The 279,508-nt window shown below is 53.5% G+C and overlaps 8 protein-coding genes, 1 non-coding gene and 1 pseudogene across 31 annotated transcripts; 6 read left to right on the top strand and 4 right to left on the bottom strand.

The window, feature by feature from the left end:
• The first annotated feature begins 43,042 nt into the window (after positions 1 to 43,042).
• Positions 43,043 to 181,303, top strand: CAPZB (capping actin protein of muscle Z-line subunit beta). 4 transcript variants are annotated; one of them, XM_043909008.1, is made up of 10 exons: positions 43,043 to 43,193; positions 109,523 to 109,612; positions 141,572 to 141,693; positions 147,011 to 147,124; positions 164,104 to 164,245; positions 164,550 to 164,666; positions 176,402 to 176,467; positions 176,895 to 176,971; positions 177,939 to 178,051; positions 180,568 to 181,303. In XM_043909008.1, exons 1-9 carry the CDS (start codon positions 43,191 to 43,193, stop codon positions 178,039 to 178,041), a joined length of 834 nt encoding a protein of 277 aa, XP_043764943.1. In that variant the 5' UTR covers positions 43,043 to 43,190; the 3' UTR covers positions 178,042 to 178,051; positions 180,568 to 181,303. The 4 variants fall into 4 exon arrangements, with proteins under 4 accessions (XP_043764943.1, XP_043764944.1, XP_043764942.1 ...); XM_043909006.1 differs by lacking the exon at positions 43,043 to 43,193 and adding an exon at positions 44,734 to 44,838; XM_043909009.1 differs by lacking the exon at positions 177,939 to 178,051.
• A 4,317-nt stretch (positions 181,304 to 185,620) lies between these two features.
• On the bottom strand, positions 185,621 to 204,372 carry SLC66A1 (solute carrier family 66 member 1). 4 transcript variants are annotated; one of them, XM_043909002.1, is made up of 9 exons: positions 203,657 to 203,775; positions 203,360 to 203,419; positions 198,611 to 198,825; positions 192,343 to 192,472; positions 191,641 to 191,728; positions 190,919 to 191,061; positions 190,687 to 190,779; positions 189,920 to 190,105; positions 185,621 to 188,207 (listed from the first exon to the last, which is right to left on the bottom strand). In XM_043909002.1, the coding sequence occupies exons 1-9, from the start codon at positions 203,705 to 203,707 to the stop codon at positions 188,136 to 188,138; spliced, it is 1,038 nt and encodes a 345-aa protein (XP_043764937.1). In that variant the 5' UTR covers positions 203,708 to 203,775; the 3' UTR covers positions 185,621 to 188,135. The 4 variants fall into 4 exon arrangements, with proteins under 4 accessions (XP_043764937.1, XP_043764940.1, XP_043764938.1 ...); XM_043909005.1 differs by lacking the exon at positions 203,657 to 203,775 and adding an exon at positions 204,263 to 204,347 and having other exon boundaries at positions 187,248 to 188,207; XM_043909003.1 differs by having other exon boundaries at positions 187,248 to 188,207; positions 191,641 to 191,662; positions 203,657 to 203,778.
• Positions 204,373 to 204,481: 109 nt separating this feature from the next.
• LOC122698261 (aflatoxin B1 aldehyde reductase member 2-like) lies at positions 204,482 to 211,002 on the top strand. Its single transcript, XM_043909001.1, has 7 exons — positions 204,482 to 204,851; positions 207,369 to 207,556; positions 207,703 to 207,807; positions 208,675 to 208,771; positions 208,999 to 209,098; positions 209,689 to 209,818; positions 210,603 to 211,002. Exons 1-7 carry the CDS (start codon positions 204,524 to 204,526, stop codon positions 210,762 to 210,764), a joined length of 1,110 nt encoding a protein of 369 aa, XP_043764936.1. The 5' UTR covers positions 204,482 to 204,523; the 3' UTR covers positions 210,765 to 211,002.
• A 16,742-nt stretch (positions 211,003 to 227,744) lies between these two features.
• LOC122698256 (aflatoxin B1 aldehyde reductase member 3-like) lies at positions 227,745 to 238,610 on the bottom strand. Of its 2 annotated transcripts, none has more exons than XM_043908991.1 (7): positions 238,336 to 238,610; positions 234,708 to 234,895; positions 234,457 to 234,561; positions 233,493 to 233,589; positions 233,167 to 233,266; positions 232,447 to 232,576; positions 227,745 to 228,838 (listed from the first exon to the last, which is right to left on the bottom strand). In XM_043908991.1, exons 1-7 carry the CDS (start codon positions 238,556 to 238,558, stop codon positions 228,809 to 228,811), a joined length of 873 nt encoding a protein of 290 aa, XP_043764926.1. In that variant the 5' UTR covers positions 238,559 to 238,610; the 3' UTR covers positions 227,745 to 228,808. The 2 variants fall into 2 exon arrangements, with proteins under 2 accessions (XP_043764926.1, XP_043764925.1); XM_043908990.1 differs by having other exon boundaries at positions 227,745 to 229,627; positions 238,336 to 238,607.
• On the top strand, positions 236,251 to 246,655 carry LOC122698259 (aflatoxin B1 aldehyde reductase member 2-like). 7 transcript variants are annotated; one of them, XM_043908998.1, is made up of 4 exons: positions 236,251 to 236,283; positions 243,035 to 243,131; positions 243,359 to 243,458; positions 246,536 to 246,655. In XM_043908998.1, exons 1-4 carry the CDS (start codon positions 236,266 to 236,268, stop codon positions 246,561 to 246,563), a joined length of 243 nt encoding a protein of 80 aa, XP_043764933.1. In that variant the 5' UTR covers positions 236,251 to 236,265; the 3' UTR covers positions 246,564 to 246,655. The 7 variants fall into 7 exon arrangements, 6 of the variants coding, with proteins under 6 accessions (XP_043764933.1, XP_043764932.1, XP_043764928.1 ...); XM_043908997.1 differs by lacking the exon at positions 246,536 to 246,655 and adding an exon at positions 244,128 to 244,191; XM_043908993.1 differs by lacking the exon at positions 246,536 to 246,655 and adding an exon at positions 243,763 to 243,899.
• A 579-nt stretch (positions 246,656 to 247,234) lies between these two features.
• MRTO4 (MRT4 homolog, ribosome maturation factor) lies at positions 247,235 to 252,932 on the bottom strand. Its single transcript, XM_043908992.1, has 8 exons — positions 252,614 to 252,932; positions 250,638 to 250,696; positions 250,326 to 250,429; positions 249,607 to 249,688; positions 249,299 to 249,366; positions 248,501 to 248,652; positions 248,020 to 248,096; positions 247,235 to 247,900 (listed from the first exon to the last, which is right to left on the bottom strand). Exons 1-8 carry the CDS (start codon positions 252,639 to 252,641, stop codon positions 247,748 to 247,750), a joined length of 723 nt encoding a protein of 240 aa, XP_043764927.1. The 5' UTR covers positions 252,642 to 252,932; the 3' UTR covers positions 247,235 to 247,747.
• A 121-nt stretch (positions 252,933 to 253,053) lies between these two features.
• EMC1 (ER membrane protein complex subunit 1) lies at positions 253,054 to 276,436 on the top strand. 10 transcript variants are annotated; one of them, XM_043908986.1, is made up of 24 exons: positions 253,054 to 253,205; positions 256,146 to 256,270; positions 256,942 to 257,007; positions 257,248 to 257,341; positions 258,411 to 258,539; positions 259,158 to 259,284; positions 260,005 to 260,154; positions 260,432 to 260,599; positions 261,077 to 261,148; positions 261,565 to 261,624; positions 262,264 to 262,386; positions 263,263 to 263,359; positions 263,677 to 263,799; positions 264,400 to 264,408; positions 265,579 to 265,778; positions 265,910 to 266,059; positions 266,680 to 266,841; positions 267,377 to 267,496; positions 270,150 to 270,287; positions 271,544 to 271,717; positions 272,464 to 272,674; positions 273,634 to 273,718; positions 274,748 to 274,877; positions 275,064 to 276,436. In XM_043908986.1, exons 1-24 carry the CDS (start codon positions 253,111 to 253,113, stop codon positions 275,241 to 275,243), a joined length of 2,988 nt encoding a protein of 995 aa, XP_043764921.1. In that variant the 5' UTR covers positions 253,054 to 253,110; the 3' UTR covers positions 275,244 to 276,436. The 10 variants fall into 10 exon arrangements, with proteins under 10 accessions (XP_043764921.1, XP_043764916.1, XP_043764917.1 ...); XM_043908981.1 differs by having other exon boundaries at positions 266,680 to 266,928; XM_043908982.1 differs by having other exon boundaries at positions 261,562 to 261,624; positions 263,680 to 263,799; positions 266,680 to 266,928.
• Positions 259,613 to 259,747, top strand: LOC122699005. Its single transcript, XR_006342499.1, has one exon. It is a non-coding gene; the product is annotated as a small nucleolar RNA SNORA43 (small nucleolar RNA).
• Positions 269,847 to 269,963, bottom strand: LOC122698992 (annotated as a pseudogene).
• A 146-nt stretch (positions 276,437 to 276,582) lies between the features above and the next one.
• On the top strand, positions 276,583 to 278,430 carry LOC122698260 (non-histone chromosomal protein HMG-17-like). The gene has a single exon (XM_043909000.1). The coding sequence runs from the start codon at positions 278,062 to 278,064 to the stop codon at positions 278,332 to 278,334; it is 273 nt and encodes a 90-aa protein (XP_043764935.1). The 5' UTR covers positions 276,583 to 278,061; the 3' UTR covers positions 278,335 to 278,430.
• The last annotated feature ends 1,078 nt before the right edge of the window (positions 278,431 to 279,508 follow it).

Below are 279,508 nucleotides of genomic sequence, written 5' to 3'. Positions count from 1 at the left end.
TTGGGAGGGAAGAGTGAATAAAAAAGTAAAGATCCTATGGTGGCAAGTAACAATATTCTACTTAAACTGAATTAGGCAACATGTATCTGAAACGTCTACTACCTCCAGGTATGGCTGGATCCAGGGACTCAAACGTACCAAGATTAGTCTCTATCTATCCCTTTATTGTGGAACTTTATATAGGAAGGGTCCACCCACATTGTGGCACTTTCACCAGCAGCTCCAGGGTTACACCCTGTTCTGTCTTAAAACCCACAGGGAAGAGGATGCTCTCTTTTCTTGACAGTCCCATTAACTTGAATTGGTCCCAATTTCCTTTTGTCTGAATGGGGTCACGTTCAAAGCAGTCACTGTGGCCAGAGGGATGAAGCAGACTGACACGTGTAGGTCTGGTTAACAAGTCTATTCCAGGAGCTGGGGCGACAGTTACGCCAATCAAGTCATATGGACCCAGAGTGGGGGAAAGGTGGTGTCCTCAAAGGAAAAGCAGAAGGGGAAAGTTTCAGAAAGAAGAGATATAAAATACAGGAATAGTCAAGTGGCTAGACGGGGCTTCAGATCCATTTCAAATAGTGACAAATGCTGTGAAGAAAAATAGAGCAGGGTTATGGAGACAAGAAAAGGAAAACCTTGCCTTCTTGCTTTGCACTAGTACACTTTCCCTGCCCTTGGGGCATTTTGGGGGTTAATAAGTCAATGCCATCAGCATTTTGTTTTATAGTCTGGAGATTCCTTGGGTGTAAAGCGAGGGAATTCAGGATTAACATTCCGGGAGTGGTGAAAGAGGTTCATTTTCCTACAATAGGGGGCTCCTGGGTCCTGAGCTTCCCAGGTGCTTCAGTGAAGCCATATCCTGGGTCAGGAGTCTTCCATTTCACATTATCCATCCAGTGCCTACTTGGCTTCAGGCTAAGCTCACAGTGATACTGCAGCCCTCACAGAGCTCACTCAATACGATGAGGCACAGACAAGGAATAAGTCAACAGACTTGTAGAACATGTTTGGTGATGGGAAATGACAAAAGATAAAACCGGGTGAGGGAAAAAGAGGGTCACATGGTGGTCAAGGAAGTGCTCTCTATTGAGAAGTCATTTGAACAGAGACAGAAGAACTTGATGGATGGAGCCATGCAACTCTCTGGGGGAGCAGAGTTCTGGGCAGAGGGAAGGGCAAGAGCAAAGGCTTTGAGGCCAGAGGATGCTTGTGTTATTGGAAAAACAGCCTGTAGGCTGGTGTGGCTGGAACAGAGTGAGTGAAGGGAAGAATGGTAGGTCAGATCAGAGAGGCAACGGAAGGACAGATCATGCCCTGGGAGGCCATGGTGACAACTTTGGCTTCTACCCTGAGTTAGACAGGGAGCCATTGGTCAGTGGGAGCAGAGGTGTAGCATGATCCGACTTCAGGTTTTAAAGAATCATCCCACCCACCAATCGACCCACAACAGAAGGAATATTCCAACAGCTGTGTGGAGAACAGACTGCATTAAGGAAGGCTGGAAGCAGAGAGGTGGGTCAGGCATCTGCTTGCTGCAATAATGCAAGTGAGAGGTGATGCTGGCCTGGACTGAGGTAGCCACAGCGCCCGTAGTGAAAAGTGGCCCCAGTCTGGATGTGGGAAGGCAATGCCTGAGCCAACCAGGTGTACCTTGAAGGGCCATATGACAATGATGGGGATATTTGTAATTATTCAGGAGAATATTCATAGACTTTTGCCAAACGGTATCCAACTCCCACCTTCCTCCTATTAATACTTCAAGCCCCCTCTGTTGGAACTCACTTGGAGTCTTACAGGGGGGGTTATTCCTGACAGCCTTACTCACACTTACAAATGGAGCTTAGAGGGCTGGATCCGTCCACCTCTGTCCCTTAGGGGTGGGTCCATGACGTAAGCTCAGCCAATGAACTCTCCAAACACAAAGAGAGTGGGAAAGGGGCTGGAAACCGCAGGTTCATCACAGAGGCAGCACAGGGCCCATCTGGAGCACAGCCTTTGCTGTTGCCTCTGTTGCCCAGCCTTCCTCAGACAAGGCCATTAGTGCATTGCACAACTCCAGGGCAGGAGGCACCATTTCTTGCTACTCTATCTTAGTAAACGGTAGTCAGCAAACTTTACCTGTAAATATTTTAGGTTTTGTGAGCCATATCATCTCTATGACGGCTACTCAACCCTGCTGTCACAGAGCAAAGGGGCCATAGACAACATGCAAAGGGTTAAGCATTTTCTGGGGGTAGTTGTTCTCTCCAGCCCTAGGGGAACAAACCAGCAATGTTGTAAGAAAGAGGTCGTTCCAACAGAACTTTATTGGTAAGAACAAGTGTGTTAGTCTCTCAGTTGCATCCAACTCTTTGTGACCACATGGACTGTGACCCTCCAGGCTCCTCTGTCCTGGGGATTCTCCAGGCGAGAATACTGGCGCGGGTTGCCATGCTCTTCTCCAGGGGATCTTCCCAACCCAGGGACTGAACCCAGGTCTCCCATATTACAGGCGGATTCTTTACCGTCTGAGCCACCAGGGAAGCCCAGGAATACTGGAGTGGGCAGCCTGTCCCTTCTCCAGGGGATCTTCCCAATTCAGGAAGCTACCTGGGGTCTCCTGCATTGCAGGGGGATTCTTTACCAGCTGAGCTACCTGGGAAGCCTGTAAGAACATAAAGAAAGCTAGAATTCTGGCTGCTGTGTCATAGTTTGCTGACTCCTGGTCAAACTGAGTGTCTTCTGCCCCAGGAATTGTACAAAGATGACTGTGAGGTCTTCAGAGGTCCTTTTGTTCCTGGCTTTCCAAGCTGGCCCCATAGCTTCCTTCTGATTCTATGAATCCCCATATCCTTGGTCTTAGTCAACTCAGGCTGCCATAACAAAATATAATCGTCTGGGTGGCTTAAACAACTGAGACTTATTTCCTCATAGTTCTGGAGGCCACAAAGTCCAGTATCAAGGTGCTTTCAAGATGGAGTTCATTCTTTTTTTTTTTTAAATAAGTGATCTTTTCTTTACTTCTGGCTGTGCTGGACCTTTGTTGCTGCACGCGAGTTTTCTCTAGTTGGAGTGGGTGGAGGCTACTGTTTGTTGCAGGTCACAGGCTTCTCATTGCCATGGCTTCTCTTGCTGCGGGGCATGGCTCTAGGGCACACAGCCTTCAGCAGTTGTGATTCCGGGGCTCTAGAGCACAGGTACATGGTCTTAGAGGCTCCACGGCACGTAGGATCTTCCTGGCTTGGGGACTGAACCTGTGTCTCCTGCATTGGCAGGCAGATTCTTTACCATGGAGCCACCACGGAAGCCCTAGATGAGGTTCCTTCTGAAGCCTCTTCTCTTGGCTTGTAGGTAGCCTCCATCCTGCTGTGGGCTCCCATGACCTCCTCTTCGTGTGTGCTGAGGGGGAGGGGAGAGAGAGAGCTAGCTCTCTGGTGTCTCCCTTTATAAGGGCACTGATAAGGGCACTAATCCCATGGTGAGGGCCCCACCCTCAAGGCTCATCCTGTCCTAATTATCCCCCAAAGGCCCCAGCTCCAAAATACTACCACCCTGGGGGACAGGACTTCAACATGTGAACTTAGGAGAGACATAAACATTCAGTCCATAACACCCTTGCCGTGAGTTTTGGTTTTGCTTAAGGTAGAGTCATTTTCTGTAGCTTGCACCCAATAACTTTAATTGATGCAACACTTACCCAATTTCATTTAATTCTATGTGGCTCTTAGGAAAGAAAAGAAGAAGGGATTGGGACTTCCCTGGTGGTCCAGTGGCTAAGACTCCACACTCCCAATTCAGGGGGTCTGGGTTCGATCCCTGGTCAGGGAGCTAGATCACCCATGCTGCAGCTAAGATTGAAGATCCCATGTGATGCAATTAAGACTTGGTGCAACCAAATAAATAAATATTAAGAAAAAAAAAAGGGGGGAGAGTGAGGACAACTCAAAGTCCCTCATTCCCACTTCTGGAGAAACAGCCCAAAGCAGATTACCACGAACAGAAGTCATTAGTGTCATCTTGATTTATGATGCATCCATGTGTTTAAGAGTTTCCTCACTGCATAGTTTTAATTTCCTACCTTTCTCCTAGAAGGTTCAATCAGGCCTGCAGTGAACAATAACTGCCCCCAGGAGCTAGTTCATTCATGATCCCAGCCTTCCTCCCTCCTCCTCGCCTCATCAACTGCCTGGCTGTTAGAGCCGTATGTTTCCTGTTTACAAAGAGATATGAAATATATTAATTGAAGAGTCTGCCCCTAATATTTCATTGCTTCCTTCTGCCTCACAAGATGAATTTCACTTGGCCCTGGAGTTGTATTTGTCTTTGGAAGTAATGGATTTGATGATGTTTAGAAATTCATGACAATAGAAGACCAAATCTGTAAGGCGCTCATTCACGTTACTTGTTTGTGTTTTATTTATTTAAATAATCCGTCATGTTCCAAAGAGGATTGACTAAATGTGTGCTGTGCAAAGGACTTTTTTTTTTTTTAAGTAAGCAATGGGAACTTCCCTGGCAGTCCAGTGAAGACTTTACTTTCCAATGCAGAGGGGTGCGGGTTTGATCCCTGGTTGAGAAGCTTAAGATTCCACTTGCCTTGCAGGCAAAAAACCAAAACATAAAACAGAAGCAATATTGTAACAAACTCAATAAAGGCTTTAAACATGGTCTACATTAAAAAATCTTAAAAATTAAAAGGAGCGAGGAGGGGGACTTTCTTGGTGGTTCAGTGGTTAAGACTTCACCTTCCAATGCAAACGGTGCAGGTCTGATTCCTATGGGGGAACTAAGATCCCACATGCTGTGTAGTGTGGCCAAAAAGAAAATACAGGCAACAAATAAAACACAATGCCATTTACGTTGGGATTTCCCTGTGATTCAGATGGTAAAGACTCTGCCTGCAATTCGGGAGACCGGGGTTTGATCCCTGAGTGGGGAAGATCCTCTGGAGAAGAAAATGGCAACCCACTCCAGTATCCTTGCCTGGAGAATTCTATGGACAGGGGAGCCTGGAGGGCTGCCATCTATGGGGTCACAAAGATTCGGACATGACTAAGCAGCTAACAGATACTCATTTACATTAGACTCCCCCAAATGAAATACTTAGGTATAAAATCTAACAAAATATGTAGAAGATTCATATGAGGCAAACTACAAAACTCTGATGAAAGAAATCAAATAACAACAAATAAATAAAGAAATATTCTTTGTTCATGGATAGGAACACTTTTGCTAAGATCAGTTCTTCCCAACTCAATCCATAGATTCACTTCAATCCCAATAAAAATCCCAGCAAGTTATTTTGTGGATATTGACAAACCGAGTTTATATGGAGAAGCAGAAGATCTAAACAGCCGCCGCGATATCAAAGAACAAAGTCAAAGGATCGACGCTACCCAACTTCAAGATTTACTATAAAGGTACAGTAATTAAGACACATGGTATTAAAAGAGTAGATTGATCAATGGAACAGAATAAAGAGTCCAAAATTAGACCCACACAAATATGGTCAAAGGGTCTTTTACAAAAGAACAAAGGCAACTCAATAACGAAAGGATAGTCTTTTCAACGAATGATGCTGAAACAGCTGGGCGTCCACATGCAATAAAAAGGAATCTAGCTACTGACCTTACATCTTTCACAAAGTGGATCATAAAGCTAAAAGGAAAACAAACCATAAAATTTCTGTGTACTTCCTAGGTGGTTCAGTGGCTCAGACTCTGTGCTCTCAATGTAGGAGGCCTGGATTCGATCCCTGATTGGGGAACTAGATCCCGCATGCTGCAACTAAATAAAAGATTCTACGTGCTGCACCTAAGACCCAGCACAACCAAGTAAATAAAAAATAAATAAATAAAAAGTAAACAAAACCAAGTCAATAAATAAAAGTAAGTATTCAAGAAGACCCATACAATTCTAGAAAGGAAAATACAGGAGAAAATCTAGCTGACATTAGGTTTGGCAATGAGTTTTTTATTATTATTATTATTTAAATTGAAGTATAGTTGGTGTACAATATTATATAAGTTACAGGTGTACAACATAATAATTCACAATTTTTAAAGGCTCTGCTCCAGTTATAGTTATTATAAAATGTCAGCCATATTTTCCATGTTGTACAATATATCCTTATAGCTAATTTTATACATAATAGTTTGTACCTGTTAATCCCCTCCCCCATAGGACAATGAGTTTTTAGACACAATACTGAAACCACAAACTGTGAAAGAAAAAACTGATAAGTTGATCTTAATTAAACCTAAAAATTTATCTGTGAAAGATACAGTTAAGAGAATGAAAAGGGAAGCCACAGGCTGGACAAAATGTTTGCAAAACACAAATCTGATGAAGGACTTGTATCCAAAACATACAAAGAACTTTAAAAATTCTACAATCAGAAATCAAGCAATCCAGTTGGAAAGTAGGCAAAAGTCTGAATAGACATCTCACCAAAGAAGATATACACGTGGCAAATAAGCATATGAAAAGTTGTTCCATATCATAGGTCACTAAGGAATTGCAACTAAAACCACAATGTGATACAGCCACGAAGTTCATCTATTAAAATGGCTAAAATCCAAGACACTGATAACATCAAATGCTGGCAAGGATATGCAACAAGAGGAAGTCCCATTCACTGCTGGCAGGAATTCAAAACGGTACAGTCACTTTGGAATACAATTTGGTACTTTTTTTTTTTAACAAAGTTAAACAAAGTCTTACAGTAAGATTCAGTAATTTCATCCCCACAATTGTATTTGTATTCACTCAAAGGAATTGAAAAATTATGTCCATGTAAAACCCAGCACACGAGTATTTATAGCAGCTTTATTTATAATTGCCAAAAGTTAGAAGCAACCAAGATGTTCTTCAGCAGATTGGGTGGATAAACATACGGTGATATATGCAGACAATGGAATATTATTCAGTGCTAAAAGGAAATGAGTTTATCCAGACATGAAAAGACATGGAGGAAACTTAAATGCATATCGCTAAATGAAAGAAGCCATTCAGAAAAGTACTGCATGATTCCAACTCTATGACCTTCTGGAAAAGGTAAAACTATAGAGATGGTGGGCTTCCCAGGTGGTGCCAGTGACAAAGAACCCACTTGCCAATGAAGGAGACCTAAAAGTTATGACCAACCTGGACAGCATATTTAAAAGCAGAGACATTACTTTGCCAACAAAGGTCCGTCTATTCAAGGCTATGGTTTTTCCAGTTGTGATGTATGGATGTGAGAGTTGGACTGTGAAGAAAGCTGAGCACCGAAGAATTGATGGTTTTGAACTGTGGTGTTGGAGAAGACTCTTGAGAGTCCCTTGGACTGCAAGGAGATACAACCAGTCCATCCTAAGTTCCCTGACCAAGGATGGAACTCCATGCCCCCTATAGAGGAGTCTTAATCACTGGACCACCAAGGAAGTCCCGCAAAGAATTAACACAAAAAGTGAACCCTACTGTAAACTATGGACTTTAGTTAATAGTAATGTATTGATAGTCAAGGTTATGGTTTTCCAGTGGTCATGTATGGATGTGAGAGTTGGACTGTGAAGAAAGCTGAGCACTGAAGAATTGATGGTTTTGAACTGTGGTGTTGGAGAAGACTCTTGAGAGTCCCTTGGACCGCAAGGAGATACAACCAGTCCATCCTAAGTTCCCTGACCAAGGATGGAACTCCATGCCCCCTATAGAGGAGTCTTAATCACTGGACCACCAAGGAAGTCCCGCAAAGAATTAACACAAAAAGTGAACCCTACTGTAAACTATGGACTTTAGTTAATAGTAATGTATTGATAGTCAAGGTTATGGTTTTCCAGTGGTCATGTATGGATGTGAGAGTTGGACTGTGAAGAAAGCTGAGCACTGAAGAATTGATGCTTTTGAACTGTGATGTTGGAGAAGACTCTTGAGAGTCCCTTGGACTGCAAGGAGATCCAACCAGTCCATCCTGAAGGAGTTAAGTCCTGGGTGTTCATTGGAAGGACTGATGCTGAAGCTGAAACTCAAGTACTTTGGCCACCTCATGCAAAGAGTTGACTCATTGGGAAAGACCCTGATGCTAGGAGGGATTGAGGGCAGGAGGAGAAGGGTACGACAGAGGATGAGATGGCTGGATGGCATCATCGACTCGATGGACATGAGTTTGGGTAAACTCTGGGAGTTGGTGATGGACAGGGAGGCCTGGTGTGCTGCGATTCATGGGGTCACAAAGAGTCAGACATGACTGAGCGACTGAACTGGATGTATCGATATGGAGTCATCAATTATAATTAACACACCACACCAAAGCAAGATATAAAAATAGAGGAATTCATGGTGTGTAGTGGAGGGAGATGTGAAGTGTGAAGTGTTAATCTCTCAATCTTGTCCGACTCTTTGCGACCCCATACGCTATAGCCCACCAGGCTCCTCTGTCCACGGAATTCTCCAGGCAAGAATACTGGAGTGGGTTGCCATTTTCTTCTCCAGGGGATCTTCCTGACCCAGGGATCAACCCCAGGTATCCTGAATTGTAGGCAAATTCTTTACTGTCTAAGCCACAAACAGAGGAGATGGGATATGTGAAAACTCTCCACAGCTCCCGCCCTATTTTTCCGTCAACCTAAAACTGCTCTAAATAATCCCCGGTGGCTCAGACAGTGAAGAATCCACCTGAAATGTGGGACATCTCAGTCCTATCCCTGATTTGGGAAGATCCCCTGGAGAAGGGCAAGGCAACCCACTCCAGTATTCTTGCCTGGAGAATCCCTTGGACAGAGGAGCTTGCTGGGCTACAGTCCACGGGGTCGCAAAGAGTTGGACATGACTGAGCGACTTCACTTCCTTTCCCTTAGCTGACCGCTCCTCACTTTCTAGTCTTATTCCCCAGAGGACCACTCTCAATATTTTAGTAGCTTGTTTGGGCATTGATGTCTCTATTTCTACATACGATTTTTAAAATTTATTATTTATTTATTTGACTTCTCCAGGTCTTTTTTGTGGCATGTGAACACTTAGTTGTGGCTGCAGGATCTTAGTTCCTGGACTGAGGACTGGACCCAGGCCCCCCGCATTGGGAATGTGGAGTTTTAGTCACTAGACCACCAGGGATGTCCCTCTGTATACAATTTTACTTCTAATTTTTTGTGTATCGATTTTAGGCATTATCTATTGACTTCCCATTATGGAAGATGATTTTTTTTAGCATTCTTACACCACCAAGTACCCTGATTCTCTTCTTTCCACCTTTACCAGGTAATAAATATGAAATTTGGGGAATAAATCCACACTCAGTTTTGATGATGTTATTCAGAATAACACATGTAGAACCCTGATGAGCCAGATAGTATACGATCATTTTGTTTCCTTTCTGAACACTTTTTTAGTCTCTATTTCTACTTGTTTTATTTTTTATTTCATTTGCTTAGTTTTTGTATTGTTTCCTTTCGTTTTAGTCTATGTATGACCAATTCTTTCCATACTTTGATAGCGGATATTTGTCATTCTTCCTGGCTGCCCAGATCTTAAACCCTTCTGTATTTGGGAAATCGCCCCTAATGAGACTTGCGGGAAACAGAACTTCCAACATAGAAGTGGAAGAGTCTAGAAGCTCACTTTCCCAGACTCTTGCAGCTTAGGTCATGGGCACTTGGCTTAGGCTCCACCCGTCCGATGCACACATTTCTGACTTTGAATAGATAACTAATGACTGGAGAAGCAGAAAATGCAAGAAACAAAAAAAAAGAAGAAAATGCAAGAAACCCTTTTTGGTTAGAAGAAGCCGCCTCGGGGCAGCAGTGAGAGGCGACAGCTCTGACCCAGACGCCCAGGGACCCAGCAGGGTCAGATCTGCAAGATGCAGCGCCTGGTGCTTGGGGAGAGCTTTGGCATCACCCTCACTGTACCGGTTTACAGACTGCTTTGAGAAGCTTTTCTAGTAGGGTACATATTAACAGTGTTCTCTAACCCTCTTGGGATTTTATGAACCATTTGACATTCTTTGAATAAAGTCTCTTTCTCCATGAGTCAACTAGAGTGGGTTTCTCTTAGACTGCAGATAGGAATGGCCATCATTATAGTTTTCCACAAGGTCACATGCAAGGCCAACCCCCTGGGCTTTTACCTTCTTGAAATTCTTTTTCATGGGTGTGCCATACCACGAGGCATGAGGGATCCTAGTTCCGCAACCAGGGACCGAACCTGCACACCCTGCCATGGAAGAGTGGATTCTTAGCCACTGGACCACCAGGGAAGTCCCACCATCTTGAAATTCTTAATAATTTTCAAGCAAGAGGCCTTGCCTCTTCAGTTTCACTTCGCAGCAGGCTCTGCAAATGACACAGGCAATCCTGGGTGCATGGAGTGGATGATGTGTGAATTTTCCTGTTTTTCAGGCGACCTCTGCCTTCCCGTACCCGTCTGGACTGAGCTGTCTGCGCGGCAGCCTAGCCGAATCTTCCATTTACCATCCGTGTGGGAGTATCCCTCGCCTCTGGCCTGGGTCGGAGCCACTGTCTCCTGGATACTTGTCTTTGTCTCGTGTTTTTCTCTCTCATACGGGTGGAGTTCATCATCAATCATTTTCTGAGAAAAAGGGCATTAGAGGTAAAAGTTTTCAGAGCTTGCGTGTCTGCAACTATGTACTCTACCTCCCATCTGACTGACAGATTGGCTAGATATAGAATTCTTTGTTAATAGCACTTTTCACTTAGTATTTTGAAGATTTTGTCCCTTTGCTTTCTAGCGCCTATGTAATTTATTATTTAGAAGTTCAAGTCCCTTCTAGTTCCAAGTCCATAAATGTGGCATGTTTTTGGTTTTTCTTTCCTCAGTCTCTCTCCACCTCCAGGCCAATGCCCACAAGTCTCCTGGGGATGCTCTTCCAAAGTCAAAACATATTTCCTCATATCCCATAGGGCTCAAACTAAGAAGAATAACTACAGAATTCTCCATTTCTTTTTTTTTTTTAATTCTCCATTTCTTTCATTCGACAAATGATTTCTTGAACCCTCACTGAGAGCCGGACAGCCTGCTGAGTGCTGGGTTTGCAATGGTCAATGAGGCAACTGGGACTTTTGCCCTCGGTGGAGCTTGTGAGACACTAAATAGAAGGGCATGGAGCCAGACCAGACAATCGCATGTTCTGGTACTTACAAGGAAGGAACGAGGGTGTGGCAATGTGACAAAGGAGGGTGATTAAGCAAAGTCTCTCTGAGTTCTGAAAGATGGGAAGGGGCCAGCGTGTGAAGAGCTGGGGTGGAATGTTCCAGACAGAGGTTACTACAGATGATGAACTTCCTGTGCCAGCCTGTCAGACTCACTTGACTGGGATTCCTATTCCTTCTTTCGTTCTTTTTGACCACGATGCAGCATGTGGGATATTACTTCCCTGACCAGGGGTTGAACCCATGCCCCCTGCAATGGAAGTGCAGAGTCTGAACTACTGGACCACCAGGGAAGTCCCAACATCCTGGTTACTTCTTGAATCTCATCTCTGACTCTCCTCCAGCCCCTCTGGCATCCTTGCTGTTCTTTGAACATACTGGGCACGTCCCAGCTTCAGGGCCTTTGGGCTCATCACTGCCTCAGCCCCACATTCCTGCCTGGATTGTTACCTCAACCCGCTTCAAGACTCAAATGTCACCTTCTCATTGAGACCATCCTTGGCTACCATGTTGAAAATTGCAAACCTACTCCTCAGCCTCTCTGACTCCCTCTCAGCTTTATTTCTTTTCCCTTAAGGCCGATTCTCATCCAGTTCAGTTCAGATCAGTTAGTGCCTCAGGCGTGTCTGACTCTGCGACCCCACGGACTGCAGCACGCCAGGCCTCCCTGTCCATCACCAACTCCCGGAGTTTACTCAAACTCATGCCCATTGAGTCAGTGATGCCATCCAACCATCTCACCCTCTGTCGTCCCCTTCTCCTCCCACCTTCAATCTTTCCCAGCATCATCTTTTCCAATGAGTCAGCTCTTCGCATCAGGTGGCCAAAGTATTGGAGCTTCAGCTTCAGCATCAGTCCTTCCAATGAATATTAAGGACTGATTTCCTTTAGGATTGATTGGTTGGATCTCCTTGCTGTCCAAGGGACACTCAAGAGCCTTCTCCAACACCACAGTTCAAAAGCATCAATTCTTCTCTTTAGCCAACTTTCTTTTTCTCAGCTTTCTTTTTAGCCAACTCTCACAACCAAACACGACTACTGGAAAAACCATAGCTTTGACTAGACAGACCTTTGTTGGCAAAGTAATGTCTCTGCTTTTTAATATGCTGTCTAGGTTGGTCATAGCTTTTCTTCCAAGGAGCAATCCTCTTTTAATTTCATGGCTGCAGTTACCATCTGCAGTGATTTTGGAGCCCAAAAGAATAAAGTCTCTCACTGTTTCCATTGTTTCCCCATCTATTTGCCATGAAGTTATGGTACCAGATGCCATGATCTTAGTTTTCTGAATGTTGAGTTTTAAGCCAACTTTTTCACTCTCCTCTTTCACTTTCATCAAGAGGCTCTTTAGTTCTTCTTCACTTTCTGTCATAAGGGTGGTGTCATCTGCATATCTGAGGTTATTGATGTTTCTCCCAGCAATCTTGATTCCAGCTTGTGCTTCATCACATGATGTGCTCTGCATGTAAGTTAAATAAGCAGGGTGACAATATACAGCCTTGACATATTCCTTTCCTAATTTGGAACCAGTCTGTTGTCCCATGTCTCATTCTAACTGTTGCTTCTTAACCTGCATACAGGTTTCTAAGGAGGCAGATCAGGTGGTCTGGTATTCCCATCTCGTGAAGAATTTTCCACACTTTGTTGTGATCCACACAAAGGTTTTCGTATAGTTGATAAAGCAGAAGTAGATGTTTTTCTGAAACTCTCTTGCTTTTTCTATGATCCAACGGATGTTGGCAATTTGATCTCTGGTTCCTCTGCCTTTTCTAAATCCAGCTGGAACATCTGGAAGTCCTCGTTCACATAATGTTGAAGCCTGGCTTGGAGAATTTTGAGCATCACTTTGCTAGTGTGTAAGATGAATGCAATTGTGCTGTAGTTTGAACTTTCTTTGACATTGCCTTTCTTTGGGACTGAAATAAAAACTGACCTTTTCCAGTCCTGTGGCCACTGCTGACTTTTCCAAATTTGCTGGCATACTGAGTGCAGCACCTTAAAGCATCACCTTTTAGGATTTGAAAGAGCTCAGCTGGAATTCCATCACCTCCACTAGCTTTGTTTGTAGTGATGCTTCCTAAGACCCACTTGACTTCACATTCCAGGATGTCTGGCTCTAGGTGAGTGATCATACCATCATGATTATCTGGGTCATGAAGATCTTTTTTGTATAGTTCTTCTGTGCATTCTTGCCACCTCTTCTTAATATCTTCTGCTTCTGTTCGGTCCATACCATTTCTGTCCTTTATTGAGCCCATCTTTACATGAAATGTTCCCTTGGTATCTTTAATTTTCTTGAAGAGATCTCTAGTCTTTCCCATTCTGTTGTTTTCCTCTATTTCTCTGCACTGATCGCTGAGGAAGGCTTTCTTATCTCTCCTTGCTATCCTTTGCAATTCTGCATTCAAATGGGAATATCTTTCCCTTTTCTCCTCTGCCTTTCGCTTGTATTCTTTTCTCAGCTATTTGTAAGTCCTCCTCAGACAGCCATTTTGCCTTTTTGCATTTCTTTTTCTTGGTGATGGCCTTGATCCCTGCCTCCTGGACAATGCCATGAACCTCTGTCCATAGTTCTTCAGGCTCTCTGTCTATCAGATCTAATCTCTTAAATCTATTTGTCACTTCCACTGTATAATCTCATCCAACATCATGTACTTATTGATGTGTCTTATTTACAGTCTGTCTGTCCTCACTAAAATGTAAACTTCCCAAGGGCAATGATTTGTGTGCATTTTGTTCCCTGCCAAGGACAGTGCCAAAGACAATGTCTGGCACATAGAAGGTGATTGATAAATATGTTCTGAGTGGGTGAATGGCTTTGAGAGTGAAAAAGCTTGGTATATTTGGGCAACAGAAGGCCAGTACATGGGACAGGGTGAGCAGATGGGGCGGGACAGGAGAGGAGATTGGAGAAGTGAGCAGAGGGCAGACACAGGGGCCTGATGGGGCACAGAAAGGAGGGCAGGTTTTATCCAAAGAGTAACAGAAGGCCTTTCAAGGGTTTTAAATAGGGAAGTGGAATTATCCAATCAGCAAATCTTAAGGGATCACGGTAGCTGCCGTGAGGGGCCCGGATGCAGAATGCATGTGTGAGTGCTCAGTCTCCAAGTTGTGTCCAGCTTTGTGCAACCCTACGGACTGTAGCCCGCCAGGTTCCTCTGTCCCTGGGATTCTCCAGGCAAGAGTCCTGGAGAGGGTTGCCATGCCCTCCTCCAGGGGATCTTCCCAACCCAAGGATGGAACCATGTCTCCTGCGTTTCCTGCATTGCAGACGGATTCTTAACTGCTGAGCCACCTGCGAAGCCTGGATTTAGGACAGGGAGTAGAAATGTGGAGATGAGCTAAAGTGGCTTCAGCAGTAGTCCAAGCATGAGGCAATGTGGATGGGCAAAGTAAACAGATTCCAGATCTGATAAGAAATCTGAAAAAAAAAAAGAAAAAAAAAAAAAAAGAAATCTGCGCTCAATCCTTGTCTCAGGATCCTTGAAAAAATTCTACCTCTTTTTGTGAGATTTGCCTTCAAATTTCAAAGTTAGTTTTGTGGTTAATGACTCAGCTAGACACTAAGAGAGATAGGAAGAGGATAAATTAAATCCTGCCAACCCTGAGAAGTTATGACCAAGAACTCAGAGGAATCCTTGCATTAACCTTCAAAGTCCTTAGCCTGGGACTTCTTCCACTCTGCTTGGCTCAAGGCTGGTCGTTCTTCTTGGGATCCCCTGAATCTGCCTGCCCTGTCCATCCCCAAGGAATGAACCCTTCCCTGTTCTCGTCTGCTCCCAGTTCACTGTGTGTAGATCAATCTATGCTTACTGCTTTTTTTTTTAACTATTTATTTGGTTGCTCCAGGTCTTCGTTGCAGCACGTGGTATCTTCAATTTTTCTTGAGATGTGCGAGATCTTTTTAGTTGCAACGTGTGGGAAACAATGAGAGACTTTATTTTGGGGGCTCCAACATCACTACAGATGGTGACTGCAGCCATGAAATTAAAAGATGCTTGCTCCTTGGAAGAAAAGCTATGGCCAGTCTAGACAGCATGTTAAAAAGCAGAGATGTTACTTTGCCAACAAAGGTCCATCTAATCAAAGCTATGGCTTTTCCAGTGGTCATGTACGGATGTGAGAGTTGGACTATACAAAAAGCTGAGTGCTGAAGAATTGATGCTTTTGAATTGTGGTGTTGGAGAAGACGCTTGCGAGTCTTCTCCTTGGACTGCAAGGAGATCCAGCGAGTCCATCCTAAAGGAGATCAGTCCTGGGTGTTCATCAGAAGGACTGATGCTGAAGCTGAAACGCCAATACTTTGGCCACCTGCTGTGAAGAGCTGACTCATTGGAAAAGACCCTGATGCTGGGAAAGGTTGAAGGTGGGAGGAGAAGGGGATGACAGAGGATAAGATGGTTGGATGGCATCACTGACTCAATGGACATGAGTTTGAGCAAGCTCTGGGAGATGGTGGTGGACAGGGAAGTCTGGCGTGCTGCAGTCCCTGGGGTTGCAAAGAGTCGAACATGACTGAATGACTGAACTGAACTGCGGGATCTAGTTCCCTGAACAGGGATTGAATCCAAACCCCTTGCACTGGGAGTGTGGAGTCTAGCCATGGGACCCCAGGGACATCTTCTTCGCTTACTGCTCTGAACTGAGATTCTTCACTGCTCTGCCTGTCTTCCCACCTAGACCATGCATTCCTTGAGGACGAGGACCCGTCTGCTCAGCGTTGTGTCCTGGCTGGTCTGCAGAGTCTCACTGGCCCACAGCAGGCCCTCAGTAAGGCTGGTGGACTTGACCGTCACAGCCACACTGGCTGCTCCTTCAGGACAGCTTTACTGCTAACATCCTCATCAGGAGATAAGAGGAGCTGGCTCGTCTTTGTCAGCCCCAAACCTTCAATCTGATCAGGCCCGGACACTCTTTCCAGGCTCTTTTCCACACTGGGCAGACACTTTCCAGAGGCAAAGCCTCCGGGAGTTCTCTCCAGTGAGCGCCAAGACGTGGCTAGCCAGGGAAAGGATTCTGAAGCTCCCTCCAAATAAGGTGAAAGGATTAGCTGCTGTTGAAACAGCGTGGGAGTTGTCAGTAAGGAAATAGTCTCCCTGAGATGAGCCCTCCTGAAACTGATAACACGACGCTTTTGAATGTGAGCTGACAGGACAGAAGCCTGCTGGCCGCCGAGCCTGACGCCCACTTGCAGGTCAGGGATCTAGTCATGCCAATCCCGCTAAGGGCGGGGGTACAGCAGAGGGCAAGATGCAGCCCCCATGAGATCTCGCAGCAGCTGGGGAGCGGGGTGGTCCTTAACTGGTTAGCAGGCATGGTCTAATAACAGTAACATCACAAGGAAAGTATGGGCTCAGGTTTTCCGGACAGAGTTCAAACATTATGTAGAATAAACAGTCAGAAGCCTCCATGAGCCAGGTACGATTGGAAAGATTGGAACCTGTCTTCTCCCAGAGCATGTGATCCAATAGGAAGACCATGATTTTTATGATCTAGTCTTTAAGATTTGCACCCTGTCACTTCTACTTTTTATATTTGTTAGAAGCAAGGCAATAAGTCCAGCTCACAGTCAAGGGGAAGGGAATTAGGGTCCACGTGTTGAAGGGAGTGTCAGAGTTGCAGACATAGTTTCAACTGTCTCATCCAGTCCAGAAGAAATCGAAGATTGAACGCCTTGAGGCTGCTAAAATTTCTATTGCATTTAGGTCAAAGGGGATTTGGCATGAAGAAGGGCCTTGGATCAAAAGTGATGGTGAGTTTGTTTCATCCGTTCATTTATCTATTCATTCCGCAGCTACCCATTAAGCACCTACTGTGTGCAGTTGGGAATTTGGACTATTCGCTGAAAGGCTCTTGAAGAGACACAATTATAAAGTGACACAATTATAAAGCTGACCTTCATAGAGCACTTACTGTGTGCCCCTGCTGCAAAGAACTTTAAATCTAATTATCTCATTGAATCCTCCCGATTTAACCCTTCAAGTTGAGGCTATTATTGTTCCCCATTTCACAAATGAGAAACTTAGACTTGGAGAAGGGAAGCCAGGTACTGTCAAGAGGCAGGAGTCACGATATGAACCCAAGGACTCTGATCCCAAAGCCTTTACACTTCTACTACTAATAATGGTCGCAAGCATTATTCTTGCTTTAATTGTGTGTTCCTGTTATTCAATGGAGGCCCAGAGAGGTTGCGAGACTTATCCAAACTAGTCTTGGCAGCACTGGGCTGCAAAGCCAGTTCCCGAGAGTTCCAAGTCTGTGCTCTCTCCTCCACTTGCATCAAACCGAGTTCTTTTTGTCCTGCTTCCTGCAGAAGCAGAGCTAAGATGAGAAAGGGCCCCAGGGAGCAAAGGGGGTGGGGGGAATGATTGCCCAGGCCTGGAAGGTTTTATACGCTCAGATCTACCCTGGTTGGTGGAAGAACTTATCAGCATATCCCCCGAGACTGCTGCGGAGATGCTGCGGCATTCCTGGTGCGCCTGACGAGGTATTGCTCCGCCGGGGCCCTCGGCCAGCTGGCCTCTCCCGGGGCCCCTGTGGGGTCTGGACGCTCCAGACCCTGGGCTGCGGAGAGAGTGACATCAGCCGCTGCGCGTCATTCCAGAGCCCTCACTCAGCTTCAGGCACGTAGATGAGATGTTGTGCGTGGACATTCAGAGCATCAGGGCACCCTCGTGGCCCAGACGAGTCCACACTCGATATGAATTCCATTTTACAGAGGAGGAGCTGCGGCCCAGACGGGGTGACTTGTCTGAGTCTACACAGACATCCAAGTTTAAAGTGGGTTCTCTGGGGTTGGAGAGGGGCTGAGCCATAAATAGTTTTAAGTCCAGGGTCTTGGAGTAAGGGCATCTGGAGTGAGAGGGCCTGATTCGTGGGCCCCAGGCACTCTTGTCTTTGTGCCTTTTCTTCCATAAAAAAATATTAAATATATTTTATGACTCTGTTGGAATAAAGATGAATCGAATCCAGACTAAATGTATTATTTATTCATTATCATTGGATTTGTTTTTTTCCCTCCTGACTTTAAAGGAAAAGTAAAACAATGTGGGGTCCTCTAAAGGTTTCATGGGTCCTATTCAATGAGCTTCTTGTGCCTAATGCAGAAGCCGCCCAGTCAGGGGTCCTGATGCCCTGCCCGCCGACCCTGTGGCCTTGGCAGAGTTACCTGACTTCTCTGTGCCTCACTTTCTCTCCCTGGAGAATGGGAATAAATGGCAGACTATATGTAAATGATGATAATGAGGAAGACATGAAGTAATACACGTAAAATGCTCAGCACAATGCCCGTCCACACTGCAGATACGGAACTCATCAGCCTCCATAACTTTTAAGTAAGGCTCAATTCCTTATAAACAGACAAACAAATGAATACATCCTATTGGTTCTGTTTCTGTGGAGAAACCTGAAAAACATGATACACTGCCATGGTAAATTTTTGATTAAAATGTTTTCTCCTATAAAATAAAAAATAATACTTGCATATTAACAAAAATTCTCCAAGACATCCTTGCTAATATTTGGATATATTTTCTTCCACCTTTTATTTTGTTACCCTGTTTATTTAACTTACATGCAGAGTACAGTATGTGAAATGGCAGACTGGATGAATCACAAGCTGGAATTAAGATTGTGAAGAGCATTATCAGCAACCTCAGATACACAGATAATACCTCTGTAATGGCAGAAAGCTAGGAGAAACTAAAGAGCCTCTTGATGAAGGTGAAAGAGGAGAGTGAAAAAGCTGGCTTAAAACACAACATTCAAAAAACTAAGATCATGGCATCCGATCCCATCACTTTATGGCAAATAGATGGGGGAAAAGTGGAAAAAGTGACAGATTTTATTTTCTTGGTCTCCAGAGTCATTGTGGACAGTGATTGCAGCCACAAAATTAAAAGACACTTGCTCCTTAGAAGAAAAGCTATGGGAAACCTAGACAGCATATTAAAAAGCAGAGATATTACTTTGCCAACAAAGGTTCATCTAGTCAAAGCCATGACTTTTCCAGTAGTCGTGTACGGATGTGAGAGTTGAATCATAAAGAAGGTTGAGCACCAAAGAAATGATGCTTTTAAATTTTGATGCTGGAGAAGACTCTTGAGAGTCGCTTGGATAGCAAAGAGATCAAACCAGTCAATCCTAAAGGAAATCAACAGTGTAGGTCCAATACTTTGGCCACCTGATATGAAGAGCCAAGTCATTGGAAAAGACCCTGATGCTGGGAAAGACTGAGGGCAGGAGGGGAATGGGGTGACAGTGGGTGAGATGGTTGGATGGCATCACCGACTTGATGGACATGAGTTTGAGCAAGCTCCAGGAGATAGTGAAGGACAGAGAAGCCTGGCGTACTGCAGTCCATGGGGTCACAAAGAGTGGGACAGGACTTAGCAACCAAACAACAACAACCTTTTATTTATTTACTTGGCTACATCAGATCTTAGCTGCAGGATGCGGGATCTTGTTGGATCAAGTGGGATCTTAGGTTGTGGTGGGTGGGCTCAGGAGGCTGAGTTTGGTTGCGATATGCAGGCTTAGTTACTGCTTGATATACGTGAGCTCCCAGTTCCCTGACAAGGGATCGGACACACATCCCCTGCATTACAAGGTGGATTTTAAACCACTGGACTGCCAGGAAAGTCCCTCCTTTCACCTTTTCAATAGAAGTTTTTAACACAGTTGAGATCTCTCACTATAGTTTTCTTTTCTGCTTTAAACATTTAACATTATAACAAACTACACCTCCTCATACTATTACATGCCTAGAAAATATATTCTTTTCTGATAGTAGAAAAAAAGCAGCACGTGCTTATTGTAGGCACTTTCAGATGGCTCAACGGTAAAGATTCCGCCTGCAATGCAGGAGCCACGGGAGACGTGGGTTGGATCCCTGGGTCAGGAAGACACCCTGGAAGAGAACACGGAAGCCCCTTCCAGTGTCCTTGACAGGATATTGCTATGGAGAGGAGTGGCAGGCTACGATCCAGGGGTTTGCAGAGAGTCGGACAAGACCGAGTCTGTGTGCGTGCATGCTTATTATAGAACATTTGAAAAATACAGAATAGTATAAAAATGAATGAAGAAAAACAACAAACAAACCAACAAAATAAATGAAAATTTTCCTATGATCCCACCAAGCATTATTAGTGTGTTTATAATACATTCCAGTCTGTTGTCTCCTCATGGAAATCATTATAATAATAGATTTATTCTACTTTTTCATATTACAATCTCATGAAATAATCTTCAAAATCTTATTTTTCAGTGGCTTCATAATTACTATATGAATGTACCACGAGTTTTTTGGTATACATATCACCTTATTTTTGCTTTTGCTTTTTGTATCACCCCGATTGTGAACTGTAAAATATAATCTTAAACTGTAAGTTAAATATCATAGGCAAAGGCTCCATAGATCACTTCACTATTCCCTATGGTTGAACATTTAGGAAGACTCAGCATATATTATAAACACTAGATAAGGTCTCCTTCCCACCCATGTTCTGCAAAACTGGTCCATTCGTCCACTTTACCCCCAGCCTTGTTTCTTTTAATCCAACACCCCTCACTCACTTAGCTGACTTGTATTTGTGTGTAGGATGTATGAATGATCACAGTGGTGAGAAGTTGACTACTCGCCAGAGGATCTTGGATCTTGGACTTTTCTTTTATAGGCAACAAGGAATGAGCAAAGACTTTTAAATAACAGAAGGCCTTGAGCAGATTAGATCTGTTTTCCAGAAAGATCCGTCTGGTAGGAAATGGACCATAGGTGCAGAAGGGAAATGATAAAGGTAGGAAGTCTAGGTAAGAAGGTTTTCAATTGAGAGGTGAGGAATAGAGCACTGGAAATAGAAATGAGAAAGATGAGAGAAAGACTTTACAGATAAAGAAAGGGTGAGGCATGGGACTTGTCTGGCTTTAGGCTTTGTGTTTCCACTGCTGAAGGCTCCAGTTCAATCTTGGAACTAAGATCCTACATGCCTCTCGGCCAAAACAAACAAACAAAAAAGCATTTAAAAGAAAAGGAAGAAACTTGGTAATCAAAGAGGAGGGAGGAACATGGTAGAAAGGCCACTGGTCATTCTGAGGATGATGAAGCCTTGTAAGTAAAACCCTGCCCTTTTGCGCACCAACTTCTGGAAGGGCAAGCAGACAGAGTCCACTCCCAGGAAGTTCCCCATCCGATTACAGCCAACCAATCACAAACATCCTCAAAGCCAAGATGGTGATGTAAAACATCTTTGCTGTTCCTGGGCTCTCTGCATCGGCACCTTCTCCCACTTTGCCTTCTCTTCTATCTTCTACCCCCAGCCTCCCCCAGGGCCTCTGGCTTCATCTAGCCACAACCCCTTGTGGTTGAGGCTAAAGAGACTTACTTGTTTTTTCTTTTTTTCTAAAGAAACTTATTTCTATCTTACCAATATTAATAGGTTCTTGTAGACCTTTGTGCCATTATCACAATAAAAGATCTGCCTTCTTGGGACTTCCCTGGCAGTCCAGTGATTAAGACTCTGCCTTCCAATGCAGGGGGCACAAGTTCCATCCCTGGTGGGAGAACCAAGATCCCACATGCCATGGGGTGAGTGCAGCCAAAAATTTAAAAAGAAATCTGCCTTCTCATCTCCTTCTCGGATTGAGAATGACAAGGAGAAGAGAGAGTGCAGAACCCAGGGAAATCCATCCTGCCACACACCCAAGAGAGGAGACACAAAAAAGATCGGGGTCAAACTCGGGTTGCCAATTTCCATTTGATGCATTCTCTTTTGGTAACACAGGTCTTGTCTGCCAACGTCAAGGCAGGGGGGAGTGGGTTTGTTGGGCAGAGGGTGGCATGTTCTTGGCAGATGATGTTGATTGTGGTTATTGGAGCAATGCTTTTGAGTCACAATTTCTCTACCTCTAATGTGGCCTGAGTGTTACCAATGTGGTTGCAACTATGCCTGAAGGGAAACTTTCACTTCAAGAGGAAGTTCTACTTCCTGATTCAAGCAGTGGTCACCTTCTCTGCCAGGAGGCTGTGTCTGGGGTTCCTTGACCAGGTCCTCACTTTGCCTTATCCTTCATCAAAGTGTCTCTTCCTGACCAATCTCCTTTTCTCTGGCTTCATGTTCTCATGTGGCAGAAAGCGCATTGCAGGAACAGATCAGCGGCTCTTGGTTCCTTCTTGTATTGTTGCCTGCAGGAGGAGGGGTGATGATCTGATTGGCGGGTTTGGGAGAAGGAACCAGGCATGCTCAGTTCAGAGCATTCTTCCCTCCTCTCTGGCAACACACATCTCTGCTCCTCCAAGCCTTCAGTCCAACGGGAGCAGGCTCTACCCCTGAAGCAGTGTTAGACTCCATTCCACTGCCATCTCAAACTGAGAGGCTCTAGGGTGAAGAATTAGAAGTCCCCTTCATCAGACACCAAAAGCCAACGTTCCCATTATCAGTTTTATTGGTCATAAAAGTTTTTCATCTCTACCTACTTGATTCTGTGTCTTCCCTTCATTTTATTCCAAATTAAAGCAGGAAAAAAGTGTCAGGTTATTTATCGGGCTTTCCCCCAACCCTAATAGTCCCAGAAGAGGCACATCTAAGACGCTTATAATAAAATCACAGACTTGGACCTCCCAATACATAGAAATAAGACATCATTCATCTTAAGACTAACAACAGAGATGACACGTAATTCATTTTAAGTCCAACAACAAAGCGATCAGATTTTTTTTTTCTTTTAAAGTTGTGTTCTTCCAATCTGTAGCTAAAATATTTACACGGGGCCCTGGTGATACGCAGGCAGTGGTTTACAGAGCACAGTCTGTTCAAACCAAACAGTTGCTCTGTTCCCAATTTTGGAAACTCGTCAAGGAATCAGTGTTTACTTAGACAACTGGGGCCCCAAGCGGCCCTTGTGTAGGCTGGATTCAATCCAAGGGAAGCCACGGCCCGGGAACATTCCTCCTTCTCCCCTGACCATTAAATCACAGACCTCTTGGCTCTACAGGGCCCTCTGGAGGGCAGCTGGTCCAGCCTCTGGTCCACTGTCCAGTCCCCAGACTGGACTATGTAGACTAGGTTCTTGTTTAGAATTGGCCCCGTGATGCCCAACCCAATGAGTAATCCTGTGTGTGAATGTCTTATTCATTCAACTCCCAAAGAGAGAGTGTAGGCTTGAGGGCAGAGGATTTGATGTTTAATACGTGGATGTCTTGAATTCGGTCGTAGCATCATGCAGGGAGTGGGCCAGCTGTGGGAAACAGACCATGGAAAACCTGGGGAGGTCACGTCTGAATATCCAGGAAATGAGATCTGTGAGTTGTACCCAAAATTAGAAAACAAGCCCAACATTATTGAAGAACAATATATATGAGCGTGAGGATCAAGGATAATGCATGGAGAAAGCGTAGGCCATGGTACCTAGGCTCTCAAGAAGAGATAGTAGTTATTGTTATTACACTTCTCACTGAGATGATTTTGAAAAATAATGAGGGACTTCCCTGGTGGTCCAGGGGCTAAGACTCTGTGCTCCCAATGCAGGGAGCCTGAAGTTTGATCCCTGGTCAGGGAACTAAATCCTTCAGCACACAGGTAAGCCCAGTGAGAATGACAGTGGGGTTGTAGTGAGTGCCACTGTCCCGTGTGCTCCGCCTTTCTCTCACTTGGCTGGTGCCTGTCTTTTCCTGATCTTGGACGGTTCTGACAGCACCACCAGTTACTGCCTTGTCGGAACAGTGGTGGATAGTGACTTAGGCCTGGCTAATATTTCTTCCAATCTGATTGGTCCCAGGATAGGGTTGTTACCCAGGCGGGCCAATCAGATCCTCCTATGAGGTTTGTAATTTCCCCACCACGAGGAATGTTGGTGTAATAGAGTATGACCTTTGGCGTCCATAGGTGTGGTTTCTGCCTCCAGAATTCGGGCAAGTTTCTTTACTTCTTTGAGTCTCAATGTCTTCATCATGGCTTCCCTGGTGGCTCAGATGGTAAAGCATCTGCCTGCAAGGCGGGGGACCTGGGTTCAATCCCTGGGTCGGGAAGATCCTCTGGAGGAGGAAATGGCAACCCACTCCAGTGCTCTTGCCTGGAAAATTCCATGGGTGGAGGAGCCTGGTAGGCTACAGTCCATGGGGTCACAGAGTTGGACATGACTGAGCAACTTCACTGGTTCACTGGGTCTTCATCATAGTACACAGTGGGGTAAAACTGACCTTTCAGGGTTGTGAGGATTAATAGGAGATAAAATATAAATAGTGCTTGGACATAGTAGACATCAATCAATGGCTTCTGTTGATAATATTTATTTTAAAAGGAAAAAACCTCTAATTAATTCTCCCCTTCACCCACTTTGCCTAATAAATCTTCACTCTGTGAAGCATTTTTAATTAACAATAATTGGGAGGCCTCTACCTTGTAGTAGAGAAGGCTCATCTTTAATTTTCCCTGACCCTTGAGGTCTCAGGAGCTTAGAAATAGGATGAGAGAGTAAAATCTTAGAACGGAAAAGTCACTGTCTGCTCAAGCCACTGATAGTAAGTGGCCAGGAAATCTTTATCCCAGGGTTCAAGAAATTGTCTTCAGTCTAGATGCTGGAGAAGTACTATCTAATAGAACCTTCTGTTATGATAGGAACATCCTATATCTACACTGTCCATTACAATAACCACTAACTGCATGTGGCTATCGACGTCTTGGAATATGGTCAATGAGATTGAAGAGCTCAACTATGTGTTTACTTAATTTAAATTTAAATATCCACTTGTGGCAATGGCTCCCCTCTTGGGTGGAGCAGCTGTAGACCAAAGCGTGGTGTGAATTAAGGCAGATGTGGGTGAGGACAATACCCAGTGCTGGCTTGGCCAGGAATGTGTGCGGGAAGAGCTATAATTTGCAAGTGGCTGGGGTCATGGGGTCTTCGGGATTGAAGCAATTGGCCAAGGAGAGTCATCTATCTAGTTAGCAATTTAAAACAATATATGCTGGGATTTCCCTGGTAGTTCAGTGGTAGAGGATCCACCTACCAGTCCTGGGGACACTGGTTTTTATCCCTGATCTGGGAAGATGCCACATGCTGTGGGGCAGCTAAGCCCGCGCATCACCACTACCGAAGCCCGCGTGCTCCAGCGTCCGTGGTTCACAGCAAGAGAAGCCACCCATAAGAAGCCGGTGTGCCGCAGCTCGAGAGAAGCCCCTGCTAGCCACAGCTAGAGAAAGCCTGCACGCAGCAATGAAGACCCCGAGCTGCCAGAAATGCATAAATAAAAATAAACTAAGAAGAACTTGTATGCTGAGGGGCCTAGAAATGGTCATACCAAGTGAGGTAAGTCAGAGAAAGACAAATATCACATGATATCATCTGTATGTGGATTCTAAAAAAAAAACACAATGATACAAAGAAAGCTATTTAAAAAACAGAAATAGACTCACAGACATAGAAAACAAACTTACTGTTATGGGTGGGGAAAGGAGGGGAAGGGATAAATTAGGGATTTGGGATTAACAGACACATACATATATATAAAATATACACACATATATATAAGATGCATATATATATATATATATATATATATATATAATACACATATATAAAATAGACAAGCAACAAGGACCTACAGCACAGGGAACTATATTCAGTATTTTGTAATAACCTATAATGGAAAAGAATCTGCAAAAGAATATATATATGTATACATATATACAGGTATAAATACAACTTAATCACTTCTCTGTACATCTCAAACATTGTTAATTAACCATACTTCAACAACAAAATAACCCCCCACAATGCATGTTGATTCAGGTACTCTGTTGCAAAGTGACAGTACTTCAGAGAAGACTGTCTTAGAATTTGCTTTTAAATTTGTAAATTGCAAAGTAATTTAACACATTGCAGAAAGATTAGTAACCAGAAGTCAGAAAAAATCCTTCCAAATTCCACTACAGAATTGTGATCATATTTATATATTTCCTTTCAGTCTTTTGCAAAGGTTTGTTTATAATTCACAGGCACATTTATGTAGTGGATATACATTTTCAATTATAATCTCCATGGAGATACATTTTATATCCTATATTTTTCATTTAGCATAAATATTAATATTTTTCTATTTCATCAGATCTGTATATAATTTTTAATAATTGAAAAATATTTTACTGGCTACATTACCTATATATAATTCATATAGCCACCTACAGACTTTTGCATTTCTTTAGGATATTTTCAATTTTCTTCAGAGGGTTGCTGGAACAGGTGTTCTAAGGCACATTCACTCCACACCTCTGAATATTTTTGTGTAGCAGAAGGAAATTTGAATATAGACAGACCTGGATTTAAATCTGGGGCCTTCATCACTTAGTATCTACATGAACTCTAAGGAGATCCTTCAGCCTTGAGCTTCAATTTTTTCATCTATAAAATGGGAATAATAATATTTGCCTTTTTGGTTGTCATCAGGTATTTGTAAGTTTCCGCCCACACTGCCTGGAACCAAGAAGAAACTCATGAATTATAACACTATTAGTGAGCGACTTTCGCTCACTAACCAACTGCACAAACTTCCCCTTGACTTGCTTCTCTCCAAAGCTCTCCTTTTCCCACAGTGATGGGTGGGGTGATGCACTGAAAACGAGGAATGTCCAAATGGAGGAGGAGGGGGGAGGAGGACTTACAGGAGGTAATCCTGCCAGAGCTGGCTGCCCTGGGGTGACTGGCAAGGCGCTGTGTGTGGGATTCTGTCCCTCGGGGGTGCCCTAGTCCTGCCTGAGCCTCTCTGAGCAAACTCCTAAGACCCTGTCAGCTGGGTTTTCCTTGTGGTTTAAAATGAGGGTGATAATAATAATAATGTTCACACAGAATTGAGAAGCTCCGATAATAAAGAAACCACAGTACTCAGCCTTCAGGCGTGGAGCACCAGGTCCCCAGGGGGGCGACTCACACCCATTCCCTTTTCCAATGGACAGATGGTCCCCAAAGGCCGGCAGCATTATGTCCACTTTACAAGGAGCAAACCAGACCTGAGAGAAGAAGGTCCATGCTCAACCCAGGGCACCTCCCGGCTTTGCACTCTAAAGCTCTGGACGGTTGTAATCTGTCGTGATGACCCTCTGGAGTTCTTCTTCCTTTTTTTTTTGGCCATGCTGGGCAGCACGTGCGACCTTCATTTCCCAACTAACGGGAAGTTGAACCAAGCCCCCTGCTTTGGAAGCACAGAATCTTAACCAAAAGACCGCCAGGGAAGTCCTGGGGCTCTTCTTAACGCGTTCCCTGGAGAGTTTTGCTGGAAAGTTCTTCTAGAGGATTGCAGAGTACATTGAACAAACTGATTTGAAATATATATGCCGAGCACCTACTGCGTGCTCGCCATCGTTGTGGGAACTCAGCAGTGAATGCCATGGACAAATGACCCTGAAAGAGCACGCCTTTTTGTGTGAGAAGGCTGACAAAAACAAACAAGTAGGGACTTCCCTGCTGGCCCAGTGCTTAGGACTCTGCTCTTCCCCTGCAGGGAGCAGGGGGTCCATTCCTGTTCAAGGAATCCCACAAGCTGCATGGCGCAGCCAAAAACACCCCACCCCCAGACAAACAAGTATATATTATGCCTTGTGATGCCAAGTTCTGGGAAGAAAAGTAAAACAGGGAAGGGTGATTTCATATCCAACGGTCAGAGGAGGCTCTGTGATGACAGCTGTGTTCACCACTCAGATACTGAGGTCTCCAAGAGCATCATCATCTCCATAAGAACAGAGCCCTGGGATCTTGTTGGTCCCTTGTAGACCCAGTCCCCAGCAGAAGTTCTGCTTTTCAGGAGGTGCTGAATAAACATTGGTTGAATGAGTGAATAAACAAACAGCCATCATTTCAGACCTGCTGGGGAAACTTCCGCATCAGGGTAGGCACAGGGTTTGGGATTCACCTGCTATCAGCTGACTCTTACAGAGAACCTTCTGTGTGCCAGCCTTCAAAGCCTTCAGTCATGTCTGACTCTTTGCAACTCCATTATAGCCCACCAGGCTCCTCTGTCCATGGGGATTCTCCGGGCAAGAATGCTGGAGTGGGTTGCCATTTCCTTCTCCAGGGGATCTTCCCGACCCAGGGATGGAACCCGGGTCTCCTCAGTCTGCTGCATTGGCAGGCAGGTTCTTTACCACTAGCGCCACCACCTAGCAATTTAACAGCAGAGAAGAGAGCAGAGAGAACAAGGGAAGAACAAGGGGTTAAGTGCAAAGAGTAAGAGTTTCAGGGTCAGGAAGGAGTTCAGCAAGTGTATTGCCTGACTTTTTTTTTTTTTTTGGTGCAAAAATAGCTATTTCTGCTTTTTGGACTGGGGCTCGCTGAGTCAGGGGTTCAAAGAGAAGAGCATGAGGGTGGGAGCGGCCAATGTCATCCGCAGCAGATGGTGATGCCCCAGAGACAGGCTGTGGCCTCCACCCGCTCTGGCCCAGGAATCCAGGTCGGGGTAGACGGCTAAGCTCAGCGCCCTGGGGACCCCCTCTCCGCCTCTCCACCGGGCCAGCCCATCCCGAGAACATCACCCTTGTTCCACCCTTGGACTCCACATCAGGCTCAGGAGAGTCTCAGAGGCCAGGGGTGTGAGAGGAATCGTTCCAGCATCTGTTATGAACCATTATTTCCATTCCTTTGGCCGAGCTTTCTCCTGAGCCCTGAAGGCACTAGGTCAGCGCTGCTTTCGGCCCAAACGTCTGATGTGCCAGGCGTTTGTTCAGCCTAACAAAAGAAAGGGATGATTATTAAAAGAACAGACATTGCATTCCATATTTACCCCAGATGACACTGCCTTGATCCCTAAAATAGCTCCAGACCTCCTGGATGGAACTTGCTCGTTCTTTTTCATCTTTTGCTCTTATGCAACTGTTTATGGAGAACATCACCATAGTGATATTATCAGAGCAGGTCAAGTGAAACGTCAACCCCTTGGGTGGTTATTGGTTTCCCTTTGTACCTTGAAAGACGACTTTTTCACCCCAGACCTACTCTTTCATTTCTTCTAAGCACTTCAGTTCTCAGCTCCAAGTCAACAGCAGTACTTTCTGATTGATTCCCAGCAGTTAAAACCACAGAGGTGGTCCATGCTGGGACAAGCAATGGAAGTACTTGGGCTGAGTTTCCAAACTGGAAACTGTATTTACCCAAAATCTTTCCTTCAGATAAAACTTGGGTCAAAGTTTCAGAGTGTTGAAAGAGGCACTAAATAAACGAAAAGTCTAAAGAACCTTCAGTGCTTGCTCCAAGGAACATGACTATAGAGTTCAGCAAATAAACACAGCTGGTGTGGGGAGAGCCTTTAGCAAATACTTATCTTCTTGATTATTTTTTTTTCATAATCATCATCTTGGCCAACAGCCCTTATTATAGCATTCTCATACACTGCTGGTGGTAGTGTGAATTTATAGGACTTATCTAATAGAAAACTTGGCAATGGGTAGGAAAAGCCTTGACAGGGTGCTCTTTCTGTGAAGAAAACTTTTACTCATGGGTTCTGAGAAAATCATTAGGAATGTGAGCAGAGAAATTCATACAAAGGTGTTCATTGCTAATAGTGGTGGAAGAATGGAAAAAATCAAACAGCACAGCACAAGGGGATTGCTTTAAAAGAATCACTATCTATACATATGATAGATACTAAGCCAGCATTACAAATCACACCACAGGAGAATCTTTAATAATATATAATACATTCATGATGTGTTCTCAGGTAGGAAAAAAGCAGGTAACAAAAATGTGCATGCAATATGATCCCATTTTTGCAAAACATGTACATGGAAAGGAAAAAGATTAGAAGGATAGGTTCTAAAAAGATGAGCAGTGATTATTCCTTAGGTAATTTTCTGGTTTGGGTGTTGTATCTATAATTTTTACAATGAGCATGTAATTCTGTAGTCAGATGTTTAAAAAACTATTTTAAAGAAGAATAAGCTGACATGCCTTTTAAAATCACCTCTGATGGACTTTATGGGCAGAAACAGACTCTTATTCCAAGAACTTCCTTGTATAAATCTCGTAAGATAGAAAGTGCTGAACAATCTCTTATTATGGTTGAAGATAATGAACGAATTGCATGGTACATGGGGCCAATAAATATTAACCAACCATGGGTTTTCTGCCTATTTAGAGTTTCACATCAAAGATGTACAAGGGTGGGACTTCCCTGGTGGTCCAGGGGCTAAGATTCCACACTCCTGATGCAGGAGGCCTTGGTTCAATCCCTGGTCAGGGAACTAAATCCCATATGCTGCAACTAAAGATCCTGCATGCCCCAACAAAGATCAAAGATCCTGTGTGCCACGACGAAGACCCAGCACAGCCAAATACATAAATATTTTTAAAATATATACAAGGCTGACATAACCACATATAAAACATACGATCAATGGAATAGGGCCAGCAAATGTGTTTTCAAAATACCATGAATCATTTCATATTCAGTAACAACAGTGAGGATTGTTGGGGGCAAGAGAAGGGATCATGCATAAAATAAAATAGCACATGTGCCACCAGCTTATTGCCTATCTTATTTAAATCTCATGACAATTGTATGTGGCATGTATTGTATGGGCTTCCCAGGTGGCACAGTGGTAAAGAATCCACCTGCCAATGCAGAAGACTCAGAAGACTTGGGGTCAATAAGATGCCCTAGAGTAAGAAATGGTAACCCATTCCAGTATTCTTGCCTGAAAAATTCCATGGACAGAGGAGCCTGGGGTTGCAAAGAGTCAGACATGACTGGGCATGCACGCCACGCCCAATAACAACAATGCAAGGTATCATATGCTCATTTTACAGAAGTGGAAACTAGGATGTGGAGGTTAGGTCACCTTCTTTCTCACCACTGCAGGGAGAAAGAAGATGCAATTTTTTAACTAGAAGAGGTGTGGAGCCCAGTTTATGATGGAAATGGTTGAGATAGGAAGGGAGGGGTAGAAGGAGAAGGAAGAGTCAGGTACCGCTATGGCATGGTCCCCAAAATCTTTTACCAGACTGGTAAACATTTAGGTTGATCCTGCAGAAAATAATAATTTTAGTTGCCCTCCTCTGAGTACCTGGGGATGATGTTGATATAAAAATGAGGATTACAGGGTGTCATTATAGCCAACCTCACTGGTTTGTGGAAAGTGGTAGACATGCTGCAGGAATATGTAGCACAAACGTGCCAGGGAGTAAATTACACAGAAGCCTAGAGTCTGTCCTCATCATGCTCGTCACTCAAAACATCTAAACACCTCTTTGTTCGGGGTAATGTGAAAAAAGGGGTGAAAAAAGCATAGTACTTCTTTAAAGCTTAAAACTGCAAGACAGAATCAGATCAGAGAGAAAAAAGTTTAGGCTTTTTGGATCAGACAACTCTGTTCATATCCTGGCTCCCCTCTCTGTAGTTATGGGACCTTTGTTCATCTTCATTGGCTCTACTTGAGGTATCCTGCTTAACACATTCATGGAAATCCTGCTTATAAATGTATCATCCCAATCATTTCCTGCTATGTCGGAAGCTGTCATGAGTAGCTTTTTAGACCTTTATTAGTCAGGGGAATGCTGGCTACTGAAACAACCGTCAGTTCTTAGTGGCTTACTATAATAAACGTTTATTGTTTCCCTTTGACATAATCTGTATGTTTCCAGTAGATGCTCCTGGATGGAATACAGGCTTCCTCCATCTTGGAGTCCTCTCTTGTATCCCCTGCTTTCAGCTGGCTGATGAACAGAAAGAGGGAGAGAACGGGGCAGGTCCCCAGGGGCAAACCTGGAGATGGGCCACATCACTTCCCCCTACATTCCATTTGTTAAAGCCCAAACACATGACCACAATCTAACTCACGGGAGGCCAGGAAATGTAGAGCTCTTGTGCCCAGGAAGAGGAAATGGAAAAGGTGAATCTGTAGCCTGGCATTGCCACATATCTACAGCAATCATGAGCAGTGTGGGGCAGAGAACAAATAAAGATCAAGATAAAAGCCCAAAGGAACAGCCCTGCCCATTGTCCAGGCAGTGGTGCCTGACAGACAGAACTCCTTGGTGATCAGAGTTTTCCCACGTGGGTTTTTTAAAAAATTTATTTATTTGGTGGTGCGGGGTCTTCACTGTCACACAGGCTCTTCTCTAGTTGCAGTGAGTAGGGGATACTCTCTTGACTTCTCAGGGCAGTGCTTTCTCTTGCCGCAGAGCACAGGCTCTAGAGCACTGGGCCTTCGAGAGCTGCAGCTCCCGGGCTCCAGGGCACAGACTCCGTAGCTGTGCTGCACAGGCTTAGCTGCTCCATGGGGTCCTCCTGGGCCAGGGGTCAAACCCGTGTCTCCTACACTGGCAGGCGGATTCTTTACCACTGTGTCTCCAGGGAAGCCCTAGGTTTTTTTTAACGTATTTTTAAATAAAATGTTTATTTATTTGACTCTGCTTGGTCTTAGCTGTGGCATGCAGGACCTTTATTCAGGTCATTTGAGACCTAGTTCCCTGGCCAGAGATCAAACCTGGGCCCCTTGCATTGGGAGGGCAGAATCTTAGCCACTGGACCACCAGGGAAATCCTTCTCAGGTTGGTTTTAAACTGGGCCATACCTTACAGGATCTTAGATCAAGTGTGTCTGATCTTCCCTGGCAGTTTTAAGTCACAAAGAAAGCAGCACAATGAATACGAGAAATGAGTCCCCTCGCTGGTGTCGTTCTAGGCCTCCATCTAAATCACCCTGTTCCAACACGCCCTTCATTTGTCCCCCTTTGCATTTGACTCTCAGTCTGCCTGCCTTTATACTTGAATCCATTTTCCCGACTTGGGAGCCAAACCCCTTCAGTCGTGTCTGGCTCTGTGTGACTCTGTGAACCGTAGGCCGCCACGCTTCTGTCTATGGGATTTCGTGGGCAAGAACACTGCAGTGGGTTGCCTTGCCTTCCTCCAGGTGATCGTCCCAATCCAGGGATCGAACCCATGTCTCTTATGTTTCCTGTACCGGGAGGCGGGTTCTTGACCACTAGTGCTGCTTACAGTTACTTTACCTACCAGACCACATATTTGCCATCACTTCTCTGCCTTGGCCTTTGCTTTCCTTTTTGGTCAAAATGTGGAGTTCTTCTGACCACAGTGGCGTTGTTTGCCTTAGATGAACAGGTCAGTATGTCTAGCCTGGGCCTAAGAGTTAATGACCGAAACCAAGGTCCTCTCACGCTCTGCATGCCATTGGTTCACTTGAACAAAAAATAAAGCTGATACGTGTGTTTGTTTATTTAGAAAGATTGAAGCTTATGCAGTGGAGAGAATACTATTTTCTTTCCAAAATTTTTAAAAAATCCTACATGAATTTAAATAATGCTTCACAGGGCTCTGAAATCCTTTTTTAAAAAATGTTATTTTGGAAAAACAGAATTTTCTTGTTTTAACCAAATTAAATTTATCAATTTATTTTCTTTTTTTAGTTTGCACTTTCTGTATCCTAAAAAAACCTTGGTCTATGCAATGTTGTGACGATTTTCTCTCACATTTTCTTCTAGAAGTTTTATGGTTTTAGTTTTTATGTTTATGTCTATGATCCATTTTGTGTTAATGTTTATGTGCACTAAGGGTCAAGATTTATTTCTAGCACCATTTGTTTAAAATGCTGCTACTTCCCCATTGAATTACATTGGCACTGTTGGCAAAAATTTTTTTAACTGTTAGAAATTCCCTGGCAGTCCACTGATTGAAACTCAGTGCGTCCACTGCTGAGGACCTGGGTTCAATCCCTGGTCAGGGAACTAAGATCCTGCAAGCCTGCAAGCCTCCCAGCATGGCCAAAAACAAGAAAGAAAAAACCTGACTGTATATATGCAGGTCTATTTTTGGACTAGTCTGTTCCATTGATCTCTGTGTCTATTCTTATGCTAATGCCACACTGTTTTGATTTCTGCAGCTTTATGGTAAGTCTTGAAATCAGATAATATAGGTCCTTTAACTAATTTTTTCCTTTTTCAAGATTCTAAGATCTTTGCATTTCCATATGCATTTTAAAATCAACTTGTTCATTTCTACAAAAAAAAAAAAAAAAACCTTGCTGGGATTTTGAATTGGATTGCATAGAATCTATGGATTATTTGGGGGAGAATGAACATCGTAACAATATTTTCTTCCAATCCATGAATAGGGTACAACATCTATTTATTTAGATCTTTAATTTCCCTCTGGGCTTCCCTGGTAGCTCAGCTCATAAAGAACCCACCTGCAATGTGGGAGACCTGGGTTCAATCCCTGGGTTGGGAAGATCTTCTGGAGAAGGGAACAGCTATCCATTCCAGTACTCTGGCCTGGAGAATTCCACGGACTGTATACTCCATGGGGTGGCAAAGAGTTGGAAAGGACTGAGAGACTTTCACTTTCACTTAAATTCCTTCAGCAATGTTTCCTAGTTTTCAGAGTACCCAGGATTTGCAGATCTTTCATTAAATATCCCTAAGTACTTTGTGTTTTGTGTTATGGTAAATGGTATTTTAAAATATTTTACTCCCAATTGGTTGTGGCTCTGGTCTTTTGATCTAGCCCAGGGGTCCGCAACCCCCAGGCCATGGACTGGTACCGGTCCCTGGTCCCTTAAGAACCAGGCTGAATGGCAGGAGGTGAGCAGTGGATGAGTGAGCAAAACTTCACCTTTATTTACAGCCGCTCCCCATCACCCCCAGATGGGACCATCTTGTCGCAGGAAAACAAGCTCAGGGCTCCTAGTGATTCTGCATGATGGTGAGCTGTATAATTATTTCATTATATATCACAATACAGTAATAATAGGAATAAAGTGCACAATGAATGCAATGCGCTTGAATCATCCTGAAACCATCTGCCCACCTGGGTCCATGGACAAACTGTCTTCCACAAAACTGGTCCCTGGGGCCAAAAAGGTTGGGGACTGCTGATCTAGCCTTTCACTTGACTGGTTTTCAAGTGAAAAAGTCTTGCCATTTTTTCGGCTCCTACATCAGTTCTGCAGCTGGTTTGGTCTCATTCAGAACATTTTATGTCTGACTGGAATGAGGGATGAGTGTTTTGGAAGAGTTGTGGGGGACCCAGGGTTCCATTCTCAATAGTGTTTCCCTGGCTCCGCACTTGACGGGCACCGTATTCCAGATCCGTTCTAACTGATGTGAGTCTGCCTCAGGCAGCCCGGGGAGTAGTAGGGGCAAATTACCAATGAAAAGGTGTCCTAAGAACAGGGTTTCCATGGGAACACAGAGAAGGAGGCCCCCAGATGCAGCTTTCGAGGTGATCAGCAAAGAATACTACATGAAGGAGGAGGTGACCATTCTTCTGGGTTTGAAGAGTTAGCCTTAGGTGAATTGTTGAGGCCATCCCAAGCCTGGTGGGTGGCTGGCTGGCCAGCTTAATAAACAAAACGCAAATTCTCCCAACTACACTATATCAATAAAAACTCCAACAGCTGGCCCACATGTGGTCCACTTGCTTTAACTCTGAGCAAGACCCCACAGATGGTCAGGATACAAATAGTTCTGCTCTAGCAGAAGGCAGCTGTGAGTTCTCCCAGGTACCTATTAGAAAAGCAAAAACAAAAGCCCGGAGAAGATGATGTCTAACCCTCTGACAGAGCATCCCCACAGCGCTGAAGACTTGGGGGTGTGTTTAAAAAAACTGGAGTGCTAGTAGTCTGTCTACCTTCCCCCGCCCCCTCTACCGCTGCTTCTTGCTATATACTTTCAAGCTGCTGAGGGCTGGAAAAAGTTGATCTAAGCTGTCTAGCCAAGACTGCTGCCCCTACAAACCACGTAATATTCTGTCTTCAAAGGAAATCAGCATTTTGGGGACCTCTAATCAGTCCTGCTTACGATTCCAATGATAAGAAATTTATAAGACCTAAAAGGGGCCTGTTTTGATCATTTGCATGAGCTTACCCAGAATGCATGCTTGTCATGACCGTCTGGTCTTTTGTGTTTCTACTCTTTAGCGTCCTTTCTTCTTCTTTTGGTAATAGTACCCTGGTCCCCCCTCATTACATTTAAATAGTTCCCCCCCACCTCCATTATGGGGTCCCTATCCTGCCAGCCCCAGGGGTGGGCTCATGACTGAGGCCCGCTGGTAACTCAGGCCATGGGTGTGGATGAAATTGTCTAAGGAGAAGCTACAAGGTCAGAGGAGGCGAGAACCCCATCACTTAGAGGGTAGAGAGAATGAGTCTGCAAAGAACAGTGAAGGAGCAGTCAGAGAGGTGGGACAGACCAGGAGAGTTATCTGATGTCAGGGAAGAAGGAAGAAGTGAGAATTCCCTGGTGGCCCAGTAGTTGGGATGCTGTGCCTTCACCACTGGGTCATGGGTTCAATCCCAGGTCAGGGAACTGAGATTCTGCAAGCTGTGTGGTGTGGCAAAAAAAAATAAAAGGAGGAAGCAGTGACTGACCAGTTCAGGTCAGTTCAGTTCAGTTGCTCAGTTGTGTCAGACTCTCTGTCACTCCATGGACTGCAGCACACCAGGCTTCCCCGTCCATCACCAACTCCCAGAGCTTGTTCAAACTCATGTCCATTGAGTTAATGATGCCATCCAGCCGTCTTACCCTCTGTCATCCCCTTCTCCTCCTGCCCTCAGTCTTTCCCAGCATCGGGATCTTTTCCAAGGCGTCAGTTCTTCCCACAGGGTGGCCGAAGTATTGGAGTTTCAACTTCATCAGTCCTTCGAATGAATACTCATGTCTGATCTCCTTTAGGATGGACTGGTTGGATCTCCCTGCAGTCCAGGGGTCTCTCGAGAGTCTTCTCCAACACCACAGTTCAAAAGCAGCAATTCTTCGGTGCTCAGCTTTCTTCATAGTCCAACTCTCACATCCATACATGACCACTGGAAAAACCATAGCTTTGACTAGACAGAACTTTGTCAGCAAAGTGATGTCTCTGCTTTTTAATACGCTGTCTAGGTTGGTCATAGCTTTTTTTCCTTAAAAAGGAGCAAGCATCTTTTAATTTTGTAAATGATTGACCAATACTGTCAGTTATTACTGGGGAGTCCAAGGAGTTGAGGATTGAAACACAGCCATGTGTGCTTTGACAAGGAGGTTTGGTGACCTGAGGGTCATTTCTGTGGAGGAGTGATGGACTAGAAGGGAAGGTAGGAGACAGGACATACTGACAATTTGGTAGCTGAGAAAGACAGGAGACAGGGTGGTGGGCTGGAGAAATCCATGTAGGCTTTTTCTTTTTTTTTTTTTTAACATATGAGACATTTAGGCATGTTTAAAACCACAGTAATCATCCAGTTGAGAGGGAATCATTCAACAACCTGGGGAGCGCTTCCGTGGTGGCGCCGTGGTAAAAATAATCCGCCTACCAATGCAGGAGACACAGGCTGGATCCTTGATCCGGGAAGAACCCACAGGCCAAGAAGCAGCTAAGCCCGTGAGCCACAGCTGCTGAGCTCTAGAGCCCGGGGCCGCAGCTACTGAAGCCCACGCACCCCAGAGCCCGTGGGTAGCACCAAGAGAAGCCACCGCGATCAGAAGCCTGTGACCGTGACGACGAGAAGCCCCCGGGCACCGCGGTCAGAGAAAAGCCTGTGCAGCGACAAAGGCCCAGCACAGCCATAAACAATAAATAAATATTTTTAAAAATTTTTTAGAATTTTAATTTAAAAATTAAAAAATAAAAAGACTATCTGGGGGGAGATGGAATAACTGAGGTTCTTAAAAAAAGAGACTCCCCCAAGCAGGAATCTCTTTTTCTATATTTCTCAAATTTACTTGATGGGCCATCCCCCGGCTTCACGCAGAGTTTGGTGTTCTGCAGGGAGCATTGTGGTTCGAATTAGGTCAACGGCCTAGCCCTAAATCCAGGCTACACTTTGGCTTCAGCCAATCAGGCTCCTGTCCTCGGGAGCTGGGGATGGGCTCCACTCCACCCAAACGAAATGCCTGAAGTTAAGGGAGGGTCGAGTGGTAGAAAAGACCACTAAGTCAGCTGAATGATTGGGAAGATGGAAATACCAGTGGGTATTGCTTCCCTCCTGGGGACTCTTGGTAACAAAGATCCTTGAACTGAATCCCACTGAAACTTTAATATATGGAGTTAGGATGTTCAAGGGATATGGTGTAAACTCCTCGTCTGCAGAATTCAGTATAGCGAGGGCTTAAAAGCTGGCTAATTCTAGGGTTCTCTTATGTCTCCAAAAGACACAGTAAAACATCTAAAACCAATGTTAGTAATGAGAAGATCCCCAACTCAGGAAGCAGGCTCTAGCCTGTTAAAATCAGAGATGATTTTAGACAAGTCTCAGCTCTTGCAACAACTGTGCATTTATTAATCCAGCAGTTCCAGCTGTGGAGACCTAATTGAAGGAAGAAAGAAACCACGGCGGGCACACTTCTGGGTGATGCCCTTTCCACGCGTCTGATGTTGTCTGTTGTTTCCTCAACTGATCAGTCACGTCCGACTCTTTGCGGCCCCAGGGACTGTAGCTGGCCGGGTTCCTCTGCCCACGGAAATTTCTAGGCAAGACTACTGGAGTGTGTTGCCATTTCCTCCTCCAGGGGATCTTCCCAACCCAGGGATCGAACCCATTTCTCCTGCAAGTTTCCTATATTGCAGGTGGATTGTTTTCCGCTGAGCCACTGGGAAGGCCCCATATGTACATGTATGTATCTGTATATGTATAGATACATGTATATATGTAGACAGACAGATATAAAACTGAGTTGCTTTGCTGTAAACCTAAAACTAACACAACATTGTAAATCAACTATACATTAATAAAATAAAACAAACAAAAAAATTGGGGGAAAATAACCTGTGATAAACCATAATGGAAAAGAATATGAAAAAGGGTGTGTGTGTGTGTATATATATGTGTGTGTGTGTGTGTATACACACACACACAAACACACACACATCCATCCATCTGAGTCACTTTGCAGTAGAGCAATAATTAACACAATACCGTGAAGTAACTATACTTAAATGAATTTTTAAAAAAGCACTCGGAACCATATTCAATATCTTCTACTAAATTATAAAGGAAAAGAATTGGAAAAAAGCATATATATATGTATGTATAAATAAATCAGTTTGCTCTGCACCTGAAACTAAAAAATATATTTTGTTGTTGTTGTTTTTTGTTTTTGACCATGTTGCATGGCTTCTGGTATCTTAGTTCGCTGACTAGTGATTGAACTCGAGCCCCTTGTAGTAGAAGTGCGGAGTCCTCACTCCCAGGCCACCAGAAGATCTCCCTAATACAATATTCTAAATCAACTGTCGTTGTTCAGTCGCTCAGTCGTGTCTGCAGCACACCAAGCTTCCCTGTCCTTTGCTATCTCCCAGGGTACACTCAGACTCATGTCCATTGAGTTGGTGATGTCACCCAACCATCTCATCCTTTGCTGCCCCCTTCTCCTCCTGTCCTCAACCTTTCCCAGCATCAGAGTCTTTCCAATGAGCCAGCTCTTCACAACAGGTGGCCAAAGTATGATGCTTAAGCTTCAGCATCAGTCCTTCTAATGAATATTCAGGGTTGATTTCCTTTAGGATTGACTGGGTTGATCTCCTTGCAGTCCAAGGGACTCTCAAGACTCTTCTCCAGCACCACCATTCAAAAGCATCAATTTTTCTGCGCTCAGCCTTTTTTACGGTCCAAATGTCACATCTGTACATGACTACTGGAAAAAACCATAGCTTTGACTATACGGACCTTTGTTAGCAAAGTTATGTCTCTGCTTTTTAATGCGCTGTCTAGCTTTGTCAAGTTTTTCTTCCAAGGAGCAACTTCAATTTAAAAATCAGGGAAGGAAGAGAACATGGGGAAGATGCAGAATTTTTGGTAGAGGAGGTTTCTGTCTAACTCCATCACGTCTGTGAAGTAAGAGACCAGCTCATCTGCTTAGAGTGAAAGATGAGAAAGGGACAAAGGAAGAAGACTGAAAAATCGTCCTCGTAGAGTGTGGGAACTGAATACAGCAGGAAAATATAGTAGGAAGGCTAGGCAGGATTGAGGGCTCATTTGAAACTAGTGGACATTGACTTAAAATGACGCCTGTCACTTTTAATTTTCCATCAATGTTCAGATATTCTGATGCAGGCAGAGAGGAGGGGAAGAGCTGAGTCTAACCAGGGTTGGCCAAGAAGAAAAGAGACGGGTAAAGGAGATGGCAGGTGGAAGAACAAGATATGAGATTGGGCTTTTGAAAGAGGAAAGAAGAAACAGTATTAAAAGTAATGATGGAATTTGCCTCGTACCCACAGCCCCTCAAAAGTAGCTCTTTAATGCCACATGCCCCCATGTTCATAGCAACCGATGACTGGTTAAGGGGTGGGATCTGATCTGTGGGCAGCCAGTCTGTGGAGCTAGCCAGTGACCTGCCCAACTAGCTGTCATCATTAAAAGATGAGATGAGTTGAATGAGATGAGTTGACTGGATTCTGTCTGAGGAGCTATGAAACACAAAAGAGTCTGCCAGTTAATAGGACAAGCTGATGCAGAGAATAAAGGAGGGACAAAGGTCACCAGGATGACCCCCCAATGCAGGTTGAAATGTTGAGGGAATAGGGCTATAGGCAAACTGAGGATGCCAGATAGAATGCAGCAGATTCGTCAAAAGCAGCAGAAATGCGACCACATGAGAGGGATGGATTAACCTGTCCCTGAGTTCTGGGTTGGTTTCTGGGCCCTCTTAGTATGAGTGAACTTAAGTTTTTTGAGAAGGAGAGTGATGTGATCAGACCTGGGGTCATGAGTGTAGGCTCACTCACTTCTCTCTATGTTCACCTCTTAAGTGAGCTCACCTAGGTGTCTTCTGCATTTAAATACCTCAAAGTATCATTTATTAGCTGACAGTTCTCATCAATTTATCACCAACTCCAAACTTTCATATTTACTTGACATCTCTATTTAAACCTCTGAAAGACAACTCAAACATAACTTGCCCCAAACGGATTCTTACTAGCCAGCTCCTCAAAAACGAAAAGAAAAAGAAAACCAAAATATCCAGACTTCTGCTCCCCCGCCCCCCCCACAATCCTCCACAGATCAATAAATGGCAAATCCTTCTGGTGCTGATCAAGCTGAAAATCTTAGCGTCATCCTGACTCTTTTCTTCTCATGCCCAGAGTTGCATCTCTCTGCCCTGTGACCTAGGGTTTACCTCTCCAGGCCTCTGTTATGAGGATTAAACGAGTTATTATTTGTAGAGTGCGTAAGAGCGCCCATCACACAGGAAGTCCCATATAAGTGCTTTTGAAATAAATAACAAATGCCTTTCATACAGAAAGGTCTTTCCAACAGCCCTAGTCCCCCTACAGTCCATTCAGAACACAGCAGTCTCCCGATCCCTTGAAAGCCCAGGACAGATCCTGTCCCTGCCCTGCACCTCTCTGACCTCACTCAGCTCTTGCCTCTCTCCCTGTGTTCAATCCGAGCCATCCATCTCCACCTCCTTGTGCCACAGACACACCAGGGCCTGTCCTCATTTGGTCTGTGCCCTTGCTGTTCCTCGTCCCTCCCCCTGATCAAATGTTAGGCCTTCCAGAAATCCACAAAAGAAGGGATATATGTATACGTACAGCTGATTCACTTTGCCGTACAGTATATATCACAGCATTGTAAAGCAACTATGAAGTGTTGGTCGCTCAGTCTTGTCTGACCCTTTGTGACCCCATGGACTGTAGCCCACCTCTGTCCATGGGATTCTCCAGGCAAGCATACTGGAGTGCGTAGCCATTCCCTTCTCCAAGGGAATTTTCCTGACCCAGGGATGGAACCCAGGCCTCCTGCAATAAAAATTAGTTTTAAAAAAAGTTAGGCCTTCCTCGGCCCCACTTTGGCTAATCTGCTGCTGGTTCCCTCACTCTGATTTTCCTCCACATCTCCATTTTTACTTAGTACCTAATTGTCTCCCCTCCCTTGTTTAAATCCTGCAACAGGGAGGGTCTTGTCCATTGCTCTATCCTTAAGAGCCTAGAGCAGGGCTTGGTACACAGTAGATGCTCAATAAATACCAAGAGAAAATTCCTAAACGCCACACCCTTGTCTGAATCCTCCTAATACAGGTCTGAATCATGCTTGGGGGACTTATCTGTGTTCCTTTCAATGCCAGTGGTAGTTTTTACTTGACTGTGAGCTATACCGGAGGACGGGGTGGGCTGTCATGGCCTGGCTGGTGGTGCCCATTCCTGTCATTTGTACAATGTTTTGTAGTTTACAATCCCCTCACCAGTGGCCTGATTTGCATCTTACAAAAGAGAGAGAGAGTAAGCTAGGGAAGACAGTTATTACTACAGGGCTAGCGTCCCAGGCCTCCTGACTTCTAGATCTAGCATAAATACTTGTTGAGCGAAGAGAAAAGAAAATTTGAGTCCCTGTGTGGAATGAGGCAGCCCCCTGGGCAAATGGGCGGGAGCTCCTTTTAACATGTGACGTTTCTCAAGCCGGATTTTCTCATTTCTGCCTGGGTGGTGCTGATAGCATCCTCGGAGCAGGGATCGTTAGGTCCCGTTCACCCCTGCGATCTTCGGGGCTGCACCCCAGGCTCGGTGTGTGCTGCTGGCTACTCAGAGAGGAACGTGGCCAGAGGCCCCGTTGTCGCAGCGACTGGCTGCAGGTCCCACACGCAGCAAAAAGCGGCAGTTCGGGGGTTGCACTCGGGGATCGCGCGCCCCGCCGCGTCCCCGGGCCAGGCCTGCCCCGCGGGCCGCACCAGTTCCGGGCGCGCCGCAGGGGCGAGAGCGTGCAGCGGGGTGGGGGTGGGGGTGGCTGCTGACCGATCGGGGTCCCAGCGCCTTCCGCATCCCCACCCGCAGGCCCCGCCCCTTCGCGGGCCCCGCCCTCCTCAGGGCCCGCCCCTCGCTTCCGGGTTCGGTGCCCCGCCCCCCCGCGCCGCGCTCCATACTTGGCGATCGCCGAGGCCTTGCGCGCTCATTGGCCGAGAGCCGGCTGCGTGGGGGGCGGGCCCGGGCCGGGCCGGGGCGGGGAAGGAAGGAAGGCGGCGGCGGCGGCGGCTCGGCGCGGGGGGAGGGGGCTCTGACCCGGATGTTCACTCTCGGGCACCCGGGGAAGTGGAAGCGCCGGGCCCTGCTGCGGGGGGGAGAGCCACAGACGCCGGGACCGGGAGCGCCGCCGCCGCCGCCGCCGCCATGGTAAAGGCCCGATGGCCCCCGCCCCGGCCCGGGGCCCCGCCGGGGCTCGGACCCCTCCCGCCGCCCGGCCCGGCCCGCGGAGGGTGGGCTCCCCGGGTGGGGGAGGGGCGCGCCCGGAGCCCGGGGGGACCCCCCCCTCCTCGCCGCCAGCCAGCTCGGGAGGGGACCCGGCTGGGGGCGACCCCGGCCCCAGCCCCTGCTTCCAGCTGGACTCCACGTCCGAGTCCAGGCTGCGCTCCCCCGTAGCCCGGCCCAGACCCTCCTGGACCCATGGTCCTGGCCGGGCACCCCCTTCGGAGACCCAGGCGTGGTCCCTGTTTCCCCCGGCATAGGCCCCCATCCCCTGTCCCTTCGGCCCAAGCTGGGCCGTCGCTTCTTCCTCCTCCGGCCCAGGCTAGGCCTCTGTCCCCGCGTCTCCTCTCTCCATGGCCTCTGTCCGGACCCCCCATTTCCCCCTTCTCCATGGCCTCTGTCCGGACCCCCTATTCCCCCCTTCTCCATGGCTTCTGTCTCCCCTCTCCCCCCTTCTCCATGGCCTCTGTCCGGATCGCCCCTTCTCTGTGGCCTCTGTCCGGACCCCCCACTCGCAGCTTCTCCGTGGCCTCTGCCCCCTTCTCCATGGCCTCAGTCCCCCTCTCCCCCTTCTCCATGGCCTCTGTCCGGACCCCCTATTCCCCCTTCTCCATGGCCTCTGCCCCTTCTCCATGGCCTCTGTCTCCCCTCTCTCCCCTTCTCCATGGCCTCTGTCCCCCGGTCCCCCCTTCTCCGTGGCCTCTGTCCGGACCCCCCACTCGCCCCTTCTCCGTGGCCTCTGCCCCTTTCTCCATGGCCTCTGTCCCCCCGTCCCCCCTTCTCCACGGCCTCTGTCCCCCCGTCCCCCCTTCTCCATGGCCTCAGTCCGGACCCCTGTTCACCCCTTCTCCATGGCTTCAGCCCACATTTGCTCCCCTCCGCTCCGCGGCCTCAGCCTGGCTCGTCTCCTCCCTCGGTCTCAAGTCTGGACCGCACTCCTGCGCCCCGGGCCCCCGCCCGGACGTCACCCTCTCCGTGCCCGCCGTCCCCCTTCCCCGGACTTCTCATCGCTCGGCCTGCGTCAGCCCCACTCTGTCCTGGGCTTGGCCCCCCAGACCGGGGGCCCCCGCTGCCCGCCCTGCCCCCGACCCAGGTGGTCCCCTCACCTCCGCCCGGGGCGCGCCCTCCTTGCCGCCCGTGGGAAACGAGAGGCGCCCCTCGGCCCGGGTGGGGACGCGATCCCGGGGTTACGCGGTGCTCCTCCTGGCAGCGAGCGGGCGAGGGCAGGGCGGGCATCCGTGTACGCGGAAGGCAGCGCGGCGCCCCGCGGGGCCCTCCCAGGCAACTGCCGCCTGGGCGCCGCGGGGCGCGGGGCTGGCGGAGCGCTCTGCCGGGGTCCGCAGGTCGCCCGGGGTGTGCACGCTAGCCGAGGGGAGAGGGCGGGGGAGCCGCGGGCCGGGGCTGAGCGCACAATCGCCCTTGTGAGGCCGCCGCCTTTGGGTGGTCCCCCCGGGCTCCGAGGCCAGCAGACGGCCCGGACACGATGCACCCCTGCAGACGCAGCCTCCCTTTCCCCCTCAACTGTCAACTCGTGAAGGTTGGAACTGCAGATTATGGAGGTGCCTCGGACCAGGTGAGCCGCCGCTGGCTCCCCTCTGCTGTTTGTTTTGGTAATGAAGGCAGCAACTCGGCACTCTGACTGGCCTGAGGTTTCACCTAGGCCCCCCATCGGCCAGCCCTCCACTTTTGGAACCTTCTTGCGGGGCAGGCCCAGCACCCAGGGTGGAAGGGCCAGAGGGCTTCTGCTTCAAGTGGCCAAGGAAGCTTGGGCGAGTGGACTGAGTGCTCAGGCCAGGGGCAGGCAGATGTTTGCATGTGGACTTTGGGCCCCAAGGGTTTTGAGGCTCTCGGTTCCTTGTTTAAGGAAGAGATGTTGCTGCTGAACTAGGGTGACTAATTCAGAGCAGCTCGTTTTTTTCTTAACACCTTCCTGTATGGTAGTGATGAAAAATGTGGCCTTTGTGATTGGCCTTCTCTGATAGCATCGGACTGCAGGGGAGGTGGCCCAACCCCAGGCCTGGGTGGGGAAGGACTTCTCCAGGACAGTTTTGGGTGAGGACTCGGAGGGAGGCTTTGTACATTTGCTGTTAGGGCAGAAGCAGGGAGGAGGGCTGGCGTGGCCAGCGGACCTGCTCACGGCAGCATCTCTGGCTGTGTGGGGGTCGGGTGCAGTGGGGAGCATCTTACCTTGGCCTGAGCCCCAGAGGTGATGGAAGGATGCCTGTAATGACCCAGAAGGGACTGGATGATACTTGAGGCTTCTGAACTTCCTGTATTTGGGTCTTACTTGGATAATCTGAAAGGATCATGGAAGCAGTGGCGGGAAAAGGCCTACATTTCTGGAAGGGTGGGTGGGGCTGCTAGGTGCCAGGCCCTTAACCCACACAGGGCTTTGTGAGGCAGTTGCTGTCCCCATTTTACAGGTGAAGAAGCTGAGGTTCAGACAGTGGAATGATTTACTAAAGATGCTGTTTAGTTGACAGAAGGCTCTAACTGCATCCTTCCCATTGTCCCAGGCTGCTTGTGTGTTGAGGATGCGAAGGACACTGTGTAGAAAACACTGAGGATGGTCACTCAGAAATGGGGAGCGGGGAGCAGCTCTTATTGGCTGCTGACGCGGTTCTGGTCCTTTGCACGGGGATGCCATTTCATAGTGAAACAGTAATGCGGTGATGCAGGCTTTTTTGACGTGAACTCTCTCAGGGCAGGGAGTTTTGTCTTTTGTTTTGCTTGTCTGTATCCCTGGGGCCTAGAACGGTACCTGGCATTGAAGGAAATAGCTTGGAGTGTTCCCTTTTGGGGCGTGTCTTGAACTTAGCCATTTGGATTTCATACTCAGGGCCTTAATAACTTGTTCTTAGTATCCCCCTAGGCTTGTAGGTAATTTCTGACTGCTTATTCAGTTTCTTCCCTGCTTGAATATTCTGACTAATAAACCAACATAGACCAGTTGGGATAGGGCAGAAATGGTGGTATGGGGTTGCATAATAGGTAAATGAATTAAGACCACTGTGTTTTTTATTTTCAGTAGGTTTGATGGTAGAGAAACCAGCTAGTTCTCAGTTATCTAACTTAGAAGGAAATAGCAGTTTGAGAATCTAAAATACTTTGGACTTTGGAGAAAATGCCATGATTTTTGTTGGCATCAGTTACAAATGCATAGGCAAATAGAATTTCTTTGCAGTCTCTTAGCAGGTAATAATCTCACTATTGTAAGTGCTTTATAGTTTCAGAGCACTTTTCCTTGCCCAGCTCTAACTTCTAACGTAGGAACTAGTGTTCATTTAGAGTTAGGATTCTGGTGCTGGGTTGTGGGGCTGCAGCTTGCAGGGATGGGCCGGGCCCCCTCGGAAGTTGTCCCTCCAGCTCCCGCGTGGTTTGGGCTGACAGGAGAGGAGAGGAGAAACAGGTGGAACAGTGCTGCTGGTGTCTCGGCTGGTCTCCTGCTGTGGGTGAGGTGCACAGCTCAGACCCCACAGGTATATACAGCCTTGTTCATTTCAGCCCAGCTGGCTGTTCTTCGGTGGAGTCCTTCACAAACGTAGCCCACGACTGATCGGTTGGCTTGAGGTTAGGGAGATGCTAAATCATCTGATTGAAAGCAGATATTCCTGTGTATAACCCGGAAGTCCTATTCTCTTACGTTCCTTGGGGGAGGGGAGGGGACAGATGACTGACCACACAGGGAAATGGTGGCTGGGCAGGTCCTTGGAACACTGAGCCTTCTTAGACAGGGATGCACTCCATCAGGCAGAGAGTGGGGTGTGAGGAGGTGCTGGCAGCTAATAGGTAAGATGAATACACCGTACACAGCATATGTAGGAGGGGCTTTCTCTGTGCTGTTTGTTCTGTGTGCTGGGGACAAGATTGTACAGTGAACAGGACAGCCAGGGTCCACGCCTTCACAGCTTGCATTGCTTGGCCAGGAGGCATGTCACTCTTACCTGGAGTTTAAGGAAGCAGAGCCTTGTTTAATATAACTGCGTGAGGTGATGTGGGAGACTTAAGAGAAAGTTGGAGCTTGTGCCAGGCTTCAGCCCTGGCCTTGGGGTGTGCTCCCGCCTTTGAGGCAGCACTGCCCCCACGGTCTGTCCCTGCAGATGGGATGCTTTCCCAGCGGGGAAGGTAACCTTGTGCCATGGAAGTCCAGCCCTTCTCTTCTGGGTGGTGACTGCTGATTGAGGATCTGCCGTCATCCAGAAACCTGACTTGGGTCTTGCCTCATCCCAGGATAGACCCTGGAGAGGTTGAGTGACTGGTGTGAGTGGTGGGTCTGGGACTCGGGTGTGGGTCCACCCATCCCCTGTGCTGAACATTCACTCGGTTCTAAGAAACGGCGAGCAGCAGGGACCCCAGTACAGACTCTGGTCCCATTTCTCCTTGTGGTGGATCCCGCCAGTGAGAGAGTGGGGCATGGACATCCAAAGTGTGCAGGATCACCCATGTTAAGACCAGCAAGAGACCCGGCTGGTGGTTCAGTGGCTAAGACTCACACTCCCAATGCAGGGGGCCTGGGTTCCATCTCTGGTCAGAGAGGTAGATTCCACGTGCTGCAGCTAAGAGATTGTGAAGTGAAAGTTGTTCAGTCGTATCAGACTCTTTGCGTCCATGGAATTCTTCAGGCCAGAATACTGGAGTGGGTAGCCTTTTTCCTTCTCCAGGGGATTTTCCCAATCCAGCGATTGAACCCAGGTCTCCCACATTGCAGGCAGATTCTTTGTCAGCTGAGCCACACACCACAACTAAAGATCGTGTGCACTGCAACGAAGATTCAAGATCCCAAGAGCTGCAACTAAGATCCTGGTGCAGCCAAATTAAAAAAAAAAAAAAAAAAATCAGCAAGAGCCATGCCATTTCTGAATCTAGGCTTTCAGAGATCAGCTCTCTGGGGTGAGGAGGTGGAGGCTTGCCCACTGCGGAGCTCTGGCCCACTTCCAACAACCCCACCAGGAAGGTCCACCCTTAGGAGGTAGGCAGCATCGCGTGCAAAAAAGTTAAGACAAGAGCCAGACAGCCTCGGGATAACAGTACCTCCTCGTACGGCTTCTATGAGGATTAAATGAGAATGCTCTTCAAGTGCTTTGAACAACATCCGGCACATAGTTAATATGCATCGTGAATATTGCTGTCACCATTTAACAGATGAGCGTCAAAGGGCTGAGCGGTTCATCTGTCCGTAGCTACTAAGTGGAGGAACCAGCTTTTCTGGTTTCCTAGGTAGACCCCTTTCCTCCACGCCTTCCAGCCTGGTGAAGGCAGATGTGAAGTTTGTTTGGTTTTGGGCTGTGTCTTGAGCAAAGCATGTCGCTGGCAGGGCCTGAGGCTCTGCTCCACCGCAGAGGTGGAGATACCACGTACCAGGCACTGCTGTGGCCTGAGGCCGCGTCTCGGGCTGCAGATACCTGGTCTGTGCCCGGTGGAGCCCCCCATGAACGGAGTCCTTGCCCTCTGCTACACCTGTGAGCTCCTTGAGGGCAGGCACCCTGTCTGTCTGGTTCCCACCAACCACCCATACCTTGCGTGGGCCTCCTGGCCCTTGGTGAGCGCTTCATAGATGCGGAGTGAATGAGAGGTGGGCGCTGAGAGGGGGCTGCTCCCCAGAACGTTGGCTCGGGTTCGGCAGGTGGGTGAGGAGTCCTGTTTCTGCAACTCAGTATGTGTCTGAAGTGAGGATCCTACTCTCCCTCAACGGGCAGAGCGAGGCATTTTCTGGGGGTCCTGGGAGAAAGAGGTAAATATTGTGATGCGCTTGGCGCACAGCACGTGGTCGCTGCCTTCATCGCCTGCCTTGTCTGGTGCCCGCCACGGCAAGGACACGAATCGCCCGGATCCCCACGCTCGGGTCCAGGAGGGGAGGCCGGGTGCATCCAGAAAGCTGAGTGCAGCAGGAAGGAAGTAGTAGAAGGAGAGACTCAGCGGGTCACGCGTCTTCCCATCCTTTTGGGCTTGCCTCGCGGTCCACTGCCTGCTCTATACCCTGCTGACCACACCAGGCAGCCTTGGTGGGGACGGGGTGGGGTGCGGCCCGGAGAGGCCATGACCAGGCGGAGAAGATGGGGTGGGGTGCCGGGGCCTGGAGCAAGAGCGGAGGTCGGGGTGACGGTCCCCTGGCAAGTTTGGGGGCCAACTGCAGACTGCACAGCCGGGGTGGGGGAGCCTCGGCTCGGGAGGGAGTTGTGGGGCGCCTGAGTTGCTAAGCTAAGGAGTTTGCATTTGATCTGGGACAGCGTGGAGCCAAGTTAGATTTTTGACAGGGCAGGTGGAAATTGGAGGAGGCTGGCAGAGTCGTGGTATTTTAGGAAGAGGCATCTGGCGGTGGTGTGCAGCCGGGAGGGAGGCGTTTACAAGCATCAGCCTGCAAGGTTCTCAGGGTCCCGGCCACCGAGGGGCTGTGGGGAGGGAAAAGGAAGGGATGGGTGAGAAAGATGAAGATAGGAAAAAAAAAAAGAAAAAAAAAAGAAAGATGAAGATAGGAAAGCCGTGAGCCGTCGTGATTGATCACGTCTGGGCTGCGGGAAACCTGTCCTGGAGCTGCCCTGTTCAAGCATTTGGACAGGATGCTTTATCACTGACCCAACAGCTATTTCTGGGCAGTTTAAATCCTAGATAGTGGTGTCTGCAAAGCCTTGATATCCTTCTCATGCCTGAACTGGGGTTTCGGTCTGGTTAGCCCAGGGACCCAGCCGCCCAGTCCTCCCTGCCTCTGCGGTGGCACCGAGTCCCGCTCAGCCTGTGTGACCCTCACGTCCCCCTCATCACCTCGCCCATCAGCCCCTAGGGCCCGAGCTCTGGGTACCTGGTGCCTCTGTCACTCGTGATGTTTTTCATCAGGCCGTTCATTCCCTGGATGTTCACCCAGTAGTCAGACCTCCGAGAAGGTGACTCTTAAGCGGAAGAGGCAGGTGAAAACAGGCGGGTCTGAGATTGTGCCTGACCCGGGCATCGGTGCAGAGGCATCACCTGGTCCCTTCTCCCTGCCCCCCACCCCCACCCCATTTCAGACAGCCCTGAACACCTGTGAGAGGAACCTTCCTCTGCAACTGTTTCTTCCAAGGCCGCAGCCCTGGCTGCTACCTCCACCTGCCCCATGGCGGTTATTGTGAGGATTGAGTGAGTTTGCATGTGGAAAGGGTAGAAGGTGCCCCGTACCCTGTCAGTACAGCAGGACTGATTATTTTACTAACATCGATGGCTAAGAGGTGGTGTTTCACTTAACCTCCAGGCCGCCTGGGAGCAAAGTGGTAGTGGGCCCCGGTTCTGCTGGGACCCCAGAGAGGCAGAGGCCCTTGACTTCGGCCGGCGATCAGAAGGGCCTCCAGCCCTGTGCTTTCTGGCCGTGAAGCTCTTACCGCACCGCAGGTCGCAAGCGCGCGTGTCCACTGGCTCGGCCCAACCGTCTCCACCCATGGCTTAAACCGCTCCGCAAAGCTTCCTCTTCTAGCATGGAACTCGGCAGGACCGTTCTGAGTTAGGATCTGCTTGGAAATCAGTGTTAGTTTAGCATTGCCTGGACTTAGTGTCTCAGAGGTTTCCGTAAGATTTGGGCGGAGACTCGCTACAGGTACTCAGTGCAGTATCTTTATGTAAAAAGTGAGGGTCCTGTCAAAGTGCTTTTGCACGTTCCCTTTCTGCCGGGGTCCAGGACAAGCAGGGTCCCCTTGGAGGTGCCAGGGGCTCTCTCCCCCTTGTCAGTGGCCACGAGAGAGGCAGGCAGGCCGGGTGTGGCCTGCTCACAGGGCCCGCTGCCGCTTGAGCTGTCTCCATGAGTCTTTGGCCCTGAGGAGGTGCATCTGATTTCACCTGGACGGGCCTCCCACGTGCGGTTCTGGGCCCAGGAGCTTGGAGGACGAGCTTTTTACCCGCCGCACTCCTGCGGGGAAGTCTGGTCTAAGACCCTGTGGCCCCTGGGGGAGCTCCTTTTGGGTTTGTCCCGGTCTGACCTGAGGCTCCGTTTTCTGTTACCCCTTGCTTCTCCGCTGCGCGCGGCTTGGTCAGCGCGGTTCGCGGGGCTGGACGCGGAGAACGCAGCAGCGGCCGGGCTGCCGCTCCAGGCACTTGGCTCTGTGAGTGTCTTTTCTTTTTGCCACATCACGCGGCAAAGGCGGAATCTTAGTTTCCTGGCCAGGGGTGAAACCCGCGTCCCCTGCGTTGGAAGGCGGAGTCTTAACCCCTGGACCACCAGGGAAGTCTCGCTTTGAGATTTTCTGATGTGTGTCGTCCTTGCTTCCTTCTGTTCCCTCCTCCAGACAGCTCCTGTCTCAGAATCTCTTGCAGCCGTAGGGGGTGTGGCGCCCCGATAGTCCAGGCTTTTGAGGCCTCTGACTTGGTCTTGGGGAACAGGAAGTGGAGGTGCAGGGTCGCTCCCGTGCGTCATCAGGTCTCCCTCTATCAGTCACAGAACCACCCCCCTCTGCCCTGGTTTCTTCTGGGTGCACAGCTACTCACTCTAATTCTCTCAGCCCCAGCCCGGTGTTGTGCAGACAAAGCTCAGAAAACTTTAGTAATTTGCCTAAGGGGCCTGGCTAGTTAGTGCCAGAGCCAGCATTCGGATCCAGCCCATCCCACTCCTGTCTGGTGAGTTCTGTGGTCCTGCCTGTCTCACGCGTGGACCCACCAGGATGTTTATTTTATAGATGAGGAACTGGGGGCCGCGGGGCTCACCTGCAGGTCCCGCCACGGTGGCTGAAGAAGTCTGAGTTTAGGTTAGAAGTTGAGAGTTGGGACTTCCCGGGTGGCCCGGTGGCTAACAGTCTGCCTTGCAATGCGGGGGATTCGGGTTCCAGCCCTGGGGGGCGGGGGGGTGACCAGGATCCCAGGTGCTGCGGAGCTCCTGAGCCTGAGCACTGCCACTCGAGTCCGCGCGCTGCAGTGGAAGATCCCACGTGACTCAACTGTTGAATCCACGGGCTGCTACTCAGACCTGACGTGGCTGAATAAGTGAATACTTAAAAAAAAAAAAATGTTCGGAGGGCCCTTGAGTTCAGGGTGTTGAGAATGAACGCCGCTGGGACCTCCTGAGCCGTGGTCTGTTTTCAGAAAGGTGCCTGCTGAGCCTTCAGGCGGTAGGTGCGTCTCGTCTGCCCTTCTTAGGGGCACCTGGGCGTTCCGGGCAGTGCTGCCCGTCGTTCTGTCGGTGTGCACGTCCTGGTCGCTGAGGGCACCTGGGCTCTTCCCCATGAGGCCCAGCCCAGCCTGGGCACCAAAGACCGGGTCGCGGTGCCTGGGGACCTGCGGGGAAGGACCATGCTGTTTTAGTAGTTGTCTGACCTTGAGCAGGGTGAGCTGGTTACCCTCGTGATGCCTGATACCTTCTGTTTCTTGTCCTTGGGAGGGAAGACAAATGCCTATTCCTCAGCTCAGAGCTGCGTGTGGTCACCATGGTCCACTGTCCCTGGCACACGGCCACGTTTTCGTGTTGAATGGGTGAATGTCTAGTAGGTCCTATATGAACGTAAGTGCCCCCCGCCCGTTGACTTGAAACATGTGCGTGCGTGCTCAGTTGAGTCTGACTATGCGACCCATGGGCTGTAGCCCACCAGGCTCCTCTGTCCATGGGATTCTCCAGGCAAGAACACTGGAGTGGGTTGCTGGGCCCTCCTCCAGGGCATTTTCCCCACCCAGGAATCAAACCCATGTCTCCTGCGTCTCCTGCGTTGCAGGCAGGTTCTTTACCCTCTGAGCCACCTGCGAAGCCCGTTTGAACTGCATGCGTGCTCAAGTCGCTCAGTCGTGTCAGACTCTGCGATCCTGTGAGCTGTAGCCCACCGGGCTCCTCTGCCCATGGAATTCTCCAGGCAAGAATATTGGAGTGGATTGCCATTTCCTCCTCCAGGGGATCTTCCTGACCCAGGGATCGAACCTGTATCTCTTGCATCTCCTGCATGGGCAGGGAGCTTCTTTACCACAGTGCCACCTGGGAACTTGCCATTTTCCTAGGTCAGATATGGCCAAATGCACGCATTTCATGTGGTTCAGCCTATAACAGACCAGACAAGAGGCAGGGCACTTGCAGAGTGAGGCTTCCCAGCACGTGCCCAGATCTCCGATGGGACCTAAGCCCTTGGCCTCACCTGGCTTCTCAGGGCAGCAGTGCTGGGCTCCTTGTCGGTCACTGTCACTTCAGGTGGGAATGACGGGAATGGAAGGAGCCGAGCGGGGTCCCCCATGGGGTTGGGTCTCCTGGTGCTGAAGACTGTCTGGGGGTCCAGTGGTGGGGGATCGGGGCCAGGTGGGAAGGGGGACCCTGACGCTGTCGGTATTTGCTGCAGCTCTGCACGTGGGGGGCGTTGAGCACTTGGCCCAGAGTCACACAGCCGACTGTCCTTGGAGTTGGAGGCAGGCTTGATTCCAGAGTCCAGGGCATCAGGGGGCAGGTTCTGGAGCCGGACCGCCGAAGTCCCGGTCTGAACCTGCGGCCTTGGGCAGCTTCCTTCATTCTCTGCCTCAGTTTCTTTGTCTCACAATGAAATGGTGGGAATAAGAGTATCTATTTCTGATGGATTTTATGAGGATTACATGAGTTAATGCGTGTAAAGCCACACACAGGATGACATTAACTACTATTACTAATAATACTGCATTATCATCAGTGACACGGATTTTTGGCGTGCTGTTAGAGCCAAAAGAGGTTTGAAATGTGGAAACTCCCTCTGCTTTGTGTTGGAAGAAGTTTGAACTCTGTGTTATTGTTAGTCTCCCAGAGAAGGCGTTCCTTCTCCCAGAGCTCACTGGAAACACACCCTTGTTAGCATGGGCCTTACAGAGCATGCACCTGCCTCTCCATGAGCAGGTTGCTGGAAATGGTCCTTTTGTTCCAGGTCGTAACATAAGTCACTCTTTTGGAAAATGGCTTAATTTCTTTTTTCTTTCTCGGCATGAGTGGCCACCTCTGGGGTGCCAGTTACGTGCAGCGCCCAGAGCCTCCGAGGGGAGCAGGGCAGGGTGCCTATCAGTGGGCCTCGCCCCCCCCCCCCCGCCCCGGATGTTCTGATCCATTTTCTCCTTTTCTGAAGGTGGCAGGTTTTCGCAGGGACTCTCAGCTGCCATTAAGCAGTGTTGCATTCGTGAACTTCTGCAGACCTGCCAGACTTCACTGCCTTGGGGCTTTCAGGTTTGATTTTTAAGGACGTGTGTTTGATTTTAAGGTGTGTGAATTGTTGGGGTTTAGGAGTATAAGAGAGGCACAATAAAAGAAAATGGAGGGAAAAATGATTGTTGGAAGGCAGCCTGGTGTAGTAGAGTGGAAGGAGACCCCTGGATCTGGCTTCTCGGGGACGGTGTGAGCTCGAACTACCTGCTTACTCTGAGCCTCAACTTTTCCTCATCAGTGAAATGGACATAATCTCCTCCTCTTCTCAGAGGAATAAATAAGAATAATACACGTCAGTGCTGTAGCTCAAGCCTCGTATGGTGACGCCTTGTTATCTCTAGGAATCTCATCTTTCATCTTGCAAATTACCACTGGTCCAGTGGGAAGAGAACTGGATGACTGGAGAAATCCCTGTGCTGAGGAGTGCCCGAAATCTAAGATGCTGGTGTCCTGGTGACCCCCGGCGTCCGCAGAGCTGGCCCCCCGGCCGGCAGTCCCCCGTGTGCTGGCTCAGAGGGTGTATCACGCGGGGACCTGCACGAGGTCGGCCTCTGTGCTGAGCGTTGTGGGCACCGCCTTCTGTCATGTCCCCGGGGCCCTGGTCCTGCCCCTGCTGTGCGGTTGTGAAGATGGAGGCCTCGAGGGTTAAGATGAACCTGGTACCGGATCACACAGCTAGTCAGGGGCAGGGATGGCCTTTAAACTCCGTCCTTCTGATGACAGCATCCTGCCCGCAGCACCCACTGGAGGCTGGCCCAAGGGTGCCTTTTCACGTATGGGTTCTGTCCTCTGAAGATCTGCCACGTGTCCTTCAGCAGTTTTTAAGCCTCTGCAGCTCGAAGCAGACGCTAGCTGCTGCCCCCAGTTCGGCCCGTCCGCGCCTCGCCTTGGAGCCTGTCTTCGGTGAGCGTGTGGTAGCTGCCGTCCTTGGTTTGCAGGGAGCCCCACGTCCTGCTGGGAACTGCTGACCCGCGGCAGGGGTGGCCTCCCTTTGAGGCCCCGGGCACCGTACCCTCTGTCCCTCCCTGCACCGTCTGCATCTGTGCACGTCCAGGTGGCCTCTGAAATAAGCAGCTGTCAGTGAGCAAGCTGCATGGGGACTCAGAGCCAACGCACCCCGCGCCCTGGCTGTGTCCCCGCAGCGGGGGCCGGAAATGAGTAACGTGCTGTGAGGACAGCAGCGCTCCTAGATCAGCGCAAGAGATAACCCGCACGTGGGTACTGAGCGGGGCTCCTGTCCTCAGAGAGCCTCGAGTGCCGGGCTGTGCTGCCAGCACCCGTCCATCCACCCACTGGGCAGGGTCTCTGTGACTTCCGGTTATCTCATCGGGCACTAGATGATATTCCTGGGAAATAGGTCCAATCTTCCCAATTCCGTATCCACCGTGATTTCTTCGTTTCTTCCTTTAAATAACCTCCTCCAAGGGCGTTTATGTCATGGCCACCTAGAGCTCCCTTGTCCTCTAGCCTCCCATAAAACTGGCTTTATAAGACTTTTGTGTTGATGGACTATTGGTTTCTTCCCCCCTGCCACCCTTTTTTTTTTTTTAAGAATGAGGTTGAGCTTTTGTTTTTTTTAAATCAAAGTACAGTTGTCAGACAACATTATATTAGTATCAAGTATACAACATAATGATTCAGTATTTGCATATGATGGAACTGTGGCTTCTGAATTTGCTGAATTCCATACGGAGAGCACACAGCAGCTTCTTGGGAATTTCCTCCGGGATCCTGCTTTCATTTTTGACTCCACGGAATCTGCTTGGTGCACACTGATTGTTGAGGAAGCATTTCTTGACATAACAGACAAGAACTGGTTGCTGTGGTCCCCAAGGAAGGGCCCGCCCGTCGGGTGACTAATTACGAGAACGTGGACAGAGAAGTAGCGCTGGCCCTTTGTGTGGTGAGCTCAGCGCGCTCTGTGAGGCTGGACTCCTACTCTCACGTCCTTGCGAAGCATTGGATTAACTGCTGAAACTCTGTAAGTGGAATTCCTTCACATGGCAGAATCTCTAAGGGAAGGGAAAAAAAACAAGATTTCTAAGCCTCAGGTGATGGGCTATGTGTTGAAACAAGCACAACCAGATTCCAGATCAGCCGAAGCGCTGAGCAGGACTTCAGAGGAAGTGAGGAGAGGATGGCGGGAGCAGCTGTCACTCAGCATCGTACTTCGCACTTGACATGCGTCATCCTGTTTAGTTCCCTGAATTTTCCTTCAGCACGAGGTCCTGTGCATTTAGGACTTTAGGTAAGTTCTGCTGCTGCTAAGCCGCTTCAGTCGTGTCCGATTCTGTGCGACCCCATAGAGGGCAGCCCACCAGGCTCCCCGGTCCCTGCGATTCTCCAGGCAAGAACACTGCAGTGGGTTACCATTTCCTTCTCCAATGCATGAAAGTGAAAGTGAAGTTGCTCAATCGTGTCTGACTCCAGCGACCCCATGGACTGTAGCCCACCAGGCTCCTCCGTCCATGGGATTTTCCAGGCAAGAATACTGGAGTGGGGTGCCATTGCCTTCTCCGTAGGTCAGTTATATGTTGTGTAAATTTAGAGATTCTGCAGATGGCTAATCAGTGGCAGAGTCCAGACGTGCACCCAGCCGCTCTGCAGTTAAAGCCTCTGCCCTTCATCTCTGCTGTGTCATGGAGTTTCATCACTCACACGGCGCTGCTGGCTTGTCTGGATTCCACCGTGAGTCCCCCGGCACTGGGACTAGGGTCCTCCGTCTGAACACTCTAGAATCGACTCCACGCTCTGGAGCAGGCCAGTGTCTTTTCTACCACATAAACTCAGGCCCGTTTGAAAACTCATCTCTGAATGTGCTTGTCCAGTGATGCATGGAAAGATCACACTTTTCAACGTGACTTTATTGAGTTCCTGCTGTTTAGTCACTAAATTGTGTCCGGCTCTTTACGACCCCACAGACTGTAGCCCGCCAGGCTCCTCTGTCCGTGGGACTCTCCGGGCGAGAATACTGGAGTGGGCTGCCATGCCCTCCTCCAGGGGATCTTCCTGATTCAGGGATGGAATCCACGTCTCCTGCGTTGCAGGCGGACTCTTTACCACCGAGCCACCTGGGGAACCCTGGGAAGTCAGTACCTTGAGTTAAAGGAGAGACCTGTGGGCAGATCCAGGTTCAAAACTGGGGCCTTTGGAGAGCTCCTGTTATGTTGCAGCATACACAGGAGACGTGAATTACAATGACAAAATGCTGGAGAAAATGAGTGTAGATTGAAAGAAAGTAGATAGAAAGTATTGTAGATAGATTGAAAAATGGTGGTGTGTCTGTTCAGTGGGATGTGATGTTTATCTACACACACATGTATGTGTGTTGTATGTGTTTGTCTCCCCTCCTTTTGAGTCACTTAAGCCAACCCCTCAGGAGTGGGACCATGGGGCGAAGAGGACCCTCGTTTTCCTCTGCGCCCGGCCGTCCTGGCGCTTTGCTCTGGGAGCTGCCGTGGCTTCTGCCTCCCTGGCTGTCCCTCGGGGCCCTCTGATCTGACCAGTGGAGAGTGCTCTTTGCTTTCCTGCAGAGTAGCCCAGTCTAGTGTTTGCCTTCTGGATGGTTTTGCTCCCTCTCTCTCCGTGTAGAACTGTTCCATTTTCTTTGAATTGCCTCATCTGTTCAGCTTGAATTATTGAAGTGGAAGGATTTCCCTGGTGGTCCAGTGGCTAGGACTCCGGGCTCCCAGTGCAGGGGCCAGAGTTCGACCCCTGGTCAGGGAACTAGATCCCACACACCCCGGCTAAAGATCCCAGGTGCCACAACTGAGACTAGGCACAGCCAAATAAATGAGTATTTTTAAAGAAAGGAAAAAAAAAAAAAAGAATTATTTAAGGGGAAACTTTGTCGTGACCACAAGTGGAAGACTAATATTAATTGCCCTGAGTAGAAAGTACACGGTGCAACAAGCCTGAGTAACGATGGATTTGGGAGGTGCAGCATCAGTGGACCAGCTGATGTTGGTGACTGCCGGTGTCCGGCGCCTTCCCGTCTCCGGGCCTCGGGAGACCCCGGGGGAGGGAAGACGGTGGCCGGAAGGGGTGTGTGCAGGCGCCCTGAAGGAGGGCCCCAGGGGAGAGGCCGCCTTTGCCGGTAGGACATGGGGGCGGGCACGGCGGGTGCCGAGCCCGGAGGTCGCGTTCGGGGACCCCGACAGCAGCATCACGTCCCGGAGCCTGGAGGGTGGGCGAGCCCAGCGCGGACGCCCTTGTGGGGAAGGCCTGCGCGCGAGGGCGGCTCCGGGTGCGCCTTGCCCTGGTCTGTTTCAGCACCGTCTGTAGCCTGACCGGACGTCAGCCCAGCAGTCGGCTTGCTTTCCTTGGGTGGTGGTTGCTGCCGGCTCACTGCCGTCGCCCGGCCCCCACCCCGGGTTCTGTGTGCGGTGCCAGGCCCCGGGCCCTGGGCGGAGAAACAGGAGGAGGGCGTGGCCCTCTGGGTGGCCGTGGGCAGCGACAGCAGGGGCCGGAGAAGTGTCCCCTCCCCGGCATCCCTTTGGGACCTGGCGGCGGCATGAAAGTTTTCTTGTCGTTTTCTCTTCAGTTACGGAAAGAGCACGTTCGGGCCTTCCTCGTGGCCCCGTGCTGAGGACTTGGTACTTCCGTTGCTGTGGCCCCTCTGATCCCTGGTCAGAGACCTGAGGTCCCACAGGCTGGATGCCATGGCCAAATAAAGGAATAGTGTGCTCATTACAGAAAAGCTGGAAAATACAGAAAAGGGGGAAAATCGCCCATAATCTTACCTGCCAGCAGCTGCCGTCCACCTTTTGGTAGGTCAGTTCGGCAGCTTTGTCTGTATGGTTTAAAGGCTTTTCCTGTGATTGAGTTCATGGTGGTCTGTGTTATTTTTCTACAGTGTGTGTTTATTTGATGTCTGACCGCGTCGGGTCTTAGTTGTGGCTTCTGGAATCTTTACTGTGACACGGGGCTTGTCTCTAGTTGGCCTGCCACGGGCTCCAGAGCGCGAGGGCTCAGCAGTTGTGGTTTACAACATGTGGGGCCTTAATTCTCTGAGGAGGGATCGAACCTGTGTCCCCTGTATTCACAGGCAGATCCTTAACCACTGGACCATCAGGGGAGTCCCCCATGTTAATTTTTTATTCTGCTTTTTTCCTTATAAGATTTTCTTGTTATGAACCCTTCAAGAACATTTTAAATGACTAACATTTCAACTGGTTGATTCACTCATTTGGTTAAGCATTACCCTAGAGTCGGACTTGCCTGGTGGCTCAGCTGGTAAAGAATCCGCCTGCAATGCGGGAGACCTGGGTTCAAGCCCTGGGTTGGGAAGAGCCCCTGGAGAAGGGAACGGCTACCCTTCATATATATTGTTGACCCATCACTGAAGCCAGGGCCCACAGCTTGTTTTCTCTGTAAGCGCATCTCAGCCCTTCTGTGCTTGGGACGCTGGACAGCCCTGCGCTGGGGGCCGTTTTTAAACAGCAGAGGCAACAGCGAGGCGGAAAGCGTGGCGCTAAAAGGTTGTGAGAAGCACTCTGTTTACAGCAGAGAGCTGCAACGGGAAGGGCAGAGGTCGCCTCCTTCACACCTGGCTGGGTCGGGTGCATTGGTCGGGCGCATTGTTCTCCACTCTGCGTGTGTCTGGATGACCGCACCAGTGGCCCCAAGTATTGATTTGGGGGTTACGCATACATTTCAGCGAGTGGGTAAATTTGCAGAATGGAACTTGCAGTTAAAGACAATCGACGATTCCTGCCAGCTACCCAGCAAGCCTGGGCTGGGGCCCGCGTTGTACGTGCCTGGTGAGGGAGATGTAGTTACAGTGAGGATGCTTTAAAAATAAGACTTTAGTAGAGTTCTTCCACGTTTTGAAGTTTTTTTTTTTTTTTTTTGGTAGGTGAGTGGTGTGGAGGATAGTAGGAAGGATAATCCCTGTAGGGAGTATTTGATACCTGTTTTTCTGCGAAATCAGTGAGTCTCAAAGTCTGATAAGATCTGATGAGACTTTGCAAGTCACTTTGTTCCCTGACTTAGAACAGGTGTGCTCTCGTCTCAGAGGAGGCCCGACTGCAGCGTGATGGTAAGGCCCTTTGTGTTGTATTTTATTTATCGATTTGCCTCTTTTGGGTCCTAGTTGCATGTGGGATCTTAGTTCCTGAACCAGGGATTGAACCCACACCCCCTGCATTGGAAGGTGGATTCTTCGCCACTGGATCACCAGGGAAGTCCCTCCCTGGCAATTTTAGACGAGAATCCCAGTCATCAGACCCACGGGGATGGGGGAGAGATGGAACTCGGGGGCACCGCTACCCTGCACTGTTTTTGGGTGCACTTCCGAGCCTCTGATGCTGATGTGGAGACGCGTGAACCCGAATTGTCCTTTAAACCAAAGCAGCCTGGTAATGAGGGCTTTCGTAGCAGAAGAGACAGGCGAGTCATCGAGGGGAGAAAAGGCTCAGACACTGACAGCTGGCTCTGGGGTAGGGAACAGAGGGAGGTCACCTTGACAGTAGTCTCTTGAGTGGGGGGTCCATAGGATGCAGGACCTTGACTCCCCCGACTGGGCTGGCACTTGATGTTTGGACCTTAGCGTGTTTGGGTGTAGCGAAGGCTGGGTCAGCTCGACAGGAGTGGGGGGATTGGACGGGGGGAGGAGGCACTTTGTCCTCCACTGCAGGGCCCTGGGTCCCTGTGCAGGAGCTGAGTCACCTGTGGGGACCGTGGCAGGACTCCGCACCTCTGCTGTTCCTCTGGCTTCCTCCGTTCCCCCTTCTTTCTGTTTCATCCTTTCCTTTTATTCTTGCTTGCTTTAATCTGCCCCCGGAGTGAGCCCAGGATGGCGGAGGACATGTTCCCCCACTTGACTGTCTACCAGCGCAGTTTATTATCTCTGTAATGTTTTTCTTTAAATTGTTTTGAGCCTAACACCTCAATCAACTTGAAGCAGAAACATCTATGAAGTCACACTTTTGATGTGCTTAGTTATATTTTTCCTATGCATATTAAAAATAGGTAAACCACTAAATTGCATTGGTCCGTATCCCTTCTGACACATCTTTCTCAAACCCCGATGACCTGCATCCCATGCTCTGGAAAGTGCTGGAGTGGCAGAAAGAGCACTTGCTCCAGAAGTCTGGAACCCTGACTGCATCTTGGCCCCTGACCCGGTGTAGACGGTGACCTGTTCCCCTGCTGCCTTCTGGCCTTGTGTGCTTCCTGCTGGACTGAGGAGCACCGGGTGCCTCCGGGCTCAGGGGTTGAAAGGACGCAGGTCAGTGGTTCTGCCATGGTTTCCTAGCCCCTCTGACAGCAGCTCAGGACTCTGACCTGGACATGTAATTGATCTGTTCAAAGAAGTAAAGACTTTTAAAACACTGCAGTTCGGGAACAGTTTGTCTTCAAACGGGCTTCCTATTTTTATTTGGGTTTCGGTGGTCACTGCTCGGTAGCAGTGAGGAAGGAAGCAGCTTGATCGAGGGCGCAGAGGGAGGGTTGTGACCCTTCCTTCCTTCTGGCTCCTCCTCCCTGATGTGGGAATCTAAGGCCCTCCTGGCAGGGCGCTCTCGCTGCAGGGGAGGCCAGATGCATCGAGCCCTGTGGTGTCTGACGTGGGCTCCCTGCCCGCCCTCAGCCCATGTTGTGTAGACGTCAGTGTTGCCTCTGTCCTTGGAGCAGAGTTGTTCTTGGACAGCCATATAAGCTTGGCCTCTGGAGCCGGACCGCCTGGGTTTCAGTTCTCGCGGCTCCACTTTCAGCCGCACCGCTCGGGGCTCTGTGTGACTCTCTGGGACTGCTTCCTTATCACGGGGCCTGTTGGAGACACTGAAATAAAGCCAGCAAAGTGCGTGCCTGGTACGTAGCAGGCAGCGAGGGCTCCGTTCATGCTGTTGGTTTATCCTAACGAGATGACGCTGTGCAACTGAGGAGTCCTACCTGGGATACAGGAGTGCCCAGGAGACGGTGGCCGTGGTTTGTCTACCCTGCGGCAGGAGGCCTGGCTCCCGAGTGAGACGAGAGGGCTGGTTTTCCGCCGGCGACTCCTGTTGGATCAGAGACCTTTCCTCCGCCCCCCCACCTGCTTTATGCCTTCCGAGTCTGTAGCCTCCAACAGGAACCCGGTGCTGGACCGGCTGGCCCAGCCGAGCCTGCGTACAAAGCCCTCTGCATTTGGCTGGAAGAGAATTATAACTCAGTTTTGGAAAAGTTAATACAGTCATAACTTCCAGAAATAAAAATACATGGCTAAAACATTGTGTGATGAAAAATCTCACTCCTCTTCTTCTCCTCCAGCTTGCCCCTCCCTTCCTAAATCCTTGAGCCCTGGGTAACCACTGCTAATATTTCTAGGGTCTCTTTAAGGCATTATTTACATACAGTAAAACTCACCAGTTTTAACTGTCCAGCTTAATGACTTTCGTTAATAATCCCATAACCACTCCCACAGTCAAGTTACAGAATAGTTCCCCCACCCCAAAAAGTGCCCCTTTGCATGCCCTCCCCTCTTCCCTGGGCAACTGCTGATCTGCTTTGTCACTATGGTTCTGCCTTTCCTGTAATTTCATAGAAATGGAATCATAGTACATAGACTTGTGCTTGACCGATTTCACTCAGCATGGTTTTGTTTTTGAGATTGTTCCCGTGTTGTTGCGTATATTGCTGTTTTGTTCCTTTTTAGAGCTGTATGGGGCTCCGTAGTATCCCAAAGTGAAAGTGAAGTCGCTCACTCGTGTCCGAGTCTTTGTGACCCCATGGACTGTAACCTATCAGGCTCCTCTCTCTCCATGGGATTTTCCAGACAAGAATACTGGAGTGGGTTGCCATTTCCTTCTCCAGGGGATCTTCCCGACCCAGGGCTCGAACCTGGGTCCTCCTGCATTGCAGGTGGACGCTTTAGCATCTGAGCCAACAGGGGAACCAGTAGTACCCCATGGTTTGGGTAATTCACCAGTTGATGGACATTTGGGGTTGTTTACAGGTTTGGGATGTTATGAATAGTTCTTTTATAAATCTTCAATGGTGAGTTTCTGTGTAGCTATGGTTTTTTTTTTTTCTTTCTGTCCTCATGTTTTTCATCATAACAGACAAATACGAATAAATTCTGTTCCTCCCCCACTTTTTACATAAAGGGTGAACTATTATAAAGACACTTTGGCACCCCGTGTTTCTTGAATGGGCCCAGACACCATATGCGAAGACTCCCGTCCAGGCTCTGATTTGGTCCTGTGTCCCAGTTACCTCGGAACCAAGGGTGCAGGCTTGTCTTCCTGCCTCCTGGGTGGGGCGGCAGCCTGGCCTGCTGGGAGCTCGGCAGGCGTGGCTGCAGAGAGGGTGACTGTGAGGTTCTGCTGGGCCTCCACAGGGTCACGTGAGTGCTTTGGCATCAGAATCGTGAAGGAAATTAGCTTGTGCACCAATCACATCCTGTTGCAAAACCACAGATGGTTAGCAGAGGTAATGCCCGCCCTTTTTTTCTGTGTTAGTGAGGCTAGATGAGTGACTTGCTGACCTATTTTGAAGAAAGTTCAGTTTACTAATGCAGAGGACAGTGGTGCAAATTATGTGTTTGCTCAGGACTCCTTTTACTAAAAACACAGTTTCACCTTTCCCTGGTCTCCACTGCTTTCCGGACTTCAGTATCCCTCCTTCCCCCAAGGATATACTGTTGTGAATTTTCTGGCGATTAGACTCCATGGAATATGCAGATTTGCATAAAAAGAGAAGGCTGTTGAGGTCGGTACCTTCTTATCTTCTGGTAGTGTTGTTAGCGGACAATAGGATTTAAGAAACTAAATCCACTGCTTAAGTAAAGGTATATATTGCCTAAGAAAGTCTTCTGCATCTGTATTGACTAGAAGTGCATCAAGGTGATGCTGAAAGTGTCCTCCGTCTGGTGGTGGTGCTGGTGCTAGTGGTTCAGTTGCTAAGTTGTGTCTGACTCTCTGTGACCCCGTGAACTGCAGCATGCCAGGCTTCCCTGTCCTTCACCAACTCCCGGAATTTGCTCAGAATGTCTGTGTGCTGTCCTCTGATTACGAGCCACATGTGGCTCTCTGGGCTTCCCTGGTGGCTCAGCTGGTAAAGAATCCTCCCGCAATGCAGGAGATCTGGGTCCGATCCCTGGGTTGGGAAGATCCCCTGGAGAAGGGAAAGGCTACCCACTCCAGGATTCTGGCCTGAAGAATTCCATGAACTGTATAGTCCATGGGACCGCAAAGAATTGGATACGACTGAACGACTTTCACTCTGTGGCTCTTGAGCCCTTGAAATATGTCTAGTGTGACTGGGGACTGAATGTTTAATTTTTAATTTAATTTTAATGAAAACTTAAACTTCAGTAACCTCATGTGGCTGTTGGCTACTCTATAGGTCAGCATGGGTCCAGATGAATATTGACTCCCGTTGTTAAATTTTCTTTAATTAAAAAATTTATTCTAGATAGAAATCATAGAGAATACCATTACACTGCATCTGCTCTAAGTGATTTTTAAGCAGATTACGTGGCTACATCATTTCGTATGGGGTGTTATTTGTATCAGTTCAGTTCAGTTGCTCGGTCATATCCGACTGTTTGCGACCCCACGGACTACAGCAACGCCAGGCCTCCCTGTCCATCACCAGCTCCCGAAGCTTGCGGAAACTCAGGTTCATCAAGTCAGTGATGCCATCCAGCCATCTAGTCCTCTGTCATCCCCTTTTCCTCCTGCCTTCAGTCTTTCCCAGCATCAGGGTCTTTTTCAGTGAGCCTATTCTTTGCATCAGATGGCCAGAGTATTGGAGCTTTAGCTTCAGCATCAATCCTTCCATGAATATTCAGGATTGATTTCCTTTAGTATTGACTGGTTTGATCTTGCAGTCCAAGGGAGTCTTCAAGAGTCTTCTCACACTACAGTTTAAAGGCAACAGTTCTTCGGCGCTCAGCTTTTTCTTTATGGTCCAACTCACATCCATACATGACTACTGGAAAAATCATAGCTTTGACTATATGGACCTTTGTTGGTAAAATAATGTCTCTGCTTTTCAGTATACTGTCTAGGTTTGTCATAGCTTTTCTTCCAAGGAGAAAGCATCTTTTAATTTCATGGCTACAGTCACCGTCTGCAGTGATTTTGGAGCCCAGAAAAAGTCTCTCAGTGTTTCCATTGTTTCCCCATCTATTTGCCATGAATTGTTGGTACCGGATGCCATGATCTTAGTTTTCTGGATGTTGAGTTTTAAGCCAACTTTTTCACTCTCCTCTTTCACTTTCATCAAGAGACTCTTTAGTTCTTCACTTTCTGCAGTAAGGGTGGTGTCATCTGTATATCTGAGGTTATTGATATTTCTGCTGGCAACCTTGACTCCTCTTGTGTTTCATCCAGTCTGGCGTTTTGCATGCCGTGCTCTGCGTGTAAGTCAGAGAAGCAGTTAAGGTGACATACACAGCCTTGATGTGATCTTTTCCTTATTTTGAACCAGTCTGCTGTTCCGTGTCCAGTTCCAGATGTTGCTTCTTTGCCTGCATACAGGTTTCGCAGGAGTTGGGTAAGGTGTTTTGGTATTCCCATCTCTTTAAGAATTTTCCACAGTTTGTTGTGATCCATACAAAGGCTTTAGCATAGTCAGTGAAGCAGAAGTAGATGTTTTTCTGGAATTCTCGTTATTTATACAGTACTCACTGTTTATGAGGCCCGTGGTAAGTGCTGTGTTGGATAATCAGAAGTTATCTAAGTTACTTACCCTCCTTGGACCTCAGTGTCCCCATCTGTAATGAGAATATTGGACCAGATGGGCTTTTTAAAGTCCTTTCATGTACAGTCAAGTTTATGATTTTGTCATTAATGGCAATAACACTGTTTTTTGAACACCCCTGTGTGCGAGCAGTTAGTTGTACCCAGGACAGTGAGTAAATGTGTTGTCTCGTTTAAATGGAATGCTTTAATCACTTGGTCGTGGGGGAATAGGTGTTCTCATCTCAGAGATGAGAGCACTGCGCCTCTGCAGGGCTCCGTGGTTTGCCTGTAGTTACGTTTGTTGGCAGTTGACCGTGGAGTTCAGAATTCCCACTTGGGTCCACCTCGTTCTCAACTCGTCTTCAGTTAAATCTTTATGCAATGGCTGTTTTAAAAATAGATTGCTTCCTTAAACATTTACAACTCTTAAGTAAAAATTCAACCAGGTTTTGTTTTGTTTTTTAAATAGTCGTGTGTTCACGTTGGGAGCTGAGGAGCGAGGTGAGCGGTCGCATGGGCAGAGGCCCGCGCATGTGGCACACACACGCCCCTCCACGCACCTCCGTGAAAGGCCCGCCTCGAACCCCCTCTATCGGAACGCCCTCTGGATGCCCAGGAGCGCAAGGAAGTGGCGGTGGCCGGGGGGAGAGGGGAAGAGGCCGACCTCGGTCCTGAAACATCCTCCTGTTCCCCGGTGCCCCCGAGCAGGAGCGGCCGAGGACAGGCTCACAGACGGTGGAGCCTGAGGTCGGCCTGGTCTGCCACCTGCTTACTGGCTGGACAGTGCCCCATACACGGCATGCCCCGTCTCTGAGCCTGGAGCTCCCCCGCGCCCCCCGCCTCCACCAGCTGTACTGCTCGAGACTCCCCCTGTGAGCCAGAGGGCAAGAGAGCCTGTGCCTTCCTGAAGCCTCACCCTTTCATTTTTTCAAAAATTGAATTTAATTTTTAAATTCATTTTTGGTTGTACTGGGTCCCTGTGGCTGCGTGCGGATTTCTCTAGATGCGGTGCGCAGGCTTCTCTGGTCGTGGGGCGCGGGCTCTAGGCATTCGGGCTCTGGAGTTGCGGCTCCCGGGCTCCTGAGCGCAGACCCGGTCGTTCTGGTCCACGGGCTCAGTTGCTCTGCAGCATGTGGGATCTTCCCGAACCAGGGATCGCGCCCCTGTCCCTGGCACTGGCAGGCGGATTCCTATCCACCGTGCCCCCAGGGAGGGCCTGTGAAGTTTCATTCCGATTGCTCCTTTTCCCATTCTCAGTACAGGGCCGTGGATCTCGGGGGCCTGCCTACGGGGGTAGTTTTGAAGAGTTGAGGAGACACCTGGTTAGCCCGGCTCCCGCCCCTCCGCAGAGCTGCCTGGGTTGGTGCCCTGTGGCAGTAAGGTCAGAGTCCTGGGCTGCCCCCTGCCCTCGAGGCTGTTCTGAAGGGGCTGGGCGCTCCCCCTCAGCAGAAGGGCACACGGGCAGAGGACGCTCCGAGCACAGTGTCCCGCCCTGGCGGTCTCTGGTACAAGGTGTTTCTTTTTCCGAACCCCCCTTTTCCCCTCTTTTTGAATCAAGAAATCCTGCCACATGGGAACCGTGAAGTAGGGGCTGGTGGGCTGAGCAAGGAGTGATAAGAAGTCAGTCAAAACATCTCCCATTCTCTCTCATTTCCTTAGTGTTTTTCTGACTGCAAAAGTAATCCCTTATCTGTCTGAACAACATAGAAATGTGTAACTTGGAAAGTGAAAGCAGCCTTATTCCCCCCACCCCACAGATACTGTCTAGAATTTGATAGACACGCTTGTCTGGCTATTTTCAACACACGTGCTTATACTTAAAAAAACAAATGGCCCCGCCTCTGTAGAAGGACCTTCCCTCTGCCTGCTTCACAGTGAGCCTTCCTGCCCTTCAGATCCTGTCTCCTGGGCACAAGGAAACAGGGTACTTCGCAGAATAAATCAGCCTTGTCCTGAGGTCAGAAAAGGGAAGCGAAGGTCCTCTCAGGTGCTGCCCTGGAGAAGCAGGTCTGGTGGAAGGGCAGGCAGAAATTAGAGGGGAAATCCAGGAAGGGTCGGACTTTCCCGCCCCACACCCCGTGCAAAGAATCGATCCAGTGTTTGCCTTTACCTTCTGGCTTTCCTGACCCGGTGAAGGCTCTCTGCCAGTTGTTTGAATTTATGGCATACAAGTCCCATCACGGTAATGGGTGCAGAACCTGGCCGCATCGTTCAGAATTGGGCTTAAATATGGTGAAACTCACACGCTAGTAAAGTAATGCTTAAAATTCTCCAAGCCAGGCTTCAGCAATACATGAACTGTGAACTTCCAGATGTTCAAGCTTGTTTTAGAAAAGACAGGAACCAGAGATCAAATTGCCAACATCCAATGGATCATCGAAAAAGGAAGAGAGTTCCAGAAAAATATCTATTTCTGCTTTATTGACTATGCCAAAGCCTTTGACTGTGTGGATCACAATGAACTGTGGAATATTCTGAAAGAGATGGGCATACCAGACCACCTGACCTGCCTCTTGAGAAACCTGTATGCAGGTCAGGAAGAAACAGTTCGAACTGGACATGGACCAACAGACTGGTTCCAAATAGGAAAAGGAGTACGTCAAGGCTGTATATTGTCACCCTGCTTCTTTAACTTATATGCAGAGTACATCATGAGAAATGCTGGGCTGGAAGAAGCACAAGCTGGAATCAAGATTGCCAAGAGAAATATGAATAACCTCAGATATGCAGATGACACCACCCTTATGGCAGAAAGTGAAGAGGAACTAAAGAGCCTCTTGATGAAAGTGAAAGAGGAGAGTGAAAAAGTTGGCTTAAAGCTCAACATTCAGAAAACTAAGATCATGGCATCTGGTCCCATCACTGCATGGCAGATAGATGAAGAAACAGTGGAAACAGTGGTTGACTTTATTTTTCTAGGCTCCAAAATCACTGCAGATGGTGACTCCAGCCATGAAATTAAAGGACACTTACTCCTTGGAAGGAAAGTTACGACCAACCTAGACAGCATATGAAAAAGCAGAGACATTGCTTTGCCCACAAAGGTCTGTCTAGTCAAGGCTGTGGTTTTTCCAGTGGTCCTGTATGGATATGAGAGTTAGCTGTGAAGAACGCTGAGGGCTGAAGAATTAATGCTTTTGAACTGTGGTGTTGGAGAAGACTCTTGAGAGTCCCTTGGACTGCAAGGAGATCCAACCAGTCCATCCTTAAAGGAGATCAGTCCTGGGTTTTCATTGGAAGGACTGATGCTGAAGCTGAAACTCCAATACTTTGGCCACCTGCTGTGAAGAGCTGACTCATTGGAAAAGACCCTGATGCTGGGAAAGATTGAGGGCAGGAGGAGAAGGGGATGACAGAGGATGAGATGGTTGGATGGCATCACCGACTCAATGGACATGGGTTTGGGTGGACTCCGGGAGTTGGTGATGAACAGGGAGGCCTGGTGTGCTGTGGTTCATGGGGTCACAAACAGTCGGACACGACTGAGCGACTGAACTGACTGACTGATGGTGAAACTTGCTATTAGCTGTTTCACATCCTTTTAGAAGGGTTTCTTTACTTTTTTGGGGGATTATAAAATTCTAAAGGTGGGTTTTAGACCCATCAACCCATTTACCCATGTGTTTGGAAATGTTTCTTTATATTAATATTGAAGAGTGGGTGGTGGTATAGAATAAAGATAAACATTGTGAATGTCTGAAGTTATTAAAACTTATTTGAATTATACAACTATTAGCTTCAACCATATGAAATTGCCCTTTTTGTAGGCCAGAAATGGGTGATCATTGGCAGTTTCATATGGTTCAATATAAGCTTCAGTGGGGGGAGTTTGGATCCTAGAAGAAAAATTGCTTGTAACAAGTTTTTTTTTTTTTTTTGATTTTGTGTAAGTCCGTTCTTTTTGCGTATACCTGTGGTTTATGATTAGTTATAGGTTCCATATATTTTTTAAATCTTCCTTTTTAATAATCAGTATGACCGAACAATGAGATCCTACTGTATAGCTGCTCAGTGCAGTTCAGTTGCTCAGTCGTGTCCGACTCTGCGACTCCATGGACGGCAGCACACCAGGCCTCCCTGTCCATCACCAACTCCCAGAGTTTACTCAAACCCATGTCCATGGAGTCGGTGATTCCACGTCCAAGGGCAAAGGAGAAGCCCCAGCAAGACGGAGGAGGGGTGAAATCGTGATTAAAGTCAAACCTCACACCCAGCAGAGATGTTCAGAGGGCCCAGAGGCCCCACAGAGACTTGACTGTGTGTGAGTGTCTCCTGCGGAGGGCCGGGTCAGCAGTGGCCCGCCGCGGGGGCAGGCGCTCTGGCTGCAGCAGACCTGCGTGTGGCATAAGCCCTCTTGGAGGAGGTCGCCAGTAGCCCCACCACAGAGCTGCCAGAACTTAGTCAGGACTGGGGACCAGACTCCTGGAGGCACAAAGAGAGCCTTGTGCACCAGAACCCAGGAAAAGGAGCAGTGACCCCACAAGAGACTGACCCAGACTTGCCCGGGAGTGCCCAGGAGTCTCCGGCGGCGGCGTGGGTCTCCGCCGGGGCGGCCTGCTGCAGGGTCGGGGGCGCTGAGGGTAGCGGTGTCTGCATGGGACCTTCAGAAGGAGGTGCCATTATCTCCCTCACCTCCACCGTCATTTGGCCTCAGGTCAAATAACAGGGAGGGAACACAGCCCTGCCTATCGACAGAAAATTGGATTAAAGATTTACTGAGCATGGCCCCTCCCATCAGAACAAGACCCAGTTTCCCCCTCAGTCAGTCTCTCCCGTCAGGAAGCTTCCATGAGCCTCTTATCCTCCTCCATCAGATGGCAGACAGCCTGAAAACCACAGTCACAAGAAACTAACCAATCTGATCACATGGACCACAGCCTTGTCTAACTCAATGAAACGATGAGCCATGCTGTGTAGGGCCACCCAAGACAGATGGGTCCTGGTGGAGAGGTCTGAGAAAACATGGTCCTCTGAAGAAGGGAATGGCAAACCACTTCAGTATTCTTGCCTTGAGAACCCCATGAACGGTATAGGTGTTAGAATGACCAAAATCCACAACTGGGACACCACCAGAAGCGGCAGCAGTGGAACGACAGGAGCTTACGTTCGTTGCTGCTGGAAATGCCGAATGGTGCAGCCACTTGAGAAGACAGCTTGATGGTTTCTTTGTTTCTTACGAAACAAAATACTGTTAACCGAACAGATGATCTAGCAATTGTGCTACTTGGTATTTACCCAGAGGAGTCAAAAACTTACGTTCACGCGCTAACCTTGCACACTTAATGTTTGTAAAGTTAAATACCTGAAAACCCCACCTGCCAAAACTGGGAAGCAACCAAGATGTCCTTCACCAGGTTGAATGGATAAACAAACTGTGGTACATCTAGACAGTGGTGTATTAAGTTGCCAAGCCCTGAAAAGTTGTGGAAGAACCTTCAATGCGTATTATTAAGTGAAAGAAGCCAATCCGAAAAGGCTGTGCACTGTGTGATTCCAACTGTGTGACATTCTGAAAAGACAAAACTGGAGAAAGTAAAAAGATGAGTGGTTGCCAGAGGTCAGGGGAGAAGGAGAGGATACAGGCAGAGCACAGAGGGTTTTTGGGGCGGCACTGGTCTGTGATGCTGTGTGCGGTCGATACGCGTCACTGTACATTCGTCCACACCCATAGACCGAGTAACCAAGAGTGGACTTGGAACCGATGATGCAAACTGTGGGTTTTGGGGCTAATGGTATTGTCAGTGTAGGTTCATCAGTTAAAACCACGGCACCACTCAGAGTGGTGGGGGCGTTGATAACGGGGGAGGCGTGCATAAGTCGGGGGAGGGGTTACATGGGAACTCTCCATTTGGTGAGATGCTGCTCTGAACGTAAAACGTCTCTAAAACATCTATTGGAATTCATATCACTCAGGAGATTTTCTACATTATTCCGAAGTCTTCATAACTGTGGTTCCTCGGTGGCTGCGCAGCACTCAGAGGAGAGCAGACAGACACAGCAGTAACTTCCGGAATCCCCACCTTCAGGTCGCTTCTAGACCACAGTGTCTCTGGTCCCTTTTGCCTTTTTCTCTGTTTGGATCCTTCTGGAGGATGAACCCCATGTCAGCGTGGGAGCGCGCTCACAGCTGTTGACAAATACTGCCCAGTCGTTTGCCCAGGAGTGCCGTGCCGTGTCATAAGGCCGCCGGCAGCGTGACTGTCCGTTTACTGCTTCATTGTCAACCTTGGGTGTTTGTCTCCCTTGGTTTTTAATTTAATAAGCCAAAAATAGTACCTTGTACCTCACTGGTAGGTGAACAGGTGTGAGTAGTTTTGTCCACATATGTGTTTGCTGGTCGCCTTCATTCACTGTCATTTCTTTCCACCTTTGAGCCACGTGTGTGTGTGTGTGTGTGTGTGTGTGTGTGTGTGTGTGTGTGTGTGTGTGTGTGTGTGTGTGTGTGTGTGTGTGTGTGTGTGTGTGTGTGTGTGTGTGTGTGTGTGTGTGTGTGTGTGCGCGCGCGCGCGCGTGTGTCCCAGGTTAGGGAATTAGCAGTAGGGAGTAGTTTAGGAAGAGCGCTCCCCAAATGGCACAATAGACGACCCAGTGCTCTCTGAGCCGCTGTTTGGGAAATGAGAGGTGCCTAAGTGTGGATCAAGGCTGGAAGCGAGTGCCCCGGCCTCGTCTGCAGTCCCCGGGGCCTTCGGTGATTCCCATGCCATCTCCCGCCTTCCGCCGTTCCGTGTGCCCAGCTGAAATCTGATCACATTACAGTATGGCTGAAGAGCCTAATTAGCCGTAAACCTCCGGAAATTCGAAAATTAAAGAGTCCATTAATCCCTTGGCCCCTCCTCTTGTGACCGGCTCTAATTCCCCTTGGGTTTGCTTGATTTTCCTGCTGTGCTTTAGTAGACACAAGACTTGGGTAGAATGACAGCTTTTTGCTGGAACTTCCTGCCTCTCTGGGGTTAAATGTAACCCTTTAAGCCTCCCCTCTCGCCTTCCCACACCTCTGAGCTAATCTTTTGAGTTAATAGTCTGGAATGCTGGTCTTTATTTCATTTCCTGGATGAAAATCCTCTGGGGCCTTAAGGTGCCTGTAATGACCCTTAATCGTGCCCCTTCCCACCTGGTGACCTGGGTGGTGACACCTCTCACGGAAGTCGCTGTCAAAATGAAGCTGATCCGAGCTTCTGCTCCCCTTAAGATGCCGGCAGGCTTGTGCGGGGCTCTGGCTTCCTGTGGTCCGAGCAGGAATCAGAGCAGTCAGCCCACTATGTTCCCCCTTTTCGCGTTGACTGCAGCGGCAGCATGCGGGAAGGTCAGGCTGTTTGGGGCTGTCCTGGGGTCGGAGGGGCCGGGACTGAGAGATGGGGCTGGGGTAGGAATGCTTGCCTTTCGGTGAAGTCATGCCTGGGCGGGGGCGGTTCTGCGCCCCTTCTGAAGCCCTGTATTTATGAGCTGAGGGGATCTGCATTTAACATTTAAGGGAACTCACGACTGGGGTCTTGAGGCTGGTGGTGTTGGAAAGATGTTCCTGTATGCCAGGCTCTGTGGAATCAGGTCTCTCGTGTGTGTGTGCGTGTGTGTGTGCGTGTGCGTGTGTGTGCGCACGCGTGCACGCGTATGTGTGTACATAAGTGTACTAGCGTCCTACAGGATACTTGATCCTGCCTTACATTTGCAGCAGATCCTCTTCTGAGAGGTTTTAATAGCATTCAGAAATTAGTTTGTATTTCTTTCATCTATTTCTTGAAGCTTTCACTTTTATCTGTAACTCATTCCATTCACTATATCCATTTGTTCTTTTTAAAATTATGAGCACTGTATATAAGAACCCTGTGAAATGCAGGAGGATAGGTTTTTAAAATTTTTTCTTCCATCAATAACTGGATCTGAAAAAAAAAAAAACAAAACTGGATCTGATATTGTGACCTCTTCATAGCTCAGAAAGTATCTGGCCATTTGCGTGGGGCTAGATCTGGCTGGGGCAGTGGGCCCCTGCACCTGGCTGCCCTTTGGGAAGAATATCAGATGACCAGCATGTTCAGACCTTCGGGCTGTTTTCTGCCTGTGGGGCCTCGGCGAGTTTTGTAGAACAGGATTGCAAATCCAAAGGGCCAGGTTGGTGAGGTGATGTCTGTGAACTGGCCTGGCCGGAGAGACCCCAAAAGTGGCAGGGCCACGACAGACATGGCCTGGATGTCCTGCTTGTCCTAAACCGCCACTGTGTCTGTGGGATTCTCCCGGCAAGAACACTGGAGTGGGTTGCCGTGCTCTCCGGGGGATCTTCCTGAACCAGGGATGGAACCCACATCTCTTCTATCTCCGGCATTGGCAGGCAGGCTCTTTACCTCTGGAGCCCCCTGGGAAGCCCCCAGTGTGTTACAGGATAGATTAAATCATGAGAAAAGACTGGTGGTCCCAGGCCAGAACTTGAGGACTAGGCAAGGATTCCTGCTTGACTGGACCTCTTGTTGCTGGGCAGGCCCAGCAGAGGCCCTCTTGAATTTTGGCCTCTTTTTTAGTTTTTTTTTCTCCGTTCTGCATATATCCTATAACTGCAGGTTTGTACCTTTTGACTACCCTCGTCTGATCTCCACCCTCCCTCACCTCCGCCTCTGGTAGCTGCAAGCATGATCTCTTTTTCCATGAGTGAGTTTGTTTTTGAAGTACAGTAGACCTAAACCCTGTTAGTTCCTGGGGCACAACATAGTGCCTTGGTGTTTCTATAAATTTCAGAATGGTCACCATGATGGTGGTAAGTCCATTTGTCGTCTGTCACCATGCAGACGTACTTGGTAGTTACTGGCTGTATTTGCCACACTGTTACATTTCCTGTCTTTGACTTTTTGTTGTTGTTCCTACAGGAGTTTTAAAAATTGGAGTGGAGTAAATTTACGCTGTTGCATTGGTGTTGATGAGTCATTTGTTTCGTTAACTGAAAGTTTCTGTCTCTTAACCTCCCTCACCTCTCTTTGTCCTTCCCCAGGCAGATCGGCCTCTTTTAGAGACGAGTTTGAGATAGAAAGTAGGGGTGGGGAGTCCTGGGAGCGCTTGGTGGCAGTGCTGTCGCGGCACGCGGCGCTCCGCTTCGCCCGCTCAGCTCACCTTTGACCTTCCGTGCTTCTCAGACGGCCGCCTTTGTCTCTTGGCGGGGGTGTGCGTATTTAAGCGTGAAACAAGTGGCCTCGTGGGACAGACTCCTCCACAGGGTCTGTCGTAGCAGCCGGCACCTCGGTGCCCCTGAGGGGTCCCTCCTGCTCGGGGGTGGGCCGGAGAGTGCTGGGCCAGTTTCTCCTGAGCTTTTTTCCAGGACCACCTGGGACAGGCCAGGCCCTGGGGAGCAGATGCCGCAGGACGGGGGCGCCTGCCCTCCGGAGCTGCCATCGGTTGGTGCCACAGACAGAGCTGTGTCTGGGAGCACGAGGGGCAGCCCCCGGGGTGGGGGTCCGCACCGCGGGACTGGAGCTGCTCCCTGCATTCTTCGCCCTCCTCATCCTGAGAGGGGCTGAGCTTCTAGTCTCTCAGGCGCCTCTCAGCACCCAGACCCCAGGCAGGCCTCGGGAGTCGTGTGCATCAGGTCTTACTCTGAGGGTGACAGCCGGCCCAGGATGTTCCGCTGAAATAGGTCCTTCTGACGGCTGCGAGAGGCCAGGGAGGACGCAGAGGGCAAGCACTCAGGGTGTCCAGGCAGGGAGAAGTCGGAGGCGGATGGCACTGGGGCTGGCTCAGGATCACAGGACTCGGCGCTGGACGCTGATTCCAATGAGGCCCCTGGGGTTCGTCTGGGTAGAGTGATGGACGCCTGCAGGTCCCGGCACCCTGGGCCTCCCGATGGCACGTGAGGACTTGACAGGCGGTGTTCTTCCCACGCCTCCCTGCCGCGTCCATGTGGGAGGAGAGGGCCCTGCAGGACGGGGGCCAGCCTGCAGCCCCTCTCTCCCCGGTGCTCAGGCAGAGAGCAGAGCCCCCGGTTTGCCCCGTGAGTGTTATTCACCACATGCATGTGTGTTCAGCCGCTCAGTCGTGTCCAGCTCTTATGCGACCCTGTGGACTGTAGCCCACCTGGCTCCTCTGTCCATGGGAGTCTCCAGGCAAGAACACTGGGGTGGGTTGCCATGCCTTCCTCCAGGGGGTCTTGCTGAGCCAGGGATCAAACCTGAGTCTCCTGCGTCTCCTGCATGGGCAGGTGGGTTCTTTACCATTGAGCCACCTGGGAAGCTATTCATTCACTGCCCATGAGTTAAACTCTCTGCCAGGCTGGGTGATACCGAGGTGACCGAGAAGGACATCACCCTCACTCTCTTGAGCCTGTAGTCTCATGGGGAGATGTGATATGTGAAAGTCACTCAGTCGTGTCCGGCTCTTTGCGACCCCATGGGATTCTCCAGGCCAGGATATTGGAGTGGGTAGCTATTCCCTTCTCCAGGGGATCATCCCAACCCAGGGATCCAACCCAGGTCTCCTGCGTTGCAGGTGGGTTCTTCACCAGCTGAGCCACTGGGGAAGCCCTGGTGGAGATGGACACCTCTGGATGGCCGCTGTGCCCAGGGAGAGGCTTGCCGCCCCGGGGCAGGCACGGTCAGGGAGGGTGGGGCTTGAGCTGAGGGACTAGCCGCCCAGGCAGAAGGAACAGCGCCGGCGAAGGAAGGAGCGTAGTGAGTGTGAGGGCTGGAAGGAGCAGAGTGGAAACGGGTGGGCAGGCCTGTCTGTATCCCAGGGACCCTTGCAGGGTGCAGTCAATGAGGGCGATAAGCTGGAGTCCGGAAAGCCGTGGAGAAAGGAGGGGCTGGCGCAGGAGACAACAGATGGGCAGGTGAGCCCCGGGAGTGGCTTGGGGGGGGATTGGTGTTGGGGATGGAGAGACATAATAATAAAATAATAATTACAGAAAGTAACAAGTTTAAATGCTTCACGGCATTGTTACTGACACACAATAAAATTAAAATGCTCGGTACCTGTTAGCTATTATTTACGTGATAATTACAGGCTTTGGTAGGGAAAACCCTGAGGTTCGCTTTACATAAACTGAGGTACTTTTGAGTCACCAGAGCGCAGTGGAGGCACTGCAGTGAGACGCGCATCCGTCGCCGATGGTTCCAGACTGTCCTGTGCAGAAGTGCGCTCACTTCCAGCCCCAGCCCTGTCTCGGGGTGGCCGTGCGGCCCGGGGCGCTGACCTCTCGGGCCCCCGCCCCCTCTCCCCTCCCCTCTCCTGCTGCATGCCTGCGGGCTCGGGTGTCGTTTTATCCATTGCCGAGTGGTCCTCTCGGCCCTTCCCAACATGTGGATCCTGGGATGTGGATCCTGACCATGCCTAGGATTGTTCACTCCTGCTCTTCAAGGCTGCTCGCGCGCGGTCTCGTTCAGGAGATCCTTCTTCACTCAGCAGTAGTCCTCCTTCACCTGGGTGTCGTCTCTCCCCCCCGCCCGTTTCCGCCTCCGCCCCTGCCATTCCCCTTCGTGGTGCCCTGATGCACCCAGACACCTGTGGTGGAGTCTCCGAGGGAACTTGCTGACTCCCCGAGCGTTTCTAAGCAGTTCAGCGGCTGGAGGTTGATGAGCTCTTGGACAGCAGACAGCATGGTTAAGGCCTTCAAGCAGAGTAGGAACAGCTGGTAATAATGAGAGGCACAATAGCAGTTCCTCCACGTAGCTGATCTGCGTGTCGGTTTGCCCTGCGGTGAGACATGCATCGGGCAGTGATAATTGTTACAGACTTTGTAATTCGGCAGTCTTCGCTTGGCGCCTGATGAGAGCATTCCTGGCATGCAGGAGTGAGGCATATAATACAGAAATAATTCTTACAGATAATACACATCCCTCTCTGTTATTCCGCAGACAGGCGTGTGCTGCTGGTGTCAGGGAGGCTCTTCGCAGCCTCTCATGGACTCCCGGACGGTCTTTGCCAGTCAGATGTGGCGAGTGTCTGCATTGTAGGTACTTTCCCTCCCTGGGCCCGTTATCCTTCAGACGTGCGAGATTTCCCAACACAGGCCTAAATACCAGCTGACGTTCCAGAAGTGTAAAAGGGTAGTTTTTGAGGGCTTTTGTTTCCATGGGGTCTTGGGCCAGCTTCCGCTGTGTCGGGTCCAGTGTCCTGGTTTGTGGGGTGATGGGGTGAACTGTGATCCTCTCCAGGCACTGTCCCCCCTGCGTCAGAGCAGATGATCCGGCGCCTGGCCTTTGCTCCTAGATTGTAGGCTCACTACGGAAGTGGACAGTCAGTAACACTGACTTTGTGTGTGTCAGACACACCCTTAGGGTTGATATAATGAACTTTAAAAAAAATTATTTTTTTTCAAGTGAAAAATTCTTCTGTCACATGGTTGTTCTTGGCAGGAGGTCTGGGGTTGGGGGGACTCGGGGAAGGACTGGAGTGCTCACCTGTTTGGTTTCCTAAAGCAGGGCCCCCCTTCCCCCCTGCCAGCGGGTCAGGAAGCAGCATCAGAGCCTGGCCATGTGGCTTACTATCCCCTCTTTAAAGGTGCCTCTTGGGAAGCACTCCAGTGTCTGGTTTTGCAAGTGGACACTTGTTCTCCACTGGTCCAGACCGTAATCCACAGCGATGCCGTTTCTGTTACCCATCCAAGCCTCCTGAGATTGAGCTTTTTGTTCTGATAGGGTGACCTGGGCAGGGCTAGTGTCCAAAGGTCAAGTCTGTATTAAAAGACCACCACACCACCCTGACCTATAGTTCAAAGTACTGAATGGCAACTAAGTCTTTCCGCCTGAATTCAGAGCTGAAAAACAGACTGCTCCTAAGTACAACTTTCAGAGAAGGCAATGGCACCCCACTCCAGTAGTCTTGCCTGGAAAATCCCATAGATGGAGGAGCCTGGTAGGCTGCAGTCCATGGGGTCGCTAAGAGTTGGACACGACTGAGCGACTTCACTTTCACTTTTCAGTTTCACACATTGGAGAAGGAAATGGCAACCCACTCCAGGCAAGTGTTCTTGCCTGGAGAATCCCAGGGACGGGGGAGCCTGGTGGGCTGCCATCTATGGAATCACACAGAGTCGGGCCCGACTGAAGTGACTTAGCAGCAGCAGCTGAAATCATTGAAAAGAAAGAGAGCGGTGGTGATGAGAAGCCTGCGGCGGTGGTGATGGTGGTGGCCTGTCCATCCTCACCTGGAGCTTTTGCCCTGGAAGGAAAAGGGAGGTGAAAGGCGAGTGGGCCTGCAGGCGGGCAGATGTGACCTGAGTCTTGGTCAGCTTCTTCCAGGCACCATGGCTCCGGGCAAGCACCCGGACGTCATTTACTTACTTTCGTGCACTGGGGAATGAGGAAGAGTTGACCAGGCATGTATGTTACATGTATGTGACATGCCCAGTAGGGTGGGCATCAAGAAGTGGCAGCTGTTAGTAACATTTCGGGCCCCCAGGAAAGGATGTAACGATTTATGCCAGGAGCCGTCCCGCGCTCCAGTTTTAACCCCAGCAAGTTTCTGATGTTGGGTAGTGGTCCTCCCGTTTTGTAGGTTAAGAAACGTGCGCTAGTTGGGTGGGAGGTTCAGTGACCAGGTAAGAGTTTCATTACACTTGCTGGGGCTGATTACTGGCAGTCCCTAGTGCCAGCAAACCAAATATATATGTATTTTCAAGAAGATATAAATGATAATGGTCTCAGTCTCCTAGTTTTGTAAGTTGTAGAAAGTTAGAAATATAGCTGAGTAGAAAATAAATTAAAATTACTTCCCCTGCTCAGACAAACCGGCTGTTATTTTGCAATATTCCTCTCTGGTCTTGCTTTGTCATTTAATTGTTTGGCGGGTATATACATAGATACTAGAATGCCTGTTTTACGTTGTGGGTGGCAGTATTACATGGAGCCAGAAACACGGCTTCTGGCCCCTGGTTGCCTGGGTTCACGTCTCAGCCCTGCCACCTACTAACCTTTGACAAGTCCCTTCACGTCTCTGTTTCCCAGTCCTCTTGTCTGTGAAATAGGGTTAGTAGCAGAAGCTGTCAGGCAGGTTATGAGGACTGAGTGAGCTGACACATGTAAATAAAGCGCTCGGAACAGGGTCTGGAGTGAGCCGACACACGTACGTAAAGCGCTCGGAACAGGGTCTGGAGTGAGCCGACACACATAAATAAAGCGCTCGGAACAGGATCTGGAGTGAGCCGACACACGTACATAAAGTGCTCGGAACAGGATCTGGAGTGAGCCGACACATGTACATAAAGCGCTCGGAACAGGGTCTGGCCTGCAGGAAGCCCTTGGTCAGTGTAACTTACAATCACCATTTTTGTAGCTCGTCGGCTTTTCTTTTTAAGCCCAATTTTAGCTGTTTTGTAATATCGCATTGCATAGACATGTCGTAATCCGCGTTGAAGGCCTGCTTATTCCCTCTTTCTGTTGGGCGTGTTGGCAGGACAGAGACAAGGTCTCGTTTCCCGGCGTGGTCGGCATGTCAGCAGTGGCCGTCCTGGAGTCCGCCCTCTGTCCGTGGTCAGGGCCCAGACTCGGAGGCAGCCTTGTCACACCCGTGCATTGCTTTTTCATGGCTGCCGTCAAAATTTTCAAGCCCCTAGACCCTACTCTGTTCCTCTACCCCCCTGCTCCGGCCTCGGGACGTGTGGCCTTGCAGGCCCGCTCTGTGCCCGTCAGCTTTACGGCGATGCCAGGGTTGGGGGTGGTGGCCTTGGCCGCCAGGGCTCCAGCCATGCCTGAAAACCACCCGGCCGGCCCCATGGGTCAGACGGAAGCCAGGTGGGGATGCCAGGAGGGGCACCAGGCTGGGACCCAGAGCAGCGTCTGGTGTCCTGGCATCTAATGCTGCCCCGGCCTCTCCAGCTGCAGAGGGTGGCTGGCGGCCCTCACCTCCTCCACCCTCCAGGTTCCAGGGTACGGCGCTCTCCCGCCCAGGCCCCAGGCAGCCCAGAGGATCTGACCCAGCACCTGGAGAAGGGACCCAGTCTCAGAGCTGGTGGAGAGGGGAGCGGGTGGCTGGCTGCGGGGCCGTGAGGGTGGACGCGCTCACCACCCTGGCGAAGGAAGCTGGCGGGAAGGGAAACTGCAGAGTCACTGGATCCACATGGCACGCGGGTAGGAGAGAGGTTCTGCCTTGAGCACGGCCGCACTGGCAGACCCCGAAAACAGCGGTGCCCCTCCCCCGTCATGTGTTGGCACTCGGGGAGTAAAGTCGGCCAGGTCACTGGGCAGCTTCTAACGCGAGTCACCTACAGCTGGACAGAGTGCAAAGCACTTACTGGAAGTAAGACGTGAGACGCTTTGCGACTTTGATCCAGTTGTCAGAGCTGCCCCGGCTTCGATCTGCGGTTCGGAGAGGAAAAGTTTGTGAGCTGTTAACCTCTGGGCGTTGTTTAAGGAGGGTGCTGGAGTGGGGAAAATAATGCATTTATTTCAGGCTCTAGACACCCTTCATCTTGAGCAACAAGAGTAGGAAAATATGAATCAGATGCACCAGAAGGTGGGAGGGAGGAGGAGAGGAGAGGACGCTTTCAGATTGATTGACCGCAAGGAGTCAGAGTTCCCCGGACCAGGCCCCTCCCCGGGAGGAAGCGCCAGCAGAAAGGCGGCTCTCTGCGTGTTTGCTCTCGCCCCTGGGGCGGCCCCGGTGGTCCTGTCCGTGCCCGCGGCTCGTCCCCACCAGGGCACACTCCTCCCTTAAGAGCGCAGGCACGCAGCCTCGATCTTACGTTTGGTCCTTGGAGGTGGTGTGACTCCCATCCCTCCGTAGTCTGTGGCCCCCACACACTCGGTTGGCTGATAGGCGGGTTGGCTCTTAACCTGTGAAGAGGAAAACCCATCCCAAGTCCTGCCCACCCCACAGCAGAGGCTCGGGTTTGCCAAGTACCCACTCCCCCCCAGGGGCTTCCCAGGTAGCTCAGTGCTAAGGAATCCACCTGCCAATGCAGGAGCCACAGGAGACGTGGGTTTGATCCCTGAATCCTGGCTTGGGACGATGCCTTGAGGAGGGCACGGCAGCCCACTGTGTTCTTTCCTGGAGAGTCCCTTGGACAGAGGAGCCTGGCGGGCTGCAGTCGCAGAGTCAGACATGACCGAGCATGCACACACACCCTCCCCGTTAGCTCTGACTCCCACATCCAAGAAAGCTCATTAGCATACAGGTGAGAGGGTCCTAATTAGAGCAAGCGTGGGATCTCTTCTAGTTCCTCCTGTTTGTCTGTTTGGCCGCGTTGGGCCTTGGAGACCGCTTGCAGTGTCCCCGGTTGTGGTAGCAGGGACTCGGGGCTTCAGCCGCAGTGGAGCACTGGCTTGGTTGCCAGGGGCGTCTCTCTGGACCAGGGGTCAAACCTTTGTGCCCTGTATTGGCAGGCAGATTCCTGACCACTGGACCACCAGACGTGTCCTCTAGTTCTTAAACGTGGAGTAAACTTGGTCTTTTCACTGCAATTCCTGGCAGATAGCTCGGGCGGCCGCCGGTTGTCAGCTGAGCTGCCTCTGACCCTGAACCTGGGGTGGCATCCTTGGGGCACGTCTTTGAGACTCACTCAGCTGGATCGTCGTGTCCGCAGAAGACTCTCAGGAGGGCAGAAAGAGCATGTGGTTCCAACTTCCTTCTTGGTGACGTGAGGTTCCCTCAAGGATTCTGTCCGGTCCTGACCAGAGACTCTGTTTGGTTTTAAATTTGTCAGTATTTTTCCTTTCTCACATAAAACAAAGCAGCAACTACTACAAAATTCTTACTTCCCAAAGAAAGTGACGTGAAAGTTGCTCAGATGTGTCCGACTTTTGCGACCCTGTGGACAATACAGTCCATGGAATTCTCCAGGCCAGAATACTGGAGTGGGTAGCCTTTCGCTTCTCCAGGAGATCTTCCCAACCCAGGGATTGAACCCAGGTCTCCCGCATTGCAGGGGGATTCTTTACCAGCTGGGCCACCAGGGAAGCCCTGTTTCCCAAAGGATGATAGAAGTTCTGTAAGTGTAATGTGCTCCTGAGGGCGATGGTTCGAGGCGGGCTGGGCCAGGCAGCGCTCCTCTGAGGGCTCACCGTCACCGTGTGTGTGGCCATCATCAGTTTTCACTGAGCGGGGCTGTAATTTGAGAAAGCGCATTCAGGATTAGAATTTTATGTCTGGAAAACAAAGTGTAATTTCTACACAGTGCAAACCCTAGAGGGTAAAGTTAACAGAATCCACTTGGCAGATGGATCATAGACTTCTTAGAGATTGAGAAATACTTTTATAAAAAATTTGGAAAGTTCTGAAAAATAGATAAAAGGAAAAAAAGAATCTCTTAATCTCCCTACCCAAAGAAAAACCCTGCTGACGTTTTCACTTACTGTTTCTCTCCAGGATTTGGACAGCTTTTTCTTAGTTGAAAAAGAAACTAAGAACTTTTTCCTAGTTGAAAAGCTTCCCTTGTGGCTCAGCTGGTAAAGAATCCGCCTGCAATGCGGGAGACCTGGGTTCGATCCCTGGGTTGGAAAGATCCCCTGGAGAAGGGAAAGGCTACTCACTCAAGTATTCTGGCCTGGAGAATTCCATGGACTGTATAGGGGTCCCAAAGAATCGGACATGACTGAGTTCACTTTCATTTAAGTATGCTCTTCACAAACAGGGCAGTAATACTATCTGATCTTTTTCCTGTTGTTGGGGAAGTTATTTCCCCTTTCTGGCAACAATATAGTGGGCATATTTGTGCATAAATGTGAGTGAATTCTTAGGTTAGATTGCTGGAAGGGTATGGATACTGCAGAAGCTTTGGACACATGGCTGCCAGCTGCTGTCTCAGGGAAAGGGCCTCTCCCGCCTCCAGGCAGCCCGGCTGCCCGTGCCCAGTCTGTGGTCCTCCTGCCTTTTACGTGCGCGCGGTCTCCGCTCCCCTCTTCCGACGGCTTGCTGTCACGTTCCTTGTTGTGACGTCGGCCCGTTTCTTCTCAGCTCTGAGGACGTCCGGGGGTGGCCCCTTGTCGGGGCAGCTCATGGCCTCTGCTGAACGAGAGCGGTGTTCCCGGCTCTCCTGCCCGGCAGCCTCCTGAGCCCCGTGAGTCTCGTGGGCCTCCGGGCCAGGCCTCTGTCTCCTCGGCCGCTCGTCTGAGGCGAGCCGGCAGCTCCGCCCGAGCCCCGCGAGCCGCCTTTCAGGGCCAGGGCTCTCCCGCATCCTGTGTACACTGGGCCTGATACACACACACACAGGGACATACACACACACACACACACACACACACTGCTCTCCTGCATCCTGCGTACCCTGGACACACACACACACACACACACACACTGCTCTCCTGCATCCTGTGTACCCTGGACACACACACTGCTCTCCCGCATCCTGTGTACACTGGGCCTGATACACACACACACACACACACACACACACACACACACACACACACACTGCTCTCCTGCATCCTGCGTACCCTGGACACACACACACACACACACACACACACTGCTCTCCCGCATCCTGTGTACCCTGGACACACACACTGCTCTCCCGCATCCTGTGTACACTGGGCCTGATACACACACACACACACACACACACACAGGGACACACACACACACACACACTGCTCTCCCGCATCCTGTGTACCCTGGACACACACACTGCTCTCCCGCATCCTGTGTACACTGGGCCTGATACACACACACACACACACACACACACTGCTCTCCCGCATCCGGCGTACCCTGGGCACACGCACACACCGTTATCTGCTCAGCCTCCCCGAGCAGGCTGTTTGTCCGGTGATTCTGAGAGGCTGCCAGCTTCCGCTGTTCCTGCCACATGGTCTTGCCATGTGCTCCCGAGAGGAGCCGGGCGGAGGTGGGGCAGCCCTGGGGCCTGCAGACCTGCTGGCTTTGGCGTGTGTGTGTTTTCTTTTCCAGCTGCTTCATAGAGGTGTGACTTCCATATCATAAAATGCCCTGGTTTTAAGCGAATGATTCAGTTTTCCACATTTTTTAGTACAGAGTTGTGGCACCATCCCACAGTCCGGGGGGTGGTGGACAGTGTTTCTGTCACCCCAGAGAGTTCCCGCATATCACGTGCGGTTACTCCCGGGTCCCACCCCTGCTACCACAGACCTTTCTGGACCTTTCATACATGGGGCCTCGTACGAATTATTCCTTTAAAAGGAATTATATGATTATAAAGGTAGTGCTAGTTGGGGAACATCTGGAAGAATGGAAGCCAAGTCATCATTAGTGACCTTTGGGAAGCAGTTACCTCTAGGTGGTGGGATTCTGGGAGGCCGTTTTTCTTTTTAACCTTACTTAAGTGTTTGGCTGCGTTGGGGCTCAGCTGAGGCACGTGGCTCTTGGTTGTCCCCTGGGCATCTCTCCTTGTGGAGCACGTATTCCGTAGCTGAGGCACGCCGGCTCAGTTGCTGCACAGTGGGGGCTTTAAGTTGCACCAGAGCCCGTGGGATCTTAGTTCCCCAACCAGGGTTCGAACCCCCATCCCCTGCATTGCAAGGCAGAGTCTTAACCACCGGACCACAAGGGAAGTCCCTATAGGAGGACTTTTCACTTTCTATAATGCTTGAGTCTTCTTACAGCAGGCCGGTATGAACATTTGCAGTCAGAAGAAAAAGGTACAGGGGAAATGGTGCATGTTTCATGTGTGGAAAACGCACACACACAGAAGTATAAAGAGGATGAAAAAGTAACAGTCTCTCAGGTCCCCCCTCTCAGGGAGAAACCTCCTTTGTGCTTTCCAGTTTTCTCTAAGCACATTTCTAAAACACAGCTTTCATATTTCCTTTCCTCATTGGCATCACAGAAGTATTTTCCCCACTTAACATAAAACATCTTTGCAAAACTTCCTGTTAATGATTTTCAGTGGTTCTGATCATAATGGTTGTACCATAATGTACTTACCTGGGGTGTTTTTACTCTTGCTAATATAAATAATGCTGAATCAAATGTCTGTGAAAAGCTTTGTCTAAGACCTCTGCCACATTCTGGGCCAAGGGTTTTGTACCCAAAGAAAAACTTTTTCTCCCATTTTGAAACTGTTCTTGCAAAATTGCCTTCCAGAATTCTCCTCTGAATTTCACCTGCTCCTTGAAATGACTGGCTTCGATCCCAGCATTTCCAGGAGGTGGCTCTTTACGGCAGGTTGGGACGCAGGGCCCGGGGTGTCAGGGAAGCGAGTGAAGAGCCGAGCCAGGACCCACGACAGCTGGCGGCGCCCGTAGGATCCAGGACGTGTCTGTTCCGATGAAATGTTATCATCGGGACCAGGTTTAGGCATGTTGTGTTTTCTGTAAATAGTCCTTTTTAAATTCGTCCTTGATTTTCAGCAGAGGTTCTTTAAAGTCTGAACAGAGGGTTTAAGCCTGGGATGTTGGAGGGACGGGGGGATCTGTGAAGCCACCGAGTGTCGTATTCGCCGTGGTCTGCACATTCTTTCGCTGGGGAGAGGCCTCTGGCCCCACAGGGGGCAGACCTGCGCTGCCCTCTGGGTTTGGGGTCTCCCTTCCCAGGGAAGGCCGTGTCTTCACCGTGGTCTGCACATTGTTTCGCTGGGGAGAGGGCCTCTGGCCCCACAGAGGGCAGACCTGCGCCGCCCTCTGGGTTTGGGGTCTCCCTTCCCAGGGAAGGCCGTGTCTTCGCCGTGGTCTGCACATTGTTTCGCTGGGGAGAGGGCCTCTGGCCCCACAGAGGGCAGACCTGCGCCGCCCTCTGGGTTTGGGGTCTCCCTTCCCAGGGGAGGCCGCGTCTGCTACAGCCCGACCCCGCAGCTGCCGCCTGTGCACGGCGTGGTCCTGGCCCGGTGACCCGGCCCTGCCTCGCTTCAGGGTCCACGTTTGTGCAGAGCCGGGCGTGCTGGGGGCATTCCGATTCATATGGAAGTGATGACTTGAATTTCTGGCTCATGAACTTTTTAAAGGCAGCCGTGAACCAGAAGTCGCCCTGGGTGACCTCTCTCTCACAGCTGGGCCTGAGTGGGGTGGTGATAGTGTGGTTCTGCTATACAGCATCATGTTTGTTTTAGGATCAGAGTGGAGGGCCTTGCCTGGTGGCCCAGTGATGTAGACTCTGCACTCCCCACATGGGGCATGCTAGGAAGATCCCACTTGCCGTGTGAAGTGGCCGGAATATACATGTATGTGTGATGAAGGATGGGTTTTTAAAACCCTTTGATAAGAGACGTGCTCGTCGCATGGAGGGCACGGTTGTCAGTGTTGCTGTAGGGCAGAGGGAGGGGGGAAATGAGTCCATTGCTCGACGCCTGTGTGTTCGCCCATCTGAACACTGACGGGGTGAACACAGAACTGAAGGCTTCTATTAATGCAGGTGGTGTGGAGTGAGTTACCCCAGCATGAAGGAACTGTGTCTTTATGGAAGCCAAACTAAAGCCAGACGCGATGGAACTTTCCTAAAAACAAACCAGAGTTTGGAGATTCTGGAGTGTCTGGAGGCATCTTTACAGGAAACCAGTGGAAAGCACTGCTTTCTAGGTTGAAGGGGTGTTGGTGATTAGCGGAGACCCTGCGTGTTTGATCCGTGAAGCGCCTGGTCTGTAAAGCTTCGCTAGAGTTTCCTCTTCTTCTCCTGAGGGAGGGCCTCCCTGGACCAAGCAAGCAAGAGAAGGTTGCCTGATGTCCAGTGACTGTCGGACACACGCCGGCCTTGACGTGGGCAAGAGCCTGGCCTCCACGGCACCCAGGCTTCCTGCAGGGGAGTGGGGCCTGATTTAAATTATTAAGACACTTTTTATTATGGAAAATTTCAAGCATATAAATTAATGAGCCCCATTTACCTGATGCCATGGCCAATCTTGTTCCATCTATACCCGCCCACTCCACCTTCTCCTGGCTTAAATTAGTTTGAATCAGATTGTCTGGTTTCATTTTAACCAGCAGTCTGGGCCCCTCCATCCTGAGAACAGAGTTCTCCTACCCGCTGTACCGCCGGCTCATCGACCAGAGGGATCGCTGGCTTTTGTTGTTTGAAAATTGTCAGTCTGAATACTTTTTTAGCCTTTGTTGTGATTTTTAAAAAAACAATGCATGCCCATTACAATCGGCAATCCCAAAGGTTAACGCTGTAAAGCCCTAAATAGCTCCCCCACCTGGAGACCCCCAGCGTGGTTCTGAAGGGGCACTTTGGTTGTCCTGGGCTGCGGCCTGCCCTCCCTTCTGCTCTTGGCCCCCACCCCCCTCACCTGGCCCCTGCTGCCGCTGCCTCTTGGTGCCAGGAGGGTCTGCCGTCCTCTCTGCGGTGGCGGTGAGTGGGTGACGTTGAGCACGCCCGTCACACCTTCCGGTCGATGGCTAGTTGTTTATATGCGTGGTCGGTGCTCAAGGGAGCAAGTTAAATGGGGGTGCTGTACCCCCACTCCCCTGGGGCCTACAGGGCCTGCTGTTTCTGCCTTGAAACCCTTCTCTCCCGGAGCTGGGCAGGCAGCAGGGCTGAGTCCCGGAGAACATGACTCCCAAGGACACCCCCACTCGGCTCTCACTCCACTTCCCAGAAGAGTCCCCAAGCAGGCGCCCTCCTGGGGCGCTGAGGCAGGGACGGGGCGGACCCCGGGCTCCAGCCTGGACTCACAAGCTGCACAGCCAGGAAACGCATGACCAACCAGCTGGAATTCACTCGTTCAGCATTTGCAGCCCCGAGTAGTGTTATGTGTGTTTTCTAATTCCACTGTTCTTAGAGAGCGGGGCTGGTAACATACTCTAGCCTGTCTTCAGGCTGAGCTGGAGCGCATGAGGAGACTGGGGTGCAGGGACGGATACCAGACTCTCCTTCTGAGCCACTCCGCCTCCGGGACCTTGGCCTGGGCGTCTGCAGGCTTCTCCTGGCCTTGCTCGTGGGGTGCGGCCCCCACGGTCTAGCAACATGGCTTTGGATCCAGGGTTCGCCGTCCAGAGCGGTTGGCCTTGGGCTGGACTGGGATTTACTCTTCTGCTGTGAGGAAAGGTTGGACTGAGCAGCCAGGGCTGGATTTCAGGGGAAATACTTCATCTGCATAGGAGCGCAAGTTGATTTTACGTCATCTTTCCCAGCATCATTTCTGACAAATACTCATTACACATGGGTCTTGTGCTAGGGTGTTCCCTGAGTGAGAGCGCCTCGCAGTACTTTCTGAGCAGCCTGTTGGGCGTGGCTGACCTGTGTTTCTCTTCAGCTGTTGGAGAACTTGGTAGCGACGCTGCCTGCTGGCGCTCGGGCCCTGTCCCAGCTGCTTGCTTTTTTCTCGCTGGAGCGTAATCGCTTTCCAGTGTCGCGTTAGTTTCTACTGTCCGGCAGTGTGCATCATCTCTGTACACGTGTGTCTCCTCCCTCGTGAACCGTCCTGCTTGCTCATGCCTGGGCAAAGGGTGTGAGGGCAGCTGGAGAAGCTGCCAAGGAAGCACTCAATGTTAGGACCTTGAGTCCCTCAAAGGAACTAAAAAACTCCAAAAAAAAAAAAAAACACACAACAAACCCACCCCCCAAAAAAGAAAAAAACACCCAAACTCACTCCAGGGGCTGAACCTAACAGGAATAAGCTCCAGGATGAGTCGCACACGGTGAGCCCTCGGCACGCCAGTGGGATTGGCCCCGGGGACCCCCAGCGGCGAGGGCTCCCCACATTGTGTCACAGGCAGAACCCGGAGTGTGGCCGGGAGGTGAGGAAGGATGTGGTGGCCTGCTCCAGGGGTTTGAAGCCGTGTTGCTCGACCCAGAACTGGCGCGTTTTCGGATGGCCCTGGAGGACTGGAGGACAGACAGTGGGTGAGGAGCGGCAGGTGTACTCCCGGCGTGGCCCTGGGACGTGAGGAGTTTGCCACCGCTGATACCGATCAGAGGCTGAAACACCGGATGCTTCAGGGATTTTCTAAGAGGAAAGTGGGCCTGCTAAAACTCTTGAGGTTCTGGATTCTTTAAGGACAAAGACCTTTGACTCAAAGACTTTGGGAGTTGATAATCATCTCCTACCATGTTAACGTGAAAGTGCATGGTTATGCTCTACAGGAAAGACATGGTAGTTAAGATGGTTTTAAAACTTTATTTCTCTACGTGTAGAACGTTTACAGGAAGGAGGTGGCTTTGTACTTCATCTCATCTCTCCATGATGGGAGTTTTGCGAATACCTTCCAAGGGGCATGTTGTTTGCTGACTGTGACGGGCTCACCTCTCAGTCAGCACGCACCAGCGTGCGCCGTACACCCTGGTCTTCTGTGGTCTCGGGCGGAGCCCAGTGATGCTCACATTGTGCACGGAACCATCCTGGCCGAAGACGAAGTCTGTTTTCCATCACTGATTGGAAACGGATTCCTGCCCCTTTCCCCTTGCTCTGGATTTGATCCTCCTGTGAGCATCAGCGAAGCCATTCTCCCAACACTGACCAGCTGCCTGCCCTTGGCTCTGGGGGAACCCTAAAGGAGGGTGGACAGCCCTTGCTGGTGACCTTGATGGCCCCTCAGGGCCCGTGAGCCTCTGGTGGGGAGCTGGGCACCTGTCCGTGTAGGCTGGGAACAGCTCTGTGCGCCTGAGAGCAAAAACCCTGCCCAGGCCTGGCTTCTGTGCCGAGGCCCTCTAGGGAAGCGCACAGCATAGGGCAGACCCGGTCCGGATTCCAGTTTGGCGTGTAAAAGCTGGGACAAGGCCCCAGATCCCTTGGAGGGCGTGGGAAGCCCCGGGTCACAGTCCAGAGCACCTCGGGGTGCCTCTCGGCGCCGGGACCTTGGGAAAACCTCCTCTTCCGCCTGGCATGCTCTGAGTTGCCTCACCCTTGCTTCCTGATTGAATTTTCTCATTAAAAACTGCAGCCCCTGAGCTGTTGGGAGGCACTACAGTCCAGAGGGGAGGAAGCGTGGCCGGCGCTTTGTTCCCCCCCCCCCCCCCCCCCCGCCAGCTTTGCTGGGCTCTAACTGAAGTCCTCTGCGCGGCACGTATTTCAAGGGTGCACAGCGTGATCCTTGTCTGTTTGTTTTATGATAACACGGAACATCTGCCTCCATGCACACCCGTCCTCCCCAGCCCGTTAGGATGTGGCGATCCAGCTGGCAGCAAGTGTGTCCGTAAGCATTCCCACGATCCTTGAAGTGAGAAGCGTGACCTCAGAACTGTGTGCCCGGCCCCCTCCCCCCAAAATGGAGGAGGTGGGAGGTAAGAACAATACATAGATGGATGGATCCCCGTCTGGGGCACTGCGGGGAAGCTGAGCATTTGTAGGCCGTCCAAACACTGGCCCTCTCCTGGGATTCACGGGTTAGAGGGGAAAGTGAATTGATTTCTCCCTTCACGTTGGAGGCAGGAGCCTAGCAAAACAGCCCCCTCTGCTTTGTTAAGCTCTCCTGTGGCGCCTCCCGTTCGTTTCTGTCTCAGAACTTAGGAGTGAAATGTAAGGAAATTGGCAGAGTGCCACAAAGATATCTTCTCTCTGTGTCCACGAAGCTGTCCTGCTGGTGGGTTGAGGCTGACTTCGCTGGGGTCCCTGGTAAACAGTGTATTCAGTTTCCCTGGGCTGCCGGGAACCTGGGGAAAATGCCTTGCGAGCCGTGGAGACCTTGAAGGTTGTCTTGCTGAAAGTTTCACTGCCCAGCGTGTCTGGTTCCTGATCACTTTTCCAGTTGCACAGATTCTCCATTTCACATCAAGCCTTTCAGACCGTGCAGAAGGGCTCTGAGCGCCATAGGCCAGCTGACTCTGCTGTCTCTATTTATTCCTGTGACCAAGAGACAGGAAGTCATTGATGTTACCATTTATTTCCTTTATTGGAAATTTAGCAAGCATCCCACTCAAAAGGTTGTTTAGGAAAGCGTGTCTCGTGAAGCTCCGTTGAGTACTGCCTGGCGCTGAGTGTCATCTTCCTCTGTGGATGAGGACTGTCCGAGCTGGAGGTGATGAGGGTGATAACATCCTGGCCTTTGAGTCGTTCAGCACCTGATCCTCAGATTTCTCCCCATGGTGCCCTCAGAAGCACGTTGAGAGGGCCTCTGCCCTGAGCCAGAGTGGTATTTCTTATTTCCGTGGACTACCCTTACTCATAGAAGGTCCCAGATTGCAAGACTGCTCTCATTGAAAGCAATCAGTCAGTGGATTTTTGTATCTGGATGAGATACCGTTTTATCTCCTGTGGAACAGGAGAACGCTGTTCTGAGAAGTTGTGTGTTCAGAGTCATGAAGAATTATAATAAAAGCCGTCCTTGAACTTTGGCTCCGTAGAGGCGTGTGTTGAAATAGGCTCAGCCCAAAGCACCGAGCGCCTCGAGCTCTTCTTTGATCAGACGGTCGGCCCGCTGGGCTCTGCCGCCCTGAGGCCTGCTGGTGCTGTGTCCGGATGCGCCAGCCCAGCGCTGGTTCCTCGGGCTTGGCAGAAACCCAGCGAAGCCTTTATTTTGAAGTTTTAGGTTATATCCGTCCACCTTTTCTTCCTTCCTCTTCTCTGCTGACCTTCCGTGGAAAGTGCGCGCAGGGACTGTGTCCCAGCGGCGTGCTCCGTGAGGACGACCCCCGCCTGACCTCTAAAATAACAGCCTGTGACATAGGTGCTGTTTAATTAATGGCCCCTGGGCTTTTTGCTGTTGTTTTTGGGGGTTTGGTGGTTTTGTTGTTCATTGTTTTCTTTCTTTCTTTTTTAACTGCAACGTGCTTCTTGTGGGCTCTTAGTCCCTCTACCAGCGTGCGAACCTTGAAGGCCTCTCTCAGAGACCGGCCTCCAGCAGTGAAAGCCCAGGGTCCTAACACCCGACTGCCAGGGAGTTCCCTCATTACCCTTGATCTGCAGACGAGGAGACCTGGGTGAGGCTCAGAGGAGTTGAGGCACACGGCTGGATCCTGGTGGGCTCAGGATTTGAATGCAGACCTTTCTCTCAAGCCTGTACTGTGAACTGGAGCGCCACATCGCCTGCCTCCCGGGCTGCTCAGCTGTGCAAGGATGTTAAAAGTAGTCGTTGTTTCCTCCTCTTTTGGAGCCTTGAAGACAAAGAGCTGGCCGCCGTGGCCCTTAGGACGAGCAGGGAGCACAGCAGCAGCAGGAGCCCCGGCTGCCAGACGGGACCGGGCAGGCCCTGGGGTCAGATGGACCTGCTTTGGAAGCCCAGCCCCGCTGCCGTTACCAGTGGAACCTCCCAGAGTCACTGTTCCCGCATCTGAGAGTGAAACTAGGGCTTAACCTCCTGGGACTGTTTGTGAGATTAGGTGAGACGGTGGCATTTAAAGCCCTTGGAGCGCTGCTTTAATAAGTTTCAGCTGTTGTTTTTATTAGCGCGTTCCGAGCCCGTAAGTCTGGTCCTGCCACGGACTCACTGCCCGGCGACAGGCGTTGTTGGCAGGGATGGTGGTGCTGCTGGCGGGGTCTGCTGTGGACGGTAGACGGAAAGGCGGTCCTTGTGGTGCTGTGCGGCGTTTGAGCTTAGTCTCTGGTCTCCTTTTCTTTATTTTTTTTTACTTTCTGCCCCGCTCTACCCCGCGGGGCACGCGAGACCTAGTTCCCCGACCAGGGATTGAGCCCACGCCCCCCTGCACTGGAAGCGCAGAGTCTTAACCATTGGACCCCCAGGGAAGATCCAGTTTCCGGTTTTCAAAAAGCTGCCTTGGCGTGGACACAGAAGGAGCAGGAGATGGTGGGGCAGATGGAGAGAGTGGCGCTGACATACACACCATCCTGTGTAAAGCGGGCGGCTGGTGGGAAGCCGCCGGGTAGCAGAGGGAGCCTAGCCTGGTGCCCTGGATGACCTGAGGGGTGGATGGAGCGGGAGGGGAGGGGGGGCGAGAGGGGATGGAGATACACGCAGTTACAGCCGACTTACCCTGCTGTAGAAAAAAACCAGCGCAGCGCTGGAAAGCAGTTACCCTCCAATTAAAGACGATATCTTGGGATTGGAACTTGTTGCTTCCCTTTGTTTCATTATTTTTACTCATTGAAAGACTTTGAAGCTCCTCACTCAGCCACCAACTTTCTCGAGACACAGCACTCAATGTTCAGTGAAGGATGGAAAGAAAGAAGGTTTTGAGCTCATGAAAACGTCTTGTTGGCAAGCTGTTCTCTAAGGAAACCTGTCTTTTGAGAGGAGTGGCTTTTTCACTCATAAAGATCAGTTTGCTCTGACCCAAAAGAGGTGGCCACGGCTGGTTTGATTTTTTCAGCTCCTATTCCATGGCTGCCAGGTGGCGAGAGGTGTGTGTGTGTGTGTGTGTGTGTGTGTGTGTGTGTGTGTGTGTGTGTGTGTGTGTGTGTGTGTGTGTGTGTGTGTGTGTGTGTGTGTGTGTGTGTGTGTCTGTCTGTGTGTGTGTGTGTGTGTCTGTGTGTGTGTGTGTCTGTGTGTGTGTGTGTCTGTGTGTGTGTGCAGCTGGGAATGCTGGAGTCCTGTGCCCCCTGAAGCTAAATTCAGTGGAAGGATGGTGATAGTATTTGTTGTTTAATTGAGCATTTAGTACGTTCCAGAAACTCTGCTAGTTTCTTTACACATACTTTATAATATTCTCAAAACAAGGCTGCAGGATAGGTATTATCATTAGTTTTATTTAACAGATGAGGGAATTGAGACTCTGGAAGGTAAAGGACTTTCCCTGATCTCCGTTTCTAGGAGGTGGCATTGAAAGATTTGAACCCATGTCTGTCTCACTTCCAAGGTCTTCTGTGCCACTTGCAGCCTGGCAAGGGGATCTGTTTTAGGTCCTAGATATTGAAGCTGGAAGGACCTTGCTATTAGGCATCTCCCCGTCTGGTGGGTCCTGACAGCTGGAAGGACGAGAGCTCTGTAACAGGTCTTAGGTTGGATTTGAACATTTATCACAGGTTGGGAAAATGTTGCGTTGTCCTTCATTGTCACCAAAGGCAGTGGAAGCTCTGGGTTGTGTTTGGGAGCTCCAGAGGGCCTGGCGTTGTTGCCGTTCCCATGGTTGACAGTGGGGTGTGGCGCCGTACAAAGGAGCCGCCCTTGACCTGGACGGGGCAGGCAGAGACGGGGGTTTCCGTGCTGATTCCCACTGGCGTCTGAAATGAGAGGTCAGGGACCCAGGGAAGAAGTGGGCCAACTGTTTTGGTCGATGTGTTAGCCCCATGTTCCTCTTTTCCTCAAACCGCCCTTTGGATGCAAGTCAGAAGGCAGCACTGCCCTCTTCTAGATGAAGTACTTCAGTCAAAGGAGGCTTTATCTCCCTCACGTCTTTAAATCTTCCAGCTTTCCCATCGTGACTTGTCCATCTGTGCTGTTGGCACTTTGGACCAGTCCTCTGGAAGCCATGTGCAGTGTGTTATTGGCGGAAACCTGTGGCCAAACATCGCAGATTTCCTCCAGGCCATCTTATAAATCAGTTTGGAGGAAGGTTTATGTGAATTGGCTGCTTCTGCCACGAGAAAGGGAGTATCCTTTCCTCAGCCTTCGTCAGTGAACATGTGGGTGATGTTTCTCCCCCTCAAAATTTCTTTAACTCTTCTTTTGAACACAAGGATGCTCTGCTCTCATAATTTTTGACTTTGGTGAAAGGCTTCTTGAATTTCTTCTGCCATCAAGGTAGAAATGGACAGCACACATGGCATCCATTGAAGATGCCTCGGGATCACCCCTACCTATGTCTTTAACTACCATTGACCAGGTGGAGAGATTAGTCTCGTTACGTGAAAACCGCCAGGACCCTGAAGAGGCAGCAGCTGTAGACATCTGTGAATCATCCATGATCAGACAGTAGGTCATGGCGCCTTGCAGATCTAAGGAGTCCAGGGAACCGTCCACCACAGAGACAGTCTGAAAAAGCCTGTACCATTTTCGAGAAATCCCCCCATCCCTGATAGTGTTTGTGAGGATAGAGTCTGTACTGCAGGGGGACAGGAGGTTTTAGAATTTGTTAGGAGGTAAAACCGTCCATCGTTTGCCCAGCCCGGAATTGGAGACTCCCCACCCCCGTCTGATTTCCTGAGCTAGGAGTAGTTCTCCCAAGTCACTTGAAGTTAATTTTCTTATAGTTTGGGTTGTTTAGCATTCTCTAGAGAGACGGTTAGATGGCATCACCAACTCATTGGACATGAATTTGAGCAAACTCTCGGAGATAGTGAAGGACAGGGAAGCCAGGCGTGCTCTAGTCCATGGGGTTGCAAAGAGTCTGATGCGTCTTAGCAACTGAACACACACACACAGTGTTTGGTTGCAGGAGGCAGAACATGGGTTTGTTCTGTGTTCTTTGCTGTCATGCGTGCTCAGGGTACATGCGCGCGCACACACGCACACACACACACACAGTTTGTTCACAGGAGGCAGAACCTGGGTTTTGTTCTGTGTCCTTCCCTGTCGTGCATGCTCAGGGTAACACACACACACACACAGACGCACACACACAGTGGTCACAGGAGGCAGAGCCTGGGTTTTGTTCTGTACCCTCCTCTGTCGTGAGTGCTCAGGATCCGGGCCTTGCTGAGCCTCGGTTTACTGTCTGTAAAGCCGGGGTGACGGTGCCCACCCCACGACGCTGCTGTGAGGCTTTCCCGACAGCCGCGCCGTGCCCGGCCCCCCCGGCGGCCCAGGACGGAGCCTGAGGGAGGCTACGCCTTTAGGCTGAGTGCTGACTGGGACTGGAGTGCCCACGCGTGGAACGGTCAGCAGGCTCTCTGAGGTTCGAGCCCGGGCCGATAGGGGTGGCGGGTGCCAGAGGAGGGGGCCTCTCTGCTTCCAGAACACACCCCGCGCGGCGCGCCTTGCTCCCACCAGGGACTCGGCCTGAGCAGGTGGAGTGCGCGCGCACCCGTGTGCCTCCTCCCAGACCCCAGTTGCTGACTCCTCGGGAATTTTCACCGTCCCACCAAACTCACCACGTTAGCTTTGTCCCTACAGAGAATGTCCCGCAGTCTGCAGTTAAGAGATTTGGGGAATGTAAACACTGGGTATCCGAAACCTTTTCCTTCCCTACGCCACAGCCTCCTGAGTGATTCATTTTGGACCCTTCACTCCCTGAAGGATGTGTAAGGGAAAATCAGCCAATGGCTGTAGGATTCGACACAGAGCCTCTGTGGAAGTTGCTAGGTGTTGCTGCAGAATAAACCTATCAGGGGGAGAGGCACTTGGAAATTCTGGTTGCTGGCTGGGAAGTTGAGGTAATTTTGGGGTCTCTGCTAGGACTGCCCCATTTGTGTGTTTCTGATGGCCTCAGCTGGCCTTGGTGGAAGTGTCAGTGGCTTAGTCCTGTCTGACTCTTTGCAACCCCATGGACTGTAGTAGACGGCAGCCCGCCAGGCTCCTCTGTCCTTGGGATTCTCCAGGCAAGGCTACTGGAGTGGGTTGCCATTCCCTTCTCCAGGGGATCTTCCCAAGGCAGGGATCAAACCTGGATCTCCTGCATTACAGGCAGATTCTTTACCTTCTGAGCCACCAGGGAAACTGGCCTTGGGGACTCCAGTAAACAGGGAGAAAAGCAAAATGGCAGGACTATGTCTTGGTGCCATTCTGGGCTGAAGAGATGCGTCAGAGGGCTGAGGAAAGAAAGCTGACCGGAACCCAGGAAGACAGGAACCCGGGAAAAGGGCCGGAGGTCGGCTGTGGGTGAACGTGGACTGTGCGGGCAGCTCTCTCTGTTGTTCTCCGCCCAGAAGGTCTGTCCCTTCTCCCGTGCTGGTTTCGGGGAGCCATGCCCTCCTTGTAGGCCGGGGGAGGGTGTTGGTGGGCTGGGAGTTGGGAAGTCTGCCATTTTTGTCGGTACTTAATGACTTGGAAACTGAAATAACACTCCACCTGCTTTTCTTGAGACTCCTGGCAGCCTAAATGGAAAACTTGTGTCAAGTGAGCAAAAGATGAGGGCGGAAAGGGCCCTGGAGCACCCGCAACTATTGTGTAAAAGTCCTGGCAGATGAGCTGAGTGCTTCCTGCCCGGGAGAGCGCCTCACACTCGCGGAGGCCGGACTCTGGGGACGCCCGGTGGGTCAGGCGCTGCGCCAGAGACGGCGCCGCGCTCCCGGTGGAGGGCAGAGGACAGAGGGGAGACCTGCTCAGCTCCCCGCAGGTGACGGGGAGGGGACCGAAGCTGCGGGCCCTTCACTGTGAACCACACACAGCGCAGCACAGCACGGACACACACACACCCCACACCACACACATACACAACACACACACATATACCACACCACACACACACCATACACAGCACACCACACACACACCACACCCCACACAGACCACACACACCATACCACACCACATCGCACACATACACAACACACACACACACCATACACAGCACACCACACACACACCACACACCACACCACACACATACACAACACCACACACACCATACACAGCACACCACACACACACCACACCCCCACACACACACACCACACCACACACATACACAACACCACACACACCATACACACCACACCACACACATACAACACACACACATATACCACACCACACACACACCATACACAGCACACCACACACACACCACACCCCACACAGACCACACACACCATACCACACCACACACACCCCAGATACACCATACCACACCACATCACACACACACACAACACACACACACCATACCACACCACACCCACCACATACACCATACCACACCACACACACACATACACACCACACCCCACACAGACCACACACACCATACCACACCACACACACCCCAGATACACCATACCACACCACATCACACACACACACAACACACACACACCATACCACACCACACCCACCACATACACCATACCACACCACACACACACACACACACCACACCCCACACAGACCACACACACCATACCACACCACACACACACCAGATACACCATACCACACCACATCACACACACACACACACAACACACACACACCATACCATACACACCACACACACACCAGATACACCATACCACACCACATCACACACACACAACACACACACACACACCACACCATACGCACCATACACACCACATACACCCTACCACACCCCCCACACACACACCATACACAGCACACCACATACACCATACCACACCACACACACACACATACACCACACCCCACACAGACCACACACACCATACCACACCACACACACATACACAACACACACACACCATACCACACCACACCCACCACATACACCATACCACACCACACACACACACATACACCACACCCCACACAGACCACACACACCATACCACACCACACACACATACACAACACACACACACCATACCACACCACACCCACCACATACACCATACCACACCACACACACACATACACACCACACCCCACACCCCACACAGACCACACACACCATACCACACCACACACACACCAGATACACCATACCACACCACATCACACACACACACACACAACACACACACACCATACCACACCACACCCACCACATACACCATACCACACCACACACACACCACACAGACACTATACCACACCACACCACACACATACACAACACACACACCACATACACCATACCACACCACACACACATGTACACACCACACCACACCACACACACCATACCACACACATTATACCACACCACACCACATACACACACCACACACACACCACACCACACACACATACACACCACATACACCATACATACCACACCCCACACACACACGACACACACACACCCCTAGCTTCATACGCTGTCAGAGTGCTCACAAACTGGGACGGTGACTCTGGACCCAAGTGTTTGAATCTGCAACTTATTTCTTCTCTCACAGTTGGGGTTTTTTTCCTGTTGTTTTGTTTGTTTTTTAAAGACAAACAGGCTTCTGATTTCCCAGCCCATAGCAGATGAGGGGAGGAATGTAGCTGGTGGCCTGACAGAAAAGGTAGAGAGATTTAGAATGCAGACCTAGAGCATGTTCCAGGCATGGGCACTCCTCACGGTGTCCCTTTGTCGGTGAGAAACGGTTTGACCACATTCACGCGTTGTCATCCGTGTAGAAGTGTTTTAGAGGGAGTCCCCTCTCAGGATTAATGGAAAGTTGGTTCGTTCGTGCCTCGGGGTGGGCTCAGGAGCCGCTGCAGAGACCGAACCTGAGGGAGCTGAGCCCCTCACACAGGAGGCCTGTGTGAATCCGGGGTGCGAGTTCGAGGCTTCCTGACCTGGACGCAGACGGCCAGCTGGGCCTCGCTTGTCCAGAAGCGTCGGGAGGAGGCTGCCGGGTCAGCTCTGGCCCTGCTCGTTGGCTCACCAGCCCCTCTCGGCCAGGGACCGCGTCTCAGTCGTTCACCTCGTGCGCCGGTGCCTCCCGTCACGCAGCGGTGGCTCAGGGCCAGAGCCAAGTGGAAAGATGGCCCGGGTGTGGGAGAATGCTCTCACCACGCGACCCGGAGCAAGTGCTGGTTCTGCTGCTGACCGTGGGACCCTGCGCAACTTCCTCTGAGCCTTAGTATCTGTCTGTAAAATGAGGGATCAGGCCTTAGATGAACTTGGAAAGTCTATCTGGATCTAAATCCCTGTGATCCTGGCAGAGCTTTTATTATTTTTAAATTTTAACTTAGTTTTATTTATTTATTTTTGGCCGCGCCGCTCGGCATGTGGGATCTTGGTTCCCTCTGCCCAGGGATCGAACTCACCCATCCACCCCCTCCCACCATGCTGGAAGTACAGAGCCTTAACCACTCACTAGACTGCCAGGGAAGTCCCCGGCAGAATTTTTTTTTTTTTTTTTAAGCAGATACTTGGGTTTATGTTTTCATGGTGATCAAAACAATATTGTCCCAAGGCACTGAACTGCTTCACCTTGAAATGGTTAATTTTATGTTGAAGATGAGCTTGACCCAGCAGTGAAGATTCTCAGCGGCCCCCAGAAGGGCGGAGGGAGGCCTGGTCCGCCAGATGGGCTTCCACTGTGGCTTTGCGGAGCTTGGTGTGGGTTTTGGAATTTCCCGTGGGAAGGCGTGCCATCCGCAGGGATGGCCTGTGTGCAGTCGGTGAGCCGCCGCCCTCCAGGATCCGCTGTCATCACCACGTCCCTCCCAGAAGATCCAACCAGAGGGCACTCAGTCAGGGCAAGGAAACACTTTTTCTTCTTGTTAATCCAAACTGTGCAGTTTCCCAGTGACCTGCAGATGAGCGGTTGGCCGGGCCGCCCTGCTCATCTTCCCCACTTAGCCCCCCGGCACATACTGTTCCCGGGCCACATGGCAGAAAACAGATTCAGCTTTTAAACAGAGTTGCCTGTTGGGTCACAGATTATACAAGACAAAAACCACGGTGCCCTTAGACTCCATAAACTTGTAATAAATCAGCCTGGGCTCCAGCGAAGTTGGCCTTTGTGTTGTCTGTGAAGTATTTGCTAAGCCTCTTGGGAATGTAAACGAGGGAAGGACTTGATGAATTTAAGAACAAACTATAAAGACCTTGAAGCTTTGGCTGGTTGTTTATGTATAGACAGATGCTGTTGAGTACAGATCGGGCTCAACCAGTCCCTGCAGCAGGCCAGGCGGGGCTTCTGCTCAGAGAGCAGAGCAGTTTGAAGTTCCTGCGTTTCCTTGGAATTACAGACGCTGTTTTAAAAGGGCGCACAGTCACACACACTGGTGAGGCTGCGGCATCATCGGGTGGGGGGGCAGAGGGGCCCTGCTGGAAAGCTCAGGCATCTCAGACCCCTCGTTTCTAGTAGGTTCCCTGACCTGTCTGTCCTGCCTCTTAATGTGGCCCTTCCGTCCTCTCCAGGCCCAGCCCCACCCCTGGTCACATTGCGTCCCGGCAGGCACCACTGGCCGCCTCCTGCGTCAGTTACTGTTGCCGTCTCACAGAACCACTCCAGAACCTGGTGACTGCAAAGAGCAGCAGTCACACGTTATCTCCATTGGTTCCAGGGGCCAGAAATTCAGGAGAACCTCGGCGGGGCGGGTCTGGCTGTGGAGGCCTGGAGCCCCGGGGGCTGCCCGGGGCCCTCCCCTCCCCTGCGGGTCTCTTCAGGTGGACGATCTTCATCTTGTGCCCGGTGGCTCCCCCTCACAGCACTCCTGCAGCCTGAGTGTTGAGCAGGCAATGAGGAGGATGAATGATCTTTAATGGCTCAGAAATGACCGAGGTCAGCCCCGCTGATCATAGGAGTCAGAAAACTCCCCATTCCACGGCGTGGGGGCAGGAGGAATGGCCGAGTCACGCTGTAAGAGGGGCGAGGGCTGGGAGAGCTTGTTCAGGCGGGTTTTTGGAAACTCTTGTCTGCTTCATTCTCTAAGACACGACAGTATTCCTCTCAGTCCTCTGGGGAGAAATCTTTGGGGGCTCCTAATCCCTCCTGGAGGAGCAGGTTTTGGAGTTTTAAAGGCCAAGCAGAATGGCACAGAAGCTGTGCTTACAAAGTCGACAAACCGCTGCAAAGCTGCTGGGAGCACTGAGGTTCCATCTGTTCCCTGGAGCCCTCTGGGGCTTGGGCCGAAGCCGGCCTTGCTCTGACCCCTCGCTCCTCCGGGCCGGGCCACACCCCTCCCAGCCTCTCCTCCGGCTTGCTGCACCCATGGTCTCCGCGTTGGCCCGGGGCACCCTTGCTCGGCCAGTGATGACCGGTCATGGACACCCTCCCCGCTTTCTGAGGAGTCTTTGGTGGTTCCCGGCACCGCTCATATGCATGTTTACTCCAGGGTTTCTCGTTCTTGTGGATAGAGGCGTTTACTGCATTAAGCTTTGAGCTTATCCTGTTTAGGACACGTCCCGCTCTCTGCACCCCCACTGGGAGGTGGAGTCGCTGTTGTTGCTAATGATTTCCGAATTAGTCTTTGCCCTTGGAGTTCCTGCAGCCAGCCAGGTTCCACTGTGAGCAAATGCTTGGCGGCACCACCCGGGGCCTGAAAATCCCACAGAAGATCTCTTCAGCTGTAGTGTTTTATTTGACTTGCTGTCCTGAAAAACTGTTCTAGTCTATATTAGCAGTTGTTTTACTTGTCATAAGGTGATTTTAAGCAGTTCATGTGTTTCTTCAAGTCGTGTGAGAAACTGGCAGAGAGTGAAAACATGCTCTAACTGTTGATTCTGAAATAACACAGCCACGGATGTAAACCGACGCCTCGAGCCTCACCAGCGTAAAGCGGGGTGGCTGTCCCCTCTGTATGCCGTCGTCGTCTGTGTGGATTTTGGCTGCACTGTAAGCTCCTGGAGACAGGGACCTTGTCCACCATTCAGTGTCAGAAGTAGTGCTTGTCACCTCGGAAACACTCAAATTATTAAACAGCTAATTGAACGGGCAAAAAATTCCAGAGAGTGATACGAAATGGTCATTCTTGTCCTTTTTACCTTTCAGCCTGGAAAATGCCACCAGTGGAAGGGGGAGCTGGGAAAGCTCCTTTGATGAAAGGGAAGTGTGTCTAGGACCAGATAGGATTTCGAAGGAACCATCTTGTGGAGAACCCTTGTTCACGGGGTGACAGTGCACAAAATAAATAGCCTTGGAAAGCCTAGGAAAAGGATTGGTTCATGACGAAGTACACATGTGTGCACGCAGGGTACCGTGAGCTGCCTCGTCTCTGCAGCTCCTGTGTCCCCTTGTCGTGGACCTCACACTCGCCTCGTGATCCAGTGCTCTTCTCTGGCTGGTTCCTCGAGGGTCGGGACTAGGTTTCATTCCCTGTGGCTGGTTCAGGGCACTCAAGACTCGGTTGTGGAGCTGAAGCCTAGTTTGCGGGCCTGCAGGGGCTGTTGAAGGGCAGGGCGGGTGCAGTGGGCGCATCTGCTCTTACCCTGGGGACCGTGCGCAGCCCACTAGAAGGAATCTTAGAATTCTCCCCCCAGATCCCAGGCCATGCGGCTAAGACAAAAGCAGAGCTCTCCTGACCCCACACTAAGGGCTGGAGGCGAAAGCCCCAAGAGGTCTTGAGCTCCTGCCCTGAGGGGAGATCAAAAAGGGGTCGCAGAGCTCCCTACCTGCTTCCTGCCAAGCTGCTATGGTTACCCAGGTGGTGGTTGTGAAGGGATCGCACCCATGTCCCTCCGTGCCCTGGGCAAAGGCGAGGCGCTCAACGCCCTGTCCTGGCTCTGGAGTCAAAGCAGGGTTGACGCGGGGTGGGGTAGGTTCCATGCAAGAACACCTTCCTTCCTCCCCTCCTCCTCAGGCTTTAGACTTCAAGCTCCTTAATCCCAGGGCCTGTCCTTGGTTGCTCTTTTTTTTTTTTTCCCCCTGTTACCTTTAAAAAATATTAAGTGAAATGAAACAGTGATAATAAAAAAGAGAACTCAGAAATCAACCCATGCATATATGGTCAATTCACTTTGCATAGAGGAGTCAAGAATGAATATACAATGGGAGTAGTCTCTTCACTGAATGGAGTTGGGGAAATTGGACAGCCACATGCGAAAGTCTGAACCTGGACCCCAGGCTTACACGGTACACACATCCGCTCAGAAATATTTAGATCCGTGATAGCTGTCAAGGACCATACTGACATATATGTAAGTTTAAGCATCCTGATATTATGAATATCCTTGAATCCATTATTTCATGCAGGACCTCGATGAATGTCAAGTTTTATTTTTCTCTCCTGGCTTTTTCTCTCTCTTCCGAATTTTGTATTTATCATTCCCTTGTCTTGGCAAATGAGAAAGCAAGCCTTGCTGTGTTAGTTTAAAGTGTGTGTGTGTAAATGATGGAGAGTTCAGTAATCCTGGGCTTGGAGCTTTCTGAAAGTGGCTGCACCCTCTAGTGCTCTGGGACTTGCTTCCCCAGCCCCATGCTCATTCTGTTTCTGAGGCCACTCTTGCTGCTTGTAGCTGTGGACTAGCCGTGTTTTCTTCATCCTCTTGTGCTATTTCCTGTTTGGACCTCTAAGGATTTGGGATGACTCCCAAGCAAAGGGCTCCAGTTAACTATAATTTAAAATTTTTTTGCAAGCTGTCATTAAGTTTTCCCATGTTGCTTGGCTTTATGGGAAGCTTTTTAGTCATTTACTAATTTAATGACAGTTAGACATCCTTAGCCTTAGAAATTTGTAGTGAGTATTTCCTATTGAGATTGTTAGGATTAATGCAAAATACAAGTTAGATCATTTTGCAGCAATAGTTTAATGCTTTCAAACTCAGTACGGTCAGAGGACTGTCCAGAAGGGAAGTCTTCGTGCTTCACCTTGAGGGGTGAGGGCTGTGGTCAGCACATCGCGGTTGGGGGCATGTGAACAGGCTCCTTGGAAGCATGAAAACTGTGTCTTTTCATGTTGACCTTTTCTGGTCAAGTTACACTGTTCCTTTTTCTAGATACTCAGCTTCTAGTTAATCCCTTCTGAACTTCCATTATGTCTGAATTAAAGATTCAGTGTAGCTCGACTTACATCTAAAAACTTTCCCTTGTTCTCAGGAATATTGTTAAAATCTAGTTGAGACTATTTCCAAAGACCAGACGTTGTAGGGTTATGGGTAGTCTGTGAGTTAGAATTGTATGTAAAATGTTCTGTGCGTGTGCAGTTTTCCGGATTCTTCACTTTAACCAGAGTCTGGGAGTTTGTAATCCCCAGAACAGTTCTTTTAAGCTGCGGTTTCTCCAGCTTGGCTTTGCCGACCTGTTGGGCCAGGTCGTCGGGGTCTCTCCTGTGCAACGCAGGATGTTCAGAAGCGTCCTGGGCCCTATCCTGTTAGGTCCCCTCATGCACAGTGATGACAACTGAAAATGTCTCCATACGTTCCTCTTGTCTCCCGGGGGCTGTGGGGAGGGCAGAATCAATCCCAGTTGAGAAACGCCAGTTCATTTTTTTTAAAGAGCGGTTTTAGGTGCACGGCAAAGGTGAGCAGAAGCTGCAGCGATTTCCCCTGCACCCTGGGCCTCTGCCGCTGTCGGCATCCCCCGCGAGAGGCAGAGCTGACGCACCTGCCCTGCATCATCATCACTCAGAGTCCATGGTTTTCATTCAGGCTCACTCTTGGTGGTTGTACATCCTGTGGGTTTGGACAGATTTGAAATGACATATCCCCCTGATGCCTGCACACAGCACCACCAAGCAGGCAGGCGGGTCAGCCCGCGCGCGCGCGTGTGCGTGTGTGTGTGTGTGTGCGTGTGTGTGTGTGTGTGTGTAGCGCGCGCTTGTGTGTGTGTGTGTGTGTGTGTGTGTGTGTGTTGTGTTTTCACTGAGTCGTGTCTAACTCTTTGCAACCCCCATAAACTGTAGCCCTCCAGGCTCCTCTGTCCATGGGATCTCCCAGGCAAGAATACTGGAGTGGGTTGCCACTTCCTTCTCCAGGGGATCTTCCTGACCCAGGGATCGAACTCACATCTGCCTTGTAGGCAGATTCTTTACCACTGAGCCAGCAGGGAGGCCCTGAGTGACACATGGCTGCCATTATCACCATTATATATAGTATTACATATAGTATTAGATATAGTATTATATGTAGTATATATTATAGTTTCACTGCCCTGAAATTCCTCTGTGCTCTGCTGTTCTCATCCCTCTGTCCCAGCCCCTGGCAACCACTAATTTTTTTTTTTTATTGTCTCTGTAGTTTTGTCTTTTCCAAAAGGTCATAGCTGGATTCACACGGCATGTAGCCTTTTCAGATGAGCTTCTTCCACTTAGTGGGCGTGCAGAATTTGTCTCCTGCATGTCCTTTCATGGTGTCATAACATCCCATTGTCTGTATGTGTTACGCAGTTTCTTTATCCACTCACCTCTGAAGCCATCTTGGCTGCTTCCAAGCTTTGGCAATTATGAACAAAGCTGCCATAGACAGTTGAGGGCAGGGTTTCGTGAGAACCGTCATCTCCAGCGTGACTGCTGGGTTGTGTGCTAAGAGTATGTTGAGTTTTGTAAGAGACTGCTGAGCTGTCTTCGGAAGTGACTGCACCATTGTGCGTATCCTCCGGCAATGAATCAGAGTTAACTGTGATGCCACGTTCTTTTCAGCTTTTGGTGTTAACAGAATTCTGGATTTCATCCATTCTAATGGATGTGTAATAGTATCTCATTTTACTTTGTATTTCTCTGGTGACGTGTGATGTTGAGCATCTTTTCTATTTACCATCTGTGTATCTTTTTTGATGAGACATCTGTTAAGGTCTTTGGCCCATTAGTTTATACTTTTTAACTAGTTTGACTTGATTCATTCAGGGTTTTCTCCTCTTGCGTGGCCAAGGGTGTACAGAGCTATTTACAGAGTTTTGAACAGCTAGCTTCTGTTGAGAGCGATAGGAGAGACTTCTGGGTTGGCTTGAGTGGGGCACATGTTATAAAATATTTATATTTTAGGATATTTTAGAAAATTGAAATATGTATTTGTGCACATAACACAAAAACACTCCCAATCAAACATACACTGGTATGTATTATGCATTTCTCAAGTATTCTCTAAATCATCCTGACAACTCTGTGAAGTAGATAGTATCCTCATTTTTGGATTATCAACCTTTAAAAATAAAATTGCTGGTTATTTTACCAGCAAAATGGACTTATTTGGGAATTGCGAAGAATTACAGTTCAGGAAAAAAATAGCAAAGTGTAGCAAACAAAGGGGAGGAACCGTACTTTATAGAGAAAAAGGAGGACGTTGAGCAGGGTGCTTCGAAGGAATGGCCCCTGGAGGAAGGGGAGAGTTGGGGGGTACGGGGTGGTGATGTTTCCCTGGGCTGGGCTTGCTGCTGGACAGTGAGAAATCTTTCCTCCTCCTGGAATGGGAGGTCCTCTCTTCCTGTTGGAGTGTGTAAGTGGTGGTGTGTGCTGGTGCTTGAAAGCTCCCCCTTCTGGCCACCTGGCTTCATTTTAAATGTAGCGTCATTTATTCCCCTTCACAGGATGAATAGATGTCCCTGGAGGTTAAGAAATTTGCCCAAGGTCCTAAGTTAATGAAAGGCAGAACAGAGCACCGAATATAAGTCAGCAGCATCAAATCAGTTCATGTGTGTGTTCTTGACCGTAGAAGTACTAAAATGTCTTCCACGTCGGTGGGCTGGCATAGAAGGCCTGGGACGCATGGGGAATACCTGGTCACCGGGAAGTTTCACTGAGCCAAACACGTGCAGTAAGGTTTCTGCAGTGTATGATTGTCTCTGCAGAGTATAGCCTGTTTGTCGTGTCTCAGAATAAATGCTCGTTGATAACCATCTTGAGCCAGGGGACAGGTTTTGTGTTTTTGTTTTCTTTTTTACAGCCTGCTGTATATGCTGTATCGATTACCTGCCTTCGGTGAGCATACGCGTTCTGTCTCTGGGTGGATATAAAGCGGGTCTTTGTCCCACAGCCTGTTTGTGGTTGATGTACACGGAAGTGCAGGTGGTCGGATTCAGAGTTTATATTTTATTACTGTCAAATGTAGTATTTCCAGGATTACCTTGTGTAGTTTATAAAGATTCTGGAGCTTGTTGATTTAGGGCTTTCAGAAATCCTGAGATGGGTCTGAGCAGAGCAGATTAAGGTTGCAAATCAGACGGTGCCTCTGGTGGGTTGTGTTGGGGGCCCCACCTGCCTTACTTGCACTTGCTCGCATCGCATGCGGTGGTCGTCACCATCTTCCCAGGCCCGCCTGTCTCACCTTCCTTCTGGCTGCTCCTCCGGAGCCCTGGCTTCCTTCTGCGTTAGAGCCCACTGCACACTGAATTAACACTTCGTACTCTCCTGGCCTCACCCGCATTCAGTCCCTCCCTCCCTGCCTCCATGGCTTATTGCTCATTTGCGATGCGGTGTGTGTATCTCCAGCATAAATGTTACAGTCTATGTCTCTTGACTGTGCTGGGTCTTCACTGCTGAGCGGGCTGCTCTAGTTGTGCTGCGTGGGCTGCTCATCGCAGTGGCCTCTCTGTTGTGGAGCGCACGCTCTCAGCACAAGGACTTCATAATTGCGACTCGTGGGCTCAGTAGTTGCGGCTCCCGGGCTTAGTTGCTCTGAGGCATGCGGAATCTTCCCCGATCGGGGATCGAACCTGTGTCTCCTACATTGGCAGGTGGGTTCTTTACCAGTGGGCCATCAGGGAAGCCGTGCAGTGTGAATATTAAATAAAGAGAGGAGTGTGAGAGCGAGGGCAGTCTTTGTCCTTCTGGCCCTGCGGAGCACCGACCCCAGTTTATGCCCTTGTCCACCTGGCCAGCGGGAGGGAGCTCTTGACTGGAGCTGTTTCCAGTCTTGGTCTGTTTTGCAAGGGCCTGGCACCTGGGAAGGTAGGCCCAGCCTCGGATGAATGACTGCAGCCCTTAAACATTGGCGCACATCTTGTTTTTTGCCCTTTTTTTGTCCTTGGCTTGGAGCTCATCGGGGAACCTCTCCTGGTGACATGTCCTGTCATGGCCAAGTTACAGCAGAGAACAAAGCGTGACCTGCTCCTTGAGCCTTCTCACTGCAGAACCAGTTGGGAGTCATGCATCCGCCGGTCTGTCGAGGTGGAGAAGGAAAGTGCATGAGACTTTGACACGTGTGTTGAGCAGGGCAGCTTTGCGAACTCCTCAGCCCCCTTCCGCAAATATAACTACCTTTCGAATCCTCCACTTGAGACAGATGCTGCCGTGCTGGAGGGCCCGGCCGGTCTCCCACCCAGGAGCCGTGGCAGAGGGCCCACTGCAGGCCTGTCTGCTCTCAGGATACCTGGGCAAGCTGCAGCTGTCAGAGCGCCTTTGAAAAGGGGGGTTTGGTGTTCTATCGGCAGAATGACTCAGACACTCCTGTTTGTCTCTTGGCAGAGTGATCAGCAGCTGGACTGTGCCTTGGACTTGATGAGGCGCCTGCCTCCACAGCAAATCGAGAAAAACCTCAGTGACCTGATCGACCTGGTACGTATCTTGTTTGTACGGTTTCATTTGGGGCTGGGGCCGTACTAGGCCTTTATATACCTTGTTCCACACGGAGTTCAAGTCACACAAGACGCCTCCTCTCCAGCTAGACGCCACCGCTGACTTAAGAGGCTCCTCCGGAGAGGAGATGAGTTTCCTCTGTCATTCTTTCTGTGCAGGCTGTTTTCATAAAGCCAAGATAGGAGCTCTGAAGTCAATACTACTTGCCCCCTTCCCCCTGATGCCTTGTTTCCACTTTCTAGACATTTACAGGTAGGCCCGGGGAAGCAGAGGCCACACACACCCAGGAGGACCTGGCTGCAGGCTGTGCTAGGCTCTCTGCCACTGTGGACGTTTCTCCAGCCAAAGCAGGACGAAAGTCTAGCTTCCCAAGTGTTCCAGTGGCTTCACTTCTAGCTCGAAATGACACAAAGTGCAAAACTGGGCTTTTAAAGAGCTCATCACGTCTGTTTTTAAAACATTTATTTGTATGAGAACAAATGATACAGAGGGGAGCATTTTTAGACAAATACTTTCTGTATTGAAAACTCTGAAAAAAAAAAAAGAAATCTCTTACTCTTCAGCATAAGAAACAATGCAATTTCAACACCAGATCATAAAAAATGACTTCACTGTGGAAACTTTTGGGGATTTTCTGACAGTATTGATTGGAGTGGAATGCAATTCTATTTAGATTTCTTCTTTGATTAGTAAAACTATTTTTAAAATATTATATGTATATAGTTAACTGAGATATCACAAAATGATGATTTTATAATGAGATTTCAAGGTAATTAAATATGTTTATTTTTTTTAAAAGTATTTGTTTATTCATGTATATATACATTCATGGAATGACTGGTCTCAAAATGATGCCAGAGATTCACTGGCACCATAATGTTATTTGAAAATGTTCAAAGTATTCAAAAAAACCTATAAACCTGTGAGAAATCATGAAAAGAAGTCAAATAAGATCAAGAGCCAGCTGAGTTGCTGGATCACTTGGCCGGCGGGTTCTGGCCCCGGGTGGCAACCTGAGCGCACCCCGATCAGCCTCTGTTCCTGTCAGTGTCCCCCAGCTTCTCAGAGGGGTGATCAGTTGCCAGCTGTTGTTCATCAGTTAGATGTCTTTTAAAGATAGTAGCTTTAAAACTTGTTCATACGCTGTAGTGATATATTTAGCTCCATTGTGTGCATTCAGAACAGTTTTACTAGGGAAGAACATTATTGCAGGAGACTCAGGTCACTCACAGATAAAACTCTTGCCAGCAGTCCGCAAGGCCCATTGTGCAGCTGTTTGTCAGTTTATAGAGACATAGACCCCAAGAGAAAGGCAGCTGTGTGGACAGAGGCAAGCTGCTGGGTGGAACTGTGAGCTTGCTACCTCTTCTGTGTAATAATTCAGGAAGGAAGGAGGAGAAACGTTCTCCAGGAAGAGAGCTGTGATGAGGAAGCCCATTCCAGGTGCTTGTGATGGAAACGGGGAAAAGGTAGCCAGAAACGGTGGCAGGTCCTGGCCGGGCAGTGAGTCATTTCAGATGAGTGTGAAAGGACAGAAGCCTGGATTGCAATGCACGCAAACCCACCGTGTGCTTGGCATCGGGGGTCCCACACCCGGCACCTGGTCAGGGTGGCCTTCGTGTACAGACGAGGTCTGGCCAGCGCGCCCTTTGCTTCTTGCCCTGGGAGCTCTGATTCTCTGGGGCTTGTTTTCAGATTTCTCTGGGAGTGCCGTACATTGGGAAGTTCTATGTGAAAGATGCTAATTTTTAAACATTGGCTCAGACATTGGATGGGCGTGTGAAATGTGAGTCAGAGAAACGGTCTTTGTTGGGAAGTGGTGAAACATGAAGTTGGATGGGTAGGAGGTGTCCTTGGAAGTCATCGGGGGGCTTGGATTTGACGTGGCATCGTCACCGTCACCCCACGTCCTGTCCCTCGTGGGCGGTGCGTTGTCCCGAGCGCTTTCTCTGGCGTGGCCTCAGTTAACTCAGCAGCCCCGTCGGGTCACAGCACACGAGGCAGGCTGGGCCGTGCCGCATGGCCTGTTTTCCTTGGAGAGGTCTAACTGGCCAGCTGTGGCCGGGGGTGGGCAGAAGCCACGGGTAGGACCGGGCCTCTCAGCTGGTCAGCCCGGAGGCCACACTGCTGCTCCTCCGCTGAGCGTCACGGCGTGCCCGGCTGCGTGTCGATTCAGCTTGCCAATGTAGTTATTACTGTGTTTTAGAAACAGACCAAACATAGAAGTCAGAAATGATGAGCAGATTGTTTTCTCAGTAGAGTCTCCGTGGTGTTCCGCAGGCTGTTTTGTTCTTATGGCAACTGAAGTGTTTTCCTCCAGCTGTGTCCTGTCGCGCTGACGCCCCCGTCCCTGTCGCAGAGATGAGTGTGTAGCCGCTTTGGTGGAAACCTGGTCAGTGGGTTCCTGAGCCACATAGACCAGTTCTCCCTGGGCTCAGCAGGGAAATCGCAGCGTTGATGGTGAATGAAAGAGTGAGTCATGCGCCACCCTTCACCTTGGCTGGGTGACGCCCCGCCTGGGGGTTCGTTTGCAGAGGGCGCTGAGGCCCAGGTGAGGTCCCGCACTGTGAGGCCCCTGCTGGGCCACGGGGAGGAAGCGGCACCCAGAGGGCGCGGTCAGGGGCCACTGTTCCCCCACCTGCAGCGTTGTCTGTGGGGTGTGACTGGAGAGGGGACAGAGGCGGGGGGCCAGCAGCTAACGTTCGGTGAGCACGTCCGCGTCCCCAGGGCTGAGCTGGATACTGGTTGTGTTATTTCATCTAATTTTCCAAAGAGAAAAGGGGCAGTTTTAAAATTCAAACCTCTGGGAATGATCCCTCAGCCAAACCTTAGAGATCGTAAGCTTTCGTCATCTGAGCAAGCGACTTGAGTGTATTCCAACTGTTTGTGAACTCGTAACTGTATATCGTAATACCTGGTTCTTCACTAAGCTTTTCAGTAGCGTCATGAGATGTCTCGTTGGCCTCTTTATGTCTGCGTTCACATTATGCCTGGGCTTCCTGGTGGCTCAGCAGGTGAAGAATTCACCTACAGTGCAGGAGACCCTGTGGATGCAGGTTCTAGTCCCTCGTCAAGAAGGCACCCTGGAGGAGGAAAATGGCAACCCAGCCCAGTATTCTTGCCTGGAAAATTCCACGGACAGAGGAGCCTGGAGGACTACAATCTGTGGGTCTCAAAGAGTCAGACACTGTTGATGCATGCATGCGCTGATTTTCACAACACCCCTCTAATGTACACGGGACCGCTTCTCCTTTGTTGGATGACTTAAACTCTGAGGAAGAAGCAGGGTGGTGCTGGGTGCCTTTACTTCATATCAGAGCCACAGATTTAACGTGGTGCTTCTTCCTTGTCTGTCTGTCTTACCTGTTTACGGGGGAAATGTTAAATAATTACTAATCTACAACATTTAAAACATAGACTGTATTATGGAAAATCATTTAAAGTCCACGTAATTAAAAACAGCCAGAAACTTGAAGACTGTTCTCTACAGGCTGGCCACTTGGGATACACAGCTTGCTCTGGTCCACTGCTTAACTGGGCACTGGTGAGGCGCCTCTGTCCCCTCGCCCAGCTGTGAGGGGCCAGCCTTTTATTTTTAAAAATAAATTTTTTTTTTAAACATGCACCATTTTTTAAGTCTTCACCTATTTGTTACAACACTGCTTCTGTTTTGTGCTTTGGTCTTTTGGCTTCAAGGCATGTGGGATCCTAGCTCCCCGACCAGGGGTCGAACCCGCCCCCGACCTCCTGCGGTGGAAGGTGAAGGCTCCAGCACTGGACCTCCAAGGAAGTCCCTCCACCCTTTTTTAGTTTGAAGTATGATGAGTGTCGAAATGGAAATGGAGCCTGACCGTGCACTGAATTAGGGTCTGATGAGGCATGCCTCGTTAAAACCCTATTGACGTGCTTCAGAAACACGGCCGAGGCCCCTGCTGTGCACTGTGATGGATTCGGCATTTGGGCAGGTTTTGCAGGTCCTGGAAGTCGCTTCCATGGATGTTCACCTTCTGTCACTGCTGTTTTCCTTCCGTTTTCCTGGGCGGGACAGGCCTGTCTGTGTTGTTCTGTGTTTTTGTTTTTTCTTTCTAACTGGACGAGCAGAATTCCTTCATTCTTATTAGTCACTCTGTGCTGGGTGCAGCGCCATGGCCCTGAAGTTCACTTGCAGTTTCAGTTCCTCCTCAAAGCGGTAATTTGAGGAGACTCGCCCTGTCTTGAGCCCGTCTAGAAGCCTTGTGTCCAGGCCTTTGTTCCCTGTAATCTGGGATCAGGCAGATCCCAGATCCCGGCCCGGCCCGGCGCTCATCACAGCCCTTCCTCTCCGGCTCACCTGCCGCCAGTAATGACAGGGAGGTGGTGCTGTTTTCAAGAAAAGCCTCCAGCTCTTAAGGCCGAATGCTGGGATTTGCCAGCACTGCCCATGGAGGGAATGGCCTCACTTAGATGTCGGAGCCAGGGAAGTACTGGAATCCATCCGGTCCACCGGCGGCCCGATTCCCAAGCAGCATTAAAAAGACATGTGGAGGGTGCCTGGCAGCTTTGGGCCAAGGCAGCCCGATTTATCATGCCAGGTTGGTTTGCTTTTTTCTTTCCACCGTCAGAGCTTTTGCTGCCTGGGATTATGATACGTGCTCTGATTGGTGGGAAATGACCTTCCTTTGCAGATGGCCAGAGCATCATTTTATTACATATTAATCCCATTGTGCGCGAGTGAAGCCAGCCGAAAGCCATGGTTAAGCTGTTTCAGAAATACCCGCAGGTCCATGTGGGCCAAGAATCACATGCCGTTAAGATGCTCCCTCGGCTTCCTCAACTTTGACCTTCTGTGGCTTTCCTCTGCACACTGGCAGCAAGAGCCGAGACCTCTCCACTGGGGTGTATTTTGAGCCCTGAGCTGAGGAAGGAGTTTGTTTCTGCAAATGGGCACCCAGCAGGCTAGCCGTCCTTTGCCTTTTTAAGAGCAAACCAAAAATAGACCTAAATCTGTAACCAAGCAGGAACGTCTTTGCTTGCAAATGTCGGTCGCTTCATTTTTTAATTCCTTCTCCCTCCTTTGCTTATCGTCACCCAAAGGTCCAGCTCTTGGGTGTCCCCAGACTTTATTTACTCCAGGGAGGGGTTAAAGCACCCAAGCCATCCCCGCTCGGTCTCTGAGTTAGAGGTACAAGGGCCCGATGCTCTGACCAGGGAGTTGAGAACTTGATCGGTTTTCATTTCAGCATATTTCTTTTTAGCAGCCAGAACTGCCCTCCAGAAATAGAAGGGCAGCCTCAGCAGTACCTACAGTTCGAGCAGCTCCCAGAAACGGGCCACCTGCAGACACGCGAGGTCCGCGGGAAGATCGCCCTCGGCAGATGAGAAGGCTGGCCTGCACAGGGCGTGCCTCCTGAGCCAGAGGGTGGAGACCTGCAGCTTGTGTTGGCCAGGACCCTGAGCCAAGCTCTCACACCTCTGTGATTAAAACTGAGGCTACTCTTGTTATATAACAGTCATTAATATCACTGATTATCTATCCGACCTCTGCTACACTTTGTTAGTTTTCAGTCTTTAATAGTTGAACCCGTGAAATCTGGAAATGGTTTTCTCAGTGATAGCTGCGTGTCGTGAGAGCATCAAACTCAGTTCTGTCCCCAGGAGATGAAGCTGAGCCACCTTTGGGACCCTTAAGGCCAGGCGTGATCTGCTCCATCTGTGGCCAAGGCTGCCCAGGCCTCCCCGGGTTCCCCGTGGTTGTCACTGTTTAAAACAGTCTCGCGCCAGCATGCTTTCCTCCTTTCTTTCAAAGACGGCATTTAAACACGTCTTCTTTCTGAAGCGGTCTTAGACCTAGTAGGTGAAGGGGGAGTGGGTTCAGTCAGCGTTTCCCGAGCACTCCCTGCGAAGCTGACACTGCACAGCTCGGGAAGAAGTGTGCCCTCAGCTCCTCTGTCACGGGGAGGGAAACACGCAGGGACCCGAGAGCTGAGGGACGGTTTTGGATGGAGTTTCTCGCCCCTTTGGACTTGACCAGCTGATCAGCTCCGAGGACGCCTGTCCCGAGTTGCGGAACCGAGTTCTTCCTGTAAGCGTCTGACATCCTGGGTGCCAGACACCATTCTGGGTGCTGCGGGTGCAAGCCGAAAGGCCTGGCTCCGCGGCGCCGACGCTTAATGAGGAACTCGGAGGTTTTCTGGGAGGAGGACGGCTTGGCTGCGCCAGCTCCGCTCCCTGTCGCTCACGCACCCCGGGAGGCACGGTCGTTTGCCTTTGCTGCTGAGTAACGGCGGTCCTGGCTCTTCAGGATGCTTGGCACTCTCTTCCCCCTCGCCGGGACCACCTCTCCCCCCGCCTCTCAGCGTGCCTTAGGTTCTTCCCCAAAGTTTCCCCGACAGAGTATCCCTGAGGAGACAAATGTTCACACACCTCTGGAGTTTGGGGGGCAAAGCCAAAAGTGGCCGCCTCTAGCAGAGAATTTAGTTTTGTCTTTTTTTAAAAAAAAAAAATTTGCATTCCAGTTCATAACTTGCCCACATGCAAGACGTTTTAACATAAAAAGAATGCTTTCTTCACCAAATTCTTGAGTCCAGTTGGTGCTCCGGGAAGTAGGACACCCCACGAGGAGATGCTCGGCTGGGCCTTGTGGCTGGGCCTCCCCACCACATGTAGGTTCCCCTGCAGTTGGGGTACCCCCGGGAGCCGAGGGGAGGGGGCTTTGCACCCTGGAGCCAGGGCTCTGTAGCCCTGCAGGCAAGGAGGAGGCAGGGAGGCAGCCTCCACTGGTGCCTGGCCAAGCTCCTGGTGGGTTTCTGTCGGAGGTGAGGGCACTGGGCTTCCACTCTCGCACGTGTCATGGGGTCTGTAGGAAGCGTTCTCTCCCCAGCCGGGTGCTGTCTCTGGAGCCGGCCCTGGGGAAAGAACGGAAGAGCCGGTGCTCTTGCAGGGACCCCTCCACAGCCTGATGTTTCTGAGCTTCCCGTGAGCTCTGCTACAGGCGACTGGTGCTGCAGTTCTGTTTTACGAGGGGAAAAAGCATTCCAGCCAAGGGCCTCCAGCAGGATTTTAATGAACTCCATTCCTTGGAAAGTTGTGGTGAGCCTTTTCATGCGAGTGTTTTTCGCTCGTTGAATGGCCTGCAGCTGTAGTGACGAAAGCAAGGCTGAGGGAGAAGGCAGACCCCGGACTCTGGGTGCCGGATTGGCCCTCTGTTCCCCACCCGGGGCGCCCCTCCAGACGGGGGTGGAGGTGGCCTTTCACGACCCCAACCTGTCGCCAAGTCGAGGACCCCACCACCTGATGGTGATTGATGTCAGGGTGGCAGCCTGCTAAGCAAGGATGAAATGGCGTGATCTGCTTAGGAAGAGGAAATGGGGCTTCCTAGGGGCACTCCTCTGATCCCCCCATAGAGATGGCTGGAAGTTGCTTGGAATTCTGATGAGTTCTGTTACATGCAGACTCACAGACCCTCGTTTGATCCAGTGCAGGATGGCCTGGATTGCCTCCTGACCAAGCAGTCCAGACCCTTAAAACTTGAAACCAGTTGAAGGAGAAAAGCACGAGGTCCCGTGCTTGCTTGTGGGCGTGTTCGTGGGGAGCAGAGGGGTCTGAGCTCAGGAGCAGACTCCAGGGATGTGTCCCTCTGGTCCTCAGCATCCTGGAACAGTCAAGGAGGTTTCCCGCTGTGGCCACGGGCTTGAAATCCTCCAGAGCTGAGTGACTTGAAAGGTAGCAATCTCCCGTCCGCTTTGGTGTCAGCCTCCTGGTAGTATGCTTTGTTAGATTATAAAGTGCAAGATGGAAATTTTTTTGGTTTGGTCTCAGATTGAGAATTTGACTCCCCTCTTTTCATTCATCATAAGATCTTTTTCAGCGATGACAGAGGAAAATAAATTGCCACAGTGGAGATCCATCAAGTGTCAGGAGCCCTGATGGAAGGGCCTCGTTGTTAATGTGTCTCCCCGTTACGCGTTTCGTTTCACAGCCTCTCTGTGAAGCAGGTGGGAGGGGACCGCCTTTTACAGACGAAACCGAGAGCGTCTCAGCGCCCTGAGCCCGGGGCCTGAGCCGTGGCCACAGGGACGGCAGAGTCAGGCCCCGCTGTTGACTCCAGTGTGTAAAAGATACTTGTGATGGGGGCGGATAGTCACCACGGAACTTGTAAGGACCTCAGGAAAAAAAGACCGTTAGAATCTATCTTCTGCTGTGAAGGCCCTGCAGGCTTGGATGAGCAAGGAAACTGCTGCCCCATTCTGCCTGGGCTGGCTGTGGGGCCGCTGTGCCCACAGTACACAAACACACACAGACACACACACACAGACACACACACATAGATACACACACACACAACACAAGGAAACTGCTGCCCCATTCTGCCTGGGCTGGCTGCGGGGCCCACTGCACCAAGGTGGACGCTTCTATAGGAGATGCCCTCATCACAGCGCACACACAGACAGACATGCACACACATAGCTGCGCTAAGGCGCACACTTTCTTAGACGCCCCTACCCCGGCACAGATACACAGACACACACACAGATAGACCCCCCCCCACACACACAGCTGTGCCAAGGTGAACCCTTCTTAGGAGATGCCCCCACCCCAACACACACACACACACGCAGATAGACACACAGCTGTGCCAAGGTGGACATGTTTATGGCAGACGCCCCCACCCCAACACACACACACACACACACGCAGCACTATGTACATCCTGCCCAAACCCAAATAGTCTGACCCTGTTCTTTCAGTTACTAAAACAAATCTAAAATTTTTAGGAAAAGCAAATTCTTGCCCTCCAGGAACTAAAGGGACAGGTCAGTAAAGTGACTGCTTTTAAATCGAAGGTACCAAAGTCAGCGTCCACACTGGCATAAAGCGCTTCGAGTGTAAATGACGCCGGGGGACGGCAGGGCAAGACCCCAGGGCTGACAGTGGGACCGCATGGCCCCCCGGAGCGGGCGCCCCTCGAGGCAGGTGGGCCGCGTGCTCACGGGCCGGCAGCAAGGCCAGAGCAGAGGCGGCTCAGAGCTCAGCACAGGCCCCGGGACGTGGGGACTTAGGGTGTGTTACGAGCGATGGTTGTGCTTCACTGCGAGAAACAAATTGATCGTTCGATAAAATTGCTGGAACAGCTAATCGTTTTGAAGGACAACAAGCTAAATATCTCTTACACAGCGCGTCCTCACCCTCCTGATGGGCTAAGGAACAAATATTAAATGAACATGAGAGGACCGGGGGGAAAACAGCAGCAATACTTGGTGTTGGGAGTGGGGGGAAGGCCTTCACCAGGTGTGGAAGCTCATGCCAGTGTGACAGGCTTGAAATGTGCAAATTTAATTTTAAAGTTTAAACAAAGTGACGTTAAAAGGTGGAGGACAGACTCAGAGATAGCTTGTAGCTTCTGGCAGAGAATGTATCTTCTTAACTCTGCAGAAAGCCTCTCCTGAGGTTGCTGCTTTCCTCGTCCCCACCTGGGGGAAGCGGCAGCAGGGCTTCGGCAGTGCGTCCGGGTCGGCGGGTGGTGGCGGAGGCGCCAGGCCGTGAGCCCAGGCGGCCCGGGGTCCTGCGGTGCCGCGCCCTGTCGCCCCCGGCAGTGAGAACTCTTAACTACCTTCTGGAAGCTTCTCCATATCGCCACGTTTAAAGGTTCTGAGAAGTCCTACAGATGGAGAAAGAAAAGCCCGTACTCCTTTAGCCCACCATTTCTCCAACTTACTGTCACGCAGCCCCTGTGGAGAACGCGGGTTTCCTGGAAAGGTTCGTAACGTACACTTAGTCGGTCAGTCGTGTCCGGCTCTTTGCCACCCCGTGGACTGTAGCCCGCCAGGCTCCTCTGTCCATGGGATTCTCCAGGCAAGAACACTGGAGTGGGTTGCCAGCCCCTTCTCCAACGTGGGAGATGGCCTGGATTCTAGATCCTTTGGGGCAGCGGCCCTGCGTGTGATGTTTGAAGCTTTCACAAGCCTGTGGTGCAGCCTCGTGGCTCTCCTTGTTGTTGAATTGGTTCGGTGGGAGGGAGACAGCGCGGCGGCCGTGGGGCAAGCCCTGTTGGCTGTCCAGAGGCCTGCGCTGCGCCTTTGGGGGCCGCCAGCTCGCCCTGTGACCCGCAGGGGTCTCCGGCTCCCCCTCTGACGCGGCAGCTGGCTGGTCTCAGGCTGAGCACCTGGGCTCCGTCGCCTGGAATTGAACATCCCCGTGGACACATCAGGGCCCCCTCTGCCGGCAGAAGAGGCACCCGACGTCCCTCAGCTCTGTGCATCTGTAGCCTGCCCCGCCCCGGAGCGTGGTTCTGGAGAGAGGCGAGCGATGTTCGCTGGCCGCCTGCCATCCGGCAGAGCCAGGCTGGCCAGGCCTGGGGCCCGCCTCGGCCGCCTTCCAGCTCTGAGACCGCAGGCAGCTTCCTTCACCCCCCAGAGCTGCTTCCAGGATCCTAGGTGGCAGTAAGAGCCTGCATTCCTGGGGCCGTCGTGAGGACCTGGGAGTCTCCATGAAGCGCTGACGTGTGCAAGAAAGGCAGGTGCTTGAGAAGTATCACTGAGGCTTTTGCTTCCTTCACTGGCTCCCTTGGACCCGCTTGCTGACCTCCGCATTCCGCCTGCCTGGGAGCTGCGCACTCACGTTCCAAGCAACCTGCCTGGCTGTTTTCACAGGTGGAGACAGCCCAGGCCTTGACCTTCAGGGTGCGGGGGTGTTCCGATCCAGCGCCCTTGGTTGGTCTTGCCTGGAAGGGAGGAGGTGCAGTGGCCCCTGCCCCCACCTTCCCCACGCTCCCATGTTGGGGTCCCTGCACAGAAAGCTGGGAAACACCGCTGCCCACACCTCCAAAGCCCGTGGAGGAGGCCAGGGTCAGACCGTGGCTGAGTGGTTTCATGACTGGTAACAGTGTTTGTCGTTCTGCAGAGGTGGAGTGATCTGAGAGCACGCTTGCTTCTCCGTCTGCCCTGGTCGGGAGCGGGGGGCCCTGGATGGTTGGGAGTTGGGGGGGGGGTCCCTGGATGGTCAGGTTTCTTCCGCCCCCCTCACTGCTCTGGCAGCCGTTCTCCCGGCTCCAGTTCCTGGGACGCGTAACTGCTCCTGGTTGGTCATCGTTGAGAGTCCTTTGGAAGCCTGGGGGCGGGAACCCTCAACAGTAGTTGGATTGTCCAACAAGGCAGAGAGGGGTTTTAAGGTTGATCTCAGCATCCAAGGAGGATCCAGGTCATTTGACCCTGTGGCCTCTGCCCCAGGGGTGCCGCCCAGGAACCCACCTGTAATGGTATCTGACCCCCGGGGCAGGCCAGCTGTGAGCGCTGAGCCCTCGGGGTCCCTTTGTGCTTCCGGCCTCCTGCTTTCTCCCGCCTCTCGTTCCCTTCGCTCTCGCAGCTCATCAGGACTGCTTGTCTCTTGCCCCTGGCTTGAACCCCTGTCTGACCTTTCTCTGCCTCGTCCAGGCGGCCAGTGTGACCCCAGGCACCTGCTCTCCAGCCTGAGACCCCCTAGTCCCACCCCGAGGGCCTTTGGCAGGCAGCCAGCAGTGGTCCTCTGCTGTGTGGCTGGTGGCCCCTCGGAGTCCCCCCCGAGGCTGCTGCTCGTGCTGGGGGGCTCTTTCAGCCTCTCACTGACTCCTGCCTGTTCACACCCCCCACGCGTGCGTCATCAGCCAAGGAGTGGAGTTTCGGGGGTGGGCTGGAAACAGCGCCCATTTATTTTGCACTTTTCTTAGAGGCAGGTTATTTAGTGGTTCCCTTACCCGTGTGCCCCACCCACACCCCCGTTTGCCAGGTTAAAGTATCCCTTTTTTTTTTGCATATACTTGGAGGTCAGGGTTCTGTAAAATTCTTGGTTAGATGTTTTCAGGGCAGCTCCTAGTGTGAACAGTGGGGTGTGAGTCAGTTGAGCGCTGTACACTCTGAAGGCCCAGCCACACTCCACCCTCGTCTCCGTTACAGCTTAGCGGCGTGTCCTCAGAGTCTTGAGTTCCCCGTCTAGGAGACGAGTCTGACGACAGGGATCTTGAGAACTGGAGATGGCTGGAGATGGCGAGTGGAAAGCTCTAGCGCAGTGCCTGGCCTCAAGGGCCTGAGTGGGGTTCCGAGGTCCTCCCGGCTGGTGTAATTGTGATGTGGTCAAGGGCAAGTGAATAAACACCGCGCTGGTCTTCTGGCTTTACTCGATAACCGTCAGATGCCAGAGGCGGCTCAGGATGCCTTTCCCATTGACCACACAGCCAGTCTTCTCTAGCCCCATTTTCAGTCAGTGCAGTCGCTCAGTCGTGTCCGACTCTTTGCGACCCCATGAACCGCAGCACGCCAGCCTCCCTGTCCATCACCAACTCCCACAGTTTACTCAAACTCATGTCCATTGAGTTGGTGATGCCATCCAAGCATCTCATCCTCTGTTGTCCCCTTCTCCTCCCACCTTCAATCTTTCCTAGCATCAGGGTCTTTTCAGATGAGTCAGTTCTTCGCATCAGGTGGCCAAAGTACTGCAGTTTCAGCTTCAGCATCAGTCCTTCCAATGAATATTCAGGTCTGATATCCTTTAGAATGGACTGGTTGCATCTCCTTGCCGTCCAAGGGACTCTCAAGAGTCTTCTCCAACACCACAAAAAAGAAAGCTGAGCACTAAAGAGTTGATGCCTTTGAACTATGGTGTTGGAACAGACTGTTGAGAGCCCCGTTGTACAAATGAAGAAACTGGAAGCTCTGCTGAGCTGGTCGGAGGCTCGTGGTGGATCAGCAAGCAGCAGGGTTAGACACCCCTCCCCGCCTGCTCTGCCCCACAGCTCCCCCGAAGAGCCTTCTCCTGTCAGCGCAGGTCACCAGCAGACGCGGACTAAACGCAGATATCGTCGTGGTCGTTAGCACCAGCAGGATGCTGGGCAGTCTTCACAGAGTGTGGCCTTCACCTCCCCGCGTTGAACGGGCGTCCAGTTCGGGCTTCCGTAGTTCTAAGCCGAGATGCCGTCGGAGGGGCAGCTGTCCGTGGTAACGTGCACGTGGTCCCCACGTCCAGGCCGCGGCTGCGCGCCCCCCCCCCCCACCCCGCAGTGCCCAGTGGCGCACCGCCCCGGCCTTTCTGTTGGGGGATGGCAGGCGGGGGGCTTCCTCGCGCTCGCAGGAAGGAGTCAGAGCCAGAAACGGCACAGGGCTGAGTGGCGACCCCACCCTCCTCTCTTTGTGGGTCAGTGGCCCTCATCAGGCTGGACACTTCTTATTCATTAGTTGGACGGCTTGTGGTTGCCCCTTTGCCACATCTGTTGCTGGCTTCCTGGGCCCGTCGTGCTCACAATTAAGGTTCATTAGAGACCCTGTCAGTCACAGCATGCGCAGAGCCTGCCCGTGAGAGGCCTCACGAAGGGGCCGTCCAGACTGTGCCCACCCCCGCCCACGGTCCCCAACCAGACCCCGGGTGTTTGGGGGACAGGAGGGGAGGTGTGAGCGGCTCTTCTGAGACTCCAGACTCGGGGCTCTCCTGGGCCTCTTCCCTTCTGTGCCCTTCAAGCTACGGGCAGACTGGATGTTACAGATGGTAGGAGTTACGTCAGATGGAGGCTTTGGAGTAAGTGTCTGACAGCAGGCCACTCGGGAGGAGGGGCTCAGAGCCGAGCACAGAAGAGATTTAATTATCGTCAGTCTCCGCGTCCCCTCTTTGTGGAATGTACACGCACCCTTAATTACCGGCGACTGGAAGCTAAAGTAACACTCTGGGTTTGGAACAGAACGCTTCAGGAGATTGGCCCCAGGCTAGAACTAGCTCATCCTCCACATGAGTGGGTCTTTCTTCACACTTCACACGAGTGTCTCTCTGAGTATGTGGACGATGGCTGGGAGCAGGGGTGTGGCCCAGGTCCCCAGCAGTGCCTGCCTGCCACAGCCTTCCCAGCGTCTTCCTGCCTGTTCACTGGAGCTTCCCCTTCTCAGCCCCGTGTGTCGGGGAAGCTGCATCTCCAGGTTGCCTCACATGGCAGGGCTCGGCTGAGAGCCCTCGCGGTCAATGGTGTGCTGGGAACTTGTGGTCTTAGCACCGGGGACCCTCAGGCTTGGAAGCGCCTGTGGGATGGAGCAGTGCTCACCTGTGTCCCCAGACCCTGCGCGGTGCCTGGCCACCCTGTTGGTGCTAAATAGATACCAGTTAATGCATGTGTGCATGTGTGCACGAAATCACTTCAGTTGTGTCTGAGTCTCTGTGACCCCCGGGACTGTAGCCCGCCAGGCTCCTCTGTCCATGGGATTCTCCAGGCGAGAATACTGGAGTGGGTTGCCATGCCCTCCTCCAGAGGATCTTCCCAACCCAGGGAGCCAACCTGTGATTCTTAACATCTCCTGCATTGGTACTTGGGTTCTTTCCCAGTAGCGCCCCTGGGGAAGCCCTAACAAGCTGGTGATCTCACCCACCCCCAAGCTCTGCGAGGGGCGGGGGGCATGTGAGGCTCTTTCAACGCTGCGTCGTCCAAAGTCAGGACATGCAGGGAGACTGAGGTGCCTCGTGAAGCTGACATAACTCGGGAGACCGCAGCCCCTCATCCTCAGGGCTGGCGGCCCCAGCCGCTGGCAGTCCGTGGGCAGGCGGAAGTCCCTGCGAGCCTCCAAGACTCCAGGGCCTGACTCAGCGGCCTCCGGGCGTGCCCTGCGCGTCTGGGTGACCTCAGAGAGGCGGCTTGAGTTCTTGTGCCTCGGCCTCCCCGTGTTTCCCGGGAGGAGAAGGACGCCGGCCCTAGTCTTGGCAGGGGCGAGCCCCGAGCTGCCGTGACCACAGGGCAGGCCTCACGGCCTCGAGGACAGCAGGCGGCACATGGAGGGGCGGGCAGTCCCACGGGCCCGTTGAGCTCTTGGCTCTGCCCGGGACTGCCCAGCGTCCTCCTTAGGAGGGGAGGCCCGCGTCACCAGGTTCTGGGAGACGGCGCCTTCTGCCGGCAGGAGGGGGCAGCGTGCTCAGGACAGTGGGGTAGGCAGGTGTGTGACCGCGGGGCGCCCGGAGCGGGGCGGGGCGCGGCTCGGAGCCCCCGGGGCGGGGCGGGGCGCGGCTCGGAGCCCCCGGGGCGGGGCGGGCCCTGCGACCCCGGGCGCGGCTCGGGGCCCCCGGAGGCCAGTGGGGACAGGGTCCACGAGCCCAGAGCAGCCACTTTGAAGAAGCACCGCCGCCTCCAGCCAGCCTGCCGGCCGAGGGGTGTCTGTCCCCGTGTGGAGCAGTCCAGTGAACCTCTCTTGTGCCGCCGCCCCCAGGATCAGCGGTGACCCTGCCAGCCTCAGCCCCTCTGTGGCCGTGGTCCCCCACCCGCAGCCAGAGGGGCCATTGCACGTGCCGTGCTGACCACATGCGGCCCTTCCTGACTCCTGCCTGTCGGCAGGGTTGAGCCCAGATGGCAGTCTCGGTCTGAGAACGCGTGACCTGGCCCCGCCCACCCCTCCTGCCTGCCCCGAGGCCCCCTGCTCCAGGGTCTCCCACAGGCCCCACGCTGTCCACGCTGTCCCCTCGCTGGGAGCACGCCTCCAGGCCCAGCCTGGTGTTCCTGCCGCCCTCCGCTGGCCTCCCTCCCCCCAGCCACGGAGCTCACCTGTGCTCTCGGCTCTCTGATGAGGGGGAGCGTGTCCACCCTCGTGTCCCCAGGGTGGGCGCGTGACGGGCACCCGGGGAAGGCTTGTGAGGGCTGGAGCTGAAGCCCTGGGGTCAGCGATGGAGCACTGAGCTCTGTGTCCTTAAGGAGCTTGTGCTCATGGTGGGGAGTAGAAGGCCAGGAGGCTCTGCTGCAAGGGGGAGAGCAAGGCAGAGTTCTGTGCACGTGCCACCCGGGGGCACCAGGCCCTCCCTGGGTGCGTGGGTTTCAGGGAAAGCCCCTCAGAGTAGGTGACGCCTGGGACACGGCCCAGTGGGGCAGCAGGAAGGGAGCCGGCCGGCCAGGGCAGGGGCCGCGCATTTCTGCCCCAGGTACAGCCCCTGAGCATGGGCCCCGGCTCAGGCCTCGTGGCTCCCTGCCAGCACGCGGGTGATGGCTGCACACGCCAGCTTCACCGAGGGCCAGCTGCTGGTCGCTGCTCAGACGTTCTCAGTGGAGAAGGGAAAAGCTAACGATCAGTTGATGCTGTGTGATTTTTTAAGATTGGAGCCAGGAAATGGGCCCTTTTCTAAGGTAACTCCACGTGTCCGTCTGCCTCTGCCCACATCATGCCTTTCTGGGAAGCATGGCCTTGCTGGCCCTATTGAGACCGTGTGCTTTCCGGAGCTGCCAGCGCCCCCTGCCTCTGACCTGTCTGACCCACAGCAACCCGGGACGTCCTGAATCCTGCCAGTCTGGCGCCCTGTCGAGGGCCTCCTTCGCAGCTCTATTCAGTAAGAGCTGCTGCCCCCGAGGGCCCCCAGAGTCAACTTTTGACTTTCCGTCTTTTCCTGAACTCTTGGCTTCTGGTGGAGGAGAGGGATCTGCCTTCGTGACCCTTCACTTAAGGTCTGGTCGCTCTTCTCACGCCTGCTGGGTGCCCTCGCACAAGGCATCCTCCCCAACAGAGCTGAGTTCCCGGTGGCCCAGCGCCACCTGCATTGTCCTCATGTCCCGGAAGGAGAGGGTCAGCGTGGGCATTGGCTCTTTGGGGAGAGCCACCACTTCGATCCGGCCCCTCGGGAGTCCAGGGTTCCCTCTGATGGAGCAGGGGATCCCATTTTCCCATGTTACTGCATACCATCTGCCTGTGTGCAGATATTTAAGTCCACTGGAAATAATTGTGAGAGTGCTATGTAATACACACAAAGGAAAAACACAGTTCCTAGGTCTGGGGTGGGTGTGGGGGGGTGGTTTCCCTTGACTTCTGTTTTTGCCTTAAGTCTCCCTGACAGAAAAGCTTTCGTGCGTGCTGTCTGTGCCAGGCACCCTTAGGAAGGAGAAGGTCCAGCCTGTCTTGACCCAGACCCCATAGTCCTCTGCGGTTGCTTTAAGGGCCCCCAGACCCCTGAAAGGCGGCCAGGGACCGGATCGCGTGCCTCCTCCTCGGTGAGAGTGTCCAGCAGATTCGAGCTTGTCGACTACCCCACGCTGTACACATTCTTCCCATTCCGGAGACCGGGGGGATCTGCCCAGCGCCCCGCAGGCCCTGCAGACCTTTCCCTAATTAAGGGGCCTCCTGGCTGTGTGCGTAGCTCTTCTGCCTCACACCTCTGCCCTCTGGTGTTTGTGTTAAAATTCCTTCTTTCCAGAATGTTTGCCCCACTCAGCACGTCTCCGTGAAAGCCCCCACTTTCATTTGGGGGAAGGTTTTTTCTTTTTTCTTTTTGGCGTTTATTCTGCCTCTGTGCAGGAAATTTCAGTCTCTCTGGAATTGTGTGCGCAGACACCCTGGGCTGGTTTTGTTGCGGTCGTTAAGTCTGGGTGTCACTGGCGCGGGCAGATGGCAGCCGCGGTTGCTGGTGGCCGCCCTCCTGTAACCTCTGGGCGAGGGGCTGCCGTACTTTCTGGTCTCACTCTGGGTAAAATCACCCTGAGAGCCGCATCCTCAGGCGCTTCTGCTCAGTGCGAGCCGTCACGCAGGGTCGGGGACAGACATCGGAAGGGTCTGGCCTCGGTAGGGGTCAGGGTGTTGGCAGGGGGCTGCACTCTCCCCTGGCTCTCAGCTGGCCCCGGAGGCCTGAGTCATCACAAACGCCCAAAGACCCCTGCCGTGGCCTTGCCCTGATAGAAGTTTCTGATCGGAGTCTGTCTGGCTCCTAAGAGCGTCTCGGGAACTGTGTGGCAGGCACCCTGTTGCCGCGGGCCCTGACGGAGCAGGGCTTTGTGCTCAGGGCACCTCATGAAGAGGGATGAGGCGTCTGGGTCAGACCCCGCCCGCGGTGGACGGGAGACGCGGTGCAGGTGAGTTGGAGGGAGGTGCTGGGACCAGCAGAGGCGGAGTGCGTCTCCTTCCTGCTGGCCGTCAGGAGGCCTGGTGCCGGCCGCGGGCACCGGCCCTGGAGCCAGAGAGCCAGGATCGCCCCTTAGGGCGCGTCTGGCTGGGGAGGCAGCGTCACACCCTTGCGGAGAGCAGGGCCTGCCCGGCCTGGCGTCCCCGCCTTTGAAGCCGGCCAGGGACTGGGTCCTGCGGGACCTGAGATCCGTGAGGGGCTGTCCTTCACGTCCTGGATGCTGGCCTGTCCTTGGGGAGCAGGACAGGCCGGGCATCCAGTTAGGGAGTAGGACGGGGGTGGGCGCTCTGGGAAACCACTCCTAGGAGAGGGAAGGGGGGTGATTTGGGTTTTACAAATAGAGAACTTTCCTGAGAACTTTAAGTTTGAGCCGGAGTTCAGAGAAGTGTGTCCTGCAGTCACAGGCTTTTTCTTCCTTCCCCTGTTGTGGGTCAGTCCCACGGGGCACCTCGGAGACAGGCCCAGAGCTTAGCTTTGGTAGTGTGGGGTCTCACCCAGGACCTTGCTGAGTAGACATTTTGTTTTGAGGAAGAATGTCAAACTTTTTTTTTTCTTTTTTTAATAATGTCACTTTTTTTCTTAAAAAGTGAAAGTGAAGTCGCTCAGTTGTGTCCGACTCTTTGCGACCTCGTGGACTGTAGCCTACCAGGCTCCTCCGTCCATGGGATTTTCCAGGCAAGAGTACTGGAGTGGCTTGCCATTTCCTTCTCCAGATCTTCCCGACCCAGGGATTGAACCTGGGTCTCCCACATTGTAGGCAGGCACTTTACCACCCGAGCCACATATCCTGAATGGTCATAGAGATGGTACGTCAGTAAACCTAAGTCTCGTCCTGTGAAATTTTGTAGGATCTTAACATCTAGTCAAGTGGTTTTTTCCAGACGTTTAAAAAGCAAGTGGGGCCCTCCTTTCAAACTCAGTCTTTTGCCAAACTGGAATGAAGCAGATGGAGGTGGGCCCAGACTTCCTCGCTTCCTCTTAACCACCCGGCGCCCCCACGTCTCCACCAGCACCCCGCCCCCCACCGAGTGCCTCTCCTCTGCCTTGGAGGGTCACAGTCCCACCTTGTTCAGCTTGGGTCCATTTTCGAGGCGAGGAGCCTGAGGCCCAGGGCAGCTGCGGCTCATCTGGTGACACAGCCCCGCTTCTCTCAGACCCGCCCCAGCCGCCAGGCCGGGCCGTGCGTCCCCGCCACATGCTGCGTTGATCTGTTGTGAGGTAGGAGGGCGCTGGGCAGTAAGCAGCTGGGAAGATGCTCACGTGAAGAGAAGGTGACCCTGCTGCCCAAGGGTGATGCCTCATGCCTGCGGGTCACTTTTTAACTAACCTGAACTTGGGTCACGTACTGGAAACCCCAAGTGGTGCCTTTGTATTTTCACTGAACTTATAGTTCCCTGGGTATTCCTGTGCTGTCTGCCTGGAATATTCTCTCGATTGACTCTTTTTTTTTTTAAAGAGATATAACTGTGACTATGTAGATACAACCCATGCACTATGACCCCCGCCCCCTTAAAGTGTGCAGGGGTTTCTCCGCATCTTCACAGAGTCGCGTGACCCTCTGTGGCCGACACTCCACGCCGCCCCCCTCCGACCAGGTGAGCAGTCCCGGCTTCTCCGTGACCCACTCCCCATCTGCGGGCTTCAGTTTACAACCAAGTGGAGGCGTCAGCCCCTCGAGACCTCTTCCCCAGCCTCGCCTGCGCCTCCCGCCCCAGAGATGCTCTGGTCAATGCCCCACATGTCCGTAGCACCAGTACCCCCCCTTCCAGGGCACAGAGTACCTCACCTGGTGCCCCGCTCTCTCCCCTCTGAGAACTTTGAGCCCGGGGACACTGTATTCCACCTCTCATACGCTTAGGCAGATTGTATCTGGCGGATTTGAGTTTTACTTCCTAACGAGCCAAAGTGGAAAAACAGAGGTGCTCTTGATCCGGGCAGACGCGGCCAGCAGGGCACACATGTGTTGCTGCCAAGTGGAGCTGTTTCCCCAGTGGGAAGAGTCACAGCTTCCCTTTGTGTGCGGTCATTTTCTCTGAGTGACTCAGTGAAATGAAAACAAAACCTTGCTGAGACATCCATCCCGTGGAAGGAATCCAGTGTGAAATGTTGTGGCCAGCCAGCCCGGATGACTTTTGTGCTGAGGGAGGGGGAAAAAAAAGCGCCACCAGCTTTTCCGCGTGTATCTCCTGTAACGTGGCGCACCAGTGCTGGCCCTCACTGCCTCTCAAACACACGCGTGCGCACACACGTGGCATCAGCAGCGTCGCTGGGTCCTGTGGGCTGATGCACTGTCCCAGTTGTTCAGAAGTCGGTGGTCACGAGAGTTTGGAAGGAATGTGTGGTGGGCAGAGCCAGGACTGTGGCGTGTGACTCAGTGGTCGCGTGGCTCTGAGGCTCATGAGCTCCCTGGCCGCCCTGCAGGGCTCTCTGAGGGGCCCTGGGCTGGGAGTGATGGGTTTCCTTGAGTTCTGACTCTGGTGCCTCCAAACTGTACGACCGCAGCCTCTCTGTGCGCCTCTGTAAGCAATGAGAGTTTGGCATGAGCTGGTTTGAACAGGGTTGCCATGATAAGACGAAGAATGTATGTATTCTGTGCTTAGGAGAGTGTCCCGTGCATAGCAGGCACTTAAAAAGAAAGTTTGTTGTTGTTGGGATCTTCGCTTTAATACTGATGATATTAAAACAGTAAACTAAAACAGAGGGATCCTCTGTCCTGTCCATGAAATCACACTGTCTTTGCAAAAAGACCATCTTGTAAATGAGTTGTTTTCATGTATTTTTACCTGGTCTTTTTCCCAGAAAGTTCAGAGGTGATTTGTGAGAACGCAGCCAGCGCTATAATAATGCTTTCTCACCCTCAGCCTGAGAAAGCAGGACCACGGGCCGCCTGGGAAGAGCTTTCCGCTCTGTCTCGGGAGCCTTCCCTGCTCAGTGCAGGCTGTGGGCGCAGCTCCTGGGGGCACCTGCGTGGCGTGGGGGGCACAGGGCGGTTGGCAACCCCCGGGAAGGGGGTGCAGAAGCTTGATCTGCGCCCGACTCGGGATACCCTCGGTCACGGTGACGTGGCGCCTCCCCAGGTCATGGCCCTCCCCGTGTCCGTCTCGCCCACCCAGCCAGGCCCTGGTCTAGCTCGGAACATCTGGGGGAGCTTCCCACCGGGACAGACGCGGGCTTCAGAAGGTCAGAACTTGAGGACTTCCCTCGTGGTCCAGCGGCTAAGACCCCGAGCTCCCCGTTCATGGCGGCTGGGTTTGATCCCTGGTCAGGAAACTGGATGCCACATGCCGCCACTAAAGAGCCCGCATGTCAGAGCTAAAGATCCTGCATGTTGCAACAACAACAGAAAAGGTCCTACAAGCCGCAGCGAAGATAGGAGATCCTGCAGGCTGCATTGAAGACCCAGCGCAGCCAAAAAGAAATAAAGAGGGGTCGGCGCTCCCCCCGAGTGGTCCTGCTTCTGCACAGTTCAGAACAGTCCCACTGACTGGACGTTTAGGAAGCTCTGCCAGGGTCCCACTTGGCCCGGGGCCGTGCAGACCTCCCTGCCCTGAGGAAAGAGCCCCCTACCTTGAATCTGAGGCCCCATGCTGGGTCTGGTCCGGGCGTCAGGGGCATGGTCCACAGACCATGGGTAACAGGATCACTGTTGCCGAGGAAGCCTTGGGTGTGTGTGGAAGGGCACCTTGGAGGAGAACCAGGGCTCTCTAGGTGGCACTGGGGGGACAGATGATCCAGGCCGAGAGATGGGCTGGGGGGCAGCTGGGGGGCTCGTGGGCGGGGCTGCGGCAGGAGGCTGGGCCCAGGCTGGGTGGGGGGCGCCTCCGCCCGCTGCCCCCAGGGCCGAGGCGGTGCCTGCCCCTTGCGCTACAGCTCCGGACCTGCAGCTGCTGCCTGCAGCCCTCAGGATGCAGTCCAGGTAACTTTGGACACGGTGAGTCTCCACCTCTGACTTTTTGAAGGTGCTTGAGTATTGCACCCAGTCCCTGGGGGCCAGCTCTTCATTAGAGGAGCAAGCAGCTTAGGAAAACCCCGGCCCCGCTGTGCGCACAGGTGATGAGGTCACTGCTGGCCAGGGAACGGTGGATTTAATCAGGCGTCGAGCACCCGGCCCGCCCCCTTCGGGAAGCGTGGGGCCACACGTGGACAACAGGAGCCGCGTGTGCCCCCGGGTGGCCCACGTGTCCTGGTTTTAATTTCTCCGTGCAGTCTGTCTTCTCTTTGTTCTGACCCTCCTTCAGAGAAACGCTTCTGGCCTCTCAGTCCAGGCTGCGAGCTTCCAGGAGGCCAAGCCTTGGGGGATGAGTGGCTGAAACCCAGGCCAGGAATTCTGCCTTTGTTTATTATTTATCTCGGGGTTGGTTTGGGGCACCTGCCTAAGAGAAGAAGCACGGGCTTGTTGTTTGCTGAGAAAGCTCTGTCGTTAACGGCATGTGAAATACGGATCTCTGAGCAGAGTAAAACGTGTTCATCGGAACCGATTCCCTAACACTGGCAGCGGCACGTGGGTTAGACCCTCCGTGCCAGAACCTGGCGGGCAGCGCGTGCTGGTCCAGACGCGTGCCGGGGCCCGGATCCAGGGGGCGCAGCTCACACACGTGGTAATGTTGCCGAGATCAGGAAGTTGCTTCTTAGACTCGTCATGTGCAATTCATGTTTTCCTTCCAAGTGGTAGTGTTGTTTAATCAGTAAGTCGTGTCCAACTCTTTTGTGACTCCATGGACTGTAACCCACCAGATTCCTCTGTCCATGGGATTTCCCAGGCCGAGGTACTGGAGTATGTTGCCATTTCCTCCTCCAGAGGGTCTTCCCAACCCAGAGACTGAACCTGCATCTCCTGCATAGCAGGCACATTGTTTACTGCTGAGCCTCCTGGGAAGCCCTCCTTAAAAGTACACTCTCAAAATGTACAGTCTTCAGATGAAGAATACAGTCTGAACTTGCACTTAAAGAGCATTGCCCTCCGAGTCCTTCGACAGCTTCATTGGGGGACAGTCAGGACCTGAGACTCGAGGAGGGCTGGCAGCCCTGGGGGTCGGGCCGTGCTGTGTGGTTCGGTGGTCCCGACCCACGATGCAGGCAGGAGTGGAGGGGGGCAGGCAGGGGCCGTGCAGACCCCAGGTCCTCCCCACCTCTCTTCTCTCCAGAGCCCCCCTGGAGGGGTGCTAGGAGCGGCAGCCCCTCGCCATGTCTGCCTGTCGAGGCCTGGGCTCTGGCACCCCTGGGTTGGAGTCTGGGATTCACGGCCCTGTCCCCCACCTCCTGCCACTGGCTGGCTGTGTGAGCGACCTTGCACTCTGGTCTCCCCACCCACGGTGGGGTGTGGAGTCCTGGGGGGCCCAGCCTTGCCCCAGAGGAGGCGGTCGAGGGCATTCCCATCCCATGGTGACAGGGTTGAGGCCTCCTGGGGTGAACAGGACCCCTGGGTGTCCCCCTGCTCCCTCAGCAGACCCCCCCGCGGACTTACAGAAAGGGGTGCAGGCCCCCCGTGGTGGGCAGAGGCAAGTTCACTTGGAAATTCGGCTTCCAGGGCCCAGAGTACTCTGGCAACAGAGCTGCCGCCGGGCAGTCGTGAGAGGACTTGTGTCCTCCATCCTGAGGAGGGGATTGGGGCGGGGTGTCTCTTCTCTCCCATGGGCTCTGGAGGCCGCCTGGGCCCGCTTTCACAGATGGGTCCTTGAGTGCATCCTTAAACCTGGAAGGCTGATGTGGGGGGCGCTTTATAAAATAGTGCAAGGGCTGGCGTCACACTGAAAGGGGCCCACAGGCTCCGCTCCCCCGGCCGAGGCCCTGCAGCGGCCCCCAGACGCGGGTCTGCTCCGCGTCCTCGCCGGGCCCCGTGCTGGCTCCGCTCTCCCGTCACAGTGCCTCCCTGCTCCTTCACTCCTGGTCCTCAGGCCGCCTCCCAGGTCACTGAGTCCTGCAGTCCCCTCCCGTCATGGCCCTCGGCCCTCGGGGTGGGTCCTCCTGCCTTGCATGTTTCCAGCAGCTGGAGCGCGCTTTGCACGAGCGGGGCCGCACCCGTCCATGTCGTCTGCCTCTGAATCCACGGCGCCTCACATGCGCCTGGTACTCAAGGTCATAGAGGCAGGCGCCGCAGCCCCCAGGTCCGAGGTTCAGGAAGGGTGCACTCCGCCAGGAAGTGCAGACCAGGGGTTTGAACTTGGCTCTGATTTGGGGACTGGTGTTTTTCAGAATGCCACCCCCCAGGCATGTGTGTCGCTAAAAACTCTCATTTTCTTATTTTTATTAGGGAGAATCGGGGGAAGTTTGGGGCCCTGGAAAGATTAAAAAGGAACAGGTTGTAAGCAGAGACCTCTGCCGGCCGCGGGCAGGGAGCCCCAGCCCCTCAGCCCGCCGCGCTCTGCCCAGCCGTGATTTCGGCTGCATTCCCCATCTGAGCGTGCGACCAGCGAGCGGGGTCTGTTTTCGATTCTTATCTCTCTGGTGGCGGGCTCTTAGCCAGCGGGCAGATCAAAAGACAGAATGTGTTCATTTGGCCCTATTTAAAAAAAAAAAAAAAAAAAGCTGAGGTACAGGGCGCCATGAATTAGGTTATCCATGGAGTTGAACTCGCCTGGCTTTTGTGCCTTTTTTTTTTTTTTTTTTAAGGGTTCATCTCGAGTTTCTCTTTCTGGTTGAGCAGTTTTTTTCAACATTAATAACTAATGGAGAAGGGGAAGAGACAAAGTAGAACCATATGGCGGCCCAAACACAAGCCTCGCTCGTGGCCGGAAGCTTCTGATTTGTATCTCTTCATGTGATCAGCTGTTGGGCTCGATAGTGGGAAAGTGTGCCGTCCGGGGCAACAGCAAGAGAGGATGTAATTCCCGTTGTTGGTTTTTTTTTAAACCCAGCTGCATCTCACATGTCGTTTCTGAGACACTGGCTGGGAGCTGTGTGACTGGGGGCAAGTGGCTTCTCCGAGGCCCTCTGCCCTCAGGCAGAGTTTGCGGAGTTCACAGCGCCCAGCGGGCCCCGCCAGCTGTCGGCGGTTCCTTCCTCCTCCTCTCATTCTGTGATGTCCCCTGTGCTGGCCTCTCTCCTACCTTCCACCTTCTGGGTTTTTTCCTGCCACCACCCCCCCCGCCCATGTCTCCCCGTCTTTGCTGTGGCCCGTGGGCACCCATGAGCCGGATGGGGGTGGGTACCAGTGGTGGAGGGCACAGTGGTTCCTGCTCCCACCCGAGTGGCCACAGAGGGTTCGGTGGCGGTAGAGAAGTGGATGGAAGCCTGAACCTGACCGCCAGGAGGAGGGCAGGAAGGCTGTCTGGGCCCAGGCAACGTTGTTTATTATTCCACGTCACTTGGAATTAGGCTTCAATCCCCCCACCAGCTTGGATTGGTCTGACACCTTTGTGTTTTCTGGACATTGCTCGCAAAGGCCGTGAAGCGGATCGGATGGGCAGCCTGGACAGAAACCATCCACCCTCGGGTGGCCGACACCAACCACGCGTTCTCGCCAGGGGCCCGCCTTGGGCCCCGAGGCCGCAGAGGACACTCATACCGAAGGGATCTCCCGGCTTTGTTTGGACCTGTCCTTCCGTTTAAATTGCTTGCAAGCTCGTGATCCCTGAGACTTAATGTGATTTCTTCCACGTTGTAAGCATCTGACAAAGAGGAGGAGGCGGGGTGGGGTTGGGATGAGTGCAGGGAGAGACTCATTAACTGATTGACTGGATTCCAGAGATAAACCACTTCATTCTGCTCCTGTCCTGTGACCTCAGATCGCAGGACTGACACCCACTTCTGTGAACACGCCGGAGCACCCACCAGTGTGTGCGTCGCTGGCCCGGGTCTGGGGGCCCGGCCTCTGGGGCACCGACTCGGGGCTCGGTGCAGAACGCTAAGTGCAGAGAAAGGAGTGACCTGCTCGCCAAGGCCGGTGTCAGGACCACCGTCCCCAGAGCGCTTGGGGTTCAGTTGGCATCCGTGTCACTGCAGGAATTCCAGCGAATTTGGCATCGTGATAAAGAAGTTGGGAGTTTCGGCTGATCCTTGCAGGATGGTAGGATCAATATTGGAGGATTAGTATAATTAGACATACTTATAATGAAGTTGAAGTGAAGTTGCTTAGTCGTGTCTGACTCTTCACAACCCCATGAATGTAGCCCTCCAGGCTCCTCCGTCCATGGGATTTTCCAGGCAAGAGTACTGGAGTGGGTTGCCATTTCCTTCTCCAGGGGATCTTCCCGACCCAGGGATCAAACCCGGGTCTCCCGCATTGCAGGCAGATGCTTTACCGTCTGAGCCACCAGGGAAGCCAGACAGTCTTATACTAAAACATTATTCATTATGTATCTGAAATAAAAATGTAACAGACCAGTGCATTACCTTATCCAGCAGCAGGGATAAGTGGAAGAACGCATGCTCAGACTTCTGCGTCCCGGAGCAGTGTAGGGCAGGGTGGTGGTTTGCGAGGGTGCAGGCGGAAGTGGGGGGTGGGGAGAAGGGGGCCTGGGACGCCTCGCCGTGTGGTGTCCTGATTGCTGCGCCCTGGGGCAGCCACGCTTGTGCAGGGGTCAGAGACTCCCCCTTCCCTGTGACAACAGTGAGGTTATTCTGACAGAGCATCTTATCTTTGATCAGAGAAACGGGACTGGTGGAAGGAAGTCAGATACAAGGATGTGGCCCAAGTTGAGAGTCTATCCAGGAGGCAGAATTCTTTGTACCAGCGCGGGTGGGGGATCGTGGCCGAGTCAGCTATCACTCACGGGCGCCCTGAGTGTGTCAGTGCTCCGCTGTGGCTCTGTGAGTTGCAGTTCAGACGTGCGTTTTCCTGAGGCGGCGTAGTTCCCGTCATAGGTTCTGAGAAGTCCAGGCACAGACCTTCCAGGGGGCTGGATCTGGGTGCATAGGTACGGTCTCTGTGGCTCTGCCGTGCTCGGGAACGCAGGGAGGGGGTCTCCGGATGCCGGCTGCCCGGGCAGAGAAAAGGCCAGCCCCGGCCTGCATGTCAGGAACGCGAACCCGGGTCTCGGTTCTCACTCTCCTGTGGCTGTGCTCCTTGGGGTCCTGTGGTAACACACACACACCTAGGACTTCCACTCAGACTCCCGCGCGCACACACACACACACACATGTCACACACACACACACATGCACGCACACACACACACTCGTCGCACACACACACACACTCACCCAGGACTTCGGCTGAAACTCCCACTGTCTGTGCTGCTCTGGAGCCATCGCCGGCTCATGTTTGAGATGCCTGGCTGGAGCCACACTGACGTTGTTGTTGGTAACCATCAAAGTTTAGTTCTCGACTGGACACTCTGGGTGAAGATTCTTGCCTATCCATCAAGTTACTAATTTAAAAATAAAGCTGATTGGCCTTTGGGAGGCCCCATTTTGTAAGAGGGGCTTCTAGATGGTGCTAGTAGTAGAGAACCCTCCTGTCAGTGCAGGAGATGTGGGTTCAGTCTCTGGGTCAGGAAGATCCCCCGGAGGAGGGCATGGCCTCCTGAGGATAGAGGAGCCCGGCAGGCTGTGGTCCACGGGGTCGCAGAGAGGAGGACGTGACTGAGACAACTCAGCTCGTGCACACACACACAGACACAGACACACACAGACACATGTGCACGCACACACAGACACACACACACACAGACACATGTGCACGCACACACAGACACACACACACACAGACACATGTGCACGCACACACAGACACACACAGACACATGCGCACAGACACACACAGACACATGCGCACACACACAGACGCACACACAGACACAGACACACAGATACGCGCATACACACACAGACACACACACACAGAGACACATGTGCACGCACACACAGACACACACAGACACATGCGCACAGACACACACAGATACGCGCACACACACACAGACGCACACACAGACACAGACACACAGATACGCGCATACACACACAGACACACACACAGACACAGACACATGCGCACGCACACACAGACACACACACAGACACAGACACACAGATACGCGCACACACACACAGACACAGACACACAGATACGCGCACACACACACAGACACACACACAGACACAGACACACAGATACGCGCATACACACACAGACACACACACAGACACAGACACGCACACAGACACATGCGCACGCACACACAGACACACACACAGAGAGACACATGTGCACGCACACACAGATACGCATACATGCACAGACACACACGCACACACACACAGACACACACACACAGATACGCACACATGCACAGACACACACACACAGACACAGACAGACACACACAGATGCACACGCACACACAGACACACACACAGATATGTGCACACACACACAGATACGTGCACACACACACACACAGACATATGCGCACACAGACACAGACACACGCAGATACGCACACACGCACATGCACACACACACGTGCACACACACACATGCACAGACACACATGCGCACACAGAGAGAGACACACACATAGACACACACATGCACAGACACGCAGACACACAGACACACCCACGTGCACGCACACACACACGTGCGCGCACACACACACACACGCTTGTAGGAGGACTTGTAGAAGTACTCCCCTCTCCCCACCCCCTGCCATGTGTCAAGGGCTTGTGTGTGTCATTCACTGTCCCAGGGACCGAGGATTCTGCAGTGAACAGGATCAAAGTCCTTGCCCTGGAAAAACTTACATTCTGGGGAGAGAGTAAAAAATCAGTGTTAAAAACAAAACAAAACAAAAATGGTTTCAGTGTTAGTATAAGTTTTTGGAAGAAATTACTGAAATATCTTTGTTCCATGGATTGGCCTCTTGGGATAGGACTGCAGTCAAGCCTGTTTTATACCAAATCCCATCATCTTGGGAGCGTCCTATGTTGGAGACGGAGCTGCCCGTGGCAGAGCTCAGGGGAGCGGGCAGTGTGGCTCTGGGCAGAGCTGGCTCTGGGCAGAGCTGGCTCTCAGCGGCCCTTTTCCCCCCCAGCGCCTGGGGCGGTACAGTACGTTCAGGTGTGACCTGGGCTGGAGCTACTGCTGCCCAGGCTGGAACTGATGGCTGAGAACAGCAGGCAGGGACATCAGTGCATCGGTTCCTGACGAGCACACTTGCCTTCCACTGGGCGCTGTGCTGAGTCCCGAGTGAAGGCGTCACCCCCAGCTGGGTCTGTTCTTCTTTTCCCCACTCTGCAGGTGGTAAAGAAGTCCAGTAAGTTGCCCCAGGCCAAGAGGCCAGTGAAGAGTAGAATGAGGAAGTGTGACTTCAGAGCCTGTTCGCTCAGTCTGTACTATAATCCAGGGTATATTAGGCCAGTAGCGTCCTGGCCCAACACGTAAGCCAGGGTTCCAGCCCAGCAGAGAGAGGCTGTCACATGCTCAGCAGCCAGATAGGTGCCCGGGGCCATCTCAAGTGGCCAGCGACTGGAAAGCAAGACCGCTTCCAACCCCAGCTGCGCTGGGCGGAAGCTTCTGAAGTCTCCCTTGCCTGCTTTGGACTCCTAGGTGAGGCCCTGTGGCCCACAGCTGAGCAGGGCGGGCCACCCCTCAGCGGGTGCCGGGGCGGCGCCCCTGACTGTTGTTCAGTTGCTCGGCTGTGTCTGACTCTGCGACCCCATGGACTGTAGCACCAGGCTCCTCTGTCCTCCACTGCCTCCTGGAGTTTTCTCAGATTCACGTCCGTTGAGTAGTTGATGCTATCTAACCATCTCATCCTCTGTCATCCCCTTCTCCTCCTGTCCTCAATCTTTGCCAGCATCGGGGTCTTTTCCAGTGAGTTGGCTCTTTCCATCAGGTGGCCAAAGTATTGGAGCTTCAGCATCGGTCCTTCCAATGAATATTCAGGGTGGATCTCCTTTAGGATGGACTGGTTGGATCTCCTTGCAGTCCAAGGGACTCTCAAGAGTCTTCTCCTACACCACAGTTCACAAGCATCAATTCTTCAACACTCAGCCTTCTTTATGGTACAACTCACATCTATGGGTTTCCCTAATAGATCAGCAGGTAAAGAATCCACCTGTAATGCAAGAGACCCCAGTTAGATTCCTGGGTCAGGAAGATCCCCTGGAGAAGGGATAGGCTACCCACTCCAGTTTTCTTGGGCTTCCCTGGGGGTTTAGCTGGTAAAGAATCCACCTTCAATGCAGGAGACCTGGGTTCAATCCCTGGGTTGGGAAGATCCCCTGGAGAAGGGAGCGGCTACCCACTCCAGCGTTCTCCCCTGGAGAATTCATGAACTACGTAGTCCTTGGGGTCGCAAAGAGTCGGACATGACTGAGTGACTTTTACTTTCACATCTGTACCTGACTTCCAGAAAAACCGCAGCTTTGACTGTATGGACCTTGGTTAACAAAGTGATGTCCCTGTTTTTAATACATTATCTAGGTTTGTCAGAGTTTCCTTCCAAGGCACAAGCGTCTTTTAATTTCGTCACTGCAGTCACTGCCTTCAGTGATTTTAGAGCCCAAGAAAATAAAATCTGCCCCTGCTTCCACTTTCTCCCCTTCTGCTTGCCATGAAGTGAGGGGACTGGATGCCGTGATCTTAGTTTTTTAATGTTGACTTCCTCCTTCCTCGTCGCTGTGTATTAGACCAGGGTTCCAGTCAGAGGGGGAGACTTCTCCCCCTGCTGTTTTCTCCTTGTGTGGGGCCTTGGATGAACTCAGGACTGTGGGATGGGAGTAATACATCACGACTTCACAAGACAGCGTGAGCTTCCAGTAGGCAGCATACCGTCTGTGAAGGGCCCGGCCTGGGGCATGGTGCGTGACGGACGCTTGGTGTTCTCAGCACCAAAACGAACTGAGAACAGCCCCAATTTTGTTGTGTGTCTTTTTCGGGGAGAGTCGAGCACTCAGGTGGGTTTTGCTTCCAGAAGGAATTCTGAAATAAGCGGTCGTATAAGGGGGTTAATGGGGTGTGTGTGTGTGTCTGGGGTGCTGCCCAGTGTTTTGCTCACACAAAACAGCTGTGAGTCGTGGGCATGGTCGCCGTCTCCAGGGTGTGCCAGACAGTGCCTTCCGGGCTGAGTTCAAAAGCACCCCGCAGTCAGCAGAGGCGCCTCGAGAAGCCCATGGAGGCTGGTGGTCGAGGCAAGGGTCTTTCGGGGCCCCCAGGGATTGCCGTGGCTGTCAGCCCCTCTGCTGGGTGTCTGCCACATGATCTAACTTTTCCGTGTGGAAGGGTTGTTGGTGCCATTGGCAGCCGACTTGCCTGGTAAACGATACGGTGGGGCCTCCGTTAACCCAGACCCATGAAGCGCGTAAGTCAGCACATTGAAAATATAGTGTGGAAGTGACTCAAACCTGGAGGAATCCATTCCTGAGAACGCAGCCCTCCCTGCCTGGAATATTTTGGTGGAAGTTGATGTTTGATTTGGGAGGAAGAGGCCAGAGGCCTGGTTCCTAGCAGAGCTCTGGGTCCAGTTTAGCAGCGTTTGCCCTGGGATTCCGGGCGCCCCCCTCAGTGAGGGGTCCCAGGGGTGTCAGCCTGAGCACAGGAGCTGGGGCTCGGCGCTATGGGAAGCTGGCGGGACGCTACCTTTGCTGCAGGTAGGGCTGATGCTGCTCGCCGACCTGATAACGCCTGGCCGGGGGCCTGGAAAGAACTGGAAGGTCCGCCCGGCGTGGGAGCCTGTAGAGCGCCCGGCATGGACAGGCTCTTCCCCCGCGTTCTGCGGTTCCCGTCCGGCACACACAGTCTCTTCTTCCCCCGCGTTCTCCGGTTCCCGTGCGTGTGCAGCGTTTCCCATCTCCTCAGGAGCCCAGCGTGTGCTCTGCCACCCAGAGACTGGTCCCCGGCACACACACACTTCCGTGTGCGGGACCACCCTGGCAGCCCCGTCATTAGAGCTGCACGCAGTCTGGAGGGGAGGCCGTGTGGGAACTCACGCTCCACTGTAATCCAAGAACAGGTTTCTTCACAGCGGGACGCAGTTGGTATCAGACACATGTGGAAAAGAAAGGAACGGGCCCCTGGTTCTGGCAGGATGCCAAGGGCCAGATGTTGAATATGCTGACCACGGGCGCGCTGCAGATGCCGCCCGCCAACCGGGGCTCGACGTGTGATCTTAACCCCTGTTCTGCCTTCTCCTCTCTTTCTGCCAGGTCCCCAGCCTATGTGAAGACCTCCTGTCTTCTGTTGACCAGCCTCTGAAAATCGCCAGAGACAAGGTGGTGGGAAAGGATTACCTCCTGTGTGACTACAACAGAGATGGGGACTCCTATAGGTGAGCTCGCGCCCCGGGAACGCAGCAGGCGTGTCAGGCCCACCCTGGCCGCTAACTGCTGCTGCTAGCAGCTCAGGGGCCGCTGGCTTTGACAGCTGAAGGCCCATCAGCCTTCTTCCTCCTGTTCTGTCCGTCCTTCCATCCATCCTGTCATCCAGTCTCAACCAGCTGATGTTTGTGGAACGCTTCTAGTGCGCATTGGAGGTGCAGCAGTGAAGCGGGGGCCTCTGCCCTGGTGGGGCTTACCGTCCTAACGGGAGAGAGATGTTGTTAAAAAATGAGCTTCTTCATTAAACATCACATCGAATCCTGCAAAGGAGAAGGTCCAGGGTGTACGCATGACAGGGATCCCACGTGCAGGGAGGGCCTGTGTGCTTCAGGGCGTGTGAATGAAGCTTGTCAGACAGACATGGGGCCCTCCCTTTGTCTCACCATCACCCTTTCCAGAGCTGTGAATGACTGAGTCATTGTTCATCCCTGCCCCCAGATGATCACTAGGCTAGAGCAAGGGACCCACCGGGATCTGGTCACTGTATGACTTGATCCCTGCAGCCAGAGCCAGGCTTATTGAGGGCAGCATAGAGAAGGCCAGGGTCGACTCCAGGAAGACTTCATGAAGGAGGGGATGTCTGAGCTAGGTTTTTAAAGGTGCCTAGAAGTTCTTAAATATTAAAAAAAAAAAAAGGTGAAAGTGAAAGTCGCCTAGTCGTGTCCAGCTGTTTGTAATTCAGGGGACTTCCTGAAGGAGGGGATGCCTGAGCTAGGTTTTTAAAGGTGCCTAGAAGTTCTTAAATATTAAAAAAAAAAAAGTGAAAGTGAAAGTCGCCTAGTCGTGTCCAGCTGTTTGTAATCCCATGGACTATACAGTTCATGGAATTCTCCAGGCCAGAATACTGGAGTGGGTAGCCTATCCCGCCTCCAGGGGATCTCCCTGACCCAGGAATCGAACCGGGGTCTCCTGCATTGCAGGTGGATTCTTTACCAACTGAGCCATCAGGGAAGCCCTGATAAAGATGGAGTGGGGGAAAGATGGGGAAACCTTAAACCCACCCAGTATTCCCGAGCTGGTTGGCGATGGTCAGTGCCTTGGAGAATGGTGGAGGAATGCCGTCGGCTTAGGTTCATGTAGAGGCCACAGAGCCTGGGCCAAGTCTCGTTGCCTTGGCCTCGTGCTCTCTGGGGGCCGGGTGGGCCCTGAGAAGTAAAAGCAGGGGAAAACCGCGGGGGCAGCCGGCGTGGGCTCCGGGGCAGCACCGCCTGCGGGAGCGGCTGGGCCCTCTGCGGGTCAGCCTCTGGTCCCTGGTTCTCTCGGGTGTCAGCTGGAGGGGGCAGGGCTCACTCTCCTCACGGGGCGCTCAGCAGCCCGTCTCAGGGAGCAGGCACTGAGGCGCTCTTCTGTGGAGCCTGTTTGTCCTGCTGAGGAATCCAGAGAGGAAGCAGATGCGGAAACCGTGGAGATTGTTGAAGAGGTGGACAAGGATAGGAAGAGGCGGGAGGGGGCGGCAGGCCTGGCTGGGACAGGCTGGTCAAGGCTGATGTGAGCCTTCAGGACGAGAAGGTTCCCTCCCGCGCAGGTCTGGGGGCAGAGCGTCCCGCGTGAAGGCCCCGGGTGGGACGCGGTGTCCAGTGAGCCCGGCAGGGAGGGGAGCGTGGGGTGGAGGGGAGGCCAGAGGCCTTGAAGGCAGGGCGACGGGACGCAGGCCAGTGCAGGGCGCTTGGGGGTCAAGGGAAGCAATGCCCCTGGAGTGCCGCCCAGCACAGAAAGTGAAGCGGGGGGGAGGTGTCAGTCGCTCAGTCCTGTCCAACCCCATGGGCGGTAGCCGCCCGGCACCTCTGTCTGTGGGGATTCTCCAGGCAAGAATTTTGGGATGGGTAGCCATTCTCCAGAACTTGGCAGGGGGATTACAAAGAACTAATGCTACTTAAAAGAGACCAGACAGCTCTCCTAGAACGGTGTGCCTTTCCTAGCTTCAGATGGAAGTTGGGTGAAGAGTGTACTTCTGCCTGATCCAGACTAGAGCCCAGAGCAGAGGCGGGGAGAGGTGGTCGGGTTTGAGGTTGGTCTGAGAAGCAGAGCCAGTGGGGTTTGCGGATGGAGGGAGTGGGGGAGGAGCAGCTGGAGAGACGGGGTGGGGTGGGGGGGGTGCCTGACCGTGGAGGCGAGGAAGGCTCGGGGCAGGGGCGGGTTTGGGGACGTCTTAAGCTCCAGATGCCCAGCGGATGGAAGTGGAGAGTCAGACAGCCTGTGCATGTTCTTGAGTCCAGGGAGGTCTAGGTGGGTGATGGAGGTACAGAGGTGGGCATCCGGCTCCAAGGTGGTGAGACCGCCTGAGGCAGGTCCGGCTCAGCCTGAGGGGGCTGGCCACTGCCGGGTCGTGGGCAGAGGGCCGTGTCCCGTCCTCAGTGGGGGCATCCTGGAAGAGGGGCCCCAGAGCTGAGGCTTGCTAAGTCAACATTGTCGTCACATTTCTTGTTTCCTCCTGAAAATTCGGGCTTGCTGCATGAGACAGCTCTTCCCCAGTGGCTGCTGGAAGGCTGGGGTTGTGTCCACTCCGGGTCACCCTGCCGGCTCCCATCTGCATTCCTGGGGACTCCCAGGGGCCTGGGGGTCTTTGGCCAAAGAGGAGCCCGGGTACAGGGCTCTCCTTTTTTCTCTTCTCGGTATACAACTTCAAGGTCTTCTGATTTTCTCCACATATTTCTGTCCTAACTGTGTTTGATCGTTTGCTTAAATAAGATCCTTATGGTGTGACAGTTTGCCAGCAGCGCTGTTTGAAACCTGTTAGCTGAAACAAAAAGCATTCTCTGAGGGAAATGAAAGGCCTGACTTTTGAAATCTAAGCGTTCCTGTCCATCTGTCTTTTTTCAAATGGCCTCCATTTAAGCTCTTTAATGTGTTCTGAGTGCCCCTTCCACTCAGAATATTCTGGGTAATGTTATGATTTTTTTTCCCCCAGCTACAATTACCCCGGCTCCAGGATGAACGGCTGGAAATGCTGTCATCTGTGAGCCAGGGGAGATGTGAGTTACAGGCTTCTTGAAAATTCCAGACTCCCAGTCAGCAAGAGAGATGGGCTCCCATGTCTCAATCGGGTCACCTTTAAACAAAATCCGGCTGGGCGGGTCTTGCAGCGCCCCCACCGCCCCGCCCCAGACAGCAGTGGTCGTGTAACCGCGGCGCAGGCCAGGCCTCTGAGGGAGCCGCAGGTGAGGGGTGGAGGTTCTCACACTCGGGTTCCTCTCCACCCGCTCTGGCGAGCGGGGGTACCAAGCCTCCTGGTTTATGTATAAATGGTGGTGACAGCGCTCTTCACCTTTGGGTCTGGTAAGAGGTCTTCGTTGATTTTTTTTTTTTTTTAATTCTTAGGTGTCCCCCAGCAGAAAGAGCAGAGAGTTGCTTCATCTCTGTCGGTTCGGAGGAGCACCCGCCAGATTGGCCGGGGGTCCTCTCCTCCCCGCCCCGTGCTGGGCGCTGGGCCACGAGGGCAGAGCGTGCCGTGGGCTCCTGCCCAGAGCACCCTTGCTGCCCGGGGCAAGGTGGGGGCGGGCTGTGACCGTGGCAAGGGGTGGGGGACAGGCGGAGAACCGGTTCCTCCTGCTGCGTGTCAGGGTGGAGGCGGGCGTGCAGTGACCCACACACCTCCTACTTCGTTGTTGTTCTCGAGCACGTGGTGGAGCGCCAGGCCCCCTTCCAGGTGGGAAGCAGGACAGACACGGCTCCTGCCCTCCAGGAGCTTAGCTTCTCAAGCTGACCGTCTAAACTAGTTTCCAGTTCAGTAAAGTTTTAGGATTCAATTCCGCAGCCGCACCAGTGCTCAGGAGCCACCTGAAGCTCCTGCCATTGTTGGGGAAGTTGTGCCAGGCAGCGCTGTTCTGAGGGGTGAGCGCGGTGAGACCAGCCCTGCCCGGGGCGGGAGAGGGGAGCGCGGCCCTGGCGGGCCCCGGCACCCTTGCCTGTGACCTGGGCACAGCCAGTGTGACCCGCAGGCTGCCTGCTGGTCATGGGGCAGCGGGGACGGCTCCCGCCCTTGTTGCTTGCAGGGTCTCCCGACGCGCATGAGTGAGGTGGGGACTGGTGTGGAAAGAAGGCTGCCCAGGCACCTCCTGCTCTGAGGGCAGCTACTGCGGGGAGACCCTCAGGGTCCCCTGGCACAGCGACTCTGCCCTCACTCGCCTGTGTGGGCTCGCAGCCTTGAAAGGGGGGCCTCTGCCCGAGGGCGACGGGGAAGTTGCTCGGCTGACATGATGGATCTGCTGAAGTAGGTGCCGGGCATCAGGTACCAGGGAGAAAGATGTTTATACACAGGATTCATTAAGGAGACAGGGATGCCTTTTGTTCTTTACCGTCAATCCCAAATCAGTCGGTTCTGAGTCCTTCGCGACGTGAAGTGGTGTGGTCGGGCGGGGAGACGGGAAGGGCAGTAGGGTTTCTGACCACTGACGCGTCTTGCTGTTTACAGCCCAGGGTGTGAAGGACTTTGTCCGGATTCTGCATCACCCTGCCCGCCTCTCTTTTCCCCTCTCTCCTTTGTGATTCTTTCTTTGCACCCCCAGCCTTGTGGCGTCCACCTGCGGGAATTAACGAGTGCGCTTCCCTTACAACCACCTTCCCAGCACCCTCTGTGGTTAAATGCTTTCCTGATGTGGCAAAACACATTTTTAAAAGCACAGCGAGTCTTTGGGCTGGAAAAAGTGAGGCTGGTTCTCATTACTCTGCAGTGTTCTGTGTGCACACAGCCTGTGGAGGCTGGAGGGCCGTCCTCTGCCACGGGGAGGACTCCGTCCCTGGGGTGTCCTTACATGCGATCTGCGGTCTCTTGCTGCCCTAACCGACAGCTCTCATTTTAATCCTTAATTGTCTGAGACGATCTGTGAGGAGAGTCACATTTTCTCCAGAATGGCTGGCAAGTCAGGAAGGACTGAGGGGTCTCTCTTCATCAATACAGTGGTGAGAACAAAGGAAGATTTTTAAAAGATGCCACTCTCTGGGCACTTGATGTACTTTCCTCCTTTGCTCCTCGAAGCAGCCCTGTGGGTAAAGAGTAGCCTCTGTTTACACAAGAGGAAAAGGGGGCTCAGAGAACTCAAGACACGTGTTGGAAACACACAGCCAGTGAGAGCTGGGGCCTGGCTGTCACACCCAGGTCTGACGCTCTGAGCCCTTGCTCTCCGAGCCTCTAGGAAGCAGACGCCACGTCTGTGGCCAGGGCCTGCGGGTCGCGGCTGCTGCTCTGAAATCTCAGAAGCCAGGGCTGACGGGCTCGACGGCCCCGTCTGCCTGGAACGAGTCATGTGACCTTTTCCCTCTGCCCTGCAGGTCACCATGGAGTAACAAGTATGACCCTCCCCTGGAAGACGGGGCCATGCCTTCTGCTCGGCTGAGGAAGCTGGAGGTGGAAGCCAACAACGCCTTTGACCAGTACCGAGACCTGTGAGTTAAGGGGCTCCCCTGATACGTAGATCGGAGAGGAGACACGACCGGCCCCCTGGCTGGCCTGACCAGGGATAGCTCGGAGCGCCCGCAGGACACTGGGCGGGAGTGTGGTCCTCGGGTCCGTCATGAGAGGCGGCTGGCGTGTCCGAGGGCAGCACCTCCTGTGTGCGGGACTCCAGGCCCGATGCCCCGTACCCGTCGTCTCGGATCTTCCCCAGCATGGGTGCTATTGTAGTCCCCTTGTTTGCCGACGAAGAAATCAGCTCAGAACGATTCACTGAATTGTGTCGGAGGCCAGAGGCAGAGCTAGGAGGCAAACCCGGGTCTGCTGTCTCCAGCGGCCCCTCTGGGTCTCATGGTACCACCCACCCTGACGGTTCTTGCCTGGGGCCCAGGACCCTGCTCCCAGACCAGTCTCCAAGGCCGGGGGTATTGGGGGGAAGGCTGTGGGGAGAGTTGGGGTTCCTCAGTATATACAGCTCCCTCCAAGCCAGTATTGCTGCCTCCGGAGTCGTTGGGGGCCTCAGCCTGCACCTTTGTGGTTGCAGTTAGTCACTAAATCGTGTCTGACTCTTGTGACCCCACGCACTTGGGAATGTGCTTTTGCTGCGTCTGCCTGGAGTTCTGCCTCCTGCCACACCCCCAGAAAGGGTGGCCACTCACCTCATCCACCTCGCACGGAAAGGCTCCAGAGAAGGTTATCTCCAGAGCATTTTTTTCTTAATAGAATCTCATTTTTAATTAAGCTCCATATTGAGAATATAGCAAACCTATAATATACACAGTGCTGCCTCAGTACAGACCCAGTGATTCAGGGGAGGACTTGGCATATATGTCTATAACGGACCAGATAATAAACACTATAGGCTTTGCAGGCCACATCAGTCCTATCACTTTTTCTTTATTCTTTCTTTTTTATGTATAATTATCCTTACCTCGTAGCTCAGTTGGTAAGGAATCTGCCTGCAATGCAGGAGACCCGGGTTCAATTCCTGGGTTGGGAAGAGCCCCTGGAGAAGGAAATGGCAACCCACTCCAGTATTCTTGCCTGGAAAATCCCATGGACAGAGGAGCCTGGCAGGCTCCATGGGGTCACAAAAGTCAGAGCAGCTAAGCGGCTAAGCACACATCCCACACCCTTAAGAACGTAAAGCCACCTCTTGACCCTTGAGGTAGGCAGCATTCGGTCTTCAGTCTAGAGAGTGCCCACCCTGACCTGACCTGGGGTGTAGGCGGGAAAAAGACACGAGAGAAACAGAGCATCCGACTGCCGCAGCATTGTCCGGACGCGGTGATGTCACCCTCACAGAAGGAACCTCAGGCTCCATCTTGCAGACAGCTGGCATGGTGGTCCAGTTTTTAGCAGATTTGATATACATACTACAGAATACAGAATTATATGTGTCCATCTGACACATGCATCGACAAAAAGACCCCCAACACAGGAGCCAAAGCCCAGCTCTGAGGAAGCCGGGAGCCGACGGCCCCTAACACCCGCGCTGCCCCAGACACGTCGCTCTGCGGTCCAGCTTGCCTTCACTCTGCCGTGTGCCAGTATTCTACGTGCAGTGTCTCTAATCCTTTCAAGAACCTCTGGGGCCGTTGATATTCCCATTTTTACTGATGAGACTGGGGTTCCCAGAGGCTAAATGAACCCCCTCACACACACACAGGACTTGGAGGCGAAGAGCTAGAAGTTGAGTCTATATTTGTCTGATGTTTCCACATGTTACTGAGTCTCACCGTAGAGTAAGTCCCAGTGACTGAAGAGTCATCACATCGAGAACGTTGCTGTGTGGCAGAACAGCTCCTTCCCCAGTGATGCCGAGAGGTGGTCTCCTTGCTGGCATCTCTGGCTTATTTATAGTTGTTTTTACCCAGCCATGTGGCAAGAAGCCCGTCCATCTGCTGAACAGGAGTTCCCAAGTGGAGTCAGTTTCGTGGGTTAATGGTAATGTTGATGGTGAAACAGCAGTGCTGATCGCAGCAGTTACCGGCCAGCGCTTGGCGAGCCTGGCGTCCTCTGCCTCCCTCGGTCTTGCTGAGTCTCCACGTCGGCCTGTGCCCGAGGGCAGTCCCCGTTTCCCAGCTGAGATGACAGATTCAGAGAGGGGAAGTCTTTTATCCGGGTTCACCTAGCCAGTGGTATATTTCACATGTTCTATTCCAGTTTAAATTTAAAACCACCCTTACCCAACTCCAGAGTGCCAAACGTGGCTCATTTACTTGACCAGCATTGGAGTGTTTGACACAAGCCGGATGCTCGCCAAGCCCTAGGGCTCTGGCCTTGAGTACAGGTGACCACGTCCTTGCCACGTGGAGCGTCCACTGTGGACACGCAGACAATAGAGTGTGAGTGGGTTGGTGTCGCGAAGGGTGATGGGACAGAGCGGCCCGGGGTTTGCGCAGCGGGGTCGGAACGTGTCCGGGAGCTGACACTGAGGTCTGGTCCCCAGGCAGGAAGGGGCAGCCAGGCAGGGTGGCTTTCGGGTCCTCCGAGGATCAAAACAAGGCCAGTTCTTATTTCTTATGGGCGTAAACGCTTGAGTGGTGATTTCCTGGCTACAGGGATGCGGGTGCATCTGTTCCCCTTGGAGTGCGGGGAGGGGCCAGGCCTGGGGAGAGGCTCGTGTCCCCTCTGACCCCTCCCTCCTCCCTGGTGGCTCTCGCTGGTTCGCATGTATGATGGCGCGTGGTCTGTCCGACGTGTGCCTCCTGTGAGGCCTCAGCGGGCCTCATCCGGTAGAGCATTTCCCCATCCCCCTTCACAAGTCCTCCCCGTTGGAACAGTGGCTCTGTAGGGTACGTGGAAGGTGTCCACCAGGCCATCAGATCTCTGTAAGGGGAGGGCCTCCAGGCAGTTAGCCTGCTGGGAGTCGGCAGGAGCTGGGTTTGTCCCCCAGGTCTAACTCTCCGCACCGCCTCCTGAGAAAGTTCCCCGCCTGGGCAGAGTCCCCCTTGAAGGGGCTTTCCACCTTGATGACCCGTATTGTGCGTGGGCCTGCGCTTCCCTCTGAAGGTGAGCTGACCTGCGGGGGAGTGGGGAGGGGTGACAGGGCAGCTTCCTGCGCCCAGGGTGGGATCTCACAGGACAAGCCGGCCCTGAGGTTCTGGGACGGTCTGTAGAGCTGGAGTCCGGGCCCAGAGCCGCCCCTGAGGTTCTGAGACGGTCTGTAGAGCTGGAGTCCGGGCCCAGAGCTGCCCCTGAGGTTCTGGGATGGTCTGTAGAGGTGGGATCCGGGCCCAGAGCCGCCCCTGAGGTTCTGAGACGGTCTGTAGAGGTGGGATCCGGGCCCAGAGCCGCCCCTGAGGTTCCGAGACGGTCTGTAGAGGTGGGATCCGGGCCCAGAGCCGCCCCTGAGGTTCTGAGACAGTCTGTAGAGGTGGGATCCGGGCCCAGAGCCGCCCCTGAGGTTCTGAGACAGTCTGTAGAGGTGGGATCCGGGTCCAGAGCAGCCGCTGAGGTTCTGGGACGGTCTGTAGAGGTGGGATCCGGGCCCAGAGCCGCCCCTGAGGTTCTGAGACGGTCTGTAGAGCTGGAGTCCGGGCCCAGAGCCGCCCCTGAGGTTCTGGGATGGTCTGTAGAGGTGGGATCCGGGCCCAGAGCTGCCCCTGAGGTTCTGGGATGGTCTGTAGAGGTGGGATCCGGGCCCAGAGCCGCCCCTGAGGTTCTGAGACGGTCTGTAGAGGTGGGATCCGGGCCCAGAGCCGCCCCTGAGGTTCTGAGACGGTCTGTAGAGGTGGGATCCGGGCCCAGAGCCGCCCCTGAGGTTCTGAGACAGTCTGTAGAGGTGGGATCCGGGTCCAGAGCAGCCGCTGAGGTTCTGGGACGGTCTGTAGAGGTGGGATCCGGGCCCAGAGCCGCCCCTGAGGTTCTGAGACGGTCTGTAGAGCTGGAGTCCGGGCCCAGAGCCGCCCCTGAGGTTCTGGGATGGTCTGTAGAGGTGGGATCCAGGCCCAGAGCTGCCCCTGAGGTTCTGGGATGGTCTGTAGAGGTGGGATCCGGGCCCAGAGCCGCCCCTGAGGTTCTGAGACGGTCTGTAGAGGTGGGATCTGGGTCCAGAGCAGCCGCTGAGGTTTTGGGACGGTCTGTAGAGGTGGAATCTGGGCCCAGAGCAGCTCCTGAGGTTCTGGGACGGTCTGTAGAGCTGGAATCCGGGCCCAGAGGATGCTGTTCTGTCTGCAGCGGAATCAATGCGCTCTTCGAGGCGGGGAGGAGAAGGGTACACGGCCTCCGGGCGGCACCCGCAGAGGATGGCAGGGGGCCCTTCATTCCCGCGTATGTGGGGGCGGCCTGGTCACCCCCATCACAGCAGCCACAGGCCCCCGGAGGGGCGGTCTCACCAGTGCGCTGGGACGCCCTCCTTGAGACCCTGTGTCAGGACCATTTCCCAGTTGCTGAACCAACCCATTTCTTGTCTAATAATTATGAATCCAAGTCTCCTTTTTCTTTCTTTCCTTCCTTTCCTCTCCTCACCCCGCCCCCCCCCCCCCCCCAGTATCTTGCCCACTTCCTGTTGTCAGAGTGCCCTATGGGTTGTCAGTGGTTGCGTTAGTGACCTTGAACTCTCCCCTTCTGGTTCTGGGGCAGACGGAGATCAGCCCGGGGCTCAGAGACCTCGCCCCTGTCTTGGGCAGTGCAGGCCAGTGGTCACTGCAGGTTTCCTGGGGCCAGGTTGTTCCACGGGCCACGGGGCTGTGGGCCTCACCTTTCACCCTGTCCTTCTTTCCTGCCCCTCCCTAGTCTCGGCCTCTCCCGCAGCGAGGAAGATTCTGCTGTCACCATGGTGCTCCTGATGGAGAATCTACCTGCTATTGCAGGAGACACGAGGTTTCAGTCTTCAGTCTCTGCGTCGGGAAGATCCCCTGGAGGAGGAAATGGCAACCACTCCAGCATTCTTACCTGAGAATCCCATGGACAGAGGAGCCTGGCGGGCTGTAGTCCATGGGGCTGCAAAGAGTTGGACACAACTAAGTGCGCACACACACACACACACACACACACACACACACACTGAAGGAAGCCACAGCGCTCCTCCATGGAGCCTTCCACCTACCTTCCTTCAGTTCAGTTCAGGCGCTCAGTCATGTCCGACTGTTTGCGACCCCATGGACCGCAGCACGCCAGGCCTCCCTGTCCATCACCAACTCCCAGAGTTTACTGAAACCCATGTCCATTGAGTCGGTGAAGCCATCCAACCATCTCATCCTCTGTTGTTCTCTTCTCCTCCCGCCTTCAGTCTTTCCCAGCAGCAGGGTCTTTTCAAATGAGTCAGCTCTTCGCATCAGGTGGCCAGAGAATTGGAGCTTCAGCTTCAGCATCAGTGCTTCCAATGAATATTCAGGACTGAATTCCTTTAGGATGGACTGGTTGGATCTCCTTGTCATCCGAGGGACTCTCAAGAGTCTTCTCCAATACCCACCTTCCTTACACGTCAGCAAACGGGCTCAGAGGGTCACTCTGGGGGGGTCTCCCCCGACACTGCCTCGCGTCCGCTGGCTCTGTTGCTGAGCCGCTGCCTGAGGGGCTGAGGAGATGGCCCGCGTCCTGGGCTTGTGGACAGGCGCCCGGAGCCTTGGGCAGACCCAGAGGGAAGAGAGTGATTGCAGGGCCTCCGCCAGGAGAGGCCGGGTGCCCGGGGCTCCCGGGGGGTGGAGGGCGCTCCCGGGCAGCCCGCTGTTGGGGGGAAGGGGCTCGGCCGGTGTCCCTGGGGCTTGAGGACTGTGACAGGCAGGCCCTCCCCTTTTCTCGCCCGGACTGTAACTCCTGCTGTTCCTGAATCCTGGGATCCTGGTGGGTCAGAGAACTAGGACCGAGTCTGCCTTGTGCTCTGGCCTCTTGCCCACTCATCCCCCGACAAGGGGCTGGACGCTGCCCTCGGGCTTCAAACCCCACCCCCGCCCCGCCCCCCCCTGTGCTCTGAGATGCCTCCAGGGGCTCCCTGTTCTGTGGCTCCCAGCAGGAGGGGCCCTCGTCTACACCAGGGAGGAGCACTGAACTCCGCTCACGGAGGTCGTTCGTCTGAAGGGCTGGGGAGTCAACCAAAGAAAAACAAAAACAGGCCAAAGGCACCCTTTCCTGCCGTACCGTGCTCCGGGGCCCTCCTCTGGCTTATGTCTTCAGCCTGAGCTGGGAGTGAAGACAGCTCCTGGTTCCTGGCCCTGGTCCCCAGCCTTCTTCTCCCTCCTGGCGTTCTCCTAACAAGATGCGGGGAAGGAGACCACGGTGAGCGTGGAGGTGGAGCTGAGCCGCGACCCAGCCAGGCGTCCTGGGCCGCACCAGGCCTGCCTGCCTGAAGAGGGGGGCTCACCAGCCCCAGAGGCGTCTCTGTGCCATGGGGGATGGAGGCTTTGTCACCATCATCCCGGAGGAAGCCCTTGGCTTCTGTGCTTGGGCTCCAGGCTTGGATCGCCCGGCCGTCGAGGTTCTGACTCTGTAGGGATTAGGATGAGTCACCGGCATGTCGCAATGATGTGGTCTGAGCGAGAGGCCAGGCCGGGACCGGACGGACCAGCAGCCCCCCCGGTGCCCCCTGCCGCCTGTGCACAGGTTTCTGCAGGGTGGCTCGGAAGTGCCAGCAGTCGGGAGCATGCCTGCCTTCCCACAGCGGGCACGGGGCGCCTGGGGCCCCAGAGAGTGGAGCCAGGGCTCCTGCCTGGTTCCGTGAAGCCCGTTCCTCACTCCTCCTGCCTCCCTGCCCTCCCATCCCTTTCACGATTATTGCGTTCCTGCTTTGCCATTGCTAGTGACGGAGAGGGATCCTGGTGGGAAACTTTCCCAGGAGAATAACTGTTAAGCAGCTGTTGATTGCACCGGTCTGATTTTAGATCGGAACAGTCCATTTGCTGAAAATCCTCAGGAGATGACAGGCAGGTTTCGCTGGAGTGCTGGCACTGGGGGAGGTCATGGTCTGCTCGCCAGTCGTCTGGAATGTCATCACCCCCCTTCCCAGACCCTCCCACCCTGGCCGCCAGCATCCCGGCGACTCCCAGTCTCCTCTGCCACGGCCCGAGGTGCTGGGGTGCAGGGAGATGGAGCGGGAAGGGCCGCCTCTCAGGCAGCCAGCCCACAGGACGCTGCTTTCCTGGCAGAGCCGTCTCTGCTTTCTCAGGCCCAGGCCTGGGGCGGCTCATTGGTCCCCAGACCTCATCACACGGCCCCAGCGAGCCGTCTCCCTGGGGGAGACCTAGCAGAGGCCGGCGCTTGCCGCTGCCAGAGAAGCATCTCATTGCGGTGTGAGCCGCCAGCAGGCCGCCGCGCACCCCGCGGTCAGCGCTTTGCGTCCCCAGGTTCACAGAGAAGAGGGGAAGCCTGCCCCGCTCTGCCTCTGACTGGGCCCTCGGTCAGCCCGGGTTCTTCCGAGCCCAGATGTTCTAACCCAGGGGCCTGGCACTGCTTTCTCTCAGACATGATTGCTCCCATCTGTGCCAGGCAGCTGGCCCCACGCTCTGCGATCCTCGGCTCTTGGCTTGCAGCAGATAATACCTTCAAACATGCGGTTGCAATTTATTGGCCTTATAAGTTAATTTTAGTGGGTGTGCAATTGATTGAAATCAAAGCTTAATGAAGGCCAGAGTCAGGGGCGGAGGCATGGGGCGGGAAGGCACTTTGTGTTCTCCTTGCTTCGGGTCCGAGATAATCTTCAAACGCTTTAATTAGGTTTTCTAATCAGCCCCTCTTGTCTGGAAGAAGTTTACAGAGTGAAACGAGGCTGGCGCCCTGGTGGCAGGCGCGGGGCCCGCGAGCCTCTGCCGCAGCAGCTGGGGTGCCGGGCCCTCTCCCCCCCGGTCCTCTGCCTCCTCTCCCTGCCCCGGGGCCCGCGTTACAGTTGTGGCCATTTCTGCTCCTTCCTGCCTCCCTTCCGTCCCCTGTGCCTCCGTCAGATGGTGCTTGAGCAACACCAGCCGGCAAGGGAACACCCCGCTCCAGGGGTCTGTAGGGAAACAGCGTGTTGCCCAGGTCTGTTTGTGTTCAAAACTCAGACTTCGCACCCTGGCCCCCAAGGGACCACCTCTTCCTGGGGTGTGAGCGTTGGGCCCGGAGGGTTTGGGTGTGTGGGTCCCGTTGGGACTCGTAGGTGACAGCGGGAGGCTGGCTGCTGAGATGGAAGTAGCAGAAGTGTGCATCCGTGTGCTCACTCAGTCGTGTCCGACTCTGCGGCCCCACGGGCGGTAGCCCGCCAGGCTCCTCTATCCATGGGGTTCTCCAGGCAAGAACACTGGAGGGGGTTGCCATGCGCTCCTCCAGGGGATCTTCCCGACCCAGGGATCACACCTGCGTCTCTTGTGTCTGCTCCATTGGCAGGTGGGTTCTTTAGCACTGGTGCCACCTGGGAAGCCCAGCAGACCCTCCCAGGAGCTGGCTCTGACCCCAGGACTGCGTCCGGGTCAGGCTACAGAGTGGGGAGGAGCTGTGCCGTGGAGGAGGCCGGGCCACGGTTCTCTGCTGTGTCCTTGCTGGCTGACGGTGGGCCAGTGGTCCCCTTGCTGAGTCTCCATTTCCTTGTCTCTCAGTCAGCCGCGCCCATCTTGGTGTGGGGCGCTGTTCCCCTCCCAAGGCTCCCCTTTGTCCACTTGCCCTTCCAGGGTAACAGAATCATCCTCGTTGGGCGGCAGTCCCGTGCGTGGAGGTCTTAGGGCGGTGTGTTTGCGGTTGTGGCCGTGGGGTGGTGTGGGTGCAGACGTGGCAGACAGTGGGCCGCGCTCAGGAGGCTGCAGGCTCCGCTGGGGCCCGGCCCCGGCCCACAGAGAGGCCGCGAGGAGGTCTGCTTCAGCAGTGGGCTGCCGTGGTCACCGTGTGCCGTGACGGGAGGCAGTACTCAAGACCGAACCTCCAGGGTTTCCCGGGACCCTGCAGTGCTCTCGGAGGTGTGGGTGCCACGGGGGTGGGCCTGGAGGGCCCCTTGGTGCGCAGCAGGGGCGAGGGGTCCCCAGGGGAAGAAGTGAACCGAGGCCCAAAGAACTCGCTTGATTTGGTAAGCGCTGAGAAAAACCAAAACACGGGCACGGCGGCGGGGAGAGCTCCTACAGCGGGGCTGGGGAGGGGCCGTGGGGGCCCTGGAGCGGCGTCCCTGTCGCAGGGGGAGGACGTCCCGACATCGCAGGCTGGAGGTCCCGGGCTGGCCTCTGGGAACTCGGACTTGGGGGGCTTCCTGCGCTCCCTGATAGGAATGGTCACGGCGCGGAGACTGTCACGTAGACACTGCGGTTTAAGCCGAGCTGCAGCCTCCCTCACAGAACCTGTGGATGAGGCAGGGGGTGCACCAGGTAGAACCCTGGGCCTTGAGACCCCGGGGGCTCCCCGGCCCGTCGCTGGGAGATGAGGTCCCGGTGTGACTTGGTGCTGGGCGCTGGAGGCGTTCCTGGAGCCCGCACCCGGTTCCCTCCACGGCCTCGGCTGTCCCCTTCCCCTGGAGTGACTCGGGCCACGAGCACGGCTCTTCTGAGTCCAGTGAGTCCTCCTGGCGAATCATGGAAGCTCAGGTGGTTGTGGGCAGCCAGGCCAGGCTGTGTACCCAGGCCAGGAGAGGTGGGTGGGCTTCTCTGAGCCGAGGGGCTTGCTGGCGTGGCGGGAGAGCGCAGGCTGCTGGGACAGGAGGGTGGAGAGAGGCGCAGAGGCCCTTGTCCGGTGTGGCCGGGGTGTCGTCCTCCGTGCCTGGGGACGGGGCTGGGGGTCCTGACGCACATGGGACAGCGCTCACTGTACGACCTCCGCCGTCCCCCAGAGGCTTTGCAGGCTGGGGAGGGAGACCCTGACCCGGGCTCCTCCTGGCCTGCTTCCTGGTCCTGCCCAGTCTCCTAGTCCGACTGAGCGGCGCCTGTGGCCTGAGGTTACCCTGTGTGTCCCACCCCAGAGACAGCCAGTCCAAGCTCCCCGGGTCTCCAGAATCGCAACCCAGATGGGAGACAGGTGGGAGCAGTGAGCGGCATAAGCTGAGGTGACGGAACTGTTGAGGACAGTTCTGGGGCAGGTGAGGCCTGGACCGCCTGCTTTGGCCCTCCCCCTCGCTGTCTGCCCCTTTGGATTTGTCCAGGGGGTCCTTGCCCAGAGGTGGAGGGCCTCTCTGTGCGTGGGGGCCCTGCCCAGAGGCCCTGCCACGGCTCCCCTTGCTGCGAATCCTGTGCTCTGGGGACACAGGGCTAGAGGGGGGGACGTCGCGCCTGCTCTGAGCTCGTCAGCAGCATAATTAGTGTTTGAGTTTCCATGTACGTTCTTCGTATCTTCAACCACGTGTCCATCGGAGGGCCTCTGAGAACCCGCCCTGCCTGCGGACTTGGGCTAAGGGAGAAGGCCAGGGTCGCCTCAGCTGCCCTGATCTGATCGCCTGAGAGGCAAGCAGGGAGAAGCCAGTCCGCCCCGGGGGGAGTTGAGTTGCTTCCCGCTTTCGTGGGTTAAATTTCTGAGGTGGGGGCGTCAGCGGCGGTACCCGGAGCCCCTGCAGGCAGGGTCCAGACGGCCGCCCACTGCTCCCAGCCCGGAGCCCAGTGACGGCCCAGCCACCCGGTCCCCTCCGCCGGGTCCCGAGGCCGTGCCCAGGGCCTGCGTGCCTTGGCACTCACTGATTGTCATCTGCTGGAAGAAAGTTAAATGGAAAACAGGAGCATGCGGAGAACAACTCCATTTACGGACAGATCCTCGGTCAGCGTCAGGGACTGGCTCCTCCGGGGCTCCCGGGCCTCCGTCCCCACGTGGCGCCGGGTCACGCGTCGGACTCTGTGGCTGCACGTGTTGGGGTGAAGCAAGGATCCGCTCCCCCTGGCGGTGGGCCTCCCCGGTCCTCCCGGGCCCCCTGGGAAGCAGTTCCGTGCAGGTGTCCAGGGCGGTGGTCTCACAGAGGCTCAGCCAGCAGACCCTGCCGCCCCTGCAAGTGGAGGGCCCCCCTTTCCAGAGCTCCCTGTGTGGGGCGCTCAGGGCCACCTGACTCTTGGAGACCCCTTCCTCCCTGCCCTGACTTTGCTCCTCCACCTTGCGCCAGCTGCATGGGGGGGTGAGCTTACCTAAGTCCAGCCTTGCAGGCTGAACCGGGGCCAGCGGAACAGGGCGCATCTTTGGGGCCGCCAGCTCCCCCTCCTCCACCGCGTGACTCGGGCGCGTTCCTTTCTCTCCCAGGGCGTCCGTGATCTTAACTCTAAGGTAACATAACGGAAACCCCGTGACAGCTGGCAGCCTTCGGGCAGTGGCTCCGAAGCTCCAGAAGACCTTGACTGTCCACGTCGCCCTGGGGAGGGTGGCACCTTCACGGACAGCTCAGAGACGCTCGCGGGTGCTCGCGAGGGCGCGGTCGGATCCCAGGGCCGCTGTTCCTCTTCAAGGACAAACACAAAAGCCTTGTAAAGCGGCTGTAAAGCGCCTCAGCCGCCATCCAGATGTGCCCCGCTGAGTGCACCGGCGGTAGAGCAGCACATGCCTGAGCCCGTCAGCCCGTCTGCCCTGGCAGCGGCTGTACCTGTGTGTGCTGCGGGCGTTTCTGCAGCATACCTGTCCCCAGGCTGCGGGCAGGCTCTGGACACGCTTCCATGGCGGAACCGGCGTCCCCGGAGGTGCGCGTGACGAAGGGGTTAGGAGGCTGCACCTCTGCTCTTGGAGCCGCCCTCACACCAGCCTTCCCGCAGCCTCCAGATCCTGGAGCGTCGTCAGGGTCAGCGTTTCCATCTTATGAATGAGAGCGCCGGACGGGCCGCACACACCCCCTCGCCTTCCTCCTGGCTTTATTCAAGGACGCCTGCTGCAGAAGCGCACAGCCTAGCACCTAGGCACAAGGCCCCGCCCCCTCCCCTGACTGGTCTGGGTCTGGGGGTGACCGGCCGTCCTCCACCTCTGGGGGGTCATTGCCCTGCCAGAGACCCACGGCCACGCCCACCTCCCGCCCAGCCCTGGGAGGCGGCTTGCCCGCTCCTGGCTGAAGGACCGCAGGTCAGAGGGAAGCTGCGCAAGGCCTGTGCCTGCAGAGCTGTGCCGGCCGTGGCTCTTGCGTGGGGGTTGTGGCGTGTGATCGTCACCTGCTGGGGCCTCTGCGTTAGAGCTGAGTCCAGCCCGGCTCCCAGGAGGCGATCTGACGGGCAGGAGGGAGGCCAGACTCAAAGCCCGTCCAGTCCCGCCTTTCCTGTTAGACGCGCGGCCCCGTGTTGGCCAAGGCCGGTCACAGCCCAGACTCCTGAGCCGAGTTTCCATCCCCGTTTCCACGCACACCTCAGCCTCAAACACCCCGTAAAGCTATGGGAGCCGGAATAGGCGGTTGTTTCTTATTCCTTTCTTTCGTGAAGTAGATCATTTTGAGAGTGAAGCATCGCATTACATTTTTCCCTTTTTCTCTTCTCTGCCCCAGAAGTCCTGAGGTTGGAGACTTAGGATCATAGAATCTGTACGTGTGACCCTGACTCTGGCCCAGTGGAGGAGGGCATTTCAGGACAGAGGAAAGGCTCTCTGGGGAGAACAGAATCACGGACACCCCGGGCGCTTCACTGACCCAGGGGGAGGGTCTCACTGTGAAAAGGCCACCCACCCAGGCGCTCCACCAAGGTTGGCTATGCAGGTCAGCGGCCCGCCGCCCGAGGGCTTGCCTGCAACTCCTGGTTCCTCCAGCTGGCCCCTGGGGACTCGGCCTTTTGGAAGTTTATGAAACCTGGTTGTAGTCAGCACGATGTTTTTCAGACGGTGGGACTTACAGAGTCAGTCCAGGTGCCCCCTGACTGTAGTCCCTGCTGTCTGAGCGCCACTTGGCGCCGTTTGCTTTAAGAAACGTTCCTCTCTGCCGGGGTGGTCTTGAAAGTCACCGAGACCAGGAGCCCATGGTGGATGGAGCCCCCTCTCGAGTGGACTGCAAAGCCATGTTTTCCTCTCGATCCTGGGCCGGTCTGGGCTACTCTCCCATCCGCCTGCTCCTGATGATCCTAGGATCTGAAGGGCTCGTGGTTTCCTGGCTCATCTTTCCATGGCGGCTTCTTCACTGTGTCCCCACCCATCGACTGAGCCTTATACCACGTGTGTGGGTTTCAGCCCTCATTCCCTGAAGGCCTGAGAGAAGCCCAGGGGGGGTTCATTTTGGGGCGTCTGTGTTTTAACGATGCTCCCCAGGTGGCCCGCTTGACCGGAGACCTCCGGACCATTCCCACTGAGCCCAGCTCAGCCGGGCTGTGGCCGTGATCCTGGGCCTGTCTGCCCTCCCAGGCGACAGGGTCCCTGATGGAGCCGGGTCAGAGCACAGGCCGCCGGGCGAACCCCATTCACGCCCCGGGCGATGGCTGAGCCACCTTATTGAAATGGCATGTTAGCATTTAAACAATATTAATACTATTTGACTCATTAAACATACAAAGGCAGTTAAAGTGCTTCCATGTGTGCCCTGTTAGTTCTGGCGGGAGGCTCCTCAGATGGCTTTATGTGGTTTCAGACAACATTTTAGCACATTCTTAAAATACCCACAAAAGCCTTTATGTAGAAACTCATAAATGTGAACCACATAGAAATTATTTTTTTTCCCCCTGTTTCATGTCATTATGATCAAAGTAAGGTAGGTAGGAATAAGTTTCCAAAAACCTGTTGAGGTCCCTTCTTTAATTAATGCTTCGCGCACAGAGCCGGGCCGTAAACGGGGGGACGCGGGCTGTCTGTGCCCCGTGGGCGCCTTGCCCCAGCGGCCAGCGTTCTGGGCGGTGCTGAGCCAGCCCTGCCTGCTCACTCATTCCTGCTCCTTTTGTCTTGGAGCGTCAGGTCGAGACTGGCAGCCACGCAAGTCCCCGGAGGTCCCTTAGGAGGAGCGGAATGCGAGTCTGCGCTCGAGCCGCACCAGGCACCGCGGCCCCTGGGGTGCAGCTGGCGTCATCGCTTTTTTAGAAGTCAGCTGGACCGTACATTCGGACACCACCCACCGGAATACCGTCCCCGCTGTTAAAACCAGTTCTGGGCGTCACGTGGCCCCACGAAGGTGCCGTGATTCCCGCCAAGTGGGGAGGAGCCAAGCCCAGCCCAGTCCCCTTGCTGTGCTTCCAGTTACACAAAAAGCAAGCGTCTGGACACAGACCGGAGGGAGTTTGGAAAAATGAGGTTTATGGGGAATGTTAATTTATGGTGTTGGGGGCGAAATGTTAAATTTCTTTTTCGTACAACAAGGTTGCAACGATGTTTTTTTTCCTTCTTTTAATTTGGAGGAAAAGACTAGTAACCCCCATGAGACCAGACTCAGGCTTGCACTTGACCTCCTGTGTGCCCCGCGTTTTGAACCTCAAGGGCCCTGGCCAGGGTGGCCCACGGGGAAGTGGACACGCCAGGGAGACGCTGCCTCAGTGGGAGCCGGGAGCGGGAGTGGGCCGGTTCCGCCTTCCGTACCAAACGCCGCTGTGTGGTTCCTCCGGAGGAAAACAGGAATCAAGGGAGGGGCCTGGAGGGCTCAACCACAGACCGCCTGGTGCTGGGTGAAGGGGCGAGGGCTGTCAATCCGCCAGGCCCTCGGCCTGCCCTGCCCCGAGCCCCAGCACAGAGACCAGAAAAAACGTCTGGTCTGGAGGGCAGGTGAGGCTGTGCCCGCGGGGGGCGGAAGGACGCACACGCCTGCCGGGCTCCGTGCCTCCGCCCCAGGGTGGCCAGTGGAGGGAGGGAGTTGGCGGCCCACCCTTTCTGTCTGCGCGAGAAAAGCCGCGTTTTAGAAGGTGGTGTGTTTTCCCTTTTGACGTGGGGCTGCTCTCCCGACACGCAGACGAGCAGGGAAAACCATGCGTTGGGAGCCAGCCCCCTGTCACTGCCAGGACGGGCATCGGCAGGTCTGCTGTGGGCTGCCCGCTCCTGCCCAGGGGTGCTGCTCTGCTTCCTGGTGGATGGGGGGTGGTGGGGGCGCCAAAACCCAGGAGAGCGGGCGGGGGCCCCTAAAGACATGCCTTCCGCTCACCTGCATGAGGGCCCGGGGCGATCCGGGGGGCCCTGCGTGCATCCAGCCCCCTGCGGGCCGGGCCAGATCCAGGTGGCCCCGTGGACAGGGGGCGTGTCTCGGGCTCTAGGCCAGAAGCCTTACCTGCTGGGTGTTTGGAGAGAGATCTGGAACAAGGGGGAGAGCCTTCCCGAGCGCGGTCCCTGAGTGCCCAGCGCTGGCCGGTTTCCTGGAGGTCACTGGGCCCCCACAGGCGGGTCTCTTTCTTCTCCCACGCTTTCCCTGCACTGCCGCCCTCGCCTGGAACCGGAGTCCTCCCTGGCCTCAGTCTTCTGACCAACATTCGGCCTGGGGGCCGGCACCTCCTGCCGTCAGCCCACTCCTCGCGGCCGGCTTGCCCGGGGACACGAAGCCATGAGTCTGACCTGACAGTTCACGTGCGTGGGTGGAGTGGTGGTGAGTGGTGGGGGCAGCCTGCCTGAGGGGTCCTGGCAGAGCGGGCTCTGGGGTGTGGAGCCTCGGGCACCCAGCCCAGGGGGCCGCCCCGTGCCTGCAGCTCAACAGCACAGGAGCGCCTGCCTCCTGCATCTGCTTGTCCCTGGTCTTACCCTGGCGTGGATCACACACTGGGGCCTTGGCACAAAAACTTTTAGTCTGAAAGAGTTTTGGGTTTATAGCAAAACTATCCAAACAAGAATACGTAGAATTATTGCACACCCATCACATGCATTCTCTAAAGAGTACCATTTACCATTTATATTTTTTGTTATGTAATAGCATCATCGAGGTATGCTTCTCACCACAGTGGCTTCTCCGGCCCACGGGCTCCAGGGCTCAGGGGCTCGGTAGTCGGGGTGCTCAGGCTTAGTTCCCCTGCGGCTCGTGGAATCTTCCTGGACCCGTGATCGAACCTGTGTCCCCTGTGTTGGCGGAGGGATTCTCACCCACGGGACCACCGGGGAGGCCCTCTCGTGTTGTTTTTGTCACTGAACAGTCCTGGAGTAGCTGGTGTCCCTGTGTCACAAGGAGACCAAGGCGTGTTCGCACAGCCGTTGGTTCTGGATGAGCCGCCGTCGGGCGGGCGGGCGCGGGCGCAGCTGGTGACTGGCGAGCGGGGACGGGGACCCGCGTCCGCCTGACACCCCGCCTGCGCGTTTCCGTGCCTGCCCGCTGCTCACGTCTAAGGCCGTGCACGGGCCAGGCCCTGCCGGAGGGACCCGGAGTGTGCCTGCTGCACCTTCCACACGGGGTTAATTGGGGTCAGAGGCCACAGACTTCCTGGTAAAGGATGTGTGAGCCGCCAGAGGTGAGCTCCTCCCAGGGTCTTCGTCGGGAGGTGCTGCACGCCTTTGCCTCCTGAATCCCTCAGGCCTGCACACACAGCCGCTGCCTTCTGCCCTCGGACTTGGGATCCTCTCCTGATTCTCCCTGCTTCCGTGGCCTTTCCTTGGCCTCTTGCATTTGAGCTGCGTCGGGAGCTCTTCAGTATCGCCGCAGACCTGCAGAGGAGGCCAGGTTCCAGCCTCAGTGTCGCCGCCGGCTGCTCTGAAACACCCGTAGGCGCCCCGGGGAGTGCAGGCCCTACAGCTTCCGGAGGCAGGGGGAGCCCTGTCTGCGCTCGGTGGGAGGGTCTGGACCGGCGTCACTCTGCTCTTTTTCTTCTCTTTCCGACTGTGAAATAGCCATCTCAAAAGATAGGAATATCAGGCGATAATGATGACTCAGTAGTGAGGAGCCCCATTGAGTGTCTGTTACACGTCACACACGTTACCGGATCCTTCCTTTGAAAGTAGCGTGAAGCCTGGAGAAGTTGAGTCCGCTGCTGGCGTGGGCCGCAGAGCTAGAGTCGGGCAGCTCAGAGGCAGATTCATCTCAGGACTCCTCGTTCTGTGTTCCTGGCCCCCTGGCCCCAGAGAGTGCCCCATCCTCTCCCCTGCCCAGCGGATGCTCAGGACACAGGCGTAAACCACCCGTGGCGTCCCCATAGGGAGGGCCTGTAAACCCAGACGAACATCCAGATGACTCTGGGCCACACACCCACCCCTGGGACCTGGGTCGGCAATTTGCAGTTTGACAGGCTTGACATCTAACAGGATGTGGGCCTGTTTCCTGCAGGTATTTTGAAGGTGGTGTCTCATCTGTCTACCTCTGGGATCTGGATCATGGTTTTGCTGGAGTGATCCTCATAAAGAAGGCTGGAGATGGATCAAAGAAGATCAAAGGCTGTTGGGACTCCATCCACGTGGTGGAAGTGCAGGTAAGGCCCCCCTGGTCGCTGGCCCTGGGGCTGCTTGATAAGGAGATGTTGTGATGTATAAAACCCTGCTCTTCCTGCGAGTGCCCACAGCCACGTGGACAGATAGTCGGGAGTGCAGTCGTCACTGATAGGAAAGATCCCCGGAGGGATTCAGCCCTAAGTTTAAAAACCGTGTGGGATTTTTACAAGGTCACGTCATGGTGAGGTCTTAGGAAGGGAATGCTCGAATGACCTGAACTCAGGGACCCGCTGGGGCTCAGCTCAGGGTCACACGCGAGGTTCCGATCTCCGTCTTGTCCTGCAGGAGAAGTCCAGTGGTCGCACCGCCCATTACAAGCTGACCTCCACGGTGATGCTGTGGCTGCAAACCAACAAATCCGGCTCTGGCACCATGAACCTCGGGGGCAGCCTCACCAGACAGGTGAGCGTGCGGGCAGCGCCCACGCCAGCCCCAGAGCTGGCCGTGTGTGGAGATGTGTGGGCAGCCGCCCCCCACAGGGCCTGGGTGCGGCCTCTGTGACTAATGGGGCCCCCCCGCAGGCCTGTGGGTGATTGCTGAGACTCAGTCACGGGAGATGTTCTCCTTTGGGTCAAGGTATTTACGCTAAGACGCTCCTGTGATGTTTGGGACACGCTGCTGGCTACACTTTAGAGTGGGTTCATTTCTTAGCTGTGACTCCTGCTTGCAGGTGGCAGAAGTAGAAGTCTAACCGGCTTAAGCAAAAGCGGAAACAAGACAGCTCACGTACTTGTGAAGTCCCGTCGTCGTCCGGCCCAGCGGGGTCTAAGACGCCCAGTGTGGGTGGGACCCCCTCTGTCTGCGTGGGGGCACCTGGCGACCACTGGCCATCCTGGGGAGAGTGTCTCCCTGCCGGCTCGGGCTGCTTGTTCGGAGCAGAATCACTTCTGGGGTCACGTGACTGCCTGTGGGTAGAGTTAGACCAACGGGGGGTGTCAGTTTCCTGAAGTGAAATCGGGCAGCTTTTCATAGTTTGGGGGGGTCGGTGTGGGCAGCGTGAGCAGTGATGGCGGCCAGGGGGTCTGAGCAGCAGGCCGCTGAGGGGTGGCCATCAGGGTCCCCAGAAGGAGAGAAGCGGCTGAGCTGGAAGCTGAAGGGCTTCAGAAGAGGGACAGCCTGCTTCAGTCTCCGAGCGGCTAACCAGCCTCCCTGGGCAGCTGCCGGGTGCTCACGTCTGCTCTCTGCTCTGCTCTGGCCCCCCCACCCCCAGCAGTGCCCCAGGGACACGGGTCGCAAGGGAATAGCAGTCACCAGCATCCTCCACTCTGCACCCAGGCAGGGCACTCTGCAAGCCCAGAGCATCCGTCCATTTCATACAGAAAAAAACCAGCGTGTCTGGCTAAAGCAGTCCACAGCCTGCCTGAGCCACAGGGTCTGCACGTTGGAAGAGGTCAGAGGTCGTCTCCCAGCCCGACGGGACGCCCCGTGCCGCCCTCCTTGGTGGCACCCCGGGGTGCGCGGCCCTGGGGTCGCCCACTTCCTTCACATCAGCCTCCGTGGGAGGTGGCACCAGGAGGGAACCTGCCCTCCAGGGTGGGCCCCCTGCCGCCTGGCAGGGGCGAGGGCACCTCACAGGTGTGCAGCTGACTGGGCCGCCACCCCCTGCCCCGTCTCTCCCCGTGAACTATCGACGGTCCAGGGATTTCTCATTCTGTTTCTGTGTGGTTGAGGTTTTACCTGTGGACCCACATTTTGGGTTCTGTCCCTTCTGCCCATGAGGGATGCATGGGGTCTCGGTTTCCATCATCCCTGGGTTCGTTGTTCCTTCCGGCTTTGTTCCTGCACGTTAACTCAGATGAACGAGTCTGTCTTCGAAGTTGTTCACGGCAAGTTCAGAGCTCTCCGGCATGGCTGTCAGAGACTTCCGTGGAGGAAGTTGCAGGGTGCCGGTCTTTAGGGTGAGCTGGTTAGGCTCTCAGTCACCATCTAAGCAGACTTCACATTTCCAAATAGATGCTGTTTAAGCTGCCTGTGGCTGAATGCCACCTGCCATTTCCCAGCCAGCTCCCTGCCGTGCTGGGACCAGGGGACTGCAGGCTCGGCCCCCTCATCCTCGGGCTCCTTTGATGTGGCGAGAAGCCTTTGCTCGGCTTCCTGTCGCTGTGGTCTGGCGCGCCTGGCGGGGCAGGTGGGCTCGCTGAGAGCCTCGTCCTCTGCAGCTCGGGGGCACCTTTCTGCCCACAGCCTGGTGCAGGAAGGCCCTGCATCAGCGCTGCGGACCGCAGAGCTGGTCACAGACCCAGAGAGCGCAGGCCCCACCCTGACCTACCAGATCCAGACCTCAGTTTCAAAGAAGTCTCAAGTAATTTACGTGCCCATTAACATTTGACAGACGCTGCTCTCTGGGTTCCACACCCAGGGCCATCTTGGCGGGGGTGGGGGTGAGGCCCAGTGCCACCACTGACAGTTCTGCAGACCCCAGCAGGGTGTCCTGCGCGTCACTCTACCTGGAGACAGTGTCAGACTGCGTGTTCAGGGCTCAGTCCCAAACGGCTGCCTGCCCGCCTCCCCTTCAGACACCTTCAGACTCTAGAGTTCAGGTTGTCACCTGGGCTTCTGACCTACTGGCTGCACATCAGAGGTTCCCACGACCCTGTCCTTGGGGTCCATTAATTTACTAGAGCTGCTCACCGAACCCAGAGAAACCTGTTTACTCATTAGCCTGCAGCTCTTTGCAGCGGACATTTAAACATTACGGACTAACAGCCAGATGGAGATATCCGGAGGGTGAGGTCTCAATCAAGGCCTGCTGTCCTGGTGGAGTTTTGGGGCCCTGCAGGTGGCGCCTGGAAGCCAGTTGGTTTCTCAACCTGGAAGCTCTCTGATTCCCACCTTTTGTGGGGTTTCACAGAGACTTCCATGGGCTCAGACGGTAAGAATCTGCCCGCAGTGCAGGAGACCAGGGTTCGATCCCCGGGTTGGGAAGATTCTAGAGAAGGGAGTGACGATCCACTCCAGTATTCTTGCCAGGAAACTTCCATGGACAGAGGAGCCTGAGGACTACAGTCCACGGGGTCACAAAGAGTCAGACAGGACTGAGCGACCAACAGACTCGGAGACTGCCCGACGGGCATGATTCATTAAGTCACGGGCGATCGAGTCGACCTCCAGCCCTTCTCCCCCCAGAGTGGGACTCAAAGTGCCACCCCTCCATCTGTGATCGGTGCCCCTGGCAGCCAGGCCCCATCCTGAGGTGGTTTCCAAAAGTCACCTCGTTCGCATCAACCCAGTCATGGTGGAAGGAGCTTGTTATGAGTGACAGGGTGCTTGTTTCCCCTTTATGGCCCTGAAGCGATTGATTTCAGGGACTGCAGACGAGACCAAATACCATTAAAAAGATGCTGCTCTCACTTAGGAGACTGTAAGGGTCTTGGGATCTGTGAGCCAGGAACCATGGGTGAAGACCAGAGGTACACGAGAAATGGAGTTGGGTCATCCGAATGACCAAGGACGTGTGCCTTTCTCTTGCCCGTCTTTGGCTCAGTTCTCATGAGCAGCTCGTCTCCAAGATGTCCCTTCCAAGCGTGCCTCAGCTGAACTGGGAGCTTGGACCGGGACGTGCCGCCTCCCCTAGAGCAGCCTTCACTTCCTACTTCACGTGCTGCTTTAAGCTTCTAAGCAAGACCCTTGCTTAAGCGTCCACCTTTAGAACTCGTAACAGGCCATCCCTCGGGGAGGCATCCGCCCCGGCCGGTGAGGGCCGGCGGTGCCTCTGTGTGAGGGCAGAGGACGCGCGGGCCTCGGGGAAGCCGGACTGGCAGCCCTGCAACAGCCCTGAGCACGGCCGTCCCCATCTTCAGCCCGGAGCTCCCTGAGGATCCCTTTTAATGTCAAGATTTTTTTTTTTTTTTAGTAACATAATTATACTTTTAATAGCCATTGATTTTTTTTTTAACGTGGCAGAAATTTTAACTTAGTAACTTTATTGTTATTTTTGGTTGCCCTGGGTCTTCCTTGCTGTGCACGGGCGTTTGCTAGCTGCAGTGAGCTCGGACGGGCGTCCCATTGCGGTGGCCCCTCTCGTGGAGCACGCATTCTAGGCGGGCTTCGGTAGTTGTGGCCCACAGGCTTAGTTGCTCAGAGGCACGTGGAATCTTCCCGGACGCGGGATTGAGCCTGTGCTCCCTACGCTGGCAAGTAGATTTTTACGTGCTATACCACGAGGAAAGTCCTTAGTGACTCTTGTGTTTTTTTAGTTAAGTATATTTTAAATTAGAGGATAATTACCTCACAACATTGCTGTGGTTTCTTCCGTGTGTTTGTGTGTTAGTTGCTTAGTTGTGTCCAACTCTTTGCAACCCCTTGAACTGTAGCCCACCAGGCTCCTCTGTCCATGGGACTCTCCAGGCAAGAACACTGGAGAGGGTTGCCGTTTCCTTCTCCAGGTTTCTTCCATACATCAGCATGAGTCAGCCATGGGTGTGCACATGTCCCCTCACTCTTGACCTCCAGTTCAGTTGCTCAGTCATGTCCGACCCCCTGCGACCCCATGGACTGCAGCATGCCAGGCCTCCCTGTCCATCACCAACTCCCAGAGCTTGCTCAAACTCGTGTCTGTCGAGTGGGTGATGCCATCCGACCATCTCGTCCTCTGTCGTCCCCTTCTTCTGCCTTCAGTCTTTCCCAGCGTCAGGGTCTTTCCCCATGAGTCAGCTCTTCACCATGGTAACTCTTAACTGCGTTTGTGTTGCGGTCACAGGAGCATCTCCATGCTCTTGAACGGAAGTACTGCAAGGCAGCTGCCTGCTCTGAGGGTCGGAGCCTCAGACTCTCCACGTAGAACCTGCCTGGAGCCACAGGGGGTCTCGGGGGCCACCTTCTCTGGCCTCGGGGCAGGGCTGTCCCCAAACCCTCCCAGAACCAAGGCAAGTGCATGCTGGGCAGAGCCCATCCTTCCGCAAGGAAACAGGCCCTTGTCTTGCAGCAGCACTGATGAGGCGGGGCAGAGGAACCCCCAGGCAGCTGGCTCCCACCACCCGAGGAGTGGTGGAAAATCCTAAATCCGTATCCGGAGGCGGCTTCCTGCATCACTTACCGCTCTGAACTGTTTATAATTCCACCCAGTTTACAGTGACCTGGACAAATATTTAATCCCCAGCCTTCCTAATAGTTTAAATCAGAGCTGTCAGCCCACGGCCAGGGCCTGGTTCCGGCTTGCCATGCACGGCGCCTGCTGCCAAGCCAAACGCCGGCCCGATGAGAGGCTGTCCTCAGCGCGCCGGGCCGGGCCGCGGCCTGTGTGGGTTGCCTTGTGCTCTCGGCCCTAATGGGGAAACTCGGGCTTCTGTCATCATCCTCGCGGCCGGTCACATAACTCATCCGAGGCACATTAAAGCTGGGGCTGGTTTCCAATGTAAGTAACTGCAGGAGGCGGGCCCGGGAAGCCGTGAGGGTGACAAATCTCAGTTAATGATGCGTAGCTTCTGCGCAAACAGGGGGAAATGAGAGTTGTGGGTTTAGCTGTTTGTCCCAGGTGAGCCTTGGGAAAAAGCCTCCGAACCGGGGGTTCCAGGAAAGCCAAGCGGATCCGCGATAGGGTGGGCCCGCGTGGTGGCGTGGGCTGTCTCCACGGGGCGGGTTGTGAACAGCATGGCATCACTTAGCAGGTGAGGAAACCGGGGTTCTGGCTCTTCAGTAGTTTGCCCCGTGGTGACTTACTGAAGCAGCAGGCAGAGCTGGGACATGAACCCGGATTTGTCTCCTAGGAAATAAAAAAAGGCTGCGTTCTGCCACACTGCATTTTTTGGTCTAGTCCGTCCCCTGTGCCTGGCATTCAGGAGATGCTCAATAAGCATTTGCACAGGCGTCTGTCGCGCTGTCGGCTCAGTGTAGACAGGACGCTGCCTGTGGGTGCCCAGGACTCTCCCGTGGGCAGCAGCCGTGGGCGAGTGGGCCACACCTGCGGAGGCCGGTGGAGGGGCCAGGCCTCCCTGGGCTGTGCTCAGCCGTGCTGCCCTTTGGGTGTCTCTTGTAGGAACCAGGTTGACCTCATGAGACGCCTGCACCTCTGGAAGCAGTGAGGAGGGCTTTAAGATTTTTAAGTAGTCAACCGATCAGATGTGTGTCTCCAAAAGGTGGCCCTGCAGGTGGAGTGGAGGCTGTTAGACCCGCGCAGGAGAGGGGTGGCCAGGGCCCAGCGGGGCAGCCCCAGGGGCCACAGCGTCTGGCCTGTGGCCAGTGGGTCAATGAAGGGGCCTCACGGCAGGAGATACGAGGAAGGGCAGAGGCAGGAAGAGGAGAGGAGGGACGGGTTAGAGAATCTTGGGTGACCCCCAAGGTGTGCGCCCTGGGTTCAGAGGGCTCTTCCCTGGCATGAGTGCCTCCGTGAGGCCACAGTTGCTGACCTGGGCGTGCAGAGGGATGGCTCCGGTCCGAGGGCTCCCAGCGCATCCACACCACAGCCACACCGGCCTGGGCCGCCCTTCCTGGGGTGACCCCAGGTTCCCCATGTTCCTGCCTCCCTCACCTGTCCTGATTGATTTGGCCAGGCCAGGCCTTAGCAGTGGATGCACGATCTGTAGCTGTGGCATATGGAATCTAGTTCCCTGACGGGATCGAACCCGGGCCCCTGCGCTGGGAGATCGGAGTCTCGGCCCCTGGGCCGCAGGGAGTCTCCCCGTGCCTGGCCGTGGCTCGGGCTTGGTGGCATTTACCGCGCCCACCCCGTCCCCTCCTCGGGCTTTGCCTCCGTGCCCTCCTTCGTCGTGTGGACAGTAGGAGCCACTCGCACTGACTGTCTTTCCCTCTTGGTGAGCGTGCCAGCCTGGCTGACCCGCTGGCGGTGGGGATGCTCAGACCACGGCGCCCTCCCCCGCCGCCTGCAGTCCCGCCTTTGGCGTCCCTTAGGGTCATAGGTCCCTGGAAGACAAAGCAGATACTATGTTTTGGCAAGTCCCTGCAGCGATGGGGCCGTAGGAGGCAGGTGGGGGGTGGTCCCCGCAGGGGCTCTCACAGCCCATCCTGGAGGGGCTGAGGGCAGACGCTGGCCCCCGGGCCACCGGCCAAGCACCAGCGCGCCCAAGAGGACGCCGCTCTGTGAGGTCACTGCTGCATGTCAGAGGAACGTGGGAAAAGGCGGGACCGCAGGTCTCTGGAAGGAAACCCACGGGCCGGGCCCTGCAGATGTGCGTTTGATTTGTTTTTTTTTCACGTTCTAAATATTTAGCAACAGAGGTGGAATGTCTCGTGGGGTGGGGAGGTGAGGCCAGTCCCCTGGCCCCCGCGTGGCGTCTGCACGCAGTGAGGTTCCAGCCGGGGCCCCTGCGTGCAGGTTGAGGCTGAGAAAGCCGCTTCGACCCTTGCTGGGCAGTCAGGCGGGCGCTGTGCTTGAGTGGGGCAGAGGCCCCGTGCATGTCCCGTGACCTGGGGCAGAGCGGCCCCAGCTTGGTCAAGGGGGCGAGTCAGTGTGAGGCTGCCACCCTGGGCAATGCCCCCCAGGAAGGTCAGGTAGAGCGGAGAGGAGATCCGAGGAAGGGCAGGGCAGGGAGGCAGGCAGGGCAGGGACGGAGCCGCTCGGAATGTCTGAGCCCTGCACTGTGGTCTGGCCTTGATTTTTCCGGTAAGGAGTGTGGATGAGGCTGAGCAAACGGAGAAGTCTCCTGGAAGAAAACAGGTTTTGGAATCATCCAGGCTGTCGTCCCAATCCCAGGCCAGTCTCCTTCTAGCTGTGTGACCTGGACAGACCACCTCCCTTCTCTGAAGTTCAGCATTTTCACCAGCAAGCCCATAACGCCCCTTTGGAAAGACTGTTAGAGCAGAAATAAAAGCCACCTTGAGGCACGGGTTCTGCCCAGTAAATAAAGCAGGAGCTGTTGCTGCTAGGACTGTTACCATGCAGGCCAGGCTCTGCTTAATTTTTCCTGAACTGGGCGGACGGAAGCTCCGCTGAGAGGCTGTCCGGCCACTGTCTTCCGGCTTGCCAGCACGCCAGGCCCTGGTCTCCAGCCCTGCGCTGACCTGGCGCCCAGCCCAGGGCCCAGGAGGATGCTGGCCTCAGGCTGGAGCCGGCCTGAGGCGAGTCCCAGGATCAGCGTGGCGGTGGAGCCCGGTGCCACTCTGGGCCCGGGGCGGGTGTCGGCAAGGAGTTAGAGGCTTCGAGGGCCAAGGCCTGGCCCAGGGATGCAGAGCGGAGCCGCCTGCAGGGCCCCGGAGAAGCACTGCCTGGCACTCTGCTCACATTTTCCCTCTTGAGGAAAACGGCCTGCTTTCTAAACAGGCCCATGTCCCCCACATCTCCCAGCCGCGGAGGGGAGCCGGGGGTACCAGACGGGGGTGGGCAGGCTGGGCTCTGACTTTAGACTCGGCTGGAACCACCTTGTGGAACATCTGTGCGACCACAGCCCATAAAAATGTTTTCCCCTGGCAGCCGCTTTTATGAGATGTAATAATATCCGCGTTGCAAAAATAGCTCTGTTTTTGGTGGGTCAGCATTGCCAGCGATCTGACCCTGACCAGGTGTGGAGGGAATCGGCAGGGGGGCCGTGGAAACACATCCGTGTGCCAGGCCCCTGCCCCCCTCCCAGCCCACCCTCTTCCTTCCCTCCCCCGGGGCCCTGCTGGGCCTTTGCCTTGGCTCAGATTCCTGGCCTCGAGCTTTGCAGGCCCTTGGGTCCTCCCGGGGAGTTGGTCTGCTCCCGGAGAAGGCTCGCGCCCCTGCCCAGGCCCCTCTGACCGCTGAGGGCCTGGCAGGGCCAGCCTCTCCCTTTGTTGGAGGACGGCTCTGATTCTGAAGCAGAGATGACACCCAAGCCGTCCGACACCCAGTGGGGCTTCGCTGACCCCATGGCCCTGAGCCCTTTGCCTCCAGTCCTGGCCTCAGCTTTGGGTGATTGGCGCTCATTTAAGATGGGATTCTCTTTGAGCTCACCGCCTCCCTGCTTCTCTGGGTGTCCCAGGGATCCACCGTCTGTGCGGAGCTGGGGAAGGAGGGAAACTGATTTGTGGGATGATGTAATTCACTTGGGTCAGAGCCCCAGGCCTCTCCTTGCCCAGAAGAGCAGCCCTGAGCGGCCATCAAGCCAGGCACGGGAGCCTCCTCCCCGTGGGAGGGGAGAGCCCTGGGTGCCAGCGTGTCGTGTCCGGCTCACCTTTCGGGGTTGAGTGGGCAGCCTCCGTCCTTCCCCGTGACAGATGGGGTCCCATCCCCTGTTAGCACGCGTGCGCTCCAGCTGTCAGGGCCAAGTGCATCTCACAGATGCTGCAGCTCTGCCGGGGCGGGGAGAGGCGCTTCTCACACCTGAAATGGTGAAGTTCATAGGCATGCGCACCCCTGTTTTGTGGGGACCCCTGGAATCTCCAAGGATCGAGTCTCCCCAGGATCCTTGGCTAGAGTGCCTGGGGCGGCTCAGCTGGTCCTGCTCGCGTCTCGCCGCCTCTCCGGTTCGGCCAGCCCTCCGCAGAGCAGTCCGCCCAGAGCCAGACATCTTCCCTCTCAGAGACTTGGTGTCCTGGCTTCGGAAGGCGAGGACTTGGGTTCCAGACCATCACTCCACTCTGGTTCCCCCTCTCCCCAGCTTGCAGCGCCATGACACAGGGCCTCCCATTTCTCCCCAGACCCCTCCGGGGACCCGGGGCGCCTGGCCGTGTGAGCGGGCGCTGTGACAGCTCCACTGCCCTCAGCAGTGACGGGACCACTGGACGCGCCCCGCCAGGCAGCAGGTTTCAGAGCGCGGCCACGACCTCCTGCGTCCTCCTCCAGGCCTGAAACGCCCACATGCTTTCCCACTTCCTGGGCTCGGGGTGTGCAGACCTTTGACGCAGAAGAGCGTGTCCATGGCTGTCTGAAACCCAGACTGAACCCAGCTGGGCCGGGAGGGGGCCCTGCAGCTCCACCAGGGAAGGGGGTGGGCACGCGGCCCCTGACCTGGGCACCAGGAACAGCTTCTTTTTGATCCTGAAAGGTGCACGAACGCCGTCCTAGCAGTCACCTCGCATTCTTGTCAAGCGAAATCACCCAAAACCCACAAGTCTGTCTGCTGGACCTGTTCCCCGTGTTGTTCTCGGCAAGATTAATGTCTGAGCCAAAGTATGTGGTCTGCGTTTGCCCGGGTGCCCGCGGTCACGCTGGAGCAGAAGGACCACAGGCCGCCAGGCCCAGCAGGGCTGTCGAGGGACAGGCTCTGTGACGTCTCCCTGCCTCAGTTTCCTCGGGTGCAGGGTGGTCCTGAGGAGAGGGAGACAGACTGAGGCCTGGAAACTCTGCGCCCTGCCGCCGACCAAGTCTCTGGCCAGGAGCAACCCGTCCATCACCTCCACCCTTGATGTCCCTGGCGCCGCCCCATGAACCCTGTCAGGCGCACCTTCCCTTAGGTCCTGCACAGACAGACGGACCCAGGGCCTGGCAGGAAATCCTGCTGGCTGCCCTGGGGAACCGGCAGGCTGTGGTCCAGCCAGGGCCGCGGGATCCTAGGTGGGAAGCTGCCGCAGGGACGCGCTCTCGGGGAGCCTGTGTTCCTCAGCCCAGCATCCCCGTCACATCGTGTCCATAGCCAGCCCGCGCTGGCTCCTGGAGCATCTGATTTGAAAACGTGCCAGGAGATGGGTTTTTGTTTTTACTGGTCCCATCTAAAGTTGTCTGGATCAGCGTCAGGCCAGTGTTTAACTTCCAACTCCAGTCTTCCTTCTGTTATGAAAGCAGGGTCAGCCTCTGCCCTCCACAGAGTTCCAGCACCTCTGAAGCGTGCTCTAGCTTTTCAGGGATGTCTATGTCACGGAATCGGATTTTAAGATTCAGTCTGAGCCTGAAGCCTCGTCATTTTAAATGACTTGGTTCTCTCCTACCACCACCTGCTTCCAGCTCTGCCTCCCTCTTAACTGGGTCTGTTGTACCTTTCCCAGCCCTAAAGTCACCCTAAAGTTCATCGGTAAGAGAAGTCTAACCAGGTGAGGCGACGGAGGCCTTTAGCATCTGAACAGACCACCGCCCAGCGCAGGCATCTGCCCTGCCTGTTCCGGCTCTGAAGGAAGTTAGCCGTCCACCTTCACTCTCTGTTCTCACTCATCTGAGCTCATCCTGAGCTCTCGGCTTCCTGATCCGGTTCCTGTCCCGTCGTCCTGCTTCTTGACTGCCTGTGTGTTAAGCTCCCAGAGTTTGTTTCAGTAACGGTGCTGACTGCAGTGTGGTTCCAGTCAGGTCGACCAGCGTTTGTGCACTTAGTAATCTGCTCGGCGACTGTGAGGGTGAAACGGGTACATCCGCCCTTAAGGGATATGTGATCATGGCGAGAAAGAAGCCCTAAACCTGGGGAGGAAGTTGGGGGAGAGTCGTGTTGTGACTCGGCGTTCACGTCAGGGTTCCCTGTGCCTGCTCCCCCTTCCCGCTGGCCCTCGGAGGGCGCATCCCTGCGGAAGGGCCACATCTACATTGTTAAATACTAAAGAGACACGAGCTCAAAAAAGTCATTGGTTTGGACAATTTGGAAAATAGCGGAGGGCCTTTGAGAGAATTATTTGAGGGAGAAGAGTACTGAGATGAGTTACAGGAAGTCGGGAGAAAAGAGCTGTGTTCCCTCGACAGGCATGGCACGGAGGAAGGCAAGGATTCGGTCTCCAGATGGCTAAACGGGGGTTTTTATGCAGCGTTTTCACAGCTGCAGGTCGCATGTGAAAGGCCGCCTGGATGGATGGTGTGCATCCTTTTCTGGCCATGCACTCCCCAGGAAGGACCGCACCTTCAGCAGGAGTAGACAGAACGCAGGCTGGGAAGTGGGCACGGCGCTGATCCGAGCAGGCTCTGCCTTCCCCGCCCGTGTGACCTTGGGCGAGTCTCCCCTTCAGCCTGAGTCTGGGGTCCCCTGTCTGACGCCTGGGGTCCCGTCTGACACCTGGGTTGTCAGCCCCACCCCCCACCCCCGTAACTGCCAGGCACGGCCGCCACTGGCAGGCGCCTTGGAGGCTCACCCGCGATATCAGGGCCTGAAGCCGCGCGAGTGCTCTCCTGCCGTGGAGCCGGGGAGGGCTGTGCTGTGGGCCCGAGATGGCCCTGGAGACAGGCCTCTGACCTTGCGTTGGCCCGACCGCCTGTGACCCTCGTGCCGGGCTTCCCACGGCCCGCCCCCCGGGGAGAGCAGGTTCTGTGCAGCCCCGGCGGCCGCCGCCGCCCGGCACTCTGACTCAGCCGTGTTCCCGTTCCCTTGCAGATGGAGAAGGATGAGACCGTGAGCGACTGCTCTCCGCACATAGCCAACATCGGGCGCCTGGTGGAGGTGAGTGGCCACCTCCTGGGCAGCTTCCCGCCAGCTTCCAGCCGCGCGGTGCCCGTTTCTGGGCCCCGCCTGGTGTCTCTGCGCCTTCTGACCCGCTCGCGAGCCGGGCTCAGCGCCAGAGGCCCCTCCTCTGCCGTCCCCCAAACACGCGCACCCAGAGGACTCAGCGCGGGAACCCCTCAGCCCTGCCCCCCCTACCGAGTGTGGGTGGGAGACACCAGCTACCCCTCAGCGCCCCCCGTCCCCACGCCCTCCGGAAGAAGGGGTGCCCTGCAGTTGTCCCCGAGCCCACAGGAGGGCATGGGCGGCAGGCCAGGCCCTGGCCGGGGGCTCCCGCACCCCCCCGTGTGGCCACCACGGGGACTGCAGATTGCCGGTGGGGCGGGCGCCTCCTGACCGTGCCCCTGACTGGCCGCCTCCCTTCCAGGACATGGAGAACAAAATCAGAAGTACGCTGAACGAGATCTACTTCGGGAAGACAAAGGACATCGTCAACGGGCTGAGGTAACGTACCCACGAGCGCAGGCTGTGGGACCCGGAAGATGGGGGTATGGGTCTGAGGTCACCGCCTAACAGCTGCACGGCCCGGGGCCGCAGTCTCCTCCTCTGTAGACCAGGGCCAGAGTGCCCGCCCGACGGGCGTTAACGCAGGTTTGCGAGCTGAAGCCCCGCATGCAGGACTTGTTCTCAGGGTAGACGTGCGTGCTGATCTCCTCCGTTTGTGTCTCCTGGGGGCCGTCCGCCTTCACGGCTTTCATGCCCTCGTTCCTGCAGCCACCTCTCAGTCCCCCGGGCTGAGTCCTGCCTGAAGGTTCTGCCCAGACCCACTGGCCCTGGGACCTGAGGACCCCATGGTCAGACCCTCCGACACAGCGGGGAGCGCAGCCTCCGGTTGGCCAGGTCTCAGGCAGCGGTGCATCCCCCAGAGAGAGCCCCGGCCCGCTGCCTTCTGCCGGGGGCCCGGCTCCGTGACCTTAGACCAGGGACTCCTCTCGGGGGCGTCCTGCCCGTCCAGGAGCTGGGGCTGGGGGCCCGTGCTCCACCCTTGGCCCCCAGCCCTGCCATCCCCCTGTGGACAGACCCCTCCTCTGGGCCAGGCAGCGGCAGGAAGTGGCCTGGGGGCGGCCTGGGTTTGAGTCTGTCCAGAGGAGACGGTTCAGTCTCTCTCTCACACAGCTGTGAGAGTGGCGCTCACTCTGGACTCGCCTTTCTGATTCCCCGTCTGTGGGGAGCCTGGTCTGGCCCTGGGGGTTTACTCGCCCGCTCACCCCACACGGCATTGCCCTCCTTGGGCTGTTGAGCCTGGGGCGTCATCTCTGCGCAGAGCTTCCCGGCCTGGGGCCCCTGCATCCTCCACGCCAGACACACCCTTCGGCCTGCACCGTCCCGGGTGACGGCTGAAAACCCGCGGCCCCCCACTTCCTCCGCGCTGGGGCCCCTCCGCGGCCCTCACTCTGCACACTCTCTGTAGATCTGTTGACGTTATCCCCGACAACCCCAAGTTCCTGCAGCTGCAGAGGGAGCTTTCCCAAGTGCTGACGCAGCGCCAGATCCACATCCAGCCCGATAACTAAGCCGCTCCAGGTACCCTGCCTGAGAGGCCTGAGCCGCCCCACGTAACAGGACTCACCTGCCCGCCGAGACCCCGCCAGCCCCTTAAACACCACTAACCCGTGTCCGCTCGGCCGGGAGCCGCCCCGTAACTGCCGACTTCGCCCTGCGCGACGCGGGCCCGGGTCACGTGTGCAGTGTGTGTGCTTGGCCACTCCGGGCAGGGCCGCGTGTGGGGCGGGCCGGCGGGCCAGGGCACGGTCACCACGCTCGGCCGGAGGCTGGGGCGGCCTCTGTCTGCTCTGTGCGCAGCCGGAGCTTTGCCACCTTCCCACCAAGGATCCCAGAAGCTCAAAAAGACCCCAGGAGGGGTACTGCCCTGAGTCTGAGGGGGGACACAGAGCCAGCTCTCTTAAGACTCTGCAACCCCATGGATTGTAGCCTGTCAGGCTCCTCTGTCCATGGAATTCTCGGGGCAAGAATACTGGAGTGGGTAAAGATTCTCTCCTCCGGGGATCTTCCCGACCCAGGGATCGAACCCGGCTGTCCCACATTGCAGGCCGATTTTTAATGTCTGAGCCCCCAGGGAAGCCCAGAGCAGGACTGTAATGTCTGAGCCAGGCCTGGTGCCCCCAGGCCCCCTGCAGCCACCGGGACCAGCATCACCCCCTGCCCTCGATGAGCTGCGGCCGTCCTCCTAAACGCCTTACAGCTGACAGAAGGGAGATAGTCTTGCTTGTGGACAACGGCCGAGAACCGTGACTTGAGCATGTGATGGATACAGATGTGCAGAAGCTGTCAGCATCCCCGGAGACGAGGAGGGAAACTGGGTTTAATATCAGGCATCTGGAGACCGGAGCCCGGGCCTAGGGGCTTCCTCCCAGGCCCGGGAGCTGGACGTGGGGCCCCAACCCAGAAGAGGCTCAGGGGGCTTTCACGGGGGGCGGCCCTTGTGCAACCAGGGAGGGCTGCTCTGCTGTGGCTGCAGCGGTCTGGTCTGGGTGCACACCGGCGTCGGGCCTGGGGCGTCTCTCGGCCCCCAGCCTCGTGCTGGGATCATCATCTTCCCATCAGAACGCTAAGAAGCCCCCTTTTAAAGGTGTTCCATTATAGTACAGTTCCCCCCAGCTCCTCCGCTTCTAGGGTGGGTCTAGAATCTTCTGGACCCCTCCCCTCAGCCAGGCCCTGTGGGGACATAGGACTCCCCCCGCCCCCCCATCCCCTGCTGCCCAGCCTGGCACGTTCTGTCCGGGACACACACACGGCACCTCCTGCAGACACTGGTGCCCGGTGGCTTGGCCGTGACCTGAGCTGCTTCCCCTAAACAAGCGCTCTCCCCGCACGCCTCCAGCTGCTCCAAGCCTAACCTCCTGTCCCTTACCGGTCCTCCCTCTGGACATTTCTCCTGGGGGTGGGGGGTGCTGGGTGCAGCCCAGGCCTGGTGTGCCCCTCCCAGAGGAGCCAGCACGCGCTGCGGCCAGGGAGCCGTGGGGGCCGCCGCGGTCTCCTCCCGCGGGAGCTGTGGAGGAGCCCGAGGGCCACCAGGCCGCCTGAGCAGAGCAAGCACTCAGGAACGCGTGTTGTGCGGCATCAGCCAAGATGTCAGCATTTCTCATGGGAGGTTTCTGGCTGCACGTGGAGCCTCTGAGAGTCTTGTCTCTGCCGTCCTCTTTACCTTCTCGAGGGCACTTCCCAGGGTGTTCTCAGGCTCAGGAGCCAGCACTCCATGTGGATGATCCTGGTCCTACCTCATTGTACTTAAGCCACGTTTGGCGCTGGCTGGGGGGTTATTTTTTGTTCTCCTTCCCGTTCTGCTTCACGGCCAGTGCGCATCAAGCTTGCGGTTCCTGTGGCTCCACAGTGGTCCTGCCAGGCAGCCTGCCGCCCTTGCTTTCTACTGCCTTGAGACTGTTCTAAAGGTTATACGTAGTTTAATAAGCCCCTGGCTAGCCTGTACACTGGGAAAACTTGACCAGGATCACTAAGGTCATTGCCAGGGTCATTTCTCAGAGCCTCAGTTTCCTCATCTGTAAATTGGGACTAGTGCTCGGACTCCTCTGTGATGTTTGTGAGAGTTAAGTGTGCTTGAGAAGCACTTACAAATGATGAGTTACACGTCGTCCGCAAAGCTTAGCTCTTGCTTGCCTTGTCTAACCCCTGTCGGTGCACTCAGGTGAACGTTTCCACGATCCAGGAGTTGACCCGCAGCCACTCAGCTGCATCGTGCTTGGAAGCCCGGAGCCGCTTGTGGCTCAGGCTGATGCTGTGACGTGTGCCTGGAGTCCAGGTCACAGCCCGCCTGGGCAGAGCGGGGCTGTGGCCTCCCCTGCAGGGCCCGGGAGGTGCTGCGGGGCCAGCCTCCGGCTCTGGGCCCCTCCGCACCCCCCGACCTTCCCTCACGGCTTGCAGCTCCGCTCCTAGAGGCGACATGGGTGGAGGGGCGCCCGGCCCTGTGACCCTCCCACCCCGGATGCACCGCATGGCAGCTCTCCCCTTTTCCTTTTCTCTTCTACCCACTCATGACGATTCTTACCCCCTCCACCCCGCAGGTCTGTGCAGACTTTTGCAGACAAATCAAAACAAGAAGCTCTTAAGAACGACCTGGTGGAGGCTTTGAAGAGAAAGCAGCAGTGTTAAAAGCCTCTGCTTCCCACTGACCGGAGACGCCGTGCGCTGTTAGGCTCCTTTCTTAGACACTGCTCCCTCCCTCGTCCCTTCCCTCCCCGACAGGTCACATAACAACTCGCATCACCACCGCAGCGCCATCTCTCCCGAGAATAAACCCGGTAAACACCCCTGGTCTCGGAGGCCTCCTTCCCCCACCACGTTTTGCTATCACGACTCGGTATTCCCATAGAGACCGCGTTTTCTGTCCGCCCCGGCCCCCCGTCTCCCCACCACCCATTTATAGGCATAAAAATACACTGTCTGTCTGCCTCCCTCCCCTCCCACCTTTTTGTTACATTGGTGTAAAAAATGTAAAACAAAAAAATTTTATGAAATAACTGTGGTGTGTGAAAGATAGAAGAAAAACTGGAAATCTGATTCCACGTGTGTTTGGGAGTTGCTTGGGGTTGGGGGCCGGGCGGGGGACAGGGGACAGCTCTGGGAGAAAGGAGAGGTGGCCCTCGGCACGGTCCCGCGGAGACCACGCGGTGGGGGGCGGGGACTGCGGACCGTCCTGCTCTTCTGGCCAGGTGCTTTTCTGTCAATTTTTATGGAATGCAAAAGGAGTTTTTGTTTTATTTTGTTTTTTTGTAAAGCTTAAAAAAAATCTACATCTTATACTTGAGCTTCCATACTTAAAAAAAAAAAGAAAGAAAAAAAAGAACAAAAAAATAAATAAAAAGAAACTGGGACGCAGTTAGCCTTGTGTTTTTTCTTGCCTTCCTCACTTTCCGAGGATGTGTGACTCTGGCCACCCCGCTGGGGGGCGGGGGGCACGGCGGGGTGTCGGGCGGAGGACGTGTGGAGCCCACGCCGCGAGTGAGCGGGGCGAGGGGTCCCTGCAGGGCCCCAGCTGCTTCTCCGGGCCCCTGCCCCGCCTGTCCTGAAGCGCTGGGGCCGTCACCTGGTTGGGCGTGATGGGGTGGGGGCTCCCCGATCCCGTCCCCTTTCACCGGGCACAGGCATGACCTGTCCGGACACAGTCCGGGCTTCTCTCCACTGGGTCTGATGAGAAAGTTGCCAGATGGGGGCTCACCTCTGAGTGCAAAGCACCGCTGAGATGGAGGCGGGAACGAGAGACCCTTGGGCGCAGCGCCTTTCGAGAACCTTCAGGTGGAGAAGATAAGGGAGGTGGACAGGTGCAAGCCGATGGAGCCAGGGCCAGCCCCCCAGGCGGGCTGCCGAACTGACCTCCTCACGGGCTCCCGGGGGCAGGACGCCTGGCTCAGACAGCGAGTTCATGGTCAGTAGGTGTTCAGTGCTGGGGTCAGGAGTAACACTTGAAAGCCAGAAGCTGTAACTATGATGTATGAGAGGCCTGATCTTACTATTCTAGAATCTCCCGTCACTGGAAGGGCCATCGCTGCTGTTTTCTGGCGCTGGGTCAGGCTGGTGTGATGGGGAACCGCGGGCTCAGAGACCAGCCGTCCCCGGCGAGGGGCAGCCGGAGGCAGGTGGCGGGAGAGCAGTGTGAGCCCCTGGCTGAGGGCCACCCCCGGCCAGTCCTGACCCTGCTCAGACGAGGGTGGGCGCCGTGGCGGCCGGCAGCCCCCAGCGTCCTGCAGAGGGACGCGGGACTGAGGGAGCCACACGGGCTGCGGGGGGCCCACCGGCTCTCTGGGGCCCCCTGCCGCTGGTGGTGGCTCCTGGGGTTCGGGGGCAGCACCGCATGCCCGCTCCAGGGGCGCACGAGGTGCTTGCTGGCACTTGACGGATGACGGGAGGCCGCTGAGGTGAGGGGGGGGCAGCAGCAGTCCCGGTCTGGGCCCGGGGCGTCCGATCCTGCCCGCCTTCCGATCTCAGCCCTGCCGGAGTCACCCTGGCGCGCCTGGCACCCGTGACGGTCCCCGTCTCTAGGAGCACGAGGGCTCGGGCAGGTGACCCGGGGATTCCGTCTGCACGGCCCTCCCGCTGCTCTCTTGCTGCAGCCTTGACGGGCCAGCCTCGGATGGAGCCCATCCTGAGCCCTGATTCCAAGACTGTCCTCAAACCTTCATCCGTTCAGGTCCTGGAGCAAGCAGCCGCCGTGCTTCAGGGCGGGTGCGAGGGGACCCTTCCTCGGCAGGGTAGCCCAGGCCTGTGGGCCTGCTCTGGGCTCCTCTTCCTTCTGCGGTGCCGCCGCCTCCCCACAGCCCGGGGGCCGGGGCAGCCTTTACGCTCAGCCCTCCGCACAGGCAGAGAGGCGCCCGCCCCCCAGGCCGCCGTCCCCTCACTCACCTACTCCCTTGGCTGGCGCCTCCGAGAGGGGACCTTGTTCTCCTGACCAGTGATTGTTGTTTGTTAAGTATCTATAGCAAAATCTTACAAGACAAGTGTGTCTCATTCCAAACAGTATTATTAAACGTGGTGAATTACATATTAATTATAGAAGTGAAATATTATAAAGTGTGCCATTTTTTTCTCAATGTAAAAACCTGTAAAACCTTCAGCAGGAAATCCAGATTATACCTAATCACACCATGTCAAGTCAATACTTCAAACAAAACTCCCACCTCACAACAGGTGTTTTGTGTGAGAGCTTTCTTACTGATTCTGCAGGTCACTTTTCAGCTGTTCACAAAACAGGTGGTCTATTGATATTCTTTTAAAATTCATTGTTGAAATTTTTTCTTGTTTTATAAAAAGTTTGGACATAATTCCTATCACTTCAACTCTAATTAGCTTTTTAAAAAGATGGGCATTTCAGAATATAAATAGTATTTTGTATAAACTCATAGTTTAAAGAAGTTTTCTGAAATATATTTAAATGTGGGACAGTATTTTAAAGACTTTGCTTGAATTTCCTACTCTTATTTTCTTAAAATAAGTAATTTAAAATATTACTTCAAATAATAAAATATTACTTCATGAACACACTCATATGACTGTTCTCTACCTTTCTTGTGAATGACTAAATGATACCATGTATATGTGTGTGCATACGTATGGATACGTGTGCACGTGTGTGTGTGTGTGTGTCTCTGACAAGTCTAGTGGATGAAATCCTTTACTTCCTCCACACACCTGACCACCCATTCCTCACGCATATTGGGCACTGAGATGATTTTGTAATAACTATGTATGAGTGACAATGTTGCAGGATATATTTTCATAACCCACAACTTTCCATTCAGGATTTAATAATAGCTGACATATTTATTCAGATAGCTTTACTGAGATATAATTCACATTCAGCTCACCCATTTAGTGTTCCAATGCCGGGACTTCCCTGGCGATCCAGTGTTCAGGACTCCTCACTTCCTCTGTGGGGGACACAGTTCTGATCCCTGCTCAGGGAAGTAAGATGCCACATGCTGCGTGGCAGGGCCGTAAAAAATAAAGTGCAGAAATCCATTGTTTAATGGAATCACTCTACTGTACACCTAAACTAACACATTTTTCAATCAATTATACTTGGATAAGGAGCTTCCCTGGTGGCTCAGTAAAGAATTTGCTTGCAGTGCATGAGACCTGGATTCGATCCCTGGGTCGGGAAGACCCCCCGGAGAAGGGAACAGCAACCCACTCCAGTACTCTTGTCTGGAGAGTTCCACGGACAGAGGAGCCTGGTGGCTGTAGTCGATGGGGTCACAAAGAGTCAGACACAACAGAGAGACTAACACTTTCATACTTAAATAAAATTTAAAGATTTATATATAAAATAAGCTGTACAAATCCACCAGTTGTGTGACGGTTACGTGTCTCTCTCTCTTTGACTGGGGGCTCCTTGAGGGACTGTGTTTCAGGCATTCACTTCACTCGCTCATTTGTTCACCACCGTCCTGGGGACACAGTGGGGACGGGGGATGTTGGTATACGGTCTGGTGGAGGAGGGAGATACTTGCCAACAAGTCTTCCGAGCACTCACGTGTGCTGGGTGAACAGCCTCTGCTGGGTGGCTGTCGGGTGGCACGGGGCTGGGGCACAGATTCGTGCTTATCCTCTGGACTGAGTTAATCACGGGAAAGGCAGTCCCGCAGTTCAGTTGCTCAGTCGTGTCCGACTCTTAGCGACCCCATGGACGGCAGCACGCCAGGCTTCCCTGTCCTTCACCATCTCCCGGAGCTTGCTCAAACTCATGTCCATTGAGTTGGTGATGCCACCCAACCATCTCATCCTCTGTCGTCCCCTTCTCCTCCTGCCTTCAGTCTTTCCCAGCATCAGGGTCTTTTCCAATGAGTCGGCTCTTCACATCGTGTGGCCAAAGTACTGGAACTTCAGCTTTAGCATCAGTCCTTCTAATAAGTATTTCCTTTAGGATTGACTGGTTTGATCTCCTTGCAGTCCAAAGAACTCTCAACAGCCTTCTCCAACACTAGAGTTCAAAAGCATCGATTCTTCAGCACTCAACCTTTATGGTCCAACTCGCACATCCATGCATGACTATTGGAAGAACCACAGCTCTGACTAGGCAGACATTTGTTGGCAAAGTAATGTCTCTGCTTTTTAATACGCTGTCTAGGTTGGTCACAGCTTTTTTTCCCAAGGAGCGAGAGTCCTTTAATTTCATGACTGCAGTCACCATCTGCAGTGATTTTGAAGCCCAAATAAAGTCTTTCACTGTTTCCATTGTTTCCCCAAGTATTTGCCATGGGACCGGATTTCATGATCTCAGTTTTTTGAACGCTGAGTTGTAAGCCAGCTTTTTCACTCTCCTCTTTCACCTTCATCGAGCGGCTCTTTAGTTCCTCTTCGCCTTTTGGCATCAGGGCTCTTTAGCTCCTCCCCACTCCCTGCCGTCGGGCTCACACTGATGAGGTTGACGCTTGGACATGCAGCTCCTTCTGTTTCAGGGAGCCCTGTGGTCCCACCATTCCGCCCCGATGAGAGCCAAGTGCAGCAGGAGGAGGGGTGAAGAGGTGACTGAAGATTTCTCCTTTTTCTTAGCTTCGGGAACTGAAGGCCATGCAGCCAGGGCAGAAAGGCAGTCCACCTCTGGGGCCTCACTGGCCAGTGAGCACGGCCCAGTCTGGGCAGTGGAACCGACTGATGGTCAGACTGGTCCGCCCACTTTGCGAGGAACCCTGTTCCCGTGTGGGTGGACACGCTGATGAGCCTTCACCTGGCAAACCTGCCTTGTGCGTCCACTGCCCCGATGGCCTCTGTCAGACAGGGCATGCCCATGTCTCCACCATCGGACTGGCTGAGGAAGAAAGAACCAGAGCTCTCGTTAGACTGGGTGGTGCCTGCAAGCAAGAGCCGTCACCCCACCAGACGGGGTGTTCCCCAGAAGGAAGGGATTATGTCAGCCCCACCCCCAGGGCAGGGGCTGTGCTAGTTTGTGTCCCTTCCCCGCCCAGCTCTGCCCGCCGGCACCTGGCTTCACGCTGAGCCCCCAGGTCCTCTGGCTGCGGGGCCACCGGCCCGGCCACAGCCCTGGGTGGAGCCGGACCCTGGCTGCAAAGGGCACTGAAGCGGCTGGCACGTGGGCGTGGGAGGTGCTGCTCAGGACGGTGGGCAGGGGGCCCGGGCCTGGGTGGGCCCCACGGGCAAGGGTGGGGCTGGGCCCCCAGCCAGGGGCGGGGCCTCTGACGGCTGTGGCGAGGGGGGAGCCGGGGGCAGGCTGGCGTCTGCAATGAGGGGCCTCATACCCATGGAACTGCTTCTGGCCCCAGGCCCCGGCACGCTGCTTAGCTCTTCAGAGCCCGTTTTCCCATCTGGAAAATGGCCACGATGACCGCACCTCCCTCAGATGGGGCTGTGGGGTGCAAGAGGGCACGGCCTGGCCCCAAACAGCGTGTGCTCAGCAAACATCAGCTGCAGGCCAGGTGACACCGGGGGCCCCGCAGGCCCGGCCCTCGCCCCAGCGCCCAGCTGAACCTCAGAGGGGGCTCCCCAGACCCCAGTTCCCTCCTCCTCTTCCCCCCACCAAATCCAGCTGCCTGCCCGGAGCCTGGGCATCCGGCCCAGCCCCACCACCATCCTCACAGGGGCCCCACCCGCTCCAGGGCCACTCCCCCAGGAAGCCTTCCCTGATTGCCTCCCCACTCCTCCAGCACTTTGTACCTTCTGGCCAGTCCTTCCCTCCACAGCCCGGCAACCATCTCCCCTCCTTGAGGGTGAGGACCAGATGGGTTCACCCCAGATGCCCAGCACAGCATGGGCCAGGGTGGAGAGGAGAGCTGCCTTTGGCAAATTTTTGTGGCACCAGACTGGGCCGGGCATCCCCTGAGGCTGGAGGAGGAAGATGCTGAGACAGGCTCACGCTGAGGCCCGCCTCCTCCCCACCAGCCTTCGGCCTCACCTGGCGCCTCCCACCCCGCTGGCTCCTGGGACCTGGGCGGGCAGGGCACGGTGTGTGGGGCCAGCACAGCGGGGAGCTTTGTCACTGGCCCCCACGGGGCTGCAGCCAAGAGGAGGTGGACTCGGGACGGGGTCTGGGAGACACACCAAGGTGGGGCAGGGGAGCTAGAGCCCGGGGCTGAGCCCTGCCCTCCTCTCCACCCTTCCCGCCTGCAACACCCTTACTTCCCCCAGGTTATCTCCCGCTCATCCTTCTGCCGCGTCAGCTCCTCCAGGAAGGTCTCCCCGATTTCCAGGGGAATCTGACTGTCCTCCTCCGCCATCAAAAAATGACCAAAGCTAACCTTCATGGAGCTTCTACTGCCGCCAGACTTGGGGTAACCTCCGTAACCACACCATTTTATTTACTCCTTAGCAGGACGTGTGAAGTGGTGGTACTATCGTCCCATTGCACGGATGAGGTAAGTGTGGCACAGGGAAGCTGAGATGCAGAACCAAGGTCTGAACCTTAACTGTCCTGCTTCTTGCTGAGCGCCGCAGAGCAGGGACCCTGTTGGAGGGTCTTTTCTCGCCACTGTGTCCTTACCACCAGGTATGGAGCCGTCACAAAGAAATAGGTTGAAGAACCCAGAGGCCCGGGAGGCTGGGCAGGGACAGGCCAGCAGACACAGCCGCCTCCGGCCTGGATCTCCCACACTCTGAGCCCTCACGCCCACCTGGGGCCTGACTCCCATCCCTCCCCATTCCCCAGAACCTGGCATCTGGGGAAGGAAGACCACCACAGGCCGCCTGGGAGTACCGTTTACTAGGCCACGTGTGGTGGACAGGGCAGGCCTGGGTGCGCCTGGGCCCCTCCTTGGGGGGTGGGGGGTGCCAAGGGGGTGACGGGCAGTGAGGTAGGTGAGCCATGGGGCTCAGGTACTCTGAGGGGCGAGTGTCTGCTGCAGCCCCTCCCCGGGCTCCAGGGAGAGTGGCCTCCGGCCCCGCGGAGGACAAGTCCCAAGTTGGGGTGGGGGGCCCAAGGGCCGTCCTCCAGGAAGAGGCAGTCAGCCAGGGCTTCAGCTCACGAGCCTTTGGGGGTGCTGGAGGGGCGTTTGGGCCGGCAGTTCCAGGCTCCCCGGCGCTCCCCCGGCCCAGACCGGGGCAGGCAGCGCCGTCACTGCACGCCTCTCCCTTCCTGGGGGCGTCAGGAGGCCCCGGGCACCTCCTGGGCTCAGCCTGGTCCTGCTCAGCCGGGAAGGAGCGGCTGGCGCTCGGATGAGGGGGCGGCGTGCCGGTACATGAAGAACTGCACGGAGATCTGGGGGTCGACGTCAAGGCCCAACACGCGGAGACGGGCAGGTCCCGCCCCGGGGGCCTGCTCAGAGCTGCTCCCCTCTGCCCTCCCTCCCTGCCCCGCACCCTGCTGCTGGGAAGGGTCAGCCGTGGCCTCCCGGCCCCTGTTTGTCCCCCTCGCCAAACCCCATTCATCTGCCAAGTCCAGCACCGGGGTCCTCCTCCCCCAGGCAGCCTCCTCTGACCCCAGCCCCACCATCTGGCCTTCCTCCCCCCTCCAACATCCTAGGGGGTCCCCCAAGTGGCAGTGTTGGGGGGCGGGGATCTGGGGACACTAGAGCTTAGCTTTTCTTCATCTCTCTTTGCACCCACCCGGAATGCCACAGACATTAAAGCAAGGGCCACGTTTACTTCCTCCCAAAGGAGATCAAAGTAACGCCCTGCCTGGCCCCTGGCAAGCCCTTACTGAGCACCCACGGTGTGCAAGGTCCACTGCCGAGGACTTCCAGACACCTCGGCTCATGTGACTGCCTGTGACTTGATGAACATCGAGAAGGGGACACGGAGAGTGCTCCACGTCACACAGGACACAGGGGAGCCAGGACTGGAACTCAGCTTTTTCTGTCTCTAATTCACGTGTGTCTCCAAGGTGCAGCTTTACTTTCTCCGGCCTGGAAGGGCTGATTTATGCCCTGCTCCCCAGGGCCTTTGCACGAGCTGTTGCCGCAAACATTCCTCCCTTGCCTTTGCCTCCCTAACTTCTCCTTCAGGGCACAATTCAAATGGCACTCGTGGAGGCCTCTGCTGAGCCTCTAAACCTCTAAACCCCTGGTCACACACACTTACAGTTCTTCTCTGCGGTACTCGGTAGCACCGCAGTGAATTACTTATGATTATGTGTGTCCTGTCAGCCTCTCCACTGAACTATAAGCTCCCCAAGGCAAGGGCCATCTGTTCTAGCTCATGACTGGATCTGGTGCCTACAGAAGTGCCCAGAACATGGGAGGTTTGACTCTTGAATGGGTGGATGGATGGATGGATGGATGGATGGATGGATGGATGGATGGATAGATGGATGGATGATGGATGGATGGATAGATGGATGGATGGATGGATAGAAGGATGGATGGATGGATGGATGGCTAGATGGATGGATGATGGATGGATGGATAGATGGATGGAGGGATGGATAGAAGGATGGATGGATGCACAGATGGATGGATGGATGGATGGATGCACAGATGGATAGATGATGGATGGATAGATGGATGCGTGGATGGATAGAAGGATGGACGGATGATGGATAGATGGATGGAGGCATGGATAGAAGAATGGATGGATGGATAATGGATGGATGAATAGAAGGATGGATGGATGATGGATAGATGGATGGATGCACAGATGGATGCATGGATAGATGGATAGAAGAACAGATGGATGCATGGATGGATGGATGGATGGGTAGATAGATGGATGGATGGATGGATGGGTAGATGATGGATGGATGCACAGATGGATAGATGATGATGGATGGATAGAAGAAGAGATGGATGTATGGATGGATGCATGCATGCATGGATGGATGGATGGATGATGGATGAATGGATAGATGGGATATATGGATAGATAGAAGGATGGCTGGATGATGGATAGATGGATGCATGGATGCTGAAATTGTGTACAGGGGAGGCTGCTGCAGCCCCAGCGCCCCACCCGCCCTCACACCCTGAAGGATACGATGGTGTCGAGCAGCAGGACACCCAGGCTGCCCACGAGCCAGGGCAGGTGGTGTAGCACGTAGCTGCCCTCGCTCTGGCCCTCCTCGGGGTTTTTGAGCAGCACACTCAGTCCATACAGCGTATTCCCCAGCATCACCAAGGCGAACAGTGAGTACGAGATCCCCTGGGTCGACTTCCGCAGGAACTGGAGGCGGAAAAGGAGAGGGTCAGAGACCTCCAGCAGTGTTCCTGTCTCTCTGGACCGTAACTGTCCACGTGCCCATCTGCCCTGTTACACTGAGCCGACTGCACAGGGTGTGACTAGCGCCCGACACAGGCCTGGGGCCCAGATCGTCCCTTCCAGGGCCTGATTCCTCATCCCCGTTCCAACATCCTCGCCCAGGTCGGCAGGAGATCGGGGCTGCGCTACCCTGCTGGCCCCAAGCTGCCCGCTCCCCAGCCCCATGCCAGCTCAGCTCAGCAAGCCCCCACGGCCCTGGTTCCTCGCCTCCTCTTCTGCCCTCAGCCTCTCGCTCCCACCTGACCTCCTACCTCCCCGGGGCACGCAGGGGTCCTGTACCCCCGGATAGCAGCCTGGCATCTCGTGCCCATTCCCAGAGGCAGACACCGAGGCTTGGAGAACCAGATTCAGTTACCCAAGCCAACAGTGAGGGTGGACCAAACCTGCTCCATGAAGACCCCGCACCCCCATGCTAGCCCTTCACCCAGGGGCCCAAGCTGCCCGTCGGCCCTGCCCACGGCCCTGCCCCCCTGCCCACAGCTCACGTTGGTGCGGATCTGAGGCAGCCGGGAGAACAGGTACAGCGCGCTGGACATGGAGCCGATGACGAAGCCAATGATCTCCTTTCTCGTGAAGGGCTGAGAGGGCGGGGGAGGCTGCTCAGTGCCCAGCAGAGGCCAAGGGTGAAGGGTAAGGGCCCCAAGCTCCCTTCTGGGGAGCGATCCCCCCGACCATGTGGCCCCAACCCCACTCCACCCTCTCACGCCCGCGTCTCACCTTATTGCCCGGCTCCACGGACAGGAGTGTCCGCCCCTGGAAGACTTCCCTCGGGGCAGCCACCGAGCCAGCGCTTCTCAGCAGCGGGGTGGTACACACCACGGCCAGGATGAACAAGAGCAGAGAGTTGATGGGGGCAGACCCTGGACGTGAGGTGGGGGGACGCTGAGGTGAGGGGTCTGAGTGCGGGCAGACAGGCGGGGCTGAGTCCTGGCCTTGCCCCTCGGTGGCTGTGTGACCTTGGGCAAGTGACCTAACCTCTCAGCTTTCATCCTTCATCTGCAGAATGGGTATAACGAGAGTACCCTTCTCCTAGGGTTGTAAGGGTGACTCGGTGAGGGCGATGGGGGCAGGAAGGGGGTTATGGAGCATGGAAATGCTAATGAAGCCCCACCCCATGTATCTGGGTCATTTCTTGTAAAGCCTGGGATCTGACCCCTTGGGAACACTTCAGGGCAGCGATGGCCTGTGGGCCGGGTGCAGAAGAGCAGCCGACGCCGTGTTCATTGAAGGAGACTGTGCGCGTGACGGGGACTCCCCGTGTTCCTGCCTGGGCGTGCTCACTGCCCTCTATCTCGGTTCGTCAGGGCATCAGGCCGCGGCGGTCAGATAAGGCCAGAGGAAGCCTTTCTGGGGCTCGGTGTGACACCAGCCACAGGACACCGCCTCCTCCCAGCCGCCGGCCCCCCCAGGCCCCTGACGCCCAGGGCCCCCGTACTCACACGGAGAGGGGCGCTTCTTAAACTTGTAATAAAGGTACAGCGACAGCATCAGCGCGTCGGCCAGGACGTAGTACACAGCCGTGTAGGTCTGCAAGGGGCCAGGGCGCTGGCGGCGGTCCCAGGCGTGGGGGCCGCACGCCAGCGCCGGGCAGCTCGGCCTCACGCCGGCCGGCCGGCCCTGAGCCTCAGCGCTCGGGACTCCTGTCTGCAGGTCTGGAACGGAGCGGGTGGCAATCCCTAACCTGGCAGAGCTAGACTTCAGGTAGGGGACGGCCTGCAGGTGCCCGGCCGGCCGGGCAGAGGGAGGAAACGGTGGCGGGGGTGACCAGGCAGCACAAAATGGGGCGTTACAGTCCAGCCTGACCCGGGGGCAGGTACTCACGGTCCCCCTCGGGGAGACAAGAGGGTCCTGATTTCGAGTCTCAGCTCCACCCAGTCACAGGAGAAGGGAGAAGCTTCCTCTTGCAGGGCCCCGGGCCCTGAAAGCTCCATCAGGCTCTTAGCACCTCAGAGCTCAAAGCCCCCAGCCACCCTCGGGTTTGATGTGCTCATTGTGTAGATGGGAAAACTGAGGCCCACCGGAAGGCGGGGACCAGCCTGTCGTCACGGTGGGCAGCAGGCAGAGGGGGGCCCTCACTAGATGGAAGGATGCCTCTGCCGCGGCTGTCCCTGGCAGCCCACCCTGCCCGGGGGCCGGCCCACCTGCAGGGGCAGCTGGTCAGCGAGGAAGGAGCCAATGAGATTACAGGAGTCTCCGCCGATCCAGCCCAGGAGGAACCACAGCGACAGGGCCTGGTCCATGTTGCCAGTCTTGCAGGCCTTGATGTACTGGCTGCGGGGGAGGAGGGAGACGGGAGTGGGGGGGAGGAGGGAGAGGGGGGGAGGAGGGAGACGGGGAGGAGGGAGACGGGGAGGAGGGAGATGGGGAGGAGGGAGAGGGAGACGGGGAGGAGGAGGAGGGAGACGGGGGAGGAGGGAGATGGGGGGAGGAGGGAGACGGGGAGGAGGGAGATGGGGAGGAGGGAGATGCGGGGGAGGAGGGAGACGGGGGGAGGAGGGAGACGCGGGGGAGGAGGGAGACGGGGGAGGAGGGAGACGGGGAGGAGGAGGGAGACAGGGGGAGGGAGACGGGGGGAGGAGGGAGACGTGGGGGAGGAGGAAGACGGGAGGAGGGGGAGGGAGACGGGGGAGGAGGGAGACGGGGGGAGGGAGACAGGGGAGGAGGGAGATGTGGGGGAGGAGGGAGATGGGGGAGGATGGAGATGGGGGGAGGAGGGAGACAGGGGGGAGGAGGGAGTCATGCGCTCAGAGCCCCTGGCTGTGACACCGCGTGGAGCGTAAAGGTGGCAGACCGGGGCTGGGGGGCGGCCGCACAGGGGTTGCTGGGGCTGACCCCCTCGGGCGGCATCCTCATGGGCCTATCTTCGCCCTTTGGGGCTTCTCACCGGGGAATCCTTTCCAGCCCAGCTCTCTGGGACACGCCTCCTGCTAGAGTCAAGGTGGAGTACGGACTTCCCCCAGAGCAGGCTCTCACTGGGACCGGGGCTCAGAGGGTCCCGACGCTTTGTGTCCCAGAGACCCTGGGCTCACTCTTCTATGGAGGGGTCTGGGGTTGGGGGTGGCGTGAAGGAAGGATGGCTGTGGCCGCAGGCCGGGGCCTGGCCGCTGCCCTATCTGCAGGGAGATGGAGGATAAGATGGGCCAGACCTCGCCTGTTATCATCGAGGGCCGCAGAGAAGGGGCGGGGCTGCGGCTCTCCCCTTAGAGATGCCAAGGCGGCAAGTCCCTGCGGCTGATGGGCCTCTCTGGGGGTGCAAAGTCCGGGAACCAGGATTCATACCCCAGCTCCTGGGCTCCAGCCCTGCTGTGAGTCATTCCACGAGGGCCACCTGCCGCTTACCTGCTGCTTACATGTCTCTTTAGTCGTTTGCATGTATTTAAATTAGTAAAAGGGAACGCCTAAACAGGACCTCATCCGGCGATTGATCGCTGGAGACAGAAACTAGGACAGCTGGGCTGGGCCCTGGGCCTTCCCCGCCGTCTCCTGCCGAGCGCCCCACCAGGTACCCTCCTGCCGAGCGCCCCACCAGGTACCCTCTGCCCCGCAGTTCCAGCCTCCCTCTCAAGGATCTTTCTTTTCTTTCTCTCTCATTTCTATTTATTTTCTTAGTCACACTGCATGGCCTGTGGGATCTTAGTTCCCCGACCAGGGGTCAAACCCAGGCTTCCTGCACTGGAAGGCAGATCTTAACCCCCAGACCGCCAGGGAAGCCCTCAAGGATCTTTCCAAAACCCCCGTCTCACCAAGATCTTTCAGAGCCTCCCACGGTCTTCGGCAAGGACCCCGCCCTCCAGAGCACGTCCTGACCGGACCGCAGGCCACCCCACCTCTCCACTCTCCTCCCCCAAACTCAGCCTCAGCGGACGGCCCACCAGCCCTTCTCTGCATCCTTCAGGAAACTTCAGTTCCTCCTCAGGCCCTTCTCAGACGTGAGCGCTGTCAGCGCCGGCTACCTCCTCCCGGACTCAAGCCTGCTGAGGGACGGGACCGTGTCCAGCACAGGCCAGGCCCTGAGAAGGCCCAAAATTTGACCCGCAGCCCTGAGTAAAGTACCTCCCAGGACATGGTGACTTGAAGAGTCTCCATCCATCAGGGATGGTCATTCCGTCACTCTCACGAAAGGCCGAGTAAGTCCTAAGGAGAAGCTGCAGGTGGCTGCCTTTCCAGCCTCACCTGGGGCTTCTCCCAGACCTCTGACACCCCCTCCCTGGTTAACCAGCCAGCCCCAGGGCTGGCATCACGCCCTGCTGGAAAGGAGACGCCTTAGCCCGCTCCTCGTGGCTTTGGGGACGCTCTCACCCCAGGACAGGAAGTCCCTCTCTTCCCTCCACCGGTCACCCAGCTCTGCCCACTTTGCCTCCTCAGGGCCACCGAGCCGACCGCCCTGACCCCACCGCTTGCGGACAGCTGGCACAGCCTCCAAGGCAGCCTCTCCGCCTCCAATCTCTCCCTGGCCCTCACCCTCTTCCTCTAACGGAAGCTCTGCAAAGGCAAGGATGGGGTCGGTTCCGCCTACTTTTGGCACATCCGGAGTGGCAGCTGGGACAAGGTGAGTCAGAAACATGTCAAGCTCCCAGCAGCATGCTGGGACATAGGGTGATGGTAGTCCTTTTAACACCTGGTCTGGGGACAACTGGGTACCACGTGCAAGAGAATGAGGGTGGACCCCTACCTCACACCGCGTACCAAATGCAGCTCAAACTGAATCAAAGCTCTACATTAAGAGCTGATTTGTGATACCGTGGTTTATAACAAGAAAGATATATATTTGCTTTTTTTCCCTGCTCCCTACCAAGCTACTAAAGCCCCTGGAATGTCCTAAGGGGTGAGAGAGAGAGAAAGAGAAAGAGAGGGAGAGAGACATCTTTTGTAACGTTAACGAGGTGACTTTTGGAAAGCCCTTGGGTCGCCTGAGTATGAGGACCGCCTGTGTGATCGGATGGTTAGGACGTTCTTTCAGGCTGGGGGCGGGGGCTGTCCTGCCCCCTTCACCCCCCTCCAGAGGGGAGAAAGGCTGCTTGCCCAGTCACTAATGACCAACAACTGTGTAACAAAGCCTCTACAAAAGTCACTTCGCTGAGTTCCGTGAGCCGCTCTAGCAAACTCATCAAACCTGACGAGGGGTGGGGGAACGCCCAATCCACAGCACGAGGTCAGAAGCTCAGGGGACACCCTGGCCTGGTCTCTGAAGTGGGGAGGAGAGAGTACTCTTGTGGGACTTGGAGGACTGGGTCCTTAACCTGTGGGACCTGAAAATGTCTTCAGGTATAGACAGTGTAAGAACTGACTGCTTGATTGTGTGGGGAAAAGACACACATCGGAATTGGTGTCAGACTTGGAGAAATCGATATAAAACTCTTAGAAGAAAAGATAAGAGTGAATCTTCTTTTACCAGGATCAGGCCATCATTTTTTAGAAATTACATCAAAAGCATGGTGGCGCTAGTGGAAAAGAATCCACCTGCCAATGCAGGAAACATAAGAGATGTGGGTTCAATCCCTGGGTTGGGAAGATCCTCTGGGGAGGGCATAGCAATCCACTCTAGTGTTCTTGCCTGGAGAATGCCCATGGACAGAGGAGCCTGGTGGGCCACAGTCCATGGGGTCACAAAGAGTCGGACACAACTGAAGCAACATAGCACACATGCATACACATCAAAAGTATAAACAACAAAAGAAAAACTAGACAAATTGGACATCATCAAATTTTTGAATTTTTGTGCTTCATGTGACATCATCGAGAAAGTGAAAAGACAACCCACAGAAAAAGAGAAAAATCTTAGCAAAATACATCTAGAATATATAAAGAATTCTTACAACTCAACCACAAAAAGACAAATAATCCAACTGAAAAATGGGCAAAGAAGCTGAACAGACCTTTTTCCAAAGAGACTAGAAGTTGGCCAGTAAGTACATGGACAGCTACTTAATATCACCAGCCATCAGGGAAACACAAATCAGAACTACAGTGAGATACCCCTTCACACCCACTAGGATGGCAATAATAAAAAAGACAGACTATTAACGAGTGTTGGTGGAGATTCACAGGAACTGGAGCCTTCATATGCTGTGGGTGAGAATGTAAAATGGTGCGACCACTTTGGAAACACACTCTGGCAGTTCCTCAGAAGATTAAACACAGGACTTCCCTGATGATCCAGTAGTTAAGAATCCACCTGCCAATGCAGGAGACGCAGGTTTGGTCCCTGGTCCGGGAAGACTCCACATGCCTCGGGGTGATTAGGCCTATGCGCTCTAACAAGAGAAGTCACTGCAAGGATATGTCCCGCATCACGACTAGAGAGCAGCCCCAGATCATCACAACTAGAGAAAGCCGGCAGGCAGCTACCAAGACCCAGCATAGCCAGAAATAAATTAAAGGCATATTTTAAAGACTGAAAACAGTGACCAAGTGACCCAGTATACCCGTATACTCTTAGGTACATGCCCAAGAGAAGCAGACACATGTGTCCCCACAAGAATTCATACGTGAACCTGCAGAGCAGCCTCAATCATACTGGCCAGAGGCAGAACTCACCCACATGTCTATCAATGGATGAATGAAAGCACAAAATGTATATACTTACAACAAGCTACTATTCAGATGTGAAACAGAATGAAGTGCTGGGACTTCCCTGGTAGTTCAGGGGTTAAGGATCTGCCTTGCAATGCAGGGGAACGCGGGTCTGATCCCTGGTCAGGCAGCTAAGCTCACACTTAACAACTAAGACCTGATGCTGCTGCTGCTAAGTCGCTTTAGTCGTGTCTGACTCTGTGCGACCCCATAGACGGCAGCCCACCAGGCTCCCCCGTCCCTGGGATTCTCCAGGCAAGAACACTGGAGTGGGTTGCCATTTCCTTCTCCATTGTGTGAAAGTGAAAAGTGAAAGTGAAGCCGCTTAGTCATGTCCAACTCTTTGCGACCTCATGGACTGCAGCCCACCAGGCTCCCCCATCCATGGGATTTTCCAGGCAAGAGTACTGGAGTGGGGTGCCATTGCCTTCTCCAAGAACTGATACAGCCAGTCAAATAAATTTAAAAAATAAAAATAAATCTTTTTAAAAAACGATGAAGTATTGACACTATGTACAACAAGGATGAACCCTGAAGATGTTGTGATGAGCAAAAGAGGCCATTCACAGAAGGCCACGCAACGTATGACCTACTCACGAAGTATCCAGAACAGGTAAACCTACAAACAGGAGTGGACTGGCGGCTGGGCCAGGAGCTTTAGAGGGAAATGAGGAACGACTCATTTCTTTCCGGGTTTCTCTGCAGGGTGGTGAAAATGTTCTAAAACTGACTGTGGTGATGGTTACACAGCTCTGCAGATAATAAAGCCGTGAACCCGCACATTTAAAAGGGCGAACTCTACCGTATATGAATGATCTCTCAGTTAAACCACTATCTTTCTCCCACAGGAGAAAGAGCATAAAACGTCCTAACGGTGGAGAATGCTCTTACACTTCAGGGCCCTTGATGACCTTTTCGACCTCTCCTCTCCCCGCCCCCCTGCCAACCCTACCCCCTTGCACAGTGTGTGAAGGCCGTCCTCCTAAACCCTGTGAGGTAGGGGACAGTATTCCCATTTTACACATGAGAAAACTGAGGCCCGGGGCAGCGAAGGGACTCAGGGGCCCACCGGGTCGCTGTCCCCAACCCCAGCAGTGGCCACGCTGTTTCGTAATCGTGGCGTGCCCTTCCCCAGGTGGTCCCAGGACAGAGGCCGAGCTGATGCATCCCAGCCCTCCACTCTGCCTCCTCTCTGACTGGCTATGCGACTCAGGGCCAGTTACTCAGCCTCTCTGGGTTCCCAGTAAAGACAGGATAGGAACGCTACGATTTCACAGGGTGGTTATGGAGACTGTCGCTCAGTCGCTCAGTCATGTCCGACTCTCTGTGACCCCATGGACTGCAGCATGCCAGGCCTCCCTGTCTGTCACTAACTCCTGGAGTCCACTCAAACTCATGTCCACGGAGTCGGTGATGCCATCCAACCATCTCATCCTCTGTCATCCCCTTCTCCTCCTGCCCTCAGTCTTTCCCCGCATCGGGGAAGACTCGTCCAATGAGTGAGCTCTTCACATCAGCTGGCCAAAGTACTGGAACTTCAGCTTATGAGGATTAAATAGGGTGAAGCTATGTCAGGGTCTTAGAAGAGCTGGGTACACGGCGGATCTCAGTCAACAGGTGGTGTGATTATCATCTGCGTGTCAGCACGGCTGAGCGCTGGGTGAGCCCTAGAGACGGGCTTGCTGTGGGGCCCTCCGGGGGGGCTGGAAGTCAGTGAGTGGGGCTGGGGGGGGCACACGTGGCCGCGAGTCTGGAGAGGCCCAGGGCCATCCAGGCAGCCCCTCCTCAAGGCAGCCCCCTGCCCACCCCGTGCAGCCCAGCCCTGGTGCTACTCACGGGAAGGTGGATGCCGCGAAGCAGAGGATGGAGAGCAAGCCCAGGCCCACACTGGCCTTGTCCCAGCCGTCCTGGGCGCACTCGCCGAGCACGTCCCATATCCACTGGCTGGAGCCGTTGGGGCAGCTGGAGAAGTTGGCGGAGCCCAGCTTCACCCAGACCATGGCTGCGGAGGGACAAGGGGAGGGAGCCGCGTGCTGAGGCAGGAGACGGCTCTGCGGAAGAAGAGAGGGACTTTCAGCCTCAGGAGGTCCGGGCCTCGCTGTGATCCTGCCACTCTAAGCCCACCCCAGGCATCCTGCCTGGCCCTGACAGAGCCCCCGAACCCCAGGACGGAGATCAAAGTGGCCACACACTGCCTCTGCCGTCAGACAGGTGCGTGCGAGTCCCTGCCCCGCCTGTGAACACCGTGACTTCGGGCAAGCCGCTCCGCCTCGCCGTGCCTCAGTCTCCCCATCTGCAGGATGGGGTGATGACAATGCCTCCCCCCACCCCATACATTCGTGAGGGTTCAGTGAGTTCATAAATCTAGTGGGGAGGACGGAGCCCTCAAACGACGCCACCTCTGTTCTAACTCTTGAATGTTTCGATAGTTTCCAACCTTTTCTTCTTGTAAATCGTGCTGCGAGGGTCTGCTGAGCCCAGGCGCACCAAGTACGTCCTCTCGTTTAAGGTACGGCTCGCGACTTCCCTGGGGTCCCGGGACTAAGACTCCATGCTTCCAATGCAGGGGGCCCGGGTTTGATCCCTGGTCAGGGAAGTTCTGCAAGCCACGCGGCCAGAAAAATTAAAAAGTACAACTGTCCTGGGACTTCCCTGGTGATCCATTGGTTTAGGACTTGGTGCTGTCACTGCTGGGGCCAGGGTTCAATCCCTGGTCGGGGAAATATCCCACAAGCCACATGGTGCAACCAAAAAGAAGAAAAAGAAAGAGTACGGCTGTCCCCCATTATATTGGTCAGCTGAGGCAAGCAGCAAAGAAGGACCAGGTGAGTCCAGTTACACAGGCGGCTGGAACTCAAGCTTGGCGCTCCCAAGCCGCATTCTCCCGGCAACCCGCATGTGGGGGGAATCTGTTGGCAAGGAGCTGGGAGCCACTTCCCTGTTTTCACTGCCGCCAAAGCCAGGAACTGGCTGGCGGGTAGGGAAGTCCCCTCTGGGTGTCTGTCCCAGAGCAGTCACTGCTTAAGTGACAGTCCCGGGGAGGGAGAGGAGGCGGGGTTGCAGGAGCGTCTCTGCTGGCCAGGATCAAGCCCTGATTGCTGAGCGGTTAGCCGGCTCTGTGCTGAGCACCATGTAAGCTTTTCCGCATTTTGCTGCACACAAACTTCCCTCATGACTCAGTGGGTAAAGAACCCGCCTGCCAATGCAGGAGACACAGGAGACATGAGTTCAATCCCTGGGTCGGGAAGATTCCCTAGAGGAGGAAATGGCAACCCACTCCAGTATTCTTACCTGAAAAATCCCACAGACAGAGGAGCCTGGCGGACTACAGCCCAAAGGGTCACAAAGAGCCGGATGCGACTGAGTACACACACACAGTCTATGAAGTGGGGGCTTCGGACACGTCCATGAGGGCCTGGGAAAGCGACTTGCCGGGGCCGCCCGGGTAGGAAGCGCCCATGGCAGCATACTTCTGTCCCTGGGCGCGGCAGCACCCTGTGTGGTCTGGCAGGGCGACCCAGGGTCTCCTGCAGCCAAAGGCATGCTTCCCCTTTTCTCACTGCGCTCAGAGGGGCCGTCCTCACCCAGGATGAGGCCTTCGCTAGCCACTTTCAGTTTCTGTTGGTGTCAAAAGGCCCTCATAAAACGACATGCATAGACAAGGCTACAGACTCAATCCTATGTCCTTTCTGCCCCCAAGTTAGTGTGTTGAAACCTACCCCGCAGTGCGATGGGGTTTTGAGGTGCAGCCTTTGGGGAGGATTTAGGTCATGGAAACAGAGCCCTCATGAATGGGATTAGTGCCCTTATTTAAAAAAAAAGACCCCAGGGAGCTCCCTTGCCCCTTCTGCCAGCTGAGGACCCAGCGAGAAGACAGCCATCTGTGAGCTAGGAAATGGGTCCTCACCAGACACTGACTCTCCCAGCATCCTGACCTCGGACTTCCCAGGCTCCAGAACTGTAAGAAATTTCTAAGCCGCTCAGACTATGGTCCTTTGCCACAGCGGCCCAAATGGGCTGAGATACCCGGCTGGACCCTGGAACTGCTGAGGCCGCGGCAATTACGGAGCGGCGGGCAAGGAGAGGAAGCGACTCCGCTGCTTTTCTCAGGAGGCTCCGGCTCTCAGTGCTAACGTGACTTGCCAGGGGGCCCCAGAGCTGGGGGTAAGGGCACTGCAGGTCACCGCCTGGCTGGTTCTCACCGCAGTCCCTCTGAGGCCTCGCAAGGGGGGCTGAAACCCTCTTCCCGTGCCTCAGTGGCCCACCTTGACCTTCAACACAGCTGAGGTTGGAGCCGTCTATCTTATGTCCAGCCACCAGCAGCTGCAAGGCCAGCCCAGGTAGGAAGGGTGCCTTTGCGGCACCAAAGTCACCTCAAAATCAGTCCTTTTGCTCCCCAACCACCCCACCCCTGGATCGCCTCCTCCACCCTCTTCTTGTACAATAGAACCCACACACCGCCGCAGGTCATCAGGGTAGGACACCGCCAGCCTCATTAACTTCTCTGCAAGGGGAACACAGTCCTCATTTTAATGATAAGGCTGAGTGGCCTTGCGCAAGTAACCGTCTGAGTCTGGGCATAAAATGAGGAAAACGACGCTCACACTTTGGAGTTGCTGTACCGATAAGACACACACACAGCTCTTAGCCCAGGGCCTGACGCCACGGGAGTGACTGAGTATGAGAGGCTAGCATCTCAAGCACCCCGAGGCCACTCTCACCCCGTCTTTTCACCAGGTGAGCGAAGAAAGAGGGGCTTCCCTGATGGCTCCGTTGGTAAAGAATCTGCGTGCAATGTGGGAGACCCGGGTTCAATTCCTGGGTCGGGAAGTTCCGCTGGAAAAGGGATTGGCTATTCACTCCTAGAAAGAAGGAAGGTGGAGGGCTTCCCTGGCAGCTCAGTGGTAAATGCGGGAGACACAGGTTCGATCCCTGCTCCGGGAAGATCCCACGTGCCGCAGACTAAGCCCATGCCGCAGACTAAGCCCATGCACAAACACCGAGTCTGCGCTCAGTCTGTTGCAACTAGAGACAGCCTCTGCACAGTGATGAAGACCCGGACCAGCCAGAGCTACATAAAACAAACAATAAATTGAAAGAGGGGCCACTGCAATGAGAAGCTCCAGCACCGGAACTAGAGAGTGGCCCCCATTCGCCACAACTGGAGAAAAGCTGGCCTAACAGCCAGCCAAAAATCCAACGAAATTATTTTTTCTAAAAGGGTGGACACATGCCCGGTGAGGGAGGGAGGCAGGGGTGTCTTGAGGGATGTACTTTGGCTCACAGGGCCCAGGGCCCTGGGTGGGTGGTCCCCTGTCCATGCACGGGGCCGTGTGTAGCTCAGGGCTCAGGATACACACCTTTGAGACACACCTGAGCCCCAACCAGAAGGCGCTTTCCTCTGAGGGTCGCTGTGCATAGAGCCTGTCACTCAGGTTCTGATCCAAGCAGGAAGCCAGCCTGGGCCTACCTTCTGGTCAACAGCACTGAGCGAATGGATGTCCGGGGTTGAGACAAAACTTGCCCAGGTCTGTAGGTGCGATGGGGACCACAATAGGGATTTTTTTTTTTGGTAAGCTGTACTTCACAGGTGCCCTATCGATGGTGGTCCTTTTAATTTTATTGAAGCATAGCCGATTCAGGGGTGCCTTGTGATCATGAAGGCCACATGTTTGAACTTCAGGATCCGTGTGTCTGGGCTGGGGAGCAGGGATGTAAGAAGCTTCCCCAGTGGAGTCCGAGCCCTCGGATTCTTTGTACACGATCACACCTGAAGAAAGGCATCCCCTGCACAGCCAGGCAACTCTTCCAGATCCCAAACTGAGTCACAGAAATGCTCCCCAATGAAGCTGCCTTTATCTACCAGATAAGTTCAAACGCCTTAAGACAGAGCCCCAGGGTACTCCAGATGCCCCTCCCCATCTCCTGTCCCTCTCTCTAGGCCTTCAGAGGGTGATCCCAGGTCTCCAGATTTACGTCTAGGCTGTCTCCTCCCCTAGGTTTCTCCTTCTCACCCTGAAGGGCATACCAGTGGTGGCTCAGACGGTAAAGCATCTGCCTGCAATGTGGGAGACCCGGGTTCAATCCCTGGGTTGGGAAGATCCCCTGGAGAAGAAAATGGCAACCCACTCCAGTACTCTTGCCTGGAAAATTCCATGGACTGAGGGGCCTGGTAGGCTACAGTCCATGGCGTCGCAAAGAGTCGGACACGACTGAGCAACTTCACTTTCACTTCACAAGACCAGTTCTAAACTGTCCTCTCAATACAGAGGGGCCTCACAGGAGTGGCTGGACAGCACCTGTCATCTCTTCCCCTGCCCTCCTCCACACACCAGAAGAATGCTCATCACAGTCCTCAGGGATCGCCGCTTTTAAGCTCACTCTTCTCTGTCATCCTAGTTGGAAACTTATTCTTAGAACCTAGACACAACAGCTGCACAGTAAAGGTTCAGAAAACAGCAAGAGACAAAGAGGGAGGGTGGGGGAGAGAGAAAGGAAGGAAAGAAGGAAGGGAGAAAAACAAAGGAAGGAAGGGAGACCTAATTGTTAGCTAATAGGTTGAGAAGAAAGCTCTCTGGAACTGACCTGCCTGACGACTGCTAGTGTAGAATTCCTGGGCAAGTAACTGGGCCTCAGAGTTCCAACCTGTAAAATGGGGGAATAATATAAGTATCCACCTGGGAGGCTAGCTGCAGAGTTACATGAGATAATACAGGCAGAGCGATCAGAACGGTGCCTGGCGCAAGTTAAGCACTCAGTAGAATAAGGAGGGATGGTGTTATTCCCTTCTGGCTGAAGCGTTCCCCTCCCCCCCACAGAGTACCTGGCAAACAGCAGGCTTCAGCAAGCGCTGAATAGACAAGACCACGCCAGCCCTCATACCTCCGAAGGCAGACTGCCCATGTAGGCACTTTGGAAACCTGTCCTAGGCATGGGGTAACAGGGAGCAATCTAGGCTCCCTGCAGGCTTGGGGTGCCGTCTGAGGAGAGGAGCCTCCCGGCTAGGGGCTACCACCCACTCCAGCCTTCCAGGTCCTCGGTCACAATTCCCTCCGAGTGACTCAGCCCAGCACGGGGCAGCCTGTTTAGCGAAGATAATCATAGGGAAGCCGCTGGGGTCAGCGCTCGTTCGCCGCGAGGCCCCCTCCCCTGGCCCGCCTTTGGGGAAAACAAAGCCGTCAGAACAGAAGGGGCCAGTCGGCCAGGATCGGGAGATGAACAACGGACCCAGACCCTAACCTCTGTGCAAGGCTGGCCGGAGAGGTCGTAATGGTCGCTCCTGATGGGGGAGAGGGTGAGGAATTGGGCCCTCGAGAGCCTGCCAATTCCAGTCCAGAGAGCCTGGCTCCAGGATCTCGCGCCCCAAGGTGGGGGCAGCAGCCCCTAAGGCCGTCCGGGGACTGGGGGAAGGTGTTGGAAGGATGTGGCAGCGAAGCCCCGGGGTCCCCTCCCCGGCCCCCCGCAGCCCCAGCCTCAAATTCGGCTTACCGCATCTAGATCGTCCGGACCGCCCGGCTTCTGGGTCCTCCAGCTTCTGCCTGGGTCAGCTGATCAGAGGCCCCGCCCCGTCCCGCCTCGCCCCGCCCCGGAGCCGCTTGGCTCCGCCTCCCGAGCGGCGATGCGGGCGGGGGCGGTCCCCGGAGGCGTGGCCAGCGAGCCTTGCGTGCGGAGGGGCGGGGTGACGCCGGGCCCCGCCCCCGCGGCGGGTGGACGGGGCCGCAGGCGTCCCAGCGCGCAGGCGCCGGCCTCATGCTGAGGACCTTGACTCGCGCGGTGGGCCGCGCCGCCGTCCGCTGCGCTCGCAGCTCCCGGCCGCCTGAGGCGCGCGCCGCCGCCGCCGCTGCCGCCATGTCCCGGTCCCCGCGGGCCGCCTCTGGCTCCCCGGCCCGGCCCGCCACCGTGCTGGGCACCATGGGGATGGGGCGCCGCATGGACGCGCCCGCCAGCGCCGCGGCCGTGCGCGCCTTCCTGGAGCGCGGCCACGCTGAGCTGGACACGGCCTTCATGTACAACGACGGCCGGTCCGAGAGCATCCTGGGAGGCCTGGGGCTCGGGCTGGGCGGCCGCGACTGCACAGGTAACGCCCGGTGCCCCGACCGCCCGTCCTCACCCCGCCGCGTGCGGCGCAGACCCGTGCGCTGGACGGCCACCCAACCCAGTCACACCCCCGCAGCCAGGGCCGGCAGCTCCGTCCGCGCCCGGGGCACCGACCTCCCCTCGCCGTCTTGCAGTTTTGTGAACCCCCCGCTCGCTCTTCGAGCCCCGTGCGCATCCAGTCCGCACAGCTGAAGAGCGCTTTCTCCGGACGACCTTCCCCTCCGCTCTTCTGGGGTTGCAACTCGGTAGCCCCCGAGTCTTAGCCGAGCCTAGTCTAGTCCTTGCTTGCCTACCTCTCTTGGTCTCTTGGTGCTGCTCCCTGCGGCACTGGTCTCTGTGCCCTAACCCGCCTGCCACCTTGCCAGGTGCGCGTAAACGGTCCCCAGGCGCTCTGCCTCCGCCACTCTCCCCATTGCCTTCCCCGCCGGTGCGCCCCCTCGAGCTCCCTTTTTCATCAGGCACTAGACTTCGTTCATTTGGCAGTACCCTTGGCTCTCCCACGGAGAGCTGCAGCATCGCCCCTGGCGAGGCTGGGAGAGCAGGGGTCGGGGGCTGAAGAGTGGGGAGGTGTGAGAGATGGGGTAAGGGCTTCCTGTCCACTTCTGTAGCCCCGTGCCAGCTTCTTATGGAGGTATAATCCACCTCCAGGGAGCTCGTCGTCTAGTGGGGAAGACGGAAGCAAATGATGGCAGAGGAGCCTAGAAGAGGAAGCACTTTTAGGGGAGGAAGGCTTGAGGAGGGCAGGGAGAGGACCACGGAAAGGCTCAGAATGTCCTGGAGCTGGCCCCTCGAGGACCAGTTGTAGTTTGCTGGGCAGAGAATGAGAGAAAGGGGTGTGTGGCAAAGGGCACAGCTGTGCCAGGACTGGTGTGTGGAAGGATGGCCTGGAGGCAGGTGTGGCTTGAGTGGAGGCTGTGTGTGGAGGGATGGTCCCTCATCGGCCTGATGCCACTGGACGTGCCTAGGAGGTTGCCTGGAGCTTGGTAGGTCGGACTCAGTAAACTCGGCTGTAACTGTTCCTACCGCACTCTGCCTCTGCTTCATCCTGAGGCTCTTCCTTCCCAGCCTTTGTGGGTGGTGCCCTCTGGGTTGGCCTTAGATTCACAGCTTGGTGGATCTGCAGGAACTGGGAATGTGCATCTCAGACCCACGCTCTAGCTCACCTGCTGCTTCTCTTGGCTAATGAAAATCTGGTTTCTGAACTGGTTTTTCTCCCTCCGGCCCTTTCCCGCTTCCTTCTTTGAGGCCAGCGCTCACTGCTCACTGAGTCGAAGTCCTCACGTTGGACCCAGGGCAAAGTTCACACCAAGAATGCAGCAGGGAGATTGACAGATGTGGGGATGGAGAAAATCTGGACTGGAAGCTGAGGGACTTGGTCCTCCCCTCTGAACCACCAAGTTGCCTTTGCCAAGTGTGAAAAGTACAGAATCCCAAGAGCTGGCATTCTTCTTTCCTTTCTTTTGTTTGAGCATTGCGAGGCTGAGGCCTGCGTAGTTCCCAACCAGGGATCTAAACCCCTGCAGTGGAAGCACGGAGTCCTACCCACTGGACCACCAGAGACGTCCCAGAGAGAAGGCATTCTTTACAGCACTTCCAAGCTGCTTGCATGACAGACAGAGCACTCTCTTGTTCTGCTGGGGCGGGGGTGGGGGGGTGCGCCTCTACAGTGGGGGGGCAGGTGTGCATGCTTCCAGGAATTGAGAAGGGAGAGGCAAACTGTCACTGCCTTCTGCCCATTTTGCCTTTTACCTTTCTCTCAAATGGACCTGCCAGGGGCCATGTTCTGCAGCTGCATCTCTTTCCCGAATTCTTGTAGCAGCTTGTATACTTGGTCCATCTCCAGGTGTGTCTGTCTGTATGGCAGCCGGAGTGAACGCAGCTGACTGGTTCACTCATGAAACCTTTGAACCATGGTTGGGATTTGAGAAAACCCTTTGGAATTGGGTCTGGGCTCCTTCTCTTGTCTTATGTCCCAGTGCTCCCTGCCTGGGGTTCCCGCTCTTATAAATCAGTGATCCACCTACTGTGCTTTCTTGCCTTTGCCCAGGTTCCCACCCTCTGAAATGTGCTTCCCACCCTTGCTTGTTGGCTGGGACTCTTTTTTTAGAGACTCAGCTTCAGGGGTCAGGAAGCCCTCCCTTGAGTTCCTCAGTTGGACATGCAGGTCTGCTCTGGACTCTACTACACTTTCATATTTAACATCAGCTTCTAGCCTGTGAGCGCCTTGAGGCCAGAGATGGGAGTGTGTTTCCTTCATCTCTGCAGACTTGGGCTCTGCCCCAAGGCTCACCAGCCAGCAGTCGTGACTAATAGCGGCAGTGAACATCAGGAACTCACATGAGACATTAATCCTCATGCTCTCCTTATGAGGGCAGATCCATCGTTTTCACCCTCATGTTGTAGATTAGAGAATTGAAACTCTGAGAACTTAAGTAATTTCTCCAGGGTCATGTGGCTAGTGAGTGGTTACATTAACCATTACATTCTTCCTCCAAAGCGAAAATTGCCACCAAGGCCAATCCCTGGGAGGGGAAGTCTCTGAAGGCTGACAGCCTCCGGTCCCAGCTGGAGACGTCGCTCCAGCGGCTGCAGTGCCCCCGGGTCGACCTCTTCTATCTGCACGCGCCGGACCACGGCACCCCTGTGGAAGAGACGCTGCACGCCTGCCACCAGCTGCACCAGGAGGTGAAGGTGGCCCCCAGCTCCCCGCCCTGGCTCTGGGGCGGTCCCGGAGCAGAGCCACCGGGGCCGGACCCCACGCCCAGGGTCCCAATCTCTGGGACTGGCGTTCTGGGCTGCGGGGGGATCTGAACATGGCCTCTCCCCTGCAGGGCAAGTTCGTGGAGCTCGGCCTCTCCAACTATGCCTCCTGGGAGGTGGCCGAGATCTGTACCCTGTGCAGGAGCAACGGCTGGATCCAGCCCACCGTGTACCAGGTGAGGCCGGGGCTGCAGACGCCCGTCTCCATGGCGCCTGCGGTCCCAGGTCCTCTTGGGCCACCCCCCTGCCCCCACCCGCTCGCTCCAGAGCAGCCACTCCCCTGCTCCCAGACTGTAGACGGCCCCTGGGGGCCTTCAGCCTGGCCACGGGCGCCCGCCCTCTCAGGCCCTGGCCCCTCTTCCCGCCTGCTTCTGGCTCTGCGGTCAGTCCGGACTTGCCTCCCCCTTCTCCCTGGAAGGAGTGCCCGGGCGTCACTTAGATACCTTTCCTCTGGAAGCCTTTCCCGACAGCCCAGTGGGTCCTCCAGTCTCCAGACCCCATCTTTATGCATTGAGCGAGTATTTCTGAGAATCCGCCGTGATCACAGAAGCCACCTTTATGTGGTCACCTGTCCTGTCTTGTCTTTTTTTGTTGTTTGTTTATTTGGCTGCCTCGGATCTTAGCTGCATCATGCAGGGTCTTTCATGGCGGCCCACGGACTCTCTAGTTGCGGCTTTCAGGCTTAGTTGCCCTACCAGGGATCAGATTCATGTCTCTTGCTTTGCAAGGTGGATTCTTAACCACAGAACCATCAGGAGAGCCCACTCTGCTTTGTTTTTAACTTGACTCTGACATCTCTTGAAGCAGAGGCCTCACCAGATCCACGTGTTTGAGAGCTCAGGCTCCAGCCCACGGTTGGTGCCTGCAGATGTGTGTGGGATGGCAGAGCCAGGCCGCCGTCCCTTCCTGGGGCCCAGCACCATTTCCCGTCCAAAGTAGTGACGTTGGAAACCATGCTGGAGTCCTGGGGGTCTTGACCAAGGACTTTGAGAGCAGGCTGGGCTCCCTGGCCGGCCCCGCTCAGCTGGCCCTTCTGCCCGCAGGGCATGTACAACGCCACCACCCGGCAGGTGGAGGCGGAGCTGCTGCCCTGCCTCCGGCGCTTTGGACTGAGGTTCTACGCCTACAACCCTCTGGCTGGTACGGGCTGTGGGGCTGCTGCGGGCACAGGCTTCCCTGGGCGGGAGGGCCTTCCCGACCCTGTTTCTGCCCCTTCCTGACCCGGGAGAAGCCTGGCCCCAGACCTGGGAAGGGGAGGGGTTTGCCCGGACCTCCATCCCTCCTGGTTCCCCTGCTATCACCCCCACTTCCGGTCCAGATGGCCTCTGGGGGCAGTGGCTGGGGGTCTGACTGCAGCCTTCCCGCAGGAGGCCTGCTGACCGGCAGGTACAAGTATGAGGACAAGGACGGGAAACAGCCCGAGGGCCGCTTCTTTGGGAACAGCTGGGCAGAGGTCTACAGGAATCGGTGAGCTGGGGGCAGACGGTGTCAGGACGGGTGGGGTGGGAGGGGGTCCCCATAGTCTGAAATGGAGACGCTCTAGGCTGCTTTCGTAGGGCCTCCAGGCTTTTCCTTGCTGCCTAGATCTAGCTCTCTTGAATCCTGGAGGAATTAGGAAACCCTCTGGAGGGTTTCTTCTTGTATTCTTGGAACCCCTGAGAGGAATGAGGCTCCCTGGACCTTATGCTCAACCTTCCAAGGCATGGTTCATCCCTGAGAAGTGGTGATCACCCTCCAGGAGGGAAAGACAGGGCCCCAGATGAGGAGCAGGTGGCCTGGGGTCGACGTGTGCCCCTGAACTGGCTGCCTGTTTCTCCAGGTAAAATAAGGGCAGGGTTTGAGTTCCTGGGAGTAGACGTCATGAGGTCTCTGGTGAGGGAGCCAGCGTCCTGGGTGCTTCCACTGCCCCCCAGAGCAGGAGACGTCCTGCTTGAGGGGACACCAGCCCCTCGATACTGCAGGCTTGGGGTGGGCGCCGCTGCCCGGTTGACCCTTAGGCAGTGGCCCCCGTGTGACCCCGTGGTCCTGACCCCGTGCTGCCCTCCCCACCTGTCCAGCTACTGGAAGGAGCAGCACTTCGAGGGCATCGCCCTGGTGGAGAAGGCCCTGCAGGCTGCGTACGGCAGCAGCGCCCCCAGCATGACCTCAGCCGCCCTCCGGTGGATGTACCACCACTCCCAGCTCCAGGTAACCTCCCCCCACCCCCCACTCTCCCCGGAAGCCCCGCTCCTGCTCTCTTTGAGGAGCCAGCATGATGTCTGAATCGTTTTTCCCTCTGAAATCCCCCTCTGGTCCGGTTCTCATGGCAGCCTTCCTGTTGTTCTGGGTGGCTGCCCAAATTCCAGGCTCTGTCATGAGGGCTTTACAAGCACGGATTGAATGATTACTTAGGCCTGATGAGGTGGAATTGTTCCAGTTTTACTGATGAACAAACATCTGTGAATGGGAGAGAAAGTTATGGTCACGGACTTGATATAAAACCCGCTGGTCCTGCTCTGCGGGGAGTGGGGTTTCCTTCTCTCTTTGGTGTCCCCCTGTCTTCTGGCTGAAGCTTTTCTCCAGCCTCCGCCGTTCACAGTTGCATAGTCTCTGGCCCGTATATGGCAGGTTTTCAGTAAATGAGAGTTAAGTGCTCTGTGTAATTTCTCATTCCCACAAGCACTGTGAAAACTGAGATCTGAGTCTTGGTGGTTAAAAAGCTAAACCACGTCTGCACAGCTGCTGATGGCTGAACTGGACTCTCAACTGAGGTCTGAATGAGGGTGAGCGTCGTGGCAGCTGGACGGAAGAAGACGGGGTTTGGGGTCACATAGTTACGATTGCTGAAGGCACCGTGAGTGCTTGTACAACTATGTAGGGTATGAAGAAGATGCCCAACCCCACTTCCTGGCAGGGGCGGGGCTGGGAGGGGGTGTGTGACGGGGTCCCTGTGGAGCATCGGCTTGTGACCTCTGGCTATCTCCCCTTGCAGGGCACCCATGGGGACGCAGTCATCCTGGGCATGTCCAGCCTGGAGCAGCTGGAAGAGAACTTGGCGGCCACTGAGGAAGGGCCCCTGGAGCCGGCCGTCGTGCAGGCCTTTGATCAGGCCTGGCGCCTGGTCGCCCACGATTGCCCCAACTACTTCCGCTAGGCTCCTGCCCAGGTCAGGCGCCGAAGGGTTCTTCCTTTTCTGTCGCCTCTTCTGCGCTCTCCCTGGCTGGTCTTTGCCTTAAGCTGGTTTCGCGTGGTCTTTCTCCACTGTCTGGATCCGGGCGTAACTTTTCTAGACCCCCGCCTCGCTCCCTGTTGCCCTCACAATGTATAACGCCGTGGGCTGAGCCCCTCTGGGGCACCTCCCGTCTGAATAAAGCCAACCCTAGGCCTGCCTGCAGCCCAGTCACTGAGTGGACCCGCAGATCTCTCTCCTCAGCTGTTGTGACTTGGCTCCTCCTTGCCTGGGCCTTCCTGCCTGAGGGGTGGAACCACGGGCCGGAGCCCCCACGGGGCAGAGGCGGCGGGAGGGCCCCCAGCCTGGCCTCTCGGTGGGCTGCAGGCGGCCCTCACATTCCCACATGCCAGAGGGAAGGGGCCGTCCACCCCGAGGTGGCTTTTCTCTCCGAATTATCTCACTAAATACTCAGAAATGGAAGGATTTAGGCAAAAACCTTCCAGGAAAAAAGTGGGCCTTTCCTGGAGGTCCGGTGTTTAAGACTCTACACAGAGGATACAGGTTCGATTCCTGCTTGGGAGGTGAGGATCCCACGTACTGTGGGACCCACCCGTCTAAACAAAAGCAGTGCCTTTGCTCGTAGCTTAAGCTTGTCGTCTGCTCACCCACAGATTCTCAGCTGTGCTGCTGCGCCTCCCTCTGTTAGACGGGCCTGGGCAGCCAGGACCCCAGTTTCCCTCAGCAAATCCCTGCTCCAAGTAGGAGGCCCTCAAGGCTGCAGAGAAATGAGATCCCAGGTCCGGTTGTTTCTGTTAGTACATCACGCCTGGACGAGGGCTGTGAGCCAGGCAGCACCAAATCCGTCTCTCAAGTGACGACGGGCTCAACTCAGAAATGCGGCCAAAGGCACCGATCAGAGGCTCTTTAGTCTGAAGGAAAGTCCTGCTTGCCATCTAGAAGGAGACACTCTGCAGATACAGTTTGATTATTTGGAACTTTCCTTTGTCTTCACCCGTAATAAAATGCTTTCCCAAATGGGGTAATTACCCTGCTTGTATGATCAGCCATTGTTGCTCAACAAGCCACCCCAAAACTGAGTTGCTTAAGATGACAAAGTCTGCAATTGACCTAAGAAGATGCAATTCAATTTCTATCAAAACCCCTGCTAGATTTTTTCTTACAGATATTGACAAAATTATTTTTAAATTCATATTTGAAATTCAAGGGATACAGAATTGCCAAAACAAGCAAGAGCAAAGTTCTCCAGTTCCTGATATCAAAGCTTACTACAAAGCTACAGAAATAAAAAACAGTATGGACCGGCATAAGGATAGACATAGAGACTGATGGAACAGACTTGAGAGTCCAGAAATAAGTCCATAATAGCCTAAAAGCAGAAATAGCTCAAAAGGTTCAACAACTGGTGGATGCATAAGTTAAAAGTGATATATCCAAAAAAAAAATAAAAATAAAAAAAAAAAATGATATACCCACACCACGGAATATTCAGCCAATAAAGAAATGAAGTAATGAGACACCTATGATGCGGATGAGCCTGTTTTGCTGTAAGCTTTACTTACATTTTAAGTTCAAAAGATTTGTCAGCAAAAGAAATCAGTTGTTACACATAAACAGTTTTGATTTTTTGTAATTATTTGTCTTAATTTCAATATACAGTTATTAAAAGAAATAGAAACAGTAAGGAAAAGTAACTCTAAATATATCACCAAATTGGGCTGACCAACATCCTGACGTGACGAGTGCTGCAAAGCCCCTTGTTAATAGCAATATGGAGCCGCAACTGGGAGAGGGTCCATCCCACAGGTGAGACTTCAAATTGCAGTTTCGGAGATCCCGCTTATAATTCCAGGGTGCAGACTGATATGCAAAAATGCAACTCTCGTTTTACTTTGACAGTGCTGTTTGTTTCACTTTGTAGTCGTAAGACTTCTTAGACCTGGGGGGCTTGGCCAGGCCTTCAGGGGCTTGAGAGATTCCAAGACCCCCTCCCCTTCTTATCTAAAGTGCTGCCGACATGCTGTGCTTGCAGCGGGCACAGAGTCCTGCCGTGTCCATGCAGGTTAGAATCAGAGGCCTGCTCTCCTGCCTCGGAAGCCTGAACAAGGCTACCTCCCTTTAGTTTCCCTAACAGAACCTTGAAGGTGATACACGAAGTGAAAAATGACAGTTCCAAAAGGCCTCATATTATCTGATTTTCGTGGAATGTCTGGAATGGGGAAATCTATTAGAGACAGAAACTAGACTTGTGGTTCCCTAGGGCTGAGAGATGGGTTGGAGATTAACTGCTAATGAATACAGGTTTCTTTGGGGGGTGATGAAAATGGAGGAAATGGAGATTAACTGTTAATGAGCGCAGGTTTCTTTTGTTGTTCAGTTGCTAAGTCGTGTCCAGCTCCTTGCGACCCGGTAGACTGCAGCACGCCAGGCCTCCCTGTCCTCTATCTCCCAGAGTTTGTTTAAACTAGTGTGCCTTGAGTAGGTGATGTTTCTTCTGGGGGTGATGAAATGCTTTAAGTTTGATTGTGATGGTTGTACAACACTGAATACACAAAAACAAAAAGACGGTACTTTTTAATGTATTCTTTTTTAAAGAATTGTGTGTGTTTGGATGTGCTGGGTCTTTGTTGCTGCACGCGGGTTTTCTCTCGTTGCGGGAAGTGGGGTCTGTTCTTCGCCGAGGTGCCTGGGCTTCTCGCTGCGGTGACTTCTCCTGTTGCAGGGTAGGGGCTCTAGGGCACACAGGCTTCAGTAGTGGGCTCTGTAGTTGTGGCCCATGGGCTTGGTTGCTCCTCGGCATGTGGACTCTTTCTGGGCCAGGAACTGAACCCCTGTCCCCTGCGTTAGCAGGCAGACTCCCAACCACTGGAACACCAGGCAAATCCTGAGTTGTGTACTTTAAATGGGTGTCTAATAATGTGGATTATGTCTCACTAGAGCTGTTTAAAAAAAAAAAAACCAACACAGTCATTTAGCTCAGAAGTCTGTCACTTGGCAGGGCCCAGTGGGGAACAGGCCTCTGTTCCCCAGTGTCTGAGAAGTGACAGACACCTGGAGGCTAAAATCACCTGCGGCTAATTCACACATGTAGCGGTTAATGCTGATGGTCAGCTGCTGTCATCACTTAACCCACGACCCCTCCACGTGGCCTCGGCTCCCACACAGCACGTCAGCTGGCTTCCAAGGACAAGCATGTCAGGAAAACCAACATCTCTCTTGCCTCATGGAGGAGTGTCTACGCTATGTTGTAAAAAGAGGACGGGAAAGGAATAGATGGTCGTCTTTGGAAAATAAACTCTGTCTCTGGGCGCAGTGGTTCTAAGTGGTCAGGTCGAGAAGATGAACTTCTTGACTGGTCAGGAGACCTTTAGCCCTGAGTGTCTCTGTTAGGGATGTGTTATCTGCTAGGTCATTTCCCATCTGCTAGAAACTTTCAGGGAGTATATGTCACACATACTTGATGGTGACTTGGATTCAGTCATTTCAGTGCTAAAAAGACAGAGTTGGTTCTAGAAAGTGACAAACACAACCTCACAGTAGAGACTCATGTGTAGGGTATAAAAGACTGGAGAATGGCTTGGTACAGGTTTTGTATTCTCGAATCAGTATGACAGAAGGGGGACTCCTGAGGCTAAAGACTCACAGGAGGGCATTTGGGCTGACCTGGGTGCCTAGTCTTCATCCTGGCCTGCTTGTTACTTGTGGTTGTGACGGTTAATTCACCATGGTGATGGTTAATTTCAGATTTGCATTCTGAATACATTTTAGAAGCAATAAGGAAGGTAAGAATGTCAGGATCCGTATTGCTTATGAGAAAGTACGTGTCTGTTCCACAGGGTTTTAAATGATTTATTTATCTTGTTCTGCCAGGCCTTCGCTGCCGTGCGGGCCTTCTCTAGCTTCAGCGAGCGGGGGCTGCTCTCCAGTTGGAGCTGCGGTGCTCGGGCTTCTCGTTGTGGCGGCTCCTCCTGCTGCATAGCACGGGCTCGAGATGCATGGGCTTAGCTGTTCCTGGGCGTTTGGACTCTTCCCAGACTAGGGATTGGCCCTGTGTCCCCTGCATTGGCAGGCAGATTCCTATACGCTGTAACACTGGGGAAGTCCCATAGGTTTTTCATTTAATTTTTTTTTTTAACAAACACTGTCATGCACGAAGATTTGTAAGTGTATGGCCACCACAGAAACATGTTTATTTTCATTGTTGAACTTTAAAACGGAAAGCTTCACTTTGATTACATGAACTGGGTGGAAAAATGCTAGCTATTATTGAAATTGATGGATTTTCTATTTGAAGTATGTGACACAAATACAAAACTGTCAATCTTTTCTTTCTTTCCTTTTTTTTTTTTTTGTTGTTGTTGTTTGGCCGCATTGCATGGCATGTGAGAACCTAGCTCCTGACTGTGGATCAAAGCCTTTCCCCCTGCAGTGGAAGCATGGAGCCTTAACCACTGGACCACTGGATCAGGAATGTCCCTGGCATTATTTTCTATTTGTGAAGTATTTCTCTTCTTCATACCACACATCGAAAGCTATTACTTTACTCCTCTGATGTGCATAAGAGATGTTAGGATGAAAAAATAGCAAATTAAAAAATCATTTTATTCAAGTATGGTTGATTGACAATGTTCTATTAGTTATAGTTATCCAGCAAAGTGATTCAACTCTTACACCTGTTCTTTTTCAGATTCTTTTCTCTTATTTTTTTCTTTTTCCAAGTCGCTCAGTTGCGTCCGACTCTTTGCGACCCCCTGGACTCTAGCCCACCAGGCTCCTCTGTCCATGAGATTCTCCAGGCAAGAGAGCTTACAAAATACTGAGTGTCGTTCCCTGTGCTGCACAGCGGGTCCTTCCCGGCGTCTCTTTTATACACGGCAGTGTGTACGTGTTAATCCCAAACTCCTAGTCTGTCCCTCCCCGCCTTTCCCCTCTGGTGACCGTAAGTTTGTTTTCTGTGTCTGTGGGTCTACTACTTTTTTGAATATAAATTCATTTGTATCTTTTTTTTTCTTTTTTTTAGATTCCACACATAAGTGATATCGTCTGACGTTCGTCTTTGTCTGACTTACTTAGTGTGATATTCTCTAGGTCCATCCGTGCTGCAAGAGAGACATTATTTCATTCTTTTTTTATGGCAGAGAAATATTCCATTGTATACATATATATATATATATATATATATATATATTTATACACCACATCTTGATTCACTCATCTGTCAACATTTAGGTTGCTTCCGTGACTTGGCTATTGTAGGCAGTGCTGAATTAAACATAGGGGAATGTGTATCTTTTCAAATTAAGGTTGTCTCGGAATATGTGCCCAGGGATGGGATTGCAGGATCATATAGTAATTCTATATTTAGTTTTTAAAGGAGTCTCCATATTGTTTTCCATAGTAGCTGTACCAATTTACATTCCCACCAACAATGTAGGAAGGTTCCTTTTTCTCTATACCCTCTCCAGCATTTAGTATTTGTAGACTTTTTGATGATGGCCATTCTGACCAATGTGAAATGATACCTCATTGTAGCTTTGATTTGCATTTCTCTAATAATTTAGTTGAGAAGAACAGTTATTTAATCTAGATCAGAAGTTACGTGGTAAGAAAATAAACTCCCTCCCTTACCTACTGCTCTCCACCTGGGTGCCTTTGCCCAATAAAATCTCTTGCTTTGTCAAAAAAAAGAAAAGAAACTCCCTATATTGTACAAGGTAAATCACCTTTTTCCAGTGAAATTTTCTGCTTCAAAAATTAGCAATTATTGAATATTTCCTGGTGGTCCAGTGGTTGAGGCTCCGCACTTCCACTGCAGGTTCAATCCCCACTTGGGGAATTAAGATCTTACAAGCACACAGCCCAGCGCCACCCCCTCCCCCGCAAAAAATTTGCAATTATTTCAAGATGCTCATGCAACTTGTCTCAGTTACTTTGGCCTGCTATAACAAAATACCGTAGTCTGTGTGGCTTAAATAACAAACAATGCTTTCTCATGGTTTTGGAGGCTAGAAGGTCCAAGATGAGGGCGCCAGCATATTTGAAGTCTGTGAGGGCCTCCTCATGGTTGGAGAGCCTCTTTCCTTTCCGCTGTGTCCTCACATGTCTGACAGAGAGCTCTCTAGTTTCTTCCTCTTCTTCTGAGGACGCTGATCCTATCATGAGGCCTCCAGCCTCATACCTCATCTAAAGCCAGGCACCTCCTGAGGACCCCGCCTCCTGACACCATCACCTTGGGCTCAGAGTTTCAACATATGAGTTTGGGGAGCACACACATTCAGTCTATAACCCCAGTGCTGGTTTGTGTTTTCTGCTTTTCACATGGCCAGTGGTGTCATTACATTACCCAAGGCAGATGGTAAATGTTGACCGATACTATGAACAAGTTATAAATTTATTATCAGCTTTCTTAAGAATTCGAAATTTTGTGTTTAATATTTGATGAACTAGGCATCTGACCTTTTCCAAACCGACAGTTGCTTTGACTCTGATCCTTTGGTTAATGCTGTTCCTGATGAAGGAAGTCCAGTGGCTAAGATGCTAGGCTTTCAATTCAGGGGGTCTGGGTTCGATCCCTGATCAGGGAACTAGATCTCCAGTGCTGCAACTAAAGATCTCAAATGCCTCAAGGAAGACTGAGTGCAGCCAAATAAATTTTTTAAAAATCAAGTACAAAACTGTAACCGATTTTTTAAAGAAAAAATAATAGCTATTCTGTGCTGATGCACCCCCTGCCTTCAGGGGGGAAACAGAAAGCCTGAGAGGTCTACGCTGAGGTGGAGGGAGTGCTCTCCTCACGGAAAGTTCTGCCACTGTGGCCTGTCGATAAAGGGATCGGTACTGTGGCCTGAAACTGAACTGAACATGAGAACTTTTGAGTATTTCATCTAGAGTACAGTGGCCGTTCCCTTACTGAACGGCATAACTGATTAGGGCATTTAGAATTTGGTGAGGCCGTCCAAGCACAGGTGGGAAAACAGTTTGCAGACACAGAGCATTTCGGAATGGAGTGAGTTTATTAAGAGCAAGAAGCAGAGATAATGAGGGCGCCGGAAGCAAGGAAGCGAGTCAGCCTCCTGACAGGTCAGCCTCCTGACAGGCCAGGGAGAGCTGAGGGACACGGAACCGTGGACTGGCTGAGGGGGAGCCGGCACTTTTCGGGTCAGTAGCCGGTTTTTCTAGCCTCGGGACGAAACTCCTGCTGGAAGGTCGGGATTAGCTGATTGATTAGAGAGCTACAGGGTGAGTACGGGGTGGGCGCTTCTGCCGCATATGGGGTCAGGAAGCCTGCTGCTGAAGGTCAGGGGGGCTTTTGGCAACAGTTACAGAGGGGCTCAGTCAGCTTCGGAGGTGACCTTGGTTCTGGCCTCTGTGTCTGTGGCCTTGGTACAAGGCCTCGCAGCTGTGGCCTTGGGGCAGGACTGCACAGAATTGTTTGTGTGAGGTGCAGATGCTTTGATGTGCTGGTTAGAAGCATTCATGATCCCTAAGGATTGCCTCCATAACTTTAGCAGAAAGCATTAAGGGGAACATCCGATATTCCAAAGACTTCAAAGTCAAGGAATTGTAACAGCACCACTTATATGGGAGAAAAAGTACCCTCCTCAATCAAGGATTACTACAATGCTGTCTCTCAGTTTAATAGCCTTATCTCTGAAAAGAGAGAAAGTGAAAGTCACTCAGTCGTCTCTGACTCTTTGTGACCCCAGAGATTATATAGTCCATGGAATTCTCCAGGCCAGAATACTGGAGTGGGTAGCCGTTCCCTTTTCCAGGGGATCTTCCCAACCCAGGGATCAAACCCAGTTTACCCAATTGCAGGTGGATTCTTTACCAGCTAAGCCACTGGGAGCTTGGCAAATCGTGGTCAATTGATGTTTAAGTAAAAAGTGGCCACTCTTGCTCCGTCAGCATTGAACACTGGTGAGTGAATTGTTGCCTCTAGGGGTACTTGGTATGCAACCTTGAATTTTGCTCATGTCTTCTTTCCAGTATCCATTCAGGGAAACATGCTTTCTTTTACCTGGCAACATATGCTGTACACATTCTTCCTTTCACTGGCTTATTTAAAATTCCCCTGAATTATTTCATTAATGGGTCAGACTCTTATACAATAATATCTGCCAATAGATGTTTAAACATTCCATCGCAATAATGAAATTAAGCAGTATATTCTGATAGTGGCCGCCACAGAGGAAAATACTCTCATTGCATGCTATTCAAGCAGCTGGATAAAAACAGGTCTTGAATGAGGAGAAATCCAGGCCATATCTCTTAAAGTATCTTTATGTGGGGCTATTTAGGTAGCTTTCAAAAGCATTTCCCAACTCATATAAAACAAATTATTAGCTCCTGGCCCCCAAACATGAAGGATAAACACTCACATTATCATAGCCTGAGGAAAGCACTGTCTGAGCTGGAAATTCTGTTAAATCTCTGTATTAAGTTATTGGATAAACATCTAAATGTGAAAAGAGGCTCCTAAAGTAAAAAAAGAAAAAAGATTTGGAAGTGTTCTAGACGGCAATAAACCAAGCTCCACTTTCTATCCCATTCAGACCCCAAAGCATTATAGGTGCCTGTAATAATCTCACCACTGCTGAGAGGCTTTGGCGTTTACACACTGATGGTATTTGTTGTTCCCTGAACTTTGAATTTGATCCTTTTGCTGAATCACGCATACCCTTTGAGCTAATCTATTACTAGACTCTAGTAAGAAATTGTCTGATTTAGAAGGAAGTTCTAATTCTCCAGTTCAGCATTCTCATCCTTAATAAGTTCTTTCTGAATTGAAACCATGTAAGTTGGGTCACAGTGGCAGATTTTATTTTTTTGGGCTCCAGAATCACTGCAGATGGTGACTACAGCCATGAAATTAAAAAAGAATCTTGCTGCTTGGAAGAAAAGCTATGATCAACCTAGACAGCGTATTAAAAAGCAGAGGCATTACTTTGCCAACAAAGGTCCGTCTAATCAAAGCTATGGTTTTTCCAGTAGTCATGTATGGATGTGAGAGTTGGACTATAAAGAAAGCTGAGCACCGAAGAATTGATGCTCTTGAACTGTGGTGTTGGAGAAGACTCTTGAGAGTCCCTTGGACTGCAAGGCGATCCAACCAGTCCATCCTAAAGCAGATCAATCCTGAATATTCATTGGAAGGACTGATGTTGAAGCGGAAACACCAATACTTTGGCCACCTGATCCGAAGAGCTGACTCAGCAATATTTCTGAGATTCACACATGTTGTTGTATATCAGTAGTTCATTCCTTTTTATTGCTGATTATATAATTCTCTATTATATGAGTGTACCACAAGTTGATTGGTTGTTTCCAATTTGGGGCTCTTGTGAATGAACTGACATAAACATTCAGTTCAGTTCAGTCGCTCAGTCGTGTCCGACTCTTTGCGACCCCATGGACTGCAGCACACCACGCCTCCCTGTCCATCACCAACTCCCAGAGTCCACCCAAACTCATGTCCAATGAGTTGGTGATGCCATCCAACCATCTCATCCTCTATTGTCCTCTTCTCCCACCTTTAATCTTTCCCAGCATCAGGATCTTTTCAAATGAGTCAGTTCTTTGCATGAGGTGGCCAAAGTATTGGAGTTTGAGCTTCAGCATTAGTCCTTCCAATGAATATTCAGGACTGATTTCCTTTAGTATAGACTGGTTGGATCTCCTTGCAGTCCAAGGGACTCTCAAAAGTCTTCTCCAACACCACAGTTCAAAAGCATCAATTCCAGATGAATGGATAAAGAAGCTGTGGTACATATACACCATGGAATATTACTCAGCCATTAAAAAGAATTCATTTGAACCAGTTCTAATGAGATGGATGAAACTGGAGCCCATTATACAGAGTGAAGTAAGCCAGAAAGATAAAGAACATTACAGCATACTAACACATATATATGGAATTTAGAAAGATGGTAACGACAACCCTATATGCAAAACAGAAAAAGAGACACAGAAGTACAGAACAGACTTTTGAACTCAGTGGGAGAAGGTGAGGGTGGGATGTAGCGAAAGAACAGCATGTATATTATCTATGGTGAAACAGGTCACCAGCCCAGGTGGGATGCATGAGACAAGTGCTCGAACCTGGTGCACTGGGAAGACCCGGAGGAATCTGGTGGAGAGGGAGGTGGGAAGGGGGATCGGGATGGGGAATACGTGTAAATCTATTGCTGATTCATGTCAATGTATGACAAAACCCACTGAAAAAAATAAATAAATTAATTTAAAAAATAATAATAATAAAAAAAAAAGCATCAATTCTTCAACGCTCAGCTTTCTTTATAGTCCAACTCTCACATCCATACATGACTATTGGAAAAACCATAGCTTTGACTAGATGGATCTTCATTGGCAAAGTAATGTCTCTGCTTTATAATATGCTGTCTAGGTTGGTCATAACTTTTCTTCCAAGCAGCAAGATTCTTTTAATTTCATGGCTGAAGTCACCATCTGCAGTGATTCAGTAGCCCAAAAAAATAAAGTCAGCCACTGTTTCCACTGTTTCCCCATCTATTTGCCATGAAGTGATGGGACCAGATGCCATGATCTTAGTTTTCTGAATGTTGAGCTTTAAGCCAACTTTTTCACTCTCCTCTTTCACTTTCATCAAGAGGCTCTTTAGTTCTTCTTTGCTTTCTGCCATAAGGGTGGTATCATCTGCATATCTGAGGTTATTGATATTTCTCCCAGCAATCTTGATTCCAGTTTGTGTTTCATCCAGCCCAGCATTTCTCATGATGTACTCTGCATATAAGTTAAAGAAGCAGGGTGACAATATACAGCCTTGACGTACTCCTTTTCCTATTTGGAACCAGTCTGTTGTTCCATGTCCAGTTCTACTGTTGCTTCCTGACCTGCATACAGATTTCTCAAGAGACAGGTCAGGTGGTCTGGTATTCCCATCTCTTTCAGAATTTTCCAGAGTTTATTGTGATCCACACAGTCAAAGGCTTTGGCATAGTCAATAAAGCAGAAATAGATGTTTTTCTGGAACTCTTGCTTTTTCAATAATCCAGCGGATGTTGGCAATTTGATCTCTTGTTCCCTCTACCTTTTCTAAATCCAGCTTGAACATCTGGAAGTTCACAGTTCACGTACTGTTAAAGCCTGGCTTGGAGAATTTTGAGCATTACTTTACTAGCGTGTGAGATGAGTGCAATTGTGTGGTAGTTTGAGCATTCTTTGGCATTGCCTTTCTTTGGGATTGGAATGAAAACTGACCTTTTCCAGTCCTGTGGCCACTGCTGAGTTTTCCAAATTTGCTGGCATATTGAGTGCAGCACTTTCACAGCATCATCTTTTAGGATTTGAAATAACTCAACTAGAATTCCATCACCTCCAACAGCTTTGTTCATAGTGATGCTTCCTAAGGCCCACTTGACTTCACATTCCAGGATGTCTGGCTCTAGGTTGGTGATCACACCATCGTGTGTGATTATCTGGGTCGTGAAGATCTTTTTTGTATAGTTCTTCTTTGTATTCTTGCCACCTCTTCTTAATATCTTCTGCTTCTGTTAGGTCCATACCATTTCTGTCCTTTATTGGGCCCATCTTTGCATGAAAGGTTCCCGTGGTATCTCTAATTTTCTTGAAGAGATCTCTAGTCTTCCCCATTCTATTGTTTTCCTCTATTTCTTTGCATTGATCACTGAGGAAGACTTTCTTATCTCTCCTTGCTAGTCTTTGGAACTCTGCATTCAAATAGGTATATCTTTCCCTTTCTCCTTTGCCTTTCACTTCTCTTCTTTTCTCAGCTATTTGTAAGGCCTCCTCAGACAACCACTTTGCCTTTTTGCATTTCTTTTTCTTGGGGATGGTCTTGATCACTGCCTCCTGTACAATGTCATGAACCTCTGCCCATAGTTCTTCAGGCACTCTGTCTATCAGATCTAATCCCTTGAATCTATTTGTCACTGACAGATCATGGTGGAGAGTTCTGACAAAAAGTGGTCCACTGGAGAAGGGAATGGCAAACCAGTTCAGTATTCTTGCCTTGAGAACCCCATGAACAGTATGAAAAGGCAAAAAGATAGGACACTGAAAGATGAACTCCCCAGGTCTGTAGGTGCCCAGTATGCTACTGGAGATCAGTGGAGAAGTAACTCCAGAAAGAATGAAGGGATGGAGCCAAAGCACAAACAATACCCAGATGTGGATGTGACTGGTGATAGAAGCAAGGTCCAATGCTGTAAAGAGCAATATTGCATAGGAATCTGGAATGTTAGGTCCATGAATCAAGGCAAATTGGAAGTGGTCAAACAGGAGATGGTAAGAGTGAATGTCGACATTCTAGGAATCAGCGAACTAAAATGGACTGGAATGGGTGAATTTAACTCAGATGACCATTACATCTACTCCTGTGGGCAGGAAACCCTTAGAAGAAATGGAGTAGCCATCATGGCCAACAAAAGTCTGAAATGCAGTACTTGGATGCAATCTCAAAAATGACAGAATGATCTCTGTTCGTTTCCAAGGCAAACCATTCAATGTCATGGTAATCCAAGCCTATGCCCCCACCAGAAACACTGAAGAAGCTGAAGTTGAGTGGTTCTATGAAGACCTACAAGACCTTTTAGAACTAATACCCAAAAAAGATGTCCTTTTCATTATAGGGGACTGGAATGCAAAAGTAGGAAGTCAAGAAACACCTGGAGTAACAGGCAAATTTGGCCTTGGAGAATGAAGCAGGGCAAAGGCTAATAGAGTTCTGCCAAGAGAATGCACTGGTCATAGCAAACACCCTCTTCCAACAAAACAAGAGAAGAGTCTACACATGGACATCACCAGGTGGATGACACTGAAATCAGATTGATTATATTCTTTGCAGCCAAAGATGGAGAAGCTCTATATAGTCAGCAAAAACAAAACCGGGAGCTGACTGTGGCTCAGATCATGAACCCCTTATTGCCAAATTCAGACTGTAGTGTTTACTACTGAATAAAAAAATTGATGTATACGTCGACCTGCCCAGTTCAAACCTATGTTGTTCAGGGGCCACCTGTAGTCAGAAGGTCATATATATTAAACATATACTTCTAAGATCTGTTTTTAGCATGTACGCAACATAATCTGAGACTTAAAAATTCTGTCTTGATTAATTCAGACAGAGATCATCAGTACATGAAACTGTTAGGGGAAAGACTGACTGAAACCCCACCCTTGGACCAGGCACCGTAGTAAGTATTTGCATGAGTTATTTTAGGACAGAAGGTGCTGGTAAGGAACAAGGAACTAACAAGCCACCACCTGCCAGAAAAATCTGGGAAAGGTCAAAAGGAGAGAGGAGAGGCCAATCTGTATGTCCTACCAACTTCCCAGAATCCTCCTTGTTGGAATCCATCTTGGCTGAGCAGTGTGTGTGCCACCAGGAAGTACCCTGAGTCAGAATGATTGACCAGAGACAACCCAGAAACTCTTCCCATTACTATAAAATCCGAGACTGCAAGTCCCGTGGCAGAGCAGTCCTCCTGGGTTCCCTGACCTGCTCTCCGCCCAGGTGCCCCTTCCCGGTAAAGGCCCTTGCTCTGTCAGCACGTGTATCTCCTCGGACAGTTCATTTCCAAGTGTTAGACAAGAGCTCACTCTCAGACCCTGGACAGGGTACCCCTTTCTGCAACGAAACCCTAAAATGAAAGATTGGGAACTTGCGAGTGGGGGGAGCAGGCTGACACCACACGAATCCACTGCTTGATCTCGGCATGATTAGGAGTGGATCACCCACGCTACTTGTATCTCCTTGTTATGCATCAGGAAGTACATGGGACCACTGCTGAAGCATTCTTAAGAGGGGAAAAAAAGTTGACCTAGAATATAATCGAGTCATTAGCACTTCCATTTGGTGAAAAATATGAGGAACAAGTTAAATGAAACTATGACTATGCAAAAAGAATGTGAGATGTCCTATAGGCCAACTGGTAGGTCTCTTCCATAAACAAATGCATGAAAAGTGGTGAGACTGCTGAAGTTTAAACTAGATTTTTGAAATATAACAATGAAATGTAATGTGTCAACCATGTCTTATCCTAATGGAAGCCAACTGAAACTTTTTTTTTTTTGATCTCCTGCATTGGGGGCACAGAGTCTTAGCCACTGGACCACCAGAAAGTCGTGAAGCCACCTGAAACTTTTTAAAACAATCAGGGATATTTGAATATAGATGTGGTATGAAGTGACATAAAAGAATTGTTCATTTATTTTTAGTGTGACTGGCTTTGTAGTTATGTAAGAAGTTGCCTGTTGCAGTGCGTGCAGACTGGCATATACTGGCATCTCTAGTACGTCCAGCGCAGTATTGAATGAGTGGTGTGAGAGTGACCTTGGGCAGCCTCGCCCTGCAATGGCTTGAAGCGGGGCTTGGGCTCCCAGGCAGAGGTTCAGGCCGTGTTGCAGTGCTGAGAGCACCAAATCCTAACCACTAGACCAGTGGTCACGGACAGGGGCCCTGGCCCTTCAGTTTTGCAGAAAAGGATTCCCACAAAGACGGAAAGTGGTGAAACAGGTTAAGTATTTTTTAAGTGGGAAAAGAGTACAGTCCATGTGGATAGATAGACTAGCAGATGCAGAGAGAGAGGAGAGAGTTGCGCCCTTGTGGCAATTTGGATTACTTTTATCAGGCATGTCTTCCGGGTTTTCTTTGGCCAATCATTTTGATTTGCCTGGTTCACAGTCCACAGTTAGTACATCTTAGGATCCTCCATGTGGGCGCACGCATCTCTTAGCCAAGACGGATTCTATCGCAAAGGCCTATGGGTAGAGTATCCCTTGATATCACTCCCCTTTGACCTCCGAGGAGCCCTTCTGTGCATGTGTGGTTGGGAAGGTCTCCTGACTTCGAGAATGAGATATATGTGGTCTAGTCAGGGTCCGGCTACTTCTCTTAATTGTCCTGCTCTTCTCATCTTGGAGTTTCAGTTCACAGGGAATGAATGTATAATTAGTTTACTCTGGTGGGACCCATCTACCTCCTGCCTCAAGAGCAGACATCAATGCCTGGTTACCAATCTTAGAGGGAAAATTGTTTCACTATTAAATATAATGTCAGCTATATGTTTTCTGTATATGCCCTTTTTCATTTTGAGGAAATTCCCTGCTCTTATTTTGCTGAGGGTTTTTTTTTTTTTTTCTTTCTCCTTCATGAATGGGTATTGAATTTTGTTAAATGCTTTTTCTGCGTCTATTGAGATAATCATAAGGGTTTTATTCTTCGGCGCTAGTATGTGTGCATGCTAAGTGACTTCAATCATGTCTGACTCTCTGGGACCCTATGGACTGTAGCCCGCCAGGCTCCTCCTCTGTCCATGGGATTCTCCGGGCAAGAATACTGGAGTGGGGTGCCATGCCCTCCTCCAGGGGATCTTTCCAACCCAGGGATCAAACTCCTGTTTCTTACGTCTCCTGGGAGGCAGGTTCCTTCCCACCTGCGCCACCTGGAAAGGCCCCGGTGTCAGTACACTCAACTCTAATGATTGCTTTTCCTGCCACCTTGCAGGCCCCAGAAGTCAGCTCTGTGATTTTCTTGTTGGGACTTGCCAAAAGCTCCAGCCAGCATTAGTATTAAAGTACTGAAAGAATTCAAGCGAAAACACCTTTCAGAAATGAAAGCAAAATAAAGACTTTGCTCAAAGGTTGGGGATGCATAGTAGCCAGCTCTCACTATAGCAAGTATTTGGAAAAATTCTTTAGACGGAAGAAAAGTTGGATTTACACACAAAAAGGAGAGTGCTGAAAATGGTAAATGTGAGGATAAATATAACTTTTAATTTTTTTTCATGTTTAGCCTTTTAAACAGAGAAGTGAGTTTTTATAAAGTTAAAAATATGCTTACTGTGTGATTCAGCAAAAACTGACCCTGGTAGTCTTCATGACCCTGCCTACAAAACCTCTGACCAACCAGGGTTGACTAACCAACTGACTGATATCATTGCAACATTGATTGATTTGCAAATATAAAGCACACTGTATTCTTGGGATGAAATGTAATGAGTCAGGATGTATTATCCTCATTGTATATTACTGTATTCAGTTGGCCAGAGGTTTTGTAGGTGGTTTCCAGGAACAGCCTCGGGTCTTCCTTGAGCTAGCCCACTGTTCTGAAGCAGCCTCTCAGCTCTCCCTGGACCATCAGGAGGTCGACCCAACCCGCTGGGCTCACAGCGCCCTCATTATCTCTGCTCCTTGCTCTTCGTAAACGCACTCCATTCCGAAATGCTCTGTGTCTGGAATTTTTTTTCCAACCCGAGCTCAGACTGCCTCAACAGATTCCAAATGCACTTATCAAACTATGCAGTTCAGTAAGGGAACGGCCACCGTACTTTAGAGACGACATCCTCTAACGTGTTCAGTTTCAGGCGCTAGTACCAACCCCTTTACCACAAGCCGTGGAGCTTTACACGAGGAGAGCGCTCCCTCCACTCAGCCTAAGCCTCTCAGGTTTGTGTTCCGCCCTTACGGCGGGGGATGCATCAGCACAGAGGAGCTATTATTCTTCCTTAAAAAACAGATTATAGTTTTGTACTTGATCTTTTTAAGATATTTATGATAGAAATTGCACTGAATCTTCTTAGCTCAGTTTCAGATTTTGTCATCTTAAGCAACAGAATTTTAGGGTGGTTTGTTGTGCAACAATAATTTTTATATTATTATTAATATGAGCAGGTAGAGAAGGGAATGGCAACCCACTCCAGTATTCCTGCCTGGAAAAGTCCATGGACAGAGGAGCCTGGCGGGCTGCAGTCTGTGGGGTTGCATGACTGAGCACGCATGCAGGAGGGTGGAGGGAGAGGGGTTGGCAGCAATAAACTGGCAGAACTAAAATAAGTAATAATAATAATATGAGGAGGGTAATTACCCTTGGGGAAGCATCCATTTTATTATGGTGACGACAGAGGAGGGTGTCTTTGTTGTAAATAATAAGACTTTACCGCAGGGTGTGTGTCTCCTTTTATTAATGGCGAGTAGGACCTTCCTTTGAACAGAATCTCTTTTCAAGAATTATTTATTTATTTATGGTTGTGCTGGGTCCTTTTTTTTTTTCACATTTTAAAAATTTTATTTTTCAATTTTTTAATTCTCTTTTATACTTTTAATTGGAGGCTAGTTACTTTACAATATTGTAGTGGTTTTTGCCACACATTGACATGAATCAGCCACGGGTATGCATGTGTTCCCCATCCTGAAGCCCCTCCCACCTCCCTCCCCATCCCATCCCTCAGGGTCATCCCAGTGCACCAGCCCTGAGCACCCTGACTCATGCATCGAACCTGGACTGGTGATCTGTTTCACATATGCTAATATACATGTTTCAGTGCTATTCTCTCAGATCATCCCACCCTCGCCTTCTCCCACAGAGTCCAATAGACTGTTCTTTACATCTGTGTCTTTTGCTGTCTCATATATAGGGTCATCATTACCGTCTTTCTAAATTCCGTGTGTATGCATCAGTATGCGGTATTGGCGCTTTTCTTTCTGATTTACTTCGCTCTGTATAACGGGCTCCAGTTTCATCCACTTCATTAGAACCGATCCAAATGCATTCTTTTTAAGTGCTGGGTCCTTGGTGCTGCGCGCGGGCTCTCTCCAGCTGTAGAGAGTGGTGACTCCTCTTGCTGCAGACCACGGCTCTAGGGTATGTGGGTAGCACACGGGCTTAGTTGCCCCATAGCTTGTGGAATCCTCCTGGACCAGGGATTGAACCCATGTCCCCTGCACTGCCAGCTGGATTCTTAACCCCTGGGCCTCCAGGGGGGTCCAACAAAGAGTCTTTGACTGGTGGGTTCGTCTGAATTTCCAAGCTAAGCCCCTTTCATCACCTGCTGCTGCTTGGCCCACGACCCACCACCGCTCACCCAGGGTGTGATTTTTCTGCCCTGGGCATGTTCAGAAAGCAACCACCAGGCCTGGGATTGCGTTTCTTCTCCAGTCTTGGGTGCTTCCTACATGGAGCAGGGACTTGCTGACGGAAATGGGGGTCCTTGCTGCCAACGCCACTCCCATCAAGGAGGCCCAGCAGCAGAGCGGAGAATCTGAGGACGAGCAGAAGACAGGGGCAGAGGAAAGTCGCCGATGAGTGACTGTGTGGGTAAACGTCTCACGGCATCCTGGGGGTTTTTATTCTTCTCGTGACACTAACGCTAGGTTTTTGCCCAAATCCTTCCATTTCTGAGTATTTAGTGAGATAATTCGGAGAGAAAAGCCACCTCGGGGTGGACGGCCCCTTCCCTCTGGCATGTGGGAATGTGAGGGCCGCCTGCAGCCCACCGAGAGGCCAGGCTGGGGGGCCCTCCCGCCGCCTCTGCCCCGTGGGGGCTCCGGCCCGTGGTTCCACCCCTCAGGCAGGAAGGCCCAGGCAGGGAGGAGCCAAGTCACAACAGCTGAGGAGAGAGATCTGCGGGTCCACTCAGTGACCGGGCTACAGGCAGGCCTAGGGTTGGCTTTATTCAGACGGGAGGTGCCCCAGAGGGTCTCAGCCCACGGCGTTATACATTGCGAGGGCAACAGGGAGCGAGGCGGGGGTCTAGAAAAGTTACGCCCGGATCCAGACAGTGGAGAAAGACCACGCGAAACCAGCTTAAGGCAAAGACCAGCCAGGGAGAGCGCAGAAGAGGCGACAGAAAAGGAAGAACCCTTCGGCGCCTGATCTGGGCAGGAGCCTAGCGGAAGTAGTTGGGGCAATCGTGGGCGACCAGGCGCCAGGCCTGATCAAAGGCCTGCACGACGGCCGGCTCCAGGGACCCTGCCTTGACAGCTGCTAAGTTCTCTTCCAGCTGCTCCAGGCTGGACATGCCCAGGATGACCGCATCCCCGCGGAGGCCCTGCAAGGGGAGATGGCCAGAGGTCACACGCCGATGCTCCACAGAGACCCCGTTACACACACCCCCTCCCAGCCCCGCCCCTGCCAGGACCTGGGCTCAGGCATCTTCTTCACACCCTACCTGGAGAGAGTTAATTCTCAGGTAGGTTGATAAGAAGTCTGGGGTCCCCAAGGAGGAGAAAGGGGTCTGGGGCTCTCAAGGAGAAAAGGACAAACTTTTTTTTCCTACATTAGTTTTAGTTACATAAGACCTTAGTTTCTTTAAGCCCAGAGCTAATGATTAACAAAACAACTCATCTTAAGCTCTGTACTAAGGCCAAAGAATGCTCAAACTACCACACAACTGCACTCATCTCACACGCTAGTAAAGTAATGTTCAAAATTCTCCACGCCAGGCTTCAGCAATACATGAACCGTGAACTTCCAGATGTTCAAGCTGGTTTTAGAAAAGAGGAACCAGAGATCAGATTGCCAACATCTGCTGGATCATCAAAAAAGCAAGAGAGTTCTAGAAAAACATCTATTTCTTCTTTACTGACTATGCCAAAGCCTTTGACTGTGTAGATCACAATAAACTGGAAGATTCTTCAAGAGATGGGAATACCAGACCACCTGACCTGCCTCTTGAAAAATCTGTATGCAGGTCAGGAAGCAACAGCTAGAACTGGACATGGAACAATAGACGGTTCCAAATAGGAAAAGGAGTACGTCAAGGCTGTATATTGTCACCCTGCTTATTTAACTTATATGCAGAGTACATCATGAGAAACGCTGGACTGGAAGAAGCACAAGCTGGAATCAAGATTGCTGGGAGAAATATCAATAACCTCAGATATGCAGATGATACCCCCTTTATGGCAGAAAGTGAAGAAAAACTAAAGAGCCTCTTAATGAAAGTGAAAGAGGAGAGTGAAAAAGTTGGCTTAAAGCTCAACATTCAGAAAACTAAAATCATGGCATCTGGTCCCATCACTTCATGGCAAATAGATGGGGAAACAATGGAAACTGGCTATTTTTTTGGGCTACTGAATCACTTCAGATGGTGACTGCAGCCATGAAATTAAAAGACACTTGTTCCTTGGAAGGAAAGTTATGACCAACCTAGACAGCAGATTATAAAGCAGAGACATTACTTTGCCAACAAAGGTCCATCTAGTCAAGGCTATGGTTTTTCCAATAGTCATGTATGGATGTGAGAGTTGGACTATAAAGAAAGCTGAGCACCGAAGAATTGATGCTTTAGAACTGTGGTGTTGGAGAAGACTTTTGAGAGTCCCTTGGACTGCAAGGCGATCCAACCAGTCCATCCTAAAGGAATTTGGTCCTGAATATTCATTGGAAGGACTGATGCTGAAGCTGAAGCTCCAATACTTTGGCCACCTGATGTGAAGAACTGACTCATTTCCCAATCTGCTGGGAAAGATTGAAGGCAGAAGGAGAAGGGGACGACAGAGGATGAGATGGTTGGATGGCATCACCTACTCGATGGACATGTGTTTGGGTGGACTCTGGGAGTTGGTGATGGACAGGGAAGCCTGGCGTGCTGCAGTCCATGGGACCGCAAAGAGACACAACTGAGCGACTGAACTGAACTGAAGGGTTATATAACAACAGTGTATCTTGCTGGAGGACATGTTTCTCCTTTTTAACAAGAACCTTCTGACTAATCCTGTTCTGTGAAGTGGGAGTGGGTCTGGTAAGACCTTTCAATAGAAAGGTTAACGTATGTTGTGGGAGTGGGTCTGGTAAAAGTATATAAAGTGAAAGTGAAGTCGCTCAGTCGTGTCCGACTCTTTGTGAACCCATGGACTGTAGCCTACCAGGTTTCTCTGTCCATGGGATTTTCCAGACAAAAATACTGGAGTGGGTTGCCATTTCCTTCTCCAGGAGATCTTCCCAACCCAGGGACTGAACCCAGGTCTCCCACACTGTGGGCAGACGCTTTACCATCTGAGCCAGCAGGGAAGTCGTAAAAGTACATAAGGCCTTGATAAAACTAGCGCATGGGGCACTCTCTGACCCTTTCTGATGTCTGTGTCAGAAGCTTTCTGTGTCCTTTCTCACTGTAATAAACTTCTGCCACACGAAAGCTGTGAGTGATCAAGCCCGGTCCTTGGTCCCTAACCTAAATCTTCTTCGGAGATCAAGAAGCCGACATCATTCACCGTAAGCGATCGATAGTTGTACAGAGCACGTATGGTGTGTTCAGCAGCCGTAACCACGCGACCCCGAAGCCTGTCTTCGTTCCTCTGCTGCCACAATGTTCGTCCTCGCTCAGACCTCAGTTCAGACCTGTGCGAACCTGGCTTAGCTGTGTAAGCCCAGGGACTCAGATCTCAGTTTTCACCGTGCTTGTGGGAATGAGAAATTATTCAAAGCACCGAACTCCCACTTAATGCAAACCTGCTATATACGTGCCAGAGACTATGCAACTGAACGGCTGAGGCTGGAGAAAAGCTTCAGCCAGAAGACAGGGGACACCAAAGAGAGAAGGAAACCCCACTCCCCGCAGAGCAGGACCAGCGGGTTTTATATCAAGTCCGTGACCATAACTTTCTCTCCCATTCACAGATGTTTGTTCATCAGTAAAACTGGAACAATTCCACCTCATCAGGCCTAAGTAATCATTCAATACGTGCTTGTAAAGCCCTCATGACAGAGCCTGGAATTTGGGCAGCCACCCAGAACAACAGGAAGGCTGCCATGAGAACCGGACCAGAGGGAGATTTCAGAGGGAAAAACGATTCAGACATCATGCTGGCTCCTCAAAGAGAGCAGGAGCGGGGCTTCCGGGGAGAGTGGGGGGTGGGGGGAGGTTACCTGGAGCTGGGAGTGGTGGTACATCCACCGGAGGGCGGCTGAGGTCATGCTGGGGGCGCTGCTGCCGTACGCAGCCTGCAGGGCCTTCTCCACCAGGGCGATGCCCTCGAAGTGCTGCTCCTTCCAGTAGCTGGACAGGTGGGGAGGGCAGCACGGGGTCAGGACCACGGGGTCACACGGGGGCCACTGCCTAAGGGTCAACCGGGCAGCGGCGCCCACCCCAAGCCTGCAGTATCGAGGGGCTGGTGTCCCCTCAAGCAGGACGTCTCCTGCTCTGGGGGGCAGTGGAAGCACCCAGGACGCCAGCTCCCTCACCAGAGACCTCATGACGTCTACTCCCAGGAACTCAAACCCTGCCCTTATTTTACCTGGAGAAACAGGCAGCCAGTTCAGGGGCACACGTCGACCCCAGGCCACCTGCTCCTCATCTGGGGCCCTGTCTTTCCCTCCTGGAGGGTGATCACCACTTCTCAGGGATGAACCATGCCTTGGAAGGCTGAGCATAAGGTCCAGGGAGCCTCATTCCTCTCAGGGGTTCCAAGAATACAAGAAGAAACCCTCCAGAGGGTTTCCTAATTCCTCCAGGATTCAAGAGAGCTAGATCTAGGCAGCAAGGAAAAGCCTGGAGGCCCTACGAAAGCAGCCTAGAGCGTCTCCATTTCAGACTATGGGGACCCCCTCCCACCCCACCCGTCCTGACACCGTCCGCCCCCAGCTCACCGATTCCTGTAGACCTCTGCCCAGCTGTTCCCAAAGAAGCGGCCCTCAGGCTGTTTCCCGTCCTTGTCCTCATACTTGTACCTGCCGGTCAGCAGGCCTCCTGCGGGAAGGCTGCAGTCAGACCCCCAGCCACTGCCCCCGGAGGCCATCTGGACCGGAAGTGGGGGTGATAGCAGGGGAACCAGGAGGGATGGAGGTCCGGGCAAACCCCTCCCCTTCCCAGGTCTGGGGCCAGGCTTCTCCCGGGTCAGGAAGGGGCAGAAACGAGGTCGGGAAGGCCTCCCGCCCAGAGAAGCCTGTGCCCGCAGCAGCCCCACAGCCCGTACCAGCCAGAGGGTTGTAGGCGTAGAACCTCAGTCCAAAGCGCCGGAGGCAGGGCAGCAGCTCCGCCTCCACCTGCCGGGTGGTGGCGTTGTACATGCCCTGCGGGCAGAAGGGCCAGCTGAGCGGGGCCGGCCAGGGAGCCCAGCCTGCTCTCAAAGTCCTTGGTCAAGACCCCCAGGACTCCAGCATGGTTTCCAACGTCACTACTTTGGACGGGAAATGGTGCTGGGCCCCAGGAAGGGACGGCAGCCTGGCTCTGCCATCCCACACACATCTGCAGGCACCAACCGCGGGCTGGAGCCTGAGCTCTCAAACACGTGGATCTGGTGAGGCCTCTGCTTCAAGAGATGTCAGAGTCAAGTTAAAAACAAAGCAGAGTGGGCTCTCCTGATGGTTCTGTGGTTAAGAATCCACCTTGCAAAGCAAGAGACATGAATCTGATCCCTGGTAGGGCAACTAAGCCTGAAAGCCGCAACTAGAGAGTCCGTGGGCCGCCATGAAAGACCCTGCATGATGCAGCTAAGATCCGAGGCAGCCAAATAAACAAACAACAAAAAAAGACAAGACAGGACAGGTGACCACACAAAGGTGGCTTCTGTGATCACGGCGGATTCTCAGAAATACTCGCTCAGTGCATAAAGATGGGGTCTGGAGACTGGAGGACCCACTGGGCTGTCGGGAAAGGCTTCCAGAGGAAAGGTATCTAAGTGACGCCCGGGCACTCCTTCCAGGGAGAAGGGGGAGGCAAGTCCGGACTGACCACAGAGCCAGAAGCAGGCGGGAAGAGGGGCCAGGGCCTGAGAGGGCGGGCGCCCGTGGCCAGGCTGAGGGCCCCCAGGGGCCGTCTACAGGCTGGGAGCAGGGGAGTGGCTGCTCTGGAGCGGGCGGGTGGGGGCAGGGGGGTGGCCCAAGAGGACCTGGGACCGCAGGCGCCACGGAGACGGGCGTCTGCAGCCCCGGCCTCACCTGGTACACGGTGGGCTGGATCCAGCCGTTGCTCCTGCACAGGGTACAGATCTCGGCCACCTCCCAGGCGGCATAGTTGGAGAGGCCGAGCTCCACGAACTTGCCCTGCAGGGGAGAGGCCATGTTCAGATCCCCCCACAGCCCAGAACGCCAGTCCCAGAGATTGGGACCCTGGGCGTGGGGTCCGGCCCCGGTGGCTCTGCTCCGGGACCGCCCCAGAGCCAGGGCGGGGAGCGGGGGGCCGCCCTCACCTCCTGGTGCAGCTGGTGGCAGGCGCGCAGCGTCTCTTCCACGGGGGTGCCGTGGTCCGGCAGGTGCAGGTAAAACAGGTCCACTCGGGGACACTGCAGCCGCCGGAGGGACGTCTCCAGCTGGAACCGGAGGCTGTCAGGCTTCAGTGAGTTTTCTTCCAATGGATTGGCCTTGGTGGCAATTTTTACTTTGGGAGGAGAAAAATAGAAGTTCAGGTCAACTTACCAAACATTGGAGAGGATCTAGGGTTAATAGTTAAGAGGCAGGCCTGGGTTCACACCTCAGCTCTGCCAATACCAGCTCTATGACCTTGACCAAGTTATTCAACCTCTCTGAGCCCCATGCCAGTATTCTTTCCAGAATACTGGGCAAAAATCAGGGACAGAGAAGCCTGATAGGCTACAGTCCATGGGATCGCAAAGAGTCGGACATGACTGAGCACGCACATGCGTGTGTGCGCACACACCACACAAACACACACAGAATCTCAATTTTCTCAATTGTAAATTGAGAATGTCAGTGGTACTATCTAGTTGGGAGGCCGTGAGGATTGATCAGAACTTTGACACACTTGCTCATTATGAGCTGCTAATGTTATCACTACCGTGACTATCTACCAGACAGCTAGGCATGCCATGCCTGGCACTTCGGGCTGCAAGAGGAATGCCAACCCTGGATCCCTGCCCTCAAGGACCCACAGTCTAAGGGGGCACCACAGAGTAAGTGAGGTCAGGACACACAGGCGCAGGGGAGAGGAGCCCTGAGAATTCAGGGAAGGCTTTCCAAGGCTGTGAATCTCCAAAAGCCACCCCAGGGCAAGAACATGGCTTTGAGGAGTCATGCCTGCGATCCCACGGACCTAAAACACCAGGTCTGGGGGTACACGAGACAAGAGAAGGGGCCACAGGCCAGAGTGACGCAAAGGGCCCTGAGGGCACCACTTAGAATCTGACTTCAGGGGACCACAGGGTGACTCTGAGCACTTCCAGCCAGCAAGCTAAGGAGTCGACTTGGCCGTTTTGAAAGATGAGTCCGAATGAAGCACAAAGAACCTCGGGCCCAGGTCTGGAAACAGGGAAAATGGCAAGGAGACTGCGGCAGGAATTCAGGAAAGAGGAGCGAGAGGCCTCAACTGGGGCCCCAGGGGAGGAAAGGCAGGTTATATTTCTGGCAGAGAAACCTCCCACTGAGAAAAGGCCAGTGTGGTCAGGAAGGAGTTAGATACGTTTCTTCCCGTCCGCAGTAAGAATCAGGTGAGCAAAGTAACAGCTGAGGAGCGAGCCCTTTCTGCACTGTTTACTCTTGGAAAGTCACCGCAGCAGGCCAGACCCCTTGAGAAGGCAGAGACCAGGCTGGAGGGCTGAAGGCCTACTCATTTGGAATTTTCCATTCCACCACCTCCTCCCCTTTGGCCCACACCCCTTCTTGACATTAACTTCAAATCTGAGATTTAAGAACTGTAGCCCAGCTGGTTCCAGCCTAAAGGAGGGAAGAGGAGGTGCTGCGGAAGAAAAGGAACCAGAAATAAGATCGGTGTAAATGCCTATGGACAGATGAATGGATCAACAAGATGTGGTACGTATACACAATGGGATAGTCCTCAGCCATCAGAAAAGAATGAAATGATGCCATTTACAATGAAACAGAAGGACCTAGAAAGTATCACAGTAAGTGAAGGAAGTTAGACGAAGACAAATGTGAATCCGCTTACATGTGAAATCTAAAAAAAATTATACAAATGAATATATTTACAGAGCAGAAATAGACTCACGGACAGAAGACAAACTTAGGGCTACCACACGGGGAGGGGTGATAAATTAGGAGTCCAGGATTAACATACGCACTAATATAGAGAAAATGGGGATTCCCAGGTGGCTTAGTGGTAAAGAGTCCGCCTGCAAATGCAGGAGATGCAGGGGACACGGGTTCGATCCCTGGATCAGGAAGATCCCCTGGAAAAGGAAATGGCAACCCGCTGCAGTATTCTTGCCAGGAAGATCCCAGGGGCAGAGGAGCCTGGCAGGCTACAGTCCAGGGGGTCACAAAGAGTTGAACACAATTTAGTGATTGGGCAAGCAATATTTATAAAATAGATAGGCAACAAGGACCTACTGTAAAGCAAAGGAACTATACTCAATATCTTATAATAATCTATGATGGAAAAGAATCTGAAATATATAGATATATATATAAGTAAATCCCTTTGCTATACACCTGAAATTAACACAACACTGTAAAGCAACTATACTTCAATTAAAATTTTAAAAAATAATAATAAGACCAGAGTGATCACGGCAAGGCAGCAGGTGGCCTAGAAAGAGTGCGGCTCTGAGACGCGTGCATGTTCTCGTCTTGTTCCACATCGACCATGCCGTGAATCATTTCTCCCTGAGACACCCCGGAGTGAAAGACGGCGCAGGGTGCCAACAGCATCTACTGTTACTACAACCACACAGCTACTAACGGATCAGCCAGCGTTGCTGAGCCGCCACTGTGCCCGCCTGGCACATTATTAGCACTTCAGATGGCATCAGACAGGTGGGGGACCTTCCCCCGGGCCCACACACCTCCGCTTGACTCCTCAGCACTGCCAAAGCTCACTGCCTCTGCACATGCACTGCCCACACCCACTGCCAGGAATGCCCTTTCTCCTCTTCCGGCAGAGTATCAGTTCAAGGTCTGATGTTCCCTTTTCTGAGCATTCTTCTTTGGCCCTTTCTGGGAAAGGGTCCCTCTTCTGGGCTCCCCAGCTGTCTCTAGACTCTGAGCTCCCTGGATTAGGTGACTGTCAATTCCTCTTCTGTGGCTTCGGACAGAGGCTGGCACAGATGGGGCAGTTAGATAGGGCACCTCCCCACACCCATATCCCAGCTACTGCTGCTCCCAGGCACGCCCACCCTGGTGAAGTGGAAAAGTGAAAGTGTTAGTCACTCACTCCTGTCCCACTCTTTTGCCACCCCAGGGACGGTAGCCTGCCAGGCTTCTCTGCCCATGGGGACTCTCCAGGTAAGAACACTGGAGTGGGTCACCATGCCCTTCTCCAGGGAATCTTCCCGACCCAGGGATCGAACTCAGGTCTCTGGCATTGCAGGCAAATTCTTTACAGTCTGGGGCACCGAAGTGGGAGGCACTGCGGACTGAGCACCCAGGGCTCCAGGGAGGAGTCCAGGGCTCAGAGCAATGAGGTAGCCGGTCCCTGCCGGTTCTAAAGACCGATCTGCAAGAGTGCCAGGGAGTGCCAGGGATTGCCAGGGCGGTAAGGGCAGGACTCCTGTAGATCGGGACCGCACCGGGCACCTGCGGAGGAGGGGGAAGGGGGCAAGCCCAGCGCCAGATTCCGTTTTCAGGGCCCCCTGAGAGGGGCTAGCCAAGTCGTTCCAGGCTCGGCCACGGTCGGGACTTTACTGGGAGAGAGGGAAAAGGAGAGGAAAAGAGTCAAAAGACCAAACACTCCAGCTGTCCGCGCTGACGTGCAAGAGCGCTGGGAAGCGGGCATTTCACAGAGCTGCGGGGTGGCTAGCGGAGGTGGGCGCCCCAGCAATGTGGACAAGGCGGTCGGTCCCGGCCACGGCCAGTGCATGGCTCGGGGGCGGTCACAGGGCCGAGGTCCGGGGCGCCGGGCGTTACCTTTGCAGTCGCGGCCGCCCAGCCCGAGCCCCAGGCCGCCCAGGATGCTCTCGGACTGGCCGTCGGCGTACACGAACGCCGTGTCGATCTCGGTGTGCCCGTGCTCCAGGAAGCTGCGCACGGCCGCGGCGCTGCTGGGCACGTCCATGCGGCGCCCCATTTCCATGGCGCCCAAGACGGTGGCGGGCCGGGTCGGGACACCCCGTGGGTACGACTGGGCCATGGCGGCGGGGTGCGTAACACAGCCGCTCCGAAGCCGAGCGCAAGTCGGGGCAACGCGCTGAGGGCGGGCGCTTTAAGGAGAGGTGGGCCCCGCCCATCTGACAGGGGGCGGAGCGATAGGGGGCGGGGCGATGTGAGCATGTTGGCCCCGCCCCTCACACGTGCCCCTCACCCAGGACCCCTCGGCAGGGGCCTTTCCTAACGGTTGAAGAGCCTAAATAATGTGACAGACTTTATTTTGGGGGGCTCCAAAATCACTGCAGATGGTGATTGCAGCCATGAAATTAAAAGACGCTTGCTCCTTGGAAGAAAAGCTATGACCAACCTAGACAGCATGTTAAAAAGCAGAGACATTACTTTGCCAACAAAGGTCGATCTAGTCAAGGCTATGGTTTTTCCAGTAGTCATGTATAGATGTGAGAGTTGGACTATAAAGAAAGCTGAGCCCCGAAGAATTGATGCTTTTGAACTGTGGTGTTGGGGAAGACTCTTGAGAGTCCCTTGGACTGCATGGAGATCCAACCAGTCCATCCTAAAGGAGATCAGTCCTGAATACTCATTGGAAGGACTGATGCTGAAGCTGAAACTGCAATACTTTGCCCACCTGATACGTAGAGCTGACTCACTGGAAAAGACCCTGATGCTGGGAAAGATGGAGGGTGGGAGGGGAAGGGGACGAGGTGACAGAGGTGAGATGGTTGGATGGCATCACCGACTCAATGGACATGAGTTTGAGCAAGCTCCAGGAGTTGGTGATGGACAGCGAGACCTGGCGTGCTGCAGTCACGAGGTTGCAAAGAGTCGGACACAACTGAGCAACTGAACTGAACTAAAGATCCTAAAATGTGGTCTTGGCTCAGGCCTTGGGGCTGTCCCACCATCTTGCAGGCCCCAGAGGTTGGCTCTGTGGTTCTCTTGTTGGGACTTGCCAAAGGCTCCAGCCAGCGTTCAAGTATTGAAAGAATTCAAACGAAAACACCTTTCAAAAATGAAAGCAAAGACTTTGTTCAGACAAAGGTTAGGGAGAATTCATAGTAGCCAGCTTTCACTATGGGCTTCCCTTGTGGCTCAGCTGGTAAAGAATCCATCTGCAATGTGGGAGACCTGGGTTTGATCCCTGGGGTTGGAAGATCCCCTGGAGAAGGAAAAGGCTACCAACTCCAGTATTCTGATCTGGAGATGCCCATGGACTGTATAATTTATGGAGTCACAAAAAGTCAGATACAACTGAGCAACTTTCACTTCACTTCACTTCTTCACTATAGCAAATATTGGGAGAAATACTTTAGATGGAAGAAAAGCTGGATTTATGCACACACAAAATGAAGAGTGCTGGAAATGGCAAATACAGGATAAATATAATCTTTAACCTTTTTTCAAATTTAACTTTTTAAACAGCTGAGTTTTTATAAAGTTAAAATACCCTTACTGTATGACTCAGCAAAAACTACACCCTATTAGTCTTCGTGAACCTACCTTCAAAAACCTTTGACCCATTGAGTGCAGTGATACATAACAAGAATAATACATCATGACACATTGAATTTCACTCAGGCACAGAGTTGGCCTTAAACTGGCAAATCAATCAATGGAGTTAATTTTAGTCAACTACATTGGTCAAAGGTTTTTGTAGGTAGGTTCATCAAGATTACCAGGGTGTAGTTTTTGCTGAGTCATATAGTAAGTCTTGGCTTCCCTGGTGGCTCAGTGGTAAAGAACCCGCCTGCCAATGTAGGAGATATAAGAGATGTGAGTTCGATCCCTGGGTCGGGAAGATTCCCTGGAGGAGGGCATGGCAACCCACTCCAGCATTCTTGCCTGGAGAATCCCACGGACAGAGGAACCTGGTGGGCTACAGTCCGTAGGGTCGAAAAGAGTTGGACACGACTCAAGTGACTGAGCACGCACACACATAGTAAGTCTGTTTTTCAGTTTATGAAAGCTCAGGACCGACAGCTTTGTCCCCTTCCCGGGGTGCCAGCTCCTCTGGCCACCCCGCAGCTCTGTGAACCCCCAGCTTCCCAGCGCCCTTGCACGTTAGCCCGTGTGGCCGGACAGTACTTTGTCTTGACCCTTTTCCTCTCCTTTTCCTTCCTCTCAGCAACCCTTACCTAGCCTGGAAAGAGTTGGCTAGCCCCTCTCAGGGGGCTGAAAACGGAATCTGGCACTGGGCAGCCCCTGCCCCCTTCCCCACCCCTGCAGGTGCCTGGTGCAGTCCCGATCTGCCGGAGTCATGCCCTTATCACCCTGGCATTCCCTAGCACCATTGCAGATCGGTCTTTGGAACCGGCGGGGACCGGCTTCCTCATTGCTCTGAGCCCTGGACTCCTCCCCAGAGCCCCAGGCGCGTGGTTCAGTCCGCGGTGCCTCCCACTTCACCAGGGTGGGTGCGCCTGGGAGCCGCTGGAGCTACCAGCAGTGGCTGGGATGGGGAAGTGGGGGAGGCACCCTGTCTAACTGCCTGCTCTGTGCCAGCCTCTGTCCAAGGCCACAGAAGGGGAACTGACACTCACCCACTCAGGGAGCTCAGCGTCTAGAGACAGCTGGGGAGCCCAGAAGAGGGACCGCTTCTTGGGACGAGCCAAAGAAGAACGCTCAGAAAAGGGCACATCAGACCTTGAACTGACCGTTTTCCCGGCGTAAGAGGAGAAAGGGCATTCCCGGCTGTGGGCGTGGGCATTGAGTGGGCAAAGGCAATGGGATTTAGCAGCGCTGAGGGTGTTGGAGCAGGCAGCTGTGGCCAAGCGGAAGTTTGGTGTGTGAGGGCAGGGGACACCCCCATCAGTCTGATGCCGTCTCAGTGCGTGTGGCCTGTGCTGGCAGGCACACAGTGTGGGCTCGGCAACATTAGCTGTTACTGTTAATAGTGGCATCGTCATTGGCACCCTGTGCCATCTTTCACTCTGGGGTGTCTCAGGGAGAAATGGGTCACGGCATGGTAGATCTGGAACAAGACAAGAACATGCACGCGTCTCAGAGCCGCACTCTTTCTAGGCCACTTGGCTGCCTCGCCGTGACAACTCTGGTCTTATTGTGTTTTTTTATTTTAATTTTTTGAAATATAGTTGATTTACAATGTGGTGTTAGTTTCAGGTGTAACCAAAGTGATTTTGTTACATATTTCAGATTATTTTGCATTATAGGTTATTACAAGATATTGAATATAGTTCCCCGTGCTATACAGTAGGTGCTTGTTGGTTATCTGTTTTGTATGTGTATATATGTATATTAGTGTATATGTTAATCCCAAACTCCTGATTTATGCTCCCCTTCCCCCTTTGGTTTCCCTGGTGGCTCAGAGGTTAAAGCGTCTGCCTGCAATGCAGGAGACCTGGGTTCAATCCCTGGGTCAGGAAGATCCCCTGGAGAAGGAAATGGCAACCCACTCCAGTATTCTTGCCTGGAGAATCCCATGGACAGAGGAGCCTGGCAGGCTGCAGTCCACGGGGTCACAGAGTCAGACACGACTGAGCAACTAACACACACACACACTATATTTGTCTTTCTCTGTCTGACTTACTTCATTTAGTATGAAAATCGGTCCATCGTGTTGCTGTGAATAGCACTGTTTCATTCTTTTTGATGGCTGAGTAATATTGCACTGTATGTGTATACCACATCTTCTTCATGCACCCCTCTGTTGGGCATTTAGTTTGGTCTTATTTCTAATTGCTTTTTCTTCTCCAACTCCTCCTTCTCGTCCCTCCTCCAGGCTGGAACTAGCTGGGCCAAAGTTCTTAATCTCAGATCTGAAGTTAACATCAGGAAAGGGTGGCGGCCGTGGTGGAGGAATGGTAAATCCCAAATGAGTAGCCCTCCAACACTTCGCAGATGGCTCAGTGGGAAAGACCCGGGTTCTGTCGGCTACAGTCCGTGGGGTCAGGAAGAGCTGGACACGACCGAGCCACTAACACCTTGACTTTCAGTGACCGAGTGTGTCAAAGTTCTGATCAATCCCCTGGGACTCCCAACTAGATAGTACCATTGTGGTTCTCAATTTACACTTGAGCGGACTGAGGCTGTCTCTGTGTGCACCCGTGTGTGTGTGTGTGTGTGTGTGTGAGCATGCATGCTTGGTTGTGTCCAACTCTTTGTGACCCCATGGACTATAGCCTGCCAGGCTTCTCTGTTCAAGGAATTTTCCAGACATGATTACTGGAGTGGGGCTCGAAGAAGTTAAATAAAGTGATGAAGGTCACAGAACACATCCTCTAACTCGACTCTGACATCTCTTGAAGCAGAGGCCTCACCAGATCCACGTGTTTGAGAGCTCAGGCTCCAGCCCGCGGTTGGTGCCTGCAGATGTGTGTGGGATGGCAGAGCCAGGCCGCCGTCCCTTCCTGGGGCCCAGCACGATCTCCCCGTCCAAAGTAGTGACGTTGGAAACCATGCTGGGGTCCTAGGGGGTCTTGACCGAAGACTGAGAGCAGGCTGGGCTCCCTGGCCGGCCCCGCTCAGCTGGCCCTTCTGCCTGCAGGGCATGTACAACGCCACCACCCGGCAGGTGGAGGCGGAGCTGCTGCCCTGCCTCCGGCGCTTTGGACTGAGGTTCTACGCCTACAACCCTCTGGCTGGTACGGGCTGTGGGGCTGCTGCGGGCACAGGCTTCCCTGGGCGGGAGGGCCTTCCTGACCCCGTTTCTGCCCCTTCCTGACCCGGGAGAAGCCTGGCCCCAGACCTGGGAAGGGGAGGGGTTTGCCAGGACCTCCATCCCTCCTGGTTCCCCTGCTATCACCCCCACTTCCGGTCCAGATGGCCTCCGGGGGCAGTGGCTGGGGGTCTGACTGCAGCCTTCCCGCAGGAGGCCTGCTGACCGGCAGGTACAAGTATGAGGACAAGGACGGGAAACAGCCCGAGGGCCGCTTCTTTGGGAACAGCTGGGCAGAGGTCTACAGGAATCGGTGAGCTGGGGGCGGACGGTGTCAGGACGGGTGGGGTGGGAGGGGGTCCCTGTGTCAGGACGGGTGGGGTGGGAGGGGGTCCCCATAGTCTGAAAATGGGGAGTCCCTGGGGCTGCTTTTTTGGGTTCCAGAGCCTCCCCTTTTGCTCAGACCTTGGCCCCTCAGGCTCAGCTTTACTGAGAACCCAACTGGCACCCGTCAGGTTTCCCCAGTGTCTCTGGGAGTGACTGGGGACCTGGATTGGGAGTGTGTGGTGCTCTGGCCCTTCTGCTGGGTCTGCAAGAGTGTGTCTCCTCCTTCGAAGAGCCTCCCCCTTGCCCACGGCGGCAGGAGAAACCTTGCATCGGGACTGGGGAATCCTGAAGCTTGCTGCTGGCCCTGTCACCTGGGGCAACTGAGTCTAAGTTTTGTAAATTCTTGGCAATAAAATTGTCATCAATGTCTAAAGTTATAGTTGAACATCTGTTGGGACCAGCCCTTTTCCCTTTCATTTTTTTAAAGTTTGAAAAAGTTATCAATGTAATACATGCCCGCAGCTAAAAGCAAGCCCTTTCCAAGTCACATTCCTTAGAGGTGATGCTTTTAAACTCAGCTTACTCTCCCTCTGGCGTTGACTCTAAGACCTCTGACGTATATACTTTATTGCTATTCCTTAATGTATCAATTTAGACATTATCTGTGGACTGCTGGGAAGCTCCTCATCTTTCAAGATTTATAGAAGCTGTCTCCAAAGCTTCAGTGCTAATTTCGTTGAAATGTCCCAGGACTTTTCAAGCAGCACAGTGTCTCGTATTTGTAACTGCCTGTGTGTGCAGTGGTGTGATTTAAACCTTAATCCAGGCGCCCACCCGCTCCAGGGTTTCTGACTGTCTGACCAGGTTTAGAAGCCATTTCCTTAAGCAGTGTATCAAGAAGCTTGTCACACCACCAGTGCCTGGGCCTCTCTCCTGGAGGAAATTTTTCGTAAAAAATAATTTGTTCACTTATTTATTTTGGCTGTCTTGGGTCTTTGTTGCTGGGTGTGGGCTTTCTCTAGTTGTGGAGAGCCGGGGCTACGCTTTAGTGCGGTGAGCAGGCGTATTGTGGTGGCTTCTCCCATCGTGGAGGGCAGGCTCTAGGGCACGCGGGCTTTAGGAGCCATGGCCCCAGGGCTCAACAGTTGAGGCTCATGGGCTTTAATTGCCCTGTGGCATGTGGAATCTTCCCAAACCAGGGTTTGAACCGGTGTCCCCTGCAGTGGCAGACAAATTTTTACCCAATGTACCTCCAGGAAAGTCACCCCTGTAGGATCTTGTGCGGTGCTTAGTCGCTCAGTTGTGTCCAACTTTTTGCACCGCATGGACTGCAGCCCGCCAGGCACCTCTGTCCATGGGGATTCTCCAGGCAAGAATACTGGAGTGGGCTGCCATGCCCTCCTGCAGGGGATCTTCCCAACCCAGCAATCAAACCCAGGTCGCCCTCGTTGCAGGTGGATTCTTGACCATCTAAGCCCCAGGGAGGCCCAGGATCTTGGCTGATGGTTTTTACCTTCTCTGCTCTATTTAGTTGAGAAAGCCTGGCAGGTCCATTACCTCCTTTATGCTTTGCACTCACCGTGTGGGGCTGGCTCAGGCTGTCTTCTCACTTAGCAGGTGGGTGGCTGACCCAAGGACAGAGCTGGGTCTGGAACCAGGACTTGTCCTGTCCGTGACCCGGGGCACAAAGACGTGGTCCTGCCATTGAGGGTTGTCTTGTTTGCATCTGGTGAGCATGTGCTATGCAAGGATTCTTGCCCACTGTATCCCTGCTGGCCCCAGCACTGGGCAGGGACTGCCACGATGAGGGACCCAGAAATCCACATGCATTCTGCTGCTCAGGGAGGTAAAGCCTCCACTTGAGAAGACTGACGCCCTGCGGGAAACCCCCGCTTCTGACCCCTGCCACCCTCCGTACCTGCCCAGCTACTAGAAGGAGCGCCGACTTCCGGGCTGTTGCCTTGGTGTGGAAGGCCCTGCAGGCTGCATAGCTGCCAGAACCCCCGGCATGACCTCGGTCGCCCTCTGCCGGATGCACCACCACTCCCAGCTCCGGGCAGGAGGGAGGAAGTGGAAGGGAGGGATTTCATTTTTAGTTTTTTAAATTTTTGCCGCATGGTGGCTCCGATGATAAAAAAAATCTGCCTGGGGCCTTCCCTGGTGGGCCAGTGGCTGACTCCCTGTTCTCAATGCCAGGGGGCTCGGGTTTGATCCCTGGCCAGGGAAGTAGGTCCCACATGCTTCAACAAAGAGCCTGCACAGCCAAATAAATAAACAAACAAACAAACAAAATCTGCCTGTAATGTGGGAGACCCGGGTTCAATCCCTGGGTTGAGAAGATCCCCTGGAGAAGGAAATGGCAACCCACTCCAGTATTCTTGCCTGAAGTCAGACACAACTGAGCGACTGAGATAGAGGAACTGTGTGATATTGACATGTTTTTTCCTCCATTAGCCTTTGTCTGTCTCTGGCTGCCCTCTGCAATCTGTCCTATTCCCACCATCCCACTTTCCCAATACCTTTCTCCAATATGGGTATCACATACTAATGGTGCCTCTTTCTTGAGCCCCTAAGTGCCAGGCCTGAAGTAAAGTACAAAATTTTAATCCCCACAATCACCCTGCAAAGGAAGCTGAAGCTTAGTGAGGTCATGTAAGTAACTCAGGCCTGCCCAGCTGCAGAGCAGGAGGGGAGAGGCTCTGAACTCAGGCCTTCCTGTGTGAATCTAGGGAGGCAGAGCTTTGGAGCTGTCTGGAATAATGCAGGGTATGGACACTGGGGGCTTCCTGGCGGTTCAGTGGTAAAGAATCTGCCTGCCAATGCAGAAAATGCAAGACACTCGGGTTCAATCCCAGAGTTGAAAAGACACCCTGGAGGAAATGGCAACCCACTCCGGTATTTTTGCCTGAAAAATTCCATGGACAGAGGAGTCTGGTGGGCTACAGTCCATGGGATCAGAGTCAGACACGGCCAAGGGACTGCGCACACAGATATTGGACCCCAGGTCTTGGCAGGGGTGGGGGTGGAAGGGGGTGTGTGACATCTGGGTGTCTCCCCTTGCAGGGCCTCTGCAGGGATGCGGTCATCCTAGGCACATCCAGCCTGGAGCAGCTGGAAGAGAACTTGCCGGCCGTCGAGGAAGGGCCCCTGGAGCCGGCTGTCGTGGGGGCCTTTGATCAGGCCTGGCGCCTGGTCGCCCACGACTGTCCCAACTACTTCCACTATGCCTAGTCTGGGGTGGCAGAGAGCACACTCCTCCTTTCTCTCACGCAGTCGATTTTGACCTTAGGCTGCTCCGCGTGGCTGGTTCTTCCCTCACAGTCCCGTCCACAGACGTTTATCTCCCCAGTTCTTGTGAACGCCCCCGCAGCCTCCACCACAGGAAAAGGCCGGGACTGCACAGCGTGTTTATTGTCTGGATCAAGGGGCACCAGCCGGGCTGGAGCCCAGGCCCGCGGTGAACGTGTCCTCTGCAGCCGCGGGCTGTTTCCCGCCCCCACAGGCTCGGTGAGAAGGGGCAGGAGTAGGGATCAGGCTTTGAAGGGCAGAGGCGGCAGGAGGGCCTCCCAGCCTGACCTCTGAACAGCAGGGCTGCAGGCGGCCCTCACGCTTCTACACACGGCAGAACAGGGGGCCGTACACCCCGAGGTAGACGTCCTCTCGTGTAGAATCACCTCACTAAATACGTATAAACAGAACCATCTGGGCAAAAACCTACCACCCAGAAGAATAAAACTGCTGGGGGACATCCCTCACACTTGCTCAGTTTCAGTGGTGGCTTTATTCTGGCCTTAGCCAAGCCTCCTGTCTTCTGGTTGTCCCCAAGATTCCTGGCCTGGGTGTGGGAGGAGGGGTGGGGAGAGAGAACACAGCTTGGGTAGGAGCGGGTGGGCGAGGTGCCTGTTCCCCTCAGCAAATCCAGCTTCCAGCCAGGGCCGCTGAGGCCGGAGAGAAAGCAGGTCCTCCCAGGCCCCCGGAACCGCCCGGCCACGTGGCCATGCAGGAGCCAGTCCTGGAAACTGGCTTGAGGTGAATGAACAGACTCCTGGGAGTCCAACCCAAAGCCCAAACCCCACAGCGTCTTTAGCTTTTTCCCCAAGAAAAGTCCCTTTTGCAGAAGACAGCCTGAATGACAAAGTCTCATTATTTATAGAAACACAGTCTGTCCTTGTCCCCGCCGCTCGTGTTCACCCACAGCAGACACACGGCCGCTCTCCGGGAGGGCGGTGGCAGTGCCTCGTGTCCGTCCTGGCGAGACCCGGAGGCCCCGGCCCCTCAGCTGTCGTCGTCGTCCTCCTCCGACTCTCCTTCTGACTCGGGCGCGCTCTCTGGCAAGTCATCTCCCATCTGCTGGAACCTTCCGGACTGCGCGTCCCACATGTATTTGACGCTCACCTTGAATTCAGCCATCTCATACCCGAAAAGCTTCTGCGAGGGACAGAGGGAACAACGGTCAGGAGGGGTGAGTGTGGTCAGAGGCGTCCGTGGACCCTCTGGTCGCGGCCGCCGGGTGGGTGGTTGGGGGCCGGGGGAGGGGGGGACCTCACCAGGACGCGGGCCTGCTCTGGGGTCAGCACGTCGCCTTCTCTGCACACCTCGTAGTCAGACAACAGGGTCACCACACCTGCGGAGAAGGGACTCCGAGCAGTTACCCCAGCACGGAGGCCTGGGAAGCGCCGGAGGAATCGGGCGGCCCTCTGCCCAAAACTCCAGCAGCACAGGCGCTGGGCTTCCTCAGCGAGCGGCCAGCTGCCTGGGGGGGTTCTGATGGCGGGGGTGGGGGGGGGGCACCGACTCTTCCTTCCTTGTCCCTTAACTGCTGTATCCTAGCTGTAAGTCACTGTCCACGTTCGCCCCGACCACAAGGCGGGCACTCTTGGTCCCATTTTCATACAACAAAACACAGGTTGATAGAAATAACCTTCTCCGCCGGAAAGGTGGGGGTTGGGGTGGGGAGAGCTGTCTGCTTGGACACCCGTGCTCTCGGCCCTCAGCTGTGACCTCTCACCTCCAGGGACACCCCTGTACCTTTCTTGAGGGCCGTGGGCAGGCCCAGCTGCCTCAACTGGGGCTCCATGGAGTGGGGGAACTGCTCCAGGGGTCCCGGGTCCAGGTTCACAGTGAAAGTGGCTTTGTTTCCTGCTCGGGCATAGTCCATTTCCGTGTACTTTGTGAACCACCTGAGGGAAAAGAAAACAGTCATGTATGGATGCGAGAGCTGGTAAGAAGGCTGAGCGCTGAAGAACTGATGCTTTCAAATTGTAGTGCTGGAGAAGACTCTTGAGAGTCACTTGAACAGCAAGGAGATCAAACCAGTCAATCCTAAAGGAAATCTGTCCTGAATATTCCTTGTAAAGACTGATGCTGAAGCTGAAACTCCAATACTTTGGCCACCTGATGCGAAGAACTGACTCATTGGAAAAGACCCTGATGCTGGGAAAGATTAAGAGCAGGAGGAGAAGGGGACAACAGAGGATGAGACGGTTGGATGGCATCACCGACTTGATGGACATGAGTTTGCACACACTCTGGGAGTTGGTGATGGACAAAGTCTGGTGTGCTGCAGTCCAGGGAGTCGGACACGACTGAGCGACTGAACCACAAACAACGCCCATCCACCTGAGGTCAGGCTCCGCCTGGCCTTGCCCGGCCTCCCCGTCCTCCTTGGCTCAGCCCGGAGCTCTGAGCTGGCAGGATAGAGACCCAGTGACAAGGTTCCAGGAACCAGGTCTTCCTTGGACCCTCCACTGGACCAAGTCCTGGGTTACTCCTTCCCGGGAGACCTCACCCATCTTCTCCTTCCCACCGCGCCTCCCGAGCACTTACTCGTCCACTTCCTCCTTAGTGCGATTGGTGAAAAGGAGACCAACTTCGCCCCTCAACTTCTTGCTGACCTGCAAAACCAGAGGAGGGTGGCGTCCGTCACGTGGGAGCAGTGGTTCTCAGCCGGGGATGACTCTGCCGCCCCTGCCCCCCAATATTTGGCAACACCTGGAGAGTACTGTGAGGGGGCGGAGCTCCTCTCTGGGTCTGGAGACTAAAGGAGAGCTGAGCCTGACGCCTGCCCTGGGCCGTGGCTGGAGAGTGTGTCAGTGAGAGCGGGGAGGGCAGTCAGGGTGAGAGTGGGGGCCCACCTGATGCAGGTTGTCTTTGTACTCGTCAGACGGGCTCCGACCCAGCGCCACCATCATCACCTTGTTTTTGCCAAAGAACATCCTACAGAGAAAAAGAGGGCTCCGTGAAGGAGGCGCCCCGCCGTCACCGAAGTGCCAACCAGCTCCAGGCCCCGGGGCCGGAGCTCCAGCCCAGGAGGAGGCGTGGCCAGAGGCTGCTTTCCACGCAGCCCAGGGCCCTCGCGTTCTTTCCCGCACAGACCTGACCCGCACACATTTTGTCTCAGCCCAGCGGGAGTGCGTCTGGGTCTGAGGAAGAGGCCTGCTGGACAGTCTGAACCAGAGCTGCTGGATGTTCTTTAAGGGACCAGACCCCAGGGTTCAGGGAGCCCCCTCTCCTGGAGGGATCACTGCTGTCCCTCCGCCCCCAGGGCAACACCGACTTTAACAGTTAGGGACTTCCCCGGTGGCCCAATGGATAGGACTCTGTGCTCCCACTGCAGAGGGCCTGGGTTTGATCCCTGGCTGGGAAACTACGATCTCCAACCAAGCCAAGCAGCCTGACCGAAAAAAACAAACAACTCTCCCCCCCCAAACAGTTAAAGAGCATCCTTCATCAGGGGTCGGGGACGGTGGCATTTTACCCTCATTAAGGCGATACTTGTGACCCAGGTACCCAAGGTCACCAGCTGCCCCTGTACTTTCGAGCAGCCTGGCCCCGCCTCCCACTGCCCACTCACCGACTGTGCTTCCAGGCGTTGCGGATGTCCTTCAGCTTGCTGTTCCTCATGTTGGCCACGGAGAAGATGAAGAGGTACTTGTACGTGTCCACACATTTCCGAAGCTACGGGACAATTCATGGGGCTCTGGAGTCCTGGGGCAGCAGGGGTCGGGCAGTAATACTCTGGCCCCAGAGGGGAAGAGGCTGCTCCAAGGCCTCTGACAGCCGTGGATGTTTAGAGCTGTCCCTGACAGACAGTCCCACACCCACCTTTAAAACCAAATACAAAGGCTGGGAAAATATAATAATAACAAAAAAAACAAGCCCTTACCTCTTCTATCAAGTTCTGTTTCAGTTCCAAGCCCTTCTTGGCAGTTTTGGTTAGGGAGACTAACACAGAGAAGAAAAAGGGGAGATGATGAGAGAGAAACCTGAACGTCTCGGAGACCCGTCTCTCCTTCGGCACCAGCCGGATGGAGCCGATCTGAGAAAGCTGGCAAGGCTTTTGTGGCTGCTGCTTCTGGCTCGCAAGGCTACCCCCAGGTCTGCAGAGCGCCTCTCCAGCTTTCCTGAGCTGAAGATCCTGCCACATCTGTCCTGTCACTAGACAAACCAGCTATCTACAGCCCCTCTGGGGCTAACTCCCTGCTGAGGAGTGGGGGGCAGGGCGCCCCCAGAGACCCAGCCTATAACTGGGGCTGGTCCCTTCCTGCTCTGGGCTGCAGTGTGTGGAGACCATCTACGGCTTCTCTGTGCTGTGGAAGGATGAGTCTGGGGCCTCTCCTCTGCTACATCACATCTTACAATTTGGACCAGTGCATGCAGCGGCACCTCTTTGGGGAGGGACAAACATCTCTTCTCTAACAACAGCTGGGACCCAGTTTTCCCCTTACCCAGAAGGGTTTGGCACTTGCCAGGTTTGACCACGGATTCTGCCACAGAATCCAATCATTCCACAAACGCTTAACAGAGCATCAAATGCAAAGCCCTGGGTCCCAGGAGGGACCTGGATAGATGAATAAGAAGTCCCTCTTCACGAAGCACATGTCAGAAAGGTAATCACAGCAGGCAGGGCCGAGTGCAGTACAGGAGGGCAAACAAAATCCAGCTGTCCCGCTTCCCAACATTTCCACCGCCACAACTGTGGCCCAAGCCGGCACGGCGTTCTCTTGGATTACTGCTGGTCCCGCTGCTTCCAGCCTTGCCACTGCCCCTGCCTTCCGCGGTCCATTCTCAACAAAGCAACTAGAGTGATCTTTTTAAAAGTAAAGCGGAACCCCATCACTCCTCTGCTCAAGCTCTCTCCTCCCACCTCACCTAGGTGTGAAAACCAATCCTGTGCAAAACTCTTTCAAGCTCCGCACACTCTGCTCGGTTCTCTCTCTCTCCTTTCCGCCCACTCTGGCCTCTGGCAAAAGTTAAACATGCTCCCGCTTCAGGTCCTCTGCCCTTTGTGTTCCCTCTCCTTCGACCACCACCCTTCCAGGTAACTCCTCGGGTTGCCTTCTTCCTTTCTGCAAGTTCCTGCTCATTTGTCAATCTTAACAGACCTTCTCTAGCTACACTGCACAAGGAAACGTCAACTGCTTTTTTCCTACATGAGTCTCATCACTATCTGAATTCATAGATTCAACTTTTAGTATCCTGGGAAGACACACTTCCCAAAACTAAAATGTTAAGCTCTATGAGGGCTCTAGACCTTCCATGTTGTAACTGCAGTAACTTTCAAAACCTAAAGAGTTGCCAAGTCTCTAACTTATTGAGTGAATGTGCCGGGATGAAAGAGACGCACCATAAATAGAAACAGTCACAAACAGTCTCTTAGGAGGGGTCCTACGGACTGCCACCTGAGATTCAGCCATACGAAGATAGGAGCACGACCTTGCCGGCAGAAATAACTGGGAGAACACAACGACCATACTCGGGGATAAACCCGGGCTGAAGAAAAGGAGATGAGGGAAGGGGGAGCGCGGAGAGCAAGAGAGAGAGAGACGGGCTGAGGACGGAGAGGTGGGCCAAGACGAGATCGCCGGCACCCTGGGGGTGCTGAGGCTGCTTCCCGGCCAGCCGGCCTTAGGTAACTCTCTCTGGAGGCCTGGAAAAGCCCTCTTCGCTTCGCCAACGCGGCTCCAGCCTCCCCCGGGGCTTCCGCCACCCTCAAGGGCCCAACCATTCCAGCGCGCCGTGAGCCCGCTCCCTCCTCGCAGAGGTCCCAGCATCCTCCCCTGTCCTCCCCGAAGCCCTAGCGCAGCTGACAGCCGGCCCACAAACTGGCCCTCGGGGGCCCACTGGGCCCTCTGGGCTCACCTTTCTTGTCGCGCTTGGACTTGGGCATCTCGCCGCGGCCTCGTGGGCGGAAGACGCTGCTGCCGGTCAGGCCCTCAGCGCGCGGGGGCCTCTGGGAAGGCCCTTGGTAGGCGCCCTCGCGCGTGCCTGACCCAGCCCGCGCTGAGGCCCTGTTCTCCCTGCCCGGCCGCCGCCTGCCCTCTGCCCCGAGTCTCCAGGTAGATTTCCCACGCGGGCGGGGAACGCCGGAGTCTGGGGCGCCGCACCGAGAACCCCGCCTGTGGGCCCAACTCTATGGTTCCGCACCGAGGACCTCGCTTGTGGGCGCAACTCTATGGTTCCGCGGAGGCGGGGCCCGCGGAGCGGTGCATGCCGGGCCCAACTCTATGGTTCCGCACCGAGGACCCCCCCCCCCCCCCCCCCCGCCATCCTGTGAGCGCAACTCTATGGTTCCGCGGAGGCGAGGCTCGCGGCGCGGTGCATGCCGGGCCGGCGGCGGGCGGGCCCGAGCTCCCATCATGGCGGCGGCCGCGGCTTCCTGGCTGTGGCTCTGGGCTGCCTTGCTTATCCCTGCGGCCGCGGTCTACGAAGACCAAGTGGGCAAGTTTGATTGGTGCGTACGGGGCGGGGGACGAGGGACAGTTCCTGTTCGGGAACTATTGTCCCAGTACCTGTTCTTCTGTTTAAAAGGAGGAGGGCTTTACCTTGCAGCAGGGCCGGCTGCATAACTTGCGGGGCCCAGGGCAAAATGAAATGTGAGATCCCCTCGTTCAAAAATTTCGAAAGAGTTCTAAGGTGGCCGCGGCAGAGCGTTAAAGCGAGAATTGGGGGCTCTTCTGAGCCAGTCCTGGTGCGGCTGTACGGGTCGCGAGCCAGTAGCGGGCTCTGCCATCCGGGCTTGCTTGAGGCTCTGGTCAGAGGTCACGCTTCTCCTCCCCGCCCGGCCGCGTTTCTGTGACTGTCAGCTGTTGGATTTGCTGGGTGTCCGACGTCGACCGCCTTCAGCGAAGATCCTCTTTCCCCACCCTTCCAGCCCAACTCTGCCTTGGGCTCAGAACAGGGCCGCCCAAGACACCAGCCAGGAGGCGCCATTCATTCATTCTTTCCTTCACTGACTGGCTCACTCACTCTCTCTTCATTCGTTCATTCATTCAGCACTTTTGTTCATTCACTCACCCACTCACTCACCCAGCCAGCCACCCACCCCATCCTTAATGAGGCCAGGGAATGGGCTTACTTTTGCTTGAAATGTCAGTTTGCCACTTAAGCATTGTGTGATCTCAGGAAAATGACTTAACCCACTCTGTGCCTCGGTTTCTTGATCTGTAATTGAGTTTACTGACAGGCCATTACCTCCCACAGTAGCTGCAAGAATGAATAAGGCAATTCTTTTAAATTACTCAGCGCAGTGACTGGCTCATTGAGTACAATCAGTATGTTACCAATTATTGCTAGTCAGGGAACACTTTCAAAGCCTAGCTCCTCTGTGAAGTCTTTTCTTATCAAATGGATTCCCATGTTTGTTGAGTGCTTCTTGTTGGCACAATGGTCGTTCTAGGTGCTGTGGATGCAGAGATGGAAAGGAACTCAGGCTGGTGAGGGGGCAGATATATAAGTACATGATATAAAGCAGTGGGACAAATGCAGCATAAGTCATGTGGTTTTTTTTTTCTTTTGGTGGGTTGCGGGGAGTGCTGTGGCTTTTGGGATCTTAGTTCCCTGACCAGGGATCAAACTCATGCCCCCTGCATGTGAGTCCTAAGCACTGAACTTACGGAGAATTCCCATAAGTCTCATTTTTAATGATGTGGGCAGATGCTCACAATATAATATATACAGTTGACTCTTGGACAATGCAGGGGTTAGGGATGCAGACCCTCTGTGCAGTAGAAAATCGAGTGTAACCTATAGTAAGCCGTCTGCGCCTGCAGTTCCACACCCACAGAGTCAACCAACCATGGGTTGTGTAGCGCTGCAGAATTGACTGTAGAAAACAACCAGCGTAGGCAATTCCCTGCTGGACCCCATGTTTACAGTGCGGGGGCCCCAGGTTTGATCCCCAGTTGAGAAACTAAGACCCCTCAAGCCTCAAGGTGCCACCAAGAAAAGAAAGAAAACAACCAGCGCGTAAGTGGATCTGCTCAGTTCAAACCCGTGTTGTATATGTTACACATGTACAACATGTCATCCAATTTAGCAGAATCCTAGGTATATGCAGTTTATAAATTGAAAAGTAAACAGAAATACACCAAAATGTTAAATGTTTATTGCTGAAAAAAGTTTATGGATGATGGTATTTTAGGCATTTTTGTTTTCTATTTTATACTTTTGTGTATTTTTCGTGTTTTCTTCAATAAGCAGGCATTACTTTCATAGTCCAGATAAAAGATATCAGCATTTTAAAAGAGAGCATGGGATTTAGACTTAGAAGATTAGATTAGATTTAGATTTAGACTTAATTTTGCATCCTAGTTCTAACAGCAGTTTGTTGATGTCAGTGGACTTTGGTGTTCTCACCTCTAGAATGAGAGTAATAGTATTTGCCCTCTGTACTTCATAAAGTGTTCAGTGATTACAGTGAGATTTAAGTAGGTTAAAATACAGATGGAAACTGTCAGATGTCATATAAACCTGTCACTCTATACTGGTATAGTTTCTTCTTTTGTAAAAAGTTAGACCAGACAGTGTAACAAGGGAAATTCTGTATAAATGTTATGTGTTTAATTTGCTAGAAGCTGCATTCGTAAACAGCAATATGCAGCTCACCTCTTTTGTACTTGGTAGTGTGCCGGGGAAGCTCATTGCATTCCCTTTATGCAGAGATAAGAGTGTTGAAAGTGATGGGATATATTCCAAGAAAAGTATGAGTAATGAGTCAGATGCATCCTGAGCACCGTGTGGGTTAGAACAGGCTGCAAAGAACAAAGGCCTGACTCAAATCTGTCAAGTTTTGTTAGAATATTTGTATAATTTTTCTCCAAAGGTCAGTGAAAATAAAAGGGAAAGTTGGATTTGTGTGCTCATTGACAACAGGGTTCACGTCTCTTCTCTCATGTGTAATATGAGTGTCTAGTCCCACTATTTTTTTTTAATTTTTTTAAATTAAAAAATAGTTGCAGCACGTGGGATCTAGTTTCCTGCCCAGGAATCAAACCTAGATTGCCTACATTGGGAGCACAGTGTCTTACCCACTTGACCACCAGGGAAGTCCCTGGTCCCACTATTAATGAGTCCAGAGAAGACTGTAATTTTGTTCTAGTGGGATTTAGGCCAGGTGCCCTTTTGGGTAAAGTAAATACGTGCTTGCATTTAGAAGGAAGAGTGTTACATTAGGTATTAGGGTGTATTTTCTCTTCTTCTTCCCTTTGTTCCTGAGTACATTGCCTGGAAATCTTGGTTTTGGTCAGATCTCTTCATTAACAAACATTTCTCGTGCATCCCAAAACAGGTGTGATGGTGATAACTTCCTGTATTTGTGCAGTTGTCTTTTTTCCAAAGTGTCCTGTGCAACGATGGCATTGGCCCCTTCCATTTCCCTGGCCTCTTTCCTTAGGAGACAGCAGTATGTTGGGAAGCTCAAATTTGCCTCCTTGGAATTTTCCCCTGGATCGAAGAAGTTGGTTGTGGCCACAGAGAAGAATGTGATTGCAGCATTGAATTCTCGGACAGGGGAGATCTGTGAGTGGACTGTGTAGGCGGGTAGCTGGGGATGGCGTGGCTGCCTGTGGTGAGTCCAGGATGTCCTGTGGCTGGAGACGCCTGCCTGCCTGATACCCCGCCCCTGGGGACAACATGGCCGAAAGACGTCTCTTTTACTGGATTCGGATCATTTATTTATTTTTCAGTTTTGCCATCTTTGAGTATTTAATATATTCCTATAACTGGCCTTTGAGTTTATTTCCTCAGCCCGCGTCCTGACTGTTCCTAAGTAAGATACTGCTGCAAAAACCACATTTTTCTATTAAGATTTTACACTAAAGCTTTGGATGTTCCCCCCTCCCCCACCTCCAATTATCTATATTGCCTTTGTGGATGTTTTTAGGCATTAAAATCATGGAAATGTGGTTTATAATCACTGCTTTGCTTGTGAGTCGTAGAGATTTTGTGAATTTTGTCTTTGTCCGTTTCTGTATTGGGTGGGGTGGGGTGGGGATGGGAAGAGTGTGAGCTCAGATCGGCACAGCGTGGCTCCCCTGGTTACCCAGGGAGTGGGGGTGGGTCACTGCCCACCCAGGGTAGTCCTTCCCTGGACACTTGTGTGCAAGCAGAGGCTCCCCGGGCTCTCTCCCGCGCGCTCCCTGGGGGCCTGGCTGCAGCTCACAGTAACGTCTTGCTCTCCTGCCTCCCAGTGTGGCGCCATGTTGACAAGGGCTCGGCAGAAGGGGTGGTGGACGCCATGCTGCTCTGCGGGCAGGGTAGGTGGAGCCTGGCCTTGTCCCTGTGACGGCGTCAGCGCCCTCTCCTCTTTCCTTGGTGCCTTCCTTTGTTCAGGGTCTGGGAGGGAAGGGAGTAGGGGTGTTCCCAGCAGGAAAGGACAGGTGCAGTTTCTATCTGCACTTGTACATGGGAGGTGAGGCCACTGGTCACAGGCCCTGGGAGGCTCCAGACAGCGCAGCAGTTTGGGAGATGATCTCACGTAATCTATTCTCTTCCAGATGCAATCACTGTGTCCAATGGAGGCCGGATCATGCGCTCCTGGGAGACGAACATCGGGGGCCTGAATTGGGAGGTTACCCTGGACAGTGGCAGGTAGAGGGAAAGAAGCTGAATTTCGTCCTTGTTTGGTTAAAGGCTTCGCTGGAACACACATTCTATGTGGACAGCAATTCTGGGCCTTTTGACTTTTTTTCCCAGGGGGAGAAAGCACCAAAGAGCCAGAGAGCATCAGCTGTCCATTCTTGATGTCTTGAGGTTATGGGACACGTGCTTACTCAGCATTTATTGAGTACCTGTTAGAGGCAGAGTTCCATGCTGGGTGCAGTGTTCATTTCTGGTATCGATTGCTTTTCCTAATCTTACCACGACATGAGAGCTTTGCAGTGTTCTAGGTATGAGAAAGTGAAAGTGGAGCTTAGTCACACAGTCGTGTCCTACTCTTTGCAATCACATGGACTGTAGCCTGCCAGGCTCCTCTGTCCATGGAATTCTCCAGGCAAGAATACTGGAATGGGTTGCCATTTTCTTTTCCAGGGGATCTTTCCGACCCATTGAACCTGGGTCTCCTGCATTGCAGGCAGATTCTTTACCAACTGAGCTACTAGGGAAAGATTCTGGGTATGAGGATGGAGTATAAAACTTCCTGTGTTTTAATTTTATGTTTAAAAGCCATTTGAGCTACTGTTTCAGCTACATCTTGCTAAAGTTGTTTAAATGATGGAGTTGCTTGCATTAGGTTATACATCTTCTGATAGTAATTTATTAGGTAAGGGCTTGGGGGTGCCCCCAGGCAGTGGGAACCCACTTGTGAATGTGAAACAGTTTCCATCATCAACTAACTCCATTGTCGTTTGGGTGAGGCAGGCATGGAGCCTGCTGATGACAACTGTCTGATGGCTGCTACGGTAGAGGGTTGGCCTGGCTACTGTGAAGTCCCAGGGAGAGAAAGGAACAGCCCTTAGGAGGTCAGGGAGGTCCACGGAGACAGCATAGTCGAGTGGCCGAAGGTACAGTCTTTCAAGTCAGAGCCAAGATTCGGGTCCGGACGCGTTTGACCCCAAAGCCTGTTTCGTTAGCTACCGAGCTGTGATAGTCGTGTCCCGGCTCGTCCAGCCTGAGGCCCAGGAGGCTCGGGCGCCGCTCACCCCATGCCTGTCCTCAGTTTCCAGGCCCTCGGGCCGGTCGGCCTGCAGGAGGCGGTGAGGTACGTTGCAGTCCTGAAGAAGACCACGCTTGCCCTCCATCACCTCTCCAGTGGGCACCTGAAGTGGGTGGAACACCTCCCCGAGAGGTAAGGCTGCCTCCCCCCAGGTGGTGGCCACCTCTTCCTGCTCTGTACCAGCCCGTCTTCCTCCTCGAGAGTCAAGTGTTTGAATCCTGTGCAGGGTCCAGGGCTCACTGGCCGCTAGGCCTGAGCTCCAAGGCTGTGGCTGCCCTGGAGTCCTCTCTGCTGAGGCGAAGACGCTCCACCTGGGCCCCAGAGCCAGTCAAGCGAGGGGAGTGGCTCATTCACTCAGCTCGCCTTGTCAGGGAGGGGCCGAGTGCGCAGCCTCCATGTGCAGGGCAGGCCTGGTGGGGAGTGTTGGGAGCCGCAGTGTGCCTGGCCCGCCTCAAGGGGGCAGCCTGACTCAGATGACGGTGCCCTGTGTAGTCAGGCCTAGCATTACCACATCTTAACTTTTTTAAGAAAAACTAGAAATCTCACTGTTACATGCTGAATCTCAGTTCTAAATGTTGACAACAAATTCAAATTAAAAAAAAAACTGAGCCAAACAATACCCATCTGAGACGGCTAGTTTGTGACCGCTGGCCCAGTCCCTGGCCACCGCTGGCCGGGTGTTGGACCCCTGAGGGTGGTCCCGTCCTGTGGTTAAAGCTATGGCTCCCTGCTCTTCCTTCCCTCTCTCAGTGACAGCATCCACTACCAGATGGTGTATTCCTACGGCTCGGGGGTCGTGTGGGCCCTCGGAGTCGTTCCCTTCAGCCATGTGAACATTGTCAAGTTTAACGTGGAAGATGGAGAGATCGTTCAGCAGGTACAGTCTGGCTGGAGGAGACTCGTGAATTGCGGAGGGGAGCAGGTACAGCCCTTCTTTGCACTGGAGTGCAAAAGCCGGGTGAATGCAAAAGCCACTCAGGGTCCCTGATGCTGGGCACTTGAAGGCTGCCTTCTGCTCATCAGGCATTTATTTAGAGCCCACACATTTGCACATGGTGCTCTCTTGGGGTGGCTAAAAAAAAACTGCATAGATCTGTTCATTGCCTGTATTATCTTACAAGGTGATACTGAAGGTGGTAATGTGAAACCGCGTGTGACAAACGCAGTAGAGAGATGCTAATCGGAAGGGTCAAGTATCGCTGCCTGCGGCTCCCAGCCTTGCTGGCACTGTGGCCGCGGCTGCCCTGCTGCACCTGAGACACTGGGGCAGGGAGGAAGTGGCCATTTCTGTGCTCAGTGCTCAGAACTGAGCGCTGAGAGTGAACTGCAGCCGGACTTCACCAGGACGAGAGAAAAGCGTCCAGTATTGAAAAGGGCGGCCTGGTTTAGTGTTCAAACCACCAGAAGGCAGAGCCCGATCTTCTCCAGCTGTGGAGCTCTCGGAGGCTGGGAGGGACGGGAAGGACTCCTTCACAGCCCCCCAGGAAGACCCTCTGAGCCGAGCCCCTCCCCTGGGATCTGGTGGTGACGGGCTGGTGAGCTGAGACGGAAATGTGAGCGTCCCCAGGAGCCTGCTGTCCTCTCGTCTTCCGTGTAGGTCAGGGTCTCGACCCCCTGGCTGCGGAGTCTCACCGGGGCCTGCGGTGTGGTGGGCGAGGCTGTCCTGGTGTGCCCCGACCCGAGCTCACGGTCCGTGCAGACCTTGGCCCTGGAGACGGAGTGGGAGCTGAGGCAGATCCCGCTGCAGGTGAGAGGCTAGAGCTGCTTCCCCGGCCTGAGGTGCTGCCTTGGCCGCTGGGAAAAGCCTTTCTCCCAGGCAGCCCCTTTGAGGTCAGACCTCTGGCGGAACTGGAATGAGGGCAGACGGGCCACTCTCCCCCTTGGAGAGCCTGAACGAGAGCTTCCGGAGCCCCGTGCCGAAGCCTCGGTACTTTCACTGGCAAAGTGGGACAGAGGCCGCCAGCCTGGGACAGTCCGTCCCCCGCCCTCTCCGGGCCCTCAGCTTCTTCCTTCTCGTCTCCCAGTCTCTCGACCTAGAATTCGCAAGTGGGTTCCAACCCCGGATCCTGCCCACACAGCCCAGCCCGGTGGATCTGTCTCGGGCGCAGTTCTTCCTGCAGTTGTCCCCAAGCCACTATGCGCTGCTGCACTACCACCACGGCATCCTGAGTCTGCTCAAAAACTTCCCGCAGGTAACCGCAGGCAGCGTGGCGCCCTAGGATTCAGGCGGGTCTAGCTGAGGCCTGGATGCTGGAAATCCCTGCCTTTGAATTTGGAGATACTTATTCAAGACAGAAGGCCTCTTTCCATGAGTGTTTTGAGAGGGGTTAGCCTTAGAGTAGAAATGGAATACTTTGTTCTTTTGAGAGTTACAGAGGATTTTTGGAGTAAAACTGGTACCTTCCTGAATGCACGGGAGAGTGGGCACGTTAATTAGAACTTCCTGTAGATGCGGAGAGCTGCACTGAGCTTGCCTGTCCTGGAGGTCCGGCAGGGCCTGGCTCAGCCGTGGGTGCAGTGGGGCTTCCTCTGCCCTCAGTGCTCTGGCCATCATGCTCCAAACCTGGGAACGTTTTTAACTCAAGGCCATGAGTTCTGGTGGAGGCGACCCTACGACTGCAGGCTAGGACAGGCCCTGTTTAGGGACTGGCACCTGACTTTACCCGCAGGCTGCCCTGGTGAGCTTCGCCACCACTGGAGAGAAGACAGTGGCTGCAGTCATGACCTGTCGGAATGAGGCGGTGAGTGTTGGGAAATAACAGCGCTTGGCCACATGCGGGATCTTAGTTCCCTGACTAGGGGTTGAACTCATGCCCCTTGCTGTAGAAGCACTGAATCTTAACCGCTGGAATGCCAGGGAGGTCCCAGGGTTTTCTTTCCTTTATCTTTGCTGGAAGCCCTGAGAACCAAAAGCCTGGGCATGTTCACCTGGTCACTTTGAACCGGGGCAGGGGTGGGGGGAGCAGGAGGCTGTTCCCCTTTGTGCCCAGGAATGGGACGCCCTCACAGTCATCTGGGACTGTTCCGGGTTGCGTGGGGTGTGTGGGTGGGATTTGCCCTCTCCCAAGGACTGAGAAGACCTGGAGGTGGAAGCTTCGTTTTGGTGACTGGGAGGTGACCCTTTGGCTGTATTTTCTCTTTCTCGTTTCCATAGCAGAAGCCTAGCGTTTCTGAAGATGGGTCACCTGGGGGCTTTTCGGAGAAGTCTGGTCCCCAGGTAGGGTGTGGTCTTGGGCAGTGCTGGACCTATCCATGGGTGGGGCAGGCCCCCCGCCGTGAAGCTGGAGGATCGGTCCAGGCTGGGAGCCGGTCTCCTCGAGGCCCCAGCCTCAGATGGGGTTTTCTAAGTTTTGTGAATTAAACCGTGCTTCTCTTGATCTTTTCCAATTGGGCGATTAGAAAGTAGAATTCCTAGAATCTGTTCTTAAGTGCGTTCTCCTCTGGGCCTCCGTCTCCTCATGTCTTGTGGGGTCCCCGCTGGCGGAGTTGAGGGTTAGTCTGAGCGCTGCCCTGAAGCAGAGTGTGGGGCGCTGGCCGGAGGCACGCGTTTCTGTCGTGGCTTCCGTCTCCTCGGCTTTTCCCAAGGTGGGGTGTGTGTTCCCTGCCTCCGGTCTCACCAGTAACTCCTCGAGAAGCCTCCCCACGCTCCTTGCTTTTCTGGAGTGAGTGTGGTGGCTGTAATTTTACTCACTCACTCACGCTCCTTATTTCTGCCTTAGGATTTAGCTTTGCTCTCTGGCCCCGGGTCCTTCTCCAGGATGTTGCCCGCCCCCCCAGCCCCACCCAGGTTCTTGGACTGCTCGGGGACTTTGCTTTGCGGGACTCTTGTAGTTGAACCTTGTGGTCTGTGCCCTAGGACTCGCTGGCTTGCTTCAACCAGACCTACACCATCAACCTCTACTTAGCGGAGACGGGCCGGCGGCTGCTCGACACCGCAATCACCTTCAGCCTGGAACAGAACGGCACTCGGCCGGAGCGGGTAGGTCGGGGCCTGGGGGCTTCTCAGCCTGGGGCTTTCTTTCCTTGGGCTCGGCTCCGCACCACAGGTCCCAGACGTGGACTGTAGTTCTGCCTGAGCCACTAGCTTGCCAGAAACGCCTGTAAATACCAGTAAAAGAAGTGCCATTTAAGCCAAGCTGTCAGTGTGCTGGGCTCCATGCTAAGGTTTTCACTTACTCACTGATGGGTTCAATCCTCCTGATGAGGGACTTCCCTGATGGTCCAGCGGTTAAGTCTCTGCACTCCCAATGCAGGGGACTTGGGTTAGATCCCTGGTCAGGGAACTAGGTCCCACATGCCACAACTAAAGATCTCACTTGTGGCAACAAAGGTCCCAAGTCCCACAGCTAAGATGGGGTGCAGGCAAATAAATATAAAAAAAAAATCCTCCTGGTAGCCTTCTGATTACCACTGCCCTAGCCTCGTAAACGAGGAGGCCGTGCCTGGTGAGACTGAAGACGCCGCCGCCGCCCAGCCTTGCCTCTCTGCACGTTCAGTGGTGCTCCTCAGCCTCCCTGGGCGGCTGCTGCTTAGTCTCCAAAATGGAAAGTCCACTCCGGGCCTCCTGCTGACTTTGTGGGGTGTGATCGGTGCACAGTGAATGCTCGTGTGGCCGAGACGGTCTCAGGCTCCTCCGTAGAGAGGACCCGGGCTGGCTGCCTGCACTGTTGCTGTCAGCTCCTTAGGATGCACGGTGTCTGTAAGCGGAGTCCAGGAAACGCTGTGTGGTTTGGACACGCAGGGATGCCGTGACCTGGCCTCTGACCTCTCCTCATGCTTTGAATCTTGGGGTCTGGGCTCTGAGAGGCGTCTGGACTCCTGCCGACTGCAGGGCTCTTGACTGTTTGGTTCACAGCTGTACATCCAGGTCTTCTTGAAGAAGGATGACTCTGTGGGCTACCGGGCCTTGGTGCAGACACAGGATCACTTGCTGCTTTTCCTGCAGCAGCTGGGTGAGTGGGCCCCATTCAGCCCCTGTCTGTGGGCCTGCCCGTGAGTTGCATTCAGACCTTCATCTGGGGCTGTGGCCAGACTTCCAGGAAGGGTTCAAGTGCAGTGTATCCTGCCTGTTTTCCCAGAGCTCTACCTAGGGACCTGTCTTTGAATAATTCCTTAGCACTCGTGGGCGGGAGACAGAACGCTCCTCACTTCACCTCCTGACCCCAGCCCCCGGCTCCGCCATGTCTCTTTTTGGCCCGAGAGCCTCCGAGAAGGGCCCGTTCAGGGGACGGCGGAGGCGGGCTGACTCGGGTGACCTTGGCTTCTGCAGCAGGGAGGGTGGTGCTGTGGAGCCGCGAGGAGTCCCTGGCCGAGGTGGTGTGCCTGGAGATGGTGGACCTGCCGCTAACTGGGGCGCAGGCGGAGCTGGAAGGGGAGTTTGGCAAGAAGGCAGGTAGGAACGGGGGGGCCGGGAAGCAGAGCTGCTGGTGGGGGGCTCTGGGACCGCCGGCAATCCTGTGGCCCGCACCCCTGGCTTCCGGGTGTGGCCGCTTTGCCGGTCTGTTCTGAACCAGCTCTCTGCCCCATTGCCAGTGCGTTTGTGCCCTGGTGGCTTATGGAACCACTCCTCTCCGAAAGGAGTGACTTGTGACTCTTTCTAGGGAGAGATCCCAGTGAAAAAGAGTCTTAACGTAGCATCGTCATAGCTGCTTGTTTGAGGACCTGAAATCTGCCAAGCACCGTGTCAGGCCCTATACACCTGTTGTCCCCAAGGCAGGAGTCCCACCTTTCCAGAGAGACTAGCTGGGTTCGCCAGGTTCTGCGGGAATAGGCCCTTGCCCTCCAAACCTGGCCGTGGTCCCAGCACCCAGTGAACTTGCTTCACTCTCCCTTGGGTCTGTCCTGCCCCCTGCCCCCGCGTCCATCCGCCCGGCCAGCCAGCTGGTGTTTGCTAGGAGCCTGCTCGGGGCCAGCCACCCTGCTAGGCACCGCGGGTGTTCTCAAGCCGAGGATTAATGTGCCTTTACTGTTTACTTCCGCTGCCGGGATCCAGCCATCCAAGGTAAAGCCCGCCTCTGCTGCCTTGTTGCTCGCTGCCTGCTCACACGGCTGGCTTCCAGGCCGTCGTTTGTTGACCTGGGCTTGCTCGGTGCGGTGTGTGCCGCGTGCGCGGACTGCCTGCCTGTGACTCGCCCCGTGTGCTTGCCACTTCTCTCCCTTGAGCCGGGGTTGATGGATGTTGGCCGAGGAAAGGCCCGGCCCTTTTCCCGTGAGCGCTCTGCACCCGCCCCGGGGAGGTCCCACGTGTCCCTCACGAGGTCTGGTCGTGGCAGCAGCCCAGTGGGTGCTGTGCCCTTTTACAGACGGGGAGCTGGAGGCTGCAGGGTGAAGGACGTTTCTCAAGTCGTGTCCGACTCTCTGTGACCCCATGGGCTGCAGCCCGCCAGTCTCCTCTGTCCGTGGGATTTCCCAGGCACGAGTACTGGAGAGGGTTGTCGTTTCCTTCTCCAAGGCCACCTGGCCTGTAAGCAGTGCACCTGGGATGTGAATCCCGACCTGCAGACTCAGAGGCTTTGCTTCTTACCGTGCTGCCTTGCCGCGGTGACCGGTCTCGTGTCCAGAGGAGATCTGAGGGTGGTAGTCTCCTAGACGGAGGAAGGGACGGAGTGAAAGGGAACCCTGGGAGCAGGCTGCAGGGAGGTCTCTTGGGAGCAGGTTGAGCAACTGACAACGTAGGCCTGACGCCGTGAGAAGCGGAAGTGCCTGTTGATGACGCACACACGTGCACCCCGGCACCCCCACGCCCTGCCCTCATCCGGCTCTGTCATGGCGCCCCCATGCCCCGCCCTCGTCCGGCTCTGCACGGTGCCCGGAGGCCTTCCGCTGGCCGTTGTGGATGCGGGCTTGTGGTGGAGACGCTTGTGGCACAGCTGCACCCTGCATGGCTGCCCCCTGCCCTCCTAGTCTCCTGTCCCGAGACTGCAGGCGGGCGGCGTGCTGAGAGCCCTGTGAGTAGGTCTTTGAAGTTCCCGCACGGCTGTGCCTGGGTGTGAGACTGTTGGCATCGGACATAGGACTGCTCCTTGGGCTCGTGGCCTGGGGTGTGGATGACTCGAGTGCTCCGGAGGAGAGGGAGAGAGCCCTCCTTAGGGGGAGCAGGTGCCCCCTCTCTGGAAAGCCCCAGTCCGCCGAGGAGAGAGCCTCAGCCGTGGTCCCTTTTCCTTGACACCAGACGGCCTGCTGGGCATGTTCCTGAAGCGCCTGTCCTCCCAGCTCATCCTGCTGCAGGCCTGGACCTCCCACCTCTGGAAAGTGTTTTACGATGCTCGGAAGCCCCGGAGCCAGATCAAGAATGAGATCAACATTGACACTTTGGCCAGGGATGAATTCAACCTCCAGAAGATGATGGTGATGGTGACGGCCTCGGGCAAGGTGAGCCCTTCAGAGGCCCCGGGAGGGGGACAGGAAGCCCGGGACGGGAGCTGGAGCCAGTTCTGGTTTTCAAGGACAGACATAGTTCTGGGTCAGCCTTTCTGGTAGTGAGCCCGGTGTTTATCTTGCAGCTTTTTGGCATCGAGAGCAGCTCCGGCACCATCCTGTGGAAACAGTATCTCCCGAACGTCAAGCCAGACTCCTCCTTTAAGCTGATGGTCCAGAGGACGACTGCCCACTTCCCCCACCCGCCCCAGTGCACCCTCCTGCTGAAGGACAAGGTGAGCCTCCGTCGCGCCTCTGAGCCCGGTGGGTGAGGTTTTGTGTTTCGTAACTTCATTTGGGCCTTTGGGATTCTCTGAGAGTACAGGCAGAGAGTCAGGGCTTAGAGCTATGTTTTCTTCCAGTTTTTTGCCTGAATGGAGCCCCCTCCCCCCCGGGGGTGGGAGTGGCTGATGAAGAAGTGACTATAGCGTAGGTGTGATGTCACCAGGTCCCTAGTAAGCCAGCCCTGTTTCTCCCAGACTCAGGAGGCTGTCGGTACCTAGAGGGCGGCTTGCTCCTTTCCCGGTGGTGGAGGGCAGGACACCAGCTGTTCATGCCTCTGTCTCCCAGGGAGCAGATGGCTTTTTGCACATACATTCTGCCGTCATCGGAAAGGGGGCCAGGTAGACATTTCATCTGTTCCTCAGTGTGACCCATTCTTGGCTTTGGGCTAGAGGCAGTTACACTTTTACCCTTTTGGCACATCGGCCTTCAGACGCGTTCACCTTCAGCCAAAGCTCTGTTTTCCACAAGGCGGGGAAAGACGAAGGATCCTCTGTGGCTGAGTCAGGTCCCCAGTTCCTTAGGACTTGCAGTCTCTTCCTGTCGGAAGCTGACCGCTGCGTGCCCATTTCAGGAGACGGGAATGAGCTCGCTCTATGTCTTCAACCCCATTTTTGGGAAGTGGAGCCAGGTGGCGCCCCCCATGCTGAAGCGCCCCGTCTTGCAGTCTCTGCTGCTGCCCATCATGGATCAGGACTACGCCAAGGTGCTGTTGCTGATAGACGACGAGTACAAGGTATGCGTCTGCAGAGGCTGCAGGACCCCTCGTCGGTGGTGGTGGGGGAGCGGGCAGGGCGCTCACACCGCAGCTCGTGGGCCCCAGGTGGGCGCTGTCTGCAGTCAGCACGCGTTGGGGCTTGAAGGGCTGCTCTAAGCAGCGCGATGGCTCTTTCTGCGTTTGTGAAAACTGGGTCTCTTAAGAGAACTCAGTTTAAGCCCTGATTGAATTCAGCAGGCTTTAATCCCTTTAAGATTTGTTTTATTCTTAAGGCCCTTTTTGATGGGAAACAGTGAAAGTCTGGAGAATCCATGCTTAGGGGTTCCTTTTCCTTTAACTTTTTTTTTAAAGCCAAACATTTGTTTGATTTATTCGGCTGAACCTTAGTTGCGGCTTGCAGGATTTTCGATCTTGGTTTCAGCACACAGGATCTTCAGTTGTGGGATTTAGTTCCTTGACCAGGGCTCAGTCCAGGGCCCCCTGCACTGGGAACGCGGAGTCTTAGCTACTGGACCACCAAGTCCCCCTGTAACTTTTCTCTGGGGTTTTCCAGGTCACAGCCTTTCCAGCCACTCGGAATGTCTTGCGGCAGCTCCATGAGCTTGCCCCTTCCATCTTCTTCTACTTGGTGGACGCGGATCAGGGGCGGCTGTGCGGATATCGGCTCCGGAAGGTGGGCAATGGCGTCCTGCTAGGACCCGTGGTGGGAGGGGTGTAGGTAACAGGAGTGAATTATGCTGGCCGTGGTGGTGTAAGCATAGATGAGCATCATCGTGCTGTCCAAGGCCATCATTCTCGTGTTTGTGGAGCAGGCCTGGTCGCTGCTGCCGTGGAAGGAGCCGGGCACGACAGACAGGGTCTCGGCCCCTGTGGAGCTTTCACTCCACGTGCCTCTCCTGCAGCAGGAGAAGGAGTGTTTTCGCTATCCTTAGGGTGGGAGGTGGGAATGGTGAGTGAACAATAGCGTTTTCTGTACGAAGGTGGTGTTATTGATCCACTCTTAATCGAATGTGAGTTTTGAATTTTACTTCTAGAATTGGGATCAACTTGCTCCTGTCCTGACATACTTGAGTCTAGCTCTTGCAAATACTGATTCACGCTGGCTCTGAAGTCCTGCTCTGAGCTTCACAAGGGCTGGCCTTGGCCCCGAGAGCAGGGCCGTGTCGAGGGCTGATCTGAGATGTGTCCTCTCCAGCGGGTCCTGCCATCCTGTCTGTAAGCCTTTTGGAGAGGCTCAGACCTTGGACCTGGCTGCCCGTGCAGGAAGCCTGGCTGTATCACTTGTTCACTTTGCGTCCTCGGGCAGATGACTTCCGTCTGGTCTTCTGTTTTCTTGTCTGTAAGACAAAACGGTAATAATACCATGTCAGAGAGTTTTTGTGATGCACTGGAGAGTTAATATGTGTAAGTCACATGAAGAAGTGCCTGGCACACAGTACATGCCACATAGGTTTCACCTGCTGTTGTTTAAAAAACATAGTGTCCTTTCCCAGCGTTTTGTAACAGCTAACCTTCAGCATAAACAGCATAGTGATGGTCTGTCCAGAAAGCGTGCTCTTTACCCGGTGGGTGAAGAAACACTGTTCTTCTAAGTTGATGAAAAAGAGACCTTGAAAGAGTTCTTCGTGGGTAGGGGGTGTGACCCAGGGTGCGGGTGTCATGGACCAGTGGAGCCCTGAGGTGTCATCCTAAAGACAGTCGAGGGGAGACAAAGGAGGCAGAGCTCCAGAGGGAGCCAGCGGGGGTGGGCTTCCAGGCTGTGGCCCCCGGGGCTCCCTGATGACCTTGCTCTCTGGGAGGGTTTTAGTGAACTCTGATGTTTTCATAGGAGTCTGTGAAATGTTTTCATTGGAGCCTTATTTTTTTAATAAAGATTATTATCACTAAAAAAATCTTTTAAAAGAAGTGCCATGTGAATACATTCTCACAGTGAGAGGTTGCATTGGTACAGAGTTGCGTGAGCAAACCGTGAAGGGCTCTTTCAGCCCCATCGCCAGCGACTTCCCTGGCTGGAAGGTGCGTCAGTGGCCCGCACGCCTTCCGCGTCCCGCTGCCGTGCCCACTGCTGGGGAGACGACCGCGCGGTCCGCGTGGGCCGGCGCGGCGTGTGTACATCTTACCTGAGCTGGAATTGAGCCACATTCAATCAGTAGGACATCTGCTGTGTTCACTTGATGTGTTTCTACCTCCTCCTTTTGTTAAACCCACATCTGATTAAAACAGCCCTGAGAAGAGTGCAGAGCCCTGCGGTTACTGCTCAGGGGCCCCTCACAGGACTGCGGCTGTGCACACAGCAGTCAGATCGGGAGGCCCCTCTAGTCACTGCCCGCCCCCCATCACTTAGGGCTCCATGCAGTTCCATGTGTGGAGGTGTAATAATGCATTTAACCATACAGGCTTATTGGTTTCTCATGACAGTAAAGAGCATTTCTTGTCACATTCTGAGGTCCCTGCCAGCTTAGTGGTTCTCTGCCGGCTCCGTGTAGGGACCTTAGATGTTAGTAATAAGTGGTGAATTTTCTTTGAATTAGTCTTACTCAGATAAACAGTGGGATACTACTGACTGTTCCGCTTCTTTCACACTGGCTCTAGTATTTCTTTTTTTGTTTGTTTGTTTGACAGAAAGTAGGCTTTATTGGCAGACGTGAGTGAGGAGGGGTGGCTCTGAGGTCCCCATGGGTGCAGGGCCCGCCCCGTATGCAGAGGGCCACAGGTTAGGGTTGCGTTTGGCCCCACAGCCATGCTGGAGGAGCTGCTTTCCAGCCGCGAGGCCTTCAGGTTCACTGCATCACACTTAGTAAAGCTGTACTTCTTGGAGATGTGGATCTGCTGGCAGCCAGGGAACTTGAACTTGGCTCTGCATTGGGTCTCAGCCACATGCCCCTTGTTCTGCAGCTGGTGCAGATGGACTCCATGGCTTGGCTGACCGCTGCGCCCTGGGGCTCTCCAAAGGCACCGCGCTGTGCTGTTTGGAACCTTGGACTGGGGACAGCATGGGGTCAGACACATGTCCCCCTGGAGAGGACTGTCTCCCAGGTCCCCTTGGGCAGCCCAGACAAGCAACAGGTGCCTCCAACTGCCCAGGAGGCTGCTGTTCGCAGCCATTGCACTCCAGGCCTCACTGGTTTTCTTACTTGAACCAGGAGTTCCAAAACCTCTTCCCAGACTAGATCCTTATTGATGCTTCTCTAGGACCTCTGATCCCTGTCCCCTCCTGCACAGAGGCGCCCGCTGAACTACAGGATGGGTCTTGCTGCAGCTGTCGTGGGCCTAAGGGTACCTTCCTGATGATCAGTGCCGGTTCCTTCTCTTTGGCCCCACCCCAGGACCTCACCACTGAGCTGAGCTGGGAGCTGACCATCCCCCCGGAGGTGCAGCGCATCGTCCAGGTGAAGGGCAAGCGCAGCAGTGAGCACGTGCACTCGCAGGGCCGCGTGATGGGGGACCGCAGCGTGCTCTACAAGGTACGCGGAGGGGCCGGGCTGGGGCTCCGGCTCTGCGGTCGGCGGAGGGGGCGCTTTCTGCGCGTTTCTTAATCCCTCTGAGCCTTAACTTTCTGTCTGTGAGACGGGCCTGATGTGTGCCCCCCCCGGTTGTGGTGATGATCACACGGGGTACCACCCAGTGCCGGCACATGGCCACTGCCCAGCAGCATCATCTGTTAGGACTAGTGGTCGTGCTGGTAGACCTTTCTGGGCATAAGCCTTAGTCGGTCCATCAGAAACTCCATCTGTGATCCAGCATCCTCCTGAGTGGGAGATGGAGAGGTGACTCGTCAGCAGCAGAACCATCCTGTGAGGGAACGTAATCCTTACGGTGATGAGCATGAGTTATAGCCACTGGCAGAGCAGAGACGGAGTTGTAGGAGGAGGTGAGGCCTAGAGGGGAGCAGGTTTTGGCAGGCGTAGACCAGGAGCTTGGCTTGGGGCGTGTCGAGTTTGCCTTGAGACGTCTGAGAAGTGATTCTGACACAGCGGTCCATTAGTTGGGTCTGGAGTTCAGGGGGAGGCCTGGCTTTGACGTGTAAACGTGGGCGCTGCCAGCCCCTACAGTCCGGAAACCGTCAGACTGGCTGAGATCACCAGGAGAGCGTGGACAGATGGAAACATCTGGAGACTGGGGAGTGGAGGACAGACCTGCAGAGGGGACTGAGAAGGAGCGGCCACTGAGGCAGAGGACAGATGGGGCCTGGGCATCCTGGACGCCAGGGGGTGAAGGCGTCTTAGGAAGGGAGTGATCACCCATGCTGCCTGGTCTAGTTGGTCAAGTTAGATGAGAGCTGAGACCTCTCCATTGCTGTGGTAGTTGCAGGGCCCTGGTGGAGAGACGTCAAGTTGCTGGACCAGTGTCCTTCCATCAGGAAGTGGGCCAGCTTGGGTTGTGTCTTGAGTGACTGTTTGTTTGTGACTTGAGCGAGTTGCTTAACTACTTTAAGACGTTTCATCTGTGAAGTGTAGATGGTAACTTCTGTTTGCAAGGATGTTTATGAGAGTCAATGAAATGATGGCGGCCAAGTGCCTGGCATGGCTTCCAGCCCCCAGTGGACACTGAACAAGCACAATGATGATGACCCCTGAATAGGAAGTTCTTCCACCCAGAAAAGCTGCTTCCTCTGCCAGCCGGAGGGCTCTGTGCCCCTCCCTGCCCCGGGCTCACAGTGGGGTGCCACTCACGGAGCGCCACTGTGGTTCTGAAGGAGCTTTTCTCTCCATCTTCCCAGAGCCTGAACCCCAACCTGTTGGCCGTGGTGACGGAGAGCACGGATGTTCACCACGAGCGCACCTTCATTGGCATCTTCCTCGTGGACGGTGTCACGGGGCGCATCATCCACGCCTCCGTGCAGAGGAAGGCCAAGGGCCCTGTCCACATCGTGCACTCGGAGAACTGGGTGGTGGTAAGGCGGGCGGGTGACCTGGGCCTGACGCAGCCTCGGGGGACTCGGCCGGCCTCCTGCAGCTACGTCCTCTCCTGACGTCTTGTTCGGGAAACCAGTCGCTGCTTGGTGTTTTCATAGAATTCAGAGCCCCTGGCTGGCAGCAGAGGGTGCTGGGTAGGGGGCTGGGACGCCTAGATTTGATCGTGCTCTTCCATTTTCTGACTGTATAACCTCGAACTAGTTACTTAAGCTGCCTGTGTCGTATCAGAGGGGTAACGGCAGTCACCTGCTCTGGTCGAGTTTAGAAGAGCGCCTGGCATGTAGAAAGCACTCAGGTGTTAGCTGTTAGCCTTCTGACTTGTCAGACACTTGCCAATTCATTTTTTCTTGGAGTGCACCTGGATAGTCCAGATGCAGCTACCCTGAAGGTTAGTGAATTCAGTGAAAGTGATGGTCACTCAGTCGTGTCTGACTCTTTCCAGCCCCATAGACTACAGTCGATGGAATTCTCCAGGCCAGAATACTGGAGTGGGTAGCCTTTTGCTTCTCTAGGGGATCTTCCCAACCTCAGGACTGAACCCAGTTCTCCCGCCTTGTAGGCAGATTCTTCACCAGCTGAGCCGCCAGGGAAGCCCAGCTCAGCAGGAGGAGGAAAGCTGCGTGCTGGTGGCTTTTTCCTCCACGGACGTGCCTCTGCATGTCAGTTCCCCTTCCAGCCCCGCCAGCAGCCGGGCCCTGAGCAGTGTCCCCTCCTCTCCCCGCAGTACCAGTACTGGAACACCAAGGCCCGGCGCAACGAGGTCACGGCGCTGGAGCTCTACGAGGGCACGGAGCAGTACAACGCCACGGCCTTTAGCTCCCTGGACCGCCCGCAGCTGCCCCAGGTCCTGGGGCAGTCCTACATCTTCCCATCCGCCATCAGCGCCATGGAGGCCACCATCACAGAGCGGGGCATCACCAGCCGCCACCTGCTCGGTGCGTGCGCCGCGCCCTCGGCAGCCTTGCTGGGGGCGGAGCTGGGATCCGAGAGGAGGGCTTTGTTTCAGCAGAAAACGTTCCCCAGTGGGGCTTGCGGTCCGTGACAGAGCGGACACGCCCCCCCTCGCCCTCGGTTCTGATGGGCCGTTTTCACGGCGCCTCTGCTGTTTGCCCCTTGCCCAGAACGTTGCGCCCTGACGGCGGCCCTCACAGGTGGCCTGTGCAGATGGCTGCAGAGACTGGCGAGGTGTAGGGTCTCACCTTTGTGTAGTTCAGATTCAGGACTCAGTGCCTGCAAAACAGGCTGCTCCGTCCAGTTGTTTCTACCAAAGACGTTTGGAGCTCTGAGCTTTGACAGACCCTCTGCACCACTGTTTTACCCTCAGAAGCGAGGAAGATGGCCCTCTTAGCGGTTCCCCCGTTTAATTCCCACTGTTCCTGAAACACACGATCCTGCGGGACCTCATGTTGCCAGGCCCTTCCCATCTCCTCCCCCCATCCCCTCCCCCATGTCCCCCTCTCCCCCCACCCCCACCCTCCCGCCCCCATCCTGCACCAGCCTCCCTGCTGCCCTAGCGCACATGCTCGCTTTGGCAACAGCGAGGAGCCCTGCTGAGCTGGGCGGGTGCTACTGCGGGACAGGATGGGGGATGCAGAGATCCAACTGCCTACACTCTTTTCTCTTTCATCATTCCCTAGTTCTTGATTCTAGAACTTTATTTTCTGATGTCTCAGGATGATATGTGAAGCAACTAGTGTCTTCAAAAGTGAGAATCTTCCTACAGACCCATGTGTATTAAGATTATTGTCTTTGACCATTGAAGGGCAACTCATTGACCTGTATTTTGGTTTTAAACTGTATTTTGATTTCTGTGATAAGGACATTTTTGTAAGTAGCCCTAATCTAGGATCGGGTCCACGTGAACACTCACTTCTGTTGACTTGTCTCTGTGCAGTTGGGCTGCCTTCCGGAGCGATCCTTTCCCTCCCTAAGGCCTTGCTGGATCCTCGCCGCCCTGAGATCCCAACAGAACAAAGCAGGTAGGCTCTTGTGGGACGCGCCGAAGGCTGCGACGTTAATGAACTCTGCCTGTTGATGATGTTTGGTCCTCTGTCTGCTGTGCTGTGGACATGGCCGTGAACAACTCTGCCCTCATGGAGCTTCCATTCTAGTCGGGGAGGCGAGATGGACAATAAATAAGATAAACAAGTGAAATAATGCTAGATGCTTGTAAATGTTAAGGAGAAAAAACTCTTATAAAAGGGGCGGGGGCTAGGAGGGGTGGTAGGATTTGAGAGGGTGGCCTGGGAAAGCCCCTGAAAAGGTGACATTCGAGGAAGGACTTGAAGGAAGCGAGAAGCTGGCCTTGTGGATGTCTGAGGGAGAACCTTCCAGGCGGAGGAAACCCCATTGCAGATGCCCTGAAGTCATGTTTGACGAGTTATAGGGAGGGTTGGAGGCCACTGCGGCTGGAGCAGCCAGCGGTGGGCACACTGGGAAATGAGCGGAGGGAGGTGACCAGGTCCAGGTCATGTGGGGAGGACGGTAGCTCGTTACTGAGAGTATCCATTTTTAAATTTCTGGCCATCATCTCTGTGTGTTTTCGTGCCTCTGTCCCGAGTTTCCTTCCCCAGGGCTGTGAGGAACTGTGGGCAGGGTGAGGAGGCAGTAGGTATGTCCTTGCGTGTAGGGGAGGGAGGAATATGGTTCGGAGTGAGGGAGGCTGCGGCTGTGGACTGAGCCAGTCTGGAGTGAAGAGCTGGGATCGGCCTCCTGGCTCAGTGTTTTGGTTTTAAGATGGCCCTTGCTTCCTTTCATGTGAGATACCGGTTGCCTGTGTTTTTCTACGTTCAGAACAAGGCAGGACTCCAGGTCTTACTCTCCACACAGCTTCCTTCCTTGCAGTCCTTCCTAACACTCAGCTGCTCAGAGTTCAGCCCCCTGGCGCATGGAGGCCTCAGAGGAAGAGCTGAGGCTGATCTGTGGCCTGGAAACGGCCCAGGGCTCAGGGCAGCCGGGGGATCCCTTTACCGCAGCTCTGAACGCGATCCTGGCTGATGTTTTTGCAGAGAGGAGAACCTGATCCCGTATTCTCCAGACGTGCAGATCCACGCAGAGCGGTTCATCAACTATAACCAGACAGTTTCTCGAATGCGAGGTATCTACACAGCTCCCTCGGGCCTGGAGTCCACTTGTCTGGTGAGTAGAGCCCCCGGCCCAGCCTGTGCCCCCTCGTCCATCCACAGCCGCCCTGTGTGACACCTGCTGTGTGCTTCCCTCTTGGGAAAATGACTGAGGAGCCTGTCTCCTTTCCGACCGGAGTCTGCGGCCGTGGCAGGCCCTCAGCGCCTTTCTCACGGGTCTCTCGCTCCCTCTGCCCTCCAGGTCGTGGCGTACGGTTTGGACATTTACCAGACTCGTGTCTACCCGTCCAAACAGTTCGACGTCCTGAAGGATGACTATGACTACGTGCTCATCAGCAGCGTTCTCTTTGGCCTGGTCTTCGCCACCATGATCACGAAGAGGCTGGCGCAGGTCAAACTCCTGAACCGCGCCTGGCGATAAAGGCCTGAGACCCCCCTGCCAGAGAGCAGAGGGCCGAGGGGAGCGAGGGTCGGGCGCCAAGCTCCAGCGGCAGTACCGGGTTGGGGGGGACATGCGTGAGGCGCTCACCTCAGCTGAGCGCTGTGGGAGGAAGACGGACTCCCGTGGAGACTGCTCTGGGGATGCGTCTGCTGAGGAGTCTTCAGGGGCGGACAGAGGCTGGACTCGGTCAGCCGAGACCGCAGAGCGTCCTGACGGACTTTGCCCTGAGCCCCAAGGCTGCCGTCATCCCCTTCTGTGCCTGTCCACCGATGTCACTGCTTGATAAGACCTCCAGCAGACCTCTTCCGTGAGGCCTGCTTAAATTGATGTCGGTTTGCCTCCTGTCTCCCAGGTGTATCTGGAAAGCCTTCTCCTTGCTTCCAAAGTCAGAAGGAACTCTTACCGATAACTCTACCTTATAGGTGCGTTTGCTGTTTTACACTGGGGAGAAAGAAGAGCCACACTTAGCTGAGGTTTGAGAACCGATCCAGCCTCTCATGGCTTCTTTCCAAAGTAACTGTGGGTCAAGAAATCTATATTTGTGTCAAAATTTCTCTTAACTAAGCCTCTCATTTCATGTTCCCATTCATGAATGGGCCAGCTGGCCTTAGATTCAGTTTATCGAAAACCAGGTGCATAGTAGTATCTTTCTTTGTCAGTTGTTGTTGAAGCTCTTCTAAAATGTGTCAGAGCTGAGGCCTTTTCAGAACTACTGAAGTGTCTTCACCTTGAAGGGATTTTAAGGGAGGAAGGCAAATCTGCCCATTTTACAGTCTCTTTCAACCTCTCATTTCACCCTCAGGCTGACCTGATCATCTTATAACCCAGTTGGAAAAAGTTGTCCTTGTTTAAGAAACCTCATTATTTATGTTTGGTTATGCGTTAATGTGTGGGTTACTATACTTCTTTTAAAATCAGCAGCTTTTAAATCTTGTCTCTAAACAAGGGGCGGAAAGGGTAGGGGTGGGACCCAGGCGTCTCGGGGATGTGGCCTTGTTGCCTGGCTGCACTGTTGTCTCTGCTGCAAATTGAAGATGGCCTAAAAATTTCCCCTGTCGGTGGGTTTGGGGACTGATGGAGTTTTTCTCTACTGTGAAGAATGAAATGTACAGAGAGCCCTGTCGGGAGAGAGGTACGTTTAAGTGTCCGAATAAAGTGAGTGACGAGTGACACTGTTCAGGTCCTTCTTTGTGGCTTTGGAACGTCACATTGAGGCCACTGCTCCCTCGGAGGGGACAGAGCGCTGTGCTGGAATGGAGCGGGTGCCGTGTTTTAATTGGGAAACTTGCCAGTTTGATCATGTAAGAGTTGTGTTATAGAAAAAACAAATTTTTTTCTTTCTGTGGTCACATGCTGGTGGTAGAGAAGGAAGAGAAAGGAAAATAATTTTACTTTATTATTATTTAGCATTTATTTACCTGGCTGCCTTGGGTCTTGATTACAATACCCAGGATGCTTGTTGGGTTATGGGGGATCTTTCCTTGCGGCTCACGGATTCTCTAGTTGTGGCCTGGGGGCTCAGTAGTTGCAGCTCGCAGGCTTCGTTGCCCCTCGGGATATGGGATCTTAGTTTCCTAACTAGGATTGAACCCGTGTCCCCTGCATTGCAAACTGAAATCTTAACCACTGGATCACTGGGGAAGTCCTGTGAAATGTGATTTTAATGAACGAATGAACATCTGAGTATCTTCAGAAAAAAACAGGCATCTGTGCATCCTGACTCAAGGTGTATTTTGTTTAAAGTGACCTGGGAGATGGGGATAAGTACAAATTAAAAAAAAAAAAATCTGCCCTAGTTTTGAGGAAGCCTGGCTGGGATTTTGCCTGCCTGTATAAATGTGTACAAGCTGCATCCTTCGTTGCTGCCCTGACGCCTGCTCCGCTTACATAGTAGCCCAGTCAGTCTGCTAGATTCTAGTTTCACGTGTGTGCCAGAATCTGAAAGAAGCAGCTGATGAGAGGGGAATTATCTGCTTTTCCATAAAATTCCTTATATTTTGGCTTTAATCATAACTATGTTACTGAAAGATACTGAAAAGCATTTAAAATAGCTGATGCTAATGGCATGATCAAATCTCAGTTTCCTTAGATCTCAACCTTTCTTAATCTTCAGGCAGCACTTGCTTCCGACCAGCTACACTGAGCCTCTGCCTGTGGCTTTTGGAAACTGCTTCCTTTGAATTCTCTGGTGTTTCTTTCCTTCTTTCTCCCTTCCTTTCCTTCTTCGTTCCTCTCTTTCTTCCGTGCTGCCAGCAGTGGAAGTGCAAGTCCTAACGTTGGACCGCGGGGGAATTCCTGCCTGACCTGTTTTCTTGTCTTCCTCTTTTTCTGTGTGTATCCCGAGAGCCATCTGTTTCCCCCCACCCTAATTGTTGTTCAGTCGCTCAGTTGTGTCCGACTCTGTGGGATCCCATGGACTGCAGCATACCCGGCTTCCCTGCCCTTCACCATCTCCTCGAGGTTAAATCTTGTCTCTAAATGAGGGGAGGAAAGGGTAGGGGTGGGACACGGGCATCTTGTGGATGTAGCCTTGTTGACTGGCTGGGCTGTCGTCTCTGCTGCAAACTGAAGACGGCCTAAGCATTTTCCGTCAGTGGATTTGGGGACTGATGGAGTTTTTCTCTACTGTGAAGAATGAAATGTACAGAGAGCCCTGTCAGGAGAGAGGTACTTGCAATGTTTGAGTTAAGGAAGTAAGTTCCGGAAGAAGAGGCGAGAGCGACCCCTGGACCGACTTAAAGCCAGCACGCCACTGCATCCCCGTGTCCAGCGCCTACGTCCCACCGCCGCAGCCACCATGCCCAAGAGAAAGGCTGAAGGGGATGCTAAAGGAGATAAAGCCAAGGTGAAGGACGAACCACAGAGAAGATCTGCAAGGTTATCTGCTAAACCTGCTCCTCCAAAGCCAGAGCCCAAGCCTAAAAAGGCCCCTGCAAAGAAGGGAGAGAAGGTACCCAAAGGGAAAAAGGAGAAAGCTGATGCTGGCAAGGATGGGAATAACCCTGCAGAAAATGGAGATGCCAAAACAGACCAGGCACAGAAAGCTGAAGGTGCTGGAGATGCCAAGTGAAGTGTGTGCATTTTTGATAACTCTGTACTTCTGGTGACTGTACAGTTTGAAATACTATTTTTAATCAAGTTTTATAAAAATGCAAAAAAAAAAAAGTAAGTAAGTTCCTCATTGTGTTTATTAGTGTGGTCAACATACATGATCTTTTGGTGTAAAATTTTGCCACTGAGTAGTATTCAGTGATCCTCAGTCTCTGTTGGGAATTGTGTAGAATGGTCTGTGGCTTTTGCTCTAATTTCTCCTTCGTCTTTGACTCTGGTCAGGAGTCAGTGATTGGGAAACATGAATTGCAGTTAGAACATTCAGGATCAGTAAGAGTTTTTTAAAATTTTGGTAGTTTTCTTTGGCAAAAGGGTTTAAAAAATCATGTATTATGCCCCACTGACCCTCTTAAAATTATACAGCCTTTTAATTTAATAGCACTTTAAGAGTGGTGATAGCTGCCCCCCTTCTCCCATCTGTAGCAAAGAAATTTGGTGAGCAGGCTAATGTACAGTTAATACAGTTTGATTGTCATAAATTAGGAGATGTTGTTCAGTTGCGAAGTTGTGATTAGGGGTGGTTCTCTAAAACAATTTATAGAGTTAAACGTTTCTGCAACCCAAATAATTTTTGCTAGCCTTTTTCCAATGTTTATTTTGCCTACAGTCTATAACTTTAAGTCGCCAGTCATTTTGCCTTTCTCTTAGTTGCAGCGTGTGGGATCTAGTTCCCTGACCAGGAATCAAACACCAGGCCCCTTGCATTGGGAGCACAGAGTCTTAGCCATTGGATCACCAGGGAAGTCCCTTATAACTTGCCTTTTTTTTGATAGGAGCTTATTACATAGGGCTTACCTGGTAGCTCAGACGGTAAAGCGTCTGCCTACAATGCGGGAGACCTGGGTTTGATCCCTGGGTTGGGAAGATCCCCTGGAGAAGGAAATGGCAACCCACTCCAGTATTCATACCTGGAAAATCCCATGGGCCGAGGAGTCTGGGGGGCTACAGTCCATGGGGTTACAAAGAGTCGGACACAACTGAGCGACTTCACTTCACTTCACTTTATTACATAAGCTACAGTTATCAGGCTTCCCCTGGTAGCTCAGCTGGTAAAGAATCCACCTGCAATGCAGGAGACCCTGGTTCAATTCGTGGGTCGGGAAGATCCCCTGGAGAAGGGACAGGCTACCCAC

Source organism: Cervus elaphus, chromosome 8, assembly GCF_910594005.1.
Source record: "Cervus elaphus chromosome 8, mCerEla1.1, whole genome shotgun sequence".
NCBI classification, from domain to species: Eukaryota; Metazoa; Chordata; class Mammalia; order Artiodactyla; family Cervidae; genus Cervus; species Cervus elaphus.
The sequence above is the reverse complement of the archived record's forward strand: the minus strand, read 5'-3'. Positions and strand labels throughout refer to the sequence as shown.

Coding starts and splice junctions, on each gene's coding strand:
- LOC122698256 (XM_043908990.1), bottom strand. CDS start 238,558: ATGGCCCAGTCGTACCCACGGGGTGTCCCGACCCGGCCCGCCACCGTC. Junction 234,562..234,707: donor GCCACCAGCTGCACCAGGAG/GTGAGGGCGGCC, acceptor TCTCCCCTGCAG/GGCAAGTTCGTGGAGCTCGG. Junction 233,267..233,492: donor CGCCTACAACCCTCTGGCTG/GTACGGGCTGTG, acceptor GCCTTCCCGCAG/GAGGCCTGCTGACCGGCAGG.
- SLC66A1 (XM_043909002.1), bottom strand. CDS start 203,707: ATGCCTAGGACAGGTTTCCAAAGTGCCTACATGGGCAGTCTGCCTTCG. Junction 203,420..203,656: donor TGGGCAGTCTGCCTTCGGAG/GTATGAGGGCTG, acceptor CCCATTTTACAG/GTTGGAACTCTGAGGCCCAG. Junction 191,062..191,640: donor TAAGAAGCGCCCCTCTCCGT/GTGAGTACGGGG, acceptor CCTCACGTCCAG/GGTCTGCCCCCATCAACTCT.
- LOC122698259 (XM_043908993.1), top strand. Junction 243,132..243,358: donor CGCCTACAACCCTCTGGCTG/GTACGGGCTGTG, acceptor GCCTTCCCGCAG/GAGGCCTGCTGACCGGCAGG. Junction 243,459..243,762: donor GCAGAGGTCTACAGGAATCG/GTGAGCTGGGGG, acceptor CCTCCTTCGAAG/AGCCTCCCCCTTGCCCACGG.
- LOC122698260 (XM_043909000.1), top strand. CDS start 278,062: ATGCCCAAGAGAAAGGCTGAAGGGGATGCTAAAGGAGATAAAGCCAAG.
- LOC122698261 (XM_043909001.1), top strand. CDS start 204,524: ATGCTGAGGACCTTGACTCGCGCGGTGGGCCGCGCCGCCGTCCGCTGC. Junction 207,557..207,702: donor GCCACCAGCTGCACCAGGAG/GTGAAGGTGGCC, acceptor TCTCCCCTGCAG/GGCAAGTTCGTGGAGCTCGG. Junction 209,819..210,602: donor ACCACCACTCCCAGCTCCAG/GTAACCTCCCCC, acceptor CTCCCCTTGCAG/GGCACCCATGGGGACGCAGT.
- MRTO4 (XM_043908992.1), bottom strand. CDS start 252,641: ATGCCCAAGTCCAAGCGCGACAAGAAAG. Junction 250,430..250,637: donor AACAGAACTTGATAGAAGAG/GTAAGGGCTTGT, acceptor ATTGTCCCGTAG/CTTCGGAAATGTGTGGACAC. Junction 248,653..249,298: donor ACTAAGGAGGAAGTGGACGA/GTAAGTGCTCGG, acceptor CTTTTCCCTCAG/GTGGTTCACAAAGTACACGG.
- CAPZB (XM_043909006.1), top strand. CDS start 44,749: ATGCACCCCTGCAGACGCAGCCTCCCTTTCCCCCTCAACTGTCAACTC. Junction 109,613..141,571: donor TCAGTGACCTGATCGACCTG/GTACGTATCTTG, acceptor TCTTTCTGCCAG/GTCCCCAGCCTATGTGAAGA. Junction 176,972..177,938: donor GACATCGTCAACGGGCTGAG/GTAACGTACCCA, acceptor CACTCTCTGTAG/ATCTGTTGACGTTATCCCCG.
- EMC1 (XM_043908980.1), top strand. CDS start 253,111: ATGGCGGCGGCCGCGGCTTCCTGGCTGTGGCTCTGGGCTGCCTTGCTT. Junction 258,540..259,157: donor GTGGAACACCTCCCCGAGAG/GTAAGGCTGCCT, acceptor TCCCTCTCTCAG/TGACAGCATCCACTACCAGA. Junction 260,155..260,431: donor TGAGGCAGATCCCGCTGCAG/GTGAGAGGCTAG, acceptor CTCGTCTCCCAG/TCTCTCGACCTAGAATTCGC.